The 212,685-nt window shown below is 43.3% G+C and overlaps 5 protein-coding genes and 3 long non-coding RNA genes across 10 annotated transcripts; 7 read left to right on the forward strand and 1 right to left on the reverse strand.

Moving 5' to 3' along the window:
- Positions 1-22,439: 22,439 nt before the first annotated feature.
- LOC121538193 (ephrin type-B receptor 2-like) lies at positions 22,440-84,180 on the forward strand. 2 transcript variants are annotated; one of them, XM_045207181.1, is made up of 15 exons: positions 22,440-22,602; positions 54,608-54,672; positions 55,968-56,652; positions 65,412-65,567; positions 67,052-67,387; positions 70,084-70,208; positions 70,347-70,509; positions 70,687-70,860; positions 71,200-71,322; positions 73,106-73,353; positions 75,606-75,821; positions 76,926-77,075; positions 81,500-81,693; positions 82,084-82,239; positions 82,465-84,180. In XM_045207181.1, exons 1-15 carry the CDS (start codon positions 22,506-22,508, stop codon positions 82,571-82,573), a joined length of 2,997 nt encoding a protein of 998 aa, XP_045063116.1. In that variant the 5' UTR covers positions 22,440-22,505; the 3' UTR covers positions 82,574-84,180. The 2 variants fall into 2 exon arrangements, with proteins under 2 accessions (XP_045063116.1, XP_045063117.1); XM_045207182.1 differs by having other exon boundaries at positions 71,209-71,322.
- Positions 84,181-90,732: 6,552 nt separating this feature from the next.
- Positions 90,733-110,045, forward strand: LOC121538191 (leucine-rich repeat-containing protein 38-like). Its single transcript, XM_041846003.2, has 2 exons — positions 90,733-91,701; positions 107,962-110,045. Exons 1-2 carry the CDS (start codon positions 91,074-91,076, stop codon positions 108,204-108,206), a joined length of 873 nt encoding a protein of 290 aa, XP_041701937.1. The 5' UTR covers positions 90,733-91,073; the 3' UTR covers positions 108,207-110,045.
- LOC123481802 lies at positions 100,715-101,670 on the reverse strand. The gene is made up of 2 exons (XM_045206882.1): positions 101,394-101,670; positions 100,715-101,298 (listed from the first exon to the last, which is right to left on the reverse strand). Exons 1-2 carry the CDS (start codon positions 101,637-101,639, stop codon positions 100,720-100,722), a joined length of 825 nt encoding a protein of 274 aa, XP_045062817.1. The 5' UTR covers positions 101,640-101,670; the 3' UTR covers positions 100,715-100,719.
- Positions 110,046-117,560: 7,515 nt separating the features above from the next.
- Positions 117,561-131,520, forward strand: LOC121537458. The gene is made up of 3 exons (XR_005995079.1): positions 117,561-117,957; positions 118,653-118,843; positions 131,206-131,520. It is a non-coding gene; the product is annotated as an uncharacterized LOC121537458 (long non-coding RNA).
- A 1,003-nt stretch (positions 131,521-132,523) lies between these two features.
- Positions 132,524-137,267, forward strand: LOC123481803 (vacuolar protein sorting-associated protein 13D-like). The gene is made up of 4 exons (XM_045206883.1): positions 132,524-133,371; positions 133,479-133,597; positions 133,774-133,999; positions 137,077-137,267. The coding sequence occupies exons 1-3, from the start codon at positions 133,225-133,227 to the stop codon at positions 133,805-133,807; spliced, it is 300 nt and encodes a 99-aa protein (XP_045062818.1). The 5' UTR covers positions 132,524-133,224; the 3' UTR covers positions 133,808-133,999; positions 137,077-137,267.
- A 2,576-nt stretch (positions 137,268-139,843) lies between these two features.
- On the forward strand, positions 139,844-144,964 carry LOC121537457. Its single transcript, XR_006657323.1, has 5 exons — positions 139,844-139,906; positions 140,101-140,350; positions 142,208-142,269; positions 142,390-142,552; positions 144,879-144,964. It is a non-coding gene; the product is annotated as an uncharacterized LOC121537457 (long non-coding RNA).
- A 157-nt stretch (positions 144,965-145,121) lies between these two features.
- Positions 145,122-149,788, forward strand: LOC123481804. Its single transcript, XR_006657324.1, has 3 exons — positions 145,122-145,224; positions 145,404-145,529; positions 149,750-149,788. It is a non-coding gene; the product is annotated as an uncharacterized LOC123481804 (long non-coding RNA).
- Positions 149,789-149,821: 33 nt separating this feature from the next.
- LOC121537242 (vacuolar protein sorting-associated protein 13D-like) lies at positions 149,822-198,614 on the forward strand. 2 transcript variants are annotated; one of them, XM_045206885.1, is made up of 10 exons: positions 149,822-149,862; positions 150,633-150,785; positions 150,999-151,097; positions 151,294-151,419; positions 151,593-151,745; positions 162,262-162,347; positions 162,719-162,917; positions 196,739-197,170; positions 198,033-198,270; positions 198,519-198,614. In XM_045206885.1, exons 6-10 carry the CDS (start codon positions 162,278-162,280, stop codon positions 198,573-198,575), a joined length of 996 nt encoding a protein of 331 aa, XP_045062820.1. In that variant the 5' UTR covers positions 149,822-149,862; positions 150,633-150,785; positions 150,999-151,097; positions 151,294-151,419; positions 151,593-151,745; positions 162,262-162,277; the 3' UTR covers positions 198,576-198,614. The 2 variants fall into 2 exon arrangements, with proteins under 2 accessions (XP_045062820.1, XP_045062819.1); XM_045206884.1 differs by lacking the exon at positions 162,262-162,347 and adding an exon at positions 162,391-162,517.
- The last annotated feature ends 14,071 nt before the right edge of the window (positions 198,615-212,685 follow it).

Below are 212,685 nucleotides of genomic sequence, written 5' to 3' on the forward strand. Positions count from 1 at the left end.
CTGTTGACGAACGCCCGTGTTTCCTGCGCTTGATTCCTCACCGCATCTACACTCAGCTACTGACAGTCTTAGGTCAGTTAGGATCACCACTTTATTTTAAGAATGTGAAATGTCAGAATAATAGTAGAGAGAGTGATTTATTTCAGCTTTTATTTCTTTCATCACATTCCCTGTGGGTCAGAAGTTTACATACACTCAATTAGTATTTGGTAGCATTGCCTTTAAATTGTTTAACTTGGGTCAAACGTTTCGGGTAGCCTTCCACAAGCTTCCCACAATAAGTTGGGTGAATTTTGGCCCATTCCTCCTGACAGAGCTGGTGTAACTGAGTCAGGTTTGTAGGCCTCCTTGCTTGCACACACTTTTTCAGTTCTGCCCACAAATGTTCTATAGGAGTGAGGTCAGGGCTTTGTGATGACCACTCCAATACCTTGACTTTGTTGTCCTTAAGCCAATTTGCCACAACTTTGGAAGTATGCTTGGGGTCATTGTCCATTTGGAAGACCCATTTGCGACAAAGCTTTAACTTCCTGACTGATATTGCTTCAATATATCCACATCATTTTCCTTCCTCATGATGCCATCTATTTTGTGAAGTGCACCAGTCCCTCCTGCAGCAAAGCACCCACACAGCATGATGCTGCCACCCCCGTGATGTTCTTCGGCTTGCAAGCCGTCCCCTCTTTGCTCCAAACATAACGATGGTCATTATGGCCAAACAATTCTATTTTTGTTTGATCAGACGAGAGGACATTTCTCCAAAAAGTATGATCTTTGTCCCCATGTGCAGTTGCAAACCGTAGTCTGGCTTTTTTTATGGCGGTTTCGAGCAGTGGCTTCTTCCTTACTGAGCAGCATTTCAGGTTATGTCGATATAGGACTTGTTTTACTGTGGATATAGATACTTTTGTACCTGTTTCCTCCAGCATCTTCACAAGGTCCTTTGCTGTTGTTCTGGGATTGATTTGCACTTTTCGCACCAAAGTACGTTCATCTCTAGGAGACAGAACGCATCTCCTTCCTGAGCGGTATAACTGCTGCGTGGTCCCATGGTGTTTATACTGTGATGTCACGAGAGGCTGTGTCCTGGAGGGACGTTACATCCCCCTGAGGTGGCTGCAAACCCAGACAGCTATGGCTCCATCTGCTGGTATGGTCGGGAACTCCACCCCTCTATGGCCAATCTTCCACGCAGCTGAAACAAATGAGGAGCTGATGAGCTGAAGGTTTGGGAAGGGAAGAGACACAGTCTCCAACCTGGGCTCTCTGGAGGACAAGAGTGCTGCACGTCCACGTCCAGGAGGAATATAAGGATTTGGAGATACTTACCTTTGGGGGAAATACTCACCTTTGGATATATGCACCGGTGGAAATACGTGTGGGACATTTGGAAGGACGTTTTTGCTGGGTTGGCCACTAGCTGCAACGTGGACTACAGTAAGGCTGGGGAAAAGTTATCTGAGCGAGTGAGAATTATGATTTTGGATGTGGAAGAGACATCCCTGAACTGTTAACCCTTAAAGAGCCACAAGAGAACAGAATTTTTGTTATATTTTCGTTAATTTCCCAAGACCTATAATAAAATCCTTGTTTTGTTTGAACCTTGTCTCCTTGCACTACTTGAGCAATCCCGCTGAAAGCTGTGTAGCCTCTCGTGACGTCACAGATGGTGGAGAATACGGGCACGCTCGCGTTAATAGTGCATGTCAGAGGAGGATACCGAAGGTTTGATCACCCAGTTTTCCAAGTTGGCCGTAGGCTCCCCGCCGACTGAAATGGAGGACATATTGAAAAGCCCTTGTTGCTGGCCAGCAAGCCCAGATGCAAGCAAACGTGGCTCTCTTGGAGGAGCAAAAGAAAGCCAACCTTCTGAAGGCAGAGAGGAATTGCAGTTGCAGAGACAGAGGGTGGTCCAAAATACCCGCCCAATAAAGGCAAGTGACTTTATATCTAAGATGGGAGCTACCGATGACATTGAGGCATACCTGCAGCATTTGAGGCCACGGCCACTAGGGAAGCCTGGCCCAAGCAACAGTGGGTTGGTCTGTTAGCCCCCCTTTCTAACCGGGAATCGCTGAATGCTGTCCGGGACCTGGGCCCTGACCAGGTTACTGACTATGATGCCCTGAAGTCTGAGATCCTCAGCAGATATGGACTCACAAAGTTTGGTATGGCCCAGCGCTTTCACAGCTGGACCTTCCAACCAGACCAACCTCCTCGGGCGCAGATGCATGAACTTGTCCGAATCGCAAGGAAAATGGCTGGATCCGCAGAGGAATACAGCAGCGGCGGTGGTGGAGGCCGTTGTGGTGGATCGTTACCTACGCGCCCTGCCTTATGAGGCAAAACGGTTCATCAGTCAACAGGCCTTGACCACGGCTGATCTGACCGTGGAAGCTGTGGAAAAGTACCAGGCCACAGCGGAGATGCTGAATGCTTCGAAAAAGACCCCAGGAGTGCGGCCCCACCACAAATGGGAAGAACCCGTCCAAAGGGACCCCCAAGGTCTCGAACCCAGCCACGTCAGGACTTATCCCGGCTCAGGGGGAGCCAGAAACCAGGCGGGTCCAAGAAGAGTACACCAGGAGGGGCGAAACTTCGACAGTGTTACCGGTGTGGGGAGATGGGACATATCTCCTGGCAGTGTGGGAAACCAGCCGATGAACCTATGCCCACTGCGGAGTCCTCCAGCTCAGCACCCACACACCGTGTTGCCTCGCTCTTGGGAGTCGTAGATGGCGGCCCAGATCGACCCCACCTGCCCGGTAACTGTGAATCACCATGATGTGGAGGCCTTACTGGATTCTGGTAGCCGGGCCACCCTGGTGCGTAAGGATTTGGTGGGCCCAACGTGTCTGACCCCGGGGAAAGTCCTCCCAGTTTCCTGTGTCCATGGGGACACCAGAGAATACCCCATTACTGAACTTACAATGACCAGCACACGGGGGAACCATACACACGACGGCGGGGGTGGTTGATTCCCTCCCCGTCCCTGTCCTAATTGGACGAGACTGCCCAGCCTTTTACCCACTCTGGAGAGAGTCTCAGGAGAGGATAACCCGAGTACCTCGGAAACGGAGAGGCAAGACTCATCCTGGGAAGGCTCCGGTGCAATCCTCCGAGTTACTCACTCCCGCCTCAGGCTCTGATAGGGATGGCAGGTGCCCAGACCGACACAGAGACGGAGCTACAGAATCTGGACAAAGAACTGTCTGGTCTGAAGGGGACCGCTGAGAGGTATCGTTTGTTAAAGCAACAGGTAGACATGAAGACAGAAGAGTTAGATATCCTCCAGGCTAAACTCCAACAGAGCTCCTTCCCTAAGCAACAGGAGGAGCTGGAGAGGCTGCGCAGGACCATCGAGGAGTGTGAGGAGACCTGCGCAGTAGTAAGGAGGTCAGAAGAAGGCAGAGGAGAAGTACAAGGTGTTGGAGAACAAGATGAAGAATGCGGAGGCAGAGAGAGAGAAGGCACTGAGCTGCTCAACAGAAGCTAAACTCTGCTAAAACCAAGGCTGATGCGTTCAGTAAGAAACTCAAGGAGAGACAACAGGAGGCTGAGTCCCTGGTCCTAGAGTTGGAGGAGTTGAAGAGAGAGCAGTCTGGCAAGCACCACGGCAATGCGGACGCCCTCTCCCGGCGTGATGCCTTCTTCGCTGCCTTTACCCGACGAGGACGTCGGTCCCGAGAGGGGATGTGTGATGTCACGAGAGGCTGTGTCCTGGAGGGACGTTACATCCCCCTGAGGTGGCTGCAAACCCAGACAGCTATGGCTCCATCTGCTGGTATGGTCGGGGAACTCCACCCCCTCTATGGCCAATCTTCCCACGCAGCTGAAACAAATGAGGAGCTGATGAGCTGAAGGTTTGGGAAGGGAAGAGACACAGTCTCCAACCTGGGCTCTCTGGAGGACAAGAGTGCTGCACGTCCACGTCCAGGAGGAATATAAGGATTTGGAGATACTTACCTTTGGGAAATACTCACCTTTGGATATATGCACCGGTGGAAATACGTGTGGGACATTTGGAAGGACGTTTTGCTGGGTTGGCCACTAGCTGCAACGTGGACTACAGTAAGGCTGGGGAAAAGTTATCTGAGCGAGTGAGAATTATGATTTTGGATGTGGAAGAGACATCCCTGAACTGTTAACCCTTAAAGAGCCACAAGAGAACAGAATTTTGTTATATTTTCGTTAATTTCCCAAGACCTATAATAAAATCCTTGTTTTGTTTGAACCTTGTCTCCTTGCACTACTTGAGCAATCCCGCTGAAAGCTGTGTAGCCTCTCGTGACGTCACAATACTTGCGTAATATTGTTTGTACAGATGAACGTGGTACCGTCAGGCGTTTGGAAATTGCTCCCAAGGATGAACCAGACTTGTGGAGGTCTACAATTATTATTCTGAGGTCTTGGCTGATTTCTTTTGATTTTCCCATGATGTCAAGCAAAGAGGCACTGAGTTTGAAGGTAGGCCTTGAAATAAATCCGCAGGTACACCTCCAATTGACTCAAATTATGTCAATTAGCCTATCAGAAGCTTCTAAAGCCATGACATCATTTTATGGAATTTTCCATGCTGTTTATAGGCACAGTCAACTTCATGTATGTAAACTTCTGACCCAATGAAATTGTGATACAGTGAATTATAAATTTAATAATCTGTCTGTAAACAATTGTTGGAAAAATTACTTGTGTCATGCACAAAGTAGATGTCCTAACCGACTTGCCAATACTATAGTTTGTTAACAAGAAATTTGTGGAGTGGTTGAAAAACAGGTTTTAATGACTCCAACCTAAGTGTATGTAAACTTCCGACTTCAACTGTAGCTATCTTAAGTCTGCAGAATCTTAAGAATGCACTAACTGTAAATTGCTCTGGTAAATGACTAAAATATAAATGTAAACAATTGTGCTTACGGCATTGAGGATGAGGATTTACACCAGCCAGGGCCAAATTATACTTCACTCCTGCCTTAGTCTCTTGTGACAGCCCAAGTAGCTGAGATTTGGTTCTGGGTGCCGAGATAACCACTGCCTGTATACTGCTTCGGATTAAGTGTCTGCTAAATAGACAAGGATTACATGGGTATGACATATGTTTAATGCACTCAGTTACATACTGTATATCTCAGCTTACTTTACCCTCTTACAGAGAAGTGGAAAATGTATGTGTGTCTGGAAATACTAGTTTCACTCTAACTCAAGTGTAACTTTAGAAACTGATTATGATTTATCCTCAAGATGAAGTATAAAGGCTAGTAATGGACCACTATAATTTTCAGTGATCTTCCACCATCAAACACTACAGATTCAAACACACTATAGGGCAAACACATCACACGCCAAACTTAAATTGGTTCAAGTCACTGCAGTAGAAATGAATGATATTTACTGGTGAGATTTATTGATGATGACATTTACACAATTTACTCTATGTTATGTCATGGCATTTCATATGCTGTCTGCAGAAGGTTTTGAAAGCAATAGATATCATAAGATATTACACCAAGGAAAAAATTACACCAAGTCACTTGGCTCTGTCATATCCTCACATGGTCTCTCCTATCATTGCTACGCAGACGACACACAATTAATCTTCTCCTTTCCCCCTTCTGATAACCAGGTGGCGAATCGCATCTCTGCATGTCTGGCAGAGATATCAGTGTGGATGACGGATCACCACCTCAAGCTGAACCTCGGCAAGACGGAGCTGCTCTTCCTCCCGGGGAAGGACTGCCCGCTCCATGATCTCGCCATCACGGTTGACAACTCCGTTGTGTCCTCCTCCCAGAGTGCAAAGAACCTTGGCGTGACCCTGGACAACACCCTGTCGTTCTCCGCTAACATCAAAGCGGTGACCCGATCCTGTAGGTTCATGCTCTACAACATTTGCAGAGTACGACCCTACCTTACACAGGAAGCGGCACAGGTCCTAATCCAGGCACTTGTCATCTCCCGTCTGGATTACTGCAACTCGCTGTTGGCTGGGCTCCCTGCCTGTGCCATTAAACCCTACAACTCATCTAGAATGCTGCAGCCCGTCTGGTGTTCAACCTTCCCAAGTTCTCTCCACATCACTCCCGCTCCTCCGCACACTCCACTGGCTTCCAGTTTGAAGCCTGCATCTGCTACAAGACCATGGTGCTTGCCTCACGGAGCTGTGAGGGGAACGGCACCTCCGTACCTTCAGGCTCTGATCAGTCCCTACACCCAAACGAGGGCATTGCGTTCATCCACCTCTGGCCTGCTGGCCCCCTACCTCTGCGGAAGCACAGTTCCCGCTCAGCCCAGTCAAAACTGTTCGCTGCTCTGGCACCCCAATGGTGGAACAAGCTCCCTCACGACGCCAGGACAGCGGAGTCACTCACCACCTTCCGGAGACACTTGAAACCCAACCTCTTTAAGGAATACCTGGATAGGATAAAAGTAATCATTCTACCCCCTACCCCCCCTCCCCCAAAAAAAAAGAAAAAAAAAGATATATGTATATATTGTAAAGTGGTTGTCCCACTGGCTATCATAAGGTGAATGCACCAATTTGTAAGTCGCTCTGGATAAGAGCGTCTGCTAAATGACGAAAATGTAAATGTAAATAAGTATGTATGTATGAGGAAGAGTTTATTTACATTTACATTTTAGTCATTTAGCAGACGCTCTTATCCAGAGCAACTTACATTTAGTGAGTGCATACATTTTTCATACTGTTTATGAGTTATATAAGAACAGGTACAGATATCGGATCTTAACTTGATCACCATGTTGTTGCAGGAAATTTCCTGCACAGCAGGAAATCGAGAATTTGGGAACATGAGGTTCTATCTGCATTTTTGTCAAAATTAAGTTATTGACATAGCCTTGTTCTGTTCAATGTTCTCTAACTATATAGTACTCTAAATACCCCAATTCATGTTGTGAAGTTCAAAAGAATGCAAGATAAAAATTGCTGACACCATTCAAACCAATGAGGTTTCGGAACTTTAAAGCCAATTATCTCAGAATCATCTTTTTGCAGATATAACCTTATAGTCCCAAGCTCTCGAAATGCAAACTTGTAGTGTATTCAAGGTTTAAAAAGGCTTCTTAAGTTTGTTATTTCCACTTTAAAATGTCAGACTTGATTTGCCCTAACAGAAAATGTAGCAACCCCTACAAGAAATGTTCATTCATTATAATGTGCTGCAGGATTATTTTTCTGCTGTGAGAAACGGTCAAATTAAGATCCTATATCTTTAGCAAGCAGATGGGTAGGAAGCTGCACACTGAAGAAGGCGAAAGCCGCAACATCTGTGTATGTTAGCAACCTGATGCAGATGAAAAATGAAGAAGTAAGCTTTCCTTGACATCTTTTTGAGTGCGGACCCATCTCAAATGTTTTACTTATCTGAATTCGGGATTTTACCACCACATTTTTGGGGGAGAGTGCGATGGTCCTCTTTTGATGGGTAGGAAGCTCAAATACCTAAGAGAGACAGATACTGTAGCTGCACACATAATGAAGTTATGACGCATGATATAACAGTACTGACATAGAGTAGGAGCTATGACTGTGATATGGACATGGGAAGTCAGCTCCACCATATGCCCTCATACACTTTATCAGAAATGATAAATGTCTGCCCATATCATAATTATCCTCTGTTGTATGAAGAATCACCTTAAGGCTATGGCCCAAAAGCCACACAAGAGTTATGTGGCTTTCAGGTCATAACCGTAATGCTTTCCAATCAGACCACAAGAGGGCAGTAGATACTGTGGCTTTAGCCGGGCCGTGGCACACTCATCACATCATACAGGATTGCCACTGGATTTGATAATAGCAACCATGATAGCAACACTAAGCACCACAAAGGATTGATTGGATTTCTCCAGGATCCGAGTAAAGCCAGCAACAATATTAGCATTACAATTTGGAGTTTTGAATGCACTGATATATATATATATAATATATATATATATATATAAATTGATTGTGTAAAAAAACAAAACATTTTCCTCTATTAGTTTACACAGAGTAGGTTCTAGATATACTTGACAGCTCTTACAGAATCCAAACGAATGTATGCTTTTAGAGGAGGGCTAAAGTTAGGCTTGTAAAGGGGTGGAGGTGCCCTAGTTAGAGTAACTATGGCAATCATCTGAACTGTGTATGCTCTCCCATTGGTCCATTTGAATTAATTGTTTCTGTGCTCTGATTGGTTCCAGGTGTGACTATGGAGAATGAGCAGACATTGCTGACACATGCATGCCAGATCTTACAACACCTGGATAGGTATTTTACGTATCAGCTATCCACATCATATGTTATAGCAATCAGCTGTTGTTTTCTTGGAGGAAAAAAGCATGCACATGTTTAAAATCCATAAGCTACTTATCTTTTATCTATAAAATGTCTGGCACAACCAGCTACATTTATTTTTACTACTTACAGTGAGGGAAAAAAGTATTTGATCCCCTGCTGATTTTGTACGTTTGCCCACTGACAAAGACATGATCAGTCTATAATTTTAATGGTAGGTTTATTTGAGCAGTGAGAGACAGAATAACAACAAACAAATCCAGATAAATGCATGTCAAAAATGTCATTAATTCATTTGCATTTTAATGAGGGAAATAAGTATTTGACCCCTCTGCAAAACATGACTTAGTACTTGGTGGCAAAACCCTTGTTGGCAATCACAGAGGTCAGACGTTTCTTGTAGTTGGTCACCAGGTTTACACACATCTCAGGAGGGATTTCATTCCACTCCTCTTTGCAGATCTTCTCCAAGTCATTATGGTTTCGAGGCTGACGTTTGGCAACTCGAATCTTCAGCTCCCTCCACAGATTTGCTATGGGATTAAGGTCTGGAGACTGGCTAGGCCACTCCAGGACCTTAATGTGCTTCTTCTTGAGCCACTCCTTTGTTGCCTTGGCCGTGTGTTTTGGGTCATTGTCATGCTGGAATACCCATCCACGTACCCATTTTCAATGCCCTGGCTGAGGGAAGGAGGTTCTCACCAAGATTTGACCGGTACATGGCCCCATCCATCGTCCCTTTGATGCGGTGAAGTTGTCCTGTCCCCTTAGTAGAAAAAAACACCCCCAAAGCATAATGTTTCCACCTCCATGTTTGACGGTGGGGATGGTGTTCTTGGGGTCATAGGCAGCATTCCTCCTCCTCCAAACACCGCGAGTTGAGTTGATTTAAAGAGCTCGATTTTGGTCTCATCTGACCACAACACTTTCACCCAGTTCTCCTCTGAATCATTCAGATGTTCATTGGCAAACTTCAGACGGCCCTGTATATGTGCTTTCTTGAGCAGGGGGACCTTGGGGCGCTGCAGGATTTCAGTCCTTCAAGGCGTAGTGTGTTACCAATTGTTTTATTGGTGACTATGGTCCCAGCTGCCTTGAGATCATTGACAAGATCCTCCCATGTAGTTCTGGGCGGATTCCTCACCGTTCTCATGATCATTGCAACTCCACGAGGTGAGATCTTGCATGGAGCCCCAGGCTGAGGGAGATTGACAGTTATTTTGTGTTTCTTACATTTGCGAATAATCGCACCAACTGTTGTCACCTTCTCACAAAGCTGCTTGGCGATGGTCTTGTAGCCCATTCCAGCCTTGTGTAGGTCTACAATCTTGTCCCTGACATCCTTAGAGAGCTCTTTGGTCTTGGCCATGGTGGACAGTTTGGAATCTGATTGATTGATTGCTTCTGTGGACAGGTGTCTTTTATACAGGTAACAAACTGAGATTAGGAGCACTCCCTTTAAGAGTGTGCTCTAATCTCAGCTCGTCCCTGTATAAAAGTACCTGGGAGCCAGAAAACTTCTTTCTGATTGAGAGGGGGTCAAATACTTATTTCCCTCATTAAAATGCAAATCAATTCATAATATTTTGACATGCGTTTTCTGGATTTTGTTGTTGTTATTCTGTCTCTCACTGTTCAAATAAACCTACCATTAAAATTATGACTGATCATGTCTTTGTCAGTCGTAGCAAACATACAAAATCAGCAGGGGATCAAATACTTTTCCCTCACTGTAAACTTATATTTTGGGATTCCTCCTCTGTAAACATAATTAGCCTGATGACATGCGAGTAGATAAGGAGAGTCTCATTTCATACAAGCGCATTTGTTTTGACGTTTCCTCTCCTTGCCACATCTAGTCGATTACCTTGACCTTTTTCAAAAGCAGGCGAGAGAGGATGGAAGAGAGGAGCATGAAAATGATCCACAGGTGAGAGAAACCCAGGGACTAGTCCTGCTTTCTCCAAGGCCCCACTCCATCTATAGTCTGTAGAACATTTCAGTTGCAGTTAACAATCCTATTTCTGTCTGTGTGTTTTTTGTAAGGTTAATTGTAAGTATTCTGAATACAACTTGTTTGGTATCTGGTGGACTTGGAGACAGCCAGCGAATGTATTTCTTGTGTTTTTTATATTGTGTTGATCAGTACATTTAATGGCTTGACTTAATTATATGCATGTAGCACTTTAGTCTTTATGTTATATTTAATCTCTATTTAGTGACAACTTTTGCATGCTTCCATACCAGTACCCAGTTCAGGTATTTATTGACCCTGTCTTATCCTAGAACCTCTTTACAGGCTGGGATTTAATCAAAACCCCCATAGCGATGTTTACCCAGTGTCTTTGTTTAAAAACGTCACCCTGTGCAGGAAGTGCTGCTCACCGGAGCAAAGGTCCTCCAACTTCCTGACTTGACTTCATTAGTATCCGTTTGGAATTTTGTTTGTATCCCAGGCAGTCGGCCAAACAGTACAGACAAAACACAAAGTGAAAGCGGAACCCATCCTCAGAATGGACTACTGCATGTGGGTGGAGGAGGAAATCCTTGTTGCTCCTACGTTTCAGAGCCTGTCTTATACTCAAAATGTGTGTTAGATGTGCTTATGTGTCTGATTATGGACTGTACCAAAATGCAAGAGTGAGGGAGAGTGCAAACGAAAGCTTTTTCAAGACACCCTTTCCACCTTCGCTCACACAAGCCGCTTCCGGATGGAGTGAAAAAAGGAAGCTGTTATTTGACGTCCATATCTGACCCCTCCCATCTTTGCTTTGACATCATCACTGCAGCCAGGCAGGAGAGAGTGAAAGGTCACTGAGCAGTGCAGTGGACTCACAGAAAGACAGACATTAACCCCATGCAGAATGAATAGTCTTCTCTTCACAATGGCATCATACAGGAGTCAAAGTAAGATGTCAATCACAATGCTCTTGACATTGATATGTTTTATATAATTTCTTAATGATTAACATTTTTATCAAGATGTTTGAATATTCACCAATTTCTGCTAGTCTCCTCAAACAGAGACAATACCAAGCATTTATGAAAAGTCTAAAATAAAGAGATGGTGAATTCGCCAAAGAACAATGTCTGGCACATGCTCCAGATATTAAATTACTCATTAACTATTTGCTTTTCCCTGCAGATGTGTGGTAGTTCACTCAGTTTGTCTCCCGAAATGTCTTCCAGAGCAGGCTTGTGTCACCTCCGCCAGCAAGGTCAATTTTTACAATTTAGTGCAGAGGCCCGAAAGGCCAGCCACACTTCAGTACGCATCATTATCAAGGACAAGTTCACTGGGTGCGTGGGACTGGGAATAGTCATTTCAGGAAACATTTATGATTTGTGGTGGTGAAATATTGAACTCATTTTCTATATAGTACGACATCCATATTAGGACATCTTCAGACATCCACCTTGGACCTCATCACCGCTCCACATCATGCCACACCCTGACTTATCTCCCTCAGCCCTGCACTATTCAGGAGACACCCCCGCCTCGGTTCATCTCACCGAATAGCTACACTGACCATTTTTACCCGATTCTTTGCTATTAATTTCTATGGCTGTAATAATGCTTTCTTCTCTAGTAAAGTCTTATTTCCCAAGCACTGGTTTTTGCCTGGAGGTCACATTTTTAACATAGTTTCTGACATACAGTGCATTCAGAAAATATTCAGACCCGTTGACTTTTTCAACATTTTGTTAAATTACAGACTTATTCTAAAATGGGTTAAATGATTTTTTCCCCTCATCAATCTACACACAATACCCCATAATGACAAAGCAAAAACAGGCTTTTAGAAATTCTTGCAAAAAACAGAAATACCTTATTTACATAAGTATTCAGACCCTTTGCTATGAGACTCGAAATTGAGCTCAGGTGCATCCTGTTTCCATTGATCATCCTTGAGATGTTTCAACAACTTGATTGGAGTACACCTGTGGCAAATTCAATTGATTGGACATGATTTGGAAAGGCACACACCTGTCTATATAAGGTCCCACATTTGACAGTGCATGTCAGAGCAAAAACCAAGCCATGAGGTCGAAGGAATTGTCCGTAGAGCTCCGAGACAGGATTGTGTCGAGTCACAGATCTGGGGAAGGGTACCAAAAATGTCTGCAGCATTGAAGGTTCCCAAGAACACAGTGGCCTCCATCATTCTTAAATGTAAGAAGTTAGGAACCACCAAGACTCTTCCTAGAGCTTGCCGCCCGGCTACACTGAGCAATCAGGGGAGAAGGACCTTGGTCAGAACCCAATGGTCACTCTGACAGAGCTCCAGAGTTCCTCTGTGGAGATAGGAGAACCTTCCAGAAGGACAACCATCTCTGCAGCACTCCACCAATCAGGCCTTTATGATAGAGTGGACGGACGGAAGCCACTCCTCAGTAAAGGCATATGATCGCCAGCTAAGAGTTTGCCAAAAGGCACCTAAAGGACTCTCAGACCATGAGAAACAAGATTCTCTGGTCTGATGAAACCAAGATTAAAATCTATGGCCTAAATGCCAATTGTTCCATCTGGAGGAAACCTGGCACCATCTCTACGGTGAAAGGCAGCATCATGCTGTGGGGATGTTTTTCAGCGGCAGGGACTGGGAGAATAGTCAGGATCGAGGGAAAGGTTAACGGCGTGAAGTAGAGCGATCCTTGATGAAAACCTGCTCCAGAGCACTCAGGACCTTAGACTGGGATGAAGGTTCAACTTCCAACAGGACAACGACCCTAAGTACACAGCTAACACAATGCAGGAGTGGCTCGGGACAAGTCTCTGAATGTCCTTGAGTGGCCCAGCCAGAGCCCGGACTTGAACCCGATCAACATCTCTGGAGAGACTTCAAAATAGCTGTGCAGCGATGCTCCCCATCCAACCTAATAGAAGCTTGAGAGGATCTGCAGAGAAGAATGGGAAAAACTCCCCAAATACAGGTGTGCCAAGCTTGTAGCGTCATGCCCAAGAAGACTCGAGGCTGCAATCGCTGCCAAAGGTGTTTGAACAAAGTACTGAGGAAAGGGTCTGAATACTTATGTAAATGTGATATTTCAGTTTTTTATTTTTAATACATTTGCACAAATGTCTAAACCTGTTTTTGCTTTGTCATTATGGGGTATTGTGTGTGATGAGGGAAAAAAACAATTTAATCCATTTTAGAATAAGACTGTAACGTAACAAACTGTGGAAAAAGTCAAGGGGTCTGAATACTTTCCGAATGCACTGTAATCCCTTTGTTGTGTCATTAAAGACAGGAAAGGGCCAGTGGTGCTGTTTGATCATAGTCTGAGTCTGCTGCATTTGCCAAATCAGGGAAGCGAGTGGGTGTGCATTTTTTCCTAACGCATGATGTAAGCCCATAGAATATTGAATTCTAAAAAATACCTTTATCTATGACCACGTTAGTTGTGTAGCTCTATTGTACACTGTAAAAATGTTTTACTTTGTTACCATGCGTGTGCTTATCTGTGTGTGTGTACATGTTTGTGTGCTTTACCCCTTTATTTTTTAGTGTATGAGCTGATAAATTGGGGAGAACAAGTATTTGATACACTGCCGATTTTGCAGGTCTTCCTACTTACAAAGCATGTAGAGTTCTGTAATTTTTATCATAGGTACACTTCAACTGTGAGAGACGGAATCTAAAACAAAAATCCAGAAAATCACATTGTATGATTTTTAAGTAATTAATTTGCATTTTATTGCATGACATAAGTATTTGATCACCTACCAACCAGTAAGAATTCTGGCTCTCACAGACCTGTTAGTTTTTCTTTAAGAAGCCCTCCTGTTCTCCACTCATTACCTGTATTAACTACACCTGTTTGAACTCGATTACCTGTATAAAAGACACCTGTCCACACACTCAATCAAACAGACTCCAACCTCTCCACAATGGCCAAGACCAGAGAGCTGTGTAAGGACATCAGGATAAAATTGTAGACCTGCACAAGGCTGGGATGGGCTACAGGACAATAGGCAAGCAGCTTGGTGAGAAGGCAACAACTGTTGGCGCAATTATTAGAAAATGGAAGAAGTTCAAGATGACGGTCAATCACCCTCGGTCTGGGGCTCCATGCAAGATCTCACCTCGTGGGGCATCAATGATCATGAGGAAGGTGAGGGATCAGCCTAGAACTACACGGCAGGACCTGGTCAATGACCTGGAGAGAGCTGGGACCACAGTCTCAAAGAAAACCATTAGTAACACACTACGCCGTCATGGATTAAAATCCTGCAGCGCACGCAAGGTCCCCCTGCTCAAGCCAGCGCATGTCCAGGCCCGTCTGAAGTTTGCCAATGACCATCTGGATGATCCAGAGGAGGAATGGGAGAAGGACATGTGGTCTGATGAGACAAAAATAGAGCTTTTTGGTCTAAACTCCACTCACCGTGTTTGGAGGAAGAAGAAGGATGAGTACAACCCCAAGAGCACCATCCCAACCGTGAAGCATGGAGGTGGAAACATCATTCTTTGGGGATGCTTTTCTGCAAAGGGGACAGGACGACTGCACCGTATTGAGGGGAGGATGGAGGGGGCCTGTATCGCAAGATCTTGGCCAACAACCAAGATGAGAACCCTCCTTCCTCAGCCAGGGCATTGAAAATGGGTCGTGGCTGGGTCTTCCAGCATGAAAATGACCCGAAACACACAGCCAGGGCAACTAAGGAGTGGCTCCGTAAGAAGCATCTCAAGGTCCTGGAGTGGCCTAGCCAGTCTCCAGACCTGAACCCAATAGAAAATCTTTGGAGGGGCTGAAAGTCCAGTATTCATGACGCCCCGAAACCTGAAGGATCTGGAGAAGGTCTGTATGGAGGGTGGGCCAAAATCCCTGCTGCAGTGTGTGCAAACCTGGTCAAGACCTACAGGAAACGTATGATCTCTGTAACTGCAAACAAAGGTTTCTGTACCAAATATTAAGTTCTGCTTTTCTGATGTATAAAAATACTTATGTCATGCAATAAAATGCAAATTAATTACTTTAAAATCATACAATGTGATTTTCTGGATTTTTGTTTTAGACTCCGTCTCTCACAGTTGAAGTGTACCTATGATAAAAATTACAGACCTCTACATGCTTTGTAAGTAGGGAAACCTGCAAAATCGGCAGTGTATCAAATACTTGTTCTCCCCACTGTACAGTTGAAGTCGGAAGTTTACATACACCTTAGCCAAATACATTTAAACTCAGTTTTTCACAATTCCTGACATTTAATCCTAGTAAAAATGCCCTGTCTTAGGTCAGTTAGGATCACCACTTTATTTTAAGAATGAAATGACAGAATAATAGTAGAGAATGACTTATTTCAGCTTTTATTACTTTCATCACATTCCCAGTGGGTCAGACGTTTACATACACTCAATTAGTATTTGGTAGCATTGCCTTTAAATTCATTAACTTGGGTCAAATGTTTCGGGTAGCCTTCCACAAGCTTCCCACAATAAATTGGGTAAATTTTGGCCCATTTCTCCTGACAGAGCTGGTGTTACTGAGTCAGGTTTGTAGGCCTCCTTGCTTTCACACGCTTTTTCAGTTCTGTTCACAAATTTTCTATAGGATTGAGGTCAGGGCTTTGTGATGGCCACTCAATACCTTGACTTTTGTTGTCCTTAAGCCATTTTGTCACAACTTTGGAAGTATGCTTGGGGTCATTGTCCATTTGGAAGACCCATTTGCGACCAAGCTTTAACTTCCTGACTGATGTCTTGAGATGTTGCTTCAATATATCTGCATAATTTTCCTTCCTCATGATGCCATCTTTTTTGTGAAGTGCACCAGTCCCTCCTGCAGCAAAGCACCCCCACAGAATGATGCTGCCACCCCCGTGGTGTTCTTCGGCTTGCAAGCTACCCCCTTTTTCCTCCAAACATAACAATGGTCATTATGGCCAAACAGTTATATTTTTGTTTAATCAGACCAGAGGACATTTCTCCAAAAAGTACGCTCTTTGTCCCCATGTGCAGTTGCAAACCGTAGTCTGGCTTTTTTATGGCGGTTTTGGAGCAGTGGCTTCTTCCTTGCTGAGCGGCCTTTCAGGTTATGTCGATATAAGACTTGTTTTACTGTGGATATAGATACTTTTGTACCTGTTTCCTCCAGCATCTTCACAAGGTCCTTTGCTGTTGTTCTGGGATTGATTTGCACTTTTCGCACCAAAGTACGTTCATCTCTAGGAGACAGAATGAGTCTCCGTCCTGAGCGGTATGACGGCTGCGTGGTCCCATGGTGTTTATACTTGCGTACTATTGTTTGTACAGATGAACGTGGTACCTTCAGGTGTTTGGAAATTGCTCCCAAGGATGAACCAGACTTGTGGAGGTCTGTAATTTTGTTTCTGAGGTCTTGGCTGATTTCTTTTGATTTTCCCATGATGTCAAGCAAAGAGGCACTGAGTTTGAAGGTAGGCCTTGAAATAAATCCACAGGTATACCTCCAATTGACTCAAATGATGTCAATTAGCCTATCAGAAGCTTCTAAAGCCATGACATCATTTTCTGGAATTTTCCAAGCTGTTTAAAGGTGCAGTCAACTTCTGACCCACTGGAATTGTGAAAGTGAAGTGAAATAAGTGAAATAATCTGTCTGTAAACAATTGTTGGAAAAATTACTTGTGTCATGCACAAAGTAGATGTCCTAACCGACTTGCCAAAACTATAGTTTGTTAACAAGAAATTTGTGGAGTACATGGAAGATACATTGGAAGATACATTGGAGATAATATAAGGCAAGTATTGGAAACATTAGAACACTATGGAAAATATGGGAAACCAGGCCTGCTATTCATAGCAGACTTCGAAAAGGCATTTGATAAAGTTCGACTGGAGTTTATATATAAATGCCTGGAGCATTTCAATTTTGGAGAATCTCTTATAAAATGGGTCAAAATCATGTATAGTAACCCTAGGTGTAAAATAGTAAATAATGGCTATTTCTCTGAAAGTTTTAAACTGTCAAGAGGAGTGAAACAAGGTTGTCCACTATCGGCATATCTATTTATTGTGGCCATCGAGATGTTAGCGATTAAAATCAGATCTAATAATAATATCAGAGGATTAGAAATAAAGACCTTAAAAACAAAGGTGTCATCGTACGCTGATGATTCATGTTTTTTTAAATCCACAACTAGAATCCCTCCACAGCCTCATAGAGGATCTAGATACATTTTCTAACCTCTCTGGATTACAACCAAATTATGACAAATGTACTATATTACGTATTGGATCACTAAAAATACAATTTTTACATTACCATGTAGTTTACCAATAAAATGGTCTGATGGTGATGTGGATATACTCGGAATACATATCCCAAAGGAAATAAATGATCTCACTTCAATAAATTTTAATAGAAAATTAGCAAAAATAGATAAGATCTTACTACCATGGAAAGGAAAATACCTGTCAATTTGTGGAAAAATCACCCTGATTAACTCATTAGTATTATCACAGTTTACCTATTTGCTTATGGTCTTGCCTACGCCTAGCGAACAGTTTTTTAAATTATATGAGAAAAAAATATTCAATTTTTGTTTGGAACGGCAAGCCAGACAAAATTAAAAGAGCATATTTATATAATGAATATGAATTCGGAGGACAGAAATTATTAAATATTAAAGCATTAGACCTATCACTAAAAGCTTCAGTCTTACAAAAGTTATACTTAAATCCAAACTGGTTCTCAAGCAAACTAGTAAGATTGTCTCACCCAATGTTCAAGAAAGGCCTTTTTCCCTTTATTCAGATTACAACCTCACACTTTCAGTTATTTGAAAAGGAAATAATCTCCCAAATGTCACTATTTCTAAAACAAGCCATAGAAAGTTGGTTGCAATTTCAATATAATCCTCCAGAAACGACAGAACAAATAATGCAACAAATATTGTGGTTCAATTCAAATATACTAATTGACAAAAAACCTTTATTTTTTGACAGAATGTTTAAAAAAGGTATAATCTTTGTAAATGATATCATCGGTAGGACTGGTGGAGTTATGACGCACATGCAGCTAACAAAAACATATGGAAATGTCTGCTCTACCCAAAATTACAACCAAATAATGGCAGCATTACAGCAAAAAAATGGAAGAGGAAAGTGGAAGGGGGAGAAAGTAAGGAACTTGTCTGTCGGCCTTGCATTAAAGAACATAATTGGTTAAGGAAAACTGTGATAAATAAAAAAATATATCAGTTTCACTTAAGGACCAAAAGATTGACAGCCGTCCCATATAGATTGCAAAATAGTTGGGAAGAGATCTTTGATGTACCGATCCCATGGCATAGTGTTTATGAACTGACACGCAAAATGACACCGGATTCAAAAATTAGAATCTTTCAATTTAAATTATTATATAAAATCCTTGCTACCAATAGAATGTTATTTATATGGGGGATACAATCTTCACAGCTCTGCAGATTTTGCTGTGAAGAGACGGAATCATTGGACCATTTGTTTTGGTTCTGTCCATTTGTAGCTTGTTTTGGACACTGGTCCAGGAATGGCTAAAGGATTGCAATATTTACCTGGAACTAACCTTTGCAGATAGCATTACTGGGTGATCTGAAAAGTCATAGTCAATCAATCAATAATATAATAATACTTTTAGCAAAACTGTTTATTTTTAACTCTCAATCTGTAGAAGCAATGAGAATAGAAAGGTTCAGAACTTTTGTAAAACATCACAGTACGGTTGAAATATATATGGCAAATAGAAATCCTATATGGATGGTGTTAAGAGATAGATGGGAGGTATTGAATAGAGTTGAAGGATGGGACTAATAACAAATAACAACAAATAATAACAAAGATAGCTAATAATGTAAAGCATACTGTGTCCATAATAAGTATATAGGCTGTATGTTGGGAGCTTTTGGGAAAGAGCACAGTTAGAAAGATATGGCATATAGAAGCAAACCGGATGGACATCATGAAAACGATCAGAGAGGTTGAGAGTAGAAGAAGTTCAGGAGCAAAATAAATAAATAATAATAATAATAATAATGATATATATGTATGTATGTATGTATGTATATGTATATATATGTATATATATAATAGAATTATTGTAAAATTAACTGTGTCCATAAGGTGTAGATAGTAAGTATAGACCGGAAGTAGAGGCCTGGGCATTGTTGTTCACTAATTTACTCCAAGTAGGGAAAGGATGGTGGGATTGAAAAGTAATAAAGGGGAGTATATATATAAAAAAAAAAAAAAAAAAAAAAACATGGGGGGATTGGAAGTGATGCAGACAATTACATTGATAGAAGATACAATCTATCTGCAATATTAAGCTGATCCATTCCCCCAAAAGAAAAGAAAAAAAAAAAAAAAAGAAATTTGTGGAGTGGTTGAAAAACAAGTTTTAATGAGTCCAACCTAAGTGTATGTAAACTTCCGACTTCAACTGTATATATATATATATTTTTTTTTTATATATATATTTTTATTTTATTTTAAATATATATATATATATATATACATAACATTCATAAAAAAATCTGTGGCCGACTTAGTTACTTCCCTGTCTAGCCTGGTTGCTTAGCTAAATTTGGCTATGTGACTGAGTCGAATTTTATAAAGAGATGAGTGTTGTCTGTGAAACAAACCAGCTTTCCAGTTCAATTTATGACCCACAAGTCAAGACAGATTAGACCTGATTGGGTCGTTGGTGCCATGTGTGACCTACAATCTGTGCTCAGCTCGCATTTGGTCGCTGATCTCCCTGGGCAAAGGTTTCCATGGGAACGACCCCTGGCTCCTCTAATCTGCTGTTTTGCAGCCCTCACTCATCTTGAGGCTGAGTTATGCTGGATTCCTTTATGTCAGTCCCATATTCTTCTGCTCTATTTCCTTACCCTAGAACCACTCCCTCTTTGCCTCCCCACGCCCCCACCTCCCTCTCACTCACTCCCTCTTTCCCTCTCCTGTCGGCAGGCACTCTGCTTTAGTTTATCCTCCTTACATCTTTGTCTACTATAAGCATTTGCAGTGAATCAGCCTGGTTTCCCCACTGAAATCCAAGCGGCATGTTTCACATTCATCTGCAATGGGAACTGATCAGAAAATAATTTAATCGAAATATAAATGATTGATGGCATAATCTTCGATATCTATTTTTCCACAACACACATGGTATAATTAATTTCTATAAATATTCTAGATGTAAATATTGAACACAGCTTGACTGGGATGCTTTGTCCTAATTTCGTAATTCATTTAAGGGGTCTTGACAGGCAGTACAGGAACACAGATGCAGGGCCAGCCTGCTGTGTACTCTCTGAGTGTACAGTGACGCCAGAAATGCATATGGTTTGTGTCATTTTAACACGTGTCATTCCAACAAATGTGATGTGCTAGATCCACCTAGCCATTAAATTATGCTAATTCAACTTTACTCAGTGTTTTCAAATCCCAGTGTTCAAGGCCCAAATATATATTCAGATGTAGGACACTGTACATATCAATGCAATGGCCAGTGGGTGGTTGAATTGTTTTCATTTTGTATAGTTTTATTTTATTTTATTCTATGTTATTCTGTCTTTATGCAATTGTCACGAGTGTCAGTGTAATGCGGTGGATCGAAGTCAGGCGCAGGACACAGAACTCTATGAAATGTACTTTACTGAAAAGAAGTAAAGACAACAATACAGAATACCTCGACACAGGGAGGAACAAACCCGCTCACCAACGACACACAAAACTAAAAACAAACACGCACAAAACACATTGGGAGCCACTGGGTTAAATAGGGAAGGGGTAATCACATAATGGGCAACAGGTGTGTAACAATAGACAACAGGTGCAACATAGAAACATAGAACATAGATCGGCAGCAGCTAGTATTCTGGTGACGACGAACGCCGAAGCCTGCCCGAGCAAGGAGGAGGGGCAGCCTCGGCAGAATCCGTGACATCAATGCAGAAACAGATATAGTTACATTTTATTTTATTGTCATTTTTTGATGGGCAGATCTTAATTAAGGGGTTGTTGGGATATGCACCTACTGTCTTTAGTGTGTGTGTGTGTGTGTGTGTGTGTTGGGGGGGGGGGGGCTTGATATCAGGTGCACTTGGCTCCATGTCTGTAGCATTGCTTTAAGTGCAGTTGATTAGAGTAATGGAGGGTGCTAATCCATGACTAAATGGGGGTTAATTCCAGGATAAATTGCTTTGTTGATGTTCTCAGGTTAGATTCAAAGATCAAGTGTGCACTTCACAATGGGCCACTTGTTTCTTACTGACCATACAACATCCTAGCATTACAATTGGATGATCCATCACATTAGGCAGATTTAGCCTGATAGCCTACCGTCTCTATGATTTTAATGCCCCAATCTGTAATTTCTGTTTCCAGCAGACAACCTACCTGACTCTCATCCTCTCCAGAAACCTTTATGCCTAAGACACTACTCATGTCATGTAGTTTCTGTTTCCTACTTGGGGTGGCACCATTGTTCTTGAATGACATAGTGTTCAGGAGAAGCACCAAACATGCCTAATCTTTTCATTTGAAAGTAGTTGAAATGCCTGAGATTGTTTTGTTTATTTATTCTCCTGCAGATTATCATTAGTATAGCTAAATATATACACTAAGTTATATTTACAGCTCATGCATTTGAAAACCCATAATATTTGAGCAGAGAAGTTAAATAATACAATAAATGTTCATGCAGTTGCTTCAAAGAGCCAGTGACTTGATTGACCATTAGTGAAATAAGCACTGTGCAGCTTCTATCTCCTCTCAACAGTGTGTGTTTCACTTGTTGATGATGCATTGATAAATGATCAAAACATGCCTTATAAAGACTTAGTCAATCAATAAAAAACAATTTTATCATGTAGCTGCAGCTGGTGGTAGGCTATGGTGGTGTTGGTGGTAATATGTTGCTAGTTGGTGATATATGTACACAAAAATAATGATATCCACAGTATAATAGTGTGCTTTGATATTATTTAATTACAACAATTATTAAATACAACAATTATTACATTCGCATTTCAGAGGGATCTTGCAAAGGAAAATTGCAGCCATCTCCAAACAACAGATTACCCAAACCCCCTTGTATGATTCCCTTTGGTTTCGCCCAAATTTAGGTTTAGACGCGTGTTCTCCCTTCAAAAGCGGTTCGTTCTAACCATTGGCTGTGAGGGTTTGCGCTTCTGTAGATGAATTCGCTGTCAATGGCCCGCTGGTGGACCTGTTTTCTATGAATGCCTTGGCTTTTTACAGCCAAAATGCCAAGTATTTCCGTTGTTATGGATATCTTATATTGTTTATGGATATTTCCAATGGTAGGGGCTGTCGAAGGTAAGAGAGAATGCTGCTTTTTTCTTTATCTCGTCTGAATGCATAATTAAAACGTGCATGGATGACTGTCATTGTGAATAAGCTCTCAGCATAAATCCATTAATTATACACTATCAGATATTCATTACGTAAGATATAGCGCAAATATAATGTACATCTAGGAGTGGTGTGGTATTGTGATGGTAGTGTAAAAGTAAATAAGTCGTTTTTATTGTATTTTTTTATGTGACAACAGTAAATGCTTTCTGGGGGACTGTCACATTGTAACGCCGGTATTTTGTATGAATCAAAGTCTGATGAAATGCTGTTGAGAGAAAAAACTAGATATAATACTCCAAGAAAATACAGTATATCTTTAGCAATGATAGGTAAAACATTGCTACAGTCATTTTAATGGTTCAAACCACATGTTTTGACTCCTAAACTACCTGTAGTCAGTATACAGTATACAGTATACAGTATGTTGTAGAAATGTATCTGTTTCATAGCATATAAAATTGTAACAAATGTGGTTTAGACAACTGCCTGTGTGTGTGTTTAACCCCAACCCCATCTCGAGTCGTTTGTGCTATTTCTTTAATAATACAATGTAGGTAGGCTATGTCTGCTAAATGACAAAAAAAGAGAGAAAAAAATTGGTAGGCTATGTCAAATAGTCTACCTATATGTTAAATGCAATTTTGAATCATCAGTATGAATGGCCTTGCATGCAATTTAATCACACACGCACACACACACTCACACGCACACGGACACACACACACATACATACAGTACATCAATAACATGGTAATAGATCTTTATGATACAGGTTTATCCTATTGTTTGTACTAGTGTCATTTTAAAACAAGCAAGCATTCACTCTGAACAGCAGTCCATGGGATATGTTGGTGTGGTGTTGAGTTATATGCTCCCTCAGTCATTCCACAACACTTCAGGTGTCTTCTGTATTTAATGAAAGATGAGTTGGATGTGGGGATGCATAACTGACCCATGATGGTTAAATCCAGCGCAAAAACAATCAGATCTGTTTTGCTTGGAAAGGCTTTTTGGATTGAAAAGCTGATCCGGCCTTGTGGTATGTTTGGCCTGTCTTTTGGATTGAAAAGCTGATCCGGCCCTGCGCTGTGTTTGGCCTGTCTTTTGGATTGAAAAGCTGATCCGGCCCTGCGGTGTGTTTGGCCTGTCGTTTGGATTGAAAAGCTGATCCGGCCCTGCGCTGTGTTTGGCCTGTCTTTTGGATTGAAAAGCTGATCCGGCCCTGCGGTGTGTTTGGCCTGTCTTTTGGATTGAAAAGCTGATCCGGCCCTGCGCTGTGTTTGGCCTGTCTTTTGGATTGAAAAGCTTATCTGGCCCTGTGGTGTGTTTGGCCTGTCTTTTGGATTTTCAGGAGTTGAGAGTTAAAGCTACTTATTCTGAGTTTTGAACATTTTATAGCAGAAGAACTTAGAGATTCAGGATTCCCTCATTTACTTGCCTGGCTACCCAGAGTCCTTACTCCGGCCAAACGCTACGTCACACCCACTGACGTTATTTTCTTCTCCGCAATGAGTCTGGATCTGAGTACCTCCCCGACCGTTCACCGAATGCGAACACATTTGGGGCCATCTGTTTGGTCCAGAAACTGATGGATTGGGCCAGAGCAAGAACACATGTGGGTAAGGCGGCAGTTTGAATATCTGTCATTGGCTTTGTAATCTGATTGGTTAGAGACGATCCAATCTCTGATGACTTTGTTTTGTACAACACCCCTCGTGCCCTTCGTCACTACAAACGACTTCAATGATGGTAGTCTCAGACTAAAGTATGTCGCGAACACAGAATTTAGTGTGAGTCGTCAGGCTACTCATTTTACTGCTTTGGTAACAACAGTGTAACAAGTTGTAATGACATACTAACTAAACCCATAATTAACATTGAAATGACATTTTAAGTTATTAAGAAGAATTGTTACTTATCTATCTCTGCAGTCACTGAGGTAGTTACAGTATAGAGTAACTACTAGGCCTTCATGTGAAATGTTACCTTACTTACATGGTTCATGCACAGCAAGAGATTTCTTATCACAGAAAATTACTTAACAAATGTGCTACTGGTTAACAGTATGGCTGCCTAACTGTGACTGTTGTGCTTATGTCCATAACATCATGCATGTCCGAGGCCTATTACGATGTCACCAACCTTCTGACAAAAACGGTCAAAAAATCTATATGTCTAGATGCCTTTTAATAATTCCCCTCAATTGCTTCCATCAGTCAAAATACCTGAGTTGTGTGGGATCACGTGATGTCTGTCTGTCTGCTCTGGAACCATGTGACGTCTGCTTGCTCTGCTCTGCTCTCCCAGCCGGCTGTCCCCTCCTGCCCCTCTGTTTCAGCAGTGAGACCTCCCTCCCCCTTGTTGGGCTGCACAGCGTCCATGTTCCCAAGCCTTTATGTAAGCGGGGCAGACCTGACCGATTTCAGCCACGTCAAGAGCTGTTGGCTCAGCATTGGCCTGCATAGTCTGGCTGAGAAATCATATAGGATCTCTCTCTCTCTCTATCTCTCTCTCGCTCCCCGTTATGTTCTGTCACACTACAGACATGTTTTATTTTTGTTTTCTTTACCTGACTGAGTGGGTTCTTTGTATAGATAGACCAAAGAGGTGGATGGAAAGGAGAACCATCAAACAATAGCCTACTGCTGCTGTGAACAATACATTCTGTATCATACAGTCCTAGCCAGTAGACATGGACAGGAAGAGAGCCTACTGTATGTTTCATAAAAGCAAAAACCATTAGTGAAAAAATAATAAAAGAGTAGTGTTCAAATTTGGAACAGCAGAGCCACCCAAGTACAGTTGTAAAATATCACAACAACTCTGCCGCAAATAGTCATGCCATGCATTAGTTAGCTGGGTTTTTTTTGTTGGGGGGAGGTTTGGATGATTATACAATATGGTGGTTAACTGTTTGTTATGATGATCTATTTCTATATCCTTTGACGTTTTTTAGCAATGTCTTGCGACTTGCGACTGACTGAGTCCATTTTGGTCCACCTTAAGCCCTTACCTGGCCATTAGTTCCAGACAAAACACACCACTTATTTTAAACATAAGTTCAATAAAAATCCCTGAATCATATTTTCTTCACTTATGTATTCAGTACAAACCAAAGTGTTGACATTGCACCTTTACATTTTGCTTCCAAAATAAGCCTTTCTGCTCTTTGCAGACATTTTGTTTTGGAAGTCAATCAATATTCAGCGTAACGCTGCTCTTCAGTGCAGCACTCTTTCCCCTCTGGGAGCAGTGACAGAAAATATTGAGCGTCAAAACAGCCAATGACCTACTTCTCAATTCTTCCCTATGGTGGGGTTGCAAAACTTGCTTACACTTATAGTTGAAGTCGGAAGTTTACATACACCTTAGCCAAATACATTTAAACTCAGTTTTTCACAATTCCTGACATTTAATCCTAGTAAGAATTTCCTGTCTTAGGTCAGTTAGGATCACCACTTTATTTTAAGAATGTGAAATGTCAGAATAATAGTAGAGAGAATGACTTATTTCAGCTTTTATTTCTTTCATCACATTCCCAGTGGGTCAGAAGTTTACATACACTCAATTAGTATTTGGTAGCATTGCCTTTAAATTCTTTAACTTCGGTCAAACGTTTCGGGTAGCCTTCCACAAGCTTCCCACAATAAATTGGGTGAATTTTGGCCCATTCCTCCTGACAGAGCTGGTATAACTGAGTCAGGTTTGTAGGCCTCCTTGCTCGCACACGCCTTTTCAGTTCTGCCCACCAATTTCTATAGGATCGAGGTCAGGGGTTTGTGATGGCCACTCCAATACCTTGACTTTGTTGTACTTAAGCCATTTTGCCACAACTTTGGAAGGATGCTTGGGGTCATTGTCCATTTGGAAGACCCATTTGCGACCAAGCTTTAACTTCCTGACTGATGTATTGAGATGTTGCTTCAATATATCCACATCATTTTCCTTCCTCATGATGCCATCTATTTTGTGAAGTGCACCAGTCCCTCCTGCAGCAAAGCACCCCCACAGCATGATGCTTCCACCCCCGTGCTTCACGGTTGGGATGGTGTTCTTTGGCTTGCAAGGACCCCCTTTTTCCTCCAAACATAACGATGGTCATTATGGCCAAACAGTTCTATTTTTGTTTCATCAGACCAGAGGACATTTCTCCAAAAAGTACGGTCTTTGTCCCCATGTGCAGTTGCAAACCGTAGTCTGGCTTTTTTATGGCGGTTTTGGAGCAGTGGCTTCTTCCTTACTGAGCGGCATTTCAGGTTATGTCGATATAGGACTAGTTTTACTGTGGATATAGATACTTTTGTACCTGTTTCCTCCAGCATCTTCACAAGGTCCTTTGCTGTTGTTCTGGGATTGATTTGCACTTTTCGCACCAAAGTATGTTCATCTCTAGGAGACAGAACGCATCTCCTTCCTGAGCGGTATGACGGCTGCATGGTCCCATGGTGTTTATACTTGCGTACTATTGTTTGTACAGATGAACGTGGTACCTTCAGGCATTTGGAAATTGCTCCCAAGGATGAACCAGACTTGTGGAGGTCTACAATATTTATTCTGAGGTCTTGGCTGATTTCTTTAGATTTTCCCATGATGTCAAGCGAAGAGGCACTGAGTTTGAAGGTAGGTCTTGAAATACATCCACAGGTACACCTCCAATTGACTCAAATTATGTCAATTAGCCTATCAGAAGCTTCTAAAGCCATGACACCATTTTCTGGAATTTTCCAAGCTGTTTATAGGCACAGTCAATTTAGTGTATGTAAACTTCTGACCCACTGGAATTGTGATACAGTGAATTATAAGTGAAATAATCTGTCTGTAAACAATTGTTGGAAAAATTACTTGTGTCATGCACAAAATAGATGTCCTAACTGACTTGCCAAAACTATAGTTTGTTAACAAGAAATTTGTGGAGTGGTTGAAAAACGAGTTTTAATGACTCCAACCTAAGTGTATGTAAACTTCCGACTTCAACTGTACATGACTGAGACACTTAACAGTGAGTGACATGTAAATGTTACAAGCTATATATACCATAGTTATGGTTATAGATTTGTTATGAGTTTATCCTTGTTACCAGGTTGGATTATAGCCAGACAACCATTCACCAGATAGGATGGACATCGGGTACAGTGAATGAACCCATTCTGTAACTGCAAGCACATCTGTCTCTTGGCCAGATTTATTAAGAGTTTGCACCTGTGGGACAATGACACCTGTTGTATGTAAAATGCTTTATTCCTTAATTTTGCTTAAGGACAGGTGTAACTTTTCACTGTGGCAAAGGCTTAGTAAATATTTGTCTTTATACATGGCTTAGCACTCATTTTTGAATTGGAACAGGATCCGGATGTGGTCCATTTGTAACTTGATATGATCACCAGTGGGTGAAAAACTTTCGTCCTTGAAAAGTAATTGAAAAGTAATTGACATTGGAGAGTGGGAAACCCTGATGAATGACGCTGTTCTGAGGTTTACTAAGGTGAGCACTCCAGTGACAGAGGCAGGATCCACCCTGGTCGCTGTCTCGCCCGTGCCCCAAATAACCATGGGGAGGGGAGATCTTGGTCAGGACAGGGAGGGCTAACTGTAAAGATCAGCAGAAGAGCTGTAAAACTCCCTATTACTTTACGCTTATCAACTTTACTGAACTCCCATATTTCCAGAGTGGGCCTACTGGTTTACTTGCCATTTCTTTTACAGTGGGGGAAAAAAAGTATTTAGTCAGCCACCAATGTGTGCAAGTTCTCCCACTTAAAAAGATGAGAGATGCCTGTAATTTTCATCATAGGTACACGTCAACTATGACAGACAAATTGAGAAAATAAAATCCAGAAAATCACATTGTAGGATTTTTAATGAATTTATTTGCAAATTATGGTGGAAAATAAGTATTTGGTCACCTACAAACAAGCAAGATTTCTGGCTCTCACAGACCTGTAACTTCTTCTTTAAGAGGCTCCTCTGTCCTCCCCTCGTTACCTGTATTAATGGCACCTGTTTGAACTTGTTATCAGTATAAAAGACACCTGTCCACAACCTCAAACAGTCACACTCCAAACTCCACTATGGCCAAGACCAAAGAGCTGTCAAAGGACACCAGAAACAAAATTGTAGACCTGCACCAGGCTGGGAAGACTGAATCTGCAATAGGTAAGCAGCTTGGTTTGATGAAATCAACTGTGGGAGCAATTATTAGAAATGGAAGACATACAACACCACTGATAATCTCCCTCGATCTGGGGCTCCATGCAAGATCTCACCCCGTGGGGTCAAAATTATCACAAGAACGGTGAGCAAAAATCCCAGAACCACACGGGGGACCTAGTGAATGACCTGCAGAGAGCTGGGACCAAAGTAACAAAGCCTACCATCAGTAACACACTACGCCGCCAGGGACTCAAATCCAACTGTGTCCCCCTGCTTAAGCCAGTACATGTCCAGACCCGTCTGAAGTTTGCTAGAGTGCATTTGGATGATCCAGAAGAGGATTGGGAGAATGTCATATGGTCAGATGAAACCAAAATATAACTTTTTGGTAAAAACTCAACTCGTCGTGTTTGGAGGACAAAGAATGCTGAGTTGCATCCCAAGAACACCATACCTACTGTGAAGCATGGGGGGTGGAAACATCATGCTTTGGGGCTGTTTTTCTGCAAAGGGACCAGGACGACTGATCCGTGTAAAGGAAAGAATGAATGGGGCCATGTATCGTGAGATTTTGAGTGAAAACCTCCTTCCATCAGCAAGGGCATTGAAGATGAAACGTGGCTGGGTCTTTCAGCATGACAATGATCCCAAACACACCGCCCGGGCAACGAAGGAGTGGCTTCGTAAGAAGCATTTCAAGGTCTTGGAGTGGCCTAGCCAGTCTCCAGATCTCAACCCCATAGAAAATCTTTGGAGGGGAGTTGAAAATCCGTGTTGCCCAGCGACAGCCCCAAAACATCACTGCTCTAGAGGAGATCTGCATGGAGGAATGGGCCAAAATACCAGCAACAGTGTGTGAAAACCTTGTGAAGACTTACAGAAAACGTTTGACCTGTGTCATTGCCAACAAAGGGTATATAACAAAGTATTGAGAAACTTTTGTTATTGACCAAATACTTATTTTCCACCATAATTTGCAAATAAATTCATTACAAATCCTACAATGTGATTTTCTGGAATTTCTTTTCTCATTTTGTCTGTCATAGTTGACGTGTACCTATGATGAAAATTACAGGCCTCTCTCATCTTTTTAAGTGGGAGAACTTGCACAATTGGTGGCTGACTAAATACTTTTTTTCCCCACTGTATATTTTTTACATCATTCTATCAATTCATTCCAAGGACAGGTATTGTTTATATGACCTTACAAGGATACATCCTGACTTGAGGTACCTGTGTGTGTCACGGTTCTCTAAGACCGAACCCAGAAGCAGACCAGGACAAGGTGAGTTGAACGAATGAGAGTGTTTATTTACAGATAACAGATGCAGAATAGTCCAGTAGACGGAGCGGGTGGCGGAGATGAGTAGGTGGTGGTGAAGTAGCAGATGAACTGATGGCACGGCAGGGGTTGGGTGAAGGTTCGGGAGAATGACTGTAGACAGAACAAACGGAGGTAAGTACAAGGCAGGTCAACAAGGTGCAAAAACAACAAAACTAACGCTAGTACTCTGAGGCTGGTACGCTGGCAAAACATACTGTTTATGGCTAACGATCCGGCAGGGAATGGATGTTAGGCCAGAGCCTAAGAAGGGTGATGATCAGGACCAGGTGTGCAGATTGCTGATGGGATGCAGGTGCGGAAATCAAGAGAGCTCCCGGAGCGTTCCAGAACCCTCGGGAAACTGGAGATCACGAACAGAAAAAACTAGTCCACAGACAGGACCCGACTCAGACTGCCGGGATCGTTACAGTACCCCCCCTCCGGCAACGCCACCGGGCGGGACTCCCGGAGCGCCAGGATGGAGGCGGTAGAAGTCACGGATGAGGTCAGCATCTAGGATCTGTCGCCGCGGAATCCAACTCCTCTCTTCAGGACCATACCCCTCCCAGTCCACGAGATACTGGAAACCCCGGCCCCGCCGTCTGGAATCCATGATGCGTCGCACCGTGTAGGCAGGACCACCTCCGATCATCCGAGGAGGAGGAGGAGGAGGCGGAGGGAGGCAACAGAGGACTGAGGAAAACAGGCTTGAGGCAGGAGACATGAAAGGTGGGATGGACTCTGAGCGTCCTCGGTAGTTTGAGTCGAACTGCCACTGGATTGATCACCTTCTCCACCACAAACGGACCAATGAACTTCGGTAACAACTTCCTAGACTCAGTCCGTAACGGAAGATCCCGTGTGGCCAACCAGACCCTATCTCCGATGGTATAGGTGGGAGCGGGAATCCGGCGACGATTCGCCTGGAGCTGATACCGGTCCGAAACTCTAAGGAGTGCCTTTCTGGCCCGATGCCAGGTCCGGTGGCAACGACGAATATGGGCCTGAACCGAAGGCACTGAGAGCTCCTTCTCCTGAGAAGGGAACAGGGGAGGTTGGTAGCCATACAGGCACTGGAAGGGAGACATCCCAGTGGCAGATGTAGGGGAGAGTATTGTGGGCATACTCAACCCAAGGCAACTGAGAGACCCAGGAGGTGGGGTTGGAAGAGACCAGGCAGCGTAGCGTGGATTCCATCTTCTGGTTGGCTCTCTCCGCCTGACCATTGGATTGGGGGTGAAAACCAGATGTGAGACTGACTGTAGCTCCAATGGCCAAACAGAAGGACTTCCAGACCGCAGAGGTAAACTGAGGGCCACGGTCGGAAACGATATCACTGGGCAAACCGTGGACCCTGAAAACCTCCCTAACCAGGATCTCGGACGTCTCGAGGCAGAGGGAAGCTTGGCAATTGGCACAAAGTGGGCGAACTTGCTGAATCTGTCCACGATAGTCAGAAACGACCGTGTTCCCCTCAGAACGGGCAACCCAGTGACGAAGTCCAGGGCCAGATGCGACCATGGTCGCGGGGAATAGGAAGGGGGTGAAGTAGTCCAGAGCTGGGCCGATTGGTACTCTTATTCTGCGCACACACTGGACAGGCAGCAACAAAACCCCCGAGTATCCTCGGCCATGGCAGGCCACCAAAAACGTCTGCGAAGAAACGCCATTGTCCGAGCCACGCCAGGGTGACAAGCCATCTTGCTGGCGTGGGACCATTTGAGGACAGCAGGACGAACCGACTCAGGCACAAACAACCGACCGGGTGGACCGTTACCGGGACCGGGCTGAGTCCGAAGGGCCGCCAGCACCTCCTCCTCAATCTTCCACATAACTGCTCCCACGACGCAGTTCCGGGGGAGAATTGTCTCGGTCTTGGACCCACTCTCCTCCGTCTTGGAGAACATCCGGGACAAGGCGTCCGCCTTGCCGTTCTTAGATCCAGGTCGGAACGTCAGGGGAAAACTTGAATCGTCCGAAAAACAACGCCCACCTGGCCTGGACGGGAGTTGAGACGTTTAGCCGATTGCACGTAAGCAAGATTCTTGTGGTCAGTCCAGACAATAAACGGTTGCTCCGCCCCTCCAACCAGTGGCGCCACTCCTCCAAGGCAAGTTTCACCGCGAGAAGCTCCCGGTTACCCACATCGTAATTCCTCTCCGCAGGCGAAAGGCGACGAGTAGTAGGCGCAGGGATGGAGTTTACTGTCCGTGGAGCATCGCTGCGACAGGATGGCGCCAACTCCCACATCAGACGCGTCCACTTCAACGACGAACTGACGGGCCGTGTCCGGTTGAGAGAGAATCGGTGCGTTGGTGAATCGCCTCTTCAAATCCAGAAACGCTCGATCCGCCTCCGGATTCCACTTGAAGGTCCTGATACTGGAAGTCAAGGCAGTTAACGGAGCGGCCACCACGGCTGTAATCCCGGATGAATCTGCGGTAGAAATTCGCAAACCCCAAAAATCTCTGGAGCTGCAATCTCGTACCGGGCTGGGCCCATTCCAGAACCGCTCTAACCTTCTCCTGGTCCATCCTAATCTCTCCCCTGGAGATGATGTACCCGAGAAAGGAGGTCGTGTGGGCGTGAAACTCGCACTTCTCGGCCTTCACGAACAGGCGATTCTCCAACAATCGCTGCAGAACCTGCCGGACATGCTGGACGTGGTCGGAAGGTTCCTTCGAGAAGATCAGAATGTCATCCAGGTAAACAAACACAAAGAGACCGATCATATCTCTCAGGACGTCGTTCACCATACTCTGGAATACCGCTGGAGCATTGGTCAGTCCAAACGGCATCACCTGATACTCGAAGTGACCCATCGGTGTATTGAAACCCGTCAACCACTCGTCCCCCTCTCTGATCCGGACCATGTGATACGCATTGTGTAGGTCTAGCTTGGTGAACACCGTAGCACCCTGTAAGGAGTCGAAGGCAGAACTCATCAAGGGCAGGGGATACTTGTTCTTGACCGTGATGTCATTCAAAACCCCGATAATCAATACACGGTCGAAGAGAGCCATCCTTCTTACCCACAAAGAAGAATCCTGCCCCCAGGGGTGATGACGAGGACCGAACGAGACCAGCAGCTAGGGACTCCTTGATGTAGGTCTCCAAAGCCTCACGTTCAGGTCGGGAGATACTGTATAACCTTCCCTTGGGGTAGACAGCTCCAGGGAACAGGTTGATGGCACAATCATATGGTCGGTGGGGAGGGAGTGACAGAGCCTTCTGCTTACTGAAAACTTCCCCAAATCGTGATATGTCTCGGGAACCAGGGACAAATCTGGGGGGTTTATCACCTGACTGGGAACCGAATGGGAACAGGCAGTCTTGAGACAGTTAGCATGACAATCAAGGCTCCAACTCGTTACCTTGCCCGTCACCCAATCGAACGTGGGATTGTGTTCCTTCAGCCAGGGGTATCCAAGGACCAGAGGAACATGGGAAGACGGCAGAATGAAGAATGAAATCATCTCAGAATGATTCCCCGACAACAGCATCTTAACCGGTTCAGTCCTCATCGTGATACGTGCCAGACTACTGCCGTCCAGAGTGGTAGCTTCAATGGCTTCCGGCAATTGCTCCTTGGAAAGCCCCAGCTGTTCCACCAACTCGGCATCTAGAAAGCTTCCATCGGCACCTGAATCGAGTAAAAGCGTTAATCGCTAAGCTCTGATTCCTGTTCATAAGGGTAGCCGGGAAACGGGGTCTGACAGAGGTATTGAGAGGTCGAAACTGGCTCGCTAAAAGTCCTCCCAACTTTAGCGAGCCGCGCAGTTTGACGACCGCCGGGAACAGGTGGCGAGGTAATGTCCCGAACCACCACAGTAGAGGCAACAGTTAGTCCTACGTCTGAGTTGGCGTTCCTCCTGGGTTAACCCGTGCCGCCCTACTTGCATTGGTTCAGAATCGGAGACAGGACCTCTCCACTAATCCTGTGTGGTGGACGATGATCGACGTATTCTGGTCCAATCCCCGACCCGACTGGAACCTGAGAAGCTGATCGATTGGACGGACCCCATTGCTTCTCCCTCCTTCGCTCACGGACTCGATTATCCACCCGAATAGACAAGGCTACCAAGCTGTCCAGGTCACTAGGCTCCGGATAGGAGATCAACTCATCCTTGAGCTGCTCCGACAGACCCTGGTAAAAGGCCGCTTGCAGAGACTCCTCATTCCACCCACTCTCCACAGCCAACGTCTTGAACTCGATCACGAAGTCGGCCATGCTGCGAAGTTCCTTGGCGAAGCGAAAACAGGCGCCTAGCTGCGTCCCTCCCTCGGACGGAATGGTCGAAGAGCTTCCTCATCTCGGCCGTGAACCCCTGGTATGAAGCCATGCAGGGATCCTGTCGTTCCCAAACGGCTGAAGCCCACTCCAGCGCTCGACCACGCAGCAACTCAATCACAAAGGCTATCCTAGCCTTGTCTGTGGCATAAGAGTAGGGCTGTAGATCGAACACTAATCCACACTGCATAAGGAAGGAACGGCATCTTCCCAGCTCCCCCTCATATTTATCCGGCGTCGGAACCTTGGGCTCACGGAAGGACACAGCTCCAGCAGCGGCAGGCGAGATGGGTGAAACCGGTAGTGGATCCTCCACCGGAAACTTGCGTTGGTTCTGGACCTCCGTCAGACCGGTAGAAAGGTTCCGAACTGACAACGCGATCTCCTGTAGTACTGTGCTATGATGGCCCAACATCTTCTCCTGATGGGTAATGGCATGGCGAACAGAGTCCAGGTCCGCTGGGTTCATACTGGCCGGATCGTTCTATCACGGTTCTCTAAGACCGAACCCAGAAGCAGACCAGGACAAGGTGAGTTGAACGAATGAGAGTGTTTATTTACAGATAACAGATGCAGAATAGTCCAGTAGACGGAGCGGGTGGCGGAGATGAGTAGGTGGTGGTGAAGTAGCAGATGAACTGATGGCACGGCAGGGGTTGGGTGAAGGTTCCGGGAGAATGACTGTAGACAGAACAAACGGAGGTAAGTACAAGGCAGGTCAACAAGGTGCAAAAAACAACAAAACTAACGCTAGTACTCTGAGGCTGGTACGCTGGCAAAACATACTGTTTATGGCTAACGATCCGGCAGGGAATGGATGTTAGGCCAGAGCCTAAGAAGGGTGATGATCAGGACCAGGTGTGCAGATTGCTGATGGGATGCAGGTGCGGAAATCAAGAGAGCTCCCCGGAGCGTTCCAGAACCCTCGGGAAACTGGAGATCACGAACAGAAAAAACTAGTCCACAGACAGGACCCGACTCAGACTGCCGGGATCGTTACAGTGTGTGAACATTCAGACATAGAGTAATCTAAATCAGTAGTGTGGAAAACAGGAGAACATAAGATAAATACGATTTAAAGTTTGCACATCTAAACCCTTTACGTTATGCAGTCACTATGTTTTCTTGACTCGATGAATGTTACTGATTGGAAGGAGAGTGCACACACACACGGTTTCTCAGGCAGAAAATAATTTCAGGTTTTGATGGAATCGAGCCCTACATTTTTTGTTGCCAGGGTAACACAGGTTAGCAGCTTTAACTGCAAATTAATTTGAGTTCAATGTACTTGATCCAGTGTATTGTGTCAGTGCTGTAAGCATCACCAGTCAAGTGTCTTCCCACCCAATATATCATAAACCAACTCACAGTACAGAGAGAGTGACAGAACTGGAGCACTAGAAAATCAATGGGTCCCAATTGATTGGGTCCCAATTCCCCCATTAGTGGGTCCCAATTCCCCCATAGAAAATATTCAATGCTGCTTCCATGAGCAGTAGCATACGAAAGAAGGTAATTTACTGGGACAATCCTAATACATTAGTGGATGCAGCATCTGTCTGTCCATGGAATGAAAATGGATATACAGTACTTTAGCCTCATTTGAAAAAACCCACATAATTTCTCAACTTATTTTGTTTTGTTACGGTATATTGCCTCCACATACCAAAAACTGAAAGGACTTGAAAAAACGCAGATAAGCTATGTGCTGCATTCAATTCCAGTCTCTTTTTGCCGCCTGGATACTTACATAACTTTTACGTCATGCTTGTTTTGTTTGCAAACTTTGGGATGGCTTGGGTTCATTCATTATGTAGGAGTTATTTCATAAACATTTAACTTGTTCAGCAAAAGTGGGATAAGGGAGCCGGGAGAAATGTTTTGTTGGATGTCCTTTGAGGGCTGGAGTACGTGTAACAGGGTTGGTTATGTTTCGACTTGACACTGCAGAAATATGTATTTGATGTTTATCGATTCCTATTGGTTGGTTGAATTTACATGTCACTAAGGTTTTATGCCATTGGTCATGCTTGCAGATAGGGGGAGATCGCGAACATCAACTCTTCCCAGTCTGATATTGACATGCAAGCGTTAGGTCACGTTCTGAAATACTGTATTCTGTTTTCATATTTACAATGTTTACGAGTTCACTATGTACATGTCCTGATTTATATATATGTGTACGGTACCTGCTAGATATTGGGGGCATCCTGGGATTTGCTTTTGTATGTTATTGCTGTAAGAGTGAGTTAGCTAGCATGCTCTAATTGTAATGGTCGCATTAGCCCCTGCTAATTCAGTTATTTCCATGCTAACAGACGAATCACAAATCTATCATCAGAATAAACTACAAATCAACTGGGCTCGCTGCACCGTACACGGATTCTCACTGGCTGGACAGTCCTTTCTTTAAAAACACAATGCAAGAGAGTTACGAAGTACAATCACAGCTGTTACAATGGTGCCGAGATCAGTCTTCTTGTCTTCGCTGGACAGCTGTTACATACACACAAACAAAAATGGCAGTTTTTGTGAGAAGTGCCTGGTTGTTACCTGTTGAGTGCACCTGGTTCTTAGGGGATAGGTCAACAAAATCAACTTTATTTTCCAAAGGAATTGGAGTCCAACATGGGTCCAGAATTACCACATTGATAAAATGCTCATTTTATTTGGGATAAAATTACTTTTGTTTTCCAATATTCACTTCAATGTAAGCATTCCCACATCTGCTACATATGCGCAGAACTCTTTTCCTGGCATGGCTTGATATGGGGCAATGGACGTGTCCAATGTGCTTTTTCACACAAATGCCAAAACCAGAGACAATTGAAGAAATGTGTCTAGGTCTTGACACAGTGGAACGGTAGCCTACTGTATTCCTTTGAGAGTATGGCCACTTGGGCAGGCAGGCAGGTGGTGAAGGCTTTTCAACTGGAGCATTTCATGTCTGCTCAAAGCTATGCTGTGAAATAATTAACCCGCCATGAATTATTCAGGAAGTTTTATCCATGACATTTCCCATTGTTGCATTTGGGAAAACAGACAATGATTTTAAAGATGTCAAATTGCGTAAAACTGTTTTTATTCTTAGCTGAGTACCTGCCAGTATAAATTCACAGGCTGTGGTCTTGAGAATGTCTACTCCGAATAATGCAATATCACATGCTTAGAGGTCATTCATTTATTTAGATATTAGAGACCCCATTCTTCGGCCTGTAAAAATCTCGCAAACTTGTCAATTGCACAGTTTCACAATTTCTTACCATCATAATCTTTCAGGATGCACCAAGATATTGAATGAGCATCATCAGGATTAATAATGTGTTGTTGTTATCAACCTGAGCAAATAGATATTGCACTTTGCTTCGATTTATAGCCTTGGCAGAACATGCATGAGCTAAGATGATTTGAACCATTTAGTCCAAATGTGCCACCTCTCTCTGCATTCTGCAATGCAGGCTGGTCTCTGTGTGTGCTTTAGTGGAAAATGCCACAACCCTGGGATGTTCCCTTGCAGTGCTAATATAAAAGCAGCAGAAGAAGCAGGGCCATAAAATTGATAAATAAGAAATGTGGGACTGAGAATTGCAGTGCGGCGGGAGGCACATTGACATAAAACCCATTGAGTGAAGCCCAGCGATGTGTCCCTTGGGTTTAATCCAGTGTGGCGTACAGAGCGTGGCGCAGCCTGCGAGGATTATATGTGCTGGACTAAATTGCCCTACTCTCTCCTCCTCGTTGCCCTACTTTTCATTGAAATATGGAGAGAAAGAGAGCGAGAGAAGAAAAGAGAGAGCTCTATATTGCAGGAATGCAGGGACAGATGGAGTCAGGGGGTGGGGAGGGCAACATGGAGCCAGAGAGAGGGAGAGAGACCACTACAACTTTATTCCCCTCTGCCTCTCACATGGTTAATTCTGGTTTAAGAATACTTATGGGTTGGTAGATAATGGGGGATTTGTCTATCCCTTTAACCATATTCTCAACCGGCCGGTAGAGCATGTTTTGACAATGGATTTAGAAGTGGGTATGAAAAAAATCTTCACTTGAACTTGATTGGTCAACTTCCCCAGCCCTCCTGCAACAATTAACATAATTTGTATACTTTTTGGTTGCTGCAGTTCAGTGTTGTGGCACTCTAACTTTGCCCACTCAGAGGGCTGTAAGAAAACTCAAAATCAGTCACCGAAGATATGGGATAAAAGGCAGGAATTCAGTTAGTGAGGAATTAATATTGCACCATTCCTGTTAGTAGAGATGAGTAGGAATATGAAAATAAATAGTTAAAATGTAAAAAGGCTAAAAAGCTAGAATTTTGTAACAATGTGCTCAACCAGGCGGTTGATATATCAGTAAAAAGTATGGTGGACTAAGAATAGGGTAAAAATATTATAATATTAAAAATACTTATTTTGGTGAAAGATATGATTTAATTATTAGGCAACAGAAATTGGTTAAACCACATTTCATGACCCATGGCGTCAATTAATCAATAATCAGACTTAAGGTCACCTATAAAATAATGACTTTAATAGTAATAAAAAACTGCACTCGGTCATATATTATCTTGAAATATAGTCTGAAGATGTGGGAAACATGGTGGAAGATCCTGGAATAATTTGAAATGTAAGAAAACCATTTTCAGGGACATTGCAATGTACATGTACACCACCAACATGCGTAATAGTCTTTCATGGTTGAGGGTTGAGGAGAAATTGACTACTCCTCTTCTTGTCTTTTTAAGAAACATTTGTGTGTTGGAAATGCCTAACCACATGTATAATCTATCTGCATACACTCCACTGTGGGTTTCTTCATGGTACTCAAACCAAAAACAGATTTAATAAATCGCTCAGTTATGTATAGAGCCATGTCATCGTGGAATGCTCTGCCACCAGAGGTTACTCAGGCAAAATGCCAGTTTAGCTTTAAAAAACAGATTTAAAAAAACATATTGTATCACAGTGCCTGTCACGATCGTCTTGAAGAGAAGTAGACCAATGCGCAGCGTGTTGAGCGAACATGATACTTTATTATATTAAAGCACAAAACAAAACAATAAACGACTCGTGAAGTCCACGGTGACAAAGACCGACAAGGAACAAAAACCCACAAACACAAAGTGAAACACAGACAGTTAAATATGGCTCCCAATCAGAGACAACCAGCCAAACAGCTGACACTTGTTGCCTCTGATTGGGAGTCACTCAGGCAAACATAGAAACAGACAAACTAGAACCCCCAACATAGACATATAACACATAGAATAAACACACCCTGGCTCAACAAATAGAGTCCCAGAGCCAGGGTGTGACAGTGCCTCTCCTCTTTCTATGTAAGAATAAGAATATGTATATATGAATAGTGTGTAAATAGTATTTTTGTTGTCTCTTGGTGTCTTTCCTATACATAACTTTTATTTTTATTTTTTATTTTGAATGTATTGTAATATCTTATGTTGTTCTTGTCTATTACTGTTCTGTACTTTGTCATGTATTTGTATGTTTTATGTGGACCCCAGGAAGAGTAGCTGCTGCATATGCAGTAGCTAATGGGGATCCTAATAAATTAAACTAAACCAAACCTGAAAACAGATTCATTTCAATGTAATTGAATATTCATGTGGGATTACCATAATTTGTCAAAATTTGACATCAGTCCTCATTTAACAATGCTTACCTACCAATGAAAGCAATTGAAGCCGACCTAAAGTCATTTTTGTAATATTGTTGAGATGAGTAAAAATGCTATGCAAATTGCCATTCTAATATGGCATTGTTGGCATGACACTCTCAACCGCCTGGTAGAGCTCTGTTATTTCCTAAATTACATTTTCTAGACAACCTCTTTATCTCTTACAGTATTTATAATACTCAGCTTTAATATAGCCTTCCATGTGTCGTGTGTGACAAGATCTCTGCGACATACTGTGCACACTCGGTTGGGCTCAAGCAGGAACTGAAGTGCTTTGAAGACATGTCTAGTCACGAAAGGAGGGCATCATGCAGTAACTAATGTCACCCCCATTCCCTTTGTCCCCTGTTGCAGCTACAGTACATCCGATTGTGCATGCCTTGCACTTTGAGCCTTGTTGTGTGTTAGTTTGAGCCTACTGTATGACTTGGAGAGCTGTAGCTAGTATCCACATAGACCCGTCCTTCCCCTTCTTCATCCTTTCCACTCAGACTCTCGCTCCCCTCCCAATCCCTCTAGGCTCAGTCCATGGGAATTCTTAGCGGGTCACTGCCCCCGGCCTCGTTATTTCCGTTTAGCGGCAGCACCAACACCTGGCTCGCCCTCCCTCACAGCTACTCATTAATCCACACTGATACTAACAGGAACTGATCACCCGGAAAATGGCCCAATTGGAAGCAACAGTGGTTCCCAGTGTTCAGAGCTGATTTGGAGACCTATCGTTTTGTCTGAACTTGACTATAAAATGCCTACTGTTGTAATGCCATATACAGTATGTCATTTAGCCTCTCTGGTCAGTTGATAATGGGGATGAATCATGTGGTTATTCCACTATGGTTATTCCACTGCCTCTCTACGACAGGTGGCTTACATGAAACTGGAATCATCGGCCATTATGGTTCTGTAATTGGCTCATTATAGCATACTTCCCTAGAGATTGTATATGGCTCAGACTCCCCTAAGTATTTAGGGATTCTTTCAGAGGTGACCTGCAATTGACTTGAATTAAATTGAATATTTGTGGGAATGTAAATGACACAGACACATAGTAATGGACACTAGATCCTGGTTCACATTGATCTAGTTTAATAAATCAAGATAAGTAGAAAAGCAGCAGTAAAATAACAGTAGCGAGGCTATATACAGGGGGTACCTGTACAGAGTCAATGTGTGGTAATTGAGGTAATATGTATATGTAGGTAGAGTTAAAGTGACTATGCATAGATAATAAACTGAGAGTAGCAGCAGCGTAAAAGAGGGGGGGGGGGGGGGTGACAATGCAAATAGTCCGGTTAGCCATTTTATTAGCTGTTCAGGAGTCTTATGGCTTGGGGTTAGAAGCTGTTAAGAAGGCTTTTGGACCTAGACTTGGCGCTCCGGTACCGCTTGCCGTGCGGTAGCAGAGAGAACAGTCTATGACTAGGGTGGCTGGAGTCTTTGACCATTTTTAAGGCCTTCCTCTGACACCGCCTGGTATAGAGGTCCTGGATGGCAGGAAGCTTGGCCCCAGTGATGTACTGGGCCGTACGCACTACCCTCTGTAGTGCCTTGCGGTCGGAGGCTGAGCAGTTGCCATACTAGGCAGTGATGGAACCAGTCAGGATGCTCTCGATGGTGCAGCTGTAGAACAGAGATCCTTGGTCATTTTTCCAGATGTTTGCTGACATGTTGCTGTCATTTTAACTTCCAGTAAGGAATGTTTTGTGCCAATGCTGGTTATAAAGACTTTCTGGTCATTTCTGCTTTTTAGAAGTAGATCTAATAATTTAACATCAATATGTTAGTTCTCAACTGTTGAGAGATGCATTCTTTTGGAGAACAATGTTGGTCCCAGAGTATTTACATGGTAGTTACATATTGAATAGCATAGTTAATGATGCGTACTGTAGTTCAACAAGTGCTCAGGACCTGCTGGCATCACACTTTTGTTATTGTGGGCATTACGATGCAGTTAGCTAGCTGGCTTGTTGTTAAATGTCATGACCGAGCACTCTGAGCTGGCTTTGCTTGGCAGCCAGAAGGTTTGTCTATCTGTTTGCACCTCACTCTGCCTCTGTGCTTTCACTGTAATCAAATAGGCTAGTACAGTAGGGTACATATTGATTCACACGTAATGTCTAAGTAAGAACAATGTTAAAACAATGTTAGAAAAATCTCAGATCAATGATCATTATATGTAATGTAGTATATAGTAAAATGTAGTGATCCGTCTCTAAGAAACCAGCCCTGCCACCAGAAATGAGTCGTTAGGACGTCCCCGGCTGGTCATGAAAAGTTGTCAAGACGTTGTGTCATGGTCCTGTGGAGGTTTTGTCTAGTTGCTGGTTTGTTCCGGGGATGTCCTCAAGGACGATTTTAGGACGTTCTCAGGACGGTGTGTCATGTACACTACCAGTCAAAAGTTTGGACACACCTACTTATTCAATGATTTTTCTTTATTTTTGCTATTTTTACATTGTAGAATAATAGTGAAGACATCAAAACTATGAAATAACGCATATGGAATAAATAAAGTAATCCTTCTATCTTCTAAATTGTTAAACAAATCAAAGTATATTTTATATTTGGAACCTTCAAATAGCCACCCTTTGCCTTGATGACAGCTTTGCACACTCTTGGCATTCTCTCAACCAGCTTCACATGGAATGCTTTTCCAACAGTCTTGAAACAGTTCTCAAAATATCCCTTACACAGCCTGGAGGTGTGTTGTGTCATTGTCCTGTTGAAAAACAAATTATAGTCCCACTATGCCCAAACCAGATGGGATGGCGTATAATGCTGTGGTAGAATGCTGTGGTAGCCATGCTGGTTAAGTGTGCCTTGAATTCTAAATAAATCACAGACAGTGTCACCAGCAAAGCACCCTCACACCATAACACGTCCTTCTCCACGCTTTATAGTGGGAAATACACATGTGGAGATCATCCGTTCACCCACACCGCGTCTCACAAAGACACGCCGGTTGGAACCAAAAATCTCTAATTTGGACTCCAGACCAAAGGACACATTTCCACCGGTCTAATGTCCATTGCTCGTGTTTCTTGGCCCAAGCAGGTCTCTTCTTCTTTTTGGTGTCCTTTAGTAGTGGTTTCTTTGCAGCAATTCGACCATGAAGGCCTGATTCACACAGCCCCCTCTGAACAGTTGATGTTGAGATGTGTCTGTTACTTGAACTCTGTGAAGCATTTACTTGGGCTGCAATTTCTGAGGCTGGTAACTCTAATGAACTTATCCTCTGCAGCAGAGTTAACTCTGGGTCTTGCATTTTTGTCGCGATCCTCATGAGAGCCAGTTTCATTATAGAGCTTGATGGTTTTTGCGACTGCACTTGAAGAAACTTTCAACGTTTTTGAAATGTTCCGTATTGACTGACCTTCATGTCTGAAAGTAATGATGAACTTTCGTTTCTCTTTGCTTATTTGAGCTGTTCTTGCCATAAAATGGACTTGGTCTTTTACCAAATAGGGCTATTGTCACAACACAACTGGTTGGCTGTCACGCCCTGGCCTTGAGAGGCCGGTTTTCTTTAGTTGGTTTGGTCAGGGCGTGAGGATCTATGTTAGTATTTCTATGTTTAGGATCTAGATGTGTATTCCTAGGTTTGGCCGGGTGTGATTCCCAATCAGAGGCAGCTGTCGCTCGTTGTCTCTGATTGGGGATCATACTTTAGTAGCCTGTTTGCCTACCTTAGTTGTGGGATCTTGTTTGTGTTCCTGTTAGGCTTGTTTCGTGTATAGCCCATAGGACTTCACGGTTTCGTTGAGTTTGTTATTTTGTCTAGTGTTTATCCTGTTTAATAAACATGTTCACATACCACGCTGACAGAAGATCCCACCAACAATGGACCAAGCAGCGTGCCCAGGAGCAGACATCCTGGACATGGGAGGAGATCCTGGACGGTAAGGGATCTTGGACATGGGAGGAGATCCAGGCTGGGATGGATCGCCGTCCTTGGGAACAGACAGAGGAGGCCCGGGTTAGAGAGGAGCAACAGCAACACAGAAGGCGCCGGCCGAGGAGGAAGCCCGAGAGACAGCCCCAAGAAAATGTTCGGGGGGGGGGCTAAAAGGGTGGTCGGGTATCGATAGAGAAGAGCCCCGACCACTGCACTCGTGGGGGCTCAAGGAGGAGTCCTCACTGGAGGAGGACTGGGCGCGGAGAGTAAAAGACTGGTACAGTCGGAGATCTCTAACAACAGTTCCCAGTCACCTCGTGCCTGCGTCTCGCACCAAGCTAGTGGTGCGTGTTCCCAGTCTGGTACGGCCCGTGCCTGCTCCTCGCACCAAACCAGTGGTGCGTGTCGCCAGCCCGGTACGCCCTGTACCTGCTCCCCGCACCAAGCCAGGGGTGCGTGTTCCCAGTCCAGTACGGCCCTTCCCTGCTCCTCGCACCAAACCAGTGGTGTGTGTCGCCTGCCCGGTATGCCCCATACCTGCTCCCCGCACCAAGCCAGTGGTGCGTGTTCCCAGTCCAGTACGGCCCGTCCCTGCTCCTCGCACCAAACCAGTGGTGCGTGTCGCCAGCCCAGTATGACCCGTACCTGCTCCCCGCACCAGCCCAGTGGTGCGTGTCTCCAGTCCGGCCCAGCCCGTTCCTGCTCCTCGCACCAGACCAGTGGTGCATGTTCCCAGTCTGACACGGCCCGTGCCCGTTCCACCAGTGCCCAGTCCAGCTCCGGTCAGCAGCTCCACTCCGGAGCCAGAGCAGTCCGCTCCACCGGTGCCCAGTCCAGCTCCGGTCAGCTGCTCCACTTCGGAGCCAGAAGTCAGCCCCTCTCCAGGGTCGGGGCCTCCCACACCAGGGTCCAGACAGGGCTTGGTGCATCGTGGGGGGATTGCCGATCCAGGCCCAGACGTCAGCCCCTCTCCAGGTTCGGGGTCTCCCACACCAGGGTCCAGACAGGGCTTGGTGTATCGCGGGAGAATTGCCGATCCAGGCCCAGACGTCCGCCCCTCTCCAGGTTCGGGGTCTCCCACACCAGGGTCCAGACAGGGCTTGGTGCATCGTGGGAGGAAGGAGAGGGGAAGCATCGCGCCGAGGTCCAGACCAGGGGCGCAACGGGGAGGCAGAGAGGGAGAGGTCGTCACGCCCAGAGCTGGATCCGCCTCCGAAGCTGAATGCCCACCTGGACCCTCCCCTAATGAGTCAGGTTGGTGCGGCCGGATGCACGCACCTTTGGGGGGGTACTGTCACGCCCTGGCCTTGAGAGGCCGGTTGTCTTTAGTTGGTTTGGTCAGGGCGTGAGGATCTATGTTAGTATTTCTATGTTTAGGATCTAGATGTCTATTCCTAGGTTTGGCCGGGTGTGACTCCCAATCAGAGGCAGCTGTCGCTCGTTGTCTCTGATTGGGGATCATACTTTAGTAGCCTGTTTGCCTACCTTAGTTGTGGGATCTTGTTTGTGTTCCTGTTAGGCTTGTTTCGTGTATAGCCCATAGGACTTCATGGTTTCGTTGAGTTTGTTATTTTGTCTAGTGTTTATCCTGTTTAATAAACATGTTCGCATACCACGCTGCACCTTGGTCTGACCCGTCTCTCAACGTTCGTGACATTGGCTCAAACGCATTAAGAAGGAAAGAAATTCCACAAATTAACTTTTAAGAAGGCACACATGTTAATTGAAATGCATTCCAGGGGACTACCTCATGAAGCTGGTTGAGAGAATGCCAAGAGTGTGCAAAGCTGTCATCAAGGCAAAGGGTGGCTATTTGAAGAATCTCAAATATAAAATATATTTTGATTTGTTGAACACTTTTTTGGTTACTACATGATTCCATATGTGTTATTTCATAGTTTTGATGTCTTCACTATTATTCTACAATGTAGAAAATATTAAAAATATAGAAAAACCCTTGAATGAGTAGGCATGTCCAAACTTTTGACTGGTACTGAACGTGTGAAGTTTGTTGTCTATTTCCCGGTTTGTTCTGGGAACACCCCCAAGGATGTTTATAGGACGTTCTTAGAACGTTTTGTCATGGTCCTCTGGATGGTTTTGGCTAGTACCCGGTTTGTCCCGGGGACGTCCCCAAGGACGATTATAGGACGCTCTTAGAAACGTTCTGTCATGGTCCTCTGGAGGTGTTTGTCTAGTTCCCGGCTTGTTCCAGGGACGTCACCTGATGGTCGCAAAGAAAAGTTATACCCAGGGTGCACACACCCACGTTTCATGACACATCACCCACTGTCACTCTTGCCAAGCCCATTAAGGCCCTGATTGGTGACCACTGATCCAATCACAGCTCTTTGTTTGTTGGCAATGTTAGGGACACTGGTGGAAAAAGTACCCAGTTGTCATACTTGAGTAAAAGTAAAGATACGTTAATAGAGATTACTGAAGTAAAAGAGAAAGTCACCCAGTAAAATACTACTTGAATAAAAGTATTTGGTTTTAAATATACTTAAGTATCAAAAGTAAATGTAATTGCTAAAATATGCTTAAGTATCAAAAGTAAAAGTATAAATCATTTCACATTCTTTATATTAAGCAAACCAGACGGCACAATTATCTTGTTTTTTGTCCAAAAATAATAATAAATATATACAGTACCAGTCAAAAGTTTGTACACGCCGACTCATTCAAGGGTTTTTCTTTATTTTTACTATTTTCTACATTGTAGAATAATAGTGAAGACATCAAAACTATGAAATAACACATATGGAATCATGTAGTAACCACAAAAGTGTTAAACAAATCAAAATATATGTTATATTTGAGATTCTTCAAAGTAGCTACCCTTTGCCTTGATGACAGCTTTGCACACTCTTGGCATTCTCTCAACCAGCTTCATGAGGTAGTCCCCTGGAATGCATTTCAATTAACATGTGTGCCTTCTTAAAAGTTAATTTGTGGAATTTCTTTCCTTCTTAATGCGTTTCAGCCAATCAGTTGTGTTGTGACAAGGTAGGGGTGGTATACAGAAGATAGCCCTATTTGGTAAAAGGCCAAGTCCATATTATGGCAAGAACAGCTCAAATAAGCAAAGATAAATGACAGGCCATCATTACTTTAAGACATGAAGGTCAGTCAATACGGAAAGTTTCTTCAAGTGCAGTCGCAAAAACCATCAAGCGCTATGATGAAACTGGCTCTCATGAGGACCGCCACAGGAAAGGAAGACCCAGAGTTACGTCTGCTGCAGAGGATAAGTTCATTAGAGTTACCAGCCTCAGAAATTGCAGCACAAATAAATGCTTCACAGAGTTCAAGTAACAGAAACATCAACTGTTCAGAGGAGACCATGTGAATCAGGCCTTCATGGTCGAATTGCTGCAAAGAAACCACTACTGAAGGACACCAATAAGAAGAAGAGACTAGCATGGGCCAAGAAACATGAGCAATGGACATTAGACCGGTGAAATCTGTCCTTTGGTCTGATAAGTCCAGATTTGAGATTTTTGGTTCCAACCGCCGTGTCTTTGTGAGACTCAGAGTAGGTGAATGGATGATCTCGGCATGTGTGGTTCCCACCGTGAGTTATGGAGGAGGAGGTGTGATGGTGTGGGGGTGCTTTGCTGTCTGTGATTTATTTAGAATTCAAGGCACACTTAACCAGCATGGCTACCACAACATTCTGCAGCGATACGCCATCCCATCTGGTTTGCGTTTAGTGAGACTATAATTTGTTTTTCAACAGGACAATGACACAACACACCTCCAGGCTGTGTAAGGGCTATTTGACCAAGAAGGAGAGTGATGGAGTGCTGCATCAGATGACCTGGCCTCCACAATCCCCCGACCTCAACCCAATTGAGGTGGTTTGGGATGAGTTGGACTGCAGAGTGAAGGAAAAGCAGCCAACAAGTGCTCAGCATATGTGGGAACTCCTTCAAGACTGTTGGAAAAGCATTCCAGGTGAAGCTGGTTGAGAGAATGCCAAGAGTGTGCAAAGCTGTCATCAAGGCAAAGGGTGGCTATTTGAAGAATCTCAAATATAAAATGTATTTTGATTTGTTTAACACTTTTTTGTTTACTACATGATTCCATATGTGTTTTTTTCATAGTTTTGATGTCTTCACTATTATTCTACAATGTAAAAAATAGTAAAAAATAAAGAAAAACCCTTGAATGAGTATGTCCAAAGTTTTGACTGGTACTGTATATAGATTTAAAAAAAATTACGGACAGCCAGGGGCACGCTCCAACACTCAGACATAATTTACATTACATTTTTACATTTATGTCATTTAGCAGACGCTCTTATCCAGAGCGACAGAGCGACGAAATTGGTGCATTCATCTTATAGCCAGTGGGATAACCACTTTACAATTTATTTATTTTTTCTTTCTTTGTGGTGGGGTAAGGGGGGGTAGAAGGATTACTTTATCCTATCCCAGGTATTCCTTAAAGAGGTGTCATTTACAAACAAAACATTTGTGTTTATTGAGTCCGCCAGATCAGAGGCAGTTGGGCTGACCACCAGGGATGTTCTCTTGATAAGTGTGTGAATTGGACCATTTTCGTGTCCTGCTAAGCATTCAAAATGTAACAAGTACTTTTGAATGTCAGGGAAAATGTATGGAGTAAAAAGTACATTATTTTCTTTAGGAATGCAGTTGAGTAAAAGTAAAAGTAGTCAAAAATATAAATAGTAAAGTTAAGTACAGATACACCAAAATATGACTTAAGTAGTACTTTACACCACTGGTTAGGGACACCCACATAGTGCTTTTAAATTACATTGTGTATGTTTATTTATACTGTCATTATTATTCAACATTCCTACCTGGGATTTTTTACATTTTTACATCATTTAGCAGACGCTCTTATCCAGAGCGACTTACATTATTATAATTTTTTTCATACCCCCTGTGGGAATCGAACCCACAACCCTGGGAACACATGCTCTATAACTGAGTAATCCCTGCCGGATTCTCCCTACCCTGCAATTGCCGCTCCACGGGACTGATGAACCAGACTCAGCCCTACACTCGGACCATGCGCCACTCAGGAGACAATTTGAACTCACAATCTTGGTTCACAGCATTCCGAGCTTGCTGCTACGCCACCATATCCATGACTGATTTCACCTGTATTTCTACACTTTGCACTTCAAAATAAATCTCAGCTCGGTTAAACATACACTCAAGGCGCAGTGGTCTAAGGCAGTGCATTGCAGTGCTAGAGGTGTCACTACAGACCCGGGTTCAATCCCAGGCTGTGACCGGGAGACCCATGTGGCGATGCACAATTGGCTCATCGTTGTCTGGGGGAGGGGAGGGGTTGGCTGGCCAGGGTGTCCTTGTCCCATTGTGGCGGGCTGTGTGCATGCGTGTTGACTTCGGTTGTACGGTGTTTTGTCCAACACATTGGTGTGGTTGGCTTCTGGGGTAAGCGAGCAGTGCGGCTTGGCAGGGTCGTGTTTTAGAGGATGCATGCCTCTCCTGAGTCCGTACTGGAGTTGCAGCGATGGGACAAGACTACTAATTGGATATCATGAAAAAGGGCTAAAAGAAATAATACACTTTTATTTATCATAGGAATTCAGGAGTAACATTAAAACAGAATAATATGCCCCACCAACATTAGACAACTATACAGAAAATCCTCAAATTACCGAGATAAGTAAATGAAATCAATGATGAGTGAATTTGATATTAATATTATGAATTTGAGATGAACTAAAATAGCAGTGCAGATGGCACTCTTTTGCTAAGTGTAGAGATGTAATGATTATGTAGGGGACTTTTGAGAATGCTACAGACTTATTCAGTACTAAGTAATCATGTCAAATGTAATCATATTGTCATTGATTAGAGTTTATACAGTATTTTAGCTGAACAGCATCGCACTTACCTCAAAAACCCCCATACCAATTCATTACGATACAAACTTTGGTTTGGGACACCTGGGACCATCACGTGAAGTCCTGACGACTGGTAAAACAAATGTCTTGAGAACATCTTACAAACTTCATAACATGGTCCTCAATGACATCCTGGTAACTTACAGGGAACTACACAAAGGTCCCCCAAAGAAAGTTCCTTTGGGACCATCACACGACAACCTAATGACTAGTAAAATTAAAGTCCTGAGAACGTCCTATAAAAGTGTTGACATGGTCCTCAGTGACGTCCTAGTAACTTACAGGGAACTACACAAAGGTCCCCCAGAGAATGTTCCCTTGGCACCATCACACGACGTCCCGATGACAGATTTTTTTATTTTATTGGGAACGTACTAAAAACGTCTCTAGGGACGTCGCCAGAACAAGCCAGGAACAATACAAAAACCTCCAGGAAACCATGACAGTACATTCTAAAAGCGTCCTAAAATTGTCCTTGGGGACGTCCCCAGAACAAACCGGTAACTACACAAAACCTCCACAGGACCATGTCCATGACACAACTTCCTGAGAGCGTCCTATAAACGTCCCTGGGGACGTCCCCGGAACAAACCGGGAACTAGCACAACAGGGAAGGGGAAAAGGACGGGGAAAATGGAAGAAAAATGTCCCTACCAACTAACTCCACACCCATTAAAACCTCACCACTATTCCACTACTTGGCCCTATCTGATCCTACACCAGGCCGACAGCCTGGGAGGATGGGACACTATCGTTCAACACACCTTGTAACTCTTCTGCAGTAAAATCTCGTACACCAAAGTACTTCTCTGCAGCTGACACCACAACATCTATTTTCTGTGATTTACGTTCCATTTCTACTGTACTGAACATCCTTTTATGGTCCAGAGGATAACGTCATGTTTTCATGTTCCTAGAACGTTCTTAGAACATCAGTGGGATAACTTCTCGCCGAAACCCTAAAAGAAACCTTAAGGGAACGTTGGCTAATGTCCTTAGGATGTACCCTGTTTGCTGGGGGGTCATCTACGGTCTCCGCCCTTTCAGCAACCAATGGTGTGACAAATCAATCCATCAATCCAATAATCAAATTCTATTTATATATCATTCTTACATCGACAATAACCCAGCCTAGATCCCAAAGACCAAGCAGCAGCACAATGGCAAGGAAAAACTCCCTAGACTGAAAAAATCTGGAGAGAAACCAGATTCAGAGGTTCCTCTGATACTGGATATCATGATGTACTGAACAGTTTGTCCCATCGTTCCTCTCTGTCTATCAGTAGGGGGGTTGAAGACAGATGTGTGCTAGAGAGAGCATCGGGGGCTGTTTTTTTCCTGACCATGTGACCTGACTGGGGAAAAATTGTTAGGGAGCAAATATTTAAAAGCAGGAGATTTTCCTGCTCGGGTTATGTGGTTGCCGGTGGTACTAGAGACAGAATTGTGCTCAGTCTACATAATCAGGGCCCAACCCATGTTTTACCACTGTATGAGTAGGTTGTGGCCTGTCCGCCTTCCTGTATTCCCTACCAGCATATAAGGCTTACATATACTTGTTCATACCATCTCTCTACTTTACTGATAGGACCCTGTGAATAATTGAGATTGTGTCAGTCTACACAGGCAGAGTGGGGCAACTTACAGCCTACTTGCCCTTCCCCTTCTGGTAGGGGTGGTGAGAGGAGATATTATGGGCTTCACTGTGTGCGTGTGTGTCCGGATACTGAAGTTTGGTTATTATGGATTGGTTATGGACTGGTGATGCTGTTTGTGTGTTTTAATGATGATGTGTATGAGGAAGAGTGAGAGAGACAGAGTGGGAGAGAGAGAGTGAGAGAGAGGGGGGCGAGTGAGAGAGAGAGAGGGAGAGGGACAGCAGATGTCATCCATTACCGTTCCTTCTGTATTAAGTGTGGTCACTGTGCCCCCCATTGCGTGACGGCACTCACACCATCACTGAAACAACACAAATCAGGGGCACGGGTCATAACACAATACTTACAGTGGGGAGAACAAGTATTTGATACACTGCCGATTTTGCAGGTTTTCCTACTTACAAAGCATGTAGAGGTCACAAAATCACATTGTATGATTTTTAAGTAATTAATTTGCATTTTATTGCATGACATAAGTATTTGATCACCTACCAACCAGTAAGAATTCCGGCTCTCACAGACCTGTTAGTTTTTCTTTAAGAAGCCCTCCTGTTCTCCACTCATTACCTATATTAACTGCACCTGTTTGAACTCGTTAGCTGTATAAAAGACACCTGTCCACACACTCAATCAAACAGACTCCAACCTCTCCACAATGGCCAAGACCAGAGAGCTGTGTAAGGACATCAGGGATAAAATTGTACTGAAGAGAGCTGGGACCACAGTCTCAAAGAAAACCATTAGTAACACACTACGCCGTCATGGATTAAAATCCTGCAGCGCACGCAAGGTCCCCCTGCTCAAGCCAGCGCATATCCAGGCCCGTCTGAAGTTTGCCAATGACCATCTGGATGATCCAGAGGAGGAATGGGAGAAGGTCATGTGGTCTGATGAGACAAAAATAGAGCTTTTTTGTCTAAACTCCACTCGCTGTGTTTGGAGGAAGAAGAAGGATGAGTACAACCCCAAGAACACCATCCCAACTGTGTAGCATGGAAGTGGAAACATCATTCTTTGGGGATGCTTTTCTGCAAAGGGGACAGGACGACTGCACCGTATTGAGGGGAGGATGGATGGGGCCATGTATCGCGAGATCTTGGCCAACAACCTCCTTCCCTCAGTAAGAGCATTGAAGATGGGTCGTGGCTGGGTCTTCCAGCATGACAACGACCCGAAACACACAGCCAGGGCAACTAAGGAGTGGCTCCGTAAGAAGCATCTCAAGGTCCTGGAGTGGCCTAGCCAGTCTCCAGACCTGAACCCAATAGAAAATCTTTGGAGGGAGCTGAAAGACCGTATTGCCCAGCGACAGCCCCCGAAACCTGAAGGATCTGGAGAAGGTCTGTATGGAGGAGTGGGCCAAAATCCCTGCTGCAGTGTGTGCAAACCTGGTCAAGACCTACAGGAAACGTATGATCTCTGTAATTGCAAACAAAGGTTTCTGTACCAAATATTAAGTTCTGCTTTTCTGATGTATCAAATACTTATGTCATGCAATAAAATGCAAATTATTACTTAAAAATCATACAATGTGATTTTCTGGATTTTTGTTTTAGATTCCGTCTCTCACAGTTGAAGTGTACCTATGATAAAAATGACAGACCTCTACATGCTTTGTAAGTAGGAAAACCTGCAAAATCGGCAGTGTATCAAATACTTGTTCTCCCCACTGTATATACAGTGAGGGGAAAAAAGTATTTGATCCCCTGCTGATTTTGTACGTTTGCCCACTGACAAAGAAATGATCAGTCTATAATTTTAATGTTAGGTTTATTTGAACAGTGAGAGACAGAATAACAACAAAAAAATCCACAAAAACGCATGTCAAAAATGTTATAAATTGATTTGCATTTTAATGAGGGAAATAAGTATTTGACCCCCTCTCAATCAGAAAGATTTCTGGCTCCCAGGTGTCTTTTATACAGGTAACGAGCTGAGATTAGGAGCACACTCTTAAAGGGAGTGCTCCTAATCTCAGTTTGTTACCTGTATAAAAGACACCTGTCCACAGAAGCAATCAATCAATCAGATTCCAAACTCTCCACCATGGCCAAGACCAAAGAGCTCTCCAAGGATGTCAGGGACAAGATTGTAGACCTACACAAGGCTGGAATGGGCTACAAGACCATCGCCCTGCAGCTTGGTGAGAAGGTGACAACAGTTGGTACGATTATTCGCAAATGGAAGAAACACAAAATAACTGTAAATCTCTCTCGGCCTGGGGCTCCATGCAAGATCTCACCTCGTGGAGTTGCAATGATCATGAGAACGGTGAGGAATCAGCCCAGAACTACACGGGAGGATCTTGTCAATGATCTCAAGGCAGCTGGGACCATAGTCACCAAGAAAACAATTGGTAACACACTACGCCATGAAGGACTGAAATCCTGCAGTGCCCGCAAGGTCCCCCTGCTCAAGAAAGCACATATACAGGCCCGTCTGAAGTTTGCCAATGAACATCTGAATGATTCAGAGGAGAACTGGGTGAAAGTGTTGTGGTCAGTAAAAATAACATATCAACTGTGTCAAATCACGACTGCATCATGAAACACCACATGGCAACATTTTAAATGACAGCGTACTGATGTGTATAGTGTATATAGTGTACAGATTAATCATTGATCGCTCATGAACCTGTATTTATTGTCTGCATATGCCCTTCTCTATGTTTGATTATGTGTTTGTATGTATGCACAGTGCCACAACCAACATTTCCCCATGGGGATAATTAAGTCATTATCTTATCTTATGAGAGAGATGTACAGGTATAGACTCCAAATATAGAGCTAAGAACAGAGGGGAGGGAAGGCAGCATTGTTGCAACCCTCTAGCGATGAGGATGAATGTACATATGTGGCTAGAGAAATAGATTTTTAATTATTATCCTTGTTTGGACATGGTTCAGTCATACACAGTTAATACTATTTTCTCACCACAATATTTCACAATGACAGTAATATTTCACTATGCTGTATGGGTTGCCCTGTTTTGCAGTTGTGATTTTTAATAGTACATTAACTTGTTCCTCTTGATTTCTCTGTAGAAATGCTCATGGACTCTACAACGGCAACAGCAGAGCTGGGATGGACTGTCTATCCAGCATTGGGGGTCAGTAGAACAAAGCATCTCATTACATGACACACCAGTTTGGAAACCTTTAAAAAACTTTTAGTCATTTTGCAGAACCATTTTTGTATCATCTCTAGCTGCAGCAACATGAGAAGGCCAATTTAGAACAACAACAGTAAATCAGGAATCAATACCCTTATTTGTTTACCATCATGTTCATACACCATTGTTGTTAGGAATACAATTAGGGGCAGCAATATATCCGGTCATAGGTTGCAAAAGTCCCCAAAACAGCATGTGTGAAACCCCCCTGATGTAGTGGTTAGAGTTAATCATTTATTTCATCAAATAAACTTCTAAGCAAAGTGGAATGTGGTAAATTAGCTTACGTATGCCTTTCATGTAAAATGTAAAAGTGGGAGCTGTCTGACGAATTGCAAGGTTGTTTTATTAACTCTGCTGAAGGAAGATTGTCTTGTCATAGTGAAATCAATAATTCATGAAGTGTGTGTGGTGTCAGGAAGATAAACAGTGTGAAAGCCGTGAGCCAAGTGATACATCATCTGAATAGTCTGACTGTCAGCTCGTTGTGTAGGCCTCAGAACAAGGCAGCCCAGGAAGACAAATGTCTGACATGGAAATGTCCACTTTTATATTTATTGTCTATGGACTGTGTTTGTAATTCCACATGGGGTCTCATGCAGACAAAGTTACATAGACAAAGGTCTAAAATACAAGCAGAAATATAAAAATGTTACCTGACAGTATATTCAATTGGATTTGGTCACTTTGAATCTTGTCCAATAGTGTCCAATTGGATAATTTATATGTATTTCAATTATATTATTTAATCATATCATTACATTTACATTTTACATTTTAGTCATTTAGCAGATGCTCTTATCCAGAGCGACTTACAGTTAGTGAGTGCATACAATATTATTATTATATATATTTTTTCATACCCCCCGTGGGAATCGAACCCACAACCAACTGAGCTACATCCCTGCCGGCCATTCCCTCCCCTACCCTGGGCCAATTGTGCGCCGCCCTATGGGTCTCCTGGTCGCGGCCGGCTACAACAGAGCCTGGATTCTAACCAGGATCTCTAGTGGCACAGCTATCACTGCAATGCAGTGCCTTAGACCACTGCGCCACTCGGGAGGCCATATCATATTGTTACCACGTTTATTTTGACATTAATCATGATATGGGTTCTTGGGTTTTTTACGATCAGTAATCAAATGTCCCATTAAAATAATTTGTTGACTGATTACTTGTTTTCACTGGTCATGGATGTTAAACTGACCTCTTGCTCTGTCTGTCCCTGGCAGTGGGAGGAGGTGAGTGGCTACGACGAGAATATGAATACCATCCGCACCTACCAGGTGTGCAACGTCTTCGACAACAACCAGAACAACTGGGTCCGCACCAAGTACATCCGCCGGCGCGGCGCCCAGCGTATCCACGTGGAGATGAAGTTCTCGGTGCGCGACTGCAGCTCCATCCCCAGCGTCCCCGGCTCCTGTAAAGAGACGTTTAACCTGTACTACTACGAGACGGACTCTGACACGGCCAATAAGGTGTCCCCGGCCTGGATGGAGAACCCCTGGATTAAAGTGGACACCATCGCTGCAGACGAGAGCTTCTCCCAGGTGGACCTGGGCGGCCGGGTGATGAAAATCAACAGGGAGGTACGGAGCTTCGGCCCCGTGTCACGCCAGGGTTTCTACCTGGCCTTCCAGGACTACGGCGGCTGCATGTCGCTCATCGCCGTGCGCGTCTTCTACAGGAAGTGCCCCCGCGTCGTCGAGAATGGCGCTGTGTTCCCTGAGACCCTGTCGGGGGCGGAGAGCACCTCCCTGGTGGCGGCGCGGGGCGTGTGTGTGCCCAATGGGGAGGAGGTGGATGTGCCCATCAAGCTCTACTGTAATGGGGACGGGGAGTGGATGGTGCCCATCGGGCGCTGTATGTGCAAGGCTGGGCACGAGGCGGTGGAGAACGGCACCGTGTGTCGAGGTGAGAGCTGCTGATATAATGTGTTTACTGCTACTGTGGACGTTTTGCCTTGGGGTCACTTACTTATTGAGACTAGTGATAAGCCACAGGATAGAGACTTGGACAGATGTAGGATCTTAATTTGAGCCAGTTTGCTACAGCAGGAAAATAATCCTGCAGCAACAGGAAATGTGAATTATTATAATGAATGGACATTTCTGTAGCAGCTGATATATTTTTCGTAAAACGAACTTCAGAAGCCTTTTTAAATGTCAAATACACTACAAGTTTCAAATTTCCTGCATTGCAAGAAAGTTCTCCTTCAACAGGGTGATTTAAATTAAGATCCTACATCTTTAATGCATATAATGACTTTGGTCTACTAACTACAGTAGAATCACTAAGGGAACGCAATTAGTGCCAGGAAAGATGGGTCAAGAACGTGCTGTAGGGGGGAGAGTGTTGAGGGTAATTAGAGGTGTCTTTAAACCGTAGACCTGTGTCCCAGCATTACATTCAGAGAGATATCACTTTATGGCAAGAAAGCACTATCCTAGTGTCTTCCCTTACCCTAATGTATTTCTGTGATGAGTGAAGAAAGGAAGAGACAAGGAAAATGTCCGACACACACACACACACAACCTTACACACATAAATCCCTGGCGATTTGATTAGAAATATCAAGTACTGCTAATGAAGCCCTCAACGACCTGTTCTGCCGTGTTTCACGGTGTGAAGGTTTGTGTCTTTGGGGAGGAGGAACACTTAAATAACCAGAGGTAGTCAATGATATCACTGAGCTGTAGTCATACTGTCACACAGACCCAGCAGTGACTCCCCTATATCGTTACATTTGGTTTAGTCATTCAGGAAATCATTATTCCAGAGTCCATTTTGATTGTAATTTGACAATTGGATGAGGACAGTGACTTCATATCACCAGGCACATTCATACTCACCCAACTTTTATATATAGCCCATAACTGACTGATCTATTAATAACCTATGCTTCCTGGTTTATGTAAGCCATGTTATGACCAGAAATGCCCTAAGCTCTGGGGAATGACCTGATTAGAGATTGCATTACCCCCACTTCTCGGTCCCAAAGACAATAGCACAGCAAAAACGGCATAACACCTCTAGTGATTACCAACATGCTCTAGGGTCAAGCCCTCTAACCTCGCCTCTCTTCCTCTCTCCCATGGAGAGCAGTGAATCATGGGAGTATAGCCCTTTGGATTAATTTCAAGACCTGATAGCCTGCAGGGGAAAGAGGGACCTTATTGCTGTAACAATACATTCACTAGCTACATGCATTTGTCTAGTTGGATGAATGAAAATGCAAGGTGGAGAAATTAGCAACGCTCATGCTCAGCCCATCTCTGACTTCCCCCCTTTCCAGTCATAATTGCTGTATTTGTGAGGAGTAAATTCACTAGTCACATATTTGTTGCTGTATCGATTTCTTTCAAAAGGAAGAAGCAAACACTCAAACTCTTGCTTGTACAAAGCACCTTTTCCAAACTTCCAAAGTTATGACCCTATCAAACAAATGCCAGTCCCTTTAAAAAAAAGTACCAACATGCTTTAGATGGGTTTGGATTGTGCACATTGTTAACTGATTTGCTACATAGACACTGTTTTGTTGGGTAAACATACACTGTAGGCATTTACTCTGTCCAGTGGGGAAGCCATAGTTATGTCCTGAACAGTGGATGTTCTCTTCTGGGTTTTGGCTTCTTTTGAGAATTCAATGGTCATTAAACATAATGAGAGAGAGAGAACTCACCTGCTGCCCCCAGTGTATTCAACACCAGATTTACAACTCTTACATTGTAAATTACAATGACAATTCTGTTTAAAAAAACAAAAAACATTTGTAATGTTATTTGCAAAGAGAGTACACTCAGCTTTATGTGAGAGATTAGATGTGCATGACTCTGTACATGTAACATAAGCAACACCCTGTAGTATTTACCCCTCTCTCTCTCCACCTCCAGCAGACACATGGTCCTATGTAATGCTGGGCCACACTCAGATTATTGGGACATCATGGTTCTTGCGTGTAAAAGAGTCATTTGAATCAAGCCACTGCAAATGAAGTCTTCTGAGAATAGAATTCTGGGCTATTTTAGGGCAGACCCCCAAGCTCAAGCATTTACTAACGGGTCAGGAGGTCTGTAAACGCATGAGGGGAAAAGACTGTCCTCTCAATTTACCGCCAGTCCTACAAACATGGCGCATTAGACTCCCTCAGAAACTGAGTCATCCACAACGCTCTCTCTCTCTCTCTCAATTCAATTTCAATTTCAATTTCAATTTAAGGGCTTTATTGGCATGGGAAACGTGTGTTAACATTGCCAAAGCAAGTGAAGTAGATAGTAAACAAAAGTGAAATAAACAATAAATATTAACAGTAATTGTCACACTCTGGCTCCAAGGACTGTGTGTTAGAGCCAGGGTGTATTTCATTTGGTGGTGTTGGGTTGGGTGAGTTTCATTTGTTTGTGTTTTTGGTGATTGGTTAATGACTCCCAATCGGAGGTAACGAGTGTCAGCTGTCGGCTCGTTATCTCTGATTGGGAGCCATATATATTCTGTGTGGTTTCTCCTGTGTTTTGTGGGTTATTGTTCCAAGTTCAGTATATTGTCACTGTAGGACTTCACTATCGTCTTTTGTTGTTTTTCGTGGTTGCTTTATAAATAAAGTCATCATGTTCACTCCACGCGCTGCGTATTGGTCCGCTCCTTCCGACGTTCGTGACAGAATAACCCACCATAAAGGAACCAAGCAGCGCGTCCAGGAACAAAGGGTCTGGACATGGAAGGAACTGGTGGAAGGTAAAGGGTCCTGGACTTGGGAGGAGATCCTCGATGGGATGGATCGCCGTCCTTGGAGCGAGACGGTGGAGAGGCGACGGCGAGAGGAGCAACGGCATCAGCAGGGCCATCATCGTCGGAAGGACGAGAGGCAACCCCAAGAAATTTTTGGGGGGGGGCACATGGCTTGGGCGACGGAGCAGCAGGAGGCTGCCACAAGGCAGAGTCAGAGGGCTGCCAGGTTAAGGGGGCTGACGGAGGCAGAGAAGGGACGGATTCAGTGGGCTACCAGGTCAAGGGGGCTACTGGGTAAAGCAGGGAAGGAAGGTGTTGAGGCACGGCGTGAGGTACTGGGGTGTGTAACCAGTTCGGTCCGGCCCGTTCCTAGTCCCGAGGTGCAGCCAGTAGTGTGTGTTCCCCGTGACGGTACGGCCTGTTCCGGTCCCTCGCACTAAGTGTAAGGTGCGCGTCGCCAGCCCGGTTCGGCCTGTTCCTGCCATACGCACCAAGTATGCGGTGCGCGTCGCCAGCTCAGCCCGGCCTGTTCCTACTCCACGCACCAGGGATACGGTGCGCTTCGCCAGCCCAGCCCGGCCTGTTCCTACTCCACGCACCAGGGATACGGTGCGCTTCGCCAGCCCAGCCCGGCCTGTTCCTACTCCACGCACCAGGGATACGGTGCGCTTCGCCAGCCCGGCCCGGCCTGTTCCGGCCACTCGCACCAGGGATACGGTGCGCGTCGCCAGCCCCGCCCGGCCTGTTCCTGCTCTCCGCACTAGGCGTGAGGTGAGTCCCCAGGGTCCAGCATGCCCTGTTCCGGCTCCCCGCACTAGGCGTTATGGGAGTCCCCAGGGTCCAGCATGCCCTGTTCCGACTCCCCGCACTAGCCCTGAGATGCGTGTCCTCAGCCCGGTACCTCCTGTTCCGGCACCACGCACCAGGCCTACGATGCGCCTCAGACGGCCAGAGTCTGCCGTCTGCCCAACGCCGTCTGAACTGTCCGTCTGCCCAACGCCGTCTGAACTGCCCGTCTGCCCAACGCCGTCAGAGCCTTCCGCCAGACAGGATCAGCCAGAGCCTTCCGCCAGACAGGATCAGCCAGAGCCTTCCGCCAGACAGGATCAGCCAGAGCCTTCCGCCAGACAGGATCAGCCAGAGCCTTCTGCCAGACAGGATCAGCCAGAGCCTTCTGCCAGACAGGATCAGCCAGAGCCTTCTGCCAGACAGGATCAGCCAGATCCGTCAGTCGGCCATGAGCAGCCAGATCCGTCAGCCAGCCATGAGCAGCCAGATCCGTCAGCCAGCCATGAGCAGCCAGATCCGTCAGCCAGCCATGAGCCAGCCAGCCAGGATCCGCCATTTAGTCAGGTGCTGCCCCTTAGCTCGGTGTTGCTCCTTATCCTGGTGCTGTCCCTTATCCTGGTGCTGCCCCGTAGTCCGGTACTGCCCCTTAGTCCGATGCTGCCCCTTAGTCCGGTGTTGCCCCTTAGTCCAGGTGGGGTTAGTTGGAGGGTGGTCATTGGGAGGAGGCTACCGAAGCAGGTTGTGACTGCGGTGGGGTGGGGATCACGACCGGGGCCAGAGCCGCCACCGGGGACAGACGCCCACCCAGACCCTCCCCTAGACTGTATGCTGGTGCGCCCGGAGTGCGCACCTTTAGGGGGGGGTACTGTCACACTCTGGCTCCAAGGACTGTGTGTTAGAGCCAGGGTGTATTTCATTTGGTGGTGTTGGGTTGGGTGAGTTTCATTTGTTTGTGTTTTTGGTGATTGGTTAATGACTCCCAATCGGAGGTAACGAGTGTCAGCTGTCGGCTCGTTATCTCTGATTGGGAGCCATATATATTCTGTGTGGTTTCTCCTGTGTTTTGTGGGTTATTGTTCCAAGTTCAGTATATTGTCACTGTAGGACTTCACTATCGTCTTTTGTTGTTTTTCGTGGTTGCTTTATAAATAAAGTCATCATGTTCACTCCACGCGCTGCGTATTGGTCCGCTCCTTCCGACGATCGTGACAGTAATATTTTATTAACAGTATATCTCTCTCTCTCTCTCTCGCTCTCTCTCTTTCTCCCTGTCTCTCCCTCTCCCTTTCCCTTTCCCTCTTCTCTCTCTCTCTCTCTCTCTCTCTCTCTCTCTCTCTCTCTCTCTCTCTCTCTCTCCCTCTTTGTCCTCCCCCTCTCACACACACACAGTTGATATGTTATTTTTACTTAACCACAATTTAAAAAGATTCACAGGGCTGTGTAGAGGAGACATAGTGGTAATGTTGTTGGGCGACCTCATATTGGGATATTGCTTTCAGTCCCTCTGCCACTCCTGAACTCAGCCTCTCTTATACAAGTGTCTCTTCTTCATCTCTGACAGAGCCTCTTTATGCAGACTGTGTGTGCATGCATGTGTGCACTCGTCCATGCGTGTGCGTGGTCCTATTTATAGCATATATGGTCGGGAAGCACAAACAGCTTCTGGCCCTAATTAGGAGAATGGCTCCTCAGAATGTTAGCGATGTTGTCAGTGTCAATACATGGCACTGGGTTGTCTCTACCTGCTACTGGATGAAAGTCAGGCACTGTTTACAAATTGACCTTTGCTACGCGTGTCCAGTTTTGTTAAGCCCTTGATAAGGTCAAAGTTAAATTCCACTGCTCCACAATAGTATGACACATCAGGCTGACTCAATAATTATTTTGTTTTGTCAAGAAGAATTGTCTCAAAGAACATGATTATTTTGGTGTTTTCAGTTTCATATTCTACTACTGTAGTATCACAAAATGTAAGCCAACTCTTGAGAGTGTAAAAGTGTAAACACTTTTAAATTGGTTTCAATCTATAGATATTTTATAGTGCCATGCTTGAATCTAGGGTTGGGAGGTATCCAGATCTTCATATCCTCATATGTTCCTTCTCTCACACCGGGATTTACGGAATTACCGGCTTAGTACATAAGGGGGTCTATTACCAGAATGGTAACAGAATTAGCACTTTGTAATAGAGAATTTCCATGGAGGCTGCTAGCTAAATATGCTAACGAGCGCATACGAAAATACACAAATTGCAAAGACAGACAACCCAGCTCATAAAGTTATACATATATAGAACTAACGAGAATTCACGAATGGGCATTCTATCAAAAGACATCGCTCTGACTGATGTGTAGCTACTTTTCTCCAGTACTTTTCTCGGGGCCAGCCTACTTTTCTCTGGTAAAATGCAAGATTAATTTTAAACAAAACATTAGGAAATGTAGCTGGTTACATTCTGTCTATAATAAACATTAGAAATATGATGGCCATGCATCTCCCCCCTCTTACCAATGTTTCAGGCGCTGGAGAATGCCAAACACAGATGAATAGATATACACAAAACAAATACTATTTGAATCAACAACAACAAAAAAGTTATTTAACTGGTCACAAGTAAATGAGTTAGGTTTTCTCAATTGAAAAATACTGTTTATTTGATTATTACCAAACTGATATTTCAAGTTGCAACCTATTTCTTTCAACACTCTTTTCCTTTTTGGTTAAACCTAATAAATAACAAATACAATACAATATTTTATGTAAATACAACCCATTTTTTCATCTTGTTCGAAGTTCACTTTTTAATTTGGAATTACCTATTCACATTTTTTTAATTGCGTTACAAGATATTAAATAAATTCCCTGTGAATCAAGACATTAAGTTGGTTCAATAACTTAAAATAATGTTTCCAAACAAATTCTTTACACAAGAATTCCACATTTAGTAGCCACAATATCGTAACCAAGCATTGGCTACCTTAACATAGAAACCTTATCAGGCTCTTTAGTATCACATGCACCTTATCATTATTAGGGCCAGTTGTTTTGGTTGTTTATGTTTTGTTTTTTACCAGTATTTCCAGCATTATCCACTAGGTTTGCTACATGTAGAAAATCCTAGGAAATGTTATTTAATTGACACAAGCTGTCTCCAATCAGTCAATCAATGTCTGGTTGTATGTGAGTGTTTGGTGGGGGGATCGCCTAACAAGTCAGCTACGCTACACATGTTGCCATCAGCATTGTGTCAATGTGACGTTCTACCTGCTAGACCAGAAACCAACCGAAAATCCACTTTTTTTAAATTCCCATTAACAAGATAGAAGATAGAATGCGTCAGCCATCGAGAATTGAACCTCTGCGATTCTTGAGCTTGGACGCTGTCGTTGGACGTGACACAACGCGGGCAGTATAGCAGCTTTCATTGATTTCAAAGGAAGCGTTCCCTCAATGGCTGATGGCTGATGGCAATGTTGGACGCCCGATGGCTGTAGTTTAGCAGGGCCATAAGACAGTGGAGGTGTAGCTCTACAAATCTGAATTGCACAACGCTTATTATTTGGCAGGGAATGCTATTTTAGATCAGTGATTCTACATCTCACTTTGCTCAAGCTGATCCTCTCCAACGGATTCGGAAGATGTAGCAAAAAAATTGTCAATTAGAGGCAGCTTAAGGGGAGTGCACCCTCATTGACTGCAATGGGGAAACCCATTCTAGTAATTATATTTCTATGGTGGTAGGATCCAGGGGCTGGAACGAAGGCACTGGCCTGAAACATTGATATCTGAGTATCACAGTTGATGTATTTATTGAATTACCCCTTATTATAGAATTGTCAATCCCCTCTCCTCTCTGTCTGGGTCTAGCCATGGGTGTTCCCTGGGTCCCTCTGTCAACAGACTCTTCCTTTTGTTTCATCACACTGGCTGTCCTTTGACTGCCTGGGATTCCTATAGCTTCTCATTGTGGCAAGAAGAAGATAGGACAGTTAGTAAAGGATGGGTTTGGACCTCTTGGTAAATGAGACAAAAACTAAATGAATTCAATAACAACAAGAGGCAAACACTCTTTCAATTCAAGAGAAGAATGTAAAGTTATCCTCCGAAAATGGGTAAAAAATATACTACTGTATATATTTGTTCCCACTGTCATGTCACAGACTGGTAAATGCACTCCAGAGTGGTCTGGCATAGACTGCTACGTGTCTGCCAGTGTCAGACAGTCAGAGTTTTTGTGTCCCAAATGGCACCCTATTCTCTTTGCGCTCCTTTTGACCAGAGCCCTATGGGCCCTGCCGCCCTGGTCAAAAGGAGCGCACCATATAGGGAATAGCGTGCCATTTGGGACGCATCCAGAGAGTTGATGAAGTGGCAGACAGGCATTTAATTACTTTCACACCATTTTGATTGGATTAGCTTGCAAAGCCGGAGGCTGCAGTAACCTTCACACACATCACTTACCCCTTTAGAAGACACACTCCATGGTTTTGGTAGGATATTGGTTAGCAGCATTTGTTGATTGGAACAAAGGTTTCTACACATAGACATTCTCAATGTAGGCAATCATGGAGGAGAATGAATGATGGAGTGTATTAGCCTATGGTAGTGATATGAGGATTTGGTATAGATTCTCCTCTTTCTCTTTAACCCTATTTCAACACATACTCCATTTACATTTGAGTCATTTAGCAGACGCTCTTATCCAAAGCGACTTACAGTTAGTGAGTGCATACAGTTGTAGAATATGTATAACCCCATATATTGTCCTCTACACTCAACCACCTCTCTCTCCCTATCACACACCCTTTGCCTGTTATCGTATAGCCATTCAATTCCAGACCTCCAGATTTCAAAGTCTCTTTGACTATGCCTCACTCTGTTCTCCCAGAGTTTTAAATGCCATGAGACAAAAACCTGAATAGCAAGCCTCAGATTCCTGGAAGTTGTATTTTATTAACCATATGTGGAAAGACATGCCAAAGCTAATGTGTCTGTGTATTTCAAGACCAACATTTTATAATATGTATTTTTTCTCTCATGCCGTCATATTGTAAAATGTCTGGTATTGAATGTATGTCACTCTTAAGTATAATAACTTAATTCATAACCTCTCTCTCCCACTCCCTCTGTTTCTTCTCTCTATTTCTCCTCTGCAGCATGTGGCTCAGGGTTCTTTAAGCCTTCCCAGGGCAACCACCAGTGTCTCCAGTGTCCCATCAACAGTCGCATCACCAATGAAGGGGCCACCAACTGTGTGTGCCGCAACGGTTACTACCGCACCAACTCAGATCCCCCACTGATGCCCTGCACCAGTAGGTTCCTGGTCCTTACAGTACCACACACTCTCCATAGGGGGTGTTGTAGCACAGTGTTAAGGAAAGACAGTAGAGATTCTCATACTACAGCCTATTTAGTAGGTTTTTTATGTATTTAAGAATATAGCGTTTTGTAGCATGCAAACATGTATCAAAATTGATATTTTGACTAATGAATTGACAAATGCTCTCAGGACATAATGGACCATTATCAATTCGTGAACTGAGTTTTCATTTGTTATTTGAATTTACTAACAGAATCCATCACCTCTCCTCTAATAATTTAGGCCTAATGTGTCATTCACTATAGATAAAAGCACCTGTCTAGCAAAGACAGAATGAATCTGATACATGTTGTGCATAATGCAATGAGCACAAACAAACCTATGCTAACCTATTCAACTTTCACTCTTTTAACAACACTCCAGCTCCACTTGTATATTTTCACATCAAATCAAATCACATTTTATTGGTCACATGCGCCGAATACAACAGTGAAATGCTTACTTACAGCCCTTAACCAACAGTGCATTTATTTTAACAAAAAAAGTAAAAATAAAACAACAACAAAAAAAGTGTTGAGAAAAAAAGAGCAGAAGTAAAATGCATACTTCTAGGTGCCCCGTACCCGAGGGCAAAACACGGGTTATGCTTCATCCTGGTATGTGGTGGCCCTCTTTTGTATACGCACTGAACTGGTGGAATGTCCCTTCCATTCTCTTCCATTGGTGCAACAGTCCGACAAGGACCTCAGAGAAAATAGCCTGAGAGATTTGCATAAGCCTGTCCCTTATGAGGGGGGCAGCTGTTTAGAATGTGAAAACATGGTCTGCGTCCCAAATGGAACCCTATTGCCTTTATAGTGGACTACTTTTGACCAGAGCCCTATAGGTACCCTATTATGGGCCCTGGTAAAAAGTAGTGCACTATAAAGGCAATAGGGTTCCATTTGGGACGCAACCAGGGCCACAATGGCGAGGTGGCCCTCAGCAGTCTTTTTCTGATTGAAGAGGCAGAAATGAGCATGCATGGGCATTCTTTGTGTCTGTCAGATTTCAACAGGACGCTAGCTAGCTCACTGCTCTTTTCACTGTTCTCGCTCCCTACTATTGAAATTTGTATCTGAAGCCTGATGGGGTTGAATAGAGCTCATGAAAATACTTTGGTCTTTGAATTTAGTGTCCGAATAATCACCTAAGGTGAATACTTTCTGTTCAGTTGAAGTGTGGAGACTGTAGTTTTGTAACCTACTGTACACTACTCCAACCACATAGAGTTAATTTATTACAGAGTTAACCAGCTGTCAACAACTCTGATCCTGGAGAGCTATAGTACAGGGTGTGGGTTGGGTTGAAATCAAATGCTGGACACCCTGTTGCTCCTCAGGACCAAGGTTGATGATGACCAGTGTCTGGAGTATAGACCTTATTATCAGTGACCCTCCCTAAACTCTTCTTCATCTCCCTCATCTTCCCTGACAGCCATCCCCTCTGCGCCCCAGAGCGTAATCTCCATCGTGAACGAGACATCCCTGAGGTTGGAGTGGAGCGCGCCGCGCGATGGCGGGGGCCGCGAGGACGTGGTCTACAACGTCATCTGTAAGAACTGTGGAGGGGGCCGGGGAGGCTGCACACGCTGCGGGGACAACGTCCAGTTCGCCCCCCGCCAACTGGGCCTGACAGAGACCAGGGTCCACATCAGTGACCTGCTGGCCCACACGCAATACACCTTTGAGATCCAGGCAGTCAACGGGGTCTCCGACCAGAGCCCCTACTCGCCACAGTACTCCTCGGTCAAAATCACCACCAACCAGGCCGGTAAGGAACCAATAGACACAGTCCGCTACAGCAATTCATTCACTCTTTTCCAACAGTACTGTGTTCAAGTGTGAAGTTCAGTGGAGAGAAATGGTCAGCAGTGTGTCCAGTCTGACAAGGAGTGCCAAAGGAAATATTACACCAAATATGGGTTTAGACATTTTGATGGACGAAACAATCATCCTGGTGTTTTGCAAGGACAAGATCTGCATAAGTAAATATACAGTGGGGAAAAAAAGTATTTAGTCAGCCACCAATTGTGCAAGTTCTCCCACTTAAAAAGATGAGAGAGGCCTGTAATTTTCATCATAGGTACACGTCAACTATGACAGACAAAATGAGAGAAAAAAATCCAGAAAATCACATTATAGGATTCTTTATGAATTTATTTGCAAATTATGGTTGAAAATAAGTATTTGGTCAATAACAAAAGTTTCTCAATACTTTGTTATATACCCTTTGTTGGCAATGACACAGGTCAAACGTTTTCTGTAAGTCTTCACAAGGTTTTCACACACTGTTGCTGGTATTTTGGCCCATTCCTCCATGCAGATCTCCTCTAGAGCAGTGATGTTTTGGGGCTGTCGCTGGGCAACACGGACTTTCAACTCCCTCCAAAGATTTTCTATGGGGTTGAGATCTGGAGACTGGCTAGGCCACTCCAGGACCTTGAAATGCTTCTTACGAAGCCACTCCTTCGTTGCCCGGGCGGTGTGTTTGGGATCATTGTCATGCTGAAAGACCCAGCCACGTTTCATCTTCAATGCCCTTGCTGATGGAAGGAGGTTCTCACTCAAAATCTCACGATACATGGCCCCATTCATTCTTTCCTTTACACGGATCAGTCGTCCTGGTCCATTTGCAGAAAAACAGCCCCAAAGCATGATGTTTCCACCCCCATGCTTCACAGTAGGTATGGTGTTCTTTGGATGCAACTCAGCATTCTTTGTCCTCCAAACACGACGAGTTGAGTTTTTACCAAAAAGTTCTATTTTGGTTTCGTCTGACCATATGACATTCTCCCAATCCTCTTCTGGATCATCCAAATGCACTCTAGCAAACTTCAGACGGGCCTGGACATGTACTGGCTTAAGCAGGGGGACACGTCTGGCACTGCAGAATTTGAGTCCCTGGCGGCGTAGTGTGTTACTGATGGTAGGCTTTGTTACTTTGGTCCCAGCTCTCTGCAGGTCATTCACTAGGTCCCCCTGTGTGGTTCTGGGATTTTTGCTCACCGTTCTTGTGATCATTTTGACCCCACGGGTTGAGATCTTGCGTGGAGCCCCAGATCGAGGGAGAATATCAGTGGTCTTGTATGTCTTCCATTTCCTAATAATTGCTCCCACAGTTGATTTCTTCAAACCAAGCTGCTTACCTATTGAAGATTCAGTCTTCCCAGCCTGGTGCAGGTCTACAATTTTGTTTCTGGTGTCCTTTGACAGCTCTTTGGTCTTGGCCATAGTGGAGTTTGGAGTGTGACTGTTTGAGGTTGTGGACAGGTGTCTTTTATACTGATAACAAGTTCAAACAGGTGCCATTAATACAGGTAACGAGTGGAGGACAGAGGAGCCTCTTAAAGAAGAAGTTACAGGTCTGTGAGAGCCAGAAATCTTGCTTGTTTGTAGGTGACCAAATACTTATTTTTCACCATAATTTGCATATAAATTCATAAAAAATCCTACAATGTGATTTTCTGGAATTTTTTTCCTCAATTTGTCTGTCATAGTTGACGTGTACCTATGATGAAAATTACAGGCCTCTCTCATCTTTTTAAGTGGGAGAACTTGCACAATTGGTGGCTGACTAAATACTTTTTTTCCCCACTGTATACTTAATGTAGTACAAACCATGTCTGTGTAAGGATGCTTAAGTAATATTTATGATGTCTGCATGAGATAGAGGATATTCCTGAACAATTCAGTGACAGAATGATTTGTGACCTTTATTAGAATTGAGTAAGTTGAATTGCATTTAGGGCGCTTGGAATACAGTATTCAGACATGACTTACACCGTATTTGTTCAGGTTCCAGTTTCAATGAACTGGGTGTTAGGCAGTGTTGTTATTGGGGTCAGGCTATCGGTTGAAACTCTCTGCCCTTGAAACTGTAGTCTTTTCTCCAGTGCAGTAGCTGTCAGTCCCAATTACTGTCTGGGCTGGGACTGTAAAAATACCAAACTCAGGTTCCCATGAGCCCCAGTGTCTCTGCGGCCGCTGGGACCTGCAATTACAGACTATAAGGACAAGCACTAGTATTACATAAACAGGCCCTCATTAAGGAAATGTGTGTGTGTGTGTGTGTGTGTGTGTGTGTGTGTGTGTGTGTGTGTGCGCGCGCGCGTGCGGATGGCTGTGTCTTTGCCTACTGAGTGAATATTTCACACCTCAGAGTGAAAACAAATACAATATTACTATTAGTATTTTCAGAGCATGGATGACTGTAATAGTACTTAATAAACCGCCTCTGATGTTCCTGGCTCTCCGTTCCTTCAGCACAGTACAGATGTCAGCCTTAGAGACAGGGTGCAGGACCAGGCACAGGCTGCTGCATCATTAGTCTATCTCTTGATTGGCAGTTGAAATTTTAAAGCTGTCTGCTCCCTGGTGTTGTGGTATTGTCACTAACCCTAACCCTTCTATCCCTGTCTATCTGAACCTGTATCTCCTTCTCTCTCTCTCTCGCTCTCTTTCTCTCAGCGCCATCGGCCGTGTCGATTATGCACCAGGTGAGCCGGACTCCTGACAGCATCACTCTCTCCTGGTCCCAACCTGACCAGCCCAACGGCCTCATACTGGACTATGAGCTGCAGTACTATGAAAAGGTAAAGTCAGTTGACAGGTGTTACTACTGTATTACTGCTGTAATTGCTATTACTGTAAGCTTGGGGAGCATTCAAACAGTGAGCAGATCCAGTCTTACACTCTGTGTGTGCGTGTGCATGTGCATGTGTGTGTTCCAGAGCATGGCAGAATGGAACTCATCGGTGGTGCACAGTCAGACCAACACAGCAGTTATCCATGGCCTGAAGCCCGGAGCTATATACGTCTTCCAGGTGCGGGCTCGGACCGTAGCTGGATTCGGACGCTTCAGCGGAAAGATGTTCTTTCAGACCATGACCGAAGGTATGCCGTTCGAACCAGACCTCGAACCATCGAATAGTATTTGTTTTAGTGTTTTTCAAACACTTGATTTAGCTTGCCCGCTATATGGTATAGTCCCAAAAGTGCAACATTGCAGAGTAGGCCAACCTAGTAGAAGTTAATAAGAGGAATGGGGTTTCTTTTGTTGTGTACTTGCAGAGGAGTACAAGTCCAGCTTTCAGGAGAAGCTCCCCCTCATCATTGGCTCAGCCGCTGCAGGCGTGGTCTTCATCATCGCTGTCGTCGTATTCGTCATCGTCTGCAATCGAAGAAGCTCTGAGAGACCAGAATCTGAATACACAGACAAGCCCCAGCACTACACCAGTGGCCACAGTGAGTAACGTCTTTACAATTTTAATAATCTTTTTTTGAACTAGGATTAATTTAGATTTATATAGATTCACCTTCCAACAGACAACCATCTATCCGTGGGAAATGTGTTGAATGGTGGAGTGAAACATTTGTTTAGAAATAATACTATCATCCTGGAGACAGTGGGGATATTACGGTTAGATGTGGAATACTGGGAGTTCAGGGTTACTACTGTACCTAACTACCTGTATCAGGTCTTAGCCCAGGCATCATTTTAGCTACTCTTGTATGTAGTCCCAATGTGTATCCCCAGGATGTATATTATGCATAGCCTCTGTTTTCTTTGTTTCTCCTTCCAAGTGTCTCCAGGAATGAAGATCTATATCGACCCCTTCACTTATGAGGACCCCAACGAGGCGGTGAGGGAGTTTGCCAAAGAGATCGACACCTCCTGTGTCAAGATCGAGCAAGTCATTGGCGCAGGTAAAAAATCAACCGGTGAAGGTGATAACCCTACACAGTGGCTTGCGAAAGTATTCACCCCCCTTGGCATTTTTCCTATTTTGTTGCCTTACAACCTGGAATTTAAATGGATTTTTTGGGGGGTTTGTATCATTTGATTTACACGACATGCCTACCACTTTGAAGATGCAAAATATTTTTTCTTGTGAAACTAACAAGAAATAAGACAAAAAAACAGAGAACTTGAGCGTGCATAACTATTCACCCCCCCCAAAGTCAATACTTTGTAGAGCCACCTTTTGCAGCAATTACAGCTTGTAAGTCTCTTGGGGTAATAATAATAATAATAATAATAATATGCCATTTAGCAGACGCTTTTATCCAAAGCGACTTACTGTCATGCGTGCATAAATTTTTGTGTATGGGTGGTCCCGGGGATCGAACCCACTACCCTGGCGTTACAAGCACCATGCTCTACCAGCTGGATATGTCTCTGTCATTGTCCTGCTGAAAGGTGAACCTCCGTCCCAGTCTGAAATCTCTGGAAGACTGAAACAGGTTTCCCTCAAGAATTTCCCTGTATTTAGCGCCATCCATCATTCCTTCAATTCTGACATGTTTCCCAGTCCCTGCCGATGAAAAACATCCCCACAGCATGATGCTGCCACCACCATGCTTCACTGTGGTGTTCTCGGGGTGATGAGAGGTGTTGGGTTTGCGCCAGACCTAGCATTTTCCTTGATGGCCAAAAAGCTCAATTTTAGTCTCATCTAACCAGAGTACCTTCTTCCATATGTTTGGAGAGTCTCCCACATGCCTTTTGGCGAACACCAAATGTGTTTACTTATTTTTTTCTTTAAGCAATGGCTTTTTTCTGGCCACTCTTCCGTAAAGCCCAGCTCTGTGGAGTGTATGGCTTAAAGTGGTCCTATGGACAGATACTTCAATCTCCGCTGTGGATCTTTGCAGCTCCTTCAGGGTTATTTTTGGTCTCTTTGTTGTCTCTCTGATTAATGCCCTCCTTGCCTGGTCCGTGAGTTTTGGTGGTTGCACTAGATCATATTTAGGGGCTTCATAGCAAAGGGGGTGAATACATATGCACGCACCACTTTTCCGTTATTTATTTTTTAGAATTTTTTTTAACAAGTAATTTTTTTCATTTCACTTCACCAATTTGGACTATTTTGGGTATGTCCATTACATGAAATCCAAATAAAAATCAATTTAAATTACAGGTTGTAATGCAACAAAATAGGAAAAACGCCAAGGGGGATGAATACTTTTGCAAGGCACTGTATACATTACAACATATACATTATAACACATTTTAAACTTAGTCCTGGACTAAAAAGCATTCTCAATGGACATTCGCCATTGAAATCACTTTTTATTCCAGGACTTGACTTAATCTGTGTATGGGAAACTGGCCCATAAAGTGTGATATTGATATACACGTGTGTATTAAACCCAATAATTCATCTTGTAAGATTGTCTTACATTTAATATATCCAAGTTACAGACCCATATCATAGCACTTGGATGAATCTTATACAGATGTAGGATCTTAATTTGAGCCAGTTTGCTACAGCAGGAAAATAATCCTGCAGCAACAGGAAATGTGAATTATTATGTGGATTATAATTAATGGACATTTAAAAACAAAAAATCGTTAGGGCAAATCAAGTCTGAAATGTTAAAGTGGAAATTACAAACTTTAGAAGCCTTGTTAAACCTCGAATACGCTACAATTTTCTGCAACAGTCCTTTGCTGATGCACAGTAAACCTGAACATGTTATTGTTCAGGAGAGTTTGGGGAGGTGTGCAGCGGGAACCTGCATCTCCCGGGAAAGAGAGAGATCCTGGTGGCCATCAAGACCCTGAAGGTTGGCTACACAGAGCGCCAGAGACGGGACTTCCTATCTGAGGCGTCCATCATGGGCCAGTTTGACCACCCCAACATCATCCACCTGGAGGGCGTGGTCACCAAGAGCGCCCCCGTCATGATCATCACTGAGTTCATGGAGAACGGATCGCTGGACTCCTTCCTCAGGGTCAGTAGGTCAATGGGCCTTAACGTAGGGCATCTCAATACTCTGGAGAGATCTTTTCTCCTTTCCTTCCTTCTTCCAGACACTTATCAGGTTCATACACAGTAGGTGGCTTTCCCCTGTCTTGTCTTTTTGGATCAGTGCAAATAAAAGGAAAGGGCTGGATCTCTGCCTAATCTCATGAGTGAATTTCAGAGATAATGAATATGACAGCATTTAAAATTCAGAAAGTATTCATACCCCTTGACTTATTCCACATTTTGTTGTGATATAGCCTGAATTCAAAATGAATTAAAAAAACAAAAGTATCACTAATCTACAAAGAATACCCCATAATGACAAAGTGAAAACATATTTTTTTGCAAATGTATTGAAAATGAAATACAGAAAGAGGAAATTTACATAAGTATTCACACCTCTGAGTCAATACTTTGTAGAAGCACCTTTGGTGGTGATTACAGCTTTGAGTCATATTGGGTATGTCTGTATCAGCTTTGCACATCTGCATTTTCTCCCATTCTTCCCTGCAGATTTTCTCAAGCTCTGTTAGGTTAGATGGGGAGTGGCGGTGAACAGCATTCTTCAAGTATTTCCACAGATTTTCATTGGGTTTCAAGTCTGGGCTTTGGCTGGGCCACTCAAGGACTTTCACATCCTTGTTCTGAAGCCATTCCAGCATTGCTTTGGATGTATGTTTGGGGTCCTTGTCCTGTTGGAACATAAATATTTGCCCCAGTCTAAGGTTGTTTGCACTCTGAAGCAGGTTCTCATCAAGGATTTGCCTGTATTTGGCTCCATTCATTGTTCCCTCTATCCCAGTCCCTGCCGCTGAAAAGCATCCCCATTGCATGATGCTGCCACCACCATGCTTCACAGAAGGGATGGCGTTAGACAGGTGATGAGCTGTGCCTGGTTTTCTCCTGACATAGTGCTTTGCATTCAGGCCAAAGAGTTACATTTTTGTCTCATCAGACCACAAAAACTTTTGCCAGAGTCTTTCACTTGCCTTTTTGTAAACTCCAGGCGTGCTGTCATGTGCCTTTTTCTCAGGAGTGCCTTCTGTCTGGCTGCACTCCCATAAAGCCTAGATTGGTTAAGTGCTATAGAGACTGTTTTCCTTCTGGCAGGTTCTCTCATCTCAGCCAAGGAACTCTATAGTGTCAGAGTGGTCATTGGGTTCTTGGTCACCTCCCTGACCAAGGTCCTTCTTGCCCAGTTGCTCAGTTTGGTCGGACGCTCAGTTTGGTCGGACGGCCAGCTCTAGGCGGAGTCTGGGTAGTTCCATATTTGTTCCATTTCCCAATAATGGGGACCACTGTGCTCTTGGAAACTTCCAACACTCTATAAATTGTTTTATACCCTTCCCCAAATATATGCCTCATCACAATTCTATCGCAGAGATCTATAGACAGTTCCTTGGATTTCATGGTATAGTTTCTGCTCTGACATGCACTGTCAACTGTGGGACCTTATATAGACAGGTGTGTTTCTTTCTAAATCATGTCCAAACAATTGAATTGGCCACAGGTGGACTCCAATCAAGTTGTAGTGACATCTCAAGGATGATCAAAGGAAATTGGATGCACCTGAGCTCAATTTAGAGCGTCATAGCAAAAGGGTGTGAATACTTATGTAAATTAGATATTTCTGTATTTAATTTTCTATAAATGTGCTAACATTTCTAATAACATGTTTTCACTTTGTCATTATAGGGTATTGTGTGTAGATGGGTGAGATATTTGTTTTTAATCCATTTTGAATTCAGGCTGTAACACAACAAAATGTGGAATAAGTCAAGGGGTATGAATACTTTCTGAAGGGACTGTAACACAGTAACCAGACAGTGGATAAGTATCTCTTATCAACTACAGATTTTTCAACTTCAACTACGTTTCAACATCAAGAACACAATGGATTCAAGAACACAGTGGCTGTCTCTCCTCCCCATCAACACTTTATAGCTTTCTTGTTTTTGATTCGCTGTAGTGGGTCCCTCCGGGCTGGGCCCAGGTGTGAGGTGTGTAGAGTTGGCTTAGTTAGATCAGGCGAGCTCACAGATCCAGATGAGGATCAACCAGACGCAAAATGTTGTGCGGCTAACAACGCCTGGAAACTAATATGAGAACCAGCATAATTTTTTGAGAACGTGTACTGCACGCCTGAGCACATATCAGAGAGTATAGCATAAAACATAACATAACATAACATAGCATAATATAGACATATAGCAATATAACATTTCTGTATTTCTTTAGCAAAATGATGGGCAGTTCACAGTGATCCAACTGGTGGGCATGCTGCGTGGCATAGCAGCGGGCATGAAGTACCTGAATGACATGAACTACGTGCACCGGGACCTGGCCGCCCGCAATATCCTGGTCAATAGCAACCTGGTGTGTAAGGTGTCGGACTTCGGGCTCTCACGCTTTCTGGAGGATGACACATCAGATCCCACTTACACCAGCGCCCTGGTGAGTGTGGCTCTGTCCCAATATCCATACTTCCATACTGTGTAGTATGAAGCAATGTATTTTGGGCATGTTAGACCCCACAAACACCAGTGTCCTGGTGAGTATGGCTCTGTACCAATCATAGGAATAGATTATATTTCTATGCTTCCAATATACACACTAGAATACCACTTATTATGAAGCAATGTATTGGGCGTGCATTGTAAGTGGTATGCTAGTATGGAAATGTATCAGGTTTAAGATGATAAATACAGGATGCATCCTAATAGTCTAAAGTGGCTTCTTCTCGTCTCCGTCCTTTTATCGCCACTGATTTGCAAGTTATGGACACAGGAAAGCAATATCACAGTTGCTTGAAGGGATACTTTGAGATTTTGTCAATGGCCTTTATCTACTTCCCCAGAGTCAAATTAACTCATGGATACCATTTTTATGTATCTGCATCCAGTATGAAGGAAGATAGAGGTAGTTTCACGAGCCAACGCTAACTAGCGTTGCGCTAATGCTAGTTAGCAATTGCACTAACGCTAGTAAGCAACTTCCTTCAAACTGCAGAGACATAAAAATGGTATCCACGAGTTCATCTGACTGGGGAAGTAAAGGTCAACATTGCCAAAATCCCAAAGTATCCCTTTAACAAAGAATTAGCTTTCACCTGTCCAGTGCTATCAGATCAGTGCAGATGAAGACAATGGAGATGAGGAAACAACTATCACTTCTTGAGACTATTAAGATCCACCCACAACCTAGGATTTATTTGCAGGCTCCAGTCCAATTTTCTACCGTACTCCTGAAGTGTGCATTCAAAAAAAAAAAGCAAGGGACTCTTCATATAATGAAAAAGCTTTTATTTGTATGGCATGTTCAATGGAACAAATATTTTAAAACGCGTTTCGGCAGCATGGCCTTCATCATGGAGTACTCCGAAATGTGTACTGGTTTAAGAAATATGGTGGAAACTGACATCAAGTCGCTCTGGAGAAGAGTGTCTGCTAAATTACTTGCACCAATCCAATACTTCTAAATGGATGAGGAGAGTGACCAAGTGAACGGTCCTGACTGAGGGGTAGAGAATTGGTACGCAACACTTGTCTGTCTTTCCAGGGAGCGAAGATCCCTATCCGATGGACTGCCCCGGAAGCCATCCAGTACAGGAAGTTCACCTCCTCCAGTGATGGGTGGAGCTACGGCATCGTCATGTGGGAGGTGATGTCATACGGAGAGAGGCCTTACTGGGATATGAGTAATCAAGATGTGAGTATCCAGGAGTCGTCATCTCTCTCTCTCTCTCTCTCTCTCTCTCTCTCTCTCTCTCTCTCTCTCTCTCTCTCTCTCTCTCTCTCTCTCTCTCTCTCTCTCTCTCTCTCTCTCTCTCTCTCTCTCTCTCTCTCTCTCTCTCTCTCTCTCTCATTGTAAATAAGAATAGAATGTTTATAAACGCGTCTATATTAATGTGGTTGCTTCCATGATTATGGATAGTCCTGAATGAAACGTGAATAATGATGAGTGAGAAAGTTACAGATGCACAAATATCATACCCCCCCCCCATGTCTTGGAGGTATGATACAGTGGCTTGCGAAAGTATTCACCCCCCTTGGCATTTTGTTGCCTTACAACCTGGAATTAAAATTGATTTTTGGGGGATTTGTATCATATGATTTACACAATATGCCTACCACTTTGAAGATGCAGAATATTATCCGTGAAACAAACAAGAAATAAGACAAAAAAAAACAGAGAACTTGAGCGTGCGTAACTATTCACCCCCTCCCAAAGTCAATACTTTGTAGAGCCACCTTTTGCAGCAATTACTGCTGAAAGTCATTTGGGGTATGTCTCTATAAGCTTGGCACATCTAGCCACTGGGATTTTTGCCCATTCTTCAAGGCAAAACTGCTCCAGCTCCTTCAAGTTGGGTTCCGCTGGTGTACAGCAATCTTTAAGTCATACCACAGATTCTCAATTGGATTGAGGTCTGGGCTTTGACTAGGCCATTCCAAGACATGTAAATGTTTCCCCTTAATCCACTCAAGTGTTTATTTAGCAGTATGCTTAGGGTCATTGTCCTGCTGAAAGGTGAACCTCCATCCCAGTCTCAAATCTCTGGAAGACTGAAACAGGTTTCCCTCAAGAATTTCCCTGTATTTAGCGCCATTCATCATTCCTTCAATTCTGACATGTTTCCCAGTCCCTGCCAATGAAAAACATCCCCACAGCATAATGCACAAGGATGGTGTTCTTGGGGTGATGAGAGGTGTTGGGTTAGCGTTTTCCTTGATGGCCAAAAAGCTCAATTTTAGTCTCATCTGACCAGAGTACCTTCTTCCATATGTTTGGGGAGTCTCCCACATGTCTTTTGGCGAACACCAAACATGTTTGCTTATTTCTTTCTTTAAACAATGTTTTTTTTCTGGCCACTCTTCCGTAAAGCCCAGCTCTGTAGAGTGTACGGCTTAAAGTGGTCCTATGGACAGATACTCCAATCTCCACTGTAGAGCTTTGCAGCTCCTTCAGGGTTATCTTTGGTCTCTTTGTTACCTCTCTGATTAATGCCCTCCTTGCCTGGTCCATGAGTTTTGGTGGGCGGCCCTCTCTTGGCAGGTTTGTTGTGGTGCCATATTCTTAAAAATTTTTAATAATGGATTTAATGGTGCTCCGTGGGATGTTCAAAGTTTTGGATATTTTTTTATAACCCAACCCTGATCTGTACTTCTCCACAACTTTGTCCCTGACCTGTTTGGAGAGCTGCTTGGTCTTCATAGTGCCGCTTGCTTGGTGGTGCCCCTTGCTTAGTGGTGTTGCAGACTCTGGGGCCTTTCAGAACAAATGTATGTACAGTGAGGGAAAAAAGTATTTGATCCCCTGCTGATTTTATACGTTTGCCCACTGACAAAGACATGATCAGTCTATAATTTTAATGGTAGGTTTATTTGAGCAGTGAGAGACAGAATAACAACAAAAAAATCCAGATAAACGCATGTCAAAAATGTCATAAATTCATTTGCATTTTAATGAGGGAAATAAGTATTTGACCCCTCTGCAAAACATGACTTAGTACTTGGTGGCAAAACCCTTGTTGGCAATCACAGAGGTCAGACGTTTCTTGTAGTTGGCCACCAGGTTTACACACATCTCAGGAGGGATTTTATTCCACTCCTCTTTGCAGATCTTCTCCAAGTCATTATGGTTTCGAGGCTGACGTTTGGCAACTCGAACCATCAGCTCCCTCCACAGATTTTCTATGGGATTAAGGTCTGGAGACTGGCTAGGCCACTCCAGGACCTTAATGTGCTTCTTCTTGAGCCACTCCTTTGTTGCCTTGGCCGTGTGTTTTGGGTCATTGTCATGCTGGAATACCCATCCACGACCCATTTTCAATGCCCTGGCTGAGGGAAGGAGGTTCTCACCCAAGATTTGATGGTACATGGCCCCATCCATCGTCCCTTTGATGCGGTGAAGTTGTCCTGTCCCCTTAGCAGAAAAACACCCCCAAAGCATAATGTTTCCACCTCCATGTTTGACGGTGGGGATGGTGTTCTTGGGGTCATAGGCAGCATTCCTCCTCCAAACACGGCGAGTTGAGTTGATGCCAAAGAGCTCGATTTTGGTCAGTTCTCCTCTGAATCATTCAGATGTTCATTGGCAAACTTCAGACGGGCCTGTATATGTGCTTTCTTGAGCAGGGGGACCTTGCGGGCGCTGCAGGATTTCAGTCCTTCACGGCGTAGTGTGTTACCAATTGTTTTCTTGGTGACTATGGTCCCAGCTGCCTTGAGATCATTGACAAGATCCTCCCGTGTAGTTCTGGGCTGATTCCTCACCGTTCTCATGATCATTGCAACTCCACGAGGTGAGATCTTGCATGGAGCCCCAGGCCGAGGGAGATTGACAGTTATTTTGTGTTTCTTCCATTTGTGAATAATCGCACCAACTGTTGTCACCTTCTCACCAAGCTGCTTGGCGATGGTCTTGTAGCCCATTCCAGCCTTGTGTAGGTCTACAGTCTTGTCCCTGACGTCCTTGGAGAGCTCTTTGGTCTTGGCCATGGTGGAGAGTTTGGAATCTGATTGATTGATTGCTTCTGTGGACAGGTGTCTTTTATACAGGTAACAAGCTGAGATTAGGAGCACTCCCTTTAAGAGTGTGCTCCTAATCTCAGCTCGTTACCTGTATAAAAGACACCTGGGAGCCAGAAATCTTTCTGATTGAGAGGGGGTCAAATACTTATTTCCCTCATTAAAATGCAAATCAATTTATAACATTTTTGACATGCGTTTTTCTGGATTTCTTTGTTGTTATTTTGTCTCTCACTGTTCAAATAAACCTACCATTAAAATTATAGACTGATAATTTCTTTGTCAGTGGGCAAACGTACAAAATCAGCAGGGGATCAAATACTTTTTTCCCTCACTGTATACTGAGATCATGTGACAGATCATATGACACTTAGATTGCACACAGGTGGACTTTATTTAACTAATTATGTGAATTCTGAAGGTAATTGGTTGCACCAGATCTTATTTAGGGGCTTCATAGCAAAGGGGGTGAATACATATGCACGCACCACTTTTCCGTTATTTATTTTTTAGAATTTTTTGAAACAAGTTATTTTTTTCATTTCACTTCACCAATTTGGACAATTTTGTGTATGTCCATTACATGAAATCCAAATAAAAATCCATTTAAATTACAGGTTGCAATGCAACAAAATAGGAAAAACACCAAGGGGGATGAATACTTTTGCAAGGCACTGTATTTGTATGTCTGTTACTTTCTCACTCATCATTATTCACGATTAATTCAGGACTATCCGTAATCTATTGGTCTCCCGAGTGGTGCAGTGGTCTAAGGCACTGCATCTGTGCCACTAGAGATCCTGGTTCGAATCCAGGCTCTGTCGTAGCCAGCCGCGACTGGGAGACCCATGGGGCGGCGCACAATTCGTCCAGGGAATGGCCGGCAGGGACGTAGCTCAGTTGGTAGAGCATGGCGTTTGCAACGCCAGGGTTGTGGGTTCGATTCCCACGGGGGGCCAGTATTAAAAAATAATAATGTATGCACTCACTACCTGTAAGTCGCTCTGGATAAGAGCGTCTGCTAAAATGTAAATGTGTTCTTATTTACAATAAAAGTGACTCCAAAATGACACAATACATTATTTACCATTAATTTCTGCTGGGCACAAAATAATCTGAAACACAACCAAAACAAACAGCAAATGCATCCAACCAATTTGTAGAGTCACAAGCTTGATGTAGTCATTGCGTGCTATGAATATGGTACCAAATATTTAACTTTCTACGACTTTAATACACATAAGTGAATTTGTCCCAATACTTTTGGTTCCCTAAAATGGGGGGACTATGTACAAAAAGTACTGTAATTTCTAAACTGTTCACCTGATATGGATGAACATACCCTCATATTAAAGCTGACAGTCTGCACTTGAACCTCATAGCTATTGTATCATTTCAAATATGTCGCTGTCCCAACACTTTTGGAGGGAGGGAGCGATCGAGACACATACAGATAGAGACAGTCTCACTATACTTATTATACATTTGATTCAGACAGTATAAACCACATGGGGAGACCAACAACTTAGGCCAAGGCCTCTGTGATTTCTAAATCATCATTTGATATAAATGTTCATATCAATCTGTGCCAATGCCCTGTAGGTGATCAATGCCATAGAACAGGACTACCGGTTGCCCCCGCCCATGGACTGCCCTAGTGCCCTGCACCAGCTCATGCTGGACTGCTGGCAGAAGGACCGCAACAATCGGCCCAAGTTCAGCCAGATTGTCAACAACCTAGACAAGATGATCCGCAACCCCAACAGTCTGAAGGCCATGACGCCGCTGTCATCAAGGTAAGGCACTCACAGGCTGTATGTCAGTCATCTGAAATGGCATCTACCTTTTCCTCATCTCCTTTCCTCAATGACAACCATTAATCTCAGAGGCCTATCCAGTCCTTTGATTCACTGTTTATTAGTCTTTTCTCTTTGTCTTTTGGGGTTTGGGTTCTCACTGGGTTGTCATTGGGTTTGTTTGGGTTCTCACTGGTTTGTTTGGGTTCTCACTGGGTTGTCATTGGGTTTGTTTGGGTTCTCACTGGGTTGTCATTGGGTTTGTTTGGGTACTCACTGGGTTGTCATTGGGTTTGTTTGGGTTCTCACTGGGTTGTCATTGGGTTTGGGTTCTACTGGGTTGTCATTGGGTTTGTTTGGGTTCTCACTGGGTTCCTCTCCTGTTCCTAGTGTTCACCTACCTCTGCTGGACCGCAGCACGCCTGACTTCTCCAGCTTCAGCACCGTGGACGAGTGGCTGGATGCCATCAAGATGGGCCAGTACAAGGAGAACTTTGCCAACGAGGACTTCACCAGCTTCGACGTGGTCTCCCAAATGACCATGGAGTAAGTAAACCTCCCCAGACTGTGCTAAATGTGTCCTGGACTGTACTAAATGTGTCCTGGACTGTACTAAATGTGTCCTAGACTGTGCTAAATGTGTCCTGGACTGTACTAAATGTGTCCTGGACTGTGCTAAATGTGTCCTGGACTGTACTAAATGTGTCCTGGACTGTGCTAAATGTGTCATAGACACAGTGTTGTGTCACTGACTGCTCTCTCTCTCCACAGGGACATCCTCCGAGTAGGGGTGACCCTAGCGGGCCACCAGAAGAAGATCCTGAACAGTGTCCAGTCTATGCGGGCCCAGATGAATCAGATCACCTCCGTTGAGGTCTGACCTCTGATGTCTAGACGGGGAGGACACTGGACTGGACCCCCAGCCTGGTCTCCCTGTCAGACTTTGACCCCCCACCCCCATCAGACCCCCTTATCTAGACCGCCCTCCCATGTGTTCAGTCAAGTCGGCAGCCCGTACATTATGGTCAGTCTGGTCAGTCCACAACCACTGCCCCCTCCTATGTTCAGTCTGTCTCTAGCTGTGCTGAGTCTATGACTGTGTCCAGACTTTGTCCAGTCTCCAACTGCAGTCTGTCTGTGTTGATTGCACGGCTGCAGCCCCTCCCTGTTTTTGTAGTAAGACATTGTTTACAGTCTATTGGTTGGATATGATTTCTAATAGTCCCCAGACTAAAACTCATCAACAGACTGCCCTTTAAAAGGGCTATTAAGAGAAGGTTGGGACCAGACTTCATATGACTTTACTCTCATCTTTCACAATGAGATTCTGAGGGTAGCAGTGACATTAACAATATGACCAGTACTCTGAACAGAGTGTATGATGTACTGGATAGTGAGTAGGACAAGTGTCAGACTCCCATACAGTTCCATAGACTGTATGGATGTGAAATGAAATCTTAGGGAAGATTCTGTCCCGTGAGAACAAACTTACCGTCCTTGTGCATAATGCTCTCATTTGACAGTTTGAAAATTGTGGTGATTATATTTCTGTTTGCTACCTACCTACACTTCCAATCTCTTGAAAACATAGTTTCTAATGTTTTATAAACCTTTGAACACACATGACTTCCAACAGCCCAAATGAACCATAATATAAAAGTACTGTACTGTGCATGTCATTGTTTCTTTCTCTTCTGGGAATCACAGGCTGCCATTGCCACTGAATCATGTCGGCCATTTTCACTGTTTTGGATTTCCGCTCCATGCAGTCTTTGTTTCCGTGACTCAGTTGGTATTTGTTTTTTAAATGTTTGTATGTGCACCTTAATGAAGAAGTAGGATGGGCACTTCCATTAATTCTTCCATTACAAAAGTATTGTGTGCAAAGTTTAGATTTCACTTTCCCTTTGTCCTCCTCTATGTTTAAAGGATCTCGTGTGAATATGTATTTTGGTTCTATCATGAAAAAGCACTTGTCCTTCCCTTTATGGTACATACAAAATGGCTGCCATAGATTATGCAGCCAGGTGTACTATACTGTACTTGCACAAAATGGCAGCCTCTGAAGCGCCACACAGGTGTGAAAGGATTCCAATGGGAGCCTGCTGGTATTTAAAATACTTCACTGAACACTGTTGTTATTTGGTTTGTTTTTAAATGGGTTTTATAATGATATTTTGAGATTTGTTTTTATATTGCTACCTATGATCACCTTTGACGGAGCTGTGAATTGTCACGTAATCTGGGGTCATACACAGCGGACATATTGATGTATGTATATACTGTTGCCATTCATTTTTCAAAAGTTAGGACACGTGTTTATGATTTGTCACAGAGAAAAGTGGGGACTTTTTAAAGAAATGGATGAAAGGTAATGTAAAAAAAAACATTTTTTGGTACTGAGAATTAGGGTATACAGTGCCTAGCAAAAGTATTCATCCCCCTTGGTGTTTTTCCTATTTTGTTGCATTGCAACCTGTAATTTAAATGGATTTTTATTTGGATTTCATGTAATGGACATACACAAAATTGTCCAAATTGGTGAAGTGAAATGAAAAAAATTACTTATTTCAAAAAATTATAAAGAATAAATAACGGAAAAGTGGTGCGTGCATATGTATTCACCCCCTTTGCTATGAAGCCCCTAAATAAGATCTGATGCAACCAATTACCTTCAGAAGTCACATAATGAGTTAAATAAAGTCCAACTGTGTGCATTCTAAGTGCCACATGATCTGTCACATGATCTGAGTATATATACACCTGTTCTGAAAGGCCCCAGAGTCTGCAACACCACTAAGCAAGGGGCACCACCAAGCAAGCGGCACCATGAAGACCAAGGAGCTCTCCCAACAGGTCAGGGACAAAGTTGTGGAGAAGTACAGATCAGGGTTGGGTTATAAAAAAATTAAAATAAACTTTGAATATCCCACAGAGCACCATTAAATCCATTATTTAAAAATTAAAGAATATGGCATCACAACAAACCTGCCAAGAGAGGGCCTCCCACCAGAACTCACAGACTAGGCAAGGAGGGCATTAATCAGAGAGGCAACAAAGAGACCAAAGATAACCCTGAAGGAGCTGCAAAGCTCCACAGCGGAGATTGGAGTATCTGTCCATAGGACCACTTTAAGCCGTACACTCCACAGAGCTGGGCTTTACGGAAGAGTGGCCAGAAAAAATCCATTGCTTAAAGAAAGAAATAAGCAAACACGTTTGGTGTTCGCCAAAAGCCATGTGGGAGACTCCCCAAACATATGGAAGAAGGTACTCTGGTCAGATGAGACTAAAATTGAGCTTTTTGGCCATCAAGGAAAACGCTATGTCTGGCGCAAACCCAACACCTCTCATCACCCCAAGAACATCATCCCAAATTAAATGCTCTACCAACTGAGCTACGTCCCTGCAAAGTATTGACTTTGGGGGGTGAATAGTTATGCACGCTCAAGTTTTCTGTTTTATTGTCTTATTTCTTGTTTGTTTCACCCCCAAAAAAATTTTGCATCTTCAAAGTGGTAGGCATGTTGTGTAAATCAAATTATACAAACCCCAAAATAATCCATTTTAATTCCAGCTTGTAAGGCAACAAAATAGGAAAAATGCCAAGGGGGTGAATACTTTCGCAAGCCACTGTACCTCTTCTTCATATTGTGCCAGCACAAATCACAACAAGTTTACACATTGATACTCCATCCATAACATACTGTACTTAAGGTTCAGAGATTATAAAAAATAAATAAAATAAAAAATATATACATTGAAAAGTGTTGTTCCAAGCAACCAAACGACACTAGTCAAACCAGGATGATGCAACCTCTGTTCCTTGAGTGCGATAGTGTTTGCATGCTTCCATTGTCTCCACACTTCATGGATAAATCACGATCAGTCATTCCATAGGTCATCTCACATACTGTAGCATTTAATAGGTATGAATAAGGTACTAATTAGGATACACCTCAATGAGAAACATTTTACCATTTACCACTGGTAATGCAGTTATCAACAGTGTTATTCAAGTGTTATACTGCGACTACCCAACCAACAAATTCTGCTGCCTCTCTGGGGAAAACAAGTCATTTCCAACTTTGATAAATAGGGATACGTTCTTCCAAATACTATCTTCTGCAGTTCTTCCCAGATACATTGTCCTCATCGTATTATTTTCTGTTGTCTATCAATAGCTTCTCAACAAGGTACAGTGTGTGGATTCATATGTGGAAAGCGATGTTAATTGATCATGCAGAATAGCCCCAGACACTGTTATTTTACTTTGTTTTTATAGGCCTGCCATAACAAGTAGGGAGGCAATGTACTATACAAGATCTGAATTTCAAAATGAAGGAAGACAATCATACAAATATGATTTGTAACAACAAAAAATTGTACAATAACAGTTTTGCTGCTGTCAACAAATCCACTCAGAAAGAGCCTGCCATCTCTGAGTGCGTGCCATTTGCAAACAAAAGAAACCAAAATGGACGCTTCTACTGTAACCTCAAGTCAATATAGTTGTGACCTCTCTATATGAGCACAATTACATTTTTGTCATATTAGGTGTTTAAAAATAAATACACTGTACACTGTGCTAACCTCATTCCCTATGCTGGTCCCATGTTAAACATGCACTATTACCGTACCTCTATACCTTTATAGTACCTTTTTCACACTCTTTCATTTTTGTCCTCCGTCCTTATTTGTAATATTGTTATTTGTCTATTATTATTTTTTTTTTAAGAACAAAACAAAAGAAAACAACAACTACAACAACAAACTGGAAGCCGGTAGCAACTGTCTTCTATAAATAAAAAAAGGTTACATTCAAAGAACTTGTATTTTCTTAAAGCACCTTTTCCCTTTATCTTGCATTAAATGTATATTTCCTCAACTTACTATGTTCTATATTTGACCATATCTTTAAAAAATTTTTATCCTAACTGTAAAATAACAGCCACAGTTTTGTGCAAAAACGTTGTAAATCTGGCCCTTAGTCTGTAAAGATCACATTGAACAGAAGGGGGAAGTAGAGACCACTCTAGGATTTTGTCCAACAATGTTACTTGTCTGTTTGTTCTGGAAAAGCTATTTTTCTGAGGCAATTTTTTAGTCTTTTATCAGAACACAATATTATTGTAATTACATTTCCAAATACAAGGCTAAGAAGGCTTGATTTCAAGTTGTCCATGAACAGTTTTCTTTCACTCACTAGATCATTATGGGGTCATGTGTGCTTTCTGAGAGAGTACTTTCATTCTTTACTATCGAATGTAAACAAACTGCTAGCAAATCCGGCCATATATACGTACATCTGGCAATGTAGCAGATGTGGGAGCAATCTTTCTCTACTAGATTAGGGATTTCCTCATCTGAGGACACTCAAGTACTACTTTATTTCTGCCACATAATCTAGGTAAGTGTGTCCCATTTCTCAGAAGGCACATTATACTACATCCTCGAAAGCGCAAAGCACGGGTTAGGCTCCTACTGTGCACAAGTTTTTAGTACACCACCAATCCTCAATATGCCCAGTGTCTGTCTGTCTGTCTGTCTGTCTGCCTGCCAGTCTAACTTTCCACAGTGGCACTCCCCCTAAGGGCCTTAGCTGTCTGTCCTTGACAGGCACCCAAGCCTGGCAAACAGCCAGCGGGCACAGTCACACCTGCCAATGTGCAACTACAGAAGTCACAGCTGCTCCCTATGGTCTTGGATGCTTTGGACACTTGAAGAACGACCGTCAGAAAGTGGGATGGCATTCGTGGTGTGTGTCCTGTGTTCCTGCCTGTCTGTCTGCTTTTCCATGGCACCGCCCTCCCTCCCAGCCCTGTAGGTGCAGCTGTCTCTGACCCAGGGTGCCAAACACCATGCTACACTGACATTTATAATTTATTTACATGCTCAGCCTGAACTGAGGGGGGAACACATTAGCCGATTTTCACTTGATAGGGCTCCAGTGGTCCCTGCAGGGAAGCCACCTTGAAAGAACACTGACTTATCAACTTGTCAATAACAAAAATAAAATCTGTGTTGGTGCCAATGAAATGAGCAATTTATGGTAATGTGTGTAGCGTTTGAGAGTTGTTTTGATTGCTAAATATCCTGAGCTACACTTCTTAGAATCGAAATGAGATGAGATCATACTTCATTGTCTGGTTGCATAGAAATTTGCTCTGCATCAAATAATTTGCTTCGCATCATAAAATAAATGATTGTATTTCATTTTCTAAGATACAACCAACTATCTATAATCTATTCTTGACCAAGGGGACAGGCGAGCAAGACACTAACCAGACAGAAGATACTATGCTTGGGTATTGTGTCGATGTTAAGGCTGGTCCTCAAATATTGTAAAAGCTCTAATGAGCCAGTGTTCACAAAATGGATGATTATGTTGATAAAAACATAATCTTATGAAATTATTCTAGCCAAAAATCTAGAAAAAAATCATACAGACTCCAAAAAGATATGGGAACGATTCTTGCTTTTCCTTAAAGGGGCAATATGTAGTTGCTACAGATGAAGGATCTTAATTTGAGCCAGTTTGCAACAGCAGGAAAATAAGCCTGCAGCAACAGGACATTTGAATTATTATGTAGATTATAATTTATTTACATTTCTGTAGGAGTTAATACATTTTTTGTAAGGGAAAATCAAGTCTGAAATTTCCAAGTGGAAATTACAAACTTCAGAAGCCTTTTTAAACCTCAAATACACTACAAGTTTTACATACACAGTTCTCATGCAACAGGTTGATCAAATTAGTATCCTACATCTGTACATACATTTTTTTACTTATAAATCAATGATATGTACCCATTGATTCTTGAAGAATATAACTTATAAATGCCTCATGAGCTTAGTTCAACTGTCGTACCCCATCAGAACCCAAAATATAAGCTTGTTTTACTCCAATGTTTGTAATCAAATTAAATGTAAACAACCACTGTATAGCCTCAAAACATTGTTAAAACTATCATTTTGATATAATGGATGGTCAGTCCTTGTATCAATAGCTCTGTCTATGAATTTGAGAGTGGTTCCATTTCTTCAGTCCCCGGGGTTAGGGAGCAACTGATTACATGCTATCAGTTACGCTACCAGCAAAACTATTGGAATCAGATTACAGATACCTTTGAAAAACTACAAGATTACTTCTTGGATTACTTTTAAATTCGGATAGGATGTTTGTGAAAAAATACATCATGACACCTTTCTGTTTTCTCAATGACATTCAATTCAGCATTGAAAGAAGGCACACGTTTAAGTTTGTTCCACCTGAGTGAGTCTGACCACAAGTCAGAGACCACTATGATGACACACCAAATGTGTTTGATGAATCCCTTTGTCCAATTCTAATGCCTCATAAGGGGAAAGTATTCAAACATTTACTGAAAGTAATCAGATTACGTTACTGCGTTTGGGTAATCCAAAAGTTACGTCACTGACTACAAATGTGGACAGGTAACTAGTAAATGTAATGGATTACATTTACAAAGTAACCTACCCAACCCTGCCAGCCCCATCTCTCAGCTTTTTACTGAAACAGGAGAGGGGAAGGTGCTTTATTATTGTTTCAACTGCAAAATGCCCCTTTAAAGGTACATATGGTACCATGGCAATAGAGTATCACTTATTAGAAGAAAAAAAATGAAAATATCTCCCACTGCATTTGGTTTTTATTATACATTTTTTTGTTTGTTTGGTACAGTATGTTAGTTTCTCTTGTTGGTTATTGTTTTTGTATTTTATTGGTTGTATTGTGTATACTTTGGTTTATTATGTGGTTGTTTTGCGTTAAATAGGAAAAAAAGAAATACATTGTAAAAAAAAGAAAAGAAAAAAAAAGAGAAGGGGATTTTATGACACATACAAAATCCCATTGAATCTCTGTGCAAGTCCATTCCTGGGATTCATTGGAATTTACCCTTCTTAGTATCCATTTTGATATGCGAGGCTTTTCAGAGGATTTGCCAACATCTCTGCTGTCATGTTTAGCTCTTTTCCATAGGTCAAAGCTGCCGTGTAAACTGATGGTAATTTCATTGGTCTGTGACATGCTATTCCCAACAAGCGTGTTTCGTGTACCAGGAAATGCTTTCGGTGGACATACTAGCATGCATTCTGTTTCTGTAACTGTGGTCTGGGGACATCATGTCTGACTACTATAGCATAGAGGTAAATAGCATGTCAACAATAACAGCTGGCAAATCAGCTGCTGTTGGTAACTGCAGTTGGGAACACACTGCTTAGTGTAAGGTAAAGTATTTCTGAGGACAATTGGGCTTTTGCAGTGGATGTGTTAAACTGTAGTGGATGTATAGTGTATTTCTATGTAAAGGATATAGTGCATTAAAGCTACTATAGTGGATGAGTATTGTATGAGACAGTCAATCAGCTTGTTCAGTGAAGGCACGAGACAAATGCATCATGCTGCTGTGGCAAGCTGTCAAGTGATGGCGTTCCTCAATATGACACTTTCAGGACATTCGTCTGTGCTGCCCAGGCGGCTTCACGCCACGGTGGATGTATAGAGCATGTTGTTATGGCAACGGAGCTGGGATGCTGGATCGTGCAGCACAGAGAGGCAGAGGACAGATGAGGAGGAGACGTATGTGATGATGATTCCCGAGGTTCACGGTCAGGAGTTGTCAGGATTATATTCCTCACGGGATTCTGCGAGCCATTTAACATCATCACAACATGTGAGTTGGGAATGTGACATCATTTGGACAGCGAGCCACTGACGGTAGCTTCCGAGCACAAGAAGAAGAGGAAAACGGTTTGATACAAACACCCATACCTTGTGAGTGAGTCTAGCCTTCCAATGCTAAGATATTCTTCTTTTGACTCATAGACGGCGTCACTCATTAACTGTTCTAATGAAACTGAGGGGCAACCCTCCTGCAAGTTCACACCCCCTCCTGGCTTACCCTACCACCCTCCGCCCCTCGCCCCCCACACACCCCCTCCCCAGCGCGTCTGGTTCGCTAGTTTCTATTTACCTCTGTGTTAATCCACACCCCCTCCCTCCCTCTTTCTCGCTCGATCCCGCTCTCTCACTCCTCCCCTTATTCCCTCAAAGCCAGTAGGCTGCTATTCGATCCAGACCACTTGCTACATGATCTCCTGGAAAACACTGTTCCGCGTCTGTCTTGCCACTCGATGGCAAGGCCTTTGTAGATTACACACCAAGAGGAAGAAAGATGCCAGCGCCAGGACATTGATTCCTTTCTTCCTTCTGCTTCCCCCTCCCCTTCCTTAATCTCCCACCTCTTGATCTCTACCCAACCCCTGTGCCCTCTCCTGTCCTGTACCCCCTTCCCCCCAACCTCTCCCTCCCCTCCCCTACCTGAAGTCCAGCTCTCCCTCTCACCCCCTTGAAAATGTTACCATGCATTAACTGGCTTCAGCCTTTCCTTGCCTTGCTCTCCTCCACCTTGCTGACTCGGGGCCACAACTGTCCGTCCAGCTGCCTGTGTCCGGACCACCACACCGTGGACTGCCAGGGCCAAGGTCTCACCCGCCTCCCAAGCCCCATCCCCCTGGATGTCCGGCGCCTCCTGCTCTCCGACAACTGGATTCCCTTGATCCCCTCAGATTTCCTGGTTCTGTACAGCGACCTGGTCTACCTGGACCTGAGGAATAACTCCCTGTCGGGGCTGGAGCCTGGCACCCTTAGCACCTCGTCCCGCCTGGTCTTCCTGGACCTGGGCAGCAACAACCTGACAGAGATCCAGTCAGAGACCTTTGGGGAGTCCCGGAGCCTGATCAAGTTGCGGCTGGGGAACAACCCCTATCTTAGCCAGGTGGAGGAGGACGCTTTCCTGGGCCTGACCTCGCTGCGGGAGCTGGAGCTGGAGAGAAACGGCCTGCAGGGGCTGGACGTGGGGGTGCTGGAGCCCCTAACCTCACTCCGGGTGCTGCGCCTGGAGGGCAACCCCTGGGTGTGTAACTGTCACTTTGCTAAACTCTTTGTGTGGCTGATGGAGAACCGCCACAAGCTTCCAACGGGTATGTAAGCTGCTTAACAGCACGTATTTGCTTTAACATCTTTGCCTGTGCTAGGACATATAAAACCACTCTTTTGTCAGCCCACTCGTTTCTGATTCAAACAACTCACTATCATACCATAAGCCAATTGGTTATAGAATTAAAATATAAAACTGCACAGTACAATGAAAGACAGATAACGTAACGTGCATAACAGTGGTTAGTATGAAATGTCTCTACTTGGCCCATGTTTTACACTGTATGTATAAATATATGGTTCCTCCTATTTGTTTTCAATTGTCTAATATAGACTAAACAGCTATTGGCTAACAAACTCATCATCATTTATTTCATGTGCAGTTTGTTGCTCATACTACTGATAATTCTGTATGGAAATGGACACTTTAATGTTATTATGAGATCACTCTGAAACATCTTCATAAGCATGAGAAAGAGAGAAGAGAATTGTGTAAGACTAGTGGAGAGTCCCAGATTCCAGATACCAGATTGTGTCTGAATAATTAATTAATCATATGCCTCATTAGAGTGTGTTCTCAGATTGTGTGTGTGTGTGTATGTGTGTATGTGGTCCTCTGTAGCTCAGCTGGTAGAGCACGGCGCTTGTAACGCTAAGGTAGTGGGTTCGATCCCCGGGACCACCCATACACAAAAAAAACAAATTATGCACGCATGACTGTAAGTCGCTTTGGATAAAAGCGTCTGCTAAATGGCATTATTATTTATTATTATGTGCACGTTCTAAAATCACAACAAGTAGACCGTTTATTTAGACTCTATCCAGGTTTCATACTCAAACACTGCACTCTTAGAAAAAAAGGTTCCTACTCTCATAGAAAAACCCTTTTTGGTTCCAGCTAGAACCATGTTGGGTTCCATGTAGAACCCTCAATGGAAAGGGTTCTACATGGAACCCAAAATAGTTTTACCTGGAACCAAAAGAGTTCTACATGGAACCAAAACGAGTTCTTCAAATGGTTATCCTATGGGGACAGCCAATGAAACCTTAAAGGTTCTAGATAGCACCTTTTTTTCTAAGAGTCTGTCCACCAAAATATTGAGTGGGTAGATCACATGTAAGATCTTCAAGATGAAAAAGATATGAGGCCAGGGCATCAAATTCAATAGGATCTGAATCACTTGATAGATCATAATATACCTGCATTGTTTACGTTATTACAGACGATAAGCATTACATATAGCTTCTGATCCACACTTGTAGTGTTGCCATACAGTGGGGAAAAAAAGTATTTAGTCAGCCACCAATTGTGCATGTTCTCCCACTTAAAAAGATGAGAGAGGCCTGTAATTTTCATCATAGGTACACGTCAACTATGACAGACAAAATTAGGAAAAAAAATCCAGAAAATCACATTGTAGGATTTTTTATGAATTTATTTGCAAATTATGGTAGAAAATAAGTATTTGGTCAATAACAAAAGTTTCTCAATACTTTGTTATATACCCTTTGTTGGCAATGACACAGGTCAAACGTTTTCTGTAAGTCTTCACAAGGTTTTCACACACTGTTGCTGGTATTTTGGCCCATTCCTCCATGCAGATCTCCTCTAGAGTAGTGATGTTTTGGGGCTGTCGCTGGGCAACACGGACTTTCAACTACCTCCAAAGATTTTCTATGGGGTTGAGATCTGGAGACTAGCTAGGCCACTCCAGGACCTTGAAATGCTTCTTACGAAGCCACTCCTTCATTGCCCGGGCGGTGTGTTTGGGATCATTGTCATGCTGAAAGACCCAGCCACGTTTCATCTTCAATGCCCTTGCTGATGGAAGGAGATTTTCACTCAAAATCTCACGATACATGGCCCCATTCATTCTTTCCTTTACACGGATCAGTCGTCCTGGTCCCTTTGCAGAAAAAACAGCCCCAAAGCATGATGTTTCCACCCCCATGCTTCACAGTAGGTATGGTGTTCTTTGGATGCAACTCAGCATTCTTTGTCCTCCAAACAAGATGAGTTGAGTTTTTACCAAAAAGTTATATTTTGGTTTCATCTGACCATATGACATTCTCCCAATGATCTTCTGGATCATCCAAATGCACTCTAGCAAACTTCAGACGGGCCTGGACATGTACTGGCTTAAGCAGGGGGAAATGTCTTGCACTGCAGGATTTGAGTCCCTAGATGCGTAGTGTGTTACTGATTGTAGGCTTTGTTACTTTGGTCCCAGCTCTCTGCAGGTCATTCACTACGTCCCCCCGTGTGGTTCTGGGATATTTGCTCACCGTTCTTGTGATCATTTTGACCCCACGGGGTGAGATCTTGCGTGGAGCCCCAGATCGAGGGAGATTATCAGTGGTCTTGTATGTCTTCCATTTCCTAATAATTGCTCCCACAGTTGATTTCTTCAAACCAAGCTGCTTACCTATTGCAGATTCAGTCTTCCCAGCCTGGTGCAGGTCTACAATTTTGTTTCTGGTGCCCTTTGACAGCTCTTTGGTCTTGGCCATAGTGGAGTTTGGAGTGTGACTGTTTGAGGTTGTGGACAGGTGTCTTTTATACTGATAACAAGCTCAAACAGGTGCCATTAATACCGGTAACGAGTGGAGGACAGAGGAGCCTCTTAAAGAAGAAGTTACAGGTCTGTGAGAGCCAGAAATCTTGCTTGTTTGTAGGTGACCAAATACTTATTTTCCACCATAATTTGCAAAGAAATTCATTAAAAATCCTACAATGTGATTTTCTGGATTTTTTTTTCTCAATTTGTCTGTCATAGTTGACGTGTACCTATGATGAAAATTACAGGCCTCTCTCATCTTTTTAAGTGGGAGAACTTGCACAATTGGTGGCTGACTAAATACTTTTTTTCCCCACTGTATATATAGACAGTGAGGGTATTGTCTACATAAATCTTCCTTGTTTGCAGTGCTGACAGGTTATTGCATGCAGTATATGCTCACTCTCATTCTCCAGGGCTCCAGTGCTATGGTGAGCTCTGACCTGAGCAAACATTCTGTGAGTGGAAGTCCAACTCCATATTTACACATTAACTGCTTCCCAAGAGTTAGGCTAGTGCTACTTCACCCTCTAACACGTTTATTAAGGTCCATACAAATGAGGTCAATATTATTTCAGGTGGAATTAGGGCCTGTATTGAAGTAAGCTATGTGTGTGTGTCCCAAATGGCACCCTTTTCCCTTTATAGTGCACTACTTTTGACCAGGGCCCATAAGGAATAGGGTGCCATTTGGGACAAACCCTTTGTTATTACAGTACGCTAATCAAAGCAACAGGGTGTTCTATGGATCATATCAATTTATCAAATTGGCACATTGGCAATCTTCACAGTGGATTTAATTTCAATAGATGTGCCCTGGACTCTTGGCAGAGCACAAAGTTATAGTAACAAAATTCTGTGTGACACATTAACACCGAATTTTCAGTGAGCACAGACACATATACCCTGAGTAGCTCAGTTGGTAGAGCATGGCGCTTGCAACGCCAGGGTTGTGGGTTCGTTTCCCACGGGGGGCCAGTATGGAAATGTATGCACTCACTAACTATAAGTTGCTCTGGATAAGAGCGTCTGCTAAATGACTACATTAAAAAAATATATATACATATATATACACACCAATACTATGGTGCTTCCTACATGCTATTCTATAGGCCTTAGCAACTGTAGGCTCCAGTCTTATGCCTGGTTTAGCACCTTTAATAGGGCTAACCATAGAAAACCTCTACTGTATGTTGCCCTAAAGGACATGTGGATTGTACAGTATATTTGACACACAGGCAGATTTACTCTTTCCCATTGCCTTTGGGACAAACTCGTTGAATGCCATTGATAATCTTTTCATCATTCTGACAAGGCAGCAGACTAAAAACATGGATCAGAATGTATATACTAGGAAGAAATGGAGCTTTGATGGATTAGGCTAAACAAGCCCTTTACTCGCTGATCACTAAGTTCCTGACTCTCTGAGGCAAATCACAATCAAACCTTCTTAATTACTGAGTGTGAACTACAGCTGTGAACAAACTGGAGAATGAAGGGCACAGGATAATGGACCACTTGCTGTACTGGACACTTCCACAGAGCCATTCAATCAAGCCCTGTCACTGGGTTTGTGGGATAAGTCAAAAACGCAATTTTCTCTTGGACACTGTAATTTCACTGACCCAAACAGTAACCTCTTTCTTTTAACCACTTTGCTGTCAGGGACATTGCTCTGTCAGATCCTGATTGAGATTGTCTGTTAAGTATCTGAGAACATGAATAGACACATTGAAGCCTACTGTACTCTCAGTTACTGTATCATCAAGATACAACAAAGCTCAGTTAAAGAGGCAATCTGCGATTGGTACATAAAAACATTTTTACTTTTAAATTAATATACCCATTGATTCTTGAAGAATATAACCACTCTGTTTTTGTTTGAACTGCAGATTGCCCCTTTAAGACACATTCCGCTGAGGATATTTCACGATGGTGCCTTTAGGTGAATGTATGTGAAAGATTCAAAGCGGTAACCTGTATAATCACACTACAGCGTGCTGTTTCTAGTGCTGTTGGGTCAAGGATGAACAATCAGCATCCATTATTCACAACTGCACTTCATTTGATACTGATGACAGCATGCCATCGACACTGACATTATCTAGACTAATGTTCCATCACAGTAAAAGATACTCCATCTTTCTGCGAGTAACCCACGGTGCATGAGTAAAATCACCAGGGAAGCCAAACCCCCCCACCCCGAGAAAGCCATATTACAACCTATGTGTTGTGATAATTGCGTTGTTTGCTCTATAACCTGTTAGTTCACATGCCTTGCTGATATATAAATGTGGTCCTCTGTAGCTCAATTGGTAGAGCATGGCGCTTGTAACGCCAGGGTAGTGGGTTCGATCCCCGGGACCACCCATACGTAGAAATGTATGCACACTTGACTGTAAGTCGCTTTGGATAAAAGCGTCTGCTAAATGGTATATTATATTATTGTTATATATAGGCTAAGGCCGAGACAATAAGAAGACCCAGTGGCAGAATAAACTCAACCACACCTTTGTTTCATCACAAAACCGGAGAGCAACCCCTGTCCTGTGAAGTCCACAAAGCATTTGCATGTAACAAACAGTTACATGACCTACAGCATGGTCAAGCAAGGTAATGTTTCCAACATTTTTGGACTACTAAACAACTATTAATTTAGAACCACTGAGTTACCGCAAGTCACAAAGAAAACAGGAGCTGCCTCCATTATTCCAGCACCATTTCAACATCAACATTTCAACGTCATCTAATCACCTATGCTTAGTCTAATACAATGACAACTAAAAGATACCAAAAACGATTTAGTCCAATCAACGTAAGCTAAATATGATGTGGCTGTCCATGGTACTGATTTATGTGTGTGTGTGTGTGTGTGTGTGTGTGTGTGTGTGCAAGTAGAAAAAACATGTTGACTCACCCTACTTGTAGAGAAATGCCAATGCCATCCTCCTCTGCCTAAACGGTCTATGACTCTGTCATACAGTACAGTACACACTTTTCGTTTTTGTTGTCATAGGCTACCTGGCTAAAATGCTTCCTTTCATGGGCAACGATGCGCCAGGCCAGCTAGTTAACATTAGCATACTACATCTAGCTACATGTTGAAATTCCATCCTCTCAGGCCAGGGGCACAATGTATGAATTTATGGTTAGATCAGAATCGCTGTTACAATCATTGGCCATTATGGAGAATTAAGTAAAACCACAAGTCCAAATCCCTAGCTCCATCCGTGATTAATTTAGGAAAGGGACGATTTTAGCTAGCTAGCTGGCCACCGGAGGACAACAACACAACACAATTCAAGTTTTTTTCTGTCAATGATGTTTGGCTTCTGATGTGATTGGTCTGAAGCCAAATCCAAACAGGCTTCCCTTGACACTTTTTTTTTGGTGCACTGTTATTATTATTATTAATTTATTTTATCAAGGGAGGCCAAATGCTCGCTGGATTCCCTTGCATTCAATGATATGGGTGGCAACAATGTCATACTCTTTTTGACCAGACAGCATCAGATAGATACGCTACATATACTGAGACAGAGGGGCGCTGTTTCGCTTGCTTGGATGCTTTCTCCGGTGAGATACTGCACATTCAGCCTCTTGCGAGTTGAAGGAAATTTATGAAACACGGAGAGATGAAAGAACAATTATTTTGTGTGTTCTTTTCTTGGTCAATTTTTGGGGGAAGCTTGGCTTCCCTTGGCATCTATGAATACACGCCACTGCACACACACAAACGTATACACAAACAAATGCACACGCACACATACAGTTGAAGTCGGAAGTTTACATACACCTTTAAACTCAGTTTTTCACAATTCCTGACATTTAATCCTAATAAAACTTCCCTGTCTTAGGTCAGTTAGGGTCACCACTTTATTTTAAGAATGTGAAATGTCAGAATAATAGTAGAGAGAATGATTTATTTCAGCTTTTATTTATTTCATCACATTCCCAGTGGGTCAGATGTTAACATACTATTTGAGTGTATTTGGTAGCATTGCCTTTAAATTGTTTAACTTGGGTCAAACGTTTCGGGTAGCCTTCCACAAGCTTCCCACAATAAGTTGGGTGAATTTTGGCCCATTCCTCTTGACAGAGCTGGTGTAACTGAGTCAGGTTTGTAGGCCTCCTTGCTCGCACACGCTTTTTCAGTTCTGCTCACACATTTTCTATAGGATTGAGGTCAGGGCTTTGGGATGGCCACTCCAATACCTTGACTTTGTTGTCCTTAAGCCATTTTGCCACAACTTTGGAAGTATGCTTGGAGTCATTGTCCATTTGGAAGACCCATTTGCGACCAAGCTTTAACTTCCTGACTGATGTCTTGAGATGTTGCTTCAATATATCCACATAATGTTCCTTCCTCATGATGCCATCTATTTTGTGAAGTGCACCAGTCCCTCCTGCAGCAAAGCACCCCCACAGCATGATGCTGCCACCCCTGTGCTTCACAGTTGGGATGGTGTCCTTCGGCTTGCAAGCCGTCCCCTTTTTCCTCCAAACATAACGATGGTCATTATGGCCAAACAGTTCTATTTTTGTTTCATCAGACCAGAGTACATTTCTCCAAAAAGTATGATCTTTGTCCCCATGTGCAGTTGCAAACCATAGTCAGGCTTTTTATGGCGGTTTTGGAGCAGTGGCTTCTTCCTTGCCGAGCGGCCTTTCAGGTTATGTCGATATAGGACTCGTTTTACTGTGGATATAGATACTTTTGTACCTGTTTCCTCCAGCATCTTCACAAGGTCCTTTGCTGTTGTTCTGGGACTGATTTGCACTTTCGCACCAAAGTACGTTCATTTCTAGGAGACAGAACGCGTCTCCTTCCTGAGCGGTATGACGGCTGCGTGGTCCCATGGTGTTTATACTTGCGTACTATTGTTTGTATAGATGAACGTGGTACCTTCAGGCATTTGGAAATTGCTCCCAAGGATGAACCAGACTTGTGGAGGTCTAAAAAAAATGTTCTGAGGTCTTGGCTGATTTCTTTAGATTTTCCCATGATGTCAAACAAAGAGGCACTGAGTTTGAAGGTAGGCCTTGAAATACATCCACAGGTACACCTCCAACTGATTCAAATGATGTCAATTAGCCTATCAGAAGCTTCTAAAGCCATGACATCGTTTTCTGGAATTTTCCAAGCTGTTTAAAGGCACAGTGAACTTAGTGTATGTAAACTTCTGACCCACTGGAATTGTGATACAGTGAATTATAAGTGAAATAATCTGTAAACAATTGTTGGAAAAATTACTTGTGTCATGCACAAAGTAGATGTCCTAACCGACTTGCCAAAACTATAGTTTGTTAACAAGAAATTTGTGGAGTGGTTGAAAAACGAGTTTTAATGACTCCAACCTAAGTGTATGTAAACTTCCGACTTCAACAGTATAATGCCAACTCTATAGCAGCATGGCAACTGAAATCCCATCAATATAATATACTATGCATACTCATGTCAGATATGATGCAGTGATTCTGTTGACGATTCTAGGTATATAGGCAGCATCAGACAATGTAGGCATTACGTTACTCAATTCTTCCCCACCCCCACACTCATCAACACCAAAACCATACAGAATCTCTCCATCTATTTGCAATTTCGTATTCTGGTCCTCTCCACAGACAGAGCCAGAGAGAGAGAGCAGGACAGCCAGTGTCTGGGCTGAGCTTGTTGTGCTGCGTGGTGAGATGAGAGGAGAGCCACGTGACTGGAATATCACTGATGAATGAGGTCACTGTCACTCCGCATGTGGAAAACCCCTTTTGGTCTGACTGTGACTCACCACACACGCACACACTTGATAATGATGTCTACTGACTGCTGGCCACAGCAGCTACAAACAGAGGCAGGCCAAAATGGAAGCGCCCAAAACTGCCTTCATTATCATGTCTGAGGTACACCATATGTGCTTTAGATTACAGTTTTTCCCAATTGCTAAAACACAATTTTGCAAACTAGGCTGGTTTTATCAAAATACTTAACACAATTCACAAAACCACACACCCAAACTGCAAAATACCTCATATATCCTGCAAAATGAAGCACTGCAACCAAAACTACACATAGCATTATCAAAAATCAAACGTTTGCACGAAATGGCACACACTTCATTCATATTACCAGATTTGTGTCTAACCAACTACACACTGTTGGGCATAATGAAAAGCACTCTCATCTTTAGTATACTTTGCCATAATACTAAAATAGTTCAAATTGCAGAAAATTCTTCAGATTGTTCACATGCACAGAAATAATTGCAGATACACACATGCTGTTGAATTATTTTTTACCAAACAAGTCAGTGCAACATATGCACAGCAGATATATTTACATTGGACTGAACAAAAATATGCTCACAAAAAACAGTAAACTGAAAAAGAAAATTGCAGAAAAAATAAAATAAGAGGCAAGAAAAATAATTAGGCACCATCTTGCCGCACAGCTGGGTCTGGCCACAACGCCTCGTCCACATCACAGGCAATATCTTCCCTTGCCAGACATCAAGGGAAGAAGCGCCTTGAGTGCCTTATCCATCCCTGAATCGCACCCACATCTATCTCATCACATGCCTCTTCCATAGCCTGCACAAGAGTCATGCGCACAAAGGGCTGCCGGTCGTATACCTTCCACCGCCATGCCTCTTCTATGGGGTTCAGAAATGGTGAGTATGGTGGGAGGTATTGCACGAGAAATGGTGGGTGGTCAGCAAACCAGTTTTGGACTGGGGCTGCACGATGAAAGCTCACGTTGTCCCATACTACAACGTACCGGGTTCTTTGATGGTCTGCATCATTCATACGCTCTGGTGGTATGAGAATGTTGTAGAGTCTGTCCAGAAATGTGAGAATATGGGCTGTGTTGTATGGTCCAAGGTTGGCATGACGGTGGAGGACACCATGCGTATTGGAGATGGCAGCGCACATTGTGATGTTCCCACCACATTGGCCAGGAACATCTATAATGGCTCTGTGGCCAATGACGTTTCTCCCCCTTCTTCTGGTCTTTGCTAGGTTGAACCCAGCCTCATCTATAAAGATGAACTCATGTGGGATTGCATGAGCATCCATTTCCAGTACTCCCTGAAAACAAAGAACAAAAGCAGTCAATATGGTGTTATCCAGTACACTGGGAAACAATGTTGCGTGTAGTGTACTGCAGTCAATATTGTACCTACATCCACATATGCTCGTCTGACCTCTTTGTTTCTTTGAGAGTTTCTCTCAAACGGCACTTTATAAAGTTGTTTCATTCTGATTTGGTTTCGCTTGAGAATGCGAGCCAATGTGGACAGACTGACTCGTCGAATGTTGTTGAATATGGTGATGTCTTGGATGATGTGGCTTTGAATTTCTCGTAATCTGATTTCATTATTTTCCAAAACCAAGTTTACAATGGCAGCTTCCTGTACCCCGGTGAACATTTGGCCCCTTCCTCCACCATGGTTGCGTCTCTCAGTCCTTTAAGAAAACAAAAAAACAAAAATATAGGGCTTGGACAATGCAGCCTAAAGATATTTCCCCCACAGTAGAGTAAATTGTACAGGAAACATGTGCAGTTAGTGTATGACATCAGCCAGTCATGAAGTAAACAGGTGTCACCCAACTGATACACTATGACATGGGGTGTACTACATAGTGTGAAAGAAATGTTGGTTACATACCTGTACTCCAGTCTAAATGTCCGGATGACACAGGCGACAGTAAAACGGCTCAAGTTGGGCTGCACTCTCTGTCCAGCCTCTTGCATTGTCAGCCCATGGTTGATGACATGATCAACTAAGGTTGCTCTGATTTCATTTGATAGTTGTTGTCTTCTTTGGCCATGAACTCCTCTACCAGCTCTACCCCTACCTCTCACTCTTCCTCCCCCTCTCATTCTCACCCTCCCTCTTCCTCTTCCTCTCTCTGCGACGTCTTCCATTGTTGTTGTAAAACAAAAGGTGCTCACCTGTGGTCTTTTCATAGTGCTTACTTCCTGATTGAAGTGGTAGCAATTAACCATTGAGGTGTTTGGCCAGGTGGCACATGTATTGGCCAATTAGCTCATGTAGTGTCATTTTGAATGGCAGTGTTTTGAAATGGCAAACATGTGACTTTATGTCAGATTGTTGTGTCTTATGCAGAGAACCGTGTGCAGTGCATTTAAAAAGTGCCCTTTTGAATTGCAAAATGTGTGTAAAGCAGAAAATGTGTTTAGACTTTTGGAGACTTGAGAAGAGGTTTTGCTCTCTGTGTGTCAGTTTAAATAATTGTGCTGTGCATGTCATTTTAGTGTGTTAGCAATTGGAAAAAACTGTAATGTTTTATATCGAATACTTCTTCCAAAAACAGCTAATACCAATAAAAATAAAAATAAACGTTTTGTTTCTCAAGTTCTGTGGATTGTGGAATAGATTGGGTTATTTTACCTGAGCCCAATTGATGCCCGTTAAGTAAAATAATCCACAGTATAATCTATTTATCCTCATAATTTCAATTTGAACAGATCATTTGGTACTGTTCCATTATTATCTGTTATAGTGTATTGTTGTATCTTATTCTGGTATTATATGTAATTGCCAGAGTGCAAATATAAGTATATTTCTTGTTCTACACACTTCTGTTTTTCTCATGCAATAATTTCAAGTTTCAAGTTTTTATTAGTCGTATGTATAGGATACACATGGCATACACCGTCCAACGAAATGCTTACTTGCTGGTTCCTTCGACAATGCAACAACAATAATAAATAATAAAATATAAGAACATAGTAAATGGCTCAGTAGAATAGAATAAACATTTTAGCATCAGTATAATACAGGAAGGCACAATTTATAGCCCAATATTTACACGTGTTTTGCAGAAGGGGGGTGGCAGGTGTTTAAATTGTGCATTATTTAGCAATAATAATAGGAGTCTGGTAGAAGCAGTTGTGATGTGTGTGTAGCATGAATGTATGTGTGTGTGTGTGTGTGTGTGTGTGTGTGTGTGTGTGTGTGTGTGTGTGTGTGTGTGTGTGTGTGTGTGTGTGTGTGTGTGTGTGTGTATGGATGAATGTGTGGGTATGTGTGAGTGCATGTGTGCTAAGGTGCAGAGAGTCAATGCAGGTGGTCAGTCCAGTTCAAGTGTTCAGCAGTCTGATGGCTTGTAGACAGATACTGTCTCTGAGCCTGTTGGTATCAGACCTCATGGTCCGATACCGTCTTCCCAACAGTAAGGGAGTGAACAGCATGTGGCTGGGGTGTTTGGGGTCCTTGATGATGCTGCGGCCCTTCCTCAGGCACCGTTTCGAGTAGATGTCCTGGATGGGTGGGAGCACGGTCCCAGTGATGTACTGGGCCGTCTTCACCACCCACTGGAGGGCCTTGCGGTTGTGGATGGAGCAATACCCGTACCAGGATATGATGCAACCAGTCAGGACGCACTCGATGGTGCAGCGGTAGTATTTGGAGAAGAGATTTCTTCAGCTGCCTTATGAAGTAGAGACGCTGTTGAGCCCTCTTGTTAAGAGTGGTGGTGTTGTTGGTCCATGTGAAGTCCTCGGTGCTGTGGACGCAGAGGAACTTTAAACTGCTGATTCTTTCTACTGCAGTCCCGTTGATATGGACGGGGCATGTTTCCTCCTCTGCTTCCTGAAGTCAACAGTCAACTCTTTTGTTTTGCTGATGTTGAGGGAGAGGTTGTTGTCCTGGCACCACAATGCCAGTTCGCTTACCTCGTCCCTATAGAAGGACTCGTCGCTGTTGGTTATTAGGCCTACAATCGTGGTGTCGTCAGCAAACTTGACGATGGAGTTGGTGTCGTGCAAAGCCACACGGTCGTGGGGGAACAGGTAGTACAGCAGAGGGCTGAGGACACACCCCTGGGGGGGCCCTGTGTTAAGAGTTAGTATGGAGGAGGGGTTGCTGCCAATCCTCACAGCCTGTGGTCTGCCAGTCAAAAGGTCCAGGATCCAGTTGCAGAGGGTGGTGTACAGACCCAGGGCTCTGAACCTGCTGTCAGGCTTCAAGCGAACAATAGTGTTGAATGCTGAACTGTAGTCAATGAACAGCGTTCTCACATACAGTGCCTTCAGAAAGTATTCACACACCTTGACTTTTTCCACATTTTGTTGTGTTACAGCCTGAATTTAAAATTGATTAAATTGAGATTTTGTGTCACTGGCCTACACACAATACCCCATAACGTCAAAGTGTGCTTATGTTTTTAGAAAGTTTGACAAATTAATAAAAAATGAAATCCTGAAATGTCTTGAGTCTATAAGTATTCAAGCCCTTTGTAATGGCAAGCCTAAATACGTTCAGGAGTAACACAAGACACAATAAGTTGCATGGACTAATAGTGTTTTTGAATGACAACCTCATTTCTGTACCCCACACATACAATTATCTGTAAGGTCCCTCAGTCGAGTAGTACATTTCAAACACAGATTCAACCTCAAAGACCAGGCAGGTTTTCCAATAACTCGCAAAGAAGGGCACCTATTGGTAGATGGGCAAATATAAAAAAGCAGACATTGAATATCCCTTTGAGCATGGTGAAGTTAAATTAATTACACGTTGGATGGTGTATCAAAACACCCAGTCACTACAAAGATACAGGCATCCTTCCTTACTCAGTAGCTGGAGAGGAAGGAAACCGCTCAGGGATTTCACCATGAGTCCAATGATGACTTTAAAACAGTTAAAGAGTTTAATGGCTGTGAAATTTTAGTCATTTAGCAGACACTCTTATCCAGAGCGACTTACAGTTAGTGCATACATTTTCATACTGGCCCCCCGTGGGAAAAGAACCCACAACCCTGGCGTTGCAAGCGCCATGCTCTACCAACTGAGCTACAGGGGACTATACACTGGAGTTGCTTACCAAGACAACATTGAATGTTCCTGAGTGGCCCTGTTACAGTTTTGACTTAATTAATCGGCTTGAAATTCTATGGCAAGACTTGAAAATGTCTGTCTAGCAATGATCAACAGCCAACTTGACAGAGCATGACGAATTTTTTAAAATATACTGTGCATATATTGTACAATCCAGATGTGCAGAGCTCTTAGAGACTTACCCAGAAAGACTCACAGCTGTAATCTCTGCCAAAGGTGATTCTAACATGTATTGACTCAGGGGTGTGAATACTTACGTAAATGTAATATTTCTGTATTTCAGTTTCAATAAATCTGTCTCTGTTGTGTTATTACCCAGGGGTTGATCTGGTGTCTGCTAGTAACACACTGGTTGGAGCAGATTACTCTCCACCTTCTGTGTAAACCAAAGCAGATAGATCTGATTGCAACGTGGACATTTCACAAATTAATGTTTGCCTTGGAGAGGCGAATAAAGCAAAGTTCCCAAGCCAAATCTTATCTAGGAATGATGTAATAGGAGTTATGTGCGTCTGTGACAGGTGTTCAGTGAAGCCTCTTTAAATCACACCAAACTACGACACATGGAATGCAGCCTGGCACTAAGCACATGTATTTATATGGCTATTAAAAGAAAATCATAAATTCCTGTGGAGTGTTAGGTGTTGATTTATGGCAATGTGGTTCTCTGTTGCAGTGAGTAAATTCAACGCTTGATACTTTATGCTATTATAACAGGGAAAACTAAACACAAACATCAAATTAATGGGGTTTTGGGACTTGATGTGACTCAATGGGTGTGGAAAATGCTGAGACACGAACACACACAATATAGTAGCTACGTAGGCGTACTGGGCTATAGCTACTGTAAGGCAAAACAATGGCACCCATCTGGTCTCGCAGTGTCCTAACATACACTGTTACAGTAGGATGATATCACAGACCAGCCATTCTTGGTGGATTTCAACCACGGTCAATGCATGCCATTCCAAACTGTATGGTCAGCATGCTATTCAACAGTTCACAGTGACATTCACTGACACAGTACTGTGAGCAGGCGGGACAGCTAATCACCTGTGTAGGGTATTTATTCAGCCATCAGAGAGAAGTCAGCTCCACCATGCATTTAGATCTGAAAGGAATTGATAGATGCAAGATGACGAAAATGCCACTAAACTTACAGGGCAGAATGTAGCTGTTACCATCACTGTTAAGATATTACCATACATACAGTGCATTCAGAAAGTATTCAGACCCCTTGACTTTTTCCACAATGTTACGTTACAGCCTTATTCTAAAATTGACAAAATTGTTTTTTCCCCTAATACCCCATAATGACAAAGCAAAAACATGTTTTTAGAATTTTTTGCAAATTTATTAAACATAAAAAACTGAAATATCACATTTACATAAGTATTCAGACCCTTTCCTCAATACTTTGTTGAAGCACCTTTCGCAGCGATTACAGCCTCGAGTCTTCTTGGGTATGACGCTACAAGCTTGGCACACCTGTATTTGGCGAGTTTCTCCCATTCTTCTCTGCAGATCCTCTCAAGCTCTGTCAGTTTGGATGGGGAGCGTCGCTGCACAGCTATTTTCAGGTCTCTCCAGAGATGTTCGATCGGGTTCAAGTCCGGGCTCTGGCTGGGCCACTCAAGGACATTCAGAGACTTGTCCCGAAGCCACTCCTGTGTTGTCTTGGCTGTGTGCTTAGGGTCGTTGTCCTGTTGGAAGGTGAACCTTCGCCCCAGTCTGAGGTCCTGAGCACTCTGGAGCAGGTTTTCATCAAGGATCTCTCTGTACTTTGCTCCGTTCATCTTTCCCTCAATCCTGACTAGTCTCCCAGCCCCTGCCGCTGAAAAACATCCCCACAGCATGATGCTGCCACCACCATGCTTCACCGTAGGGATGGTGCCAGGTTTCCTCCAGACGTGACGCTTGGCATTCAGGCCAAAGAGTTCAATCTTGGTTTCATCAGACCAGAGAATCTTGTTTCTCATGGTCTGAGAGTCCTTTAAGTGCTTTTTGGCAAACTCCAAGCGGACTGTCATGTGCCTTTTACTGAGGAGTGGCTTCCGTCTGGCCATTCTACCATAAAGTCCTGATTGGTGGAGTGCTGCAGAGATGGTTGTCCTTGTGGAAGGTTCTCCCATCTCCACAGAGGAACTCTGGAGCTCTGTCAGAGTGACCATGGGGTTCTTGGTCACCTCCCTGACCAAGGCCCTTCTCCCCCGATTGCTCAGTTTGGCTGGGCGGCCAGCTCTAGGAAGAGTCTTGGTGGTTCCAAACTTCCTCCATTTATGAATGATGGAAGCCACTGTGTTCTTGGGGACCTTCAATGCTGCAGAAATTTTTTGGTACCCTTCGACCTCATCACTTGGTTTTTGCTCTGACATGCACTGTCAACTGTGGGACCTTATATAGACAGGTGTGTGCCTTTCTAAATCATGTCCAATCAATTGAATTTACCACAGGTGGACTCCAATCAAGTTGTAGAAACATCTCAAGGATGATAAATGGAAACAGGATGCACCTGAGCTCAATTTCAAGTCTCATAGCAAAGGGTCTAAATGCTTATGTAAATAAGGTATTTCAGTTTTTTATTTTTAATACATTTGCAAATATTTCTAAAAACCTGTTTTCACTTTGTCATTATGGGGTATTGTGTGTAGATTGATGAGGGAAAAAATAATTGTATCCATTTTAGAATAAGGCTGTAACGTAACAAAATGTGTAAAAAAGGAAGTGGTCTGAATACTTTCCAAATGCACAGTATATATTTAAATTAATTTCAGATCTACACTGTGTATAGGCCGGGGTTTATTTGGGATTGGACCATAGAGTGACTGTGATCCAGCCTGATGACATCATATCCTGTTTTCTGTCTCCCTCTCTCTCCTCTCAGGTATGGAAGGGTTGGAGTGCTCCCTCCCTATGGACGGGACTCTTATGTCCCTGAGTCTGCTCTCTGAGGCCAGTTTCCGGGAGTGCCGGGGCTACCTCTCCCTTATGGATATCCTCATCGTCATCTTCTCTGGCATCTCCGTCTCTGTGGTGGCCATCATAGCCAGTTTCTTCCTGGCCTCTATGGTCCACTGCTTCCAGCGCCTGGGCAAAGCCGGTCAGGCAGACGAGGAGGGCAATGACTGAGGGGGAGAAAGAGCGTGATCTGGGACCAGATTAACTGGCACTGCAGACATTGCAGACCCCGACTACGTACCTTGTAAGATGGCCAGGAAGAAGGGCAGGAAAATGGAAGAGTAAGTCAAGGACAACAAGGGTGTATTTGGCCTAGGAATTGGGCCAAAAAGCTCTTAGCATGTGAATTCCCGCTCGCCGCATTGATGGCAGTCAGTGGCACACCAGGAGGGGTGCTAGGGCAGTTGGTTAAACCATACGCTTGAATGATACACATGTTTTCTTATCACTGAAGTACGAAGTGTACACAGCCTTACTACCTTACTTTGAAGAGATCCTCCAGCATTCTCTTGAAATCGTAGTACTATATTTGGGCTGTACTTTAAGTCTAACATGGGGTAAAATTACTTACACCACCCTTTCAAAGAGGACTATTCCTCTGCTGCCAGTGGCAAACAGGTTCTTTGAGATCTGGGTTGAGCTGAGAGGTAAAAGGACAGAGAGGAGGACAAGGGACAGGCACACTGCAGTCTAATGCATACTTATGTCCATTGCAGTGATTTGAGTAGCAACCTACTTAACCTTTGTTTACCAAAGAGCAGGCTGAATGAGAAGATTCTATTGTTACAATATAGAACACAGAAATGGGATAGCATGAGCTATCAACAAGGATGTTACACTAAACTGTGACACAAACTCTAAAATGCAAAATCGAGTAAATATGGAGGGTGTTGTTACAATATCTGTTTTTGGAGCACAAATGTAGCCTGACTATGTTTGGCGAGACAACGCCCTAAGGAGTTGGCAAGAGAGCATAAACAGTCTGGCACTCAGGCTAGCACAAATGTAATGTTGGTTAAAAAACAATCACACGTTAGGTACAGTATACTGTATAGAACAATATGCTAAAAAATTATGACCCACAAATGTAACTATGGAAATCATTATATTATACAGCTTGTACTGTAAGTGGACCAATGTATTTTCCTGTTTCAGGCATCATTTTTCTTTTTCTTATTTTTTTTTAAACATTTGAACAAAAGGTTTATATTGATACTGATGCTTTTGTTCATGTTTTGGTTGTTTTATTTATTTTTGGTACAAATGAAGTCATCTCTTGTTTGTATGGAGATTTCACAGAGTAACAGTATTGTCACATCCGCAAAGACTAATTCCAAGCTAGGAGGGCTAAGGTAAAAATTAATTCAGTGTTTCCTCATCTTGATCATCCTTGATGTTTGGGCCTTCCAGCCTTTTCCTATGTCAGCCTTTATATCCTCAATAGATCAGCAGCTAGTAGCAGCCAGGTGAAATTGATGAATGAATGAATGAATGCTATAGGTCAAGGATGTCATGTGTATTGTTTGGCTAAGTGAATAGTGAAACAACTGGGAGATCATAAATGAAAACTAGCATAGTCACAGATGCTTCAAGACCTGAGTTTTGAGAGGTTGTCCGTCTGTCTCACTTATGTTGCTTCAGTCAAACTGTATCCGTCTCTGGCGCTTGTAACCTACCAATGAGATTTGCTGGCATTTGTAACCCACCAATGAGATTTGCTGGCGTTTGTAACGCACCAAGGAGATTTGAGATCCCAAAAATGGATGAAAGGGCTTTTTTTCTGTCATGATGCACCATAACAAACACCTTAAAATGATAATCATGGGGTTGCAAAGTGCAATATAAAAAAATGTAAGAGAGAGAAAATAAAGCGGTAAAATACACACATTATGCTCTGAAACTTTGCTTTTAGAACTTTTATTTCACATACCTTTCTTGTTTCTTTGAATGAAGACATACAGTACGTATAATATTTTTATTGATTTAACTCTTATATAACAAGGTGTCTTAATGGAGAACCAATTCTCATTTGCAATAACAACCTTTTGGAACAGGAAACATCCTGCTATGCATGTGTAATATAATTTATCTCTGTAAAACAAAACTTTACATGTCAACATGGAGCCCTTCTTTCACATGCAACACAACCTATCTATGGAAAAAAAATCACACTTCCATTATATTGTTTGAAATTGTGGCCCATAGAAATTTCCTATTTCTCTGGTCCAGGCTTCTGGATGTATACCCACATACAGTAGCATCTTACAGTGAAGAGCGGTTGTCACCGTCCAACCAAAGGACCCCATATGTGACCAATAGGGTTGCCCTTTATGCTCAATGAAATCTGTTTGTTTCGGTCCAATAATCACAGGTCCCATAATGCTACAGCTGGCATCCATATCACACGCCATAGAACAGAGAGGTGAGAATGGAAGGGCACCCTCATTTTTCAAGACTAGCTGTTATGTGGCATGTGGTCATCAGATTTGCTTACCCTACGAATATACAGTATATTCTTATTTATGTTATAATACAGTAAAATTAGCAGACTAACTGAGATAATACACAAAATAAATAATCACTGTCATACTAGCTACATCACCGTCTAGGTTCTTTTTGATAAGATAATACAACACTGTCCTGTTATTGTTCTGATGGTAATACTTTTCTTAAAGCTTTTATTTATATAATGTATATTGGACCTTAATTATGTTATACACGCTGAAATAGCGCCTCATGCACTGGGAGTCAGCATGCTGTTAGAGAGTTTTGGCGAAGGGAGATTAACAATACTGTCTCGTGTGCTGTAAAACAACTGGATGGCGTACAGTTGAAGCCTGTGGGCACGGACACACAAACAAAGCAAATGGATAAACAGTGGGGTGTTGTGTCAGAACAGAACTCCGACTCCAACACGCCACTGATGAAGATCAGATTGGAGGGAGGGTGAGCCATCCTGCCAGTGCCTCCCTCCTCATCCTTTGTGCCATGTAGTCAGCTGAGCTGCCATACAGAATGGATAGAAGTAGGATGAGAGCGGAGGAGGGGAATGAGGATTTTCGGGAATGAGGATTTTCCCTCATCCACTGAATTCCTGTTGTCGCCATGGTTACATGGCTGGAGGCCAGTGTGGTTGGAAGCCGAAACTGCCACAGAGGAAGAGATTTCAAAATTGCTACGTCACTGCTCTCCCCCCGTCTACTACACTTAGACAGAAATAACAAACAGCTGAATTATACAATAGTATTATAATTCTGATGCCATACACTTACAGTGAGGGAAAAAAGTATTTGATCCCCTGCTGATTTTGTACGTTTGCCCACTGACAAAGAAATGATCAGTCTATAATTTTAATGGTAGGTTTATTTGAACAGTGAGAGACAGAATGACAACAAAAGAATCCAGAAAAACGCATGTCAAAAATTTTATAAATTGATTTGCATTTTAATGAGGGAAATAAGTATTTGACCCCCTCTCAATCAGAAAGATTTCTGGCTCCCAGGTGTCTTTTATACAGGTAACGAACTGAGATTAGGAGCACACTCTTAAAGAGAGTGCTCCTAATCTCAGTTTGTTACCTGTATAAAAGACACCTGTCCACAGAAACAATCAATCAATCAGATTCCAAACTCTCCACCATGGCCAAGACCAAAGAGCTCTCCAAGGATGTCAGGGACAAGACTGTAGACCTACACAAGGCTGAAATGGGCTACAAGACCATCGCCAAGCAGCTTGGTGAGAAGGTGACAACAGTTGGTGCGATCATTCGCAAATGGAAGAAACACAAAAAAACTGTCAATCTCCCTCGGCCTGGGGCTCCATGCAAGATCTCACCTCGTGGAGTTGCAATGATCATGAGAACGGTGAGGAATCAGCCCAGAACTACACGGGAGGATCTTGCCAATGATCTCAAAGCAGCTGGGACCATAGTCACCAAGAAAACAATTGGTAACACACTACGCCGTGAAGGACTGAAATCCTGCAGCGCCCGCAAGGTCCCCCTGCTCAAGAAAGCACATATACAGGGCCGTCTGAAGTTTGCCAATGAACATCTGAATGATTCAGAGGAGAACTGGGTGAAAGTGTTGTGGTCAGATGAGACCAAAATGGATCTCTTTGGCATCAACTCAACTCGCTGTGTTTGGAGGAGGAGGAATGCTGCCTATGACCCCAAGAACACCATCCCCACCGTCAAACATGGAGGTGGAAACATTATGCTTTGGGGGTGTTTTTCTGCTAAGGGGACAGGACAACTTCACCGCATCAAAGGGACGATGGACGGGGCCATGTACCGTCAAATCTTGGGTGAGAACCTCCTTCCCTCAGCCAGGGCATTGAAAATGGGTCATGGACGGGTATTCCAGCATGACAATGACCCAAAACACATGGCCAAGGCAACAAAGTAGTGGCTCAAGAAGAAGCACATTAAGGTCCTGGAGTGGCCTAGCCAGTCTACAGACCCTAATCCCATAGAAAATCTGTGGAGGGAGCTGAAGGTTCGAGTTGCCAAACGTCAGCCTCGAAACCTTAATGACTTGGAGAAGATCTGCAAAGAGGAATGTGACAAAATCCCTCCTGAGATGTGTGCAAACCTGGTGGCCAACTACAAGAAACGTCTGGCCAACAAGGATTTTGCCACCAAGTACTAAGTCATGTTTTGCAGAGGGGTCAAATACTTATTTCCCTCATTAAAATGCAAATCAATTTATAACATTTTTGACATGCTTTTTTCTGGATTTTTTTGTTGTTATTCTGTCTCTCACTGTTCAAATAAACCTACCATAAAGATTATAGACTGATAATTTCTTTGTCAGTGGGCAAACGTACAAAATCAGCAGGGGATCAAATACTTTTTTCCCTCACTGTATGCAAGTGAGACACAACTTCACTAAATCGAATGCCTCATTTTACACCCTCTGTGGATTGATGCATGTAGACAAATACCATCCCTCTTATGTGTCCAATGTCCCACATCTACTTACTGTAGCTTACCCTGCAGAGTTAACTGCGGAGGCCTGCAGGGTAAACATATGTAGAGAACATAGGAAGTAATGCTACACCTTGAGTGAGTTGAACAGTATGAATAATTGAACAGTAGTTGAACAGTATTAATAATTTCTCTGCGGATAGTGACATTACGGTGCCAATGACTGAAATCAGTGGTTAGAACAAGAAGAAACCAAAATACCACACAACCTATTTATTTTACCTTTATTTAACTAAGCAAGTCAGTTAAGAACAAATTCTTATTTACAACGACGGCCTACACCGGCCAAATTGTGCAAAATCAGAGAGGTGCTGTGACAGGTCTGGTGTGTGTGTGAGAGAGATGAGAGCAATATTTACATTTTAGTCATTTAGCAGACGCTCTTATCCAGAGCGACTTACAGTTAGTGCATACATTTTTCATACTGGCACCCCGTGGGAATCGAACCCACAACCCTGGCGTTGCAAGCACCATGCTTTACCAACTGAGCTACACGGGGGGCCTATTAAACCTTTCCCATTAGGGCCAGTGAAGGTGAGGGGGCCTCCATGAGCTTCTTTCCTATACTATACATTGCTAATGTCTCTGTAACTGATGCGCCTCTGCGTACACTCGATCCCATGTTAAAGTGTGATTAATGGAACAACAGGTTGCATACAGTACAGAGATGTGGTAGTCATTCAAAAATCATGTTAAGAACTATTATTGCAAACAGAGTGAGTGCATGCAACTTATTACGTGGGTTAACAAAGGGGTTGACTACTTATTGACTCAGGACATTTCAGCTTTCCATTTTTAATGAATATGAAAACATTCTGAAAAACATAAGTCCACTTTGACATTATGGGGTATTGTATGTAGGCCAGTGACACAAAATCTCAATTTAATCAATTTTAAATGCAGGCTGTAACACAACAAAATGTGGAAAAAGTCAAGGGGTGTGAATACTTTCTGAAGGCACTGTACATTCAAGCCTGCTGTGTGCTGAAAGGGAGCTGCTACCTGCTATAAGGGATCTCAAATTCAAATGTTTTAGGCTTTTGTTGCACAGAACTAAGTGGGTCACACCACATCACCAGGATACAGTGCAAAGCATGAACAAGATAAACACATGATAAAATAATGCAACCATATAATAATCTCAAATATCACGTCAAGAAATCAGAGAGGTGCTGTGACAGGTCTGGTGTGTGTGAGAGATGAGAGCAATATCTACATTTTAGTCATTCTTATCGAGAGCGACTTACAGTTAGTGAGCACATTCATTTTTCATACTGGCCCCCCGTGGGAATCGAACCCACAACCCTGGCGTTGCAAGCGCCATGCTCTACCAACTGAGCTACACTGGGGGCCTATCAAACCTTTCCCATTAGGGCCAGTGAAGGTGAGGGGGCCTCCCATCTCCCCCTTGCCTCGCCCGTGCAGTGTCCAGATGTGGAGGGTTACAGATCTGTGAGCTGGAACAGATGGCCCTCTATGCCACTGTGGGCCTGCCTAGGATTATGTGGTGGCACAGGACCAGCCTGTGGAGCGGATGGGGCTGGAGTTTATGGAGGCAGTGTACTGGGAAGATTAACATTTGCCAGGGCTTAATGCTGCTGGGCGGTGCTGGGTATGGGAGGTGGGGAAGCATGGGGGGGGTTATGCTAACAGCATTGGGGAGACCGAGTGTGGTTATTACCATAAAGATGTTATAATGAATGTGTTCTATTTAGTTATGTGGTTTACGCTTATCTGTACTTTCTCAGCCCCTGTATAACTCATTTAACTCTGTTACACATTATTTGAAATGATACACCAACCCATTTTCAACCTAACATTATAAAATCTAAATTCTAAAGTGGATTATAGTGCAATAAAGTGACTTTTCAAATATGTGAAGGAGACATAGGCCAGTTTGTTAGGTGTTTAGATATATTTGCTGACTCAACAAAATAGAACTATGAAGTATCTAAGTAAAGGAACTATCCTGTTTTGGTGAATCGACTACAGCCAAGATAAGTGGGAAATCATTTAGATTTAGGCTTTGAGGTGTGTGTGTGTTTGTTTGTGCATGTGTGTGTGTTTGTGCATGTGGGCGTATGTGTCTCCGTGTGTGTGCATGCGTGCATGTGCGCGCATGTCTGTGTCTGTGTAGCCTCCTGGTCTGGCGACCATAGCAATTAGATTTGTGGGGTCTGGATGGATTAGTGTTCTCAGTGTGTTTAGCAGATCTGATGAAGTCTTGGGATCAGTCCAGCCCAGTAATTACATAAGGGGTTTGCAACACAGTGGGGCCAGGAACGGGAGTCATTAGTAGACGTTGACAGTAGAGATGGATGAATGGAGGAGGGGTAGTAAATCATGAGAATCTAATGGATGTGGTGTTAGTCCAGATTTAAATGCTGCCCTGGGATTAGATTTTGCACCTGGTTGCACGAGATTGCATTTCTGTAAACCAGTATAATTTCATAAATGCACTGTTTCCACTGATAGCGTTGCACAGGCCATTTTATGGCAGCATGTGGTAGCTCAATCAAATCCAACTTTTTTTCCAAGTGCATTTTCACTTCTCGATACAATTTACAGTAAAATAGGGAATACATGTAATATATATATATATTTTACATTTCAATCATAAAAATATGGTAAAAGACAAAATGCTGAACTAAAACTATGAAATTATACCAGTTACATAGGCCATATTCTACAAGGGTGTCTTTAAAACCCTCAATGGACGGCACTGAGCTATCTGTTCCTCTTGCTTGTGAGCAGCAGTGTTAAGGATATCTCATTTAAAAGTGTATCAAGCTAATTTGAACAAAAGTGTAATCTTGTTCTATAAATACCCCATCACGGTCTGCTTTGCTGACTCACTAAATTATAGCTCCTGGCAAACACACCACCCACTAAAAATTCTAATTTGGACATTTCAGAGTCCACCCTTCAGCCAAAGATGGGTTTTGTCAACATAGTTTCCTCATTATTTTAACTTACTTCATCAACATGACTGTGTATCACTGTGGTAATTTGGTTGACTAAGTAATTTGTAATTACTTTGACCAATGGAATATGCCACAACTAGGCCACAATGTACCAGCCTAATGCCTGGAGATAAAAGCTTCTTGGTTTCTGACATATTGAATGCTAGATGGTTGTTTGGTATGCCAGGTGATTGGTAGATCAGTGAGTGTGCACACCACCAAGTTATACTGATGGACAAATTGCACCCCCTTGTGATGAAAGCTAGATAGCAGGATCACAGAAATGAATACATCTCTATGGGCAAGCCATAGTTTACCATTTGGTCAACTGTTGAGCATTAAATGACTGCATTGTTATTTCTGAGGAAATTTAAATGGTCTCAAATAAAAAATTATTCATGAATTTAGAATCCCTCAAGCCCGCCATAAAGTTAAAAAATATCAGATCAATTTCACTTCCGGACACTAGGGGTCCCCAGTGGCTAGCGGTGAAATGTTTTATTTAAGTGATTTCAGAGTCCCGCAATAAGAGGTAAGACGCTAATATTTGTGTAAACTCTGACAGTTGTTCTGTGAGTGGCACGGAGTAGGCTTTTACCCCATGTAATGGGTGTACAATCCATAGGTTAGGCTGTACAGTGCAATATGAATGTCCAATACTGACTGGAAAGGTGATTTCTCACAATCAAAGTCCTCCAATAAGAGCCAATACGCGAATATTTGTGTAAACTCTTCATAGTTGTGTTCTGTGGGTGTCTCTGGGTAGGCTGATACCACATTTCAAGGGTGCATCATCCAGAGGGTAGGCTGTACAGCGCATATAAGTATGCCCCCAATGCAATTATTTTGTTGAATTTATATGGCAACAATCCAACCTTGTTTAGCATGATTCCACTGTTTCTATCCGTTTGCATCCGTTTCAAAGGGGGACTTTTATTTTGAAGGTGAACCGCTAATTCCACTATTGTGGCTCACGCTAACTGTTAATGTTGTTTACAACACACTGGTGGAACGGTAGTTGGCTAGCTAACGTTTTAAGTAGGCGTAGCATGGGCTCAAATCACCTTAACAACTAGCTTAAGGTCAATTGTATTTTCAAAACCAGTAATGGCAGCTGGGCTGTCAATTTAGCTAGAACTTGCACGCTAGCTATCTGATTTAGCTAACTTAGACAATAGACTACCTAAGTTAGTGACAGTATCGTTGTCAAAACAGAAACGACCTGTCTGTCTCATGATGTCTGTCTGTTCTCATGTGACAACAAGCTAACTAAACTAATGCCAAACTGTTTTGTCAGGTTGGCATTGCTAAAGACGTTACTTAGACTAATGTTAGAGGTAGCTACTATCATTTAGTGTTATGGTTAGTTGTCAGAGAAACTGCCATCATGACTGTCGTGAAGAGCACCATCAGGTGTTATGTTGCAAAGTAATCTTAAGTTAGCTTTGTTCTAATATGTGTTGTCACCTACCAGTTCACTTTAGAATGAGGCCTCAAGCCATTCTGTTTTAATGTTTGGTTGTTTTTATCTTTTTGCCTTCCCCTCTAAGCCCCGCCCCACTCCTCCTTCCTGACCCCTCATAATGTTGGAGGGACTTGTTGCCTGGGTACTCAACACATACCTAGGAAAATATGTCAGCAACCTAAATACAGACCAGCTCTCGATCGCTCTCCTCAAAGGTACCCTGTCTGTCTGTTTGGCTGACTCAGGGTGTCCACTGTCTGTTTCTACAATGACATCATCGTCGCTCTTACCCTCATTGAATTTGACAACTCTTCAACTTGCCAAACATGATATGCTACCAGAATCCCTGCAGTATACAATAATGTATCATACATTTGCTGTAGCACTGCAGCTGAAGTCTAGGCCCACCCTTGACCCTTGTCAGCCCAGGAGCGGTGGAGCTGGAGAACCTCCCCTTAAAGAAAGATGGCCTCCGAGAGTTTGATCTGCCCTTTGAGGTCAAAGCAGGTAAGTGATCTATAAAGGTTATCATTGAAAATATTCACAAGAACTATACAAATAATAATATACAAACTCAATATGCAAATGTAGTTGTTAGAAATTTAGCAGAAGATTGGCAGGAAATCTATAAAAGAAAAAATAAACTCGGCTGCTGTTTTTTGCCCACCATCAGATTGTTGTTCATTTCTGGGCACTCACTGTACTTAACTCGAGTCCTTGCTGATCAGTCCTGCTTGCGTGACCTTTTGTTTAGAATGTAAACAAACAATCAGGATTTTCTGGTCTGGTAACAAGCATGCACCCATCATGGCAAAGGAAATAAATTATTCAACATGTCTTTCTTTCAACCAAACCAGTGTTTGATTTAATCGTTAAGATAATGCCAACAGGATGATAAGTCTCTGTCCAGTCAGTGCAGCACAGTGATTAGTATGACAACAGTCTACAGTTCTTTGTAGAACTTGGTGTGGCATTGAGTTTCAAATCACATAACATTAGACCAACAATAGATACACAACAGCAGCACAATCCATTTCACACAGTACATTGCATTATTTGATCTGAGGATAGTGTATTGATAAGAAGAGGAGGCACCATTAGCTTCAGGAACCTCTTTACTAAGATAAACCGGATACAATACACAGAGTATTATGGGTACTCTAGTACTTCATGCTACTGTACACCATACTTGTGCTATCCAGGCTTCATTGGGAAGATCACGCTCCAGATCCCGTTCTACCGACCCCACAGTGACCCCTGGGTCTTCTCCATGTCCCAGCTCAACCTCATCATCGGCCCGGCCTGACCCTAGGAGTATGACCAGGAGACGGAGAGGGAGGCTGTGCATGATCGCAAGAAACAGCTGCTCAAGGCACTCGAGGACAAGTGGAAGGTCGGTGGGAACAGTGCCAAGAATCCTGGAATCAGATTAAGTTGTAATCAGATTCAGTTGTATCTGTAGAACATATACAGTGCATTCGGAAAGTATTCAGACCCCTTTACTTTTTCCACATTTTGTTACGTTAGTCTTATTCTAAAATTGATTAAATACTTTTTTTCCCCTCATCAATCTACACACAATAACCCATAATGACAAAGCAAAAATGTTTTTAGAAATGTTTGCACATTTATTAAAAATGACAAACTGAAATATCAAATTTACAAAGTATTCAGACCCTTTACTCAGTACTTTGTTGAAGCACCTTTGGCAGCGATTACAGCCTCGAGTTTACTTGGGTGTGACGTTACAAGCTTGGCACACCTGTACTTGGGGAGTTTCTCTCATTCTTCTCTGCAGATCCTCTCAAGCTCTGTCAGGTTGGATGGGGAGCGTCGCTGCACAGCTATTTTCAGGTCTCACGTTCGAACAGGTTCAAGTCCTGGCTCTGGCTGGGCCACTCAAGGACATTCAGAGACTTGTCCCGAAGCCACTCCTGTGTTGTCTTGGCTGTGTGCTTAGGGTCGTTGTCCTGTTGGAAGGTGAACATTCACCCCAGTCTGAGGTCCCTGAGTGCTCTGCAGCAGGATTTCATCAAGGATCTCTGTACTTTGCTCCATCTCTCTGTCTCTTGATCCTGTCTAGTCTCCCAGCCCCTGCCGCTGAAAAACATCCCCACAGCATGATGCTTCCACCACCATGCGTCACCTTAGGGATGGTGCCAGGTTTCCTCCAGACGTGAAGCTTGGCATTCAGGCCAAATAGTTCAATGTTGGTTTCATCAGACCAGAGAATCTTGCTTCTCATAGTCAGAGTCCTTTAAGTGCCTTTTGGCAAACTCCAAGCGGCTGTCATGTGCCGTTTACTGAGGAGTTGCTTTCGTCTGGCCACTCTAACATAAAGGCCTGATTGGTGGAGTGCTGCAGAGATGGTTGTCCTTCTGGAAGGTTCTTCCATCTCCACAGAGGAACTCTGGAGCTCTGCCAGAGTGACCATCGGGTTCTTGGTAACCTCCCTGACCAAGGCCCTTCTCCCCCGATTGCTCAGTTTGGCCGGGCGGCCAGCTCTACGAAGAGTCTTGGTGGTTCCAAACTTCTTCCATTTAAGAATGATGGAGGCCACTGTGTTCTTGGGGATCTTCAATGCTGCAGAACATTTTTGGTACCCTTCCCCAGACCAGTGCCTCGACACAATCCTGTCTCGGGGCTCTGCGGACAATTCCTCCGACCTCATCGCTTGGTTTTTACTCTGACATGCACTGTCAACTGTGGGATCTTATATAGACAGGTGTGGGCCTTTCCAAATCATGTCCAATCAATTGAATTTACCACAGGTGGACTCCAATCAAGTTGTAGAAACATCTCAAGGATGATCAATGGAAACAGGATGCACCTGAGCTCAATTTCAAATCTCATAGCAAAGGGTCTGAATACTTAGGTAAATAAGGTATCTGTATATTATTTTTAATACATTTGCAAACATTTCTAAAAACCTGTTTTCGCGCCGTCATTATGGGGTATTGTTTGTAGACTGATGAGGAAAACAAATAAATTAATCAATTTTAGAATAAGGCTTTGGAACTCTCTTTCTAATTTACCGCCTGGTGATGTCATCACCAGGCAGGCTAACACTCCATCCCACCAAAACAGGCTGACATTTCAGGCCGTCTTTTCAAACCACTCTTACACTAAAAGGGCATTATTATCGTTTTCATAATTTCACAGTATTATTCCAACCTCATAGTGTGGAAATAATATGTAACACACAGGAAAATCACGTTTTTGACTGCACTGGGCCTTTAACAATTTAAATGGAACATTTTACAAAAACGCATTTACTAGAAGAACTGTGCAGATGCAAAGTTTGGTAACATTTTTTTTTATGTGAACACCATCTCCTAATTAATATTCAAAGATGGGGTGTCAGCTGTGACATGATACTTTGAGTTAGAAAAATATATATTTTGGTTATTAAACTACAGTAAGAGAAGTGGATTTACACCAGGTAACAGAATTGCAGTAACAGAATTGCATCATGGGTCCCTGATCTGTACTACACAAAAATGCATAATTATGGATCTGAATATCATTGTCTTCATGGTGATGTATCCTAAATAGTCACACAAAGGTAGAAAAATGCAATTCCTCCTTTGCAAATGTTGGTATTCTACACACTGGCTATTATTTTAATGCTTTGAGATTTCTATTATGAAAAGCGATCTAAAAGTTTAATACATTATTATTATTATTATTTATGAGCTCCGCCACCAAACAAGAGCAAATTTGGTAGGACCGGACCAAATCTGATCCAATCATAGACGTCTATGTTTCACAAGTTTGGACATCAAAGTACAGCACAGTAGAGCTCAGTACAGTACAGCACAGAACAGTCGAGTAGAGTTCAGTACAGTACAGCAGTGTTTTCCATTAGCGCCGGTTGACGGCTAATCAGCCGGTTACAGACTCATTTTCAGCTGGCTACGTTTTCCACTTAATATTAACTAGGCAAAAGTTTCAATTCGCCAGTCCGTCGAGCCCTCTCCCGCTAGAATGTACGATATACATCTTCTAGCGATGTATTGATATGATAGGCGCCTGACAGTCACAAAGCGAGCGATGACAGGCAAACGCAGCAGAGAGGAAGAGGCGAAACGAGAGGTTTCACTCTCGCCCAAATCTGTCCAAAATAATCCCAATACGTTTCTACAGTCTTATTTTGGACCTTTGCCTGTCGCCTGCCTTCCCGCCTTTGGGACAATGACTCCCATTGTTAGGGCGGAGACATGAGCATCTCGTTATTAAATACAGATCTCTGGTTGCATTCCAATTTGTTTTACATGGAAGAGGGAGAAGGAGCATGACGCTCGTGAATTTGCACGTCCTATGTAATGTAAGTGGTAACGACGAGTCGAAATCAACGACTTAGCCTAATTATTGTTTTCTGACACATTCATTTATTTTGTTTCGCGTGTTTCACATAACCAGCCACGCGGAAGTCGTGGAGCATAGTAGGCTATTTACTCTGCGTTGATTGACAACTGAACAGCATGTGTTGACTAGTTTATAAAAGGTGTCGAATTGACTGAATAAAGTTGATCTCCTATATAATTTTGCCATTCATAAATCATGCAACGTGGTTATACACTGAGTATACCAAACATTAGGAACACCTTCCTAAAATTGAGTTATACCCCCCCTCCCCCAGTAGCTTCTCACAGTTGTGTCAAGTTTGCTGGATGTCCTTTGGGTGGTGGACCATTCTTAATACACATGGGAAGCTGTTGAGCGTGAAAAACCCAGCAGCGTTGCAGTTCTTGACACAAACCAGTGCGCCTGCCACCTACTACCATACCCCGTTCAAAGGCACTTAAATATTTTGTTTTGCCCATTCACACTGAATGGCACACATGCAAAATCCATGTCTCAAGGCTTAAAAATCCTTCTTTAAACGGTCTCCTCCCATTCATCTACACTGATTGAAGTGGATCTAACAAGTGACATCACTAAGGGATCATCACTTTCACTTAGATTGGATTGTCAAAGACTCCAGCCACCCTAGTCATAGACTGTTCTCTCTGCTACCTCACGGCAAGTGGTACCGGAGCGCCAAGTCTAGGTCCAAAAGGCTTCTTAACAGCTTCTACCCCAAGCCATAAGATTCCTGAATAGCTAATCAAATGGCTACCTGGACGATTTGCATTGTATGAAGTTCAGCACCCTGCGGAAGGACCACGGTTGTACAGGACAAATATACAGTGCATTCATAAAGTATTCATACCCCTTGACTTAGTCCACATTTTGTTGTGTTACAGCCTGATTTCAAAATGGAATAAATTGATTTTTTTCTCACCCATACCCAATAATGACAAAGTGAAAATTTAGTGAAAATGAAATACAGAAATATCATTTACATAAGTATTCCCACCCCTGAGTGATGTTAACATCACCTTTGGCAGTGATTACAGCTGTGAGAGTCTCTTTCTGGGTAAGTCTCTAAGAGTTTTGCACACCTGGATTGTACAATATTTGCACATAATACTTTTTTTAAATACTTCCAAGCTCTGTCAAGTTGGTTGTTGATCATTGCTAGACAGACAAAGTTCATTTCTTTGCCACATTTTTTGCAGTTTTACTTTAGTGCCTTATTGCAAACAGGATGCATGTTTTGTAATATTTGTATTATGTACAGGCTTCCTTCTTTTCACTCTGTTAATTAGGTTAGTATTGTGGAGTAACTACAATGTTGTTGATCCATCCTCAATTTTTCTCCTATCACAGTTTAATACCCTGTAACTGTTTTAAAGTCACCATTGGCCTCATGGTGAATTCCCTGAGCGGCTTCCTTCAACTCTGGCAACTGAGTTAGAAAGGACGCCTGTATCTTTGTAGTGACTGGATGTATTGATACACCATCCAAAGTGTAATTAATAACTTCACCATGCTCAAAGCGATATTCAATGTCTGCTTTTTTATTTTTACCCATCTACCAATAGGTTCCCTTCTTTGCGAGGCATTGGAAAACCTCCCTGATCTTTGTGATTGAATCTGTGTTTGAAATTCATTGCTCGACAGAGGGACCTTTCAGATAATTGTATGTGTGGGGTACAGAGATGAGGTTGTCATTCAAATACATGTTAAACACTATTATTGCACACAGAGTGAGTCCATGCAACTTATTATGTGACTTGTTAAGCACATTTTTACTCCTGAACTTAATTAGGCTTGCCATAAGAAAAGGGTTGAATACTTATTGACTCAAGACATTTCATCTTTTTATTTTTAATTGATTTGTAAACATTTCTAAAAACATAATTCCACTTTAACATCATTGGGTATTGTGTGTAGGCCAGTGACACAAAATGTAAATGTAATCCATTTTAAAGTCAGGCTGGCTGTAACACAGCAAAATGTGGAAAAAGTCAAGGGGTGTGAATACTTTCTGAAGGCACTTTAGGTACAGGTAAGCGTTTTCAGAACGGGGGCGCCTGGCTGGCTACTTTTTCTATTTGGCTGGCTACTCTATGTACTTGTGGAAAACACTGGTACAGTATAGTCAAGTAGTGTATAGTACAGTAGACTTTAGTACAGTACAATAAAGTAGCGTATAGTACAGTACATTACATTATAGTGTTCTCAACTAATGTGCTCTCTACTGTGTACTTTACTGAACTCTACTCCGCTCTAGTCTACTGTACAGTCCAGGACTGTATTGCACTGTACTGAACTACACTACCAGTCAAAAGTTTGGACACAACTACTAATTCAAGGGTTTTTCTTGATTTTTACAATTTTTTACATTGTAGAATAATAGTGAAGACATCAAAACTATGAAATAACACATATGGAATCATGTAGTAACCAAAAAAGTGTTAAACAAATGAAAATATATTTGAGATTTGAGATTCTTCAAATAACCACCCTTTGCCTTGACAGATTTGCACACTCTTGGCATTCTCTCAACCAGCTTCATGAGGTAGTCACCTGGAATGCATTTCAATTAACAGGTGTGCCTTCTTAAAAGTTAATTTGTGGAATTTCTTTCCTTCTTAATGTGTTTGAGCCAATCAGTTGTGTTGTGACAAGGTAGTGGGGTATACAGAAGATAGCCCTATTTGGTAAAAGACCAAGTCCATATTATGGCAAGAACAGCTCAAACTGTTTTAAATAGCTCAATGGACTGTAAAATAAATCACACTACAAACTATCACCCTCATCCTCTTAAGGAAACATGAATGTCATGGATACATTAGAGCTAGTAGATATATGGAGGCTTAAATATCCTGACCTAGTGAGATATACATGGCGGAGACTTAATCAAGCTAGTCGTCTTGACTTCTTTCTTATGTCATTCTCGTTGGCACCAAAAGTTTAAAAAGTGTTGATAGGAGACAGAATGCGGTCGGACTGTTATATAATTGGCATATACATTACTCTTACTGAATTTCCATGTGGGCGATGATATTGGAAATTTAATCAAAGCCTATTGGATGATAACTTGTTTTTAACTAGGACAGAGGAATTTAACTGATGTTTTCCGACATAACATAGGTACAGCAAATCCCCTTATTGTATGGGACACTTTTAAATGTGCCTTTAGAGGCCATGCAATTCAGTACTCATCTCGAAAACAAAAGCAATTTAGGTCAAGAGTCCATACTAACAAAGGAAATAGAAGGTCTAACAGAACAGATAGATAGCAATAAAAACTAACATAGAGGCTCAGAATAAATTAGAGGAAAAACAAAAAGAAATGGAGAAACTTATTCAAGAAATATCAAGTGTAATATATTATAAAAATAAAGCAAACTGGATGGAATATGGGGAAAAATGCACCAAATTATTTTTTAATCTTCAACATAGAAATGCTACCAAAAATAATTTACTGAAACTGGTGACAAATGACGGAGTCACCCATGATTCACCAAATTATATTTTGAAGGAGGAAACAAAGTATTTTAAGCATATGTTTTCATTTCAGTCGCCTCCATCTCCTCTAACTGAAGCTATTTTTTTTTTCTATTGATAATGTAAAATTAACAGCCATACAGAAAGACTCATGTGAAGGTGAAATTACAGAGGAGGAGCTTCTGGATGCAATGAAAGACTTTAAGTCCGGGAAAATTCCATGGTTGGATGGCATACCAGTCGAGGTATACCAAACCTTTTTTGGACCGTTATTAGCATGTTTTAACCACTCCTATGTAAATGGTAGATTATCAGACACTCGAGAAGAAGGTTTGATTTAATTATTATTGAAACAGGATACAAGTGGGGAAATATAAAAATCCAGTCCATTTAAAAAATTGGAGGTAACACTTCAGTGTTGTGATGCAAAAATATTAGCAAAATATATAGCACATAGAATTAAAAAGGTATTGTCTGACATTATTCATTCTAATCAGACAGGTTCTTTACATGGACGATACATAAGATATAATACAAGGCAAGTACTGGAAACTATAGAACACTGAAAAATCTGGGAAACCAGGCCTGCAATTCATAGCAGACTTTGAAAAGGCATTTGATAAAGTACGACTGGAGTTTATAAATAAATGCCTGGAGCATTTTAATTTAGGAGAATCTCTTATAAAATGGGTTAAAATCTTGTATAGTAACCCTAGGTGTAAAATAGTAAATAATGGCTATATCTCCAAAAGTTTTAAACCGTCAAGAGGAGTAAAACAAGGTTGTCCACTATCGGCATATCTATTTATTATGGCCATCGAGATGTTGGCTATTAAAATCAGATCCAACAATAACATCAAGGGATTAGAAACAAAGGTGTCATTGTACGCTGATGATTCATGTTTTCTTTTAAATCCACAACATGAATCCCTCCACAGCCTCATAGAGGATCTAGATACATTTTCTAATCGCTCTAACCAAATTATGATAAATGTACTATATTGTGTATTGTATCATAAAAAAATTACATTACCATGTAGTTTACTAATAAAATGGTCTGATGGTGATGTGGATATACTCGGAATACATATCCCAAATTAAATAAATGATCTCACTCCAATACATTTTAATTTTTTATTTATTTCACCTTTATTTAACCAGGTAAGCCAGTTGAGAACAAGTTCTCATTTACAACTGCGACCTGGCCAAGATAAAGCAAAGCAGTGTGATAAAAACAACAACACAGAGTTACATATGGGGTAAAACAAAACATAAAGTCAAAAATACCACAGAAAATATATATACAGTGTGTGCAAATGTAGCAAGTTATGGAGGTAAGGCAATAAATAGGCCATAGTGCAAAATAATTACAATTAGTATTAACACTGGAATGATAGATGTGCAAGAGATGATGTGCAAAAAGAGATACTGGGGTGCAAATGAACAAAATAAATAACAATATGGGGATGATGTAGTTGAGTGGGCTAATTTCAGATGGGCTGTGTACAGGTGCAGTGATCGGTAAGGTGCTCTGACAACTGATGCTTAAAGTTAGTGAGGGAGATAAGAGTCTCCAGCTTCAGAGATTTTTGCAGTTCGTTCCAGTCATTGGCAGCAGATAACTGGAAGGAATGGCAGCCAAAGGAGGTGTTGGCTTTGGGGATGACCAGTGAGATATACCTGCTGGAACGCATACTACGGGTGGGTGTTGCTATGGTGACCAATGAGCTAAGATAAGGCAGAGATTTGCCTAGCAGTGATTTATAGATGGCCTGGAGCCAGTGGGTTTGGTTTCCTAGCCTCAGTGCAGTGGGCAGCTGGGAGGAGGTGCTCTTATTCTCCATGGACTTTACAGTGTCCCAAAACTTTTTGGAGTTCAAATTTCTGTTTGAAAAAGCTAGCCTTTGCTTTCCTAACTGCTTGTGTATACAGTGGGGGAAAAAGTATTTAGTCAGCCACCAATTGTGCATGTTCTCCCACTTAAAAAGATGAGAGAGGCCTGTAATTTTCATCATAGGTACACGTCAACTATGACAGACAAATTGAGAAAAAAAATTAAAGAAAATCACATTGTAGGATTTTTTATGAATTTATTTGCAAATTATGGTGGAAAATAAGTATTTGGTCACCTACAAACAAGCAAGATTTCTGGCTCTCACAGACCTGTAACTTCTTCTTTAAGAGGCTCCTCTGTCCTCCACTCGTTACCTGTATTAATGGCACCTGTTTGAACTTGTTATCAGTATAAAAGACACCTGTCCACAACCTCAAACAGTCACACTCCAAACTCCACTATGGCCAAGACCAAAGAGCTGTCAAAGGACACCAGAAACAAAATTGTAGACCTGCACCAGGCTGGGAAGACTGAATCTGCAATAGGTAAGCAGCTTGGTTTGAAGAAATCAACTGTGGGAGCAATTATTAGGAAATGGAAGACATACAAGACCACTGATAATCTCCCTCGATCTGGGGCTCCACGCAAGATCTCACCCTGTGGGGTCAAAATGATCAAAAATCCCAGAACCACACGGGGGGACCTAGTGAATGACCTGCAGAGAGCTGGGACCAAAGTAACAAAGCCTACCATCAGTAACACACTACGCCGCCAGGGACTCAAATCCTGCAGTGCCAGATATGTCCCCCTGCTTAAGCCAGTACATGTCCAGGCCCGTCTGAAGTTTGCTAGAGTGCATTTGGATGATCCAGAAGAGGATTGGGAGAATGTCATATGGTCAGATGAAACCAAAATATAACTTTTTGGTAAAAACTCAACTCGTCGTGTTTGGAGGACAAAGAATGCTGAGTTGCATCCAAAGAACACCATACCTACTGTGAAGCATCATGGGGGTGGAAACATCATTCTTTGGGGATGCTTTTCTGCAAAGGGGACAGCACGACTGCACCGTATTGAGGGGAGGTTGGATGGGGCCATGTATCGCGAGATCTTGGCCAACAACCTCCTTCCCTCAGTAAGAGCATTGAAGATGGGTCGTGGCTGGGTCTTTCAGCATGACAATGATCCCAAACACACCGCCCGGGCAACGAAGGAGTGGCTTCGTAAGAAGCATTTCAAGGTCCTGGAGTGGCCTAGCCAGTCTCCAGATCTCAACCCCATAGAAAATCTTTGGAGGGAGTTGAACGTCCGTGTTGCCCAGCGACAGCCCCAAAACATCACTGCTCTAGAGGAGATCTGCATGGAGGAATGGGCCAAAATACCAGCAACAGTGTGTGAAAACCTTGTGAAGACTTACAGAAAAAGTTTGACCTGTGTCATTGCCAACAAAGGGTATATAACAAAGTATTGAGAAACTTTTGTTATTGACCAAATACTTATTTTCCACCATAATTTGCAAATAAATAAATTAAAAATCCTACAATGTGATTTTCTGGATTTTTTTCTCTCTCATTTTGTCTGTCATAGTTGACGTGTACCTATGATGAAAATTACAGGCCTCTCTCATCTTTTTAAGTGGGAGAACTTGCACAATTGGTGGCTGACTAAATACTTTTTTTCCCCACTGTAGAAGCAAACTGGATGGACATCATAAAAATGATCGGAGAGGTTGAGGGTAGAGGAAGTTCATGAGTAATGAAGGCCGTCTGTTCATGAGTATTTCCAAATGAAGGCCGTCTGTGGACGTTGAAATCAAGGCTGGAAAATGTTTTTAAAGTTACTGTATGTGGGGTTTTGGTAATGGAATTTCAAGGCACAAGGCAATGTTTCTTAAACTTTTTAAAAAGGCATAAAAAATTATCCTAAACTAAATATAAGTGTTAAGCCTGTTTCTGATAGATGTTTTGTAAGACCCCTTTTCCATCTGTTTGACAAGAAATCAAAGCCTTTGTATATTCCACATTTTTAGGATGGAACGTTTTTGAAAAATGTATATATGCCTTAATATTTCTAAAATATAGACTCTTAGCTTTCATTTGACACCCAATTTGACACGCTCATATGAACTTCACATGTTGGTGCTCATGGGTCCTTTTACATGGAAATGACGATACGTTCTGTGCCTTTAGAAAGTATTCACACCCCTAGACTTTTTCCACATTTTGCTGTGTTACAGCGTGAATTTAAAATGGATTAAATTGAGATGTTGTGTTACTGGCCTACCCCATAATGTCAAAGTTGAGTTACGTTTTGAGAATTTTTTACAAATGAATGAAAATGAAAAGCTGAAATGTCTTCAACCCCTTTTGTTATGGCAAGCATAAATACGTTCAAGAGTAAAAATGTGCTTAACAAGTCACATAATAAGTTGCAGTGACTAACTCTGTGTTCAATAATAGTGTTTAACATGATTTTTTAATCACTACTTCATCGCTGTACACCACACATACAGTTTCTTGCAAAAGTATTCATCCCCCTTGGTGTTTTTCCTATTTTGTTGCATTACAACCTGTAATTGAAATTGATTTTTATTTGGATTTAATGTAATGGGCATTCACAAAATAGTCCAAATTGGTGAAGTGAAATTAAAAAAATAACTTGTTTCAAAAAATTCTAAAAAATAAATAACGGAAAAGTGGTGCATGCATATGTATTCACCCCCTTTGCTATGAAGCCCCTAAATAAGATTTGGAAAGAATATGGCACCACAACAAACTTGCCAAGAGAGGGCCGCCCACCAAAACTCACGGACCAGGCAAGGAGGGCATTAATCAGAGAGGCAACAAAGAGCCGCAAAGCTCCACAGCGGAGATTGGAGTATCTGTCCATAGGACCACTTTAAGCCGTGCACTCCACAGAGCTGGGCTTTACGGAAGAGTGGCCAGAAAAAAAGCCATTGCTTACAGAATAAAATAAGCAAACACGTTTGGTCTTCGCCAAAAGGCATGTGGGAGACTCCCCAAACATATGGGAGAAGGTACTCTGGTCAGATTAGACTAAAATTGAGCTTTTTGGCTATCAAGGAAAACGATATGTCTGGCGCAAACCCTACACCTCTCATCACCCCGATAACACCATCCCCACAGTGAAGCATGGTGGTGGCAGAATCATGCTGTGGGATGTTTTTCATCAGCAGGGAGTGGGAAACTGGTCAGAATTGAAGGAATGATGGATGGCACTTAATCCAGGGAAATTCTTGAGGGAAACCTGTTTCAGTCTTCCAGAGATTTGAGACTGGGACGGAGGTTCACCTTCCAGCAGGACAATGACCCCAAGCAAACTGCTAAAGCAACACTCGAGTGGTTTAAGGGGAAACATTTAAATGTCTTAGAATGGCCTAGTCAAAGCCCAGACGTCAATCCAATTGAGAATCTGTGGTATGACTTAAAGATTGCTGTACACCTGCAGAACCCATTCATCTTGAAGGAGCTGGAGCAGTTTTGCCTTGAAGAATGGACAAAAATCCCAGTGGCTAGATGTGCCAAGCTTATAGAGACATACCCCAAGATACTTGCAGCTGTAATTGCTGCAAAAGGTGGCTCTACAAAGTATTGACTTTGTGGGGGGGTGAATAGTTATGCAAGCTCAAGTTCTCAGTTTTTTTGTCTTATTTCTTGTTTGTTTCACAATAAAAAATATTTTGCATCTTCAAAGTGGTAGGCATGTTGTGTACATCAAATGATACAAACGCCATAAAAATTTACTTTAATTACAGGTTGTAAGGCAACAAAGTATGAAAAATGCCAAGGGGGGTAAATACTTTCGCAAGCCACTGTACAATTATCTGTTAGGTCCCTCAGTCGAGTAGTGAATTTCAAACACAGATTCAACCACAAAGACCAGGGAGGTTTTCCAATACATCGCAAAGAAGGGCACGTATTGGTAGATGCGTAAAAAAAAAAAATGCAGACATTGAATATCCCTTCGAGCATGGTGAAGATATGGATGGTCTATCAATACACCCAGTCACTACAAAGATACAGGTATCACTTGGCTAACGTTTCATCTTGTTCCCTAAGGATTGCGTAAGGAAGAGCCAGTCACATACTGGACCAGCAACGATCAGTGAGGAGGAGGAGAAGAAGGAGGAGTCAGCTGAGAAGCCCAAAACTTCTTCCACCACCACCTCCTCTGGTTTCTCCTTGGGCAGGCCCCAGGCCCAGCCCACTGTTGGAAGAATCCCTGGCGAGGACGACCCACCCCTCAGCCTGGGTGAGCCCAGTGACCACTACACGTTGTTTAAAATTTTGTGTGAAGAAGATATCACGCTAATACTGAGTGTAACCCTCTCACCAGGCTTGAATTTGACTCTCACGATATTACCTTACTTAGAATATCTGAACAGCATGGGATATTAGGTGAGAAAAACATCTCCAATAAGAATCCCTATTGTAAACTCACTAGGGTGATGACAACTAGGGTATTAACTTCAGATACAATGATTATAGATGTTGCTATTATTATAAGGATATGCTTTCCCATGCATTTGTAGTGTCGAGTCAATGTTGCTAATTATGCTGTAACAAAGGAGTCCACTTATACTGAGCTTTGATCATAAGTTTTATTCATATCACAAGATTTCAGCATAAGTTTACAGATGTATATAGCATCCGGAGAGCAGTGTTTTCCAAATTACAATGTCTGCTCTAATGTTCTTTGTTCAAACCCAGTACTTATAATATTCTCCAAAATATGGGTGGCTCCCTCTACTGTCCAATCCCCTGTCTACAATACACACTCCCTGTCTTCTATGGGGCGTCACCCTAAAACAACTCCCTCTGAAACTAAATAAACATCCTCTCAGGTTCCACTTGAAAACATTAGCAAAGTCATAATCTTAATACACTACACATTCAATGAAACTGAAACAGTAAATGACTCCACCAATGCAACAGACATAAGGTTCAAGATCTATATTATCACATTTTCAATGTACCACATCAAAATAAATAAAAATAATAAACCCCATTGATTTTTCCACAACCCATGTCCAAATAACTTGCAAGCTTGCTTAAAGCCTGGGCGCGTTGGAGCAAAAAAAAAAAGACGACATACATAAAGTCACGAAGTACCCCACATTTGTAGTTACTCACTACTCATAGATATTGCCTCAGCAAAGTATAACAGTTCCGAGCAGGTGTCCTCACAAGATCCACAGCAAACACAGCTATCAATGCAGCCAGTACTCCCGTGGAAACCTGAACTCGTCGATCGTCCACAAGCAATTCTCTCCAGGTCTCGCGCGATGCTAGGCTAACCTTGAGGATGTCGAATGTCTCCACAATGCGAAGGCAGCTTCAGTCTCCACTAGATCTTTAATAACAAAATAAAAACACTCTCTTATAGAAAATAAAATCAGGATTTCCCTTCAAAACTCTGTAGGTATGTTTATGTTCTCTCTTTATCATTTCCTTTAGTCGTTTTTCTTCACCAACACCGATAACGTCTCTCCTCTCTTTCCTTTAACGTTTTCCCTCTACTTTTAAGCAGTCAACTCTCCCATTGGCCACAACTTAACAAGCTACCTCATTGGTCAAAACTCAACAAGATACGTGGGAAACTTAAACTTAAAAGTAAACCAACCTATTCACTTAAAAAATGGTCTCAGACCTGGTCTTCCTCTCCTACTTGGTCCGCCGCACCACCGCATCCCTGCTCAAGGAGCGCTGCCGCCTCAAACTCAAAGTGGAGCGCAACCTGGACAGGTGAGCCTAATGGGAAAGACGGGCTTGTTTCAGCAAGTGGGCTTGCTTCAGCAAGAACACTACTGTTGTCTTGCTTACATAATTGTTACCCACTGGGCAAACTTATGATATAATTTCAACAAGTTTTGCCTGTGGAAAATGGATAAATGTCCTAAACTGACTATCGTTGTTGCATATGTTTGTATGTTGCTAGTAACTATTGATTAATAATAGTTGTCCCTGTGTTCTGATGACTTGGGAATCCCAATGGAGACAAAAAATATGATATTTATTGATCGATTGATTTGACTGAATGATTGATTGACTAGTGTGCTGAGCCATACAGTACCAGACATGTCCATCCACTGCAGCCTGTCCTCGGTGCACTGCTCCCTGGACCTGGAGCGCTACCAGCTGATCCGAGGCCTGCTGGACAACAACCTGGGAGAGCCTGTCGAGGAGTTCCTCTGCCCGTACAACCTACAGGACCCCAGCAACTATGTGAGTACACACACACTCTACACTGTGGCAGACTGTCAATTATAGACTATTAATTGACTAACAATGTTGAGAGGGATTCTTCTGAGTGACTCCATGTGTGTCCCCAGACGGTGTTGAGTGGTGACGTGTACACCAGCCTGTCTGTCCTGGTGGACATGATGAACGTCAGTCTGGAGTTGCTGGACAGCCCGAAGGCCACTGGACAGAAACCATGCTCACTAGCCATGTTGGTGTTTACACTTCATTTTGACCACGAGGAGATATCAAGTGTTTGCTCTGTAGTTACTTTAGCCAATTACCAGGGATGGGGACAATTCCTATTTCTATTCAGTCAATTCAGGAAGTAAATGGACAGTCCAATTCCAACGTTCCTCACTGAAGCGCTCCTCTCCTACTCTGCAGGTTTGATTTCATGAAGTCCAAGCTGCTGTTTTAGAGTTTCTCCAATGGCTCCAAGTCTGTGAATCTGGTGTCTCACTCCCTCTTGGCATATGACACCTGTTACACCGTGGCCTGGCATGGACGCAGGCAGCAGTGCCAGGGGCAAGCACAATGTTTTCGACTGCATCCTGCAGCCCTCCAAGACGGGCACCAATCGGGCCACCCTCCAGCTGGAGCTGCATTACAGGTACATGCAATGTCTGCGGATAACATTTCTATGTGGTAACATGTATAAAGAAAATAACAGAGGTCCAAGCACAGAGCCTCGTGGAACGCCAAATTCAAAATCTTAATAATCTAATTAATACCTAAATCGATACATTCATTAAAGTGGTTCTTCAATAATTATGTATAATACTTGTTGGATGTGCATTTGGTTTTGAGCTGTTTAATTATGCTGTGATATTTTCACACATATCACTGATTTGATCCAGGAAGGACTTTTCTGAATGACAGTCAAGTGACGAACAGCTGTTGTGATAGTGCATGCAATGCAACAACAGCCCAAGTGCTGGAAAAAAGGTGTTTGCGAGGAATATCCAGAATATTTTGGTCTCATTAGTAATGCCGGTGAAGAGAGTTGTGCCTGGATCCACGCTGAATCTAATCCCTAGCGAATTGATGTTGATCATCTGTTGTCTGATTGGTTTATAGCAGGGTCTCCTTAGATTTAACAGAGAACGCATCAAGATAATGAGTTCATGTTTTCATATGTTTTTGGGCATCGAGGTAATGAGTTCATGTTTTCATATGTTTTTGGGCCTCGGATTGAACACTGAGACTATTGCGCAACACCCAATGCTATTCCTATTAATTATTCTGGATATAATGACAACAAATGACATAGCCTGGTGGGCTTCTTCACAAAATCATCTGGTAATGAAATAACATGACAAATACATTTTGGTTACATGTTACACCTGCAATGTTAAACTATACAAGAGGCTTGAAGTAGCCTACTTGAATTTGGATCTCAGAAATTCAAGTACGGGGATAGGCTTACCTTAAAAATCAAACATTTCCTCAATTTGGTCCTTGAAAAGTCCTTGTAATTATTTTAGCCAATTTATAAGTTCTCCTTCTCCCTTATAATTCTCCTTGATTTCATTTTTGATCCGTTTTTGTGAGAGGTGGCCACTTTTGTTTGTTTACCGCTGCTTCAATTGAAGGGTGTTGCGCTACTCTGTTGCGGTAAAACCACGTGCGGTTATTATGAGGATGACAACGTCTAATGCTGGCTTCATCTTGACTTTCCATACAAATCCTTCCATTACAAAATTAACCTAGTTTTTGGTCAATTTCTCATTATAAAAACAGCGATGGTGAGATTCCAATGATGAGATTAATGCTGCCACTATTCATGGCTTTATTATGTGTCTGCATCGGCCACATAGGCTACAGAAAAATCGCCATACTTGTATCCAATTTATTTAGTCAGGCAAATCCAGATTATTCTCACATATTTTAGAATGTAATAATAATTTGATTATCAATGCTTTGGCAAGGCCTAAATAAATGCAAAATTCTTAAAGTGGTAATGGCCTACTTTTCTTTTCACTTTTTGCATGCTATTTTTTGGGGGGGGTGGGGTTCTATATTAGGCCCTATATGTAAATTAGATAAATGATACAATTGTATAATGTTTAGGTCCTTGAAAAATACACAATTAGGTGCTTGAAAAAGTCCCTGAAAGTCCTTGAATTTGACTTGCCAATGTCTGTATGAACCCTGCACTGCAAATTGGCCAGTGTTGATTTTTCAGTGTAACATTTCTAGTGTTGATTCAGGAGTTAAATTCACTTTGTAAGATTGAAATTAACATTCAGTGGTGTAAAATCAACCCCAGTGTTGGTGTTAATAACCAGAGTTATTGTTTTACACTGTGGAGAGTAAAACAGTCTCATCAAAACCACACCCATCATTATCATATTTCCCAGCATGCTCTACTGCAGGTCGATTTTTTTAGGATTGTTTCTAATATCTGTGTTTTTTCATGTACATTGATTGATTGGTTAATCTTATGCTACACAAAAATAAATAACATTAATTTTTCTAAACTAATCCAATCAGTTAGTTAGATTTATTGCACCCCGTTACTGAAATGGTTGTTCCAGTTTAAATGGTTTAGGTAGTCTTCTTATCAACTTTTCTACCGCTGACAGTCATTCTGAATGCAGGTTGAGGGTGAATAAAAATTCCAACTGTTGGATATCCTAACTCTGGCTGGATTCCAATAGGAATTACACATCACTTTGCAAGCCAGCATAATGTGACTTGCAGGCCTGATGTGTCCTGTAAACCAGGAGTTTCCTAACACCAATATGTTAGGGTGTAAAATTAGGCCATCAAAGTAAGGCCTTATGATATATGTATTGTATTGTCATAGAGATACATTTTAATGATAGCATTCGCCTAGGTAAAAGTCACAGGCCTTTAAAATGAAAGAATGTAATAACCATGTTTCTGTCACTAACAAATACAGTCATGGGTGGTAACTCTACAATTCACTCGAAAAGAAAAGGCACTCTGGGAAATATGAAAATTAGACTTTACACCATACAGTGTTAAAACAACACCCAAAAATGATTTACTGTAATACTACAGGTGTTAATTTCTTACACTAAGAAAGTGAGTCCAGTTTATTCTAAATCAAGTGTTATGTTTTACACTGTAGATGTTGCGTATTACTCTACAGTAGAGCTATGCAAACACCACAATCAAGTTCACTTTAAGAGTTGAATGGGGAACACTGCAACACAGTTAAATCTTTAACACTTTCGAAAGTGTTATTTTAACACCAGTTCAGTGGGACTCATGTTAACTGAAAATAGTGTACATTTAGCACTTTCAGAGTTAAATGTACACCATTTGATTTTGCTGTGTGCTTAAAGGATGTTGTTGTATAGGTGGAGTTGGGGTCAATTTGCATATATTCTTGTTAAGTACACATGTGGAACTGCATAAAAATCTTTAGTATTTTTGTTTCAAACCATTTAGAAATGTTGATCCCAATGTCACATATTGGCCCCATTATTTATAGGAAGACCCAAATCTAAAATGGCACCCTTTTCCCTTTTGTAGTGCACTACTTTTGGCCAGGGCCTAGGGCTGTAATGGGCTCTGGCTGGGCTCTGGCCAAAAGTAGTGAACTACATAGGGAATAAGGTGCCATTTTGGACACGACTCTTTAGGCCTCATGTAGACACACAGGCCCACACTTACTAATCATTCGCTTCTCCTCCCTCCTTCTTTCTCTCCTGTCAGGTGCACTAGGGACTCTTCCTGTTTCGCTGTTGTCCTCAACAACCTGCGTGTGTTCCTCATCTTTGATTGGCTCCAGCTGGTTCGGGAAGTGGGCGGGTGGTGCGCCTCGCCACCGCTGGCCCAGCGGCAGCAATGACCCAGGCACCACAGGTACTGTCATGGCCAAGACAGTCAAGTGCGGCGTTTTCACCAAGAGGCAGGGACGGCTTGTTCAATAGGGCGATATGGGCGACGCACTGCCAAACGGGAAAAGGAAGGGATTTTTTTTCTAATCAATTATAAAAAAAAAAAAAAAAAATTTTATATATTTTTTTATAAATTTATAAAAAAATATATCACGGCAACAGCAGTTATCAGTGTTCACGTCTGATCTGCCAGCCACTAAATGTCAAATCAGGCTAAAGTCGTGCTTCAAATGGCCCGCCCGTTTTTGGGCGATTTCAGTCAGGTTGAAAATCGCCCAGAAGTCTCTCATAGCCTGTCACGTAAAATCTATTTTTTCCACATTTCAAAGCTTTCAATACATTCTCTATGGGTGTCTGTGTGCATGCACTTGCCGTCATACGTGGCGTAAGTTGAACGTATCTGAGACAATGGCGGCTATCCAGCGTCTATGTTGCGACCTGCAGTGTGGCGTTATTTTATGTTTTTAATTTGTAGACTTAGTTTACAAACATTCTGCAAACATTCTGCTTTGGACTGATCTTCGGTTTTGGACTGATCTTGTTGATCGTGTACATACCCGCTACGAACGGACTAAATAATGAAAAAGCTGCTGGCAGAGAGGTGGAGCCGCCACCTTCACCCTGGTCAGAGCGGACCGCGATCCTGGTAAGAGAGCGACTGTACCCCGACATTGAACTGCTTTCTGTGTCATTGAACCTTACTATTGTTGATAAAACAAGTTTACTGGAGAACGGAGAAAAAGTAGAGACTTTTGGACAAGGTGGATAATTGTATAATATAAGGCAGTTTATTCAGAGGTAAAGATATCTGCAATCGCGTTCACGGACCCGTTCGTCAAACTCTTAGGGAGCTATAAATCAAGCCCCATTACTTACCATATCAGATAAGAGAAATTGCTGCAGCTACATATATTTTACATCCTGGCCCTACATAGTTCACTATTTGCATCACTTACCAAAATATTACATGTGGTCATATATGCTTGGAAAGTGGAGATGCCATAGAAACGTCAAAAAAGTAAACATTGCTGGAGACACATTGCGTTTGCTAGCGAAGAGATTTGTTGTGGCAAATGAACTTGGGCTGGGAATTGCCAGGAACCTCACGATTAAGATATATGCATCAGCATTGCGAGTCTCATGATTCTATACGTATTGCGATTCGATACTGTGATTTTATTGCGCACCATATGTCTGTTGCAGAGGGATCAGAAAGCCATGAGAACGAGTTTTGATCAGTCATGGAAATAAAAGTGCTGAAAACAAATTGGCTCCCAATGTGAAAAGATTGAGAACAAGCTATGAAGGAACAATAATGGTGTTTTGGTGCAGGTACAGCCAACTAGCGCTAAAATATTGCGATATTGTCAATACAGTATATCGTAAAGTATCACTATGTAACTCGATTTCTTTCACCCCAATCCCTCAAATTAACGGTAAATAACTGAATTGTTTGCCCCACATTTAGCTAAGATGATTAGCTAGCCAGCTAAAATGTTTTATTTAGTTAGCAGTCGCATCTACAATAGTTTACTGTCAATAACATGTCTCCAAAAATGACGTGGTGTCTCCAATTGTGTTGACATTTTACAATTGCAATGCGCATCCATGAGTATCCACTTTCTGTAGCTCAGCTGGTAGAGCATGGTGCTTGTAACGCCAAGGTAGTGGGTTCGATCCCGGGACCACCCATACACAAAAATGTATGCACGCATGACTGTAAGTCGCTTTGGATAAAAGCGTCTGCTAAAGGCATATTATTATTATTATTATTATTATTATTATCTGAAGAGAGCGCAACATTGTGTGCAGACATTTTATGCAATAAATGAAGTAGGTTCAATCTAGTAGTTCTGATCTTCTGATTGGTCCTGATGAGTTGGGCGAGGTCCCCTCCCAGGCTACTGTCACTGTTGCATTGGCTCTGAGTCGGGTTCTCTGTCTTCAAATGTTCAGCCTAAGAGAGGGGATTTTTGTGTGTGTGTGTGTGTGTGTGTGTGTTTAACAGTGATGATGTGTGTGTGTGTGTGTGTTTAACAGTGATGATGTGTGTGTGTGTGTGTTTGTGTGTGTGTGTGTCCTCAGAGCAAGAACTCGTGAGTTGGAAGAACTGAGAGGCCTATGGCGTGGGTGTTGTCCTTGGCCACCTGCTGACAAGGCTGACAAGATAAGACCCTTTTGTCCATTGTTATTGGATAGGAACATAACTTATAACCAGCTCCTGACCTAAATAGATCTTAGCACAACATTTTACTCAACATATCATATTCCATATTCACTATAACAAATATATTTACTACGACATTAGCAAGAACCGCCACATCCTCAGCCGGCTAATCCAGTGTGTGAAGTTTTGCGGAGTGTTTGAGTTAGCTTTGCGAGGCAAAGATGAAACTGAGGGCTCCACCAACCCTGGTAAGCCAACACTTTTGAGATCAGTCAATAAATGCTTCTGGTATTGACTTATATGCTGCCCCTGTCTTCATGTTGTTGCTGGACATATCTTTTTTTAAATGTGTGTAGGTCACCTAAATCATCAGAAAAATTGCCCCTCCTGAGAATTTTTTCAGGAGCCGCCACTGCCAAGAGGTCCACTGTGCCTGTCATGCAGGATCGGTACCTGGAGGTCAAGATCAACGTGACAGGTGTTCAGAACACGTTTGCAGAAAGGCCATATAAAGCACCTGTTCATTTTCTGTTTAGACACATTTTGTCCCATTTCATGCCTACTGAACTGAACAGAACGGTTTATTGGAAATAAATCTATTTTGCGATTAGAACACTATTTGTAATCACTTCGATTATACAAAACATCTATGTGTCTCTGTTACCCTCACAGATCCAGTTCCCTGCTTTGGACATCCGGCTTTCTTACAACAACATTCAGCTCTTCCTGGCTATCGTCAAATCCATCCCCACCACCGGCTCTCCCGGGCCCAGCGACTCTGCCGACGACACCCTGGCCCTGGTAGTACCATCCATGGCCAGCCCCGACCCCTCCACCTCCCAAAAAGACACCTTCAGGCACAAGACGGAGGCCCTGCTAGGTATATCACCTGAGGCCTACAGGGGTGTAGTAAAGTTAAATGGTGAATATCCCCCCCACACACACACACTTAAAAATGTTGTTTTTTAAAGGCTTTTCCTACTAGCACTGACTTTGTTGATAACTACAAAAATAAAAAATAAAAAATATAAACGCAACATGTAACGTGTTGGTCCCATGTCTCATGAGCTGAAATAAAGTTCCCAGAAATTGTCCATACTCACAAAAAGCTTATTTCTATCGAATTGTGTGCACACATTTGTTTACATCCCTGTTAGTGAGCATTTCTCCTTTGCCAAGATAATCCATCCACCTGAGAGCTGTAGCGTATCAAAAAGCTGATTAAACAGCATGATCATTACACAGGTGCACCTTGTGCTGGGGACAATAAAAGGCCACTCTAAAATGTGCAGTTTTGTCACACAACATAATGCCACAGATGTTTCAAGTTTTGAGGGAATGTGCAATTGGCATTCTGACTGCAGGAATCTGCACCAGAGCTGTTGCCAGAGAATTGAATGTTCATTTCTCTACCATAAGAATTTGGCAGTATGGTTGGACGTACTGCCAAATTCATTTTGGCGAATTTGGCAGTACGTCCAACCGGCCTCACAACCGCAGACCACGTGTATGGTGTCGTGTGGGCCAGCAGTTTGCTGATATCAACGTTGTAAACGTAACCCCAACGACACCATTGTGCCCCATGGTGTCATTGGGGTTATGGTATGGGAAGGCATAAGCTACGGACGACAAACACATCGATGGCAATTTGAATGCACAGAGATACAGTGACAAGATCCTGAGGCCCATTGTCGTGCTATTCATCCGCCGCCATCACTTCATGTTTCAGCATGATAATGCACGGCCCCATGTCGCAAGGATCTATACACAATTCCTGGACGCTGAAAATGTCCTAGTACTTCCATGGACTGCATACATTGAGCATTTTTGGGATGCTATGGATATACATGTACGACAGCGTGTTCCAGTTCCCACCAAGATACAGCAACTTCGCACAGCCATTGAAGAGGGGTGGGACAACATTCCACAGGTGTAAGGACAGACGCTGGGAGACGAGAAGCAAGTACAGGGAATGAACATTTAATGAAAAAAACAGATAGGAACAAAACACCGACAGCGTCTGGACAACGGAAACTAAACAACATTAATGCAGACACCGGGATCAAACTGAGGAACAGACAGATATAGGTGACAGGTGTACGTAATGATGGGCAGCCTGGTGCCCTCGAGCACCAGGGAAGGGGAGCGGGAGCAGGCGTGACAACAGGCCACAATCAACAGCCTGATCAACTTTATGCAAAGGAGATGTGTCGCACTACACGAGGCAAATGGTGGTCACACCAGATACTGACTGGTTTTCTGATCCATGCCCCTACCTTTTTTTAAAGGTTATCTGTGACGAACAGGTGCATATCTGTATTCCCAGTCATGTGAAATCCATATATTAGGACCTAATGAATTTATTTCAATTGACTGATTTCCTTATATGAACTGTAACTCAGTTAAATCTAAAACGTAAAATTGTTGCATGTTGCGTTTATATTTTTGTTCAGTATACTTTATTGAGGGAAAATGTCCTTGCTACGACTCCAATATGTAGTTGTCTCACCTAGCTATCTTAAGATGAATGCAGTAATTGTAAGTCGCTGTAGATCATCTGCTAAATGACTAAAATGTTAAAATGTAGTGTTTACATAGCTATTATGCAAAAATAGTCATGTTAGCATTTCAATTTTTTTACCACTACCTCTTTCTGTTTTTGTTCCTCGCCACATCCTGACCCATGAGTGTTGAAATAACACTGTTATAACTCACAAGCAGATACGCATCACAGCTTGTTACCATAACCCTGGTATGACGTGATATGTTTTGTCCTCAGAAGGTCAGCTGACTCGGTTACAGGATCTAGGCTTCAGGAAGGAGCACTGATCCACTGCAAAGGTGAGGAGGCTCTAGCTACCATCCTCTAACAATCTCCTCTCAGTAGGAATAAAATAGGGCCTCACTTTTCATACATGATATGGAATTGTGTGTCTGTGTCTGTCTGTGTGTCCCTCCCAGGCCAACTGGACCAGGCTGCCACATGGCTGCTGGAGAATGCAGAGACCATGGTGGGTCATGCCCGGGGCAGGGCAGACTCGGACTCGGCCAGCCATTTGTCGCATCTGCTTCATCGACGACTGTCTCGACTGTGACATCCCACTGGCCGAGTTCACCTTCTCACGTCAGTTTGAGTCCCTTGACCTTTATATACAGTCGTGGTCAAAAGTTTTGAGAATGACACAAGTATTGGTCTTCACAAAGTTTGCTGCTTCAGTGTTTTTAGATATTTTTGTCAGATGTTACTATGGTATACTGAAGTATAATTACAAGCATTCCATAAGCGTCAAAGGCTTTTATTGACAATTACATTAAGTTTATGCAAAGAGTCAATATTTGCAGTGTTGACCCTTCTTTTTCAAGACCTCTGCAATCCGCCCTGGCATGCTGTCAATTAACTTCTGGGCCACATCCTGACTGATGGCAGGCCATTCTTGCATAATCAATGCTTGGAGTTTGTCAGAATTTGTGGGTTTTTGTTTGTCCACCCGCCTCTTGAGGATTGACCACAAGTTCTCAATGGGATTAAGGTGTGGGGAGTTTCCTGGCCATGGACCCAAAATGTCGATGTTTTGTTCCCCGGGCCACTTAGTTATCACTTTTACCTTATGGCAAGGTGCTCCATCATGCTGGAAAAGGCATTGTTCGTCACCTCCCGAGTGGCGCAGTGGTCGCTAGAGATCCTGGTTCGAATCCAGGCTCTGTCGTAGCCGGCCGCGACCGGGAGACCCATGGGGTGGCGCATAATTGGCCCTGCGTCGTCCAGGGTAGGGGAGGGAATGGCCGGCAGGGATGTAGCTCAGTTGGTAGAGCATGGCGTTTGCAACGCCAGGGTTGTGGGTTCAATTCTCACGGGGGGCCACTATGAAAAATAAAATAATGTATGCACTCACTAACTGTAAGTCGCTCTGGATAAGAGCGTCTGCTAAATGACTAAAATGTAAATGTAAATGTCACCAAACTGTTCTTGGATGGTTGGTAGAAGTTGCTCTCGGAGGATGTGTTGGTACCATTCTTTATTCATGGCTGTGTTCTTAGGCAACATTGTGAGCCCACTCCCTTGGCTGAGAAGCAACCCCACACATGAATGGTCTCAGGATGCTTTACTGTTGGCATGACACAGGACTGATGGAAGCGCTCACCTTGTCTTCTCCGGACAAGCTTTTTTCCGGATGCCCCAAACAATCGGAAAGGGGATTCATCAAAGAAAATGACTTTACCCCAGTCCTCAGCAGTCCAATCCCTGTACCTTTTGCACAATATCAGTCTGTCCCTGATGTTTTTCCTGGAGAGAAGTGGCTTCCTCGCTACCCTTCTTGACACCAGGCCATCCTCCAAAAGTCTTTGCCTCACTGTGCGTGCAGATGCACTCACACCTGCCTGCTGTCATTCCTGAGCAAGCTCTGCACTGGTGGTACCCCGATCCCGCAGCTGAATCAACTTTAGGAGACGGTCCTGGCGCTTGCTGGACTTTCTTGGGCGCCCTGAAGCCTTCTTCACAACAATTGAACCTCTCTCCTTGAAGTTCTTGATGATCCGATAAATGGTTGATTTAGGTGCAATCTTACTAGCAGCAATATCCTTGCCTGTGAAGCCCTTTTTGTGCACAGCAATGATGACGGCACGTGTTTCCTTGCAGGTAACCATGGTTAACAGAGGAAGAACAGTGATTTCAAGCACCACCCTCCTTTTAAAGCTTCCAGTCTGTTATTCTAACTCAATCAGCATGACAGAGTGATCTCCAGCCTTGTCCTCGTCAACACTCTCACCTGTGTTAACGAGAGAATCACTGACATGATTTCAGCTGGTCCTTTTGTGGCAGGGCTGAAATGCAGTGGAAATGTTTTTTTGGGATTACATTAATTTTCATGGCAAAGACTTTGCAATTAATTGCAATACATCTGATCACTCTTCATAACATTCTGGAGTATATGCAAATTGGCATCATAAAAACTGAGGCAGCAGACTTTGTGAAAATTTATATTTGTGTCATTCTCAAAACTTTTGACCACGACTGTACAGTACCAGTCAAAAGTTTGGACACACCTACTCATTCAAGGGTTTTTCTTAAATCAAAATATATTTTATATTTGAGATTCTTCAAAGTAGCCACCCTTTACCTTGATGACAGCTTTGCACACTCTTGGCATTCTCTCAACCAGCTTCATGAGGTGTCACCTGGAATGCTTTTCCAACAGTCTTGAAGGATTTTCCACTTCCACTTGGAAGGAACTCACCTTTTCATGTCATTTTCACTGTGTATTTTTGGAGTTTGGATGAAAGCAACAGACAGAAGTTGGAACAACCTGAAAACTCTGTCTGTTTTATAGCTACTTAACATTCAGTTACCATGTATACTGATAGTATGTAATATAATGTTAGTGGTATATACTGTAGTGTTAGTACTATAACATAACAACTATGTAATGTCTTCTGAACTCAAATGGCAGGCCTCTATGTACTGCAGCGGATCGGCTCGACCCAGGAGGGAAACCGCAGCTTCACTTTGTAAGGGGACTACTACAACAGAGAACTGTCAGGTGAGCATGCTGGTGATGAACACCAGGTGGCAGGCAGTCACAACATTTAGCTTTAACCCACATCAAAATTATCCTGTAATGATCTTAACCACTGTTCCATTGTGTGTGTGTGTGTGTGTGTGTGTGTTCATATCTCTGTGTGTCTGTTTCCTGACTTGGCAGCAGCAGGCTGCAGGGCGCCTCCACCCATCGCGCCTCAAGATGGGCATCCACGCCAAGCAGAGACTGGACATCAACGTCACCTCTGTCCTCCTGGGTATGACCTGCACTGCCCACTATTTGGACACAGTGGATGCTTCTGACACGGCAGCCTATTCCCTATGGCACATGCTGGAGAAGACAGATTTTGGGCCCAGTTATCCCTCTCGCTTTGCTTCTTCCGCTCTGATTTGAGTGTCCTCCTCACTTTGCTACCGCCCTCTTCTGGCCACACAGAGCAGTACAGCCTCACCAAGAGCTCCTGGCTGGCTGACGACTGCAAGAAAGAGGAGCAGCCTCCCCAAGCCTCGGCAGCCCTATCCTGGATGGGCTCCTCAGTGGACCCCCTTGCATTCGGACAGAGTGAGTACTGTTTCCCCCAAGTTTACTCACACACGCATCACTTGTTATGGGCTGAAAATAGCCACAGTAGAAAAAAGTACAGCCCTCATTCTCACTTGCTCCAGCACATTACTGTATTAGTTAGTGAGTAGTTACAAAAATCAGATTTAATATACGTTTGTTTTGGAGTATATTATTGTGTGGTTCCCACGTTATTCTATGCTAACATTTCGATAGTGCCAGCATTTCTTGTATTTCTATTTGTATCACATGTAATTTTGTGTAGATTTGAGTGATTTCTTTACAATTCAACAAAGCTTTACACAGATGCATTGGAAACCTGCCTGAATTATTTCTGCCTTCGCATGGTTATTGCACATTTGGATTGTTTGACGAAAATGTTGCCACAAGTGTTGGGAATGACAGTCTATTAACACAGCTCCTTTGCCTTGTCAAAATGGTGTATTAAGCGTTAAGACTGGCTCATGTTTTTATTAAATCATTTTGGTAACTCTTTACTTTACGGTCCTAGGCCTATATAGGTCTATCGTGTCTAAATTATGCTATCAGCTAACACAGTTGTATAGACTGTTTATAACTGTTTACGACATTTGTTATTGCCTTATTATGACAGTGTAGGCCTTATGGTGGAGGGCTTCAAGTCAAAGTAAGAGTTCTGTTAAGATGTTATTTAGCTTAGATCCAGGTCTTTTGATTGGTAGTATGACAACATAACATAAAACACACTTGTCATGGTTGGTAATTTAAAAAAATATATATATATAATCCCACCCTGACGTTTGCCCTCTCTTCTGACCCCTTGCATATCTCTCCTCTCTGTGGTAACTGTCTCTCTCTGCTGTCAGGTGTCCCTCTTGCCTACCTTAGAACTACAGTTGAAGTCGGAAGTTTACATACACCTTAGCCAAAAACATTTCAACTCAGTTTTTCACAATTCCTGACATTTAATCCTAGTAAGAATTCCCTGTTTTAGGTCAGTTAGGATCACCACTTTATTTTAAGAATGTGAAATGTCATAATAATAGTAGAGAGAATGATTTATTTCAGCTTTTATTTCTTTCATCACATCCCCGCTCAATTAGTATTTGGTAGCATTGCCTTTAAATTGTTTAACTTCGGTCAAACCAAGATGGCGTAGCAGTGCGTTCGTGTTTTCTATAGTGTCCTCATGTAAATAGCCTGTTTTTTTTTTTTTTTTGTTCTTTTTCATATATTTTCGTATATATTTTTCAATCTCACTTTCCATCTGTTAACTAAATATACTTTCCTGCAACCCGCCTCACCCAATGTGGAACGGATTCTATTATTAATTTTTATCCAGAACCTCTGGCTGAAACTAGCCAGCTAACTAGCTACTCGCTATTAGCCACCGTTAGCGGTCTTCACCATTGTCCATGGCCTGCACTACCTACCAGCCAGCTCTAGCCTGGACAATTATCGGCCAGTCTGCACATCGCGCTATCGAGCCAGAGCATATCGGATTTTCTGCCGGAATCACTGGATCTTAACACCGGATCATCGCAACTAGCTAGCTGCAACCGAGTGGCTGTTGTTGTTGTTGGCTAATCACCACTGTCCGAAGCTAGCCCCAGTTAGCCTTGAGCTAGCCTCGAGTCAGGCCTATCTCCCGGCTATCTACCTCTCTGTCAACCAGACGGGACCTCCTAGTGTTGACACGGAGCCCCACCGATCCAATCCGACTGGTCTGCCGACGTAATCGTCTGATGTGGTTTCAACAGGCTTCCCGTTGCAACGACCATGAAGATCCATCTGCTAGCCCCGGCCCGCTAGCACGCGCAATCAACAGCCGTGCCTCCTGCTCGCCTGTGCTTTAGCAGCCTACGATCTGCTCCCGGACTTACTTAGTGCTGTTCACTGGACCTTATGATCACTCAGCTACACAGCTAATGCCTGCTGGACTGTTCCTTTACACGGTATCCCATCCTGTTTATCTGTTTAGCCTCAGCCCAAACTTTCGTCACCATTACCAGTTGTTGTCTTGGCCCTCTTGAATAACACCTGTGATTGCATTATGCCTCTCTCCCATGTCAATATGCCTAGCCATTTGCTGTTTGGGTTAGTTCTTATTATACAATATCACTGTAGAGCCCCAAGTTCAGCTCAACCAGCCTCAGAGAGCTCCTTTGTCCCACCCCCCATACACGCGGACACCGGCACAATCAGTACCTCCAGTGATGCTATCTCTTTCATAGTTACCCAATGCTTACAGTGAGGGAAAAAAGTATTTGATCCCCTGCTGATTTTGTACGTTTGCCCGCTGACAAAGAAATGATCAGTCTATAATTTTAATGGTAGGTTTATTTAAACAGTGAAAGACAGAATAACAACAACAAAATCCAGAAAAACATTATAAATTGATTTGTATTTTAATGAGGGAAATAAGTATTTGACCCCCTCTCAATCAGAAAGATGTCTGGCTCCCAGGTGTCTTTTATACAGGTAACAAGCTGAGATTAGGAGCACACTCTTGTTTTTCTGCTAAGGGGACAGGACAACTTCACCGCATCAAAGGGACGATGGACGGGGCCATGTACCACAGAAGCAATCAATCAATCAGATTCCAAACTCTCCACCATGGCCAAGACCAAAGAGCTCTCCAAGGATGTCAGGGACAAAATTGTAGACCTACACAAGGCTGGAATGGGCTACAAGACCATCGCCAAGCAGCTTGGTGAGAAGGTGACAACAGTTGGTGCGATTATTCGCAAATGGAAGAAACACAAAATAACTGTCAATCTCCCTCGGCCTGGGGCTCCATGCAAGATCTCACCTCGTGGAGTTGCAATGATCATGAGAACGGTGACGAATCAGCCCAGAACTGCACGGGAGGATCTTGTCAATGATCTCAAGGCAGCTGGGACCATAGTCACCAAAAAAACAATTTGTAACACACTACGCCGTGAAGGACTGAAATCCTGCAGCGCCCGCAAGGTCCCCCTGCTCAAGAAATCACATATACAGGGCCGTCTGAAGTTTGCCAATGAACATCTGAATGATTCAGAGGAGAACTGGGTGAAAGTGTTGTGGTCAGATGAGACCAAAATCGAGCTCTTTGGCATCAACTCAACTCGCCGTGTTTGGAGGAGGAGGAATGCTGCCTATGACCCCAATAACACCATCCCCACCGTCAAACATGGAGGTGGAAACATTATGCTTTGGGGGTGTTTTTCTGCTAAGGGGACAGGACAACTTCACCGCATCAAAGGGACGGTGGACGGGGCCATGTACCGTCAAATCTTGGGTGAGAACCTCCTTCCCTCAGCCAGGGCATTGAAAATGGGTCGTGGATGTATTCCAGCATGACAATGACCCAAAACACACGGCCAAGGCAACAAAGGAGTGGCTCAAGAAGAAGCACATAAAGGTCCTGGAATGGCCTAGCCAGTCTCCAGACCTTAATCCCATAGAAAATCTGTGGAGGGAGCTGAAAGTTCGAGTTGCCAAACGTCAGGCTCGAAACCTTAATGACTTGGAGAAGATCTGCAAAGAGGAGTGGGACAAAATCCCTCCTGAGATGTGTGCAAACCTGGTGGCCAACTACAAGAAACGTCTGACCTCTGTGATTGCCAACAAGGGTTTTGCCACCAAGTACTAAGTCATGTTTTGCAGAGGGGTCAAATACTTATTTCCCTCATTTAAAATGCAAATCAATTTCTAACATTTTTTAGATGCGTTTTTCTGGATTTTTTTGTTGTTATTCTGTCTCTCACTGTTCAAATAAACCTACCATTAAAATAATGTATTTGTCAGTGGGCAAACGTACAAAATCAGCAGGGGATCAAATAATTTTTTCCCTCACTGTATTTGAGCTGTTCTTGCCAAATAGGACTATATTTTGTATACCCCCCTACCTTGTCACAGCACAACTGATTGGCTCAAACGCATTAAGAAGGAAAGAAATTCCACAAATTCACTTTTAAGAAGGCACAGCTGTTAATTTAAATGCATTCCATGTGACTACCTCATGACGCTGGTTGAGAGAATGCCAAGAGTGTGCAAAGCTGTCATCAAGGCAAAGGGTGGCTATTTGAAAAATCTCAAATATATTTTAATTTATTTTTCACTTTTTTGGTTACTACATGATTCCATATGTGTTATTTCATAGTGTTGTTGTCTTCACTATTATTCTACAATGTAGAAAATAGTAAAAATAAAGAAAAACCCTTGAATGAGTAGGTGTTCTAAAACTTTTACCACAGGTGGACTCCAATCAAGTTGTCGAAACATCTCAAGGATGATCAATGGAAACAGGATGCACCTGAGCTCAATTACGAGTCTCATAGCAAAGGGTCTGAATACTTATGTAATTAAGGTATTTCAGTTTTTTATTGTTAATACATTTGCAAAAAAAATCTAAAACCTGTTTTCGCTTTGTCATTATGGGGTATTGTGTGTAGATTGATGAGGATTTTTATTTATTTAATCCATTTTAGAATAAGGCTGTAACGTAACAAAATGTGGAAAAGTCAAGGGGTCTGAATACTTTCCGAATGTACTGTATATAGACACCTAAGGGCCTCCCGAGTGGCGCAGCGGTCTAAGGCGCTGCATCGCAGTGCAAGCTGCGTTACTACAGATCCTGGTTCGATACCAGGCTGTGTCGCAGCCGGCCGTAACCGGGAGACCCATGAGGCGACGCACAATTGGCCCAGCGTCGTCCGGGTTAGGGGAGGGTTTGGACGGCCGGAATGTCCTTGTCCCATCGCGCTGTAGCTACTCCTATGGCGGGCCGGGCGCATGCCTGCTGACACGGTCGCCAGGTGTACAGTGTTTCCTCCGACACATTGGTGCGGCTGGCTTCTGGGTTAAGCATGCATTGTGTCAAGAAGCAGTGCGGCTTGGCAGGGTTGTGTTTCTCGACCTTCGCCTCTCCTGAGTCCGTACAGGAGTTGCAGCGATGGGACAAGACTGTAACTACCAATTGGATATGACGAAATTGGGGAGTAAATATATATATAAAAAGAATATATATATATATATATATATATATATATGTAGACATCTAAAACAAAGTCTCACCAAACATTGCTTCCAAATAGAATAGAGCTCCATTTTCATTTACTGTCCCCCTCTGTGTTGGAGGGGCTGTTTGACGGGGCTGAAGTGGTTCTGGGGCAGGCTGCAGGCCTGCTGGAGCTTGGCCCAGAGCAGCAGTTCATTAACCAGAAGATGAGGCCTGGCTCCGGGGTGCTGTCTGTCCATGTCCTGCCTGACGGACCCACACGAGTCCCGCAGGTTAGTTTTTGGGGTATTTTTGAGTTGGGGTCAGTTCCATTTCAAAAGAAGTCAATTCTAATGACAAATTGAAATTCAACTCCTGAACGTTAGATTATCTAGCTCTAGAACTGAATTCAGTTCTGATATTGTATAGTTGACCCTGTATAGTTTCCATACTTTCATGTTGGTTTCATGTCTGCTGGTAATTAGAATATGGTGTTGCTACTATAGATCAGTGACTTCAACCAGCGGCGAATTAACCGGACATCCCCGAGCACAGAGGAGGACCAGAACAAAGACAATGTTCAGATTCCAGAGCAGGAACTGGAGGTACACTCATTAACCATTAAAAGTGTATATAAATACCTTTGCTCTTCCTACCCATAGCCAAGATCTTTGGTGATCTTTCTTGTCACGTAAGACTAACCCACCATGACCACCATTCATTCTGTCTGTCTCTCTCTCTCTCTCTCTCTCTCGCTCTGTCTGTCTGTCTGTCTGTCTGTCTGTCTGGTCTGTTGTTCAGGTGTTGGTGAACTTGGAGGAATAGCTGCTAGAAGAGCTGGTGTTCACTACGCTGTTGAGTATAGACGTCCAATTCACGCACACCGCAGCCAACGAGGTCCTGGAGATGGGGATCCAGAACATCCAGGTAATCCCTCCTAAACCATTCATGTTCCTAACCCCTTTAGTGCATCTTAACTTTTACAACTGTATGGTAAACTATCAACTGAGGAATCTGATTTGTAATTGTGCCGACATGTATTGAGTTCCTCTCTCTCTCTCTCTCTCTCTCTCTCTCTCTCTCCCCTCCCCCTCCACCAGGTGGATAACCAGCTCCTGGGCACCACTCAGCTGGTGATGCTGTGTGTGTCCCTAGGCTCCAGTAGTGATAGCAACATTGTGGACACTGGCGCCGCCCTGCAGGTCAACTCCGTTAAAGTCCCCAGCAGCCTCATGCTCACCGACATCTTCAAGGTAAGGCCTGACTGCCAAGTTCACTTAAAGTTTACAGCACCTCAGACATGAACTTACTCAACCAGGGTCCAGGTGTACCTGTGGATGTATTTCAAGGCCTACCTTCAAACTCAGTGCTTCTTTGCTTGACATCATGGGAAAATCAAAAGAAATCAGCCAAGTCCTCAGAAAAAAAATTGTAGACCTGCACAAGTCTGGTTCATCCTTGGGAGCAATTTCCAAACGCCTGAAGGTACCACATTCATCTGTACAAACAATAGTACGCAAGTATAAACACCATGGGACCACGCAGCCGTCATACCGCTAATGAAGGAGACGCGTTCTATCTCCTAGAGATGAACGTACTTTGGTGAGAAAAATGCAAATCAATCCCAGAACAACAGCAAAGGACCTTGTGAAGATGCTGGAGGAAACAGGTACAAAAGTATCTATATCCACAGTAAAACGAGTCCTATATCGACATAACCTGAAAGGCCGCTCAGCAAGGAAGAAGCCACTGCTCCAAAACCGCCATAAAAAAGCCAGACTACGGTTTGCAACTGCACATGGGGACAAAGATCGTACTTTTTGGAGAAATGTCCTCTGGTCTGATGAAACAAAAATAGAACTGTTTCGCCATAATGACCATCGTTATGTTTGGAGGACAAAGGGTGTGGCTTGCAACCTATAGAACATTTGTGGGCAGAACTGAAAAAGCATGTGCGAGCAAGGAGGCCTACAAACCTGACTCAGTTACACCAGCTCTGTCAGTAGGAATCGGCCAAAATTCACCCAACTTATTGTGGAAGCTTGTGGAAGTCTATCTGAAACGTTTGACCCAAGTTAAACAATTTAAATTCAATGCTACCAAATACTAATTGAGTGTATGTAAACTTCTGACCCACTTGGAATGTGATGAAAGAAATAAAAGCTGAAAGAAATAATTCTCTCTACTATTATTCTGACATTTCACATTCTTAAAATAAAGTGGTGATCCTAACTGACCTAAGACAGGGAATTTTTACTAGGATTAAATGTCAGGAATTGTGAAAAACTGAGTTTAAATGTACAGTGGGGAGAAAAAGTATTTAGTCAGCCACCAATTGTGCAAGTTCTCCCACTTAAAAAGATGAGAGAGGCCTGTAATTTTCATCATAGGTACACGTCAACTATGACAGACAAATTGAGAAAAAAAATTCCAGAAAATCACATTGTAGGATTGTTAATGAATTTATTTGCAAATTATGGTGGAAAATATGTATTTGGTCACCTACAAACAAGCAAGATTTCTGGCTCTCACAGACCTGTAACTTCTTCTTTAAGAGGCTCCTCTGTCCAACACTCGTTACCTGTATTAATGGCACCTGTTTGAACTTGTTATCAGTATAAAAGACACCTGTCCACAACCTCAAACAGTCACACTCCAAACTCCACTATGGCCAAGACCAAAGAGCTGTCAAAGGACACCAGAAACAAAATTGTAGACCTGCACCAGGCTGGGAAGACTGAATCTGCAATAGGTAAGCAGCTTGGTTTGAAGAAATCAACTGTGGGAGCAATTATTAGGAAATGGAAGACATACAAGACCACTGATAATCTCCCTCGATCTGGGGCTCCACGCAAGATCTCACCCCGTGGGGTCAAAATGATCACAAGAACGGTGAGCAAAAATCCCAGAACCACACGGGGGACCTAGTGAATGACCTGCAGAGAGCTGGGACCAAAGTAACAAAGCCTACCATCAGTAACACACTACGCCGCAAGGGACTCAAATCCTGCAGTGCCAGACGTGTCCCCCTGCTTAAGCCAGTACATGTCCAGGCCCGTCTGAAGTTTGCTAGAGTGCATTTGGATGATCCTGAAGAGGATTGGGAGAATGTCATATGGTCAGATGAAACCAAAATAGAACTTTTTGGTAAAAACTCAACTCGTCGTGTTTGGAGGATAAAGAATGCTGAATTGCATCCAAAGAACACCATGCCTACTGTGAAGCATGGGGGTGGAAACATCATGCTTTGGGGCTGTTATTCTGCAAAGGGACCAGGACGACTGATCTGTGTAAAGGAAAGAATGAATGGGGCCATGTATCGTGAGATTTTGAGTGAAAACCTCCTTCCATCAGCAAGGGCATTGAAGATGAAACGTGGGTGGGTCTTTCAGCATGACAATGATCCCAAACACACCGCCCGGGCAACGAAGGAGTGGCTTCGTAAGAAGCATTTCAAGGTCCTGGAGTGGCCTAGCCAGTCTCCAGATCTCAACCCCATAGAAAATCTTTGGAGGGAGTTGAAAGTCTGTGTTGCCCAGCGACATCCCCAAAACATCACTGCTCTAGAGGAGATCTGCATGGAGGAATGGGCCAAAATACCAGCAACAGTGTGTGAAAACCTTGTGAAGACTTACAGAAAACGTTTGACCTGTGTCATTGCCAAAAAAATGATATATAACAAAGTATTGAGAAACGTTTGTTATTGACCAAATACTTATTTTCCACCATAATTTGCAAATAAATTCATTAAAATTCCTACAATGTGATTTTCTGGAGAAAAAAAATCTCATTTTGTCTGTCATAGTTGACGTGTACCTATAATGAAAATTACAGGCCTCTCTCATCTTTTTAAGTGGGAGAACTTGCACAATTGGTGGCTGACTAAATACTTTTTTTCCCCACTGTATTTGGCTAAGGTGCATGTAACCTTCCGACTTCAACTGTAGGTGTTACTTTTGTCCAGGTGGAAAAGGGCAGTGTGGAGTGCAATTGAGATTGCGTCATCTGTGGATCTGTTGGGGCAGTATGCGAATTGGAGTGGGTCTCGGGTTTCTGGGATGATGGTGTTGATGTGAGCCATGACCAACCTTTCAAAGCACTTCATGGCTACAGATTTGAGTGCTACGGGTCAGTAGTCCCGAGTGGCGCAGTGGTCTAAGGCACTGCATCGCAGTGCTAGCTGTGCCACTAGAGATCCTGGTTCGAATCCAGGCTCTGTCGTAGCCGGCCGCGACCGGGAGACCCATGGGGCGGCGCACAATTGGCCCAGCGTCGTCCAGGGTAGGGGAGGGAATGGCCGGCAGGGATGTAGCTCAGTAGAGCATGGTGTTTGCAACGCCAGGGTTGTGGGTTCGATTCCCACGGGGGGCCAGTATGAAAAACATAAAATAATGTATGCACTAACTGTAAGTCGCTCTGGATAAGAGCGTCTGCTAAATGACTAAAATGTAAATGTAAAATGTAGTCATTTAGGCAGGTTACCTTGGTGTTCTTGGGCACATGGACAATGGTGGTCTGCTTGAAAAATGTAAGTATTACAGACTCGGTTGGGACATGCTGAAAATGTCAGTGAAGACACTTGCCAGTTGGTCAGCGCATGCTCTGAGTACACATCCTGGTAATCTGTCTGGCCAAGCGGCCTTGTGACTATTGATCTGTTTAATGGTCTTACTCACATCGGCTACGGAGAGCGTGATCACACAGTTGTCTGGAACAGCTGGTGCTCTCATGCATGCTTCAGTGTTGCTTGCCTCGAGGCGCGCATATAAGTTATTTAGTTCGTCTGGTAGGCTCGTGTCACTGGGCTGCTCGCAGCTGGGCTTCCCTTTGTAGTCCGTAATAGTTTGCAAGCCCTGCCACATCCGACGAGCATCGGAGCCGGTGTAGTACGATTCGATCTTAGTCCAGTATTGACGCTTTGCCTGTTGGATGGTTCCTCTGAGGGCATAGCGGGATTTCTAATAAGCGTCCGGGTTAGAGTCCCGCTCCTTGAAAGCGGCAGCTCTACCCTTTAGCTCAGTGCAGATGTTGCCTGTAATCAAAGGCTTCTGGTTGGGGTATGTACGTACTCCTCAATGCCATCGGATGAATCCTGGAACATATTCCAGTTTGTGCTAGCAAAACAGTCCTGTAGCTTAGCACCTGCGTCATCTGACCACTTCCGTATTGAGCGAGTCACTGGTACTACCTGCTTTAGTTTTGCTTGTAAGCAGGAATCAGGAGGATATAATTATGGTCAGATTTTCCAAATGGAGGGAGAGGTTTGTATGCGTCTCTGTGTATGGCGTAAAGGTAGTCTGGAGGTTTTTTTTCTCTGGTTGCACGTGACATGCTGGTAGAAATTAGGTAAAATGGATTTAAGTTTCCCTGCATTAAAGTCCCCAGCCACTCTGGATGAGCATTTTCTTGTTTGCTTATGGCCTTATACAGCTCGTTGAGTGCGGTCTTAGTGCCAGCATCAGTTTATGGTGGTAAATAGACAGCTATGAAAAATATAGATGAAAACTCTCTTGGTAAATAGTGTGGTCTACAGCTTATCATGAGATACTCTAACTCAGGTGAGCAAAACCTTGAGACTTCCTTAATATTAGATTTTGCGCACCAGCTGTTATTGACAAATAGACACAGACCACCACCCCTCGTCTTACCGGAGGCAGCTGTTCTGTCGATGCACGGAAAACCCAGCCAACTGTATATTATCCATGTCGTCGTTCAGCCATGACTCGGTGAAACTTTTTTAATGTCCCGTTTGTAGGATAGTCTTGAGTCCAGTTTATTCTACAATGATTGCACGTTGGCCAATAGGACGGATGGTAGAGGCGGGTTACCCACTCGCCGACAAATTCTCACAAGGCACCCGGACCTGTGTCCCCTGTATCGGGGTCTCTTAAAAAATTTCAAAAATAACAAGAGTGAAAGTTTATATAATCGTATATCACAATGTTTTATGGGTACATAATCACGATAGGACGAAGGTTGATATCGCCCAACCCTAGTCCTGTGTTTATGTTGTTTGCATAATGTTTGCATAATAAAATTACAGTAGGTGTCCCAGTTTCAATGCTACTAAGCTGAAATGAGGCAAGGCTAAGGTCTCCTCTCCATTGACGTGACACACACACACAGGTTGTTCTGTGCAGTGAGGCTTTTCAATCACTTTCCATGAAAATTGGCCTCTGCTTGCTTTGATGGATCAGTGTGTATGTCTGTCACTAAATGTTATGTGGCTTCCAGGAAAGGACATGGAACAGCACAGAAAGGTCAGGAGCATTACAGTTGTATAACGACCTGATACCTGATATAACTACTACCTGATTCTAGGGCTGACCAACTCATTGCTTGGCATTGCAAACATCTTAAGGAAAAATTACAAAAATGTGCAGTTGGTATATTTAATGGAGACTGCTGGGTATACAGAGTATTATGTCTATTTTATTTTATAACAGCTCTGTAGATATTCTATATGTTTTACATTTGCATTTTAGTCATTTAGCAGATGCTCTTATCCAGAGCGACTTAAGTTAGTGCATTCATCTTAAGATAGCTAGGTGAGACAACTACTTATCACAGTCATAGTAAGGACACGTTTCCTCAAAGTAGCAAATAAATGAGCAAAGTCAGAGCTAGTAAGGGGGAAAAGAGTCAAGTGTGAGTGTTCATTTGCGAATGGCTTAAAAATAAATAAAAATATCCTTCCAAAGACCAGTGTAATGCCCCAACCCTGTAGCCATTCTGCCCCTGAACAGTAATCAGTTCATCTACATTACAATGACGTGTCCTGGGGGGCACTGTTACAAGCTAAAGGACTCATTCTGGTTTTGGAACAACGTTTTGACCCACTCTGGCCCGTTGTCAGTCCAGAACCCAGACATGCAGCCCCACAGTCCTTCTCTCTCCCTTATCCTCAGCCAGCTCTCAGCATGTCCCTGAAAGAAACAGACCCCCACACTCTCCCTTCCAAACTGTGTCAACCAGCTTAGTATCAGTCAGCTCTCTCTTTCTCTCTGTCTCTCTACCCCCCTTCTTTTTCTGTGCTCTCTCTCTCTCTCTCTAATTTCCTCCCTCACCCTCGCTCTGTGCTCTGTGTCCACTCTCACTGCATGACAATTTACTCGGATTTGTGCCTCGGTATTGATGTCATAAGTGTCAGACAGCCAGTATGCCTGGTCACACAGCCCCTGTCCTAGCCCTTGACCAGCCCATGGCACCAGGCTCCCCCACACACACACCACTCGCCTCCTGGGCCAGATTTCATTCTCTGCTCTGCACCTGTAACTTGCTGTTGCTTATAGAAAATGGAATCACTGTGTCAATCTATGCTCGGGAACACACACACATTGTGGCTGTGAGATCCTTACACTACAACGTTTCATAATAAGGCTTATCGACACTTCTATTTTAATGCAGCTCTGCTTCTGTTGACTGGTTGAAAACTTTGTTACTACACTGAAAAAGGTTTCATCTCAGCTACTCTTTTGGCAGTGTCTTGCAACGTTTGCTTTCCTGAAAATTAAGGATGACTTCTTTTCCACCACTGACTTGACATACTCCTCCCTCTCTGAAGGAAAGCAAAATGTTATCAGTTTACTTTCATATTTTTGGCAAGGTCTTTCTTCCAATCAACATTGTTTCCCTCGTAACCACTCGCTCTGTTGGCTGAATATAAACAAAGTAGGAGCCCCTGTGCGCACACACACACACAGAAAGAGCGTCCAGCTTCAAATAAAATAAAATAAAAAGCGTGCTTCATAAAGATTCCATGCCACAGTATTCAATAGAAGATTTCAAAAAGGTATTTAAGAGGTCTTGGTTAAATTAATTACCTTTTAAATAAGTTATTAACAGCTCAGGAAATATTGTCGCAAAGAAGCAAAACACTAGTTTAGTCACTTCCGCATGTTAAACCAGTCATCTAAATATGCATCATTTCTCAGTTGTGGCAGCATCATCATATAGTTTATTTACATTTACATTTTAGTCATTTAGCAGACGCTCTTATCCAGAGCGACTTACAGTTAGTGAGTGCATACATTTTATGTAGGGTAAGCAAGGCTTCGACAGCCGTGAACCATTGGCCTTACTGCTTCTGCATTTCCACTTGATGGTTGTTCTCCTTTCTTTATGGATGTTCTTTAAAAAATATATATAGGTTGGTCTGCTCAACTCATTCCCTGGCCCGGGTTGCAGACCTGCTACTGATAACTATTGCTATAGGTCTATTTGACCCGTTCCACATACATACCTAGCGTACATTGAGGACATTTATACCGTTTTTATTGAGAGACTTAAAAATGATTATGACAGCAAAATGTCAGAAAGAATAGAACTCGGTCCAAAAATGTCGGTGTGCACTTGTCATGTTGCAGTAGGTCACCTCCACCTCATTTAAACCACCACTGAATAGTTTCCTTGTGTCCTGCTGGTCTAGTTTCACCTGGTGCACCTTCACGTCTCGATTACACCGACAGCGTCATTGCGCAAAATGATACGCAGCATCATCTGGATATGTGTGCAACAAAAGCTCAACATTCACCTTCTGCTACCATTTCCATCAAGCCGTCTACGCATACAGTTTGAAGCATACGTTCGATAAATCCAACGTATGCACCACACAGAACACACTGCAACTACCTCTGCAACGCAATGCTGCAAGGCAAATGCAGCGTTCCATTGGAAATTCATGTACTTCTGGTGTACCAAAATGCAATGACGCTGTCGGTGTGATTGAGGCATCACCAACGTAGTGACTGACATGCCATAGGCCTTTTCACAATGCATTGTTCTTAGCCACGGGATATGCTTAGCCCCAGGCTTTGACTGGGCCTGGGCTAGCTTAGCTTGTGTTCACACAAGCAGGTCTAACTGAAACCAACTGTCACTTTTCTGGAGCAGAATATTCAAATTAGGTAACAATGGAACTTGTGATTGGCTAGCCCCGAAAAGTCAGTGCTAGACTTACTCTAGAGCAGGGTTAGCTAGCCCTGTTCTAAGGTTGGTGCTAACCCATTTTAGAATCTCCAAATGTGAACACTCTCTAAGCCCTGTGCTAAAAGCTCTGTTAGCCCAGGACTAAGGAGACTCTTAGCCCTGGGCTAAGTGCAGTGTAAACACAGTTCATGTACTCTCTGAAAGCCCCCAAAACGTTCCTTTATCACCCCTCACCAAGGGCCCCAGTTTCACATTGTTTGTGTGTGTGTGTGTCTCCTGTGCTCCTTCAGCATAGTAAGGGGGGGGGGGGGTGTAAACTTGAAAGCATCTTCATCTTCCCCTCACTCCCCTGGGACACAGGTCTGGTAAGTATATTTGTTTAGTTTCACAAAGAGGGGGAAGAAAAGAGAGGAGGAGGAGAAAGTTGGCGCTGGCCTTCCAATGAACTCTCCGGGGACATTGCTTGGTGGGGTCATCCCAAGTTCAGGCCTTGCGCTGGCTGCAGAGCGCAGTGCGGCGCGGCGGAGGGCCCGGGTGTGTTTACACAGAACCTAGCCTCCTCTGGGGAGCTCCCTCCCACTGCCTGTAACAGAAACCCACTTCCATCAGGCACCTGCTGGGTGGAAGGGAGAAGAGGGGAAGAGGGGGAGCCTGGCTGTGCAGAGACAGGTCAGCGCTGGGGGAAGACGGGGGTGGGAAGGCACTTCATTCCACTCCAGCAGACAAATGACTCGCTGATATATTGGCCAGGTGGATGAGGCAGGCGCTGTGTAAAATCAGTTCTCTCTCCTCTCTATCTGTCTCCCCCACGTCTCTCTAATTCAGCTGTGGGGATGAGAACCAGCCCAACGTCACTAGGCTACTGTCGAACCTTTTCACTCAGTGAGCTTGGGTGCTCTGGATATGTGACACGCATTTTTACTGTCTTTTAATATTGCTACTCAGCAGCAGCACATCTCAGGAATCACTGGTAAACGGTGTCAAGTCTTTTAGTCATTATTTGACAAGGAAAGAAATAGGGCTTGGAATTGCCAGGGACCTCACAATACGATATTATTTTTGATACGTAGGTGCCAATAAGATATGTTTTGTGATTCTGTACGTATCACGATTCTATGTATTGCGATTCAAAACTGAGATTTTATTGCGATTCGATGTTTCAAACATATTGCTCACTATATGTCTGCTGCAGAGGGACAAGACAGAGCCGTGAGAAAAATTGTTTTGATCAGTCGTGGAAATAAAAGTGCTGAAAACATGTTGGCTCACCATTTAAATAGAAGATGGAAAACAAGCAATGGAAAGAGAAATACCAGAGTTTTGACACAAGTAGAGCCGACTAACACTATCAAATGTTAACTAACTAGCATTTTGTTTTATATGTCATAGTATCGATATAATATTGTCAAAAATAATATTGCAATACTCTACTGTACCGATTTTTTCCATCATCATTAGAAAGAAATTGTTAACATTTTCAGTATGAGTTAGATCAGGGATGGGCAACTGGATGCGGCCTTCGGATCAATTTCAATAAAACAGGTTTTTTTAACTCAGTCGGGGTCTCAACTAGTTAGAATAGTAGAATATACAAGGTGCAATTTCGAAATTTGGTTGTGCATCAGCAGTTTTTCTCTTGTTATGTCAGTCACTGATAGTCACTCAATTATCCCATGTCAGCTAACATTTTTTAGATTGGTAAGTTAGTATAGCTGCCAGCTATCTAAATTTAGTAATCATGGTTGAATTACCGGCCGGGGGGCCCCTATTGATTTTGCTAGTCCATCTCACTCATATCATATTTAAAAACTGCAAACATTTCTCTCCACCCTATGACAGAATTTGCAAAATTGCAGGAAATTAGCTGTAAAAAAGCAAATGTTCCTATTCGCCTCCTGAAATTAGTTATAAAATTGCACAATCTTATCTCCGCCCCATGGCAAAATGTGTAGAATTGCAGCAAACTTGCTTTAAAACTGCAACATTTTCTCTACGCCCCATGGCGAAATGTGTAGAATTGCACGTAATTAACTCTAAAACAAAACAATATTCACTCCGCTGTCAAGAGGGCTGCTAAAATGTTTTACTCGCAACTGTGTTTGCTCATGGAGAATCTGCGGCCCCTCATGATGAATTCAGATTTTTTGTGGTCCCCCCACCCCCATCAAAGTTGTCCATCTGTTTTTGTTGGATGGCTTATTGACTTGTTGAGTTAGTATTTTTATAAGTTTGAAAGAGAGAGACCCATCATGCCTGTGTGAATTGAAAGGTATTTGACTGAGATAAATGAGAGCCATTCATCATTCCACTGCAAGGCTGAGTCAGTGCAGACTGGAATGGCCAGCCAAAGTACACACTCAGCAAGAGTGCCCTGTGTGAGGGCTGCACTGGTCTAATGGCAGGCTTCCTAGTACGTGGGAGCAAAGAGCTGTACTGTGTGGTCGACCTGAATCAGATTAGACTGCAGTGAGAAAAGTTACATATTTTGAATACCTTTAAATAATTTATGAATATAGAAAAAAGAAGGGGGGCCAAAACTGAGCCTTGAGGTACACCTTTTCTAAGAAATGATAAATAGACTTGATGCTGCATTATCCAAGACTATTTCCAAATACTGCAATATAATATGCATACAAGCATGAAATGAAGTGTGCTGTTATGTTTGCTATATAGCCTACCTTGTGGGTTTGTGTGTTCCTTTTTCTGTATTGTTATCGTGAACGGCCACCATACTTTAGCTAAACAATTGTTGTTATGCTAGCTCACAAACGAGAGGATGTTAGAGTTGTAGCTAATAAACCCGAGCTGTTTATAAAGAACTAAGTCTCATTCTTTCAACAGAACATTGACGACGAGGATGGCTGATCCTGCACACGTCATCACCACCCATCTCTCTGCCCCCTCCGGAACCTCTTTCAACACAACAGGTGAGAAAGACTTACTAAAATGAATCTCTCGCTGTCTTCTTAGTTTGCAGGGACCTTGTCAGATGGGTAGGGCAAGACCATGGACAACCGACGTCAGAGCGAACGAGAGTACATCCGTTACCATGGCACCACCAACCATCTGGTGGCCGGGAATCATGGATTGGCTCATGGTATTTTACTATTACAGTAACAATGTTGTGCTACTAATAATACTGTAGTAATACCACTACTGACTGTAGTTCATCTTTCACTTTCAATATGGGACTTGCATTTTATTAATCTAATCTGTAATAGATTTAGTCAGAATCTGTAGTGCTGATCAGAGTCCATTGTGAACCAGTCACACCTGGTTCTTCTCTGGTGTTCAACAGGTATCATCGGTGGCGGGTTGATCAGCGTCATCACGTCCACAGTGGAGGGGGTGAAGACCGAGGGAGGGGTCAGTGGCTTCTTCTCAGGCTTGGGGAAAGGTCTGGTCGGTACGGTAACCAAGCCGGTGGCCAGAGCGCTGGACTTTGCCTCGGAGACAGCACAGACGGTCCGAGACATGTCCAGCCTAAGTAACCACAGGTAGGTGCCTAAACCCAGGGAGACAACATACAGTGAGGGAAAAAAGTATTTGATCTCCAGCTGATTTTGTACGTTTGCCCACTGACAAAGACATGATCAGTCTATAATTTTAATGGTAGGTTTATTTGAACAGTGAGAGACAGAATAGCAACAAAAAATCCAGAAAAACGCATGTCAAAAATGTTATGAATTGATTTGCATTTTAATGAGGGAAATAAGTATTTGACCCCTCTGCAAAACATGACTTAGTACTTGGTGGCAAAACCCTTGTTGGCAATCACAGAGGTCAGATGTTTCTTGTAGTTGGCCACCAGGTTTGCACACATCTCAGGAGGGATTTTGTTCCACTCCTCTTTGCAGATCTTCTCCATGTCATTAAGGTTTCGAGGCTGACGTTTGGCAACTCAAACCTTCAGCTCCCTCCACAGATTTTCTATGGGATTAAGGTCTGGAGACTGGCTAGGCCACTCCAGGACCTTAATGTGCTTCTTCTTGAGCCACTCCTTTGTTGCCTTGGCCGTGTGTTTTGGGTCATTGTCATGCTGGAATACCCATCCACGACCCATTTTCAATGCCCTGGCTGAGGGAAGGAGGTTCTCACCCAAGATTTGACGGTACATGGCCCCGTCCATCGTCCCTTTGATGCGGTGAAGTTGTCCTGTCCCCTTAGCAGAAAACACCCCCAAAGCATAATGTTTCCACCTCCATGTTTGATGGTGTTCTTGGGGTCATAGGCAGCATTCCTCCTCCTCCAAACACGGCGAGTTGAGTTGATGCCAAAGAGCTCGATTTTGGTCTCATCTGACCACAACACTTTGACCCAGTTCTCCTCTGAATCATTCAGATGTTCATTGGCAAACTTCAGACGGCCCTGTATATGTGCTTTCTTGAGCAGGGGGACCTTGCGGGCGCTGCAGGATTTCAGTCCTTCACGGCGTAGTGTGTTACCAATTGTTTTCTTGGTGACTATGGTCCCAGCTGCCTTGAGATCATTGACAAGATCCTCCTGTGTAGTTCTGGAATGATTCCTCACCGTTCTCATGATCATTGCAACTCCACGAGGTAAGATCTTGCATGGAGCCCCAGGCCGAGGGAGATTGACAGTTATTTTGTGTTTCTTCCATTTGCGAATAATCGCACCAACTGTTGTCACCTTCTCACCAAGCTGCTGGGCGATGGTCTTGTAGCCCATTCCAGCCCTGTGTAGGTCTACAATCTTGTCCCTGACATCCTTGGAGAGCTCTTTGGTCTTGGCCATGGTGGAGAGTTTGGAATCTGATTGATTGATTGATTGCTTCTGTGGACAGGTGTCTTTTATACAGGTAACAAGCTGAGATTAGGAGCACTCCCTTTAAGAGTGGGCTCCTAATCTCAGCTCATTACCTGTATAAAAGACACCTGGGAGCCAGAAATCTTTCTTATTGAGAGGGGGTCAAATACTTATTTCTTTCATTAAAATGCAAATCAATTTATAACATTTTTGACATGCGTTTTTCTGGATTTTTTTGTTGTTATTCTGTCTCTCACTGTTCAAATAAACCTACCATTAAAATTATAGACTGATCATTTCTTTGTCAGTGGGCAAACGTACAAAATCAGCAGGGGATCAAATACTTTTTTCCCTCACTGTATGTCATAACACCATCCTTACCATGGGGCAGATTCAGACTTAGGAAATGTACGCCTTTCCCACACAAGTCTTTCCTACGCACTTTTCAGTAGTTGGTATTCAGACATACATTACATGGCCAAAGGTATATGGACACCTGCTCGTCGAACATCTCATTCCAAATTCATGGGCATTAATATGGAGTTGGGCCCCCCTTTGCTGCTATAACAGCCTCCACTCTTCTGGGAAGGCTTTCCATTAGATGTTGGAACATTGCTGAGGGGACTTCCATTCAGCCACAAGGGCATTAGTGAGGTCGGGCACTGATGTTGGGTGATTAGGCCTGGCTCACAGTCGGCATGCCAATTCATCCCAAAGGTGTGTCGTGACTTGACTTTAACATTAATACGAAGACTGTTTTATCTAATTAACTAACTATGTTTAATTGTTACCCGATTAAATTAATCATGTAACAATTAACTAATTAGGATTTGGGGCACCACGAGAGCGGTTATTTAAAGAGTTACCATCTCCCGAATTAAACTCTAAAAGGTCTTTACCTATCACATCTATAAACAGTCAATTTATTAATCATAATCTCGTATCATATCATCATTCTGAACAGTTGTAACCTCCTTGCATCTGCAAAAACCAGAGCTTTACTTATGATTCAGTACTACACAAATGTGTTTAATTATTTATTTACTAGCTAATTAAATGGGAACACAGGATACACACACTCTGCACCGGTTATTGACTGGAGACTTAATACGCTGAAAACAGGTCCCTAGCGGAATGACAACAACATGGATGCTTGTTAAAGAAGAGATAGAGAGGGAGAGAGAGGGTCAGAGACACTTAACATTGCCACATTCAGAAACTACTCTCACCTACAGTAACCATATACTTTCAAATCAAATCAAATTGTATTTGCCACATGCGCCGAATACAACAGGTGTAGACCGTACAGTGAAATGCTTACTTACAAGCCCTTAACCAACAATGCAGTTTTAAGAAAAAAAATGTTCAGTAAAAAATAGATAAGTAAAAAATAAAAATGCAAATAGTCCGGGTAGCCATGATTAGCTGTTCAGAAGTCTTATGGCTTGGGGGTAGAAGCTGTTAAGAAGCCTTTTGGACCTAGACTTGGCGCTTCGGTACCGCTTGCCGTGCGGTAGCAGAGAGAACAGTCTATGACTAGGGTGGCTGGAGTCTTTGACCATTTTTAGGGCCTTCCTCTGACACCTCCTAGTATAGAGGTCCTGGATGGCAGGAAGCTTGGCCCCAGTGATGTACTGGGCCGTCCGCACTACCCTCTGTAGTGCCTTGTGGTCGGAGGCCGAGCAGTTGCCATACCAGGCGGTGATGCAACCAGTCAGGATGCTCTCGATGGTGCAGCTGTATAACTTTTTGAGGATCTGAGGACCCATGCCAAGTCTTTTCAGTCTCCTGAGGGGGAATAGGCTTTGTTGTGCCCTCTTCACGGCTGTCTTGGTGTGTTTGGACCATGATAGTTTGTTGGTGATGTGGACACCAAGGAACTTGAAACTCTCAACCTATTCCACTACAGCCCTGTCAATGAGAATGGGGGTGTGCTCAGTCCTCTTTTTTTTCCTGTAGTCCACAATTATCTCCTTTGTCTTGCGGGAGAGGTTGTTATCCTGGCACCACGCGGCCAGGTCTCTGACCTCCTCCCTATAGGCTGTCTCATAATTGTCGGTGATCAGGCCGACCACTGTTGTGTCGTCGGCAAACATAATGATGGTGTTGGAGTCGTGCCTGGCAATGCAGTCATGGGTGAACAGGGAGTACCGGAGGGGACTGAGCACGCACACCTGATGGGCCCCCATTTTGAGGATCAGCGTGGCAGATGTGTTGTTACCTACCCTTACCACCTGGGGGCGGCCCGTCAGGAAGTCCAGGATCCAGTTGCAGAGGGAGGTGTTTAGTCCCAGGGTCCTTAGCTTAGTGATGAGCTTTGAGGGCACTATGGTGTTGAACGCTGAGATGTAGTCAATGAATAGCATTCTCACGTATGTGTTCCTCTTGTCCAGATGGGAAAGGGCAGTGTGGAGTGCAATAGAGATTGCATCATCTGTGGATCTGTTGGGGCGGTATGCAAATTAGAGTGGGTCTAGGTTTTCTGCGATAATGGTGTTGATGTGAGCCATGACCAGCCTTTCAAAGCACTTCATGGCTACAGACGTGAGTGATACGGGTCGGTAGTCATTTAGGCAGGTTACCTTAGTGTTCTTGGGCACAGGGACTATGGTGGTCTGCTTGAAACATGTTGGTATTACAGACTCATTCAGGGACATGTTGAAAATGTCAGTAAAGACACTTGCCAGTTGGTCAGAGCATGCTCGGAGTACACGTCCTGGTAATCCGTCTGGCCCTGCGGCCTTGGAATGTTGACCTGCTTAAAAGTCTTACTCACATCGGCTACGGAGAGCGTGATCACATAGTCATCCGGAACAGCTGATGCTCTCATGCATGCTTCAGTGTTGCTTGCCTCGAAGTGAGCATAGAAGTGATTTAGCTCATCTGGTAGGCTCGTGTCACTGGGCAGCTCGCGGCTGTGCTTCCCTTTGTAGTCTTTAATAGTTTGCAAGCCCTGCCATATCCGACGAGCGTCGGAGCTGGTGTAGTACGATTCGATCTTAGTCCTGTATTGACTCTTTGCCTGTTTGATGGTTCGTCGGAGAGCATAGCGGGATTTCTTATAAGTGTCCGGATTAGAATCCCGCTCCTTGAAAGCGGCAGCTCTACCCTTTAGCTCAGTGCGGATGTTGCCTGTAATCCATTGCTTCTGGTTGGAAGTTTACATACACCTTAGCCAAATACATTTAAACTCAGTTTTTCATTATTCCTGACATTTAATCCTAGTAAAAATTCCCTGTCTTAGGTCAGTTAGGATCACCACTTTATTTTAAGAATGTGAAATGTCAGAATAATAGTAGAGAGAATGATTTATTTCAGCTTTTATTTCTTTCATCACATTCCCAGTGGGACAGAAGTTTACATACACTCAATTAGTATTTGGTAGCATTGCCTTTAAATTGTTTAAGTTGGGTCAAACGTTTCGGGTAGCCTTCCACAAACTTCCCACAATAAGTTGGGTGAATTTTGGCCCATTCCTCCTGACAGGGCTGGTGTAACTGAGTCAGGTTTGTAGGCCTCCTTGCTCGCACATGCTTTTTCAGTTCTGCCCACACATTTTCTATAGGATTGAGGTAAGGGCTTTGTGATGTCCACTCCAATACCTTGACTTTGTTGTCCTTAAGCCATTTTGCCACAACTTTGGAAGTATGCTTGGAGTCATTGTCCATTTGGAAGACACATTTGCGACCAAGCTTTAACTTCCTGACTGATGTCTTGAGATTCAATATATCCACATCATTTTCCTTCCTCATGATGCCATCTATTTTGTGAAGTGCACCAGTCCCTCCTGCAGCAAAGCACCCCCACAGCATGATACTGCCACCCCCGTGCTTCACGGTTGGGATGGTGTTCTTCGGCTTGCAAGCAACCCCCTTTTTCCTCCAAACATAATGATGGTCATTATGGCGAAACAGTTCTATTTTTGTTTCATCAGACGAGAGGACATTTCTCCAAAAAGTACGATCTTTGTCCCCATGTGCAGTTGCAAACCGTAGTCTGGCTTTTTTTATTGGTGGTTTTGGAGCAGTGGCTTCTTCCTTGCTGAGCGGCCTTTCAGGTTATGTTGATATAGGACTCGTTTTACTGTGGATATAGATACTTTTGTACCTGTTTCCTCCAGCATCTTCACAAGGTCCTTTGCTGTTGTTCTGGGATTTATTTGCACTTTTCGCACCAAAGTACGTTCATCTCTAGGAGACAGAACGTGTTTCCTTCCTGAGCGGTATGACGGCTGCGTGGTCCCATGGTGTTTATACTTGCGGACTATTGTTTGTACAGATGAACGTGGTACCTTCAGGCATTTGGAAATTGCTCCCAAGGATGAACCTTGAAATAATCTGTCTGTAAACAATTGTTGGAAAATTACTTGTGTCATGCACAAAGTAGATGTCCTAACCGACATTCCAAAACTATAGTTTGTTAACAAGAAATGTGTGGATTGGTTGAAAAACAAGTTTTAATGACTTCAACTGTACGTACAATCACCGTGGAGACGACATCATCAATGCACTTATTGATGAAGCCAGTGACTGATGTGGTGTACTCCTCAATGCCATCGGAAGAATCCCTGAACATATTCCAGTCTGTGCTAGCAAAACAGTCCTGTAGCTTAGCATCTGCGTCATCTGACCACTTTCTTAGTAACCGAGTCACTGGTGCTTTTTGCTTATAAGCAGGAATCAGGAGGATATAATTATGGTCAGATTTGCCAAATGGAGGGCGAGGGAGAGCTTTGTACGCGTCTCTGTGTGTGGAGTAAAGGTGGTCTAGAGTTTTTTTCCCTCTGGTTGCACAGTTAACATGCTGGTAGATTTAAGTTTCCCTGCATTAAAGTCCCCGGCCACTAGGAGAGTTGCCTCTGGATGAGCGTTTTCCTGTTTGCTTATGGCCTTATACAGCTCATTGAGTGCAATCTTAGTGCCAGTATCGGTTTGTGGTGGTAAATAGACAGCTACGAAAAATATAGATAAACTCTCTTGGTAAATAGTGTGGTCTACAGCTTATCATGAGAGACTCTACCTCAGGCGAGCAAAACCTCGAGACTTCCTTAGTATTAGATTTTATGCACCAGCTGTTGTTTACAAATATACACAGACCGCCTATCCTGCCGATGTAGCGTATATCCCGCCAGCTGTATGTTATCCATGTCGTCGTTCAATGTCCCGTTGGTAGAATATCCTTGATCTTAGGTCATCCATTTTGTTTTCAAATGATTGTACGTTGGCTAATAGGATTGATGGAAGAGGCAGATTACTCGCTCACCGTTGGATCCTTACAAGGCACCCCGACCTATGTCCACGATATCTCCGTCTCTTTCTCATGCGAATGACGGGGATTTGGGCCTTGTCGGGTGTCTGTAGAATATCCTTCATGTCCGACTCATTGAAGAAAAAAATCTTAGTCCAATACGAGGTGAGTAATCGCTGTCCTGATATCCAGAAGCTCTTTTTGGTCATAAGAGACCGTGGCAGAAACATTATGTACAGAATAAGATACAAATAACGTGAAAAATCACACACAAACCGCCGCCTGCTTTGAGCAAGAAATCATTAATGTATTTACGTGAAATGCCTGGGTTCGCCGGGGATCTCTCGGTGAATGGGGCAGTCTTAGAAAGGGGGTTGAGCCCTTTCGCGGCACGCTTGTAAGGCTCTGATTATCCGAAATGGTTCCAACAACTCTTCTCCTTTTGTCCTTTTTCGTAGTTGTCCAGTATCCGGTGACTTGTCGTGTAGTCTTGAACAGAACTACAGAGTTGATTTTCCTTCCCATTCGCTCTTGAAGATGCTTCTTTGAAGATAGGCTAGCCAGCCGTATCGATGATTTCCCAGTGGAGTGATGAGAGTAGCGTAATACGATGGTTTGAGCAGAGTTACAGGATGGTCCTACTTAAATTGTCCGGGATTCTCCGGGAGGCGAGTTTATCGTCTCCACCTCATGTTGAGATTCAAAATTCTAACTATTTTAAATGCACAGCTGCAGCTTGACGCTTTTCTGGTCTAATGTGTTAATTCGTAACCCATCATTTATACCTTTTGCTCAAAAGGGGTGTTTCCGGCCGGCTGACACGCTCTCTGACCTCACTTCGGGGCGGTGCTTACTCAGTGTGCAAAGTTATGGAAAACAATTATCTCTTGTAGCTTCTCAAATCACATCCCTCTCTTAACAAAACACTTTAATCATTTTTCATATTACATGCACAACCCATAATATGGAAACTTAAGCTATGTAGTGGGTATACTTTCCAAGTTACAGTATTTCCTTTAACATTTTTAATGACATCACAAAATAACAAACAAAATGACATTAGTGTTCTATATACCGCCTCTGACCATTCCCCACATTCTACGTTCGAAATATTGTTCCAGTATATTCGCTTTGGAACGTGTTAGAGTTTTAGCGGAAAAAGGTATGTTGTAGGGCTGCACGATATAACGTTTCAGCATCGACATTGCGATGTATGCATCCGCAATAGTCACATCGCAGAATGTGCGATTTAGTAAGGTAAACATATATCAGTCTACAATATATATTTGTTTTAAATGTTAAACTAGCATTATATCTGTCTGATATAACGTAATTTACTCAGATTTATGGGTTATTGGATACACAGTTTATTATTATTATTATTATTGTTATTATTATTTTAAACACGGAGTTCGTTGCTGCACGTGGTTGACATGCAGGCTCTGCTTGCGCGTGACGAAATGATGAGCGAGGAACAGGCAAAAAGACAGAAATTGAGAATTTGGTTGCAAAAAGAAATGCATCGTCAATTATATGGAAATATTTCAGCTACAGACAGGATGATGTTGACCAAAAACAGGTACTTTGTCGAGAGTGCCTTGCAATTGTTGCCACAACACGAGGCAACACAACCAATTTGTTCGATAATTTAAGGCGGCACCACAAATCTTCATATGACGAGTGCAAAGCATCTCAATGCCCTCCAAAGCAAAAATCTATTTCGGATGCCTTTGCCAGTATTACACCATACGAGAAAGGTTCCAAACAGTAGAGAGAAATCACAGATTCAATAACATTTCACGTCGCCAAAGACATGGTACCAATTAACACGGTTACCAAAGAGGGTTTTAAAAACATGATCCGGTCGCTTGACAAGCGGTATGTAATGCCATCACCAGAGTTGTATGAGAAATGCAAGTCACAAGTTGAAACAGAGCTGTCACAAGTAGAATATTATATAGCAACAACGGACTTGTGGTCCAGCCGGACAACGGAGCCCTACATAAGTCTGACCGTACACTTTATTAATGAGGACTTCCACCTGAAAAGACGCTGTTTGCAAACTGCATTTTTCCCAGAGGATCATACAAACCATTTTCTGTATGGACCTCGCTTTGTGCACGGGGGCATTGTCATGCTGAAACAGGAAAGGGCCTTCTCCAAACTGTTGTCACAAAGTTGGAAGCACAGAATTGTCTAGAATATAATTGTATGCTGTAGTGTTAAGATTTCCCTTCACTGGAACTAAGGGGCCTAGCCCGAACCATGAAAACAGCCTCAGACCATTATTCCTCCTCCCCCAAAATGTACAGTTGGTACTATGCATTCGGGCAGGTAGTGTTCTACTGGCATCCACCAAACCCAGATTTGTCAGTCGGACTTCCAGATGGTGAAGCGTGATTCATCACTCCAGAGAACGCGTTTCCACTGCTCCAGAGTCCAATGTCGGCAAGCTTTACACCACTCCAGCCGACGCTTGGCATTGCGCATGGTGATCTTAGGCTTGTGTGCGGCTGCTCGGCCATGGAAACCCATTTCATGTAGCTCTTGACGAACAGTTCTTGTGCTGACGTTACTTCCAGAGGCAGTTTGGAACTCGGCAGTGAGTGTTGCAACCGAGGACAGACGATTTTTACGCGCTACGCGCTTCAGCACTCGCCAGTCCCGTTCTGTGAGCTTGTGTGGCCTACCACTTGACTGCTGTGCTGTTGTTGCTCCTAGAGGTTTCCGCTTCACCATAACAGCACTTACAGTTGACCGGGGCAGAAATTTGCAGGGCAGAAATTTGACTGACTTGTTGGAAAGGTGGCATCCTATGACGGTGCCATGTTGAAAGTCACTGAGCTCTTCAGTACGGGCCATTCTACTGCCAATGTTTGTCTATGGAGATTGCATGGCTGTGTGCTCAACTTTATACACCTGTCAGCAACCAGTGTGGCTGAAATAACTGAATCCACTAACTTGAACGGGTGTCCACATACCTTTGGCCACATAGTGTACCTTATGGAAGCGCATTACAAGGTTTGCGGGAGTGGATCCCTACCGCGCACTGAATAAATGTAATTGAACTCCAGAAAACACACCCATCGGGTGGCTCACCAATTTTATCTGGGAGTTTTTGTTCAATTCGTTTTTCTATTCATTTATCTTAAGCAATCCCTTTAAATATGGTGTTCCTTTTATTTGAATTTGATCGGTACACGCCTTGAACGTAGACTATAGAGAATTCGTTCAGAACTCATGGGTAGATTTAAAAACACTCTGATTTTACACATTATTTTTGTTTAGGGAATAATCATGAATCCTGGTTCATGTGTGTAGACTGTAGGGCCTATACTTATACTATGGAGAATAATATACAATAGTATGAATAAGTAAATATACCCTAATTGCCCACACTGATCATAGAACTGTGGGATGGGAAGTGCGCAGTTCATCAAGTTCAAAATAATGGTTTGCACTCCATAATGAGCTTCGTTATGATTTAATAAGCCTATATGTTCCGATTCAATTTCTACTACAATTTGTATTTGACCTTCATTAAATAGTATCCACTATTCCTTGACCCTCAGCCACAACCACAAGGACGTGACAGCGTTTATAGAGGAAAGAAATAAATGTGGCTTGCGTCTCCAAATTGAATCCCTGCAAGTTATAAGGCTATGCAATTAAAATTCTGCATAACGGCACAGCATTTCATACTTCACTGTGGGAAAGGGGCATAAATAGGCCTACCTGTCATGTTGTATGCTTTTCAGTTTCCTGCCATATGACTGGTTTTACATTCATCTCCAGCGATCATAAGGTAAAATAGATTTTAATCAAATGTAATTTAGCCTATATTTATAATCCCCTTATCTCACTCAATCATCTTTGCTCGCTCCTTGGAGCATAGCGCCTCTACAAATGGGTCTCCACATCGTCCTGTTCTGGGCCAGGTCCCAGGCTGATGTGGTGTTGAGTTCCAGGTTGTGTAGGTCGTCCTCCAACTGGTCGGACCACCTGGATCTCGGTCTTCCTCTTGGGCGTGGACAGTTGGGGGATGGCTCCTTGAGGACAAGGGCAGGCTCCAGAGGTGGGTTTGATCTGACCAGGTGACAGAACAGTCGGAGTTGTGAGGCTCTCACCAGGGAGGAGACAGGGATTGGTCCGTCTTTTGCTGTATTGTGGAGTTCGGGATGTGGTCGTGCCATGTGATGCCCAGTATGTGGCGGAGGCATTTGGAGTCAAAAGCGTCCAGACGACGTGTGAGGTCCAGGGTGAGGGTCCATGACTCTGATCCGTACACCAGGATGGAGATGACCAAGCTATTGTATATGCAAAGTATTTTTTTTGAGAGAGAGTTTGTTGTTTCCAGATGATGTTTCCAAGGTAGCAGAACTTAGGAACAACGCCGACATGGTGGGTGTCCACAACAGGGCTGGTTGGAGGTTGTTCGAAGTTACTGAAGGACTGGATCTTAGTTTTGTCCCAAGTGGGTGGGTCTCCTAATTCATGATCTGAAGGGCAAGGTGTATGATTTCCAAGTAGTGTTGCACGGTATACCGAAACTTTGGTACTTTTTCGATACAAAAAAAAATTGTTCGGTACTAGCATTTTTGTTACATTTCGTACTTCTGTCAAGTGTGTTTCACGTGATTGAGAGGATCAAGTCTATCAGCACAGCGCCTTTATAGTGCGAAGAGCAAAGTGCCTTCTTCACTTACTCATTCACTGATACAGCTGTCTGGGTTGCATTGTTAGCTCCCCACTCATGCTGCACAGAAGTTAACACACTTGAATAATGCAACACGGCATGTAGAAATGTTGAAACTGTTCATTATTGTTCGCAAAACAATGTTCATACAGGCTAGAACACTTTTACAATGCAAGACGATACCGGTAGCTTCCAACTTTAATTGTAGGCTAACTTTCCTTGCTAGCTTACAGCTGAATTCACTACCCTAGTACTTCGTTTGTGAATCATAATGCAAAATATGCTAATTTCAAAGCTGATTGTCACCGAAAACGTTATTAATTCACTTTGTCTCCCTCGCCACCAAAAACTAATTCACTTCTTCTTCTCCCTCACCTGCCATCTGCTTCTTCTATGCAAATGTTGTTAATCAGTAAAATAATAAGTCCTACGTGGAAGGGATTGTTTTTCATCTGTAGCCCCATGAAATCAGTCAAAACAAGCTCAATAACTCAATGCATGCACACACTCCTATTGAGTAATATTAATTCACCTGTATTGTGAATAGATCTAGGCTACATCTTGATTTACCCAGTTTATCAATAGAGATTTACCATTCAAATAAAGGATTACCATTATGTTGTTTTGTAGTTAGATTGGTAAAAACTAAGTCAAATTGAATGTATGATTGTATAATTGATTCATTAATGCATACATGGCTGTCTCTAAAAAATGGTCATAGAAATGTTCAAATGTAATGATATTGAACTCAAAAGATGCCCAACGCTTGAACAGAGCAGTGGTTGAGTTTATCTGTCTGGATCAAGTGCCATTTTGTGACTCTTTTTTTTGTGGTATCGTTTTGGTATCGTGATGGTATCGAGTATCGTGATACTAAACCTGGTATCGTATCGAAGTCAAAATTCTGATATCGTGACAACACTATGTCCACGAGCTCGGCCAGGATTGTCACGTCCTCCACATAGTCCAGGTCAGTGAAGCTGAGGCTGCCATAACTGGTACCACACATGCTTCGGGCGACAGTCCTTCCCATTACCAAGTCGATGGCTGTGTTAAAGACGGTAGGTGCCAGAACACTGCCCTGTCTAATGCCACTGTTGATATTAAAGGTACGGGAGGTTCAGCCATTGACCTGAACACAAGAGATGGTGTTCCTGTCTAGTAGGGACAGCAGACCAGTCAGCTTCCCTGAAACTCCTAGGATCCTAAGGATGTTCCAGAGGGCTTCCCTGTCCATGCTGTCAAAGGCCTGCTTTAGGACAACTTAGGAAACTTAGTGGTTTCCTGAACCCTCTTCTCTTTTCTGAAAGAAGTCTGAGGGAGAAGAACCGGTCGCTAATGGAACGGCCAGGGTTAAATCCGCTTTGTTCACGGCGCTGTTTTTGCGGACGTAGAGAGCGTTTGTGTTTGAGGAGTATGTGTGCGAGTGCTTTTCCTGGGACGCTGAGGAGTGTGATGCCTCTAGTAGTGTTGTCACGATACATCATTTTGACTTCAATACCAGGTTTAGTATCACAATACTCGATACCATCACGATACTCAATACCAAAACGATACCACAGCAAAAATGCTCCTGTAAGTCGCTCTGGATAAGAGCGTCTGCTAAATGACTAAAATGTAAATGTAAATGTAAAAAAAAAGAAAGCATATTAGCCAAACTCACAGAATGGCACTTGATCCAGAGAAATAAACTCAGCTACTGCTCTGTTCAATTGTTGGGCATCTTTTGAGTTCAATATACATTTTTAAGTCAACATTTTTCAGAGACAGCCATGTATGCATTAAAGAATCAATTATACAATTAATTTGACTTTGTTTTTACCAATCTAACTACATAAAAACATAATGGTAATAATTTATTTGAATGGTAAATCTCTATTGATAAACTGGGTAAATTAAGATGTAGCCTAGGCCTATCCACAATACAGGTGAATTCATATTTAATAGGAGTGTGTGCATGCATTGAGTTACTAAGCTTGTTTTGGCTTATTTCATGAGGCTACAGATGACAAACAATCTGTTTCACTTCCATTTGGGACTTATTTGTTTGTACTAATCAACAACATTTGCATAAAAGTAGTTTATTTTATTTAAATGTGAACTGTCTCTTTAACCAGTAATGACTTCATTCACAAGGTAAGAGGGGAGCGGCCCATCAGAGCATAGTCAGTTCACTGAAGCAATAGATCATCTTTGGGAGAGATGTGAGAGAGAGACCAAATAAGTGAATTAATAAAGTTTTTGGTGACAATCAGCTTTGAAATCAGCATATTTTGCGTTATTGTTAGCATATTATCACAAATAAAGTAATAGGGTAGTGAATTGATGTTAGCTTTAGCGGTCAGCTAGCAAGGAAAGTTAGCCTACAAAGCTGGAAGCTACCAGTATCTTCTTGCATTGTAAAGTGTTCTAGCCTGTATGGACATTGTTTTGCGAACAGTAATTACAGTTTCTATTTGCCGTGTCGCGTTATTCAAGTGCGTTAACTTCTGTGCAGCATGACAGGGACTGGGGAGCTAACATGATGCAGCTCAGACTCCCAGCGCAGGATAGCAATGAGTAAGTGGGGCAGGCATGGTGCATGCTATAATAACAGGTCGGCTGCGCTGATAGACAGGCTTGGTCCGTGATACACATTTGACAGAAGTACCGGAAGTAACATAAATGATAGCACCACACCGTTTTTCATGTTCTAATATAGAAAAATACTGAAGTTCCGGTATACCGTGCAACACTACTCTGTAGTAGTTGCACTGGTCCTTGGGACCCTTCTTCCAAAAAGGTAGAATGACTCCCATGAGCCAGTCTTTGGGGATTGTCATGGTCTGCTAGATGGAGTTGATAAGGCGGTGCAGCCAGGTGACTACGGCAGGCCCCACTTTCACCAGAAGCTCTGGGGGGATATTGTCAACATCTGGTGCTTGGCCTAGCTTCAGTTTCCCTAGGGCCTCCTCAACCTCTGCCTCAGAGAGGGTCCTCTGACATGATGATGGTCTTCCACTGAGGAAGAGGTGAGCTCATCTAGGATTGGAGAGGGAGGTGGAGGAGGGAGTGTGGAGTGTGGAGAAGTGTTCACTCCAGCGCTAGAGTTGCTGTTCTGGGGTCTCTAACTCAGACCCATCGAGCGCCTTTACTGATGCTGTGGGGGGTGTAGTCTTCCCAGTGAGAGTCTGGAAGGTTTTGTAAATGGCTCCATGGTTGCCTATCTTAGAAGCAGCCTCGACTTCATTAGCAAGGTGTCATGCCACTTCTGTTTGTCCTTGTGTAGTGACTTGTTGCACATGGAGTTCAAACTTCTGTACTCGCTCCTGAGTCCTTTGAGTCTGGCCGCTCTTCTGGCCTCGATTATACTCAGTTTCCTTTCAGATGAAGTACTTTTTCTTTGTTCTTTTGTGCCCAAGTGTCTTTCCAGCTGCTTCATTGATGTGATTCTTAAAGGCGGTCCAGATCTCTTCTAGATCATCTGGGATATTGTGGGCAAGAACAGAGAAGCAGTTCTGCAGCTCAAGTTGGAATGTGGATGTTACCTCGAGGATCCGTAGCTTATCAACATCAATCCTGTGTTGATTGGAGGAGGACACAATTCATTTTAGGTGAAGACGGAGGGACATGGATAGAAACCTGTGATCTGTGTTCCTAAGTTCCACACTGCGGTAGACCTGGCAGTTTGAGGAAGCATGACAGCGGGGGCTTGTGAAAATTTGATCTATTTCCTTGGTTGTGCGGCCATCATTACTGATCCATGTCATGCAGTGTATGTGTTTATGAGCGTAGAAGGATCGATCAGTCCTTACTATGTGGCTGGTGCAAAACTCCAGGAGTCTGTTTCCATTGTCGTTGCAGATGCCAGTGCGCTTTCAAAGCCAATACTGTCGGAGCCAGCGGCTGCATTGAAGTCACCCACAATGCAGATGATGTTGTGTCTGGAGATGCCCTCAGTTAGGCTTTCCAGCTGTGTGTAGAAGGTGTCCTTTTCATCTTCTGAGGCCACATCTGTTGGAGTGTAATACACTATAACTGTCGGCCTGCCATGTTGATGTCGTAGTCGGACAATCAGGAGCCGGTTGTTTATGGCTTTTCAGGATAGGATGGCCCGATTTGCAGCGGCTGAAAGAGCTAGGGCCACACCTTGTGGATGTAATCTCTGCCTGACCAGAGGAAGGTCATGCGGTTGGAAGAGCAGGTGCCAGAACCTGGCCAGCGCACTTCCGTTATCCCAGCAATGGCAATGTTCATGTGCAACAGTTCTTTGGCTACTAGGAATGCTGAGCCATCCTTTTTCATGGATAGGACATTCCAAGTTGCAATTATTTTATTTTTTATTTTTTTATTTTTTTTATTTCACCTTTATTTAACCAGGTAAGCCAGTTGAGAACAGGTTCTCATTTACAACTGCGACCTGGCCAAGATAAAGCATAGTAGTGCAATAAAACAACAACACAGAGTTACATATGGGGTAAAAAACATAAAGTCAGAAATACAACAGAAAATATATATACAGTGTGTGCAAATGTAGCAAGTTATGGAGGTAAGGCAATAAATAGGCTATAGTGCAGAATAATTACAATAGTATTAACACTGGAATGCTAGATGTGCAAGAGATTATGTGCAAATAGAGATACTGGGGTGCAAATGAGCAAAATAAATAACAATATAGGGATGAGGTAGTTGGGTGGGCTAATTTCAGATGGGCTGTGTACAGGTGCAGTGATCGGTAAGGTGCTCTGACAACTGATGCTTAAAGTTATTGAGGGAGATAAGAGTCTCCAGCTTCAGAGATTTTTGCAATTCGTTCCAGTCATTGGCAGCAGAGAACTGGAAGGAATGGCGGCCAAAGGAGGTGTTGGCTTTGGGAATGACCAGTGAGATATACCTGCTGGAGCGCAGACTACGGGTGGGTGCTGCTATGGTGACCAATGAGCTAAGATAAGGCGGGGATTTGCCTAGCAGTGATTTATAGATGGCCTGGAGCCAGTGGGTTTGACGACGAACATGTAGTGAGGACCAGCCAACAAGAGCGTACAGGTCACAGTGGTGGGTAGTGTATGGGGCTTTGGAGACAAAACGGATGGCACTGTGATAGACTACATCCAATTTGCTGAGTAGAGTGTTGGAGGCTATTTTGTAAATGACATCGCCGAAGTCAAGGATCGGTAGGATAGTCAGTTTTACGAGGGCATGTTTGGCAGCATGAGTGAAGGAGGCTTTGTTGCGAAATAGGAAGCCGATTCTAGATTTAACTTTGGATTGGAGATTCTTTATGTGAGTCTGGAAGTTGAGTTTACAGTCTAACCAGACACCTAGGTATTTGTAGTTGTCCACATACTCTAGGTCAGACCCGTCGAGAGTGGTGATTCTAGTCGGGTGGGCGGGTGCCAGCAGCGTTCGATTGAAAAGCATGCATTTAGTTTTACTAGTGTTTAAGAGCAGTTGGAGGCTACTGAAGGATTGTTGTATGGCATTGAAGCTCGTTTGGAGGTTTGTTAACACAGTGTCCAATGAAGGGCCAGATGTATACAAAATGGTGTCGTCTGCATAGAGGTGGATCTGAGAGTCACCAGCAGCAAGAGCGACATCATTGATATACACGGAGAAAAGTGTCGGCCCAAGAATTGAACCCTGTGGCACCCCCATAGAGACTGCCATAGGTCCAGACAACAGGCCCTCCGATTTGACACACTGAACTCTATCTGAGAAGTAGTTGGTGAACCAGGCGAGGCAGTCATTTGAGAAACCAAGGCTATTTAGTCTGCCAATAAGAATGCGGTGGTTGACAGAGTCGAAAGCCTTGGCCAGGTCGATGAAGACGGCTGCACAGTACTGTCTATTATCAATCGCGGTTATAATATCGTTTAGGACCTTGAGCGTGGCTGAAGTGCACCCGTGACCAGCTCGGAAACCGGATTGCATAGTTTTGAGTTCGTTATTCTTATCTCGTAGGTCAAGACGGTCCAGGGTCAAGTCATCATAGTCAGTCCGAGTAGAATTGAATTTTTGACAAGGTTTCGTGACTATGCTTTTTTCCGTGGCGGGCCGCTAGCCCAACGCACAACCTCTCCATGAACTTATATACGCCCTGCGGGGGCCGATGCAGGTGCTATTAGCCGGCAGTAGCTCTCTGGTAGCTTGACCTGGATGTGGTATCAAATACTGGGGTCATTGCTGGGGTCATCGCTGGAGCCGTTGCCCGGGGAATATCGCGAGGAGGTTAGCACTTGGACTTAAATCCCAATCCCCGTATCCAAACGGATGACTCATTTACCTAGCTCTTATCAATAGCGCTTATCATATCAATTTATCAATTACAGTATATGGAGAATGCTGTTATTTCTTTCGGAAAAATTAAAGTAGATGCTTTTTCCACTTGGAACCGGCAGGTTCGCTCAACCTTATTAATGGTTTCCTCGCACGTAAAGGTGATGGAATTATTAGGGTATTAAGTCAAGATCAGAATACGGCAAGATGGCGTATTGAACACACAGCGGTGCAAATCACCTCAAGATAAAAACGTAATATTCAATATCAGTAAGTTAGACTAAATATTAGCACTTCATATACTCGTGGGTAATAACATTCAATCTCGATAATGTGGGGATCTATTTTCTTATAACTGGAAGTGATGCCTAGCTTAGAAAGAATGCATTAATGATTAAACATAAGAGGTTTGTACTGTACTGATATAAATTGTTTAACATAACAAGCTGTGATTCATGTGAGGAATGTTAGGGAGTAGGGTGAGACAGACTTGTATTTCTCACAGACACATACACACTGCCTCTTTGTTAAACCGCGCTCAAGGACGTGTACTGCAAAAAGGTGCTGACTCTACAAGTTGTGATGATAACAACTTATGCCTGGCAACAGTGTGCAACAGTGAAGCGCCAAGGGGCTGGGACCAGCCTGTGCGCCAACGATAGGCTGAGTAAGTCTAAACCACGCTCAGTCTCTACTCTGATTGGCCAGCAGGGAGCGGGAACTATCTCTGTCAGAGTATTTGAAGAAGAACTTAGAACAATGGATCAGTTCTCTGAGTGCCCTGCGTGGTATTTCAGTGGACCCGTATATACGAACATCATATTTAACATTGAAGTGTTTTGCATTAATTAAAATACTAGTCTATTTTAGAAGACGTGTATTGACCTCTTTTGTTCCTAATACCAGATTTGAATTGACGCAACTTAACAATAATAACACAAAACAAATCATAAGTCTAGAGAAATGTATCAACAAATATTACAACAACAAGCAACACTCAAACATGATGGAGGATAAACGAGGTGAATCAATCTCCAAGAGAAAACGTGACTCCTCGACAGATACAGAGGATTTATGCTTTTCACCACTGGGACTGGTAAGTGTGGAAAGCGATCTGTTGAAGTCGATAAAGGACAAACTGGGCATACTAGAGTTGGTCAGTAAGGATGTAAAGGAGTTGAAGGCGAGTCTATCTTAGAGACGAAAAAACTGTGATAATGGAGAAAGATGCAAAAAAGCTAAACGGACGTTAAGAACTTAAAAAGGAGAACAACTTTCTGAAAGAAGCCTTACTAGACATACAGACTAGATCGATGAGAGAAAATCTAGTACTTACGGGTATCCAAGAAAAAGAAGGAAAGGTTACCGAAAAGATTGTGAAGGACTTCTTTCATACAGCACTTCAAATCCCACTTGATGCTGTCGATAACATCCAACTCGAACGGGTACACCGTTTCGGACAAAGAGGACAGAGATATGAGCGTCCAATCGTTGCCAAATTTGCTTTCTTTAAGGATAAAGTAATGATTAAATGCCTACAGTGAGGGAAAAAAGTTTGATCCCCTGCTGATTGTGTACGTTTGCCCACTGACAAAGACATGATCAGTCTATAATTTTAATGGTAGGTTTATTTGAACAGTGAGAGACAGAATAACAATAACAAAATCCAGAAAAACGCATTTCAAAAATGTTATAAATTGATTGCATTTTAATGAGGGAAATAAGTATTTGACCCCTCTGCAAAACATGACTTAGTACTTGGTGGCAAAACCCTTGTTGGCAATCACAGAGGTCAGATGTTTCTTGTAGTTGGCCACCAGGTTTGCACACATCTCAGGAGGGATTTTGTTCCACTCCTCTTTGCAGATCTTCACCAAGTCATTAAAGTTTCGAGGCTGACATTTGGCAACTCGAAGCTTCAGCTCCCTCCACAGATTTTCTATGGGACTAAGGTCCAGGACCTTAATGTGCTCCTTCTTGAGCCACTCCTTTGTTGCCTTGGCCGTGTGTTTTGGGTCATTGTCATGCTGGAATACCCATCCACAACCCATTTTCAATGTCCTGGCTGAGGGAAGGTCCTCACCCAAGATTTGACGGTACATGACCCCGTCCATCGTCCCTTTGATGCGGTGAAGTTGTCCTGTCCCCTTAGCAGAAAAACACCCCAAAGCATAATGTTTCCACCTCCATGTTTGACGGTGGGGATGGTGTTCTTGGGGTCATAGGCAGCATTCCTTCTCCTCTACATTTACATTTACATTTACGTCATTTAGCAGACGCTCTTATCCAGAGTGACTTACAAATTGGTGCATTCACCCTATAGCCAGTGGGATAACCACTTTACAATATATATATATATTTTTTTTTTCTTTGGGGTGGGGTAAGGGGGGGTAGAAGGATTACTTTATCCTATCCCAGGTATTCCTTAAAGATGTGGGGTTTCAAGTGTCTCCGGAAGGTGGTGAGTGACTCCGCTGTCCTGGCGTCGTGAGGGAGCTTGTTCCACCATTGGGGTGCCAGAGCAGCGAACAGTTTTGACTGGGCTGAGCGGGAACTGTGCTTCCGCAGAGGTAGGGGGGCCAGCAGGCCAGAGGTGGGTGTAGGGACTGATCAGAGCCTGAAGGTATGGAGGTGCCGTTCCCCTCACAGCTCTGTAGGCAAGCACCATGGTCTTGTAGCAGATGTGAGCTTCAACTGGAAGCCAGTGGAGTGTGCGGAGGAGCGGGGTGACGTGAGAGAACTTGGGAAGGTTGAACACCAGACGGGCTGCGGCATTCTGGGTGAGTTGTAGGGGTTTAATGGCACAGGCAGGGAGCCCAGCCAACAGCAAGTTGCAGTAATCCAGACGGGAGATGACAAGTGCCTGGATTAGGACCTGTGCCGCTTCCTGTGTAAGGCAGGGTCGTACTCTCCGAATGTTGTAGAGCATGAACCAACAGGATCGGGTCACCGCCTTGATGTTAGCAGAGAACGACAGGGTGTTGTCCAGGGTCACGCCAAGGCTCTTTGCACTCTGGGAGGAGGACACAACAGAGTTGTCAACCGTGATGGCGAGATTATGGAACGGGCAGTCCTTCCCCGGGAGGAAGAGCAGCTCCGTCTTGCCGAAGTTCAGCTTGAGGTGGTGATCCGTCATCCACACTGATATGTCTGCCAGACATGCAGAGATGCGATTCGCCACCTGGTTATCAGAAGGGGGAAAGGAGAAGATTAGTTGTGTGTCGTCTGCGTAGCAATGATAGGAGAGGGCATGTGAGGATATGACAGAGCCAAGTGACTTGGTGTATAGCGAGAATAGGAGAGGGCCTAGAACTGAGCCCTGGGGGACACCAGTGGTGAGAGCATGTGATGCGGAGACAGATTCTCGCCACGCCACTTGGTAGGAGCGACCTGTCAGGTAGGATGCAATCCAAGAGTGAGCCGCGCCGGAGATGCCCAACTCGGAGAGGGTGGAGAGGAGGATCTGATGGTTCACAGTATCAAAGGCAGCAGATAGGTCTAGAAGGACAAGAGCAGAGGAGAGAGCGTTAGCTTTAGCAGTGCGGAGAGCCTGACACAGAGAAGAGCAGTCTCAATTGAATGACCAGTCTTGAAACCTGACTGGTTTGGATCAAGAAGGTCATTCTGAGAGAGATAGCAAGAGAGTTGGCTAAAGACGGCACGCTCAAGAGTTTTGGAGAGAAAAGAAAGAAGGGATACTGGTCTGTAGTTGTTGACATTGGAGGGATCGAGTGTAGGTGAAGACGGAAGGGACATAGCCAGCGGTCAAGGATGAGTTGGGGAGGAGGATTCAGCATGGAGGAGAAGGTGGCAAAGAGCTTCCTAGGGTTAGAGGCAGATGCTTGGAATTTAGAGTGGTAGAAAGTGGCTTTAGCAGCAGAAACAGAGGAAGACAATGTAGAGAGGAGGGAGTGAAAAGATGCCAGGTCCGCAGGGAGTCTAGTTTTCCTCCATTTCCGCTCGGCTGCCCGGTGCCCTGTTCTGTGAGCTCGCAATGAGTCGTCAAGCCACGGAGCAGGAGGGGAGGACCGAGCCGGCCGGGAGGATAGGGGACATAGAGAGTCAAAGGATGCAGAAAGGGAGGAGAGGAGGGTTGAGGAGGCAGAATCAGGAGATTGGAGGGAGAAGGGTTGAGCAGAGGGAAGAGATGATAGGATAGAAGAGGAGAGAGTAGCGGGAGAGAGAGAGCGAAGGTTGCGACGGCGCATTACCATCTGAGTAGGGGCAGAGTGAGTATTGTTGGAGGAGAGCGAGAGAGAAAAGGATACAAAGTAGTGGTCGGAGACATGGAGGGGAGTTGCAGTGAGATTAGTAGAAGAACAGCATCTAGTAAAGATGAGGTCAAGCGTATTGCCTGCCTTGTGAGTAGGGGGGGACAGTGAGAGGCTGAGGTCAAAAGAGGAGAGGAGTGGAAAGAAGGAGGCCGAGAGAAATGAGTCAAAGGTAGACGTAGGGAGGTTAAAGTCACCCAGAACTGTAAGGGTTGAGCCATCCTCAGGAAAGGAACTTATCAAGTCGTCAAGCTCATTGATGAACTCTCCAAGGGAACCTGGAGGGCGATAAATGACAAGGCTGTTAAGCTTGAATGGGCTAGTGACTGTGACAGCATGGAATTCAAATGAGGAGATAGACAGATGGGTCAGGGGAAAAAGAGAGAATGTCCACTTGGGAGAGATGAGGATTCCTGTGCCACCACCCCGCTGACCAGATGCTCTCGGGGTATGCGAGAACACATGGTCAGACGAGGAGAGAGCAGTAGGAGTAGCAGTGTTTTCAGTGGTAATCCATGTTTCCGTCAGCGCCAAGAAGTTGAGGGACTGGAGGGTAGCATAGGCTGAGATGAACTCTGCCTTGTTGGCCGCAGAACATCAGTTCCAGAGGCTGCCGGAGACCTGGAACTCCACGTGGGTCGTGCGTGCAGGGACCACCAGGTTAGAGAGGCAGCAGCCACGCGGTGTGAGGCGTTTGTATAGCCTGTGCGGAGAGGAGAGAATAGGGATAGACAGAGGCATAGTTGACAGGCTACAGAAAATGACTACAATAATGCAAAGGAGATCGGAATGAAATGAACTAAACATCTGGGAAAGCGAGAGAGCAGGGCCTCCCTCACTTACGTTTCACTGAAACACCCAACTTCCACCTCAGAAACTATAATTGTTGTAAACTACAGCGGTTCAATGTTTTTTAGGAATAGACTAACTTAATTTATTCAGCTAGCTAACTTGGTACAGTATTCTTCCGTGAAAACCGTCCAGGGCACCTAGTCCTATGACGCCACAGCCAACTAGCATGCCAGCCTCCAACAACACGGTTTAGCACCAATACTCGGCCACAACAAACCACCAGTGTGTTAACACGCCAAGCAGATCATTCGTGTCCGTGTCTAACGTTGTGTAAAGTTTTGGGTTAGTTTTGACAGTTTGAGTGAGTCCGTCGTCAACTTATTCAGCCAGTTAGTTAGCTAGAATAGTTTGCATACTAGCTAGCCAGTGCTTTATGCCAACAAAAAAATAAATATATAATAATCATTTTTAGAAATCCTCCCACGGCACGAACACACAGAGAGCGCCAAGCTAACGTTAACTAGTCACCCATGTCCCGAATTCCCTTGAACGACTCTGGCTACCAGTATGTAAAAACAAAACACAAATGTAGGTTATAACTTACCCCTAGCAGCTACTGTTAGCTAGCCAAGTGCAAAGCTAGCCACTGAATCGACTCAGCCAGTTTGCGTCTGTTCGCTAGGTCGTTCCAGCTATTGTTTAGTTAGCTATCCAGGTAGCAACAAGCTAGCTACATTTCGAGCACAGTAGCTACTTACTACCTAACGTTAACGCTTCAGACAATGAGGTTAGAAAAACTGCTGAATGGTAGGCATTATTGTATGTAATTATTGTAGGCAGCTAGCTGGCGTAATTACAGGCACTCTCAAGCTTGAAACAACTATCCACAGTTGCTAATAGTTACCAGTAGCTACCCGCTAGCTAGTCCAGGTAGTGGGTTAGCTAGCCTCGTGCTTCACCGTGCTCAGCCGAATACAATACTTACCTACAATAACTAACTACAATCTAACTACATAGTTTAAGCTTTACTCAACACCATATAAGCCATATAAGCCAAGCTTACCTCCCGCCAGAGAGAGACACAACCTCACCCGACGACGACGACGACCCTCATACATACAGTATTTAATTAAAACAACACATGGGCATCGGTATGGATGCTTTGGTGATTAAAAACACTGGCTTTTGTGGCCTTACAGCGAGAGGCAGTGTTTCAAATCCGCTGTCAATGTCCTCCATCTCTCTCCCTCTCTCTCTCTGTCGTTCGCTGCCCATGCAAGATCCTCCCGTGTAGTTCTGGGCTGATTCCTCACCGTTCTCATGATCATTGCAACTCCACGAGGTGAGATCTTGCATGGAGCCCCAGGCCGAGGGAGATTGACAGTTATTTTGTGTTTCTTCCATTTGCGAATAATCGCACCAACTGTTGTCACGTTCTCACCAAGCTGCTTGGCGATGGTCTTGTAGCCCATTCCAGCCTTGTGTAGGTCTACAATCTTGTCCCTGACATCCTTGGAGCGCTCTTTGGTCTTGGCCTTGGTGGAGAGTTTGGAATCTGATTGATTGATTGCTTCTGTGGACAGGTGTCTTTTATACAGGTAACAAACTGAGATTAGGAGCACTCCCTTTTTAAGAGTGTGCTCCTAATCTCAGCTTGTTACCTGTATAAAAGACACCTGGGAGCCAGAATTCTTTCTGATTGAGAGGGGGTCAAATACTTATTTCCCTAATTAAAATGCAAATCAATTTCTAACATTTTTGACATGGGTTTTTCTGGATTTTTTGTTGTTATTCTGTCTCTCACTGTTCAAATAAACCTAACATTAAAATTATAGACTGATCATTTCTTTGTCAGTGGGCAAACGTACAAAATCAGCAGGGGATCAAATACTTTTTCCCTCACTGTATATGTATGTACAGTGGGGAGAACAAGTATTTGATACACTGCCGATTTTGCAGGTTTTCCTACTTACAAAGCATGTAGATGTCTGTAATTTTTATCATAGCTACACTTCAACTGTGAGAGACGGAATCTAAAACAAAAATCCAGAAAATCACATTGTATGATTTTTAAGTAATTAATTTGCATTTTATTGCATGACATAAGTATTTGATCACCTACCAACCAGTAAGAATTCCGGCTCTCACAGACCTGTTAGTTTTTCTTTAAGAAGCCCTCCTGTTCTCCACTCATTACCTGTATTAACTGCACCTGTTTGAACTCGTTACCTGTATAAAAGACACCTGTCCACACACTCAATCAAACATACTCCAACCTCTCCGCAATGGCCAAGACCAGAGAGCTGTGTAAGGACATCAGGGAAAAAATTGTAGACCTGCACAAGGCTGGGATGGGCTACAGGACAATAGGCAAGCAGCTTGGTGAGAAGGCAACAACTGTTGGCGCAATTATTAGAAAATGGAAGAAGTTCAAGATTACGGTCAATCACCCTCGGTCTGGGGCTCCATGCAAGATCTCACCTCGTGGGGCATCAATGATCATGAGGAAGGTGAGGGATCAGCCCAGAACTACACGGCAGGACCTGGTCAATGACCTGAAGAGAGCTGGGACCACAGTCTCAAAGAAAACCATTAGTAACACACTACGCCGTCATGGATTAAAATCCTGCAGCGCACGCAAGGTCCCCCTGCTCAAGCCAGCGCATGTCCAGGCCCGTCTGAAGTTTGCCAATGACCATCTGGATGATCCAGAGGAGGAATGGGAGAAGGTCATGTGGTCTGATGATACAAAAATTGAGCTTTTTGGTCTAAACTCCACTCGCCGTGTTTGGAGGAAAAAGAAGGATGAGTACAACCCCAAGAACACCATCCCAACCGTGAAGCATGGAGGTGGAAACATCATTCTTTGGGGATGCTTTTCTGCAAAGGGGACAGGACGACTGCACCGTATTGAGGGGAGGATGGATGGGGCCATGTATCGCAAGATCTTGGCCAACATCCTCCGTCCCTCAGTAAGAGCATTGAAGATGGGTCGTGGCTGGGTCTTCCAGCATGACAATGACCAGAAACACACAGCCAGGGCAACTAAGGAGTGGCTCCGTAAGAAGCATCTCAAGGTCCTGGAGTGGCCTAGCCAGTCTCCAGACCTGAACCCAATAGAACATCTTTGGAGGGAGCTGAAAGTCTGTATTGCCCTGCGACAGCCCCGAAACCTGAAGGATCTGGAGAAGGTCTGTATGGAGGAGTGGGCCAAAATCTCTGCTGCAGTGTGTGCAAACCTGGTCAAGACCTACAGGAAACGTATGATCTCTGTAATTGCAAACAAAGGTTTCTGTACCAAATATTAAGTTATGCTATTCTGATGTATCAAATACTTATGTCATGCAATAAAATGCAAATGAATTACTTAAAAATCATACAATGTGATTTTCTGGATTTTTGTTTTAGATTCCGTCACTCACAGTTGAAGTGTACCTATGATAAAAATGACAGACCTCTACATGCTTTGTAAGTAGGAAAACCTGCAAAATCGGCAGTGTATCAAATACTTGTTCTCCCCACTGTATGTGCATGTATGTATATGTATATATACAGTGAGGGAAAAAAGTATTTGATCCCCTGTTGATTTTGTACGTTTGCCCACTGACAAAGACATGATCAGTCTATAATTTTAATGGTAGGTTTATTTGAACAGTGAGAGACAGAATAACAACAACAAAAATCCAGAAAAACGCATGTCAAAAATGTTATAAATTGATTTGCATTTTAATGAGGGAAATAAGTATTTGATCCCTCTGCAAAACATTACTTAGTACTTGGTGGCAAAACCCTTGTTGGCAATCACAGAGGTCAGACGTTTCTTGTAGTTGGCCACCAGGTTTGCACACATCTCAGGAGGGATTTTGTCCAACTCCTCTTTGCAGACCTTCTCCAAGTCATTAAGGTTTCGAGGCTGACGTTTGGCAATTCGAACCTTCAGCTCCCTCCACAGATTTTCTATGGGATTAAGGTCTGGAGACTGGCTAGGCCACTCCAGGACCTTAATGTGCTTTTTCTTGAGCCACTCCTTTGTTGCCTTGGCCGTGTGTTTTGGATCATTGTCATGCTGGAATACACATCCACAACCCATTTTCAACACCCTGGCTGAGGGAAGGAGGTTCTCACCCAAGATTTGACGGTACATGGCCCCGTCCATCGTCCCTTTGATGCGGTGAAGTTGTCCTGTCCCCTTAGCAGAAAAACACCCCCAAAGCATAATGTTTCCACCTCAAAGTTTGACGGTGGGGATGGTGTTCTCGGGGTCATAGGCAGCATTCCTCCTCCTCCAAACACGGCGAGTTGAGTTGATGGCAAAGAGCTCAATTTTGGTCTCATCTGACCACAACACTTTCACCCAGTTCTCCTCTGAATCATTCAGATGTTCATTGGCTAACTTCAGACGGGCCTGTATATGTGCTTTCTTGAGCAGGGGGACCTTGCGGGCGCTGCAGGATTTCAGTCCTTCACGGCGTAGTGTGTTACCAATTGTTTTCTTGGTGACTATGGTCCCAGATGCCTTGAGATCATTGACAAGATCCTCCCATGTAGTTCAGGGCTGATTCCTCACCGTTCTCATGATCAATGCAACTCCACGAGGTGAGATCTTGCATGGAGCCCCAGGCCAAGGGAGATTGACAGTGCTTTTGTGTTTCTTCCATTTGCGAATAATCACATCAACTGTTGTCACCTTCTCACCAAGCTGCTTGGCGATGGTCTTGTAGCCCATTCCAGACTTGTGTAGGTCTACAATCCTGTCCCTGACATCCTTGGAGAGCTCTTTGGTCTTGGCCATGGTGGAGAGTTTGGAATCTGATTGATTGATTGCTTCTGTGGACAGGTGTCTTTTATACAGGTAACACACTGAGATTAGGAGCACTCCCTTTAAGAGTGTGCTCCTAATCTCAGTTCGTTACCTGTATAAAAGACACCTGGGAGCCAGAAATCTTTCTGATTGAGAGGGGGTCAAATACTTATTTCCCTCATTAAAATGCAAATTAATTGATAACATTTTTGACATGCGTTTTTCTGGATTTTTCTCTCACTGTTCAAATAATACCTACCATTAAAATTATAGACTGATCATGTCTTTGTCAGTGGGCAAATGTACAAAATCAGCAGGGGATCAAATACTTTTTTCCCTCACTGTATATTTGCGAGGAAAAAAAACATGAGGGATTGGAAGTGATGCAGACAATTACATTGATGGAAGTTACAATCTATCTGCAATATTAAAGCTGATCTACCCCCCGAAAAATAAATAAATAAAGGTCAGAATACGGTGTATCTGTAGTCCAGTGTTTTCCACTAGCTCCTGCTGTCGTCTTAACAGACTCATTTTCAGCCGGCTACTTTTTCCACTTAAATTATTTATTTGATAGTCAGAAAAAAGTCAGCCGAGCCCTCTCCCTCTAGAATTAATGATATGCATCTTCTATCAATCTATTGATAGGACAGGCACCTGTCAGTCACAAAGCGAGCGATGACAGGGAAACACTGCTGTTTTGACAGTCTGCTGTCTGTCCTGCCTCCCGGTACCTGTGAGCAGTGTGATTTGTGTGCTCTATGGTTGGTTGCAGTCAAATTTATTTACACGGAGGAGGGGGAGAGCATGATGCTCCTTCATCGTCTCTGTGAGTGAAATTCAGGGCTATACACTGCAACCATTTTACTCACATATGCGCTTAAAAATAGATGTGTGCGAACTGATAAAGTAATGTATTAGCACGTGCAAGTTGTGATTCATAGCAAAAGAAAATCCTGCCGTAGCTATTTTTAAAGCATTTCTGCCATCTTGTTTCATAGCTGGTAGCTAATCACACAAAGAACCATAGAAATTATAATTATTTCTTATTTCTATGCAAAAAAACAATGTAGAGTTCCATATATCCCACCTCACGCTCCAGCAACAGTCTGGGGTGCTGCGCGCACTGTGAGTGAAGTGCCGAAAGATTCATTTTTAGAAGGGCACAGGCATAGAAGTTGGTCAAATTTACCCAAAACTCTACTAAAGTGTGACTTTGTCCTTGTGTTTCTTGGCTATTTACATAGTTTTGTTCGCACACTAGGTTGTTGTTCAATGTTAGTTTGAGCTTTGAGTTTGCTCAACTGCTACTAGCAAAGGGATGTCGAAGAATCTCATCTCTCAGACAGACAGATATGCAAATCCCACAATTACCACTGTAAAGGCCCGCCCCGTAAAGGACCAGCTGAACATTTTTGTCTCACCCAAGTGACTCAAATGTTTGAGGGTACTGTCGTGGATATATAAAATGAGGATCTGCTGGAGTCCAAGTCAAACCAGGATTCTTTATTTCTGAGCTCAGAGAGAATAACAGAGTTACACAGCACAGTGTAGACAGTCTTAGTCACATACTCAGTCATGTGGACACATACAATTAAAATGTTCCATTACAGTACGTTATACTTCATTGAGCATGGAACACCCCAAATTGTATCCATGAACTTTTTGTCATTTCTTATCTTAAAAACGCTCTTCCTCAAATACTTTCATTGTGCTCCTAAATCTCTTTGTGTGCTGCTAAATGAAATGTCAGCATGTCAGCATAGCCCTGAATATGCACGTCCATTGTAATGTAGCCTAAGTAGTAAAGACGAGTCAAAATCCACGTATTATTGTTTTCTGGCACATTCATACATTTTCTTTCACATGTTTCATATATCAGTCACCTTTCATTTATTTTTCAAGATGATGTAGGCTGTGGGCTATTTAAATACTTTTTCTGTTCTAATAAAATACATAATTTGAAGAAAAACATCATTGTGGCAATTCATATATTGCAGTAAAACTGTAAATAAGATTTTAATCTCAAGAGAAGACAGGATAAATGTTAAAAAAGGTTTAATGTTCTTTTACTTCGAAAATAGTCCGGATCATATAGTCCTAGGCCTAGACGATATCCAAAACAACTAACAATACACTGAATTCATATTTTTTAATTGTAAAGTCATATCCTACTACACACAATACCAGTTTGGGAAACCCTGACCTAACATAGCAGGAGTAAAATAAATGCCTATGTGGGTTTCTTTCTTTCTGGTCCTGACAATAAAAAAATACTGCCGTGGAGGTTCTCTTCTGCACTGTTCAACCAATCAAGTAAATGTGGAGGAGGAGTTAAGATGAAGTGTCGCCTTGTAACGTCCAAAAGCGGAAGTCGCGTCACAGGCTCTCTTTTCATTTCCTCTGAAAACCGGATGCATCCGGTTGTAAGCAACCCCGCTGAGAGTGGATCAATTGTTACAATCGACATAGAAAGGGTTTGAATCTTGCGATTGGTGCAGGGTTTCATGTATTTTCAGGATTTTGTGTGACCGCTCCGAGGCCCTCTTGTGCTTTGAAGCTGCATTATAATGCTCTGCCTGGAGACTAAAATGGACACATACTCCTGTGTGTGCACACCAACTAAACCCACCAGATGTGCTTGTAAATACCACCTGCCATTTTTAATGGGGTCGGCTGGCTCGACGCTGGGTCAAGCCTCTCCCCCAATTAGAATCTATAACGCCGTGGCAGGGCAGGTAACGGTCCTCACAGCCACTCTCTTTAACTCACACGTACGCACAGTGTGACATCTACTGCCTTTCTCTGCCCTCACTCTCCAGCTCTCACTGGTTTTAAAGCCACAGGCAGGTCATATTACACAGGCTGTCTGGGAGTTCAAGCCATTTGTTCAGCATTTGCGTACAGTGTGTGTATACATTAGGCAGGCCAGGCGGACGGTGGTATTTGTGTACTTGGAATGGTAAAGATAACAGATGGCACTCATGCGTGTCACTGTGGGAAGTGTGTGTGTGGGGGGGACACGTGCATGTATAGGCTTGTTGACTACGAAAGGGTGTGTGTGTTTCTGTGTCTGTTTCTGTGTGTGTGGGAGGTGTGTGTGTGTGTTCGCATGTGAGCAGTTGATTAGTTAAGGGTGTGTGTGTGTCCATGGAAAACGAAGAGACCTGCAGATGAACTGTTTCTGTACTAGCGAGGCGCTATTCAGGAGAGGAGGGGAGGTATGGGAGAAGAGAGGGAAAGGAGAGGAGAGGAGAGGAGAGGAGAGAAAGGGGGATGAAGGAGGGGGAATCCGAAGCGTGCCTGCCACAGTGTGTCCACGAGTTCAGCCAGAGTTCACCCGAGAGAATGTGCTGGAATCATGGGTCACAGCGGACACTCTGACCACACTATCACACCCACTCAATAACACACCCACACAGGTAGAGACTAAACACACACACTTACGTTTTCACTCACATGCACACACACATTCATACTTACACTCTCTCCCGCACATACCAACACACTCGCATATTCATACACACATATGCTCCCCCTGACACTGTCATGCCTATTAATCAAGCAGTGATATTGATGTGATACCATCTCGTACAGAAGAAAAGCTGTGAAATGATCTAAGGGAATGACGGGGGTTTTACAGACAGTTCTCCCTGCTGTGGTTGAGTTGCTCATCACATAACCTTCTACACTGTGCATGTTTTTTTCTGGATAAAAATGGGGCTTAGTTGGTGGGCATGGCGGAGGGGTGGCCATGGGCGTGGCCAATGGTGCAGTCGCTGACTGAACATTTTAGAGGCCCTCCTGTTGGCCGCAGTGACAACATTTTGCTGTTTTAAAGCTAATTTCCTGCAATTCTACACATTTTTCCATGTGGCGGAGAGAAAAGTATGCAGTTTTAAAGCTAATTTCCACGGCTTATGCTATGAGTGACTCAAACATTTTATAACAAAATCAATGGGGGCCGCCGCATGCCATGACAAAAATACTCCTGAATGCATCATTTTTGGAATGATAGATTCTCCCTGACTGTCTAGCTTTTATTTCGGGGATTGTTTGATTATCTTATTTAAAAATATATAGCTCCATTCTCTTTTCTACATACTTTATGTCTGGTTTTAGTTGTTTAAGTTTACACTGAATTTTTTTTTCTCCATCCCCCCAAAAAATATATTGATTTTTATTTTATTTTCACTGTTTGGACATAGGATGTCGGAAAAAACACTTAGGTTGCCCGCAGTACATGAAGCTCTCTTCCTTTACCCTCTGTATGACTGTTCAGATCACGTCTCTAGGAACACACGCACACCAGGAAACAAACAAGTCAATGAGAAGCAGAAGTTGTGGGATGGTTCGCACTCCCCCTGCTCTCCTGCCCTGCTCGTGAACCCCCCCCCGTCACACACACACAATCTCTCCCTCCCGTCTCTCTCTCTCTCACACACACACACTCCCCTTCCCTCGGTCCTGGCAGCCCTCTAGAGCCAGCTCAATTACAATTCCCAAACAAAGGGGGAGAGAAGCACTCCTCACACCCCCTCAGCACACTGTCAACCCAGTCCCAGGCATTCCTTCACTACAAGTACACTACACTGCAATGAGGAGAAACTGAACATTAGACCCACGTTTTCAAAACCCATTAATGGGAACGATACACAGCACATTACAGTACATAATTGACCTAGGTAGCATTTTTGGTGATGTGTTAGATATGTTATTAATTTATTATCCATTGTCCAGAGTCATGGCATCGGATTTAGACACTTATTAAATCTGTTGGTTCAACTGAACCAAGGCCAAGTCTACAGTATGCACAAAGCAAACACAAGTCCACCCACTCTCTTTCTATCCCAACTTAGAAAATGAGCATGACAACAGCAGAGATTTGACAGTGAAACCACAGGGATGGAAAGTGAGAGGAGAGGAATTGTTTCATTTTGTCAACCCTGCGTAAAAAATGCCAGACAGACATGCTAATGAGGTGTCTCGCCACAAGCCATCTACACAATGGTACAGAATGTGTTTTAGCATGACCGCCATTCCACAACTCTAAGAGAATGGGGGTTATTCCTCCAGCATTCCAAGATATAAACTTTTGTATCTTCTAGACACATCCATATAATCTATATCTTCTTTCAACCAGCTATACCTCTCTGCCGTGCATGCCATAACAAAACACATTTGAGCCAAATGCTGTTCGGTGTTCATCTTGCCCAGCCCACAGTTCTTTCTGCCCAATCCCACTAATACCCCTAGCCTCCTAAACACTTGAGAGTATGGGAGATGTGTGTAACTAATACAGCACAAATTCCACCCAGCCTTCCAGATGGCATAGTGGAGTTATTAGCATATTTCTTATGCAGTAACTATCCATCCGATCCTCTCTGATCTACATGAAGTGTCTAGGGCCAGGGGAGATTGGACAGTGCTGTCTCCTGGAGGAGAACGGCGGTAGCATGGCAGTGTGTGTTTTTGTGCTGGGCCGGGGCCTGAGCTGCTGACAGCAGGCTGACCCTCCTCCAGGCAGGCCTCCAGGCCCCTGAGCCTGACCCACAGATAAACCCCGCTGGCCAGGCTAGCAGGCCAGACCTGCCCTCTCCTCTCATTTCCAGAGCTGCCCACAAGACTGGAGACTTCTCCCTGTCCTTCTCGCATGTCACAGCTACACTGCCATTCTAGTCGACCTGGCTTGTCCTACGCTATTCACACTGATATGAAGCTGTTGAGCTGTGGCTTTCCCCCCCCAATTTTTCACCTGTGGCTGACATCGGCCGGCGCCTCTCTCCGTCTCTTTGTCCACCCACACACCCACCTACCCAGCCAGCCAGAGGAGCCCTACAGCCCCCTAGCTCCCGGCGCCCAGTCTTCCCACAAGGTCCCATTCCACCTTAGCAGCGGCTCCAGCTGCAGACATCCTGGAACCTGTCTCGCCCCAAGAAAAGCAAACCCCCGCAGCCCAGCCCAGCAGAGCAGAGCAGCACAGTGCTGTCTTTGTGAATCCACTGAGCCCCATTGGTCCCTAATCAAAAGACCACAGCCCGGGAAGATTCAAGCCAGATGTGGGAATTCCAGCCGGGCCTGGGCTGACTCTGGCAGCCAGGAAAAAGGGGGGAGATGGAGAGGAGGGGATGGTGGGGTCGTCTGAAGGGGAAGTGAGACCAGACCTGGGCCTGGCACCGGCAGGCTGGCACCAGGGCACTGTGTGACCTCTTCACCTCTCAACAGCCTCACAGGTCCTTTCCAGTCGGAATCAGTCTCAACTAGTGTTCTATATACCACCTTATGCACTGTGTTGAGCTGCCATGTTGACCTAACATGTTGATACTCGGTATCTGGCTGCTATGTAAAGCTGCTGTGCTAAGCTGTTATGTTGATGCTATGTATTTGTTAAAGCTGCTGTGCTGAGCTTTTGTTATATTGATCATCTCTATTTAGCAGCTATACTGACTACTGCTGACGCTGCTCTGTGTTTTCCATCCTGTGTTGCAGGTTGATTGTGCTGCGGGTGAGGAAGCCACGCTGCTGTAAGGTACCCCAGGGCCTGCTGCCCCGCTTCTCCTCCACCCAGGGCCTGCTGCCCCACTTCTCCTCCACCCAGGGCCTGCTGCCCCGCTTCTCCTCCACCCAGGGCCTGCTGCCCCACTTCTCCTCCACCCAGGGCCTGCTGCCCCACTTCTCCTCCACCCAGGGCCTGCTGCCCCGCTTCTCCTCCACCCAGGGCCTGCTGCCCCGCTTCTCCTCCACCCAGGGCCTGCTGCCCCGCTTCTCCTCCACCCAGGGCCTGCTGCCCCGCTTCTCCTCCACCCAGGGCCTGCTGCCCCGCTTCTCCTCCACCCAGGGACTGCTGCCCCACTTCTCCTCCACCCAGGCCGACGGACAGGAGCAGCTCTTCCACCTCACTGACAACATCCACTCTGAGTTGTGAGTCACACTCCTGTTCTGAGCTTCCAGAGTTAAGCCACTGTCTGGCCAGTCACACTTGTTCAGGGTGGGCAATCCTGGAAGAACAGTGGCCACAGTGTGTGCAGGCTTTTATTCCAGCCCATCTCTAACACACCTGATTCAACTCATCATAGTATTTCATTTAGACCACGATGAGTTGATGAGTCAGGTGAGTTAGTGATGGGCTAGAACAAAAGCCTGCTGAAGGTGTTGGAGAAAAACAGTTAAAGATGTTGTTGACTTATTTCAAAGGTTTGGAGAAACAGCCATCTCTGATTGCTATTGCATCACATGGAAAACAGTTTAGTTTAAGTTTGCATTAAATGTACGTTTAAGTTCATTAATGAAGATTTAGTATCTCTAGAGTGAGAAAGAGACATGAAATCCCTGGCATAGACGGGGCACTAGGCTAGCCTGTATCCAGTATATCTGCTGGGCCTGAGAGCATTTGTCACCTCACAGGCTAATAAATCCAAAGAGTCAGCAGAACCCTGTCTCTAGCCCCTGACCTCTGACCCTAGAGGTGTTAACCAGACAATTACTGAGCTCAGCCTCTGGGCTTCCTGGCCCACACTTCACTGTTCCCATGGGACTGCTGCTCACACCATGTTTGTTTACGTTAGCATGTGTGTGCACGTATTTTGCACGGCTCATGCGTGTGTGAGAGTGTTAGGAAATTACATGCACAGTGGTTACTTGAAAGCAAGTGCTTCTTAGCTTCGGCAGGGAATCAACTCAGGTCTGCACTCCTCCTTCTCTTTACCTCACACATTTTTGCCAAACAAGTCTTGAGTTCTAAATATTTTTCTCTCTCGCCCTTCCTTTCTCTCTCCCCACTTAGCTTCATTGCTGTGGAGCCCATTGACACCCACTGTGTGCTCATATCTTCCAAAGTGGTCTACTTCCTCAAACCCTGTGAATTTGTAGACCGCAATGCCATCTTCCTGGAGGTCAAGTATGATGACCTGAACCACTTCCTGGTCTCAAAGGACCATGGGAAGGTGTATGTGCAGCTCACCAAGAAGGCAGAGCACCAGCAGTGGCGTAGCCATGCCAGGCCCTCCCAACAGAAGCCTATGGTAAGACTTCCACAACCCTATAAGAACTCTTCTGTAGTGTTAATGAATTAAGGTCTTAATAATTGTATTATTATTTCATTTATTTATGCACATTCTAGCCTATAAAGTCCAAAAATGATGTATTTGTTTAAATGTTTCCATTAGAAACAAAAGTATTTACTTTGCTAATATTGTTAATGATTTTCATAGTTTGCCACAATGTTAAATCAGTGTCATTTTCCCTAATGTCCTCATACGTTCATGTGAAGAGCGAGAATCTTGCTGTGAAAATCTCCGGGCCGCCCCCAGGTGGTAAGGGTAGGTAACAACACATCTGCCACACTGATCCTCAACACGGGGGCCCCTCAGGGGTGCGTGCTCAGTCCCCTCCTGTACTCTCTGTTCACCCATGACTGCATGGCCAGGCACGACTCCAACACCATCATTAAGTTTGCCGACGACACAACAGCAGTAGGCCTGATCACCGACAACGATGAGACAACCTATAGGGAGGAGGTAGAGATCTGGCCGTGTGGTGCCAGGACAACAACCTCTCCCTCAACGTGACCAAGACAAAGGAGATGATTGTGGACTACAGGAAAAAAAAGAGGACTGAGCACGCCCCCATTCTCATCGACGGGGCTGTAGTGGAACAGGTTGAGAGCTTCAAGTTCCTTGGTGTCCACATCACCAACGAACTATCATGGTCCAAACACACCAAGACAGTCGTGAAGAGGGCACGACAAAGCCTATTCCCCCTCAGGAGACTAAAAAGATTTGGCATGGATCCTCAGATCCTCAAAAAATTCTACAGCTGCACCATTGAGAGCATCCTGACTGGTTGCATCACCGCCTGGTATGGCAACTGCTTGGCCTCCGACCGCAAGGCACTACAGAGGGTAGTGCGTACGGCCCAGTACATCACTGGGGCAAAGCTTCCTGCCATCCAGGACCTCTATACCAGGCGGTGTCAGAGGAAGGCCCTCAAAATTGTCAAAGACTCCAGCCACCCTAGTCATAGACTGTTCTCTCTGCTACCGCACGGCAAGCGGTACCGGAGTGCCAAGTCTAGGTCCAAAAGACTTCTCAACAGCTTCTGCCCCCAAGCCATAAGACTCCTGAACAGCTAATCATGGCTACCCGGACTATTTGCACTGCCCCCCCACCCCATCCTTTTTACGCTGCTGCTACTCTGTTAAGTATTTATGCATAGTCACTTTAACTCTACCCACATGTACATATTACCTCAACTACCTCAACTAGCCGGTGCCCCCGCACATTGACTCTGCAACGGTACCCCCCTGTATATATAGCCTCCCTACTGTCACTTTATTTTACTTCTGCTCTTTTTTTCTCAACACTTTTTTGGTTGTTGTTTTATTCTTACTTTTTTGTTTAAAATAAATGCACTGTTGGTTAAGGGCTGTAAGTAAGCATTTCACTGTAATGTCTGCACCTGTTGTATTCGGCGCATGTGACCAATACAATTTGATTTGATTTGATTTGATTTAAATGACTCCTGGAAAGAGTGGCACATAAACATGTTCTTCCTGTTTCTTCCCACTAAAGTAGGGTCATCTTTAATTGGTTGCGATAGCGTCTAAAGATATGATCCAAGGACTGAATGCCCTATCCTGATCCTGGGTGGCCACAGCCTGCTAGTTTTCCACCTTCCTGATATGAAGACATCTAGCCCAGTGCAAAGTGAATAGGCTTGTTGGACTGACTTTCTGTATGGATATAAGGGCTTCAGGTCTGGATGCAGCTTTGTGTGAAGAGAAGCCCGTCTCGGTTCAGGATCGGCCACCGCTGCACTTGGTTAAGTAGCGCAACATAGTTTAGACTTAGAGGGTCCGACATTCCAAAAAGCACAAGATTTAAACGATGAACATTTTTAGAACACAATACGATGACACAGATTTGACCAAGCTGTTTATAAGATAAGACTAATATATTTCAGTAGATGTACACATACGAGTAGTGTTATATCTGTTTGTGAATAGACACCTATGTACATATAGGTACATACCAATATAACACTATAGTGATGTACATATCCAGGGTGGAGAAACACTATTATAATAATTATGGAGGTTGAAATGAAGTGAAATGCTGTACAAAACTGCCTTTAAAATGTATTTATTTTGTGTATGAAAGTATTTTCGAGTTGAATGAATTGCACTGACACTTAGTTGGGACACACTGGCTGCTCTTTCCCTCCACCTGGGCCCACCGCACAGGGAAGGCAGTCTGGGAAGCTGCCACTCAAGTCCCTAGCCTTTTACAATCATGGGCATCTATCTGGTTTCGGTCACCGCTTTATTGAATAACTTTCTTTACCAGTGTCCTTTTTAACCGATTTTCTTCTGAGAGCTCTAGGTGTTGGGAATGTGTTCTTAAAACATTGAGTTTCTATCTACTGTGATAAGACCAGGGGCCTTACACCCAAAGCTTGTGAAAGGTGGAGTACTTGAACCTGTGGAGGAGGAGTAAGGAGAGTGAATTGATGACATTGCTTATAATAAAGCACCACAACTGCAGCACTCAATACTATGGACCTTCTGTGCCTGTTACTGAACCAAATGTCATGATTTCCATATCATCTAGTGCATCCTTATTGTTTATTCACCCAAATTAAAGGCACAATCTAACTTTCATTTGCAGTCAAAAGTCTCTGCACTGACCCACTCCAGCCTCTCTAGGGCCTCATTTATCACCTGATTTTACTTAACAAAAGGCACATCTCAATAGGGGATCCAGGTATACTCATGACATGGCACAAGTGAAGGGGTGGGCCTTTCCTCTTATGTCCTCTATTGCGCCTTTATTGTTCCAGCAAGCAAGGGGAGGCCAATGACGACAGTGTGCACCCATCAGACCATCTCCTTGAGTTTTGCAGTTGTGTCTAAAAAACACTATTTTGCTCACTATTTTGTGTGTACTTTTTTATATTTATACTTGAAAAAATAGCTGGAGTGTGTCTTAAAGTGTTTTTTAATTTTAACAGCACCTCCCCTAGTTTGGTAGTAGCAGTGGTATGTTTGAGGGCTTTCAGCCCACCCACTCCTTTCTAACCTCAGTCTTTTACCCTATTTCAAATGGTGACTATAGTGCTTTCTAACCTCAGTCTCCATTAAGCTGTTACTGAAGTTGACTCCCCTGAAGTCATTGGCCAATGCTCCACCATCCCGCTTCTTGATTGAGAAGTCGGTGGAGACATGTGGTCTCCCCCTTGCTGGGGGCTAGCATATGGCTTGTTTGTCTCCCTACCTCCCTCCCAAGGGGACATGCTCTGCCTTTGTGATGGAGCAGTCACCATGCCAACAAGGTGAAGAGTTCTGAAGTTTTTTGTGGTGGAGTTATCATAGAGATCCTATTATATTACTGGTATTCTAATTCCACATTTTATGGGTGTTATTGTACATTGTTTATATTTGGGTCACAGAACAATAAGGGCTTATTCCCTGAAGTTAAAGACGATATATGCCATTTAGCAGATATACTGTGCCTTCAGAAAGTTTTCATACGTCTTGACTTATTACATATTTTGTTGTTACAGCCTGAATTCAAAATGGGTTAAATATATTTTTTTCGCAGCCATCTACACACATTACCCCATAATTACACAACTAAAACATGTTTTTAGACATTTTAGCAAATCTATTGAAAATGAAAAACAGACATATTTAATTTACATAATTATTCACACGCCTGAGGCAATACTTTGGAGAAATACCTTTGGCAGCGATTACAGCTGTGTGTCTTTCTGGGTAAGTCTCTAAGTGCTTTCCACACCTTGATTGTGCAACATTTGCCCATTATTCATTTCAGAATTCTTCAAGCTCTGTCAAATTGGTTGTTGATCATTGCTAGACAACCATTTTCAGGTCTTGCCATAGATTTTCAAGTAGATATTGGTCAAAACTGTAAGTTGCACATTAAGGAACATTCACTGTCTTCTTGGTAAGCAACTCCAGCGTAGATTTGGCCTTGTGTTTTGGGTTATTGTCTTGCTGAAAGGTGAATTAATCTCTCAGTGTCAGGTGGAAAACAGACTGAACCAGGTTTTCCTCTAGGATTTTGCCTGTACTTAGCTCCATTCCGTTTATTTTTTATCCTGAAAAACTCACCAGTCCTTAACGATTACAAGCATTCCCATAACATGATGCAGCCACCACTATGCTTGAAAATATGGAGAATGGTACTCAGTAATGTTTGGGGCAAATCCAATACAACACATAACACTTTGTATTCAGGACAAAAAGTGAATTGCTTTGCCACATTTTTTGCATTATTACTTTAGTGACTTGTTGCAAACAGGATGCATGTTTTATAATATTTGTATTCTGTACAGGCTTCCTTCTTTTCACTGTCAATTAGGTTAATATTGTGGAGCAACTACAATGTTGTTGATAAATCCTCAGTTTTCTCCTATCACAGCCATTAAACTATGTAACTGTTTTAAAGTCACTATTGGCCTCATGGTGAAATCTGAGCGGTTTACTTTTTCTTCCTGGGTACTGAGTTAGGAAGGACGCCTGTATCTTTGTAGGGACTGGGTGTATTGATATCCAAAGTGTAATTAAAAACTTCACCATTCTGAAAGAGATATTCAATGTCTGCTTTTTTTTTATTCTAGGTGCCCTTCTTTGCAAGTCATTGGAAAACCTCCCTGGTGTTTGTGGCTGAATCTGCGTTTGAAATTCACTACTCGACTGAGATAGTCATTCAAAAATCATGTTAAACACTATTATTGAACACAGAGTGAGTCCATGCAATTTATTATTTTACTTGTTAAGCACATTTTTACTCTTTAACTTATTTAGGCTTGCCTTAACAAAGAGGTGAATACTTATTGACTCAAGACATTTCAGCTTTTCATTTTTTAGAAAAACTAAATTACACTTTGACATTACAAGGTATTGTGTGTAGGCCAGTGACAAAAAAAATCTACATTTAATCCATTTTAAAATCAGGCTGTAACACAACAAAATGTGGAAAAAGTCAAGGGGTGTGAACAGTGGCGACCCGTCATTCAGGGCAGGTGGGGCAGAGCACCTGTTTAGCTAAAATAAATAAATACATTATTTATTTGTTTTGCATGTTATTTTGGCATTAATACGTGTCACATATCAGTTTGCAAACAACGAAATTAAATAAAAAAAACATTTGTTAATAAAGCCGCAAACAAACATGGTCTCTTTTTTGCTTTATTGAGTAAGGCAGCTCCAAAGTGCAGGTGTTTCAGCCTAGCTCAGTGCTTTCTGTGGTGGTGGGGCAGCCAGCGGAAAATACAGAGCGTAGGGGTTGGTAATGTTCTCTAGTTGCGCCGTGATTGGCTTAGTGTTCTGTCATTCATGGGTACACTATGTCACCGCAACATCTACGGGGAGAGCTCGAAAATTCAACCCCCTTGGGTGCTGCCATATAGTGCCCATCCAAGAAGGCTCAAGGTCATTGGCTACAGATAAAATGTGTACTGTGGCTTTGATTGGACAGATCATGTCAACATCATACTTTCAAAATCTTAGCTAGCAAGCTAGCAGTCATCATCATGAATCAAGTTGACAATCTACTGGCAAATCCTTTTTAATCCTTGTCATATGAAGAGAAATTATAAATAAAATGTATCGGTGCTCATCGGCCATTGGACATAAACATTACACACCATGTTGGAAATCGCAAATTCAACAATGTGGTTTGGAAGGAATCAGTGGCTAACTGCAAGCATTGCCGAGCAATCACTAGCCTGCTATTCAGTGGAGTGGGTGTGTGGTCCAAGTCTGGTTTTAAGGGTTTATTTTCCAAGCTTAAAAGGATAAACATTCAACGTTGGCCATGCTGTCAATCCATCATGACTTCTGCCGCGTTCGAAACAACTGGAAACTCTGAACTGGGAAATCTCAGACTTCAGTGAGTTCAAGACAACTGGGAACTCAGAAATAAACTAGCTCCAACTGAGAAAATACGTTTTGAACGGTCATCCAACTTGGAATTCCAAGTCCAGAACTCGGGCTTCTTTCTAGAGCTCCGACCTGAAGATCACTGACGTCATGATTCAACATTGTTGAGTTCCCAGTTGTCTTGAAAGCACCATAAATCCAGAGAATGCCAGACTTTGATGACAAAGTTTGATGATAAAATTTGCCATGGAGGACCACCTCGCCACCTTCCTGTTCAAGTGAGCACAGCACAACAAGGTGAGTCCAAAGATGTATTTTATGCTGCTCCATAAATGATGTAATATGCCATGGAGATATATACAGTGGGGAGAACAAGTATTTGATACACTGCCGATTTTGCAGGTTTTCCTACTTACAAAGCATGTAGAGGTCTGTAATTTTTATCATAGGTACACGTCAACTGTGAGAGACGGAATCTAAAACAAAAATCCAGAAAATCATATTGTATGATTTTTAAGTAATTCATTTGCATTTTATTGCATGACATAAGTACACTGCTCAAAAAAATAAAGGGAACACTTAAACAACACAATGTAACTCCAAGTCAATCACACTTCTGTGAAATCAAACTGTCCACTTAGGAAGCTACACTGATTGACAATAAATTGAACATGCTGTTGAGCAAATGGAATAGACAACAGGTGGAAATTATAGGCAATTAGCAAGACACCCCCAATAAAGGACTAGTTTTGCAGGTGGTGACCACAGACCACTTCTCAGTTCCTATGCTTCCTGGCTGATGTTTTGGTCACTTTTGAATGCTGGTGGTGCTTTCACTCTAGTGGTAGCATGAGGAGTCAAGCATGAGGAGTCTACAACCCACACAAGTGGCTCAGGTAGTGCAGCTCATCCAGGATGGCACATCAATGTGAGCTGTGGCAAGAAGGTTTGCTGTGTCTGTCAGCGTAGTGTCCAGAGCATGGAGGCGCTACCAGGAGACAGGCCAGTACATCAGGAGATGTGGAGGAGGCCGTAGGAGGGCAACAACCCAGCAACAGGACTGCTACCTCCGCCTTTGTGCAAGGAGGAGCAGGAGGAGCACTGCCAGAGCCCTGCAAAATGACCTCCAGCAGGACACAAATGTGCATGTGTCTGCTCAAACGGTCAGAAACAGACTCCATGAGGTTGGTATGAGGGCCCGACGTCCACAGGTGGGGGTTGTGCTTACAGCCCAACACCGTGCAGGACGTTTGGCATTTGCCAGAGAACACCAAGATTGGCAAATTCGCCACTGGCGCCCTGTGCTCCTCACAGATGAAAGCAGGTTCACACTGAGCACGTGACAGACGTGACAGAGTCTGGAGACGCCGTGGAGAACGTTCTGCTGCCTGCAACATCCTCCAGCATGACCGGTTTGGCGGTGGGTCAGTCATGGTGTGGGGTGGCATTTCTTTGGGGGCCATACAGCCCTCCATGTGCTCGCCAGAGGTAGCCTGAAAGCCATTAGGTACCGAGATGAGATCCTCAGACCCCTTGTGAGACCATATGCTGGTGCGGTTGGCCCTGGGTTCCTCCTAATGCAAGACAATGCTAGACCTCATGTGGCTGGAGTGTGTCAGCAGTTCCTGCAAGAGGAAGGCATTGATGCTATGGACTGACCCGCCCGTTCCCCAGACCAGAATCCAATTGTGCACATCTGGGACATCATGTCTCACTCCATCCACCAACGCCACGTTGCACCACAGACTGTCCAGGAGTTGGCGGATGCTTTAGTCCAGGTCTGGGAGGAGATCCCTCAGGAGACCATCCGCCACCTCATCAGGAGCATGCCCAGGCGTTGTAGGGAGGTCATACAGGCACGTGGAGGCCACACACACTACTGAGCCTCATTTTGACTTGTTTTAAGGACATTACATCAAAGTTGGATCAGCCTGTAGTGTGGTTTTCCACTTTAATTTTGAGGGTGACTCCAAATCCAGACCTCCATGGGTTGATAAATTTGATTTCCATTGATAATTTTTTTGTGATTTTGTTGTCAGCACATTCAACTATGTAAAGAAAAAAGTATTTAATAAGATTATTTCATTCATTCAGATCTAGGATGTGTTATTTTAGTGTTCCCTTTATTTTTTTGAGCAGTGTATTTGATCACTTACCAACCAATAAGAATTCCGGCTCTCACAGACCTGTTAGTTTTTCTTTAAGAAGCCCTCCTGTTCTCCACTCATTACCTGTATTAACTGCACCTGTTTGAACTCGTTACCTGTATAAAAGACACCTGTCCACACACTCAATCAAACAGACTCCAACCTCTCCACAATGGCCAAGACCAGAGAGCTGTGTAAGGACATCGGGGATAAAATTGTAGACCTGCACAAGGCTGGGATGGGCTACAGGATAATAGGCAAGCAGCTTGGTGAGAAGGCAACAACTGTTGGCGCAATTATTAGAAAATGGAAGAAGTTCAAGATGACGGTCAATCACCCTCGGTCTGGGGCTCCATGCAAGATCTCACCTCGTGGGGCATCAATGATCATGAGGAAGGTGAGGGATCAGCCCAGAACTACACGGCAGGACCTGGTCAATGACCTAAAGAGAGCTGGGACCACAGTCTCAAAGAAAACCATTAGTAACACACTACGCCGTCATGGATTAAAATCCTGCAGCGCACGCAAGGTCCCCCTGCTCAAGCCAGCGCATGTCCAGGCCCGTCTGAAGTTTGCCAATGACCATCTGGATGATCCAAAGGAGGAATGGGAGAAGGTCATGTGGTCTGATGAGACAAAAATATAGCTTTTTGGTCTAAACTCCACTCGCTGTGTTTGGAGGAAGAAGAAGGATGAGTACAACCCCAAGAACACCATCCCAACCGTGAAGCATGGAGGTGGAAACATCATTCTTTGGGGATGCTTTTCTGCAAAGGGGACAGCACGACTGCACCGTATTGAGGGGAGGTTGGATGGGGCCATGTATCGCGAGATCTTGGCCAACAACCTCCTTCCCTCAGTAAGAGCATTGAAGATGGGTCGTGGCTGGGCCTTCCAGCATGACAACGACCCGAAACACACAGCCAGGACAACTAAGGAGTGGCTCCATAAGAAGCATCTCAAGGTCCTGGAGTGGCCTAGCCAGTCTCCAGACCTGAACCCAATAGAAAATCTTTGGATGGAGCTGAAAGTCCGTATTGCACAGCGACAGCCCCGAAACCTGAAGGGTCTGGAGAAGGTCTGTATGGAGGAGTGGGCCAAAATCCCTGCTGCAGTGTGTGCAAACCTGGTCAAGACCTACAGGAAACGTATGATCTCTGTAATTGCAAACAAAGGTTTCTGTACCAAATATTAAGTTCTGCTATTCTGATGTATCAAATACTTATGTCATGCAATAAAATGCAAATGAATTACTTAAAAATCATACAATGTGATTTTCTGGATTTTTGTATTACATTCTGTCACTCACAGTTGAAGTGTACCTATGATAAAAATTACAGACCTCTACATGCTTTGTAAGTAGGAAAACCTGCAAAATCGGCAGTGTATCAAATACTTGTTCTCCCCACTGTATACTGTAGCTAAGAAAGTAATACTAAGTGTATGTTGTGTAGTAAGCTGCTAGTAGCCCATGTACCTCACCCTAATAATTTGGTCCCTTTCCCCCTCATAACTTAGCCTACTGTTCTGACTTGATGGTGCACATTTAGCCTATAGCCTGTTTTAGAGAAATGTCATCATCGAATATTGTAAGAGCTTTCATTGTCTGCTTATATGCCCCCTTTATTTATTATACGGTTCTGACTTGGTGTACAGGGAGAATACTGTAAGAACAACCCATGTTTTGAATTCTGTCGCTGTACATTTCAAAAGTGCTGAACAAATAGTTATATTGACTACGTCCACCCTAGCTCACTCATTAATGTCTTAATCGAAATTACCGATTGCCTCTTATCCACTCGTCATCCCCTTGTGCCATAGTTTGTACATCTCAATTGTCAGTAGAAACCACATTTGTTTAAGCAAGTCAGCCATATCAGCAATGTTTTTTTTAAAGGCAGTAAATGAGGCTGAATGAACTGTTTCGCTGCCAGACGAGGCTCCGCTGATAGCCAGGTGTAGCAGTGGTAAGGTGTTGGGACTGCTGTTGGGACTCTGCTGTTGGGACAGCTTTATGTAGGCCTTAACAATTTGTGGGCACCGTTTGTCACCGTTATAGTGCAATTAATGTATTGTTTAGTGTTGTGTTGTGTAGTGGCTTTGCTGGCATGCATAAATACAATTTGGGGGGAGTTTGCCCCACCAAGATTTACATGCTAAAATTGCCACTGGGTGTGAATACTTTCTGAAGGCACTGTACAATGGACCTATATATAATTTCAAATAACTGCCATTTTTCTGGAGGCTAAACCACTGGTACACTTTTGTGTACAAAGCATTGACTGGACAACTCCCTTTGTATCTCTGTTCCTTACTGACCAGATCAGTCACTCAATACAGTCTTCGTTCACAGTCGCTGCTGTCCTTGTCTGTTCCTAAGTCTAGAACTGAGATGGGGAAACAAACATTTCCCCATAATGCCCCTTCATCCTGGACCATGCTTCAAAAGATGTTAAAGTTAGGTGAGTTAGTGTCCTTGCCTGTTTTTAAGACTCTGATCGACAACAGATACAATATAATTATATCTGTAACTTGTGACACTTTGTTTTGTGTGTAGTTTTTTTCTGTAATATTTTATATACACGCTGCTATTTCCCTGTTTTGCGTTCTTGCCAGGTCGCCCTCGCAAAAGAGGTTTTAAACCTCGATGGGTCTTAACTGTTTAAATAAAGGTTAAATAAATCTCTGCGGCCGTCCATTGAATTTCGAAATCCCGATGTGGCCTTCGAGACAAAAAAGTTTGCCCACCCCTGGCCTAGTTCTTAGCCTATCGTCTAAGAAGTCATTGGTTGAGCTCGAATTGCTATGGGGATGGCCCGTAGGGAAAAGGGCGCAGCACAGCTTCCAGAAAAACAGTTACTTTTAAACTATGGATTTTGTTGCTAATTGAGGTAAGACAGTAATTCTGCTCATAAATTAGGCATGTATGAACTACACATCCAGCCCAAAGCGGGAGGTTTAAAAAATAATTAGTAGTCGCCAAAGTTCTGGAGCATGTCTTTAAGGGGGTTTAGAATGAGTTACTTTGCAAGGGATCAGACCGCAAACCCCTATTGAGCCCCCATGAAGCTGCAGTGATCTTAACAGACAGAAAATGTTGAATTAAAAGATTCCCAGAACTGTGAGACATGAGAGATCTAACGATCCTTGCTCGTTTGGACTTCCCTGCCTCTTTCGCTGGAGTCGCTGAAGTCTTTTAAAGCCAGCTCAATCAAAACCATGGCCAGGGTTTCGGTGTGTTTGAGCAATGATTGGATACAGGCTCTGAAGTCTGTCTGATTCCAGAAGCAATGTGATTATGAAAATGTATACAAATAGAGCTTGGACAATTACACGGATGAGTTTTTACTACATTTGAATATCAGATTAATGTTGTATGAATGTTGTAAGAGAACCTACGTTACGGAGAGAGAGAGGCCCTGAGGATCTGAGTGGTAGGAGTTCAGTGCCTCGCTCGCTCACATAAAGACTGTGAGGAGCCTTTGCATACCGAGGTAATTGGTAGTAATGGAGGGGTTTCACAATTCATTTGCATCAAGAGAGAAAAGAGGTAGTGGAAAGGAAAATCTCTCTCTCTTTACAGAGGGCAGCAGCAACAACTTTAGAAGGAACCCTAGTCAATGTATCTGAAGCCTAACTAGGAGGATGACCATTTTTTATGGGGGCATTGTCTGTCACATGGGCCATGGTGTAAGCTGTTTGCTCCCTTCCTTGCACGCCGCAGCATCCCACTTCTCCTCTAGTTTCACAAGACAGACAAGAATTTTGTGAATGTTAAAGACTGGTAATTGATGCAACTCTCGTCCACCTGAGCCTCCACTCAAGAGAGCTGCCTGCCTTCCAAGGCCTCAGGGTGAAGAGTTCAGCACAGGGGGAGTCATCTGTCTGTCCAACCACCTCCTCAAATCTATCTGCTGTTTGGCTAACCTTGCTCTGAACTCATCCCCTGAGATTTGACCGGTCTCCTCCAACACACACTCAGAGGTTGGGCCATTACATTCTGAAACGTTTCTAGTCTACAACAAACAATCACTGTATCACTGTTGTATCTAATTGGCCAAAGTAGTATGATAGTAATGGATGAGCCTCCCTTGCTTTTGTGCACATAAATGTGACCAAGTGAATTTGTTTTATCAAATAACTTTCACTGTTTTTTGCTCTCAATAATTATTTGAACAAGATTCGGATACATCATTGTACATACATTTGAATGTTCAATATCTACACCTAAATGCTAACCACAATAACCACAAAAACTTAAAAGCCTAGATAACCAGAACAACTGCCCTTACTTAGCAAAGGCAAGTTATCAACAGAATGTAGAAAAACTGATAATATTGGTCTCTGTGTTCCAGATTGATAACCACACTAAAGAAGATTAAAAGATGGAGCTGAGAGGGAAAGATGAAGAAAGAGGGTACCAACAAGTGTGTTCAGTAGGCACAAATACATTTTCTCCCATTTGTGTCAGATGAATGATGATTCTCAGAATGTTGATTGTATTGCCTGTGTCCCCTTTAAACCATGGGTCTTCCAGTGGAAGGAGCTTCTCCGGTACGCTTTCCTATAGAGCTGAGAGAGTGTTATGACAACCCTAACAAAGCGAACAATGAGCTCACAATTGGCAGAGCTGCAGCACAGGAATGTTGACCATGAGATGGCTGAAGGCTTTGGCAGAAGATGAACAAGCACACAGAGAAGACTGGATCTGTCTACACACACACATCACACAATAATACATGTATAATACGTATTTAATACAGCATTGTATACAATAGGGGAGAACCTGCATCCCACTGCTGGCTTGTCTCAGAAGCTAAGCAGGGTTGGTCCCTGGATGGGAGACCAAATGCTGCTGGAAGTGGTGTTGGCGGGCCAGTAGGAAGCACCCTTTCGTCTGGTCTAAAACAAATGCCCCATGGCAGTGATTGGGGACATTGCCCTGTGTAGGGTGCCATCTTTCGGATGGGACGTTAAACGAGTGTCCTGACTCTCTGTGGTCACTAAAGATCCCATGACACTTATCGTAAGAGTAGGGGTGTTAACCCCGGTGTCCTGGCCAAAGTCCCAATCTGGCCCTCATACTATCATGGCCACCTAATCATCCCCAGCGTCCAATTGGCTCATTCATCCCCCCTCCTCTCCCCTGTAACTATTCCCCAGGTTGTTGCTGTAAATGAATGTGTTCTTAGTCAACTTACCTGGTAAAATAAGGGTTAAATAGAAATAAATAAAAGAACCGGGACGAAAGTAACACTTTTTGTTTTTTTCCTAATTACCCAGAGATCGATAGAGGTAGAGAGACCGTATTTTATGCATTCAGAAAGTATTCATATCTCTTGACTTTTTCCACACTTTGTTGTGTCACAGCCTGAATTTTAAATTGATTAAATTGAGATTTTGTGTCACTGGCCTACACACAATACCCCATATTGTCAACATGGAATTGTGTTTTAAGAAAGTTTTGCAAATTAATTAAAAATGAAAAGCATAAATGTGTTTTGTGTAAGGAAAGCCTAAGTAAGTTCAGGAGTAAACATGTGCTTAACAAGTCACATAATAAGTTGCATGGACTAACTCTGTAGGCAATAATAGTGTTTAACATGATTTCTGAATGACTACCTCCTCTCTGTACACCACACATACAATTATCTGTAAGGTCCCTCAGTCGACCAGTGAATTTCAAACACAGATTCAACCACAAAGACCAGGGAGGTTTTCCAATGCACTGCAAAGAAGGGCACCTATTGGTAGATGGGAAAAAATATATAGCAGAATAAAAAAAGCAGACATTGAATTAACCTTTGAGCATGGTGAAGTTATTAATTACACTTTGGATGGTGTATCGATACACCCAGTCTGTACAACGATACAGGCGTCCTTCCTAACTCAGTTGCCGGAGATGAAGGAAACCGCTCAGGGATTTCACCATGAGGCCAATGGTGACTTTAAAACAGTTACAGAGTTTAATGGCTGTGATAGGAGAAAATTGAGGGTGGATCAACAACCTTATATTTACTGCACAATAACAACCTAATTGACAGAGTGAAAAGAAGGAAGCCTGTAAAGAATAAAAATATTCCAAAATATGCATCCTGTTTACAATAAGGCACTGAAGTAAAATTGCAAAAAATGTGGCAAAGATATTAACTTTATGTCCTGAATACAAAGTGTTATGTTTTGGGCAAATCCAACACAACACATCCCTGAGTACCATTCGTCATATTTTAACGGTGGCAGCTGTTATGGGTGGATGGGAATGCTCGTAATCGTTAAGGACTGGGGAGTTTTTTAGGATAAATAAACAAAACAGAATAGAGCTAAGCACAGGCAAAATCCTAGAGGAAAACCTGATTCAGTCTGCTTTTCAACACACTGGGAGACAA

Source organism: Coregonus clupeaformis, chromosome 24 (genome assembly GCF_020615455.1).
Source record: "Coregonus clupeaformis isolate EN_2021a chromosome 24, ASM2061545v1, whole genome shotgun sequence".
Lineage (NCBI taxonomy): Eukaryota > Metazoa > Chordata > Actinopteri > Salmoniformes > Salmonidae > Coregonus > Coregonus clupeaformis.

Excerpts from the sequence above, each read along its gene's own strand:
- LOC121538193 (XM_045207181.1), top strand. The coding sequence starts at position 22,506 with ATGCCTTGGCTTTTTACAGCCAAAATGCCAAGTATTTCCGTTGTTATG. Across the intron at positions 67,388-70,083 it reads AATCACCACCAACCAGGCCG|CGCCATCGGCCGTGTCGATT; the intron begins GTAAGGAACCAA and ends TCTTTCTCTCAG. Across the intron at positions 75,822-76,925 it reads CCACTTACACCAGCGCCCTG|GGAGCGAAGATCCCTATCCG; the intron begins GTGAGTGTGGCT and ends CTGTCTTTCCAG.
- LOC121538191 (XM_041846003.2), top strand. The coding sequence starts at position 91,074 with ATGTTACCATGCATTAACTGGCTTCAGCCTTTCCTTGCCTTGCTCTCC. Across the intron at positions 91,702-107,961 it reads CCGCCACAAGCTTCCAACGG|GTATGGAAGGGTTGGAGTGC; the intron begins GTATGTAAGCTG and ends CTCTCCTCTCAG.
- LOC123481802 (XM_045206882.1), bottom strand. The coding sequence starts at position 101,639 with ATGTTCACCGGGGTACAGGAAGCTGCCATTGTAAACTTGGTTTTGGAA. Across the intron at positions 101,299-101,393 it reads TCAGACGAGCATATGTGGAT|GGAGTACTGGAAATGGATGC; the intron begins GTAGGTACAATA and ends CTTTGTTTTCAG.
- LOC123481803 (XM_045206883.1), top strand. The coding sequence starts at position 133,225 with ATGTCCATCCACTGCAGCCTGTCCTCGGTGCACTGCTCCCTGGACCTG. Across the intron at positions 133,372-133,478 it reads TACAGGACCCCAGCAACTAT|ACGGTGTTGAGTGGTGACGT; the intron begins GTGAGTACACAC and ends GTGTGTCCCCAG. Across the intron at positions 133,598-133,773 it reads AAACCATGCTCACTAGCCAT|GTTTGATTTCATGAAGTCCA; the intron begins GTTGGTGTTTAC and ends CCTACTCTGCAG.
- LOC121537242 (XM_045206884.1), top strand. The coding sequence starts at position 162,427 with ATGGACAACCGACGTCAGAGCGAACGAGAGTACATCCGTTACCATGGC. Across the intron at positions 162,518-162,718 it reads GAATCATGGATTGGCTCATG|GTATCATCGGTGGCGGGTTG; the intron begins GTATTTTACTAT and ends GGTGTTCAACAG. Across the intron at positions 197,171-198,032 it reads GACAACATCCACTCTGAGTT|CTTCATTGCTGTGGAGCCCA; the intron begins GTGAGTCACACT and ends CTCCCCACTTAG.